The 288,358-nt window shown below is 35.6% G+C and overlaps 2 protein-coding genes across 5 annotated transcripts in view; one reads left to right on the forward strand and one right to left on the reverse strand.

The window, feature by feature from the left end:
• The first annotated feature begins 6,999 nt into the window (after window positions 1-6,999).
• gem (transcription factor CP2 like gemini) lies at window positions 7,000-138,587 on the forward strand. Its single transcript, XM_089089840.1, has 14 exons — window positions 7,000-7,131; window positions 42,583-43,259; window positions 54,944-55,103; window positions 74,201-74,281; window positions 81,304-81,428; window positions 83,612-83,759; window positions 86,030-86,171; window positions 90,172-90,384; window positions 99,895-100,041; window positions 102,602-102,712; window positions 105,566-105,781; window positions 118,880-119,034; window positions 136,224-136,416; window positions 138,005-138,587. Exons 2-14 carry the CDS (start codon window positions 42,791-42,793, stop codon window positions 138,107-138,109), a joined length of 2,265 nt encoding a protein of 754 aa, XP_088945966.1. The 5' UTR covers window positions 7,000-7,131; window positions 42,583-42,790; the 3' UTR covers window positions 138,110-138,587.
• Window positions 138,588-151,379: 12,792 nt separating this feature from the next.
• LOC148952388 (adenylate cyclase 1-like) overlaps window positions 151,380-288,358 on the reverse strand; it is a 227,888-nt gene continuing 90,909 nt past the window's right edge. For 3 of the 4 annotated variants that reach the window (XM_089089843.1, XM_089089841.1, XM_089089842.1), the window contains exons 6-22: window positions 287,443-287,561; window positions 283,255-283,366; window positions 279,811-279,938; window positions 275,292-275,450; window positions 268,346-268,490; window positions 259,255-259,476; window positions 253,583-253,774; window positions 245,941-246,219; window positions 223,509-223,765; window positions 216,518-216,758; window positions 209,254-209,409; window positions 201,711-202,055; window positions 192,686-192,860; window positions 174,869-176,543; window positions 166,794-166,896; window positions 163,745-163,934; window positions 151,380-157,802 (exon numbers count right to left, since the gene is read on the reverse strand). In XM_089089843.1, the coding sequence (XP_088945969.1) occupies window positions 157,582-157,802; window positions 163,745-163,934; window positions 166,794-166,896; window positions 174,869-176,543; window positions 192,686-192,860; window positions 201,711-202,055; window positions 209,254-209,409; window positions 216,518-216,758; window positions 223,509-223,765; window positions 245,941-246,219; window positions 253,583-253,774; window positions 259,255-259,476; window positions 268,346-268,490; window positions 275,292-275,450; window positions 279,811-279,938; window positions 283,255-283,366; window positions 287,443-287,561 (4,719 nt within the window). In that variant the 3' untranslated portion in view covers window positions 151,380-157,581. The remainder of the gene's footprint in view (window positions 157,803-163,744; window positions 163,935-166,793; window positions 166,897-174,868; window positions 176,544-192,685; window positions 192,861-201,710; window positions 202,056-209,253; window positions 209,410-216,517; window positions 216,759-223,508; window positions 223,766-245,940; window positions 246,220-253,582; window positions 253,775-259,254; window positions 259,477-268,345; window positions 268,491-275,291; window positions 275,451-279,810; window positions 279,939-283,254; window positions 283,367-287,442; window positions 287,562-288,358) is intronic. The other variant, XM_089089844.1, reaches the window with a different exon arrangement.

Genomic DNA, 288,358 nt, shown 5'->3' on the forward strand with positions numbered 1-288,358 from the left:
CACATAGAAAAAAGTTGGCTGGTGAAAGGGGGACCTCCCTAGATATTTAAAAAGACCTCCTACCCAAGCCCCCAAAAAAAATAAAAGAAAACTCTGGGTTAAAAATGCATTTTTTTTTTGGCATCTTTGACCTCCCTCTTTGATGAATTCAGCTAATCCTCCCACTTTGTGAGGCTTAATCCTCCCATGCTTGGGCATGTGTTACAAACATATTTAGTTGTGGTGTAACTTTACCGTAATGTGTACAGGACTTCTGACAAGGATTTTTGTTCACTTGACTTCAAAAATTCTTCTTTTTAAGAGAATAATGCAATTGCCTTTCGCTAGTTTTATGTTCCGTTATTCCTTTTATTCCAAATTATTGAGTATTCGTTTTTCATAATGTTCGTTTGAGCATAAAATAGTGTATGAGATTATATATTTTTCTGTTTCGTCTGCTCAATAAATCCGTATCCGTTTTAAATAGTTCACATATTTTTAATTCAAAAAATTGATAGTGTACTTTTATTCTTTCTTTTTCTTTGATTCCTTATGAAAGAAACTGTCACTTTTGCCCAATTTATTGTCTTGTATTGCTTGCAGAGTGATTTGTTTATAAATTGACTACGAATACCACTCTGCCTTTACGCAAGAACCAATGAATTCCGAACCATGAAGTGCTTTTTTCAACTAAGACACTAAAAAGAAACTAATATAGGCTATATGAATGTTTAGGCTATGTAACCAATGGCTGCCCTCCGCCAAAGAACAAAAATGATAGAAATAACGAAGAAAAATGGAATTAAGTTGAAAGAATCTTAGTATCATAACTCCAAGGGAGATTGGATAATGCTTTGATTAAGGATATGAATGCTCCTTTAATTTAAGTCCTGTTTTTATTTATGAGCTTTTCAATCGTTTTAATTAACTTCTTTCTCTTGGTTACATAATCAAACCATTCGCATATGTTGGTTTTGCTTTCACTATCTTAATTGGAGCTCCTCATTCTTGACATTATTTTGTTCCTGTGTAAAGAAATCTTCTATCCCTCGGTTTCATATGTTTTGATATCTCGTCTGATACATCAGTTGTCGTGCATCACTACGAAAAAAGAAATCACGGACTATCTATAAATTTGTGGATTATCTACTAAATGTGATTTAATCCCTGTGTATAGGTCCATGAAGAACGAAACACTAAGATGGTTTGGACGCGGTACAAATGGATAATAGGCTACCAAATAATCTGCTTCTTTGCAAGTGGCGAAAAAAAGAAAGTCCTCAAATGGGGTGATAAGAGGTAGTAATTGGAAAGGGTAAAGAGTGAAGAACCGAAAAGAATGGTGGGGGAGTGTGCGCATTAATGTTGCCCTCGTATGGCTTGTCTCGTGACGACTTATGGATAACAGTATTAATGTGAAAAAGTTCATCTGTCAATGAAAGACCTTAACCAGGTTCAAATAGATCAGAATCTTAACCCCACCACTCGTACAGATCCAAAAATAAAAAATCCAACATAATTGATTTTGCCATTTATTTTTATATTCAGAGTAGTCTAATAATCTCTAAATTTTAATTCATTATATGTTGTGCTCTTTAGACATTCATTTTTGACATTTAAATTTGAAGACTTGACGCCTGATTAAAAACAAAAATAGAAATATACCCTAGACAATCTAATTGTCAAATAACCAAAATATGATTTCTCTTGACAGTCCGATTGACGAATTTGGTTTTGCTAAGGAATTCAACAATAAAATTTTCCCTTGATTCGTGAAATAGATAATCTCACTTCTGCGCAAAATTTGCCATTTTTATTTGTCGGATTAAAACACAATTATCAAAAATGTGCATAAATATACTTCTATTAATTAATGATATTTTTGGGATATTTGTTGTTGGTATTTGGTTGTATAGCTCAATGTCTGCTTTTATACCATAAAGAAAGAAAAACGAGCAAAAATGGGATTTTTAAAGGCCAAATGAAAATACTGAAAAAACAACAAAGCGAATATTTCGAGGGGACAAACGCCTCTCTTCTTCAGCGCAAAACGAAAAAATATAATCAATGCGAGTGCCGAAGAACAAACCAACAAATAAAACGCGGAAAGTCAATGTGAATGTGAAAAATAAACAAAAATTAAAAGATGAATAAAAATCAATAAAAGCCAAAAAATTGTAAGAATTAAAACCACATGCCATACAATAATAAAAGTGAGTCATTCACCAATATCCGTGATTTGCAAAGAAATTCAAAATTGAACCGTCATCGACGGATACTAGCGAATACCCGAGAAATAAGAGAAAAACATTCCTTCGGCTTTTATGTTTTCATCATTATTTTGCTGTTTTTCTGTTCTCTTTTTGTGTGGCAAAAAAAAGAGTTACTGATATTGTCATATTAACTATAACTAGTTGAAACTACGATACTTATTATATGTAGGGTTAATTGATTTTTGCGCTAATGTGATCCACAATTTTTGTCAAAATGCAATTTCTTTTGACTGAGGACTCCCCTAAGGGAGTAGGATGGTGTTCAATCCCCCTGCCTCCTTAGAAGACCAACAGTACAAAAAGTGCAAATTCTTGCATATTTTAAAAGTAAATATGTTCTCTGGTAAAAAAAAGACTTATTTCAAACCTTCGCCCTCCCTCTCCTCCTAGGAAAACATCTGCAATCTTGTCTTGTCTCGAAAAATTTTGTGGTTAACAAGCCTACTGCTGAGAGTAGTGAAAATTTATTTTCTTCTTATAATCTAAATTTCCGATATGTTTTTCCAAATAATGACCTTTGGAGCAAGTTTTAGCTAATGAATAATTTGTATATGATTCGTTTTGTTTTCTTAGACCACACTGCCGTTCTAAGACGAACAAATAAACTTTCAAATGGGGATAAATCCATTTATTTAGACAGTGCAAAAACAGGTACAAAAATCCAGATATTTCGGTCACATATACTGCGACCGTCTTCAGTAGAAATACTAAAATAATAAAGTTGAGACTAGCATATTTATATACAACAAAATAAATAACTTTTCGGGTCATTCACAAAATAATGAACTTCCGAATTATTCACTAGATTATTTTCAGAGAGAGTTCATTGACAAAGTTCTGATGTAAATTTTTCTTCTTTAATCTTGCCCAAATGTAAAACAAATTTCTAATGAAAGTGGCACAGCCTTCCGTGTCTTCTAATTGCGAACCAAATGTTGAGTTTATAGATGTTTACTGGGTTAGTCTCATTTCCCCATATATGCGACGTATTTTCGACATAACACCTTTAAATTATGCGTTGTTTTCTTTGACCACACTGCCGTTCTAAGACGAACAAATAAATTTCAAAGAAAATTTACATCAAGAACTTTGAATGAACTTTGTCAATGAACTCTCTCTGAAAATAATCTAGTGAATAATCCGGAAATTTCATTATTTTGTGAATGACCCGAAAAGTTATTTATTTATTTTTTCATAAATATGCTAGTCTCAATTTTATTATTTTAGTATTTCTACTGAAGACGGTCGCTGTATATGTGACCGAAATGTCTGGACTTTTGTACCTGTTTTTTCACTGTCTAAATAAATGGATTTATCCCCATTTGGAAGTTTATTTGCTTTAAAATTTTGATTAGATGTGTTTGGAGGAATGGTGGGCGTGAGAGGGGGGTTAGTTACCCTCCAATCACTTTCGACTATTAAAAAGGGCACTAGTCCTCTCAATTTCCAATTGAATGAGCCCCTTTTGAAGTTTTACGACAACTCTATCTATAAAAACCATATATGCCCCAGGGCATAACTTACAACCTTTGCCCTGGGGGCTCTGGGGGTTTTGTCATCCTTAAATACATAATTTCCAGAACTTTCAATTACGTTGAACAAAATGGCTATCTTTAAATTTTGATTGAATGTTTTTGGGGAAATGGTGGACATGAGAGGGGGGTTAATTACTCTCCACTCACTTTCGACTATTAAAAAGGGCAATTTCAATTTCTAATCAAATGAGCCCTTTTTAAAATTTCTGCGACAACTTTCTATATAAACCTCATATTCCCCCAGGCCATAACTTACAACCCTTGCCCTGAGGACTCTGAATGGGCTATCATCCTAAAAGACCTAATTTCCAGAACTTTCAACTACGTTGAACAAAATGCATATCTCAAAATTTTGATTGGATGTGTTTGGGAAAATGGGGGGCGTGAGAGGGGTGTTAGTCGCTCTCCAATATCTTTCAACTATTAAAAAGGCAGTAGCCCTTTCAATTTCCAATTGAATGAGCCCTTTTGAAGTTTCTATGACAACACTTTCAATAAAAACCTTATATGCCCCCAGGGAAAAACCTAAAACCCTTGCCGTGAGGGCTACAGTGGGGAGGGGTTGTCATCCTTAAAGACCTAATTTCCAAAACCTTCAACTATGTTTAACAAACTGACTATCTAAAAATTTTGATCGTATGTGTGTGGGGAAAAGGTTGGCGTGGGAGGGGGTTAGTTGCCCTCCAATAACTTTCAACGGTTAATAACCACACTAGCTCTATTAATTTTCAATCAAATGCACGCTTTTTCTAGTTTCTACGATAAAGCTTTCAATAAAAACCTTATAGCCTATGCCCCCAGGGCATAACTTATAACCTTTGCCCTGAAGACTTTGGGGGGAGAGTCCTGCTCAAAGGTATAATTTCCTGAAATTTGAACTGTGTGGAAAAAATGGCTATCTCGAAATTTTTATTGGGTGTGTTTGGGGAAATGGTGGGCGTAAAAGGGGTGTTAGTAGGGATGCGTAAAAGGGGTGTTAGTGTTAGTTCCAATCACTTTCGACTATTAAAAAGGGCACTAGCCATTTCAATTTCCAATCGAATGAGCCCTTTTTGAAGTTTCTACGACAACATGTTCTATAAAAACCTTATATACCCCAGGACATAACTTACAACCCTTGCCCTGAGTGCTGTCGGGGGGGGGGGTTGTCATCCTCAAAGACCTAATTTCCAGAACTTAAAACTACGTTGAATAGAATGACTATCTCAAAATTTTGATGGGATGTCTTTGGGGAAAAGGTGGGCGTGAGAGGGGGGTTAGTTGCCCTCCAATCACTTTCGACTATTAAAAAGGGCACTAGCCCTTGGAATTTCCAATCGAATGAGCCTTTTTTGAAGTTTCTACGACAACACATTCTATAAAAACCTTATATGCCCCCAGGGCATAATTTACAACCCTTGCCCTGAGGGCTGTGGTGGAGTTTCCTCCTCAGAAACATAATTTCTATGTGGAAATCAACTACACTGAACAAAAAGGCTATTTCAGAATTTCCATTGGATGTTCTGGTAAGAAGCATGGTGTACGTAGGTCTGATGATGAACATGAAGGCTCCGAAATGTTTGTTAGGATGATTAAGTTTTAATTGTGGAATTTTAGTTGCTGACTTAACAGCCAATAAGTACAAGGTATCAGTCATAGTTGTATATGCTTCTGCAGAACCGACTGTCCTAGGGACATATAGGGCTTTTATAGAAAGTGCGGTCATGTAAACTTCAAAGGGGGCTCATTTTTCAGGTAGCTATGAAGTCGATAAACTCCAGGATGAGAATTTGAGAGAAAGTTTCCAAGAAATATTGGATATAAAACTGGAGATTTTAAAATTTGACGATGTAGAAACTCGACGAAATGATTTTAGGAAAATATTTTTCGAACAGAAGATGTCTCAGGAAGAACTTTTTTGAAACGTGGCTAGAGATCTTTGCAGAAAAGCCTTAGGCTTGGTAGAAGAGAGAATGGCTTTGTACTTGATTCTTAGTAATAGGTTTTACCAGTATAAATGGAAACTAAGAGAAGTAGAGAAGACATACAAGTGTGAATTAAGGAGATTTGGAATGGAGACCATGGATAAAATTGACAAAGGTCTAGAAGATGCAGCCTGACGGCATAATAGTAAGATATTATATTAGCTAGTTAAGGAATTGAGAGAAAGCTGACAGTCTGGACTTGACATAGTTAGATATAGGAACGGTGCCTCAATTAGTGATAAAGTAAGTGTTATAAAATGGCAGAACACTCAGAAAATGTTTCAAGCCGTGATAAAGTTGTAGGAAATGGCATAGAAGGAATGAAGATTTTTTCTTCTATTTGGAACTAAAGGAAGATCTGTTTTGGGAAGATGAGTTAGGAACAGTACTAAATAACTGAAAACAATAAGGCCTCATGTACTGATAGTGTGGTACATGAGTTTTAAAAATATGGTGGTTGCGAAGTTAAAGCTAAATTACTGGAGATTATGAATGTGAGTTTTAATTAAGGGTAAGTACCTAGTGAATCAAATCACTTTACTGTTAATATGAAAAGAGGGAGTTTGGTAATTACGGATGCATAGCGTGATCTCTGTAGGGAACAAATTGCTTAGCATGGTATTACTTATTAGACTAAAATATAATTTTTAGTAGATAAATTTTTTTTAGTGAATAAAAGTGTACCATTGAGAAGGGAAGAGGGCATGTCTACAAAATAGGTTAATGATAGAGAAGCATTTGAATTTTCAGACCCTTTTAGTTCTCAGTTTTTTACATAATGAACAGGCATTTGATTCAGCTGATAGAATAGGTTACATACTCGTACTTGTTCCATGTTCAAGCTACATCCAGGCTTATCGTGGTGCCCAGCAGACGACAATATGTTTATTTCCAGAGATTTCACTCGAGGGTGGCAGGCTCTTTAATTGTAAGCCAGTGACGATCCCAGCGTCACTTAAATTTTCGGAAAACCCCAATTGGCTCTAAGTCAGCCTTTACTGTCGCAAGCCATGTTTTCTTCTGTCTTCCTGCTTTCTTCTTCCATACTGGTAGTAGAAGGCATTTGAGGCATTTTTTGGTAATGTGCTATTCTTCTTCTGATCTCTGCATGGTGTGGTCAAACCACCTCAGACGCCTCTTTTTTACAACAATGGAGACCAGTGTGATAAAAACTCACACTGTATGACCTAGCCGTAAAAAGAAACTGCAACATTTTGCGAAGAAACTATTGAATAGCTTCAGTTGTTTTTTTTTGTATGGCTAAATGTTTGTAGGGCTAAATAGTATCAACTGAAAAGCCCGCCTGCTGTGAAATAGAAGAAGAAGAATTGTATGGAAGACAAGGGTTGTTGTGTGATTTGAAAGTATGAACATGATGCGGTAAATATATACCAAATCATATTAGCCTATTGAGTTTCAAATAAAGTGAATACACCATTCGATGCCTTTTTTTTTGCTGATTACAAATATAATAATCATTTCTATTGGAAATGATTTTCAGCCCCCCCCCCCCCCAAACATAACTTCCACCCACATATGTGCAAATACATATCCTGAATGGTGATATATCGGGGGGGGGGGGGCTAAGATTCATTTCCGATAGAAATGGTTGTTATATTTGTAATCAGCATAAAAAAAGGCAGTAAGTATATACCAAATCATATTATTGAGTTAGGAATAAAGTGAATGCACCCTTTGATGCCTTTTTTTTATGATGATTATGAATATAATAATAATTTCTATTGGAAATGAATTTCAGTCCCCCCCTTCCCCTAACCTAACCGAACACCCACCCCCATATGTGCAAATATAGGCTATTATTTTTGGTTAGGCTAAGCTGTTCAGATTAGGCTATCATGTATCCTTTTATTCATATCCACATTTCTCATAGGCCTAACACTATGATAACCAACTCAATTCTATTGCAATGACCTGCCTAATTTTCTTCATGGGTCAAGAACCCACTAACAAAGACAAAATATATCACAAGATGAAAAACTGCAAAAAAATATGGTAAAATTCTACCTTAGCTACTTTTTGCTATCTTGGAAAGGGGTTAGGAAAGGAAAATGAAACTTTCAGGGATGGGTCTACAGGCTAAGTTATGTCTTGGGAAGGTATTTTGAAGTACATATCTCCACTCATTCTTCCTCTAGAGGGTCCTGACCTTTTAAGACATTAAAAAATCTTTGCGTTATAAAAGTGAAACCTTGCAAAATAGATCTTCTGCTTGAATGGGGATACCACCAGATGGCTAATTTGACAGTATATATATATATGCAAATCTTTGAATTAGCCAACCAACCAACCAGTATTTAGGTAAATATTTACCAAATCATATTATTGAGTTAGAAATAAAGTGAATACACCATTTGATGTTTTTTTTATGCTGATTATGAATATAATAATCATTTCTATTGGAAATGAATTTCGGCCCATCCCCCTAACCTAACCCCCACTCCCATATGTGCAAATATATATCCTGAATTGAAAGATATAGGGGGGGGGGGGGCTAAAATTCATTTCCAATAGAAATGATTGTTATATTTGTAATCAGCATAAAAAAAGGCATCAAATGGTATATTCACTTTATTTGAAACTCAATAATATGATTTGGTAAATATTTACCAATATTTAAAGCCAAGGAGTCCAGCTGGACATCAGGAAACATATTAAGAAAACAATCCTTACTTCATAATATGCAGAATAATCCTAGCTAACATATTTTGCAGGGGGAGAGCCTTTATCTTCACTCCTTTCCTTGTTTTTCCAGTCTTTCTAAGAAATTCCTGAATTTTTTAGAACCTATGCATTCACAGAATATATACCCCCCCCCCCCTAATGTGCAAATATATACCTTGAATTGCATCCTCAATCTATAAATATAACCTCCATTTGCATCAAAAACAAACATTACTCCTATATTAGCCATATGGTGGATGTCCACTTGAATGAAGTACAACAAAACTGTTTGCAGCTTCACAGCTTTGCTCAATCCTGATTTATAAGGTTTTAAAGATATGTAAAACATTTCCTAAATTTTGAAAAAAATTGATATGGCTTAAAACTACTCAAATAACTGGAATTGCATTTTCAGAACTAAAGCCAGAGAAAAATAAACTGAAAACTGAAAATTAAGGTAAAAGGTTGTTTTGTCAAAATTTCAATAGGTATAGACCTATCATGTAGGCAAATTTCAGGACCCTCCAACTTTAAGTGACTTAGTGACATTCCAACTTTAAGCTTAGGATGCACAAGTCCCTTATAGAGAAGACTGATGACTTTAGAAGAACGAGTGGAAATGGTATGCTTAATCAAACCCAAGGTCAAACTAGCCCCAGCAGCAGACCTCTTAGCATGTGTGCTGAATTTTAATTCATTGTCAATAGTGACACCAAGATCTTGCTTATTATTTACAGAGGAGAGTGGGTGGCCTCAGAAAAAATAAGAGAAGCATGGATTCTGTTTGCCAAAGTGAATGATATGGCACTTGGCAACATTGAATTCAAGAAGCCAGTCCTCAGCCCATTGACCCAGCAGTTGAAGATTATTTTGTAGCAGGGCATGATCTTCATGGGACAAAGCTGGCCCAAGAAGCTTCAGGTCATCTGCATAAAGAGTTGAATTACTGCTGATAATGGAAGGAACATCATTGACGAAAATATTAAATAATGTAGGACCCAAGACACTTCCCTGAGGAACTTCACTCAGAACACATATTGAGGAAGAAAGAATACAATCTCCAGAGTCATCAAACAACTGAACACATTGGTTTCACAAATAAAGAAAATCAAGGATCCAGAGCAGGGATTTTTCTTTGAGCTTAACTGCACGCAACTTAATTGCAAGTTGATTGTGACACACTTTGTCATAAGCTTTATAAAAGTCAAGCAGAATCATGTCAGCAGGAACCCCAATATCAAGCAACTTGGTGATGTGATCATATGATTCAAGGAGATTGGTGTCAACAGATCTTCCAGAACAAAAGCCATGTTGTGAACTGGGTAAAACATTATTTGCTTCAAGGTGTTTAACATAGTCCCCAAAGCCGCGCCACGCCGAAATGACGGCGGCGAATGTGTGATTCAGTATCGGCGGCGGCGCGCCAAAATTTTTTTAGCGGCGCACAGCCGATTTTAGACCAGCGGCGCGCCACGGCGCGCCGATTTTTCTGATTAAAAATAATAATAGAAATTCCACTTCACCAAGCACGTTCAACCTCGATTTTAGTAAGGATTTTTAAATGGTTGGCTAAAAATATACAAGAACAATATGACAAAACAGGAATTTGTTGGGCCGTGCGGAAAGTGTTTATGTTCACCGTCGATCAGACCAAGTAGAATTCTCATTTTTAGCCACTAGACCCAGGGAAACCTATGTTGTGTTTATGTTTAACATCGCATTGTTCCCATTAAATCCCGTGTTTAGTCATTTCCTTCTTGTTAATGATTTGGGCTAATGTGTGTATAACTTTCAAAGTTTGAAGTTCAAACATCTCCTGTTCATCAAATACATACTAAAAGGAAGTGAAAAAAAAACAAACAAATAACAACATCGAAAAAACACTGTATACAAATCAGATAACATGGCTTAACAACACCAACAATTTTAAATCAGCGGTTACATCACTTCAGTTACAATTGATGTAACAAAAGTGAGTTTGTTCACTCTGCCTGGAGCCTTTGATCTTTTTGCAGTCACTATCAGTCCTGTCGTGCTAAAAAGCCGTTTAGCTGGGGCACATGTGGCTGGTACAGCCAGAACTTGGCGAGCGTAAACTGCCACTCGCAGGACCTGATACTAGTATTGGACCTTGGGGTCCCACAGAATGCTGCAAATGGGCTTCTTCTTTGTATCTGCTGAAATAAGTTATTTTATAAGGGAGGACAAGCCTACACCTTCAACATAAGGCTCCCGTACATTACACCACAGAAAGAACTGAGCTGTACCTTGGAATTCCGTCCTTATAGCCACAGACAACACCTCCGGAATTCTTGTTGGACTGGTGTGGTCAAGCGGTAATGTTTCCATACAAAGTTTAAGGCCGCCTCGACTTCAGTAGACTATACTAACTCTGCAAAAAAAAATGTAATTCATTTACATACATAAATTTATATGCTAGCTCTAGATAATCTACCAAGCGGGAAACTACCGCAAATCAGCATCGATAAATAAATGAAACCCAAAACGAACAAAAATAACAATAAATAACTGAGTCAAACTCAAAACGAGCAGAAATTAACATAAGTTGGGCTCAAAATCCCTATGCGTTCCCAAGGCCAGAACATAATTTTCACTTTACTGAAAAAATATAAATGTTTTTACTTTTATAACTTTAATAAGTCAAATAGTGTTAACATCTTGATTACTAAATATTAGTATATTTATATTAAAATGACAATGCGTATTCATTTGTATTTTTTTCAGTGAAGTACAAATCATGTTCGGGCCTTGGGAACGCATAGGGGTTTTGAACCCAACTTATGTTAATTTCTGCTCGTTTTGACTTTGACTCGGTTATTTATTGTAATATCTGTTCATTTTGGATTTCATTTATTTATCGATGCTGATTTGTCGTAGTTTCACGATTGGTAGATTATTTGACTTTATTTTTACTCATTTTTTGTTTAATTGAGTTCTTTACTTTTCTTTGAAAAATATTATTTTGTGGAAAATGTTTTTTTAATTAATTTTTGTTCGTTTTATATTGACATAGTCTTTTCAGGGAAAAATAAAATCATACTTTAAATCTTTTCGTTTTTTTAAGAATATATAGTTTGGCCTGCTATTTGTATGCTGGAAAACAATTTTCAGCAAAATTTAACAACATAGACCATTTTAAAAATCTGGACACAAATAGTAGTATTTAATTTAGCTTCATACCTCCTCTAGTTGACCTGAAATGGAAAACTTGATAACATTTGCAAAAAAATTTGTTTACTTTCTTTGATAACTTGGATACACTTATGCTATTTTTATTTGGTCAAATTTTAAGAGCAGAAGAAGCCCTGAGAGTTTGAAAATAATACCCTCAGTCATTCTTGGGATACTGCTGGGATACCTTATTGGGAATTAGCATAAACACAGTGCATTTTGATTTAATCATAAGGCAACATTTACTTTTTAAACATAAAGGCAAATGGGAGGGTGGGCGTGGGAGGGGGATTAGTTTCCCTCCAATCACTTTCGACTATTAAAAAGGACATCAGCCCTTTCCATTTTCAATCGAATGAGCAGTTTTTGAAGTTCCTACGACAACTCGTTCAATACAAAGTGCCCTGGTCTAAACAACAACAACAACAAAAAAATGATACATTATACCCACATTGATCTCTACTATAAAAATGTCAAGACTTCCAATCACTTTCGATTATTAAAAAGGGCACTAGGCTTTTCGATTTTCAAACTAATGATCCCTTTTTGAGTTTCTATGACAAAGCTTTCTATAAGCACCGTATATGCCCCCAGGGTATAAAATACAATCGTTATCCTAAGGGCTGTGAGGGTAGCTGTCATCCTCTAAGACCTAGTTTCCAGAACTTTTAACTATGTTAAACAAAGTGGTTATTTCAAAATTTTGACTGTATGTGTTTCGGGAAATGGTGGGCATGGAAGGGGTGTTAGTTGCCTTCCAATCATTTTTGACTATTAAAAAGGGCACAAGCCACTCCAATCTCTAATTGAATGAGCCCTTTTCGAAGTTTCTACAACAACTTCTTTGATATGAAGTGCCCTGGTCTAAAGGAAAAAATAATAAATAATACATTGTGCCAACATCGTTCTTATATACCTCCAGGGCATAACTACAAAACCCTTGCCCTAAGGGTTGTGGGGGAGTAACCTCCTCAAAAAACATATTTTCTCTCTGGAAATCAGTTACTCTGAACAAAGTATCCTCCTCAAAATATATTTTCTATCTGGAAATCAACTATGCTGAACAAAATGGCTATCTTAAAATTTTGATTGGATGTGTTTGGGGAAACGGTGGGCGTGGAAGGGGTGTTAGCTGCCTTCCAATCACTGTCGACTATTCAAAAGGGCACTAGTTATTCCAATTTCCAATCAAATGAGCCCTTTTTGAAGTTTCTATGACAACACCTTCGATACGAATTGCTCTGGTATGGAAAAAAAACAAAAAAAAAAATAAATAATACATTGTGCCAACATTGTTCTTTACTTAGACAGCTCGATTGCGCTGCCTATGACAACATTCTGAATTACCTAATGCTCTTTTACCTACCTCTTTTTAGCCGAAAAATCAGGAAGAAAAATTAACAGAATTTTAAAGTGAAAGGTAGAATTTTTGTTTCAAGAAAAATTTCTTCTTCTCCTTCCGATGAACCGATATACAGAGCGAACACAAGATGCCAGCACTTATCCTTAAGAAACTCATTAGCCAGGCGGACATTTGAAGGCCGGAGGTAGATCACGATTACCAAAAAAGAGAGAAAAAAACAAAAAAAAACGGCGGCATTGTCGTGCTACCACTACCGATAGAATCAGCGGTAGCGTCAGCGCGCTGTTGCAAGCTCGGCGGCTCGCCGCCGTTTTTTTTTCGGCGGCGTGCCGCCGACTTTTCGGCGTGGCTTCGGGGTCTAGTTTAACAACTGCAGAATTGATTATTCTTTCAAGAAGGAGGTGTAGGATATACAATGCTGGGATTGGACAAAAAAACAGAAGAGAAATATTGATTGAAAATTTCAACTTTCAGTTTAGGATCAGCAACTGATTTACTATCATACAGGATATCTGGGATTGTGTGTCTGCTGCTACATTTTTGAGTGGCATAACCCCAGAAAGATTTAGGGTTATTCTTAACTTCCTCTGGCAGTTTTTCCTCAAACCTTCTCTTCAACACCTTTATTTGGTTTGTTGTTTGACTACAAAAGGATTTGAAGACTAGATAATTTTCTGTGGTCTTATTTTTTCTATAGCAGTTCCATGCTCTGTGTTTTCTATTGATTAGCTTACTGATTTTAGTAGTTGAAAAAGGTAAACTTTTTGCCTGTTTTACCTGAAAAATTCTGGTGCATGACTTCAACATTTAGAATTTCCATTTTTACATTTGACCAACTCTCCTTGATATCATCAGTAATAAGCTTTTTCCAGTTGACTTTGGCAAGTTTTTCAGAGACTATTTTGTAGTTTACATACTTTTGTTGCTTAGAAGAAGGCCGAAGGGTAGGTAGACATAACTGAAATAATTATAACATGGTCACTGTTACCAACAGGTGTGGTTATAACATTCTTAATAAGAAGGTCAGGGTTATCGAGCATAACCAGATCAAGAATGTTGGAGACTTGACCTTCCCTGTAATGAGTTGGTTGTGAGATTGTTTGAGAGAGGGCAGACAAAAAAGGAGAATCTCTATTACAAAAACCAGATTTATCAATCCATTTGATTTCAGGAAGATTAAAGTCCCCCATAAGGACAAGATCATGGCTGGCAAAATTGGTCATTATGTGAGACACCATGGCAGCCAAATTAGATTCAGATTCCATAACACACGGAGCACTGGGGCTTCTATAAGCAACACCCCCTACAATTGAAGTTCTTTGATTGTGTAATTTAATCCACACAGACTGAATTCTGTCAGAATTCAGAGAATTGAATTGAATGAGACTAACATTTAGTCCATCTCTTATATAAAGGCACACTCCTTGGTGGCTAAGTGGGGAATTCAGATTAGAAAATAGTTGGTAATCATTAATTTTGATTTTGCCTGGAGGTAAAACTGACAAGGTATTTTTTGGTGAAACTTCTGTAATTGCAGCAACATCAACTCCTTCAGATTTCATATGAAGAAAGTTCAGAAAGCTTATTAGGGAGGCTATCAACATTGGAGCTAAGGAATCTCATTCCCTGAGAGGTAGGAATCTGAGAGGATGCAGGAACTAAAGGACTGGTAAGGTTGTTGGATACAGCACTATGAAACAACAAAGAAGAAACATCAGTTAAGCAAGTTGTTGAAGAAGAAACAAAAGAAGTGTCAGCATCAGAAAGGGAACTATTGTTATTGTGTTCATTACTAGACCATTGAGACAGAATTAGGTGATGCAAGTCCATAAATATTTAAACAGTTATTAAATGTAGAAGGAGGCACATACATTAGTGGGACATTGGAGCAGTCTGGGGTATTGCTCCAACTGGCAAGTTTTTTTAAATGATGGCACCATTACGAATTATCAAATCTGCTTCTCCCTTAGCTTTTCTGCATTTCAGCTCCTCAACTAGAGCTTTGTGCTTTATGCAATCTTCCTTAGGACTATCTCCATAAAAACTGATTGATCCTTTTGTTTCAAAGGATTTCCGTATAATTTGCTTTCTAAATTCAATTGATGGTACAGAGAAGAGAAGACGAGGGGGGGGGCAGCTACCAAATGGTTAATGGCTATTAGAAAGTCTTTTTACTTGGGCTGGGGGGGGGGGGCACCAATGTCAACTCCATAATTGCATAACAGATAATTTTCACAGGAAAGCTGCATCATCAGTCTGGGGGGGGGGGATACCATAAGCAACAATATTAAGACGTCTTTCAGAACGCTGGTGCTCTCAATGTGCTATCCAATGAACATCAGATTCAGATAATTGGGCTGACAGAAGTTGAGACAACTTAGAGGACACTGTAGATACCACTAGGTCCTGGACTGTTGCAGTAGAGCAAACTGATTGTAATGAATTTTCAATATCTGATACCCTGTTTGCAATATCACTAACTTGGGCAGAAATGTCACTTTTTATGTCAGTTCTCAGTTGGAAAAGAGTGTGTCAACTGACTAGGGGTGGCAAACTCCTGCTTAAGATCTTCCCCAAAAGATTTCAATGAATTATCTATAACAGATGCTAGCTTATTTATCATAGCTTGCTCACTAGAGTGGGGAGGGGGGGAGTTAACTTTGCAGGCTGGACATGACCAGGAACATGTAAGGGATTGCATCATCTTAGATAATAATTTATACTCTCCTGGGGACATGTCCAGACATTCACCACAGATCCACTTCTCACAAATATCACACTCAATAGCAGAGGACCATTCATCCAGTTCCATAGAACAGGCAGCACATTTGTCATTGCCTTTAATTGGGCTAATATGTTTTCTTTTAGCTTTGCTGGACATTATATATCAATTAAATCAGGGAATGAAACCAAACAGGTTCAGGCTATATGCTAGGCTACCCAAAGCTAGGTAAAAATAAATGACAAAATTCACTCTAATTTCTTTAAATACACCCAAGCACTGAAGAAACGATATGAAGAAACCCATCAAAAATATATAAAAAAACAACAAACCTTAGCCAATTGTATAAAAATTGGTTTATTTACTCAATTTGGTAGGCTATTAAATATAGGCTAACTGTTGATATTATTTGTTGCTAATTGTTTATAAGAACAATGATGATTATGATGGCACTATGAATCATCTGTTGAAGAAAGAGCTGTCCACAGCGCTACCTATCCAGCTAGAATAACCTAAGGAAGTCTAGTTTAATAGATGGCAGGACACTATGGCAAATGAAGTACCCTGTATCTGGGCAATGGATAAATATTTTGTTTTCAGTCAATTTCTTATGATAGATAACACTTTTCTGAACACTTTGGTATATAGGAGTTTATTATTTATGCACTGGGTCTTTTATCATTTCACAATCTTTGACAATTGGGATTTAATTCAATGTAAGTTAATTCATCAGAATCATCACTCTTAATATTGCTCCTTTTGTCAGTCAATCTTGTTTCTATCATCTATTTGATATGTACTATATTTAACACAATAGGGCAGTGCACAATGTTAAATTCTTAATTATTCTTAATACAAACTTTTGGACAGTGGGATCAATTAACAGAGATTTGTTCAGGGAGGGGGCTAGAATTTTTTTTTCTTTTAATGATATGCACAAAAAAGTCAGAACAACATGTCTAGAACACCTTGTTATAAAACATATTTCAAAATTTAGTTGGCTGGAGGATAGACTAGTCAAAAAACTAGACCATATGCCTGGACTATCTTCTAACTGTAGGAATCTCTCAATTGATGCTACTGTTTGCATAAAAAGAAGCACCTGAACTATAATATCACAAAATTGTAGTCAAGACATACATTTTTTGGTTTAGTCAGGGCATTATAAGTAGTAAAGAGTTAAAGATTGTGAAAAAACGATTTAAAAAAACGTGTTCCCATGCCCTTCTTTGGGCTACTTGATCTATTCCTGAAAGGCCCTGCCCTATGTGCCAGCATAGTCTGCAAAACTGTCATACCTCAGAAGTGCTTGAAAAACAACTTTTAGGGCCCTAATCTTTTCCTGAAAGTTCTATTTGATTAGCACAGCAGCTTTCCAAGTTAAGGGAAAGACTCTTCTTTCTCTTCATCATTTAGGCTAGTGTTGTTCAATTGAATTTTCATTTTGACAAAGTGCAAGAATTGTTTGTGTTCCAGCATACCCTTTCAGTTGTAGGGCAGCCTAACCATGATACATAATCTACTTTTAGGCCCAAATGTTCTTGAAAGTTTAATTTTTATGTCGTGGGCATTTTCCAGTTGCTATGTTAACACTTAAAGCAGAGCATAATGGCCAAAAGCTCAATTGATTCACCTCGAAAGATCCTTGGGCCATTGTCTATTTTGTCTCTTCCTCCTCAGAACTTTGGTTGTAAAATTGATAACATCAAACTTTGTAAAATTTGATCAATAATATGAATCGAATCCTAAGATTTTTCTGCAAAAATCCCACTCTTTGAAGATTCTCTGAGAATCTCAAGCATATTTGATTGACTACCTTTAGGAAAGGTTTCTTTGAAATGTATTGGAATTGCACAATTCATTGTTTGGTTTCAAACAACAGTATAAGCAAATACAACTATGGGCAGTATTTTCCAAAAGAGGCAAATAAGCAATTTTCTTTTTTTTGGCATGTTAATTGTTACAGCAAAGATGGGTAAAGTTTATGAAAATCTGAAGGAAATTAGTTAATAAGTTTTGATCATCCTAACATTGTAGAGATATTTGTCTTGAGCCCTCCCCCTGATTTTGTATGTATGTAATTCATGAAAGCCAAATAGGGGCCAATATGTAGATATTTGATTGAAGTCACTATATTGAATCTAGTAACTTTTTAAGCAGTGGAAGCAAATACAATACTAAGTTTGAAGTAAGTCAAATCTATTTGGAAATTGTTTGATTCTTAGACCAAGCTTGTGGTTAATTTGGATACTGTGATCCAGGGGTTGGCTGCAGTCACCGAAATTACTTTTTGTCACTTTTATTATAGCCTGTCACTTTTTCTTTGAATTGTCTCTAAAGTCACTTCAAAATTTGATTTAGTTAGTGCTTGTTTCAGTGAGCTAGAAAGGTAATATAAAAACATATTGGACAATAGGCTGTTACATGTTGGAAATTAGTAATGGCGATATGACACAGGAGTATGAAAAAAAGAAAGAAATAATTTGAAAATCCAAAGCAACATCTTTAAATGTTTACATATTAATTTTGCACAAGTTGTGCATTTATTTTTCCTCACAAGGTTTGGATTGTGTCCTTAACCCTTATCAGCTGGATTGGAAGATCCAGGGGGCAAGGGTGATCCCTCTCCCTCCTGTTAGGCCTTGCACCCTTCAATTCAATCACAGCAAACCCTCATAGTTAAGTCTCAACTTATAGAATCTCAGTCACACACTTTCAGTTTTTTTGTTGATGTCCCCACTTTGCCAAATCATAAGTCTTACTTGTTTTTCCTCTGTTTGATTTAAAATATTCAATTAACAGCAATCAATGTAAAAACCATTGCCTATATAAAAATTGCCTATAAAACCCATATAATAAAATTATATGGGTCCAAAAATCATATCATAAAACTATAGGATAAAATTATATGGATCCAAACTAGTTACAAGTTTGTCTTTCCTTGCCCCAATTAAGCCGCCTGGAGCTTAAAGTCCTTGCTTAAAATTAGGGTAAAGGCCCTCCACCAAATTCTGTAAGTCTGGACTACCCAAAAAGAAGAAAATGACAAGTTGTAATGATAAGCTTAGAAAGTTTGGCTCTTTGTGGCATAATAAAATGTTAACTTTGTTTTTTTAAGATTATTTTCTTTTCTGAAATGTGGATGAAAGAAGTGAATATAGTGAAAAATACACTTTGCAACATATAAGCAAATAAAGATATGTTTTTAAACCTTTTATTGACTCAAGCTTTTGACGAAAGAGTTTTATGGACAAAGAATTTTTTTTATGTTGTAGAATGAATTGTATGCTTATTTCAAAGGCGACTTTTGAGGTGGGGGAGGAGGGGCTGCAAACCCAGATTTCCCGGTTTTTAGCTGGGTATGATCAGTCATACTGTTTTTGAATTTGTTTTCAAGACCCATTTTCAAGGCTCTTTTTCGAAAATCTGGAAAGCTTTTTTTTGTAACTCCTAAACACTGTTTTGTTGGATGTGGCTTACAGTTAGGGTAAAGGCACCGATGATTCGACAGTTTTTGTAAAAAAACAGTTTTTCTACTCTAGAAGTCTTAATTTAAAGACTTTCGGTTTGAAAAGGGTTTCAGTATGTAGGAAAAACATCTAGGAATCTAACTGTTTGATCAGAAGTTTGAAGTTTTGTCTGGAAAGGGTACAAAAACTCCAATTTTTTGAAATTAGAGCATTTTTACCTACAAATTCGACACAACAATAAATTTACCTGTTTTCGACGCAAGTCGGAACCCAATTCGACACCCGTATTGGGTGTAGAACCGATGATTTGAAAGATTATGTAAAACACTAGTTTTTCTACTCTAGAAGTCTTAATTTAAAGACTTTCGGTTCGAAAAGGGTTTCAGTATGTAGGAAAAACATCTAGGAATCTAACTGTTTGGTGAGAAATTTGAAGTTTTGTCTGGAAAGGGTACAAAACTCTAATTTTCTGAAATTAGAGCATTTTCACCTACAAATTCGACACAACAAAAAAGTTACTTGTTTTCGACGCAAGTCGGAACCCAATTTGACATCGTCTAAATACTTGGGGAATACTTGTGGGCCGATCCTGGTGTATTTGACATGTATATTCTTGTTTCTCTGTTTTCCTTCAACTTCATTTAATGTATAAAAGTATAAAAGACTATGCAAAAAGTAGAAGTAATAAAACTAACAAAATCGTTTCAAGTATGTAGTATTTGGTATAACAAAATCAGTACAACAAATTTTAATATACATTATTAAATCCAAATAGTATTTAGTATAACAAAATTGTTTCACTAGCATTTCGGAAGGGATAGGGTCTAGGAAAAGGGGAGTGGATCTCAAGAAATCTCAGAAGTTTATTTGATTTAGTGGATTTTATTTTCTTATGCACATTCTTAGTTTTACCCAAAACATAGGCCTGCGCGGCATTTGGTAATAGATTTTGTATTTGATAAAATTTGTATTTTTTATTCGGATGAAGGATAAATAAGGGTATAATCTAAAAGAATCTGGGGGGGCAAAATCAGGTCTGGGGGGGCAACTGCCCCCCTGCCCCATAGCAATTTACGCCCCTGCATGGTATGAGGCCAAGCGGCACTTCCTCAGATGATGGAAAAATCCAGTGTCTGTAAGTAAAACTTCAAAGTTAAAAAAAAACCTTTTGTTTAAATGTTCTTTCATCTGAAATATTATTAGAAATAATAATCATCAAAATCTCTCGTTGCGCAGAAAGCATCTGTAAATTTGACAGCTATGGTGCCTATGGTTTCGCCAGTATCCTGGAATTTCGACACCTATTATTTCTCATCTGTTTTACATGTTCAGTGAAGTGTCGACAAAATCACCTATATTTTGACAGGGCTTGTTGCTGTCTGTCGAAAATGTTGACAAGGTTACTAAGAGATATTCATCAAAGAAATAAAATCCCTTGATACAAGCTGATCTTTACGCTTGAATGCGGCTGAAGGAACATTTTTAGTCCGCCTGGTATTCCACTACATCGAACAAGAATTTTTGACACTTGGAACCTAGTTTCAACAATGCAATTTCCGTCGCCATTTTCATTTAGTTTTATCAAGAAAAAGCTAATGTGGCTACATTTCAGAGAAGATCAGATGCATCTCGACACATTGGCGCTTATCCCAACTTTTTCTTGCAATAAATAACCAAGTAATGACACTTTGAACATTACATACCTGAAAAATTGTCGGGAGCTCCTTTCATATCGAAAACAGGAAACTGACCGAATTGAATATTCTTTTCATATCTGGGTGTACCGGATATAGTGTCCATGTTTCGCACTGTCAAAATATAACTACGGCTCCAAGAGATGGCGCTCTAAGTCACGGCTAAAGAGCTATCCCGTTTTGAAGGAAAATTTCGACAGTGGTTCCGAAATTGCACTGTCGAATCATCGGTGCCTTTACCCTACCACTCTTTAATCAGATTCTATTCTGAATAATATTGGATTTTACTCAGGAAAAAGAGTTTGTTTAAGCCTATTTTTACTCTTGGTTATTATGGACCAGCATTTGCCCTTTATTAGGTAACCATGATGTGTGTGGGTGTATTGCAGTAGTACAACCTTGTTATTTTTGTTCCTTTCCTATTTGCTTCTTATAATGCATGATAAGAAAAAAATGAAATAGATATTAGGATTTTACCCTCCTCATCCACAGCAAAACTGGAGGACTCTCCTGGAGGCAAAATATAAGAAAAAAGTAATGACTGGTACCTGTACAGTCCCTGTGCCTCTGTTCTGATTTCCTCTGAATAGTCACTTTTCTGAATAGAAAAGGCACTAAAGTCACTTTTCTTGCACATCTCATTGCAGCCAACCCCTAGTGACTCCACAAACAGTATAAGAAAATACATCTGTTTTCAATTCTATTCATTTAATTTGTAATGTAGAACAGATTTATTTTCCTGGAACTCTTAGTAGATCATTACTAATTTATGTTCCTTACTTGGAAGCAAAACAGCGTTATCTATAATAATTATTTGAAAAAAAACTACGTTTTCTCAAGAGTTAAAGAGGCTGAGTCACAATTTCGAACCTTGAAACATACAGGGATTAGGAGTTACAGTTGAGGGGCTGCCGCCCCCCCCCCCAAACCCCCCGCTCTTGCAGCCTCTTTTGTTAAGATTTTTATTTTGGGGGTCTACCGCCCCCCTCAACCCCCGCCTTTTCCCTTGCAAAGAAATGCTTTGCAACACGAATGAAGTCTGCTTGAATTTTTTACCGTAAAAAAATCCTATTGTATCACTTTGATTAGAAACAGTACTGAGCCTGTTTGCTTGATTTTTTAAAGTAGATTTTTTCCTAACCAATAACAAGCTATAATATGATGAACTTGGTACGACCAACCGATTGCAGGCTACAGAACTTAAAAAACCTTAACAAAAGAGGCTCAAAACGGGGGGGGTTTGGGGGGGGGCGGCAGCCCCCAACTGTACCTCCTAATCCCTGTACGTTTTAAGGTTCGAACTTGTGACTCAGCCTCTTTAACTCTTTAGAAAACGTAGTTTTTTTCAAATAATTTCTGCACGTTTTTGTACAGTTTATTACTTATTATTGCTTGACTAACTGTTAGCTGATTGTGTCAGGAGTTAAAGTTGGGGGCTGCCGCCCCCAAACCCCCGCTTTTGAAGATTCTTGTGTTAAGACTTTTAATTCCTGAATACTCACATCACATGCACAGTAAGATTTTCTTTTTTCAACTTTTCTTCGAGCATGCGGGTATACAGCATGTTATCAAAGCAGTGGAGACTTACCTGTAAGCTGAAGGTCGACTCTGATATTCTTCTGGAGACGCCTGTTGAGCCGAAGGATTTAATAGATTGGATTTAAAAAGAAACTGAGTTTCCTTTTTAAACTTTAAATTTAAGAGATACTATTTTAAATTCAATATATAAAAAATTTACTCTAACGGGAAATCGAACCCGGGTCTTCCGCATCACAGACAGGATTAGTGACCACTGTACTATCAGAGACTCTTGTTAAATTATTTTTAGTCTCTGCAATCTATTTTCGACGGAAGCAAATACAAAGTAAGATCTTCGTTTTTTGACAAAAAAAACTTCTGGGAAAGAGATGGAATTTTTGGAAGCGGGCAGTCTGTCTTGTCAGGTTAAGAGGACTATTTGATCTAATTTAATAATGAAATGCTATGCTTTTAGGAATTTCAAAAATTAACATGGGCTCTTATGGGAAAACAAGGTTTTTCGTAAATGTAAATTCGGGGGATAATTTTTTCGGTCTGAAAATATCAAAAGGCCCTAACAGGTCGAATTCCGCTTCGAATGAGTCCTTATTCACCCGGATCCGTTGCCAACTGTGGCCTGTAGGCGTGGCTGATAAAAAAAATAACTTATGAACATTAAGTGGCTATATTTGGTTTTTGGAAAACAGGGAAGGAGTGATCGGATTGAGATGAAATTTTGAAGATAAGCTCCCAGGCCCTCGGAAAGCTTGTCCTCTAAATTTCAGCCCGATCGGACAACGTTAAAGGGGGGCTGTGGTGGGAGGGTCGGAACTTCCGGCCCACTTTCCCCCATGAAGATAAAGTCGGAGGGGGTGAAATTTTGCATGTTTCTTAGTTTGAGCCACAGTTTATATAATTAGCAGTATGATCATTCTCTATCTCACCCATTATAAAAACCCGGACCGGGGTGCGAGTGCTCCGGAGAACGTTTTTGCAGATATAAACATAAGCGAAGTCAGATCTTTTCACTGGTAGACAAGTCAGATTTCTCTTGGACGCGAAACTTGGCTTCAACGTTGGAACACTAATTTTGAAGAAACTAATTTTAAATTAATTTATTCCAATACATACATGAAAACCGGTAGTTAGTAGTGTAATGTTATTATTAGATGTTTTTAGGAATTAAAAATAGGTTTCGAAGTCTCAAGTTGGTTTCAAAGGCATTTTGAGAAAATTTCTGCCAAAATACGTGTTCCAGGGTAATTGGACCGCTGATGGCAGATCAAATGAGAGGAGCTGTTTGTACGCGCCGATATAAATATAAATATATATATATATATATATATATATATATATATATATATATATATATATATATATATATATATATATATATATATATATATATATATATATATATATATATATATATATATATATATATATATATATATATATATATATATATATATATATATATATATATATATATATATACTACGAAAACTTTACGAAAAAGAAAGTTTTTTTTAAAGAAAAGTAAAGGCCATATTAAACTTAAGATCAATAGAAATAGAAGCCTACAATAATTCAAACTCAAAACGACCAGAAATTATTATTAAAGAATAAAAAAGGAAAGGAGAATAATTGATATGGCTGTAACACTGCATATAAATTTATATGAATGTATATATAGTGGGCTGTAATAATGCAAAAGGTAAATATAACATTGGCTTAAGAATGGGAAGAAAGACAAGGAATAAATTTACGACGATAATCAAGTAAAAAATAAGTTTTATTTGAACAATGCCATAAAGCGATGACATTTGATTATGATATTTGGTGCTTCGCATTGATATTTCAGTTTTAAAGTTTCATCAATTTTTTCTCAAAGGGAAATTACGTTGTGAGTATGAATATAAACTTGCAGCTAAATTAATTATATTCACTACCTTTTTTCACATATATTTATTGATATTGGCTTTATTTTTATTGTCTGTATTACTGAGGAGCCCACTGAGTATATAATCAAACACAAGTTTTAAAAATTTTCCCTTTGTTCAACAAAAGAGATAATCAAATTTTTAAACTACTAAAACTAAAATAATTACTAGGTAGTTTATTTTCCTTGATAGGTACGTCTCTCGATTTTCCGATTCTTATATTTTACTTCATAATATGCACGTGTGCGCAAAAAAAATCTTATAAACTGTTCAAAGAGGAAGTCCTCGCAGCCAGTTTCCCAATTCAGTTCTTTGTACTCAAGCCATATTCGATTGATTATTCCCGGTTTCCAGCAAGAATTTCTATAATGTTTGAGGAAAATGGAGTCACAGTCTTGCAGAAACGAAACGACACCTAGCGAAGGAGCTGTAAGGCTGGATAAATTCAGGCTTGACTGCTCGTAGGCCTTTTCTGCCATAAAAGAATAAATTTCGTCAAAAACTTCACTATCACCTTGAATAAGCTTTGAAGCACACATCGGTCACTTGTGCCAAGTCAGCAGCTTCTTAACACAAAAACCAACGATATATGTAAACGTGTAAGTTTCTAGGCTGTCAGATACTTCATTACATCCTTCATTCTCTTCTTCCAACAGAAGCTTATTGCTTTTGTGAGCCGTGGTAAGCCCAGTCAGCTTCACCTGTGGTATGTCACTTTTTTTCTGTGAAAGGAAGTCGACCAAAATACTTCACTGGTCAGGAATTGGCTCGCAGTTGCCTGTATTTTTGCAGCTACTAACCAACAACTTGCATGTTGCCTGTTGATATAAATATGCAAACCTGTTGGATGTAGGTTTGTTGCAATACCCTCCACCTTGTCTTATTTGTCCATAAAAATGTTCAAAGTTGTCTTGGTTAAGCCGTCGTGGAAATACAAATTTTACACCTCTACCAAAAAGATCATCAGTTATAGAGAGGACTGAGTTGATAGTGAGGATCCACCCTCTCACACAGTGAATTATATTGTCAACAGCTTTCTTGTACTTCTGTTTAAAAATTTAAGCTTTGTTAAAAAGTCAACTGAGTTTCTTAAAAAGTCGTACGATTGTGATTTCTCCGTAAGACCTCGTCGATGAGATTTTGGATCTAGAAAAGAACTTCCATTGACATTGTCAAACAGTTTGTCAAAGAAGGTGCAAATCTGTGCAGTGCCTTTTGCCTTTGAAGGAATTGCATGTTTCTTGGCATAAAATCTAAGTGCAGAGCTCACGGACTGGCTGAAAACCTGGGCTGCTAGTTTTACTTTCATTTTGTCAAAATTGGAAGGAAACACAAGACGCGTGCTTAGGCGCGGGGCAGCCCTGCTTCTATATCGGTAATCGAGTTTTAAAAGATTGATTATGTCGACCCAAGACGCTTGGCCATCTTCAAACAAAATGGCATTTTTCAGTAGATTGTTTCTGACACTTTTCAATAAGTGATGCGGATCATAAATATAATACACTTTTTCTCCACTGAAGTCAAAAAATGGTTTTTTCTCGCTGACACCAAGGTTCTTTACAAGTCCTCTGAAGTTCCCCCCCTGATCAGAGATCAAAGCCTTGACTTGTAATCCAATATTTTTACACTTCTGCACGCATTCTTTAACCATATCCAGCAGCTGGTTACCTTTCGGCCCTTTCTCAGTAAAAAGTAATCAACCACCTGCTTCTATTTATCCGTAATACCTTGGAGCATGAAAACAATTGCAAATTTTACAAGGTTTCCACCACTATCAAGTCCGGTAACTACATCCTTAAACCGATCGTAAGGTAATCCAGGTTTCAGTGATATGTCATCCACAGCTAATTTGCAATATCTATCAGCTTGTTTCTCTAGTTTAGCTTCTGGCAATTGGAATACGTCATCATCAAAGCCAAATCGCGCTTCGAGCGTCCTTAAGTACCTAGGAGTAGTCGGAAGTGACGGCAACTGAAAAATACCAGCTTTCTTGATAGTCACATAAGAAGAGGGTGAGGTGAAGTAGAGCGACAAAGCAATTTTTTTCTCATCTTCTGTGTATGGTAGACGTTTTTTTCCTCTCCGAATTTCAGACTGGATCATCCTTAGTGTAAGACCACTAAGATAGGTGTTTGCTACATCAAGAATCCTTTGTTTTTGCCAGTTTCAGAAAGCTCTTTCAGTTTTGCTTTCATTACACAATATCTAGCACGGCATCTCGATATAATTTTTTCTTGGTTTTTGATGATCTGTCTAAACCTCTTTTTACGAGGAGTATGCCTGACTTGACTTAGTATCATTTTCTTTTTTGAGCTTGGAAACTGCTCCGTGCCCTCCATTTCTACCCTCTCCCCCATCCCTAATTTTCCACCTGTTGAGTTCTGAGGCAGCTCGTCAGACAACCTTTTGACTTTTTTAGGTAAGGGGGAGTTTTGTTCGTCACGGGGTCTTTTCTTTTTTGGCGTTGTTAAGACAAATTTTTCACGGATATCTTCATTTTCATATTGTGGGGACTCTACGTTTCCTAGGAGTTGCATCAAACTGGTTATATGAGGCAAGAGCGTTTCTCTTGCCGTTACGAAAAAACCTCTTTCTTCCCGGTCTAGCAAGGCCATCACTGGGACACTGATTTCGTGAGCTCTACCCAGTCCTGAAGAATGGCGTGCCCGGTTTGGTCCTTCGCGGAAACTTCTGGATTCAAATTACGAGTTGCGACGAAGGAACAGCTAGAAAGCGTCGGCAAATATCTATTTTGCTTAGAAGAATCAGTTATCTCTGAAGAATGGGACACATTTTCTTCTTCGTTAATGATTTCTAAGGCAGGGACGAAAGTAAAATTAATTTCATTCAGATTGTGACTTTTCGGAATTACAACCATAGCATCACTTAAGTTACTTTGACACCTTCTTTTATCGTCTTAAACATCTTTCTCGTAACACAGTCACTTGCAAAAACCAACTCCTGACCTTTAATAGTCTCTGGATTATTGGGTAAGAGGATCGATGGCATAGTATTGAATTTTAATTTTCGATATCTACTCGGAAGACCCTCTTCCTCACAAACAAGGTCTTGTGGGCCAAATTGGCGGTTGCATACATTGGCATACTTTTTTATAAGTAGTAAAATCGGGTTTTCTCAAAATATCCTCCCGGCCACACACTGTTAGCCATTCTGTTGCCCTGGAAAATCAAACGTAAAATTTAGCGGCTGAAATCTTTGAAATGTATAGCTAAAAATGTATTATTTCTTATAGTTCCCCGTTAGAAAAAAGACTTAGAAATATTTTGGAGATTGTGCCGTAAAAGGTCTAAGATTATACAGACTCAGCAGTAGGAAATACATTTTATTTATTTTCTGGTAAACAAACTGGAAGAATATTCTATAATAGGAGCTTTTCTAGCGTAAAGCCCCGTAAAATTTTGGATCTGCGACTAAAATGTGTGATGTCCTTCAATTTTCTGAAAACTCCCTAAGAATTTTACGAAAAACACTTCTTAACAGACGTTTGGTATTTTCTTGGATAGGGCTATTGTCGCAACTTTTACCACAACAACCAATAATTAGAACTCAAGTCCTAAAATTGTTCTCAATCAGGAACCCTTATCGCTATCTAAATTCAGAAAGTGCAAAGATTTTCAAACAGAGGTGTTTATTGTTTAAAGTTCAGGAAAGGTCTGCCCATTTCATATGAAAACATTGATTGAAAACAAAACTAGTTTTATCTAGGTTCTCCGCCAAAACAGGTAACTAGATTTTTCAAATATCACAGGAACTACAATCTGAGAAAATAAATATCACGACGTGAAAAAAAAATGATAAACTATCCAGTTGCGGATCCAGAGGGGGGGGGGGGCGAGGGTTACCCCCGTAAAGTATTCTAAAGTAGTGTAATTTACCTAATTAACGCAAGTTTGCATTAATTAAACTTGTTCCTAACGCAAGTTTGTCCGATCAACCTATTTTGCGCCCCCCCTAAAAAAATCCTGGATCCGCCCCTAAAAAAATCCTGGATCCGCCCCTAAAACCATCACACCTACTCCACCAGTTATTAGAAGAAGAAAAAATTCCTTATTTTCACAAATTTCATCAACCCCCCCGCCCCCTTTTTTATAAAATCCTACATAGTCAGATCAGTTGAGTCCAAGTAAATAATAGATTAATTCATAATTTGTATATAAATTAATTCATACCTGTGAGATGGGACACTTGCAAACCACTTGGCTGGCTCACCAAGTTTTTTTCTGCTTTCGCAATTACGAATAATGCACTTGGTAACCAGTTCTCAGTGATTGACGATAACAGACTAATCCGCTAAGGCAGAAATAAGTGGGAGGAGCTTTTTGTTCGCACCGAGACCGAAGACCAGAAATGATCTGCGATAAGCTTACTGTCTATAAACTGTGGTTTGAGCTTAGGCTACAAAATGCGATCACCGCCGTCTCTCTGCGACCGCTAGGACCGGAAATTGCTTAACATTGTGGTGGGTTGCCTCTTTAAAGAGGCACAAGTGTGCCTCCTTGATTCTCACTAGCAGATCTCACAGTGCGTTGATATTATGATATAATGAGCTTAGCTATGTGAGAAATGGGCAGTCAAGGTGAACTGATAATTTTCCTGGTACTGAATTTTGTGCAAATGAATTTTAACACGGGAATTAATGAGGAAGATATTATCTATTATGGTTTGGAATTTTTTATAGCACTGAAATTTTCAAAGCAAAGTGTAATCTTTTGAGTAAGATTTTACCAAATGAGTCAGGCCCTAAGTGGGTTGGAACTAATGCAAAACCAAATAATCTGAAAGAATTTTTTGACTTTTTCTGCAAATGTGATGCTAATAGCACCAAAGAACTCAATTTTGTAATTTGCTGCCCAACCAATGTACCCTGTTTTCCAGTTGTGGCATACTCTCAACTTTCAATAAACGTTAATACATGGCTCAGTTGGCTGCTTACAATGAACACTTTCCTAAGCTTCCATCAGCTACAGCTGTGAATCTTGTTATCTGTGATGACCCTACTGTTATAATTAACAAGATACCTGACAAAGTGAACAATCCAGCAAGGCATAAGCAATTACTTGATAGCCTTGCCAGCCATTAGTCAATCACTAATGTCCTGGCCAGTCGCAAAAAATTAGTGGTCAAGCTGGATAAAACTGTTGCCAAGATTTCTGCAATGCTTTATCAAACATATGTTACTGCAAAAGTCTCCACTTGTAAACATCTTGGTATTGCTGCCAATGTCAACACTGACTTTGATGTACTGCTGTTTAAAGAGTGCCCAGGAGTGTAGGAGGCTGTGGGGTTCAGAAACTTTTGTACTGTAAAGCTCAGTTTTGTTGATGTTTGCTTGCTGGAGCTACCAATAAGAGATGGCATGAAAGTCGGGTACAAGATTATTTGTATTCACAGGTTCTTAAGACTCCCTAGATGTTGATTAAGTGCTGTTCTTCTGATGATTTAATGGCGAATTGTCCCAGTCTCATCCCAAAATCTGGTCATTGTGCTGACCTGCATGCCTCAACTAAAGAATAACCCTGCCCCTGTAACCCGTTATGTGCAAATTACAGCCTAACCCATGTTTTGTATAGCCTATGGTACCAGAAATAACATGATATTGCTGTGCAAAAGGAAAGTGTTTCTAGGATATCATGAATCCTCAAGATCTGTTGCTAGTGTTGTATAACATTAATGACAGCAAAGATAAGGGCATCATTCTTGAAAATTTGATGCTCTATTATGATAATGTTTTTCTTCAACAACATTTGCTAACAACAGCTATTAGTAATCATTTATTACTCATGCTCAACCAACTAAAGATCCGCCCTCTGGTGGCCTAGCATACATAGTGAAGGATGTGATAATTGGGTCTCAGTTCCATCCAGATAGTCATCTACCAGTTATTTGCATTGGAAATACCGTTTTCATCAACTGTTTTTTACTGTATGATAAAAGAGACACTAGATCTTTTTGTCTTTCAGCATAGTTTATAAGAAGTTGGGAGACCTTATCTCCAGTGTTGCTTCAAAAGGTCTTAGCTGGATGATGCTTGTGACTTTAACTGTGACATCACCAGTAGTTGTCATCTACTGGCTATTTGTATTGAAAGTATTGGTTTCATCAAATGTTATTTACTGTATGATAAAAAGAGACATTAGATCTTTTTGTCTTTCAGCATAGTTTGTAAGAAGTTGGGAGACCTGATCTCCAGTGTTATTTCAAAAGGTCTTAGCTGAATGATGCTTGGCGACTTTAACTGTGACATCACCAGTAGTTGTCCTTGTAGTGACACTTTATTGAATGCTCTACTAAATGCCTTCCAGTTTGTGCCCAAGAATTTACCTTTTTCCTATATCCATCAATCAGGTTTGAAAACCAACATTGATCATTGTATTTTTGGTTCTGATATAGCTGCTTCTCAGGTTTTGGTGGATGAGGATGCCATTGATATAGACCACCTCCCATTGTCTACCATTATCTCTATTACTAATTGCCCAACAGCAGAAAGATGTCTAAATGGTTTTACCAACGTAATTGGAAAAAGACCAATTAGAGTGCTTATCTGGTTACACTTACATCCGTTTTGTTGTGACGGAAAGTTCCTTACCATTTACTCCAGCTCAGTGTTTATTCTCCCTATAAAGATTAAGATTTAAATTGTGTATCACCATAATATCATCTGTTGTCTAAAAGCCACAGAAAAGGCTGTAGTGCCTCTTGGAAAGCTTCGTGTCAGTGCGCGAAAACCATTTGGAGCATTGATGCTGAGAATAAAAGAATTAAAAATCAGGTAAAAATGTGGCTTAGGATTTTTGTTACTTGTGGTAGACCCAGGTGCGGAAATTGTTTTGATCATAGGCAGCGCGCTAGTGCTGCCTAAGTAAAGAACGATGTGGGCACAATGTTTTTTTTTTTTTTTTTTTTTTTTTTTTCTTTTCTTTCTCCATACCAGGGCACTTTGTACCGAAGGAGTTGTCATAGAAACTTCGTAAAAGACTCATTTGATTGGAAATTGGAGTGGCTAGTGCCCTTTTTAGTAGTCGAAAGTGATTGGAGGGCAACTAGCCCCCCCAACCCCCTCCCCCACGCCCATCATTCCCCCAAACACATCCAATTTAATTTGATTCGGCTTTAAGCAGTCACATATATGATAACCCTAGTCATAAAATGCTTTTTGAAGAAACTTGCCTTATTAGCAATGATTTAGGCATAAAACAGGTTGTTCGTGAGGCAATTGAAATTAAAATTAAAATCAAAATAAATAGTAATATTTCTTTAAATAGAGATTTGGGGGAATATTCACTTAATGCCCTATACACAAATCTAATTAAAAATGATTTAACTAATTATATTAAAAAACCAGTAAATAACTCCAGTCAACCTATTAAGAATAGACCATCTAGGTTAGCTGCCAAGAAGGCGAGATTAGCTTTAAAAGCTTGTCTGTAAGCATTTTAATTCCATCTGAATGAATTGTTCTCTGTCCTCTTTGTTTGGAGTACCAGTCCTAGTTGAACTTCCTTGAAGTAATGATATTATGGCTGTTTTTAAAATATTTTTTTAAAAAACCTTTTAGTTTTAAATGAGCGAATTTGAATGTAAGTTTTTTTTAAATTGTTTTTATTCTCTTAGTCTCTTTGTCTGAGGATGGCCCCTGAATATAGAGTCGAAATATTCATTTAAAGTTGCGTTCTACTGTCTTATATAAAAATTTCCCTGTTGTTCTGCTTATTTGTTTATTATGGAAAGGCAGTGTGGTCTTCGTCACTATTTGCGTCTAGCTTACGGGGAGCAATTGACTTATGATATCTTTTACCCCCCCCCCCCCCCCTCACGCCCATCATTCCCCCAAACACATCTAATCAAAATTTTGAGATGACCATTTTGTTCAGCGTAGTTGATTTCCAGACAGAAAATATGTTTTTGAGGAGGACACTCCCCCACAACCCTCAGGGCAAGGGTTGTAAGTTATGCCCTGGGGGCATATAAGGTTTTTTATAGAAGGTGTTGTCGTAAGAACTTCAAAAAGGGCTCATTCGATTGGAAATTGAAAGGGCTAGTGCCGTTTTTAATAGTCGAAAGTGGTTGGAGGGCAACTAGCCCCCCCCCCGGCCCCTCAGTCCTCCAAACGCAACAAATCAAAATTTGTACATCTCAATCTTGTTCAGCGTAGTTGAATTCTAGATAGAAAATATATTTTTTAGAATAGCACTCCCCCACAACCATCAGGGCAAGGGTTTTGAGCTCTGCCTTGGGGCATAAAATAGTTATATAAAAGGCCTTGACGTAGAAAGCTCAAAAGGGACTCATTCGATTGGAACCTCAAAGAGATAGTGACCTTTTTATTAGTCTAAAGTGATTGGGGGACAACTCGCCCCCCCCATGCCTCTCATTCCCCCAAATCCAGCCAATCAAAATTTTTAGTTAGCCATTTTATTAAACGTAGTTGAAAGTTTTGGAAATTAGGTCTTTTAGGATGACAACCCCTCACCCCACAGCCCTCAGGGCAAGGGTTGTAAGTTATGCCCTAAGGACATATAAAGTTTTTATTGAAAGCATTGTTGTAGAAACTTCAAAAGGGCTCATTCAATTGGAAATTGAAAGGGCTAGTGCCTTTTTTACTTCTTGAAAGTGATTGGATAGCTATTAACGCCCCTCTCTTGCCCACCATTTTCACAAACACATCGAATTAAAATTTTGAGATATCCATTTTGTTCAAGGTAGTTGAAAGTTCGAAATTTTGTCTTTTAGGATGATAACCCCCTCAGAGCCCTCAGTGCAAGGGTTGTAAGTTATGCCTTGGGGCTTATAAAGTTTTAATTGAAAGCGTAGTTTTCATTGTCGTAGAAACTTCAAAAGGGCTCATTCGATTGGAAACTGAAAGGGCTTGTGCCTTTTTTAATAGTTGAAAGTGATTGGATAGCGACTAACGCCGCTCTCACGCCCACCATTGTCCAAAACACATCCAATCAAAATTTTGAGATGTCCATTTTGTTCAATGTAGTTGAACGTTCTGGAAATTAGGTCTTTTAGGAAGATAACCCCCTCAGAGCCCTCAGTGCAAGGGTTGTAAGTTATGCCCTGGGGGCATATAAGGTTTATATAGAAATTTGTTGCACAAATCATAGGCAGCGCGATCGCGCTGCCTAAATAAAGAACGGGGACACTCGAGAACGAGACAAGAAACGGGGACTAAGTAAAGAGGAGGACACTCCCCCACAACCACAATGTATTGATGTTGGCACATTGTATTATTTATTAATTTTTTTCTTTTAGAGCAGGGCACTTCGTATCGAAGAAGTTGTCGTAGAAACTTCGAAAACCGCTCATTCAATTGAAAATTGGAGTGGCTTGTGCCCTTTTTAATATTCGAAAGTTATTGGAAGGCAAATAACACCCCTTCCACGCCCACCATTTCCCGAAACACTTTCAATCAAAATTTTGAGATAGCCATTTTGTTCAGCGTAGTTGATTTCCAGATAGAAATTATGTTCTTGAGGACAGTCCCCCACAGCCCTTAGGGAAAGGGTTGTAAGTTATGCCCTGGGGCATATAAGATTTTTTATAGAAGGTGTTGTCGTAGAAACTTTAAAAAAGACTCATTCGATCGGAAATTCAAAAGGCTAGTGCCCTTTTTAATACTCGAAAGTGATTGGAGGGCAACTAACCCCCCTCTCCCGCCCGCCTTTTCCCCAAACACATCTAATCAAAACTTCGAGATAGCCATTTTTATTCAACGTAATTTTAAGTTCTGGAAATTATGTCTTTGAGGATGACAACCCCCCCCCCCACAGCGCTCCGGGTAAGGGTTGTAAATTATGCCCTGGTGGCGTATAAGGTTTTTATTGAAAACATAGAAACTTCAAAAGGGCTCATTCAATTGGAAATTGAAAGGGCTAGTGCCTTTTTTAATAGTTGAAAGTGATTGGAGAGCGACTAACGCCCCTCTCACGCCCACCATTTTCCCAAACACATCAAATAAAGATTTTGAGATAGCCACTTTGTTCCACGCAGTTCAAAGTTCAGGAAATTACACCTTTGAGTAGGAAACTCCCCCCAGAGTCTTCGGGACAAGGGTTATAAATTATGCCCTGGGGGCGTATAAGATTTTTATTGAAATCTTTGTCATAGAAACTTGATAAAAAGCTCATTCGATTTTAAATTCAAAGGGCTAGTACCATTTTTAATGGACGAAAGTGATTAGTGATATTTTTGTTGTGTTGTTGTTTAGACCAGGGCACTTTGTATCGAAGGAGCTGTCGTGGAAACTTCGAAAAGGGCTGAAAATAGAAAGGGCTGATGCCCTTTTTAATAGTCTAAAGTGATTGGAGGGTAACTAATCCCCCTTCCACTCCCACCCTCCCACGCCCACCCTCCCATTTGCCCATTATGTGTAAAAACTAAATCTTGTCTTAAGATTAAATCAAAATGCACTGTGATAATGCTAATTCTCAATAAGGTATCTCAGCAGTAACCCAAGAACGACTGAGGATATTATGTTCCAACTTTCGGGGCTGCTTCTGCTCTTAAAATTTAACCAAATCCAAATAGTGTAAGTGTATCCAAGCTATCAAAGAAAGTAAACAGATTTATTTGCGAATGGTATCAAGTAGTCCCCGAAGCCGCGCCACGCCGAAATGACGGCGGCGAATGTGTGATATCGGCGGCGCCGCCGCCGATAGAATCAGCGGCGGCGTCAGCGCGCTGATGCAAGCTCTGCGGCGCGCCGCCTTCTTTTTGTAGGCGGCGGGCCGCCGACTTTTCGGCGTGGCTTCGGGGTCTAGTATCAAGTGTTCCAATTTAGGTCAACTAGAGGAGGTATGAAACTAAATTAAACAGTACTATTTTTGTCCAGATTTTTAAAAGGGTGTATGTTGTTAAAAATTGCAGAAAATTTTTCTCCAGCATACAAATAGCAGGCCAAACTATAAAGTCTTAAAAAACGAAAAGATTTAAAGTATCATTTTCTTTTTCCCTGAAAAGACTATGTCAATACAAAACGAACAGAAATTACTTAAAAAAACTTCTCCTGCAAATTAAGTTTTTCAAAGAAAAGTAAAGAACTCCATTGAACAAAAAATGAGCAAAAATAAAATCAAATAATCTACCAAGCGTGAAACCACCACAAATCAGCATCGATAAATAAATGAAACCCAAAACGAACAGAAAACACTTGAATACTGATTCAGTTCTGCCCATGTGACACTCGCAGCTCCTCTTTCATGTGTGTGTGCCGTCTTTGATTGTTCCAGATAGTTTACTTTGCAGCTTGGTAACGTCAATCTTGAAATGTGGAATGGGCCCTAATGCCTGCAATTCATACAAGCCTATAACTGTAGTATGTACAATTAGTAAAGTTTTCGAGTATGTCCTTATACCTTCACTAATTTCTGTTGAAAAAAGTGGTGAAAATCAGCTTGGTTTCCAGCGGGGCATTGGCTATGCTCATGCTCATCAGGCACTGGCAAAAACTTTGAAGGATTCTGCTGAATGTGATTGCGATATTTATCTGTGTGCACTAGACATTTCAAAGGCTTTTGACAGTATTGTTCATACTCAAGCTTTATTTTCTCTTTATTCTAATGGAGTGAATTTTTCATTAATTTTTGTTTTGAGGTATTGGTATGAACCTGCGTACTTGCGGCTTAAATTAATGCCTGTGGAATGTATCTCTGTTTGATGCAGCATGCACGAAGGAGGAGTCCTATCCCCACATGTAAGGAGGAGTCCCCACATGTTTTTAAGACGTGTATAGCCTCCATTTTACCCTTGATTCGGTAAACTTATTACTATTGAATGTGTAATATTTCATTTTTTAGCTTATACTGACGACATTTTATTGACTAGCCGATTGAAATCTTCGTTGTCTAAAATGATTGGTACTGTTCATCAAGGCCGTATCCAGGGAGGGGGTTTACCGGGTTTGACCCCCCCCCCCCGAAATTTTTGACCGACTCGAAAATAAGTCGAAAATTAGTAAAACCTAGGTGAAAATCAGTAAAATTAGTCGAAAACTGAGTAAAAAATTAGTAACCCCCCCCCCCAAAAAAAGTCTAAAATTAGTAAAACCCCCCCCTGAACAAAAATCCTGGATACGGCCCTGCTGTTCATGATTCCCTTAGTATTAAATTTAAATAATGAAGAATACGAATATTTATGTTAACTCCCACACATCGTCATTCCCACTTAAATCTTCTGATTTTACTATTCTTGTTGTTTGTTCTTTAAAATGGCTTGGTATTTTTGTATGCTCCAGCATTATGAGTATGCATATAAGCTTGTAGATGATTCTAGAAAAAAGATTCAGATTGTATATTCCAAAATTGTAGCAAATAGGGGAAAATTTAAACGGAAAGCTTTTTGTAAGTTATATTCAATTTTTTGTAATCATACTGTGCTTAATCCTGTTGTTGTTTATAATCTGCTGCATTGCCAGGATGTTGGGAGCCAATTTCAATTACAATCTAACGTTTTAATTTTTAAGCAGAAGAACTGAAAAAAGGGAACACTACCAACCAATTTGTTGATACATACAATTTTTCAGCAAGAAATCAATTTCTGTTCGTTTCAAAATCTAATATTCCTCCTTACTTTCAATTGAAAAAAGTTTAAAAAAATAATGAATGAATGAGAATTTTTGTTGGTCATGGAAAACTCAAGGCTGCTACAACAGGGTAATAAAAAAGAAAAAAGAAGAGGAAAATAACATACGCAAAATGACTGAAAACTTTTTTGTGGAAGAAGTAAACTTCGGACAAAATTCGTTTTTGGTCACTATTTATTGCCCCTCCTTTATTGCCCCTCCTTATTTGCAGATGCGATGCATAAAATTGTGTTGGGTCTTTGAGCTTTTGGTACTGAGACGTGTTTTTATTACCCTACTCAAGTCTGATTTTACCTATCTTATGTCCAGAAGTAGATCCAGGGGATGAGTCAGGGGAGGATCCAGGATTTTTTTTTGTTGCGGGGGACACATAATAGGTTGCTCCAATAAACTTACGAGCAAAGAAATATCAGCAATTTAAAGGTAACCTCAACAATTATACGTCGTAGGTAGGTAGTGGAAATGGTCGTAAATTTAATCTAAAATCTCGCGAAGATTAAAGTTCTAATAAATCTGTTGAAGCTAAAACGGTGTAACAATATTGATACAAAAAAATAGTAAGTTATAAAAACCACCCGCCATAAAAAAAAAAATAAAAACTGTTCACTATCTACACAAAAATTTGATATTTAATATTTTCCGGATAATTTTTAGCATTTGTACTTCTGACCTCTATAGCGAGTGATTTAAGCTTTGTATTGTCAAAAGACAATTGGTCTTGAATCATCTTTTGGAGTCATGGATTCTTTGTGACTATTTGTATAGGTCAAACAATTTTTTATGTCGCCTAACTATATGACATCGCTTAGTAAGTATGATGGTAAGAAGAGTAGGAAATGAGGATTAAGATACAATCATATATGCGTAAAAGATTAACATTAAATACTAGTTCGTTTAGGGGTGTAAAAAAAACATTGAACAAAGAGATATAAATACATAGAAAAATAATAAAAATAGTGTTTTAATAAACAGTGCCAACATTGGCCAAATCTCAAAAATTTAATAATCAAAATTTCGCTTTTCATAAAAATATAGCGTACCTTTCCATTTTTTAAAGTTCGATATATTTTGTTTAAATTACAGAATTCACAATTTTATAAAAAAAAAGTATATTTTTCTCTTTCTACTCCCGCCATATCTATCAATTACACTGTCTACGTCTACCTCAATATTTCGGTGAACGTCTGTCATGGCTAGTCCTGTGAGTCTAGAGTCCTGTCAGTTTAGAGCTCCTTTAGTATTTCCTTATCTACTGATCTTAATATGCTCGAACGAGGACCAAAATCGCCAGAAAATATGAACTCTAACAAAGAGGCATGTATGCATACACTTCAAACTAAGTATATTAGTCAAAATGCTCCTTAAAAATAAAAAAAAATATCATGTGTTTGTTATTTTTGTATTTGATAAGTATGACTTAAATTTTCAGGGTTTCAAGCTGTGGTAGATTTTTAATATTTTTTTTTTTTTAATTTTAAAATTTATATATATTCAATTCAAACGTTTAAATCTCAGTATTTCTGTTGAGTACAAAAATAAAAATATGATATTCGGTTCAAATTTAGCATTAAGTAAGAAAACAGTCCTGAAAAAACGTTGATTTATAGACAACTAATTATGGAAAAATGGTAGGATGGCATGTACCAAAATAAGTATTAAAATCCTCAGCTGTATATATAGCAGTATATACAATCTTATGGACAAATATATGCAGTCCCTATGCATAAACATAACTATATTTTGAGACTGGTTGGTATTGAGAAGGTGGGAAATTCTGAAGTAATATTCTCGTTGCATTCCGTTTCCATGGTTAACTCAAGTGGTGGATTTCCTCTTTTTTCAACATTTCATTAGTAAATGTTGGGAAAAAAAATCGATGCCATTCCACTGATTTAAACTGGAAATTCAGAGGCCCATCTATACCGGGTAGACAAAAATAACAAACAAAAAAACTCATAATTATTTGCATTCTTTTATAGACAATTTTTTTGAAAATCTATTTTTCTTAAATTATTACTCCGACCTTTGAAAGAGTATTTCGAATCATATCCTTAGTTTGAAGTGCATACTTATACGAACCTTTATTGAAGTTCAGATATTCCTAAAGAGTTTGACCTTTATTCTAATGTTTTAAGATGAACAGAGGCAGTGATATCTCATGTAACGTATAGCTTTAATTAGATGAAAATAGGCAGTAAAGTGGCCAATATCTGCTAACCCGATAGGTAAATTAATAATATCTTTGCACTTCTCATGCATTTACTTTCTATTATACAAATCCCCCCAAAACAACAATGTTGTAAAAACCACCCAGCTTCACAAATAAAGCAAACCCAAATTTCATGACAGCCAAAAAAAGTAATGACATCAATTTCTTTGCCTCTCTGCCATAGCAAGACTCAAAAATAAATCTTTGACAGTAAAAAGTAGTTTAAATATTACGCTTTTCAACCCTGTTGTGACAGCACAATCTTGGAATATTATTTCTGCAGCCTAAAGAAGTTGTGATTTTAAGTTTCCTCTTCTTTTTAATATGGAACGAAGATTTTCACTTCCCAGTTGGCTTTTCTGGTAATACGGATAGATCCTCGTGATAAATCTAAATTTAATTAAATACTTTTAGGCGGTATGCGTTATCAGTAAAATATAACAGAGACCACACAATGTAACTGAAACTTTGTTTCGAACTTGTTTGTAAACAGAAACAGTCTTAACAATTAAAAAAAAAATTTATAGCTCAAATATTAAAAACCAATTACAAAAAATAACTTTAAAGTGTTACAGTGTCCCAAACCCAACCGGTCCCAACTTCAAATCCGTCAATACGTTAGGGAAGGGGACTCCCCCATCTGAATCTACCACTTGGGTGAGTTTAGTGGTACATGCCCTCCTCCTGAAGGTAAAAGTTGCATTAGTTACAGTGGCAAAGGGGTACCAATAATTACAGGGGCAAAGGGGTACCAACAAATAGCAATAGGAGAGCCCAAGTATTGTTGCTCCCCCCTCAAACATTAATTCTGTATCCGTCCCCTCCTTATCGTGGTTGCCCCATCTAGGAAAGAACGAAGCCTAGCCTTTAGTGACCAAAAATTGTAAACAAAGTTTTAAAAAAAAATCGTCAAGTGAGGAAGAATCTCAAGTTAAAGCTGATTTAAGAATTGTATTTATTATTTTGATTAATCTTAATGATAACATTTTATTGCGAAAACGAATTTATGTTTTTTTTTTGTTTTTTTTTTTAACAGTCTGAAACCTCCACAAGATGGTATCGGATCGAGACAAAACTGCGCTATTGGAATCGCCATAGCCAAAATCCCTCTTATAGTTATAATCCCTAAACTTGTAAGTAAAATCACTTTTTACATGGGATATGTTATAAAGTAGGCATATTGTGCATCAATGTGCTTGTAAACAATAAAATATCGTATATACGACCTCATAGGGTCGCATGTAAATGTGATGAATGGAAAAAAGGCCCACTTGGGGAATGTTTATAATTTTGAAAAGAGGTGTGAGTTTGGTTCTTTTGTTTGGGCTCGAGGATGTAGTTAATTCATAACAAAAAGATGTGTCGCACGGATCATAATGAGACAAGCATTTTTAAAGAAATGCTTGTCTCAAGCATTTGCTAAAGAATTATCATTTCCCCTTCAGATAATTTTCAATAATATAACAAAAACAGGATATTTTCCAAAGAAATGTAAGAAAGGGTTTATTACCCCCATTCCAAAGAAAGGAGCAGCTAATGATTTCTCTGGTGTCCGGCCGATCACAGTTACGTCAGTTTTAAGCAGAATATACGAAAGCTTTGTTGCTGCTTGGCTGAAAAAATATCTTTTGAAACTAACTGATCGAAAGCAATTTGGTAACATCCCTAAGTGTTCGACAGTTGAGTGTTCGTAATTGATTTTATTTTAAAACACCTGGATGAACCTGGAAAATGGATAAATTTAATTGCAATTGATTTCAGAAAAGCATTTGACCTTGTTGATCACAAAATCCTTTTAGAAAAAATGGCGGAAAAAAATATACCCAGCTTTATTATTAAAATCATCAAGATCATCTTAACAAATAGAGAGCAAAATGTGAAGTATAAAGACCAATTTTCCACTTCTCTGCCAGTTTTTTTGTGGAATTTCACAAGGAACTGTGATCGGGCCGCTGGGCTTCCTCCTCATGATAAATGAAATTGCTGCTGAGTTGGGGGACAGATGGAAATACGTTGACGACTTGTCCTTAACGGAAATCGTATCTAAGGATTCGAAGTGCAATGCTGCTGGTTTCATCGACCAAGTTACCTCAGAGGCGGCTGAACTAAACATGGTCGTGAATAAAGACAAATGATCGGTCACGACATTTTCGTTTCTTCAGAATACTCAACCGTCTTTCGAACCTATTATCGCTTCCGAGCTAATAAGCCATAAAATAACTTTACTTGGTGTGGTGATTTCTTCTTACCTCTCGTGGCGGGAGAATAAAAAGACAATTGTAAAAAAAGCTAACGGCGCATTCCAAATGCTAAGAACACTGAAAAAATTTCGAGTTCCTAAGGACAAGCTGAAACTAATATTTTACACTTTCATCCGGCCCTTAGTTGAATATACTTGTCTGGTTTGGCAATTTGCCCTTACCCAGGATGAAACTGATAAAATAGAACGATTTCAGAAGAGATCACTGCAAATCATATATGGCGGTTCCCCTCTACCTTACTCCTTTTACCTCGAAGACTGAACTTGAATCCCTTTCTTCCCGCCCGGAAAAATTATGCCAAAGATTTGGCTCCTCCCTCCTTCAACATCCCATCTACCGATCATTCCTTCCCCCACCGTTTGTCCCTATAAGATCTCGTCCCCCCAGGGACGTGGCTGAGAAGGTTCCGAAACTAACCCCAGTCCACTGTAACACCATGCGCTACAGTAAAAGCTTTGTGCCAAGCTTTGTGAAGTATTAACATGATCTCTAGTATTTTTATTGTTTAGTTTATTTTATCCTGACGAAATTTTGTCACGCAATTTTACTCTCAATCTCAAGTGTTTTTATCCTTTAGTTTATTTATCCTGACGAAGTTTTATCAGACAACTTTATTTTGCTAATTATGACTAAGAGACATCATATTTGGGCTTTGCCCACGAGACCTATGTCTTGTTTTTGAATTAAATGAATTTGAAACATTAACCTACAACTTAAAAGACAACGCTGACATCTAAATTTTTGCGTTACTAGGATAGAAAAATTTTGTTTAGAAGGTCGAAGTTCTTCTTAAGTTACAAATATCCCTCCTCAGAATTTGGATCCTCCTTTCGCTTGCAGGTGGAGATAAACCCTGATGAAATGTATCACTGTAAAAGCAGCTTTCTCTAAGAGAGAGAATGAATTATTCTAATCATAATTTACCAAGTCTATAAATATTTCAAACGCTTTTATCTTGCTATGTAACCTTTTCCTGTTTCATTAATAGTCCTGGTTGACTGAATGTTATAGTTCACTTGACAACAGAAGAGTAAGCGTCTAAGCGCAAATAAACATCGAAAAACCCGGTGATTATCATTTTACCTTTGTATATATTTAGTTGAAATTCAGACTGGTTAGTGAGAGTCTATTCAGTAATGGTATCTGAAGTGTTAATTAGAACCTATTTTTTAGATTTTGTGAATCCATAAGTGAACTTTGTGCAGTCCTGTGAATGAATGATTTCCTTTTCTTCATGGATTGTCATTTTGGAACACCAGATGAATCACGTCCGGCCCTCATTTGGGCCGGGGAGACTTTGAATTTTTCCCGATAAAGGTTTTCTTCAGTACATTTTGTTTGATATTAGTGGTTTTCAGTTATAAGATTGCATGTAGTTATAATGCCAAGACAAACATCAAATGATCCGCGAGGGCCAAGACCAGCAAAGATAGTCCAATCAGTACGAAAAACTCCAAGTCCTGAATCACCACTTTCTGATAATGCTTCAGATAACTCAGACCTATTTCAGTGGTCCACCCTGGACTGTACAACTGTCACAAGCGTTGCACCAAGTTTTGCTGCTATAAATGCTTCAAGAAAGCGCAAGCTTTTGGAGCAATATTTTGGAAACGAGTCTCAACCTGGGCCTCTCTCAACTCCCCCGCCACCGAGACCAAGATCACCACGTTTCAAAACGCGTTTTATGTTTTCATCGCATCGATCTCACTCTGATGATTGCCAACATAGTAGCACTGAAAGTCTGTGTAGTACTCAGGACAGCCCTGTGCATAAATATCAGCAAGTTTCAGAGCCACTCGGTGGTGACAAACATTGTCCAGGGAGACGCTTTCCTGTTCCTCAATCTAAGGGTAAGTGTTTCTTTCTTCTTTCTACCTAGTTGCTTCTAATTCTTCTATCCATATGCCGGACCTTATCCATTCTTTTCTCTTTACTAGCATGGTTTGAGCTATGAATATATGTTAATTGTTAAACAGTAAACGTTTGTCTATAATTTCTCAGACATTTGTATATTCACCATTCCTTTCCAAAGCTTTTATGCTACAAAAATATGTCAAAACTGCTAAAGATACACATTTCATTTTTCCAACTAATAGTCTATTTTGCAAGTGGGGAAAGAATTAAAATATGAGTTAAGGAGGTTTGAGGGGGAGGCAATGGATAAAATTGCCAAAGATCTGGAAGATATTGCCAGACAGCCTAATAGTAAAATATTGCACTGGTATGTTAATAAAATGAAAGGGAATAGTCAATCTGGACTTGTCAAAGGTAAAGATAGGAATGGGGTCACAATTAATGATCAGGAGAGAGTTATAGAGGGATAGGCAGAACATTTTGAAAAGGTGCTAAACCATGTTAGTTATATGGAAAGATGTAGTAAAGAAAGAAAAAGTTTGTGATGCTTTATATGTGAAGGAAGATTTATTTTGTGTGGAAGAATTAGTACTGAAAGGATTAAAAATAATAAGGCCACAGCTGATGAGATGCTGATAGTATGATAAATAAGTTTTTTAAGTATGGAGGTTATGAAGTTGGAGTTAAATTCTTGAAGATTATGAAAATGATTTTTGAAAAAAAGAGAAGCAGCTAACGAATTTAGGAAAACTCCGATTAAATCTCTGTATAAGAGAGACGATAAGAATGAGTGAGTGTGTTAATTATAGAGGCATTAGCTTGGTTTCTGTGGTAAGAAAATTACTTTGTATGATATACTTTTTAGACTTAGAAATGTTGTAGCTAAAGGTTTAAGAGAAGAACAGTGTGGCTTTAGTTTGGGGAGAGCATGCATCGACCAAATTTTCAGTCTTAGATTAATAATTGAGAGGTGCTTGAGTCATCAAATCCTTTTAGTCCTCAGTTTTATAGATTATGCACAAGTGTCTGGGTCAGCTGATGGAAGAGCTTTAGCGAAGGTCCTATCCTTGTGTGGTCTAACAGATAAATACATTAAAGTGATTAGTGTTATATATGAAAATAATATTGCTGCCGTTAAGGCATGAAATGAGGTTTATAGCTAGTTTAGTATTAAATCAGTAGTTAAGCAGCATTGAGTCCTATTTTCAATTATATGGACCATTTTGATGGATTTTGTCCTAAGAAGCAAATCAAAGGCAATGGGAGAACATGGAAACAAATTGGAAACAAAATAGAACTCTCATACACTTAGGTTATGCTGATGATTTAAGTATCCTAGATGAAAATATCAAGAAAATGAATGAATATTGGTGGTTCTGAGAGTTCAGGGTGCAAGAAAAGGTTTGAAAATTAATGTTAAGAAGACTAAGTCGATTAGACTAGGAATAAGTGAAGGTGAAGAGGTGATGTTGGGCAATGAGAAGACCGATCAAGTTCACAGCTTTACCTACCTTGGTAGTATTATGTGCAATTAAGATGTTAAAAGTAGAATTGCCAAGGCCTAGGTTTTTTTTTTCACAGTTGGAAAAAGTTTGGAAAAATTGGAAGATAATCTGCGAACCAAGATTAGAACATTGGAAGCTGCAAGTGATGACTGTGGTCAAGCATGTTTCTGAAGCATGGGTGCTCCGAAAGATGAAGGAGATTTTACTCCATGTTTTCCAGAGAAATCGCCTATGGATTGTTTAGGGTACCCCTAAAATGAGAGAAAGGTTGAGATGGCTATGACACGTTCTGTGGATGAAGGATGACAGAATACCAAAGATAGCCCTTATGGGCCAACAGTCTAGAGCCAAACGAACACAAGGTTGTCCCAGAATGGGGTGGAAGAATGTCGTAAGGAAAGACATGAGGGCAATGAGAAATTCTTGGGGGGTGTTAAGGGGAGGCTATGAATAAATTGGGATGGAGGAGGCCTGTGCACAGCTGTGTTGGCTGCAGGCGGCTTCGTCCTAGTTACATTTGGATTATATACAAAATTTCAGCTATACACAATGTACTAGCACAGGGTATGCCTACCAAGGAAGGTTGACTGTCTGTCAAATTTTATTTTCTAATGAAGTTGAAGCTTATTCATTGTTGGCTAATATGGGCTCCCGAATCAATCTTCATTTTGGGCCCATTGTGGGAGTTGAAGTAGTTATTTAGCAAACATGAACTGCTTTTGCTTTTATGATTTTGCGAAAATCATCCAAAGGGGGCTCGTATACATACTGCGGGGAAAGGCAAATGAATTGATGAAAAGAGATGTAAGAAGGTATTGGCTGAAGCTTAATGGCTGTAACTATGAAAGCAAAAGATAAGCAGTAGGCTAATCCGTCTGCGAATAAGAAAAGTAATGTCGACAGTTATGGTTTTACGTGATCGACAGAAGTTTGGAATATGCAGTCTGGTGTAATCGACTATGTTTAATACGAAAATTTGCGTTGGAAAGTAATTACAACAAACTAATTTCTTCAAATTCTGAAAAAAAATGCATCTAAACTGACTCAAATTTCCTTAAAATCATCAGAAAATTTCCAAGCAGATTAAAATTGACAAATCCCACCTCAAGTTAAAGGAACTTGAGTAATGGTTAGTATGTTTTTTCCAAGTCATTCTGTCTTTTACCATTTAGTACTAATGTCTAGCAATCGAAGAAAAGGGTAGTATAATTTTTTGTGTTTTTAATGTAACTTTGATCCATCTTAAAAGTTTGCCTACAAGAGTCATACATCATATTAATCTTTTCTTAAGAAATTTAATCTTTGATAAAATGAGTGATCTAACATTTTCTATCCTTTCTTGTTTTTTTGCTATGATTGAGGAAGTGGGGGAACCAATTTTCAGCTAGGATAAAGTTTGGCTTCTATTCAATGCAAATACACTATCTTTGCTAGATATCTACTAGTTAGCTGACTAGAAAAGCTCCATTGAGGATTTTGTATTATTAATCTACGGGACGGGTGTTCGATTTCAGCCGTCACAGGGCTTGGAATTAGATGGAGATTATGTACTAGTGTCTCCAAATGATCAAACTAGAAGGAGAAGCTAATGTTACTTAAGTGACACTTGATCCAAAGAGTCGTAAATACTGGCGGTTTTGCATGTGAAAATTATGAGAAATTAAGAAGGTACAATAGATCTACCCTGTTTTGTGTGCTATTGCAATCATTTGTGTGCATAATAGTCCGTCCAGTCCTACTCTTTTATAGTTTCTCCTCTAAAAATGTTTAATCTTCTAAAATATTAAAGGCTACGTTTTAGTCTGCGATTTCTGCAGTACCATTTTACTCTTCTCATGTACTATCCTGTATTTATGAACACGGAATTTGATATGCGGGGCTTACCGCTAGCGTTGTATCAGCCATTCGGTAATGGACTGTTTAGTTTGGTTAAGACGAAACATCAAATTATATTGCAGATCATCTGACTATGGAAGAGAACTCACTAATAAAATTGGATTCAAAGACAAAGGACTTAAACTCTTCCTTTCGATGTCTCAGTCTCAGCTAAATTTATGGAAATGTTATGTACTGGAATCCATGCTCATTACATTTTTGCGGAATGAGGACGATTTGCTCATTATTCATCATCATGAGACAGTTAACAGAGATAGCTGAGTCTTCACAATATGTGAGCTATTGAATACTGAGCGTTTTAACGCTACTTGGGCAAGGATAAAGTAGCTTTGTAATGTAATGAAGATCTTGAATAATAAGCGAGCAAAACTGGAGAAGAAAACCCGGCTTTTAGTGTTGCAAATAGTCTTCTCAATGTTGAGTTTCAAACTGTCAAAAGGGTCTTGGTGAGCGTTGACATTGCTGATCATCTTAAGAATTTGTGGTCTCATGAGCTTCTCCCATATGCACCTCCTATATTCCAGCGAAGTGCAATCGCTTGGAAGGTTTTACTTCGGCCTGGAACCAAATAAGCTCTTCTGGAAGGTCTGAAAACAAAAAGACCTTAAGCGATTGGCTTGTTAATGTCGCTAATGTCTGTGAGTGGTCTCATTCAAGCGTGGTAGACTTGATGCCGTACCTCAAAATTCACCAACCAACTGATTCCAAAACCATTGAAACTCATTGAGAGTTACAGAAAATGAACATGTTTCTCTCTCTCATCTTAACAGCGACATTAGAGAACTCTATGGTCTTGTAGGTAGGTGTGACGGAATATCTGGATATTGTGATAAAGAAGGCATTATGATCTTCTTGAAGGACTGGGCTGGTTGCCACCACCAGCGAAGATCTCAACTCAGATTTGCACACCTTGGACTCTTTGAAGATGGGTATTGATTTATGGATGTTGTTTTTTTTTATATTGTTATCATTATGAATTGATTTTTGGATACCATTCAAATGGTGAAAATCGGAAAGCTTTTGCTCAATTCTGTGAATATTCAGTGCCTATAAAGCAGCTTAGTAGGAATATCCCTACCGATTTAGTTTTTTTTTGTATTCTTTAAAGGAAAATACTTGACGACTAAGGTTGTTAAGACATGAGGATTGCTGACAAATATTGCTTATTTTGTGGAAGAGATAGAGAGATGGAAGCTTGATCCTTCAGTACAGCAAATTTGTCTTTTTATTTGCAAGACAATCAATATTTCAGCATACGGAGAAGATCTATGGCTCTTTGCCTTTTTTGATGACCTACAAGTACATTGATGCCCTCGAATGTGGGAGCTCAAGTATTTACCACCCTCTGACCCTGCTCTTGAATGACGTGCTAAGTGCGTTTATCTCCAGTTGGGTTTATTTTTACGAGCGAAGTGACCAAAACTACGATTCCTAGATCCCCTAGAATTTGGCTGGCCATTGATGTGGCTATGCCACTTGTCTCCAAGCTTATGGTGTTCCCAGATGCCATGGCACCATAGTACTGCTCGCGCAAGGATTATACAAAAAATTATTCATGTGGGTAAAAAAGGTCCTCTGATTTACTTTGTGACTGTGTTGGGACATGTTTTAATACTTTTTCCGTCTTATGTAATTCATTCTTCTAGTTCTATGGCCTTTGAAGTTTCTTTTGACTGTGATTCAGACTCACATGGTTAAATTTTTTATGTCAATCTAATATCTTTCGAAGATAGTTTTTAATACGTGATTTACACGAAATTCTTCTTAGTTCTTATCAAAAGAGCATACCAGTCTTAGACACCTTGAGTTCCCAGGGCCCCGAAATGTTGGGAAAGTTTAGGTTTTTTGGCAGTTCACCGACCCCTCACCCGCCCGTGACGTAAGGGTCACTATCTGTAGTATTAAGGCATTAACCATATGCATCTCTACAGTTCCTTTAATGTCCAACTATGTAAAAAAAAAAATCAGACGAAAATCCTGGTAGTGCTTATCGCCCAGGAAAATTCTTGTTGACCTCCAGGTGATACCTGCACACGACGGTTCCGTGATTCGAGGATGCATCATTAGTTAAATTTATATGTGAATTCCTCCTATTAAAACGGAAGAAAATATTCAATAAGAACTAGTCTTCTCTATTAGGTATGGTTTGCAGCTTCATCAAGATATTGATTGCCCATAACGTAATTGGTTAACAGAAAATATCTCAAAGATCCTATGGAATATTAAAGCTATGTTTATTTTCTACTTATTGATTATCAATTGAAGCTAATTAGAAAAAATTAATAATCATGGCTAATTATTGCTACCATTTTAACGGTCGGTTTTATCCTGATTATCTGAGGCAAATGTGTAATTTAAAAAGAAATATTTTGACCGTTTTTATAGATGGATCCCCCCCTCCCTCCTTAAGACAGTAATTTTTGGTTCTTGCCCTCATTCTCCAATACTGAATTTTGGTTATGTCCATGAATCTTATTAACTGGGTGCAATTGTGTGCAGCGGCGTCAATGTACAAAAGTATTAAGGGATAAATTGTATATTTCGAAAACTATGGAGGTCACTTTTTTTTTCTTTTTTTGCATTGAAATTAATTTTTGCTAGTATATAAAATATTTTATACGAACGAGACCTTGAAGGAAGTAGCGAAAATTTGGGAAGGAGGGCACTTCCTCCCTAGATTTTGAAAATACTCTTTTTTGTTATTTTCGTTGAAAAAAAATTGCCCCCCCTTTCTTGATTTTCAAAGACACATTTTGCTCCCCTCCCTTCCCTGCAGTTTCGGGAATTGGTGCCACTGCTTGTTGGTTACTTTTAGGATTTACTTCTCTAGCCATACTGCAGTTTTGAAGAAGTATAAACAAACTAAATTTTAACTGACCTTCAACCAACTGTCTTCTTGACCTTCAATTGATCTTGAGCAACTGTCCGCTTGACTCTCAACTGACTGTCAGCCAACTGTCAACTCGTCTGCTAGCTTTAAAACATTTTAAACGTTTTAAACCAAGGTGAGGTTGTTAGCAGGAGGGAAAATTGGGGACGGAGGGCACTTGCACTCTACTACTACTACTACTAACGACTCATCGCAGCACCAAGCCGCCTGAGGCCAACACAGCTACGCACGCTCCTCCTCCACCCCAATCTATTCAAAGCCTCCCTTTTTACACTCGCCCACGAAGTTCCCATTTCCTTTAAATCTTTCTTTATGAGGTCCTCCCAACCCAGACGGGGACGACCTGCTTTCCGTTTAGCCCTAGATGGTTGGCCGAAAAGAACAAACTTCGGCAATCTGTCATCCTTCATCCGAACAACATGCCCTAACCACCTCAACCTTTCTTTCATTATAGACCTAGAAAGCGGTATTGAACCACATTTTTCGTATAGCCTATTGTTTGAAATACGGTCAGTCAGCCGGGTACCCAGAACACTCCTTAAGCAATTTCTCTGGAAAACATCTAGCAAATCTTCATCCGCTTTTCGGAGCGTCCATGCTTCAGAGCCATATTTGACCACTGTCATCACTGTAGCTTCTAAGATTCTAATCTTGGTTTGTAGACCTATCTTCCTATTCTTCCAGACTTTTTTTAACTGTGAAAAAACACCCTGAGCCTTGGCTATTCTATTTTTAACATCTTCACTGCTCCCACCATCTTTACTAATAATACTACCAAGGTAAGTGAAACTGCCCACCTGATCAATCTTTTCATTACCAAACGTCACGTTTTCATCTTCACTTATTCCTAGCCTTTGTGACTTGGTCTTCCTAACATTAATTTTCAAACCAATACTAGCACCCTGAACTCGCAAAACCTCTAAAACTTCATTCATTTTGCTCACACTTTCATCTAGGATGCTTAAATCATCAGCATAATCCAAGTCCAGGAAACTTTTTCCTCCCCATTTGATTCCGTGGTCTCCCATAACCTTTCCTGTGCTCCTTAAGACAAAATCTATCAATATGACCCAAATAAAGGGGGATAGAATACAACCTTGCTTAACTCCTGATTTAATACAAAACCAGCTGCTAACCTCATTTCCTACCTTAACCGCAGCAGTGTTATTCTCGTACATAGCACTAATCACTTTAATGTGTTTATCCGGTATATCATACAAGGATAAAACCTTTACTAAAGCTCCTCTATCAACAGAATCGAACGCTTGCTCATAATCTATAAAACTGAGGACCAAAGGTGTTTGAAAACTTAGGCACTTCTCAATTATCAACTTACACATATTTATAAGTAGTAGGTTAAATATGTCACTGAGTTATATATTTCTGTATATAACTTATATGCCTAGTCAGTGAGTTACACATATTTATAAGCAGTAGGCTAAATATGTCACTCAGTTATATATTTGTGTATATAACTTATATAGGCCTAGTCAGTGAGTTAAACATATTTTAAGTAGTAGGCTAAATATGTCACTCAGTTATATATTTTTGTATATAACTTAGATAGGCCTAGTCAGTGAGTTACATATATTTATAAGTAGTAGGTTAAATATGTCACTGAGTTATATATTTCTGTATATAACTTATATACCTAGTCAGTGAGTTACACATATTTATAAGCAGTAGGCTAAATATGTCACTCAGTTATACATTTATGTATATAAATTATATAGGACTAGTCAGTGAATTAATCATATTTTAAGTAGTAGGCTAAGTTTGTCACTCAGTTATATATTTCTGTATAAAACTTAGATAGGCCTAGTCAGTGAGTTACATATATTTATAAGTAGTAGGATAAATATGTAACTGAGTTATATTTTTATGTATATAAATTATATGCATAGTCATTGAGTTACACATATTTATAAGAAGTAGGCTAAATATGTCACTCAGTTATATATTTCTGTATATAACTTATATAGGCCTAGTCAGTGAGTTACACATATTTATAAGTAGTAGTCTAAATATGTCACTCAGTTATATATTTCTCTATATAACTTAGATAGGCCTAGTCAGTGAGTTACACATATTTATAAGTAGTATGCTAATTTTGTCACTGAGTTATATATTTCTGTATATAACTTATATAGGCCTAGTCAGTGAGTTACACATATTTTAAGTAGTAAGCTAAATATGTCACTAAGTTATATATTTCTCTATATATTTTATATGCCTAGTCAGTCAGTTACACATATTTATAAGTAGTAGGCTAAATATGTCACTCAGTTATATATTTCTGTATATAACATATATAGGCCTAGTCTGTGAGTTACACATATTTATAAGTAGTAGGTTAAATGGGTCACTGAGTTATATATTTCTGTATATAACTTATATAGGCCTAGTCAGTGAGTTATGTATATTTATAAGTAGTAGGTTAAATATGTCACTGAGTTATTGCCTTTGCAAAACAAAAGTGATCCGTTTATCTGGCCTCCCCCAGGCCATTCAGCATGCCCCCAGGTGGCGATAGGGGAACGCTCTACAGATATGTAGGGTACCTCCATAGGAGGCATGGACCAAGGGGGACCTTGTCCCTGGGGGTCCATAATAGAATCTGGGGCACCCTTGCCCGGGGTAATAAATACCGGCGGAGGAGGAAGAAGGCCCCTCAAATGTACACTCAAAAGGGCCCACTTGTTTATCCACAAGGTCCATGAGTTGCAAACCGTCTCCCAGCAATGGGTTAAATTGCATGGTGATGCAGAACACCATCACGGGAGGATCCTCTAATGGAAGACAAACGCGGCAAGGCGGAAGATCCAGATCTATGGACAAAGGCCTTTGTAAAGGGCTGCCTCGATCTTTTTGTGGTACCTGCAAGACTGGGGACCTTGCGGTCAACTCTATTCCCACTTGAGGAGTGGCACCCCTCAAGGAAATTATAGCCTAGTAAACGACACAGCAGTCGCACTGGATTCTGACTAATGGACAATTCTTCTGGGTTTGGTATGTTTTGATGGGCGTCTTTGGGCTGAAAAACCTCTTCCTAGCTAATTTATCTATTACGGGTTGCCTCCCCGTAGTAGCATAATATTTGTAGGCATGAATATATAATGAGTCGGAGGTAATAGGCTTGAGATTGTCTGTGCAGGATTTCGACTCTTGTTGATAGAAGAGCATCGCCAAGCGCTGAAAACCATGTTGTGACCAAAATGGGCCCAGGATTGCACAAAGCCTCCATTCATGGAGGTCCCAGGGACTTCTTGCTGTCCGGTTCTAAGCCGGCTTAAGCACTTCGGTGTAGACTTGAGAAGATATGTGATCCCCGTCCTGCACTGGTATCCGGGATCATTGCTTTTCCTGAGGCGAAAAAAATTTCAATGGTTTAAAGAACATGAAAATTGGAACTTGGAATGTTACGACATTAAAAAATTACTATCGTATTGACATTTTGACTGACAAATTCAGACGATTCGAACTGGACCTATTAGGAGTTTCAGAAACTCATATCCCCGGGGTAGGAAGCATGAAAATAGGTGATATAGAATTTGCTTACTCAGGCAGGAAGGATGGGTTTCATAGACAGGGAGTAGGGCTCATGATGAATAAGGAAGCTGCTAAGTCTTGTTTAGGCTGGGAAGGTATTAATAATAGAACACTAATTGCTCATTTTATGACTAGAAAGTTCAAGGTATCAGTTATAGTAGTATACGCCCCTGTAGAACCGACTGATGGAGATACTAGTGACTCAGATGAATTCTACTTACAGTTACAGGATCAAATAGACAAGGTCCCACGTAGAAATATGATGTTATTGCTGGGAGATTTTAACGCCCAGGTTGGTAGAAATAAGGATAGATGGTCTACTAACATCATAACCTCCCGGAAAGTTATGATGTTGGTAGACTCCAAGACGGGAATTTGAGAGAAACTTTCTAAGAGTAGTTGGATACTGAACTTGAGAGTTTAAAATTTTGTAATGTGGAAGATGATTATAATAACAGTAGAAAAAAATTTTGTGAACTTGCTAAAGGTGTCTTAGGGAAGAAAGGTAGAAATGCAGCTAAGAATATTAGTGAAAAAGATTTATGTTTAATAGAAAGGAGAAAGGACTTGTACAAGAATTATCTGAGTGATAGATCATATGAAAACAAAAGAAATGTAAAGAAAGTGGAGAAAGCATTGAAATATGAACTAAGGAGGTGTGAAGTGGAGGCCATGGATAAAATTGCCGAGGATTTAGAAGATGCAGCTAGACGGCATAATAGTAAAATATTGTACTGGCACGTTAACAAATTGAGAGGTAGTAGTCAATCCTGACTTGTCCCAGTTAAAGATAGGAATGGGGTGGCAATTAGCGATAAGACAAAAGCTAAAGCGAGATGGGCCGAACATTTTGAGAATTTGCTTAACCGAGATAGAGTTGCAGGAAAAAATATAGAGGAAAATGAAAAAGTTTGTGATACCTTGGATGTGAAGGAAGTTTTATTTTGTGAGGAGGAATTAGAAACAGTACTGAAAGGATTAAAAAATAATAAGGCTCCTCCTCGCTTCGATTTCCAAACCACATTTTGCTCCCGCCACTAGTAGTTTCGTGAATTGGTGTCACTGCTTGTTGATCTTCAGCCCACTGTCAATTTGTCTGCTGGCCTAAAAAAATTATAAAATATTTTAAACCAACGAGATGTTGTTGGCAGTAGCGACAATTGGGGGAGGAGGGCACTCAACCCCTAGATTTTGAAAGTACCCCTTTTTCGGTATTTTTAATGGAAAATCCCGGTGCCTAGATTTTCAAAAATATATTTTGACTCCTCCCCCTAGCAGTTCCGTAAATTGGCACCACTGCTTCACTTTTAAGGTTTATTTCTCTAGCGCATAGGTCTACCGTACTGCAGCTTTGACCTACCTTACTAGGTCAAAGGCCTACCGTACTCCAAAATTGTCTGCTTTGACCTTCAATTGATCTTAAGCCAACCGTCTGCTTGACTTTTGACTGACTGTCACCCAACTGTCAACTTGTATGCTAGCTTTTCATCGCTTTTCTTGTCTGCTATCTGATCACTTTAAAATTTTTTATCAATTATGTTTTTATATGCAAATATATTTAAAAATAAGCTTAATTATCAGTTGAAATTATGTTTCTACCTTATAATTTCCGTAAAAGTTATTTCAGTTATGGCGAAATAAATAAAACAAAAAGCCTTAGTGCCGTTTCGGATCTGATAAGTCTTTCATCACATTTACTTATTAGAGTATTAGAACATTTGTAAATTTGATTAAAATAAGAAGCTCGTTTAATTATTTTATTTTTAGAGACGTGATTCCTGTTTTACTTGTGGAAAGTGTTCCGCAATTTTATTTGATTAAAATGTTTTATCTAATTCAGATGAAGCTAGTGGTAAAGAGATAAGTCACGAATCTGAAGCGAAGCAGAACTTGTGGTCCCGTGATATATTGGAGGATATAGACAACAACCTTGCTGCTGACTTTGATGGCTCATTATCTGGACTGGGCGTGGACCTTAGTGCTACATCATACAATATGAGGTGAGTCCATAGATCAACAAAGCCTTAGATTACTTACTTTGACTTTTGACTTATTTCTTCCTACGCCTAGAGGCGCGAAGCAACAGTAGTTCACTTTAACGGCCTATCCTGAGCATTTTGACCAGAGCATATTTGTCCAAGTCCTCCTCAACCCCGGCTCCCTCTCTAGCCGAGACTTTAACGTTGCTGAACTTAAATGCTAGAAAATACAAGTAGCAAATTTATTCACATGCATGGACTTCTTGTCGACCAAAGTGCTGCAGAACAGAATATGAGTTGAATGCACATGTTTTGATATCAACGGAGCCATGCTTACAGGGGCGTATCCAGGGGGAGGGGTTAGGAAGTTTGAACCTCCTCAATCTCTCGATCTCACTCAATCTTTCTCAATATCACTCAATCCCTCTCAATCTCACTCAATTTCTCTCAATCTCCCCCCCCCTCCCAAAAAATTGTCTGACTTTAAAAAACTGAACAAAAATGCACGTAAAGCCATTTTGATGCGTTTTTTTTTTATAGTTTTTTTGTACCTCCCTTCCCTCGAAAAAATCCTGGCTACGGGCCTTCCTGCTTAGTTTTACTTTACTTAAAGAATTAAAAATGTAAACAACAAATCATATCTTTTATGTCGAATTAGATCTTACACCATTTTAAGCTGTATGTACCCATGCATTTAATGAAGCTGAAGATTTGTAGGAATTCTAAAATGTTCAAGAAAGCGTAAAGCAATTTTCTGCAGTTTAATTCTGAGATTCATCTGTTATTCCTTAATTAAGTCGTCTGTACATTATTGCCCAATTGTACAGGTTTATAGTATTCGTTCTTTTGTGATATTGCTCTCCAAATTTTATGATAGAGCATTAAATCTTTTTATGGCAGTAAATAAACCTGATTATTATCAAGTAACAAACCATATTATAAAGACCTATTTGTAATGAAACCGCTACTTGATCTTATCCCACTTCAGGGTCTTAAGTATCCGTCTTATGTTTCTTTTGTAATACTTTACTGAAAGTATTTTAGAAAGCAAAAAGCATAGCTAGCTGGTAATAACAAGTGGTTTATTACCGATGGACTTTTGAAGCATTTGAAGTGAAAAAGAATATCAGTTGAAGTGTTATGAGTGATCTTAACCCACTTCAGGGTCATTAGAGTGCATCTTTTAGGTTTCTTCTGTAATTCTTAACTGAAAGTATTTTGAAAGCAAAAAGCATAGCTAGCTGGTAATAACAAGTGGTTTATTACCGATAGACTTTCGAAACATTTGAAGTGAAAAATGATATCGGTTGAAGTGTTGTGGGTGATCTTATATTCTTAACCCACTTCAGGGTCATTAGGGTTTATTTTTTATGTTTCTTGTTTAATAGTTTACTGGAAGTATTTTTGAATGCAAAAAGGATAGCTAGCAGGTAATAATAAGTGGTTTATTACCGATGGACTTTCGAAAAATTTGAAGTGAAAAATGATATCAGTTGAAGTGTTATGAGTGATGTTTACCCCCTTCATGGTCATTAGGGTGCATTTTTTATGTTTCTTTTGTAATACTTTAGTGAAAGTATTTTTGAAAGCAAAAAGCATAGCTAGCTGGTAATAACAAGCGGTTTATTACCGATGGACTTTTGAAACATTTGTAGTGAAAAATGATGTCAGTTGCAGTGTTATGAGTGATCTTAACCCACTTCAGGGTCATAAGGGTGCATTTTGTATGTTTCTCCTGTAATACTTTACTGAAAGTATTTTTGAAAGCAAAAAGCATAGCTAGCTGGTAATAACAAGCGGTTTATTACCGATAGACTTTCGAAACATTTGAAGTGAAAAAGGATATCAGTTGAAGTGTTATGAGTGATCTTAACCCACTTCAGGGTCATTAGAGTGCATATTTTAGGTTTCATCTGTAATACTTAACTGAAGGTATTTTGAAAGCAAAAAGCATAGCTAGCTGGTAATAACAAGCGGTTTATTACCGATGGACTTTTGAAACTTTTGAAACATTTGAAGTGAAAAATGATATCAGTTGAAGTGTTATGAGTGATGTTTACCCCCTTCATGGTCATTAGGGTGCATTTTTTATGTTTCTTTTGTAATACTTTAGTGAAAGTATTTTTGAAAGCAAAAGGCATAGCTAGCTGGTAATAACAAGCGGTTTATTACCGATGGACTTTTGAAACATTTGAAGTGAAAAATGATGTCAGTTGAAGTCTTATGAGTGATCTTAACCCACTTCAGGGTCATTAGGGTGCATTTTTTATGTTTCTCCTGTAATACTTTACTGAAAGTATTTTTGAAAGCAAAAAGCATAGCTAGCTGGTAATAACAAGCGGTTTAGTACCGATAAACTTTCGAAACATTTGAAGTGAAAAAGGATATCAGTTGAAGTGTTATGAGTGATCTTAACCCACTTCAGGGTCATTAGAGTGTATCTTTTAGGTTTCTTCTGTAATACTTAACTGAAAGTATTTTGAAAGCAAAAAGCATAGCTAGCTGGTAATAACAAGCGGTTTATTACCGATGGACTTTTGAAACATTTGAAGTGAAAAATGATATCAATTGAAGTGTTATGAGTGATGTTTACCCCCTTCATGGTCATTAGGGTGCATTTTTTATGTTTCTTTTGTAATACTTTAGTGAAAGTATTTTTGAAAGCAAAAAGCATAGCTAGCTGGTAATAACAAGCGGTTTATTACCGATAGACTTTCGAAACATTTGAAGTGAAAAATTATATCAGTTGAAGTGTTATGAGTGATCTTAACCCACTTCAGGGTCATTAGGGTGCTTTTTTTATGTTTCTCCTGTAATACTTTACTGAAAGTATTTTTGAAAGCAAAAATCATAGCTAGCTGGTAATAACAAGCGGTTTATTACCTATAGACTTTTGAAACATTTGAAGTGAAAAATGATGTCAGTTTAAGTGTTATGAGTGATCTTAACCCACTTCAGGGTCATTAGGGTGCATTTCTTATGCTTTTTCTGTAATACTTTACTGACAGTATTTTTGAAAGGAAAAAGTATAGCTAGCTGGTAATAATGAGTGATCTATTTACCGATAGACTTTCGAAATAAATGAAGTGAAAAATGCTATCAGTTCAAGTGAGTGAACGTCAATAAACCCATCCATTCTTGAGGCATTGTGAAAAGTACTTTTCATCCCATTCAAATGGCCCTTGTGTTAAAGATTTTCTTCTTAAAATATTGGAGGAAGATGTCAGGCTTCAACCTAAAGAGTGGTAGGCTAAGGGAGGGCATCCTCATCCCACACAGGATAATTTCTATCCTTTTTGCCTTGTTTTCGTGTAGTGTTAAAGGTTTTTATGTTTCTCTTCAAAATCATTTGAAAAAAAACTTGTTTTCTTATTTGAATGTTTTCCTTTTAATTCCATATCCAGGGTTATCCTAAGCAAAAGAAAGGACTATCTTCCCTCACGGTAGAATTTATATTAAAATTTAACTGATGCATAATGAAGGAAATAATAATAAGAAGAACAATAATCAGGGCAAATATTAAGAAAAAAAATATTAAAAAAATATGACTATCCAAAATTATTTTTTGTTTGTTTAGATTAACGAATTCCTTTTTAAACAATGCCCGAAAAAGCACTCTGCTTTGTTAAATAGAATCATATTATGCTCAAAGAACAATGATATATTCGTAAACACTTTCCCTACGGAGATCTTTTGTTTGAGAGGCATGTTATGCCTCTCATTTGATTGAGAGGCAGATTGAGAGTCCTATGAATTTATACCATGCACTAGGTGGATTCTACAAGGATGAGGAAAATCAAGAAATCATTGGAAAAATTATCGCTTTTCTAAATAAAAAAAAAAAATGTCAACTATGAAATTGTGAAATTAATGCGTTAAATTAATTATGAATTGTGAAAAGTATTGTGAAATATCCCTTATGAAGAACAATGAGGCGGTGAATTGAGTAATTAGAATACATTTCCTGAGGCATAGCAGTGGGAAGAGAACTATATCATCATCATCATAATTGAGAGGCATGGTCTTTTCCACTCTGCTGCTACAAGTTAATTGTAATTTTAGAATAGTACGTAAGTTTGAATAATTGTTATTAGAGCTGATCTTCAATCGTTTCATGTTGTCCTGTTGATTCAAAGCTTCACTTATGTATATGGATAGTAAACAATGCGAAATGCAGTTCTTGTTTATTGGTTGGCCCCTCCAGAAGGATACGCTATAATCCATCCGATTATAATCGGATGAGTAAGAAATTATAATCCATCCGAATAAGGAATGCATCCTTCTTTATCCATCATTTTAACAAATGATGAGAATAGGCTATATTATCGTTAAAAGTCCATCAATTTTCATTAAATATTAATTGTCAAGTTCCTTGGAGTACACTATGATACGTAACTAATTGTTTTCATGTATATAGAAAGTGAGATTACTAAAAGTCACGCTTTATGCTATCGATATTCAATGTAGTATTGCGCTTAGGCTTGTGGCAATGGTCTTATTTTTGGAAATAGTCCCATTTTCAAAATAAAATGGAAATGGGAGGGGGTGAGTCGGGGCAATGAAGTAATTTTTGAAATCAAAATAGTTATTTATATTGACGTCAGACTAGGTTGCAGCTACCATTGCAACCACGGTGATGTCAACTTTAGTTAACTAAAGAGAAGTAGTATAGCTTGAGAAGCTTTCTAAATGAGAACTTGCTACTGTGAAAAGTTCACAAAAAAAAGAAAAAAAAAGGGGATGGGAAGATTTAATGAAAAAATTAGATCTTGAAGTCTAAGTGCACTAAATCCAAACATCACTTAATCCCCTCTTCATGGCAATTTTCTGGTAGAATGTTTGGCAATTAACACCTTGTTTAAATTGTAAACATGCAATAATTTTCAACATTTGTGATTAGAGGGACAAAAAGATTTCGTCGTTCCTCTAAGATAGATAATATATGATAGGATCTCTAAAAAAAATAATACAGTAAGTAAAAGGCAATGAGAAAGAACGAGAACCACAAGATGGACGAGAACAAAAAAACTACAAGATGGACAAGAAAGAATATAGGGCTTTTCAGTATTAAGCAATGGTATAGTCACTGAAAGATTTTTTTTCCTTTAATAGATTTAAAACTTTGCATATGTATTAAAAAGCAATTTAAGGAACGAAGGAAAAGTTGACATCTATATAACTGGGTAATTAGAAAATTGACCATTTCCCTCGCACCATCAACCTTTTGGTTGGACGTTTCTGAAGGAGAATGATGCAACGACATTCAATCTGTGTGATTAGAAGCGCAGAGTGGGCTATGCCTTACAATATTCTCATCCGTCTCCCCCAATTTTAATTTACCCTCCTCCCACTGACATGTTGGTCTTAATGGTCCTGGATCCCCAAAAGACCCAACCGTATAATTTAGCCTACACTGATCTCACAAATTTCAATTAAAATCCGATCGCCCAAATTCTGTCTGATCTTTTTTTTCTGGGGGGGGGGGGTCATCACATTTTCTCCTTAAACAATTGCAGCATTCAGAAATATTGCTAAATTAATACATTTAATTACTGAACTTTAATTTAGATTTTTTTGGGGGGGGGGGCGTTGGACTTGATTAAACTTAGCAAAGTTTTGTAAAGATCTGAAATTTCCTCTTGGTAAATGTCAGTTTGAAACGAATTTAGGGATCCAGCAATGTTTTCCGTCTGGATACTCAAATGACCCGACCCTTAATTTAAACTGACCTCCCACAAATTTAATTTAGGCCCGATTACCCTTTTGCCTGATATTCCTTTGACAAATTGAGAGCTCTCTCATCCCCTCTGTCACTATAAACTTGCTATTAAGTTTATGTGATATCAGACAACCCATTCTGAACCAGCAAGACTTCTAAAAGTTCATTCAGTTTGCTCACACTTTCATCTAGGATGCTTAAAGATCAACATCATAAAAACTAATTGATAAGCTCTTCGGAGTGATCTGTGATGCATATTTAAAAAGAGTTTTTCTTCTGTATATATAGAGAGATTATGGAAAGACACGTTTGATGCTGCTGATATTGAATGCAGTATTGGACTTATTTTTGGAAATATTCTACATAAAAAAAGAATAAAAATTGAAAGGGTGATAGGAAGGTTTAATGAAGCAATTTATCAAAATAATACAAGTAGTTCCATTGACATCAGAAAGTCCCACGACAGGATTAGATTTGGTGTCAAAATGAGCTACGCCCAAGCTATTGACTGACTTATTGCAAGAACGAGCTCTAAGCTCCACGTAAGAATTGAAGTCTAAGTACAGTAAATCGAAATATCACATTCTACCAAAAATTAATGGCAATTTTTTGGTAGAATGTTTGACAATAACCACCTTGTTTAAATTGTAAACGTGCAATGATTTTCAACATATGTGATTAGAGGGATAAAGAGAATTCGTTGTTCCTCTAAGACAGATAATGCATGATTTGATCTCCAACAAAAATAAAAAATCCCACAATAAATAAAAGGCAACAAGAAAGAACGAGAACCACAACATGGACGAGAACCTTAAAACCACAAGATGAACAAGAAAGAATATACAGCTTTCCAGAATCAAGCGATGGTTTAGTCGCTAAGCGATTTTTTTCTGTATTAGGTTTAAAGCTTTACTATAAGTGTTAAAAAGGGATTTAAGGAACGAAGGAAAAGTTGACATCAATAGGCTGTAGCTGTACCTGCCGTGGAAAAATTGGGGTAGCATAGTAGCAATGCTACTTGGCAGTTTTCATGGGCTAGTGAAATTTGTGGGCAGATTTGGAAGCATTTGGAATTCTGTCGGATTTTACTACTGGCAGCTTCGGAACTTTTTCTATACCTGAACTGGACAACAAGAAAACCGACCCTTTCCTTCGCACCATCAACCTTTTGGTTGCACATTTTTGAAGCAAAATGATACAAGGATATTCAATCTGTGTGACTCGAAGCACAAAGTGGGCTAGGTTTTCCAATACTCCCATTCGTCTCCCCCAATTTTTATTTGCCCCCTCCCCTCACAGACACGAAGGTCGTAAGGGTTCTGGATCCCCAAAAGACCTATATGTTTAATTCACTCTTATCTCACAAATTATATTTAAGATCCGATTGCTCTTTTGCCTGATATTTTATTGACAAGAATACAGTCTTCTCTCTCCTTTCCCCCCTATGAAAAAATTAGCTGTCTTTGCTTTTGTTTGTTTTTTGGTTTCGTCGCATTTTCTCTTTAAACAATCGGAACTTTCGGAAATATTGTTAAATTATCAACTTTAATTACTGAACTTTAATTTAAATTACTGTATTGAATTTTTTTATTTATTTTTATTTTTTCGGTTAGACTTGGTTAAACATTTTAAAGTTGTGTAAAGATCTGACATTTCTTCCTCGTAAATGTATGTTTGAAATGGATTCAGAAGCCCAGCAATAGAGATGTTTTGCGTCTGGACACTCAAGAGACTCAACCGTTTAACTTAAACTGATCTCCCACAAATTTTAATTTAGGCCCAATTACCCTTTTGCCTGATATTCTATTGAATAGTTCGGTCGGAATGATGCCGACCATGTCTGCTGACCATGTACCTCTGGATATGGGGTATCCCCTAACTAAACGCTCCGATCAGGGTGGCCTCAACCTCATGAGGCGGGTGGAGACCACCCGACGATTCTCAGCATCCAGGCTCATCCTGGCTCTAATCAGAATCGAGGCCTAGGGTCGGTTGGGCTTGCAACCCGAGACCCAATGCAACGAATAGCTCAGCAACTGCCTCGGATGACCGATCTTCTTTTATTCCATCATGACCCTTGCGTGCCCCTGGACTGAGAAATGACAAGCGTTTGAATCTCCTTGACCAAGGTGGCCTCCGTATTGCCGCCTGGAATGTATTGACTTTGAATTTTCCCGGAGCTAAGACGCTTCCTGCGATGGAACTGAAGCATTTCCGCATCTCTATTGCTGGGATGTTTTTTTTTACTCGGCAATTTACGAAAAAAAATGAACTATAGACAGAGATAGACAGAGATTCAGCTCGTCAGTCCGTCTCTTCACTTCTCCAGCAGTTCATTTCCTAGAAGAGAAATACAGAAGAACCCCTTCAAATTCAATTGAACTCTGCATCTTTCCCAATTGACGTCACTCCTATCAAGACAAAGATTAACGAAAACGCATCACCGACTCCACATCAAGAAGACAGCTTGTTTGCTAAGCTTCTCGGTACGAATGGGCTTCGGATGAACCCTTCAAATCAAATGCTAGCAATATAAGCACTGCCCGCGCAGCAGTAAATATTATTAGGGCATATGAAGAAAGAATTCCAGCGTTCTTGAGTGAGAGACGTAGATCAGGAAAAAATAATTCTGATCCGCTAGAATTTTGGACTGACTATTTCTACGCTTACCAGAGTTAAGTGAAATTGCTTGTATGCATCTCGCAGTACCTGCAACTTCAATACCAAGTGAGAGTGCATTTAGTATTGCTGGGTACTTTACTCGAAATCAGTGCTCACGAATGACTGCAAAGTCACTTGAACTTCTAATGTTTCTAAGTGATAAGTTTTGATTTATGTGGCCATTTTAAATGTTTGGTCTTTTATAATCGATTTTTTTAGTAATCAATATTTGTCAACGCTCATTTTAGTCTCAAAAGCCTAAAAATCTGAAAAAACGGAAATATCTGTTAAAACGACCGTTAAAAATAAAAAAAAGTTGGCAGTTTCTGTTTTTCTGTAAAAAAATGGGAAAAAAAAGAAACGGAATTCCGTTTTTTTTCCTCGTTTCTGTTAGAATCTGTTTCTGTTCCGTTTTTTAATTGCCGTTTTTTACCGTTTCTATAGAAACGGTGCCGACCCCAAATCCCCACACGATATTGTCATCCTGCTCGGTGACCTTAATGCAACTGTAAGCGACAACCATGACTTATGGCGGCAAGTCATAGGACCAGTTGCACCAGATGAAAATGGGATAAGACTCCTACAACTCTGCAGCATGCACAACCTTGTGATTACGAACACCCTGTTTGCAAGGAAGGACATCCCCAAATATACGTTGTACAGCAACGATGGCTGTACCAAAAAAATGATCGACTACCTCATCGTCTCAAAGAGATGGAGGTCTTCGATTAGCAACTGTCGCACGTACAGGGTGGCTGAGATTGGTAACACTGACCATCGCCTCGTCGTCGCTAACATGCGATTAAGGCTCAAAGCCCAATCCCCAGAACCAAGACCAGTCAAGATCGATGTCTCTCCCCTCTCCGAGCAGGAGACACGGTCCAAATATGGCATTGATGTTTCTAACAGCTTCGACGCGCTCCTGCCATCTGAAAGTTATGAAGACGCATAACTCTCTTTAAAAAAGAATGTCCTGGAGTCAGCGACAGTAAATGTCGGACGGAAAAAGCGTGCTAATAATGCATGGATCCAGTCAGATACGCTTGACGTCATAGAGCAGAAACGCAAGGCGAGGTTTCAGGGTGACATGCCGACTTATAGAAGCCTCAATGGTGTCCTCAACAAACTGATACAGCGTGACAAGAAGCTGTTTGTGGAAAGGAAGGTAAATGAACTGTAGAGTGCAGCCAAGAAAGGTGACTTTGGCAGTCTGTACAAGCACTTCTGTGATCTCACAGGCGACAGAGCACCCTCTGTTGCATCTCTGTCTTCGTTGACGGCCAGCCACTTAGTGACGAAGCTTCCCAGGTCAGCCGATAGAAAGACCACTTCTCAGGCCTCCTCAATGCCAAATCTGTAGCGCAGACAGACCAGGAACTCACCAGCCTAGCCACCAACACTCAAGAACTGCTGACAAATGACCCGCAAAGTCCTTTCACGCCTGCAGAAATCCACTCAGCAGTAAAACGCTTGAAGAATAAGAAAGTGCTAGGCATGTGCGGGATATCCGCTGAGTTCTTGAAGTATGCCGGTCCGGCTCTGCTACTCTGGATCCAGATGCTGCTTTCTGTAGTGTAGCGAACTGAATGGATCCCGAAGGACGGGTGAGGTGGTATAATCCTGCCCCTGTTGAAGAGAAAGGGGAGCAAAAAGAATCAGTTCGAACTACAGAGGCATAACGCTTCTTTCAGTGCCTGGAAAGCTATTTGCTATGACCCTGCTGGATAGATGCACGAATATTTTCCGAAGAATGAGAAGAGTCCAGCAGGCTGGGTTTATGCCCGGGAGGTCCACTGTGAAACAGATCTTTACTATGCGCTACCTACTTGATAAGGTAAAAGAATTAGGGAGGAAACCACGCTTATCCATTTTTGACTCCCAGGCTGTATTTGACTCGGTGGATCGCAACTCGCTCTGGCTGATACTTCGATCTACTGGGGTGCCTGACAAATACTGTAAGCTGTTTGAAAGCTCTACGAAGAGACGGAGAGCTGCATTCAAGTCAACGGCAAACGGAGCACAACATTCGGTATCAAAACCGGTGTCCACCAAGGGTGTGCCGCCGCCCCAGAACTTTTCAACTGCGTCATCGACTATGTCATGACACGAACTATAAATCGCCTGCCCTTCGGTCTTTAACATGGAGATCGGGTTCTGACGGATGCCGACTTCGCAGCTGATCTTGCTGTCAATGCCGACTCAATTGACCAATTGACTGATTCGCTAGAAGTCCTACAGGAAGAGGCAGCAAAAGTGGGGCTGAAAATCAACTGCCTCAAAACTAAGATAATGGCAATTGAGCCCCCAAGCCCTGTCCCGTCCCCCGAGAACATAACTGTCTGCAGAATTCCTGTTGAAGTTGTAAGAAACTTCACTTATCTTGGCTCCGTGCTATCCAGTGATAGCTCCATAGTTGAGGAGGTACGCAGTCGAACGTCAAAAGTCTCATATATTGTCGGAAGGCTCAATGCTCTCTGGAGAACGGTGCACATATCTAGGCGCACGAAGATCCGAATTTATAACGCATCCGTAAGCTCGATCCGGCTCTATGCAGCAGAAACATGGCCCCTTAAGTCGACAACCCTCAATATGATAGACGTCTGCCAGATGAAACAGCTCCGTCGGATTGAAGGACTTCGATGGGATGATTTCGTTAGTAACGCAAAGTTACTTAAGCTCACCTCCCAAGTGCCGTTCTCCATCCAGATAGCACAGCGCACTCTAAGGTGGTTCGGACACCTCCTACGTGTGCCGTCGACAACCCCAGCCCGAATAATCTGTGATTTTGACCCAAAAGCTCATGGCTGGTCCTGTCCGAAAGGCAGACCCCGGAACAGGTGGAAGGATAGTCTCAATAAATTCCTGGAGATGGTCAACATTGCTGTTGACGAGGCCCCAATCTTAGCACCAAACCGGTCAGCCTGGAGGAGCAGAGTTGCAACGCTCTCTACGCCACCCCCAACACGGCAAGAGCACCAAGTCAAGTCTCATCTCTTCTGTCACCATAAACTTTCCATCAGGTTTATGTGAAATCAGATAACCTATTCTCCCCGATCCCTCTCTGTTTTCCACCCCCTCCCCAACGTTGGTTAGACAACGTTTTTTCTGTATAAGGTATAAATAGAACAGTAGGTTCTTATTTCCAGCCAAGTTTGGCCGAGATTTGAAAATTTGTCCAAGTAAATGTCTTACTAGCAAGAATTTTTGGATTCCTCTTTTTCGAGTATACATGGGATTGCCTATGGATCTCCTAACAATTTTTTTCTTTTGTTTAATTTGACAACTATTTAGATTTGAAAATGACAAGATTCTAGAAAAGCTACATCTCTTTATCTCATCATTGAGTAAAACCGTAGATTGGCGTGTTCGTGTCTACTTTGAGGCTGAAACTTTGATGGAGCATATGAAGGTTATACAAATTCGACCAAACCCGAAAATTTCATAAGTAAAAAATTTTGAAGCAAGATTTTTCAGATTGACTTTTCTAGAATTATTGTCTAGAACTATTGTTGTAATGCGAAATTTCAGAGTTAGGGTAGCTTCATTTTCTTCTTGGTCGGACTACATTAGAAAAGACAACATAAGATTCTTTTCTGGAAAATTAGCAGACATTCTGTAAACTTCAGAGAATCCCTTCTTCATTGTACGATCCCCAAACCTGGAATTTTTTTTTAGAATTTCCTTATCTCGCAGTTACCGAGCTAAGTACTGATCACTCAGGTTTCAGAATTCTTGGATCTTCAAATTATCCTGAGACAAACACTACTTGTTCTCCTTTCCTGTTAATAGGAAACCACTATTAGGATCTTCCTGATTGTTCCTAGCCTGTATTCTTGTCCTTTAACCCAGCTGTCTATAATCTAGAGAAGCCCGTCCCTAACCTTGCCTTTCCGAGGTTCCAACGCTTAAGAATAAAATGCTTTCCAAGAATTACCTAAATCCATTAACTGTCGCAGCTACCCTTGGTTCACACTGATGCGATTTTTTTTTAACGCAAAACGACGCATGGATAACGGATGCAGCAAAATCGCAAAAATATTGCCACATAAACGGTGGATTTGAGCCGTTAAAGCGCGAAAACTAGTAAGAGATGTTTGAACAGCATAGGCATAAGGTTAGCTAAGTCAAGCTCTAGAAGCGAAGAAAATGTTTAAAAAGTTAGCCTGAATTAGCCTAGGCTAGCTGTGTCTAATTAATAACATAGTTCTTATCTTTTATGTAAACTTTCCTGGAAAATTTCTCCACGTCCTTTGTCATATAGGCTATTAAATAAAAAAAGCAAGTTTTTTTCAACTGAAATAATAAAACTTTGAATGAATAGAAATTATTCCGTGTATGAATGGGTTACCCCCCTGTATATCCCGCTGTTTACGATAAAGTCGTAAAGTTCTCTAAAATACTTCTCATTCAAATTCAACGACCCTTGTGCTTGAGCAGTCTTTCTTAAAGAAATGTGACAAAAAGTCAAAGTTTAGCGTAAGGATCAAGGGATTGAAGAGGGGCAGCCCTCCTCCCTCGTAAACAGACTCATAATTTCTGTTCTGTTTTGATTTTTAACGTTACTCCTTATTTTCAGTTGAAAAAAACTTGTCTCTTCAGATCAGACAACCCTACTTTAGAGCTTCCAAGCTCTTATCTACAAAAAATGTGGAATTTTTGTATTTTTGCCAGAAGAAAGATCATGGACTTGTGTTTTTTGTTGTTGTTTTTTCCAGGGATGATCGTATCGAACCGGTGTTCCTAGAAGATTGGGAGAGAGCTCATTAAAACGGAAAGTTCTAGTGCCGTTTTTAGTGGTTGAAACGATTAGAGAGTAACTAGCACCCTCCCATGGTGGCTGGCATTTACCCCCTTCCCCGGAAAACACCCCCAGTGGAAAATAAGGTTTTCAAAATTTGATAATTTTATTTGAGTTTTTTTCCGCAGGGGGAAGGAATTTCGGTACTTGTGTATTATACGTCACTCACTCAAGTTTACGCCGTGTAAAACTCAAGAACAAACCGGTTTCTTCATTAGTTTCTATCTGCTTAGCGTGAGACAAGACAAAGAAAAGTGACAGAATAGATGGTAAATATATGATTTGGGCTAGACATTGGCACATGAGGGGGGGGGGGGGGGGTAAAGTATTTGGACAGTTTTAAGAAAGAAAACAATTCTTAATTAATATTATGCAGAATAATTGTACCTAATACATTTTGCTTGCAGACACGATATACTTTACCCCCCCCCCCACCTTACGTTTAAATATATAACCAAAATTTATTACTAAAGCAGCGAAGAAACCGGTTTGTTCTCGTTTTTTACACAGCGTAAACTTGAGTGAGTGGCGTATAGTACACAAGTACCGGAATTTTTCACGGAGAGAGAGTCGGATTTCCCGGTATTATTTAAAAACGGTCAGAAATTAAAATAGAAAAAAAACACAAGTTTTTCAACTGAAAGTAAGGAGCAACGTCAAAACTTAAAACGAACAGAAATTATTACGTATATGAAAGGAGTTGCCCCCTCCACAAGACCTTGCTCTTTACGCGGAAGTTTTGACTTTTTGTTCTAATACTTTAAGAACGATTCCTGAAACACAATTGTTATTTAATTAAAACATTAAGCTTTGTTTTAAAATTCTATAAAAAAAAAAAACTTTAGCGTAAAGAACGAGGTCTTGAGGAGGAGACAACCCCTTTCATATGCGTAAAAATTTCTGCTTGTTTTAAGTTTCGATGTTGCTCCTTCCTTTCAGTTGATAAACTTTTTTTTTATTTAATTTCTTACAGATAGTATTTGTTAATGGGAAACATACGGAACAAGTTTTTTAAAGAAAAGTGAAGAGCCTCATTAAACCAAAAATGAGCAGAAATAAAGTTAAATAATCTTCAAAGTAAAAACTATGGAGTCTAATAGAAAAAAAAATATATATAAAATATTTTTTTCTATGAAAAAGACTATGTCAATAAAAGACAAATTAATTTGAAAAACTTTTTCCACAAAACAAGTTTGTCAAAGAATAGTAAAGAGCTCTATTAAGCCAAAAATGAGTAGAAATAAATTCAAATAATTTTTCAGGCGTAAAACTACCACAAATCACCATCAATAAATAAATGAAACCCAAAACAAACAAAATTACAATAAATAACCGATTCAAACTTAAAACGAGCAAAAATTAACATGAGTAGGGCTGGCTACCCCCACACCTTCTCAAGACCAGAACATAATTTGCACTTAACTGAAAACAAAATACATTTAAATGTTTTCTCACTTTTGTACATTTAAATGTTTTCATTTTTTTTTACTTTAATAAATAAAGAAGTATTAAGACTATAAGGTTTAAAAATCAGAATATGTATATTAATTGACAATACGTTTTTTTTTATATATATAAGTAAAGTGGAAATTACGTTCTGGTCTTGAGAAGACACGGGGTTTGTCAACCCTACTCCTTTTAATTTTTGCTCGTTTTGAGTTTGACTAGGTTATCTATTGTAAATTCTGTTCGTTCTGGGTTTCATTTGTTTATTAATGGTGGTACTTTTATGCTTGGAAAAATATTGAATTTATTTCTACTCATTTTTGGCTTAATGGAGCTCTTTACTATTCTGTGAAAAACGGGTTAAACGCCTAGAACCGAGGGGTTGCTCTCTCCCAAAATGTGTGTATAGGTGTGCCCAGTGCCCAGGCGTGCCTAGCCGGTGCCCAGGTGTGCTGGTCCAATCATTCCTCTATAAATTCCTTTCAGAAATTTAGAATAGTCAACTTTAAGTCAAGTTTACTTAGCCTGCGTAAATTATATTTGATTTAGTTAAAAGCTCTGAAAAAAAGCTTAGGTGTGCCCAGGTGTGCTCAGGGAGGGTGTACAGTGGTGCCGAGAGAGAGAGCGACCCCCTTCCATACCCATTCTGCCACTAAGATATCTGATCAGAATTTTGAGATAGTCATTTTGTTCAGCAGTCATTTGTTTGTATGTGCCCTGCTGGTTTTTTTTAACCTGAAAGACGAATTCCTGCCTTCGGTGATTGTGGTAGGGATTAAGGATTTTATGGAATAAATATATTACATGGGATTAAACAAAACATAAAACGAAGAAAAAACAATTCTGCTATTGAGATAAGTTTTAGGATCAAACCTATGGCTTGTCGGTAAAAACCCATGATAGAATGCTTGTACCGAGGGGTCTTTCTCTCAGAAATCATGTACACGTGGTGGCGCTTGCCAAGCGTGGTGGAACTGTCCAAGTGTCTTGGGGAGTATGCCAAGTTTGGTGGAACTGTGCCAAGCGTGGCGCAACTGTGAAGCCCACTAGCATTCTGAGATGTACACCAGGTGGTAGGAAGTCACCGCCCTTCGACTTGTACTTCCATAATACAATCTTTTTAAAATGCGTGATCCTTATTAGCTGTCAAAGCACGTCTTTGGAACCGAAATCAAGGTGCATGACTACATTGAAATTGAAAAATAGTATTAGCCACTGTTTCTTTGAGACGAGTGAATATTAGACTTAAGCATCTCTATGACTTATATTTCATAACAATGTCAACAATACTAGTTTCTTGTGTAAATATTGTGTAAGACAGTGGTGAATAGTTTTAGTACGTTATAAGCTCGACCGTCATCAATGTGTGACAGATATACGATCGGGATTTGGTGTATTCTATAACTGAAACAAGCCATTGACGGTGTAAGGTTGTCAGCCACTGTTTTTCCTCCTTAACCACCCTGCTGTCACCATCAATTGAGGCTTTATCGCATGAGAAACTATATATGTGATAGCTTGTTAGTGATGTAAACACTTGATAGCAGCGTCCTACCATTCCTCAGGGTCAATCGCACTGTCGCCACCATTAAAAAGCCGTAAAGTACAAACTAAACCCATATATTACTCGTTCCCTAACATAAATTCAACTAGAAATTGTTTATCCACGCATTCAAAATTGGCGTCATCTCAGCGGGATGTCACTGTCGCAGTTGAGGGGCATCATGGGCATTCCTGGAATTTTGTTCAGCATGCAAGAGAAGGGCAGTTCCAGGATATCGAGTGCAAAAGACATTTTATATCAGGGTATCCATTTCAGCCAGGAGATCAATTTGAAGATTATCAGCCTAACTGGAATGATAAGCCAAATTTATGCTTAAGGTCCATCAAACCTAGACATAGTAACTGGAGGTTCGTAAAAACAGACATTCTTGCGCTTGATCCGCTTACTTAAGGGAATTTCACTTCGGGTTTAGTTAGACTGCAATACCCTTTTACTTTATTAAGTAAAACCTTTTACTTAAAAAGGTTTTAAGGTTAAAACCTTTTAACCTTTTACTTGTTTACTTGTGTAAGTAGAAGATGGAATTGACAAACTACTTTTACGTTTCTTCTCTTTTGTGAGTGAAACAACAAGCTATTTTTTAGGTTCAAAACATAATGCAAGTTAAAAACAAAGTATCCAGAATCAAAAGCCAAGTGTAAAGTTATCCATCCTATTATGAAGAAAATGAAAGAACAAAGCCCTATAGCGACTTTGATTCTAATGAAATAATAACTTTTCAAATCTTCTCGTCTCCATTTTGACCTGGCCAACATCAAGTATCTTACTCTTGTTGCAGGAATTCAGTTGATGACTTTTCGGTATCAATAAGTCCCAACAAGTCAGGTTCCAGTAGTCTTGAGTCAGTATAATCTCCGAAACACAAAGGTGTGTTCAGGTTGACATCTCCACCCCTTCATAAATCAGAACTTGTGCGAAAAGTTGTTTTGCTACATATACTTAAAAAAATGGGGATGGATATTCAGCCTAAATTACGGGGTTAAAAGGGTGTTTTCGTTAAGTCAAATCAGCTTTGGAGGTGAATCTAGTTCAAGTCCTGGGAACCACCCCGTCAAAGCCTACGGTGTGGAAGAAGCAGACTCTTAGGAACAATGTTTTTCCCTTTCTGTTGCTAGCTATTGTTGGTAGTTATTTTATGTTGGTATCCAGCTATTGACTGGAATATTTTTTTTTTTGGGGGGGGGGAGTAATCAAAAGATGTCATGTGGTGTGGAATCTAAAAATAAAACCCAGAATACAAGTAAATATTCTTAACAGAACATGAAGGCTCAAAATATTTATTAACGTAAAATGCTACTTTTGCTAAAGAAGTCCGCATTAATTAATCGAGTGACCAAAAAAATCTACAAATTTAGTTTTTCATGATTCGAATTTTCTAAAAATTGTCCTAAAATTCCACCTCTAAGATATTTTTTTTCTTTGAAAGTTTCATCGGAAATCATAAGCAATAATTCCTGTCGGTAAATGCAGTGAAATTTTTGGGTGAAGTTATCAGCAAGAACTTTTGTCGCTCGGCATAAGCACGCCTTACCAGCTGGACCGGCTGTGAAGTTAATCATGACAGCATCTCATCTGACCCTTCTTGTGTAAATGGAGTTTGTTCAGGGGGTCGTAGCTTCAACCTTTTTCACAGAAAATTTTACTCCAACCCAAAGGAAAGACTAACCGAAATCTCAATATCCCCCCCCCCTATTATTGTTTTCATAACCTTCTGCAAACTTTCAAAATAATTGTTTATTAATGAGTTAGATGAAAATTCTAAACATCTCCCCACCAATTTGTAGTGGGGAGATGACCTTCAATCTCCCCACCAATAACCGTTCACAATAAACTTTCCAGTCCTCCATAATCGTATGCATTTGGCTCCGCCTCTCTTGTGTTTCACTAGTAAACACGCATTGTGGTAACCATGTATAATAACCAAGCGTTGTAAATGATACTAGTGATAGACTTCTATCGAAAAATTGAATGAAATCTGGCTTCAAAACCCTGGAGAAAATTACCAATATGACTTTGACTATAGTTATAGGCTATGGTTTAACCATTGGTGAGCTCAAAGGCTCAGTGAAGGAGTACTGTTATTTATCTATATGTAAAAGTTGTTCTTCCATAATTAGTTGCTTTTCTCAGTAAATTTTCGACCCAAACTCGAGTGGCTCAGAAGGGGCTCATCCCAGTTTTTTTTTTTTTTTTTTTTTTTTTTTTTTTTTTTTTTTTTGTATTATATAAATCTGTTTCAATGTACTTTTATAGTGAGGAGTAAAAGCACGTAAAGAATTCAGAATAATAAGCAAAGTTTGTTTATTAAGTTCTTCGTACTTTATTTTATCATTTGAAACGTTTTGTAGTCTAAATCATGGGCAAACCGTGGCATAGCTTTTAATATGTTATGCTTCTAAATGTGGATACTTTAAAAAAACGGTGACGTCATAGAGAGGAAGTTTTTGCCCTAAAGCTTAAATAACTTAATTATATTTAATTTGCCAAAATTAAGAATAGTGCAGGGTTTATATTATGATAAATTAAAAAAAAACATTATTAACTTATATTTTACTGTAATAAGATCCAAAACACCTTCAGTGAGGCTTTAATGAAAAGTTGTTGGTGTTTCTTTTCCGACAGTGCTGGCTTTCTACTAACTACGTCACTTAGGGAAAGTCAGGCGTAGTGTTTATATGGAGCGTTTTGGGTTTGAAATTTTTCAAGACCTAAATTATGTTCCGGTCATCATACCTTGCCAAGAAAAATTTCTGATCCGCTATTTATGCTTTGGTCTTTAGTATGCTAACACAGTTAGCCTTGTAAGAGGGTCAAAAGAGTTCCAGCGCTAGGCTACCTGAAACAAATCTGAAGCAAAGATAATTTACAGGTAGAACGGCGTGGACTTACTTTTGTAGTTGTATTAATTATAAGTTATGTTTTTATTTTAGCGAGGCTCTGCTTGCCCTGCCATCTCTGACAGTATTTAAGGAAGAAGTTCCATCACCTTCACATACAAGCAATAATGATGGGTAAGTCGATGCTGCGACAGTCATTCTTTGGGCTTGGTTGGGCTTTTAATACTGAGTCCTTAGTTTATAACGAAAAAAAAAATATAAATAAAAATCTGAAGGAGGCTATGCAGTAAAAATCCTCATCTTCAATTGATTATCATTTTATTATTTAGTCTACTTTCAAATTCAGTTATAGTCAGTGATCCAAGGCTCGCTATCGTTCAAAAAAAGGGAACGGGTGCCTCACATCAGCTGCAGTTGGTCTGAGGATGGATTCTCGGGTAATCGGGGGCGCTTACAACGAATATTGGGATGCACAAGCTCGCACGCTTGTAGAACATGGCCTTTTTAGCCTATAGAGTCAATTTTGGCCTATAACGACGTCATACCGCTCTTGATTTTTTTACATGGTAAAATAAACTGAAAACTTTATAAACGTGACATATTCTGAATCCTAAGAACAAGTGCTTTCACCTGTATTTTTAGTTTTTCCCCACAGCCTTTATTTTTTTAGCTAACCCCTATTTAATTTTGAAAACAAGGTTATTTAATATACTTTTTCTTGGTTTTTTCGGTTTTTCTGAAATTTTTGCTTTCATAAGTATATTTTTTTATGCTCTATTTGAATACTGCTCGTAATAACGATTCAAACCATAAGCCTCTTTTCCAAAAAATCTGAATTCTTGAGCAAATATTTATTTTTTCTAAATAACGTCATAGCTTTCAGAAATTAGCCTACAATGACCAAGTTTTTTTAAATTTATTTTAGCCTATAAAAAAAATGGAAACGAATCAAACTGCACATCATTCGAACCGTCAGAATGTCCTTTGCACGTTTTTTGCATAGAATGTTTTTTACACACTCTTAATAAAAACAAAGTCGATACTTAAATCTGCAAGAATATATAATCGTTTGAACAAGAAAAGCCCCCCCTCCCCCCCCAAAAAAAAAGAACATTTCTAAATAGTAGCGTTCTACTCGAAATAGTTTCAACACAACCTATAATTTTTATCTCACCAAACAATAGATCACTCTTTTTTTAATCAAATCTTGTATTTACATTTCATATATCTAATATTTTTAACAAGGGGGAAAAAAACAGATGCCCCGTTCTGCGATTGCATATGCAAATTTGGTTTCCGTAGCTGTTCGTGTTGATAGCCACCAAGATTATACCGGTAGACCACAATGCCACCAGTGTTATAGTGGTAAGCTACAATGCCACCAGTATTGGCGTGGTAATGTACGGGTGTCACCACTTATTGGAGGGGAAACCCCGGCCCCAAATTATAATGTGATGCCCGCGTCTACTACACCGGTTCTGCAAATATCGGGTTTGGTACTACCCTATTTACAGTATACCCTATCCCAGGGTATGATTACGTGATCGAGTGGTCAAATGACCACTTTCTAAGGCCAAGTGTACCCGCCCTGGGCTACCACTGAAAATCTCTAACTCTATCCTTGGAGGTAACAAACCCCCCTGTCAATATAATAATGACGGTATCTCGTAACTCTGTTCCTACCCTGCCTGGGTACCGGGAAAACTAGTACACAATTTGTAGAAAATACCTTACTTGTATTCTTCCAAACGGTCACATATAATAACAAAAAATATGCTTCCCTGAACGGGGTCTAAATGCAGACTAACTCAAAAATAATATTCTTTACAGCATCTGTTCATAGGGGTGGACCTTCTCTTGGCCCAGCCAATCCTCTCAATCCCCATTCAAAACCATTTCTACTTTCTTAGCTTTATTATTCAATGACTCAAACCAGGAAGTTCAAAATAGAATTTAGTTCAAAGCTTATTTATTGCAAAACCACTATAGCTTAGCAACAAGAATTTTAAATTGTCATTGAAAATTATACTATAGGCAAATCTAAGCAAATGTAATTACAGAACAAAACCAGGTCATTTATCTGAAAAGAAAAGAAACAGGGGTGGAACCCCAACAATAGTAATAAAAAAAACTGAGCATCTTACATATCGGGTTTTAGTTGCATTAAGTAGCGAAAATTACAACATAAAAGGAAAGGATTTAGGATATTTATCTGATCTAGCTAAAGCTAAGGATTCTGGCAACAACGATTTTAGGGGGTGTCAGTTGTTTTGCGTGAGGTACACCATGTTTTCTAGCCGAGTAATCTTGTTTCATTGTTGTATTTTCGTTGTCGGGTTCTCATTCTTGTGTTACAATTGTTTTTCTTCTGACATTCAGTTTATTCCGTTTCCCGTTTCCCTTTGACCGAGGGTTCCACAACTTGGGACTGATGTACATTCCAAGTCCAAAGTAATCCAGATTTAATCTCGGATTTTTACTTTTATTGCAAATTTTTGTTATGAATTCAGATTTTTAACAATGATTTATTTTCTACAGGTTGCTCTTCAACGTCTCCTGCAGACTTCGGAAGAACTGTTGATGTGACTGCTGTGGCGAGCGGAAGTTTCGGGAGGATTCCCCGGAAAAGATCCCGACAGATGGTAATCGACATCCCTCTTGGCACCCAAGCTAGTGAACATATCTGGAAGGTTAACATCCCCAGGAAAAACGCGACCTTGTGACTGTGCTTCCTTACTTTCTTTGTTTGGAAAAAGTTACGAGATGCTGATGCCATTCTCGTTGCCGAACCTGGACCTCTGCTGGACGCTTTGTAGGTTGTGTCCTACGAAAAAATTTCTTGAAGTGGAATTTGAAGAACCAACTCCCAGATAGAAAGCCTTCAACGCAAGAATCGTTCTTTTCTGGTTTAGCAAAACCACCGTAGGTTACTTATTCTTGCTTCCCTATTCACCAACATCCTGTGAAGTCGTAGCCTATGCCACTAGCATCTGCCAAAAAACAGCAGCGAAGCTTGGAAACAAATACACAGTCATCTGTCAGGATCTAGCTGTTTATGAAATAAGATATGGCCTTCGAAAGTTCCAGACCGAAAAATTCTCTAATCTAGTTCTCTTATTGGGCGGTTTTCAAAACCTCATGAACTATTTGAAAGCGATTGGATCTCTCATGGATGGAGCAGGACTAAAAGAAGTTAATGCTGCAGCAGAGATTCTCAGGTAAGGTACTGCAAATAAGGTCCTTTCAGGAAAGAACATGTACCAGGCACTCCATGCTCACTTCCAGGTTTACGAAGGAACCGAACGCACTCTGGTGGGAGGCATTTGAGAGTTGTCTTGAAACATCATGCTTCGATTTAGTGCCTTCTACAGTCGAGAAATTTCGAATCCTGAGTGATGCAATTGAACGCTTCAAAACTGAAACTAGTTCTGAAGCATGTAAACAGATAGTAGTATTGCTCCGCTTTTCTCGAAGTACAACGTGTCCAGATCTACCATAAGGAATCATAGTCTCGGGATCAACTATTTAGATCTTATCTGTACCGGATACGACTAGCTTTATGCTGAAAGAGCTGTGGACTGGGGATCAGACTTAAACGCCACAAAAGAGATGATTCCGATTATCTTCGCATCTAGAAACCATAAATACGCCTCAGCTGCGCTTAACTACTTAGAAGAAATGCTACGCCTGCCTGAAAAAGCGCCAGAAGATCACAGAGAGTTTGTAAGTGACAATTTTGTTGTTAGGATAACAACCAAGCCGTTTTGCAGCATTGCATGCGATCTGGCTTTAGAGTCGACTGTGAATCTGGACATAAAGGTCATCCAGGAGTTTCTGGTGTCGTTGGTGCGACAACGAATGAAAATGCCAGGGATCGATATCTGGCTACTCTCCCCTTTCTTGCAGCAGTCATCGGAACAATGAAAGTAAACCTGAATATGGATGACGAGGCAATGAAACATCATGAAGATACCACTGCGTTTACGAATTTGACAAAAAAAAGAGGCAGGAATCGGGTTATGGACTTGGTAGAGTTGTTCGGAAACCCATTCAAGACAACGATAACAGAGCTGAACAACTTTATGACAGGGGATACAGCTCCAGAAGCTGTATCAAATAGTCTGCTGAACTCCCGAGAAATTGGCCTCGAAGCCATGAGCTCGTATCTCGAAGGGACATCCACGAAAGTAAAATTTTACATAGTACAAAGTTTCGCCTCTGTTGCCAAAAAAGGAAAAAATAAAGAGCCACAAAAAAATATTTTGGGGAAACTGAGCTGCTTAAACCAGCTCTGCGTCTTGCAAATTCAACACAAACTTCGTCCCTCTTTGATCTACTGAAGTACGAGCTACAGCCATATCTGGCCTCACTTGCAGTATTATCATCATGTCGTAGGGAGCCTCAGCTACGTACTGGTACAAAGTCAGCAGCCTTCAACTACAATCTGCAACAGTCTCGCTTGCAGTTATGGTCAAAAATGATTCCAAATACACTTCTTGAAGACTCTCCACGATCTGGTTATATCGTTGTTGTCTTGAGTGTCACAAGGTGTTATCTACCAGAACACAATGAGACGCTATTAGATTTTCGAATAAGAGTTTAAGTTGGGATTCTTAAGAACATACCCGAAGCTTGTCAGTCTATCCATTTGCTTGGTGGTAGGTATGACGGTCTTAGTGACGATAGAACCCATGATGACTACTCGTTCAACCTCAAAGAAGTATCTGGTTTTCGAGAAAGAAGATGAGATCCTAGAGGCAATATTTCCTCAGGCTACCGATATGGGCTGGAGAATTGAAGATCATGAACTGAAGCGAGACCCAGTTTCTGCGATGCCGTATGGGCTAAAACTGCTTTCTTTTTGCAACTGTGACAAGACGAGGTACTTGCGCTGCAAATTCTCCAAAATTGGTTTCTGAGACGGTGCATGCAAGTGTGGAGCTGACCCCCAAAAATGCCTACTTTCCGATATGAATCAGAACGACTCCGAAGACGAAGATGAAGAAGAAAAAGAGATTTGAGCCACCGTTTCATGTTCAGTTTTAAATATTTGATTTTTTATTTGTTTTGATATTAAACTGCTAATGCAGTCGTCTAAACCTTACTTTCAGCTGATCATGACAGGTACCGTCTGCTAAATCAGTGGTCGCTGACTCAATTTAACCGATTGGATCATTGGCCCCTGCTATGCTGGGATTTAAAGAAAATATAATCTTAAATCAGCCTTAGTCACCTCAGTACCACACGTTCACACGGCTTCGCCACCTTGAGACTCGTTTATGAGCCTACGTAAGCCAGATTGTATCTACTACTACAGAAAAAATTAATAGTTGCTCAAGAATTAAGATTTTTTGGAAAAGAGGCACATGGTCTGACTCGTAATGACGAGCAGAGTTCAAATAAAGCATAAAAAATATACAAAATTCACGCATGCGATCGCAGACCGAGGCATCTTTTTTTTTTTTTTTTTTTTTTTTCTCGGTTAAAAATATTAGTTGCATACAATGTAAATACATGATTTGATTAAAAAAAAGAGCGATCTATCGTTTGGTGAGACAAAAATTATAGGTTGTCCTGAAAATATTTCGAGTCAAACGCCACTATTCAGAAAATTTTCTTTTTTGGGGGGGAAATTTTCTTGTTCAAACGCTTATATATTCTTGCAGATTAAAGTCTCGACTTTGTTTTTATTAACAGGGTGTAAAGGACATTCTGACGGTTCGAATAATGTGCAGTTTGATTCGTTTTTATTTTATTTTTTCAACAGCTAAAAAAAAGAAAAAAGAAACTTGGTTATTGTAGGCTAATTTCTGAAAGTTACGCCGTTATTTAGAAAAAATAAATAGTTGCTCAAGAATTAAGATTTTTTTAAAAAGAGGTACTTGGTTTGACTTATAATAACGAGCAAAATTCAAATAAAGCATAAAAAGTTATACTTATGTAGTCAAAAATTTCAGAAAAACCGAAAAAACTAAGAAAAAATATATTTAAAAACATTGTTTTCGAAATTATATAAGGGTTAACAAAAAAAAAAGGTTGTGAGGAAAAAATAAATATACCAGGTGAAAGTACTCGTTCTTAGAATTCAGAATATTTCAAGTTTGTAAAGTTTTCAGTTTATTTTACCATGTAAAAAAATCAAGAGCGGTATGACGTCGCTATAGGCCAAATTTGACTTTATAGGCTAAAAAAACCATGTTCTACACACGTGCGAACTTGTGCACCGCGATATTCGTTATCAGCGCCCCCGATTACCCTGGAATCCACTCTCAAAACAACTGCAGCGAATGGGAGCCACGCCTTGAAAGATAACGGTCCCTGGATCACTGACTATTAATTCTCCTTTTTATTATTCTCCAAAGAGAAAACGAGAAAATAATATTCCATATGTTTTTCAATTAGCCTTATATAAAAAATAAAGACGAAACAAAATCTATAAGATCTTTGGATTCGTGTTGGAAATAATCTAAGAAACAACTTAAAATACTGAAGCAATTCGATGAAGCTAAATCTTAAATGCCTTTTCTATTCAAGATTAAAGAATAAGAAAAAATACCCATTCTATTATATTGTGTTGTTTAGAAAAGACTCTTCCCCTTTTCTAAACCGTTCCCCCTAAATAATTTTTTGGAACAGGTTTAGTGACTGATCAAGTAAAATTAGAAGAAGTACTTTCAAACACTGCGGTAATTTACTTGATATATGTATATATAATTTTATACGATTATTATATTATTATTGCGATAACTTAGGAAAGTTTTTACAGAGAAGTGTACCTTGTTAAGCTACAGAATGTAAAAGTAGTTAATATTTAGGTGCAAACTTAAAGTACATGCAACAATGCGTGAGATGGGCTTGTTGCCACATCAAATGCTAAGAGACAGTTCTTTAATCATCCTCCAGCTCGACATGCGCCCTTCTTCTGTTAAGACAGCAACCTTCAGTTGAGCATAAAGTCCATAATAGTTAAGTGTCGACGGCAATGCGCTGTGAAATAGTTTCAGAACGATAATTTAATCTCCCTGTCGTTGCATCTATTTTAACTGGTATTTGAGCAAAGCCTGTTTGCTTTAATTAATTTTGATTGAGTATTTTTAATTTACGGAATTTCAATAAATAAAACTATATGTATATAATTCCTATATAATCTAAAAACTATATCATCCCTTTTTTATATTTACGTATTATTCTTTTAGAAAAAATATGCTTCATTTATCGTCGACGGGTGTAGGAAAAAGATCAAATACAACTATTGGAACAGAGTTTGCATCATTTTCTCATCTTCTTCAGACTCAACATTTTTGGCATCATCAAAATTCAGGTCAGTTTCACCTTTCTTTTTTTTCACTCATTTTTGTTTGAATTCGAACAGCAGAACTTAAGCTATCGCGAAAACTCGTTCTAAAAAAGAGAGACAAGAATGTGCAACATACATGAAGTGGCAGCATGTGTGAGGTGGCAGGTTTTCACGGCAACAATTTGAAAAAAATTCAAATTTTTGATGGAATTTAGAATTCTTGCGAAATAAAAAAAAAAGCTTGTCTACCTGATGGTGTTACTTTTACTTGCTGAATCAATTTCTAAATTATATTTTTGAGAATATACCTTCCATTTCGGACTGTTCTAAATTGTCTGAATTCTAGTTTTTTGGTATCATAAACTTGATAACTAGTTATACTGGCTATTTATGCTAAATAGAATACTTTCTGAAATAGGAAGGAGAAGGGGAGTAGATTTGCCCGAATATTTTCCGCATCATCAAAATCAATCGCAGTTTCATGTTAGTTGTCTTTAGTTTGTTCTTATTACTAGTTCCATGGGACCGAGCCATGGTGAAAGGAAAGACTGTTTTGTTTAAGAACTTTCTCTTTTTTTTCGGTAAGCCTTCTTGCATATTTATATCGACAAATTATTCTATGCAATCGACAGTCAAATTGAATTGTAATTTGCTTTTTAAAGTATTAAGCACAGACACTCATCTTCATCAAAATATATTATATCTATTCCAAGTATTTGTGATACTTGTACGGGTTGCACGTTATTTTTGTAGGTCTCTTTTTTTCTGAATACATAATTCTGATGTAATTTATTTTGTATATAACAACGAAAATGAAATTAACGCTGGTTAGTGTATTGCTTCTTGGATAGGTACGTATGAGCTCTTTCACTTGACTTTACGTCCATCAACATCAAAAGTATTTAAAAAAAGAACCTAGTATATTGTCTTCAACTATCAAATCTCTTATTTTTTTTACGTCAACTAATCACAAAACTGAAATATTGTTTTCAGCTGTCACATCTTTTAATAATTTTTTCGCCAACTAGTCATAAAAACTGAAATTAATTTGACGACTATATTGTCTCCCTACAGACGGGAAATAAAACTGAAGATTTTCCTGTAAAAAAAAAAGTTCAAATGATGCTGTATTGACAAACGGGTATATCCTGTGTTTAAAGCAGTGAGCTATAAGCCTGTGCCAAAACTATTTCGTCAGCCTCTGCCATGATATTTCGTTCATAAGGCATTCACAGGCACTTATAACAGAGGGGGTGGGGCAACCCACCTCCCAAAAATCTTGAGATATTGGGATTTTCCTATAACATCTTCTATTTTAACACGATTCGTGCATATTTTTTTTTTTTTAATATTTGAAAAGGTCAAGCAACAACAAAAAATCTATTACTGTGAAAAAGAAGAAAATGAAACATGAATTTAACACTCAGACCCACTGTTGGTTTTTCTCGCAGTATGAATTGATATGAATTTCAAACCTAGGTTACTTTTTTCCATAGCTTAAAATTTAAATGAATTCGATAGAAAAGAGAAAGTAAATTTTCCTGAATGTACTCGTATCTCATAATGTATGAAGACGAACAGAAAAAAATAGGTTTGCTAAAAAGTAGAATAAAGACATGGTGGGCTGGATAACGAAAGCATTGTCAGAGAGAGAGAGAGACAGACAGACAGACAGACCTGATTGTTAAAAGAAATAGCGAAAGAAATATTTTATTTCTCAAATCTGCGCTTTTTGCGTTTCGTGATCTAAGTTGATTTGAGTTTGAATCAGATAAAAAAAAAGAATGGGCTTGTATTCTTTTGTGATGGCCAGAGAAAAACGTTTTTTGCCTCATTCTCCATAACGAAAAGTCCTCTTAACCCCCCCCCCCGCCCTCCAAAAAAACTTCCTGAAAGTTTTAGCTCCATTATCCAGCTTTGAGACAAAATAAGGTAAACTTACCAAAACTGGACACAAGTTCGTTACCATTTCATTGTAACCTAATGCGAAATGATGTTTTTGGTCTCAGGCTTCTGGCAACCACTATCTGGTGTCAGACCATCCTTTTCAGAGCTGAAGATTAATGACTGGCTGGGGAATTACCTGTATGCACAATGATACAGATAGATTCATGAACGGGCATTTTCCCTCAATCCTCCTGTTCCTGTGGGAGTTTTAGTAGTTTGTCATATGTTCGTAAAATGTTGACTTGAAATTTTTTAAGCAGGTTTTACCAATGAGTCACACGCCTTGACATCAGGGGTCGGTACAGGAAGCGTGTCAAGCTTAGCATCCTCATCAAGTGTTGAAGGCAACCCATCGAGGGATCGAAATGGTTTGGGAAGCTGCAGTGGGGATACTATGCACGATTATAAGTAAGTGTCAGTTGTTGTATTGCTATTGTAAGTTTTATTGATTTTAAAGAGGTTTAACACATTTTGGAATTAATCCCAGGTTTTTGTCCCTGTTGGGCAATCATATCTGATACAAATAATTTTGATCTCCTGCTTGATTTAAGGTTTCGTTAAAGGAATAGTCTGGTTTAGGCACCAGGGTTTCTGGACTTTTGCAAATTTGGTTTTGGCTCACTGGGTTTTCCAATCTCAGTGAGGTCTCACGAAAAGCGCAGTCTCATGAACAAATTTTTTGGGCATGAAATCTTGCAACAAAACGAATCATATCTTGATGAGTTTTTGAAGAAGTCTCATGAGACAAGTAGTCCCAGAAATTTAAATTTAAATCTCGTAAATTAAATTTTTGACATGGAATTTTGCAACAAAATGAATCGTTAATAAAAACAAATATTGTAAATTTAAACTAAGGCTCATCTTTCAAGTTTTAATAATTTTGCATCAATGCTCATTTTTTAAAGATTTGGGAACTTTTTCCAGTTCCGTAAGAAATTGCTTGATGGTTTTAAAAATTTATAGATTTATTTTAAAAATCGAACTTGAATGTAAATTATAGAGCAACCCAGATATGGAAATTATAAATAATAGGAATGAAATATTTAATTAGTTTTTTATTGAGAGATAGATTTATTTAAAAAATAAAAGGAAATGACAATGTTTAATAGCCACCCCAAAGAGTAAAAAACTTGTCCAATGAGGTTTCGACACAATAAAGCTTACAATAAAGCACCGGCACAATAAAGCTTACATCTAAACATATTTACTAAATATAACAAACCCTGGGGTGCTAATGCTATAAACATGTAAGGTGTATGCCATCTAAACATAACAAAAGTATATACAAGTTCCATAATCCAGAAGCTGTCCATATCTTTGCATACATCAGGCATTTTGCAGTAAAAACTGGAGTTTTTGGTCAATTAACAATGGAACTGCGTTGTTTTGTAGAACAAAACAAGTTGAACGACGGAAGAAAACTGCCTAAGCCAAACACTACCAAAACACAGAGTGCATGGGGGGATGAGCGAAAAATAAGAAAGGTATAGGGAGGAAAAAAGGAAAAAATGCTTAAGTTTTCTCGCGATAGTTAGGTAGAGACCCACTTTTACAAACAGACTATGCATAGTGCTTTGAGTAAGAAGGTTTCACCAGTATTAAACCCCAGGTAACTAAAGGAAGAAATACGCTTGTAATATACGAATGTAGCTTACCAACACTGTGGTTCATCGATGTCTGAAGTACCGCTAATTGCTATTTTCACATGTTAATAGTGACACTGTTTAATTTTAGCTATATCACTAACACTAGAACAACTATTGAGTCTACAATTAGGCATACTATTGCCGAACGACAGAAAACGGAATCAGACCGATAAAAGATCCCTGTGGGATGCCACATACACCGGATTGCGCTTCAGATTGAACATCATTCTTCTCCAAAAACTGGCACTAGCTACTAAGAATTTTTTTTTCCTTGGATCCTATACACCTTACAAGTAGAACATGTTGAAATGTTTCAAAAGCCTTCATCAGGTTTAACAACCTGGCACTAACCCTGAATATTTTATGTAAAGCTAATTTAGTTACAGAACTAAAAAATATCAATGTACACTCCATTTGACTGCTCTAACGAAAATCAACCTGATTGTTGTTTAACAAATTACTTTCCTTAACCGGATACAAACCTATTCATTAATAAGGGGAGAAAATACCCTTAAAATGACATGGGACTATAATCAGGGTGAATTCGTTGGGGGTGGGGCAAAGAAGAACGTGCCTTACCCTAGAATGTTTGAAGTTGCATTAATTACAGGGGCGGGGGGGAGAATGCCAATTTGGATCCCAAGTTTTGCAAGGGCCCCCCCCCCCCGCCAACATTACCTTTGTACCTACCCCCTGGCATTAAATACCAGGACTATTTTTATCATCGCCCTTATAAAACTGTTCACCCTTGTTTTTTTTTACTAAAAGCAATCTGTTAAGGTTCTATAGTGAAAATGGTTGATTAAAGTTCCATAATGTGGAGCTAATAGAAACGCAGCAGTCAAGCAATGTGTACGTAGTTTTGTACCCTTTCTTTTGTGAATTCGAGTTACCTCTTAAAATCAGAACTAAGTCAAATACCCCCCCCCCCCCTCCTGAAAATGCGTCTGCTGATAATATACTCTATTGATATTTATTCATTTTGTTTTTCATTAGATTTAGAATAAAAAAAAAAAAATTTTTGTTTTTTAGGTATCAGTATACACTTGGAGCTGCGACATCAGTTGCCACCAAAATGAATGAAGAAAATCTTGCATATCTGAATCAAGGACAATCCTATGAGCTCAAACTTCATAGATTTGGGAAAGAAGTGGAGAAAGGAAAACTGTTAAAGGTATCTCTACCAACTTTGTGATATACGAGTCTGATCATTCGTCATACATCCCCAACTTCAGATTTACCATTACGGTTTTAATGAGTAACTTCTTTGTCGATTTCCACTAGACTTATTTGTTTTCTCACTCCTTTTTTTATACGTCTAATTATCTCTCTTTTATCAACTGTCTTTATATTACATATTTCCTTCTTATATGGATCTTTATTGTGTCTTTTTACACATTTATTATATACCTCTTATTATATATATATATATATATATATATATATATATATATATATATATATATATATATATATATATATATATATATATATATATATATATATATATGTATATATATATTTTCTTTGTCTATATTAGCATCCCTCTTTATATCTCTATGTTATCTTTATATTAGCTCATCTTCAAAAAACTCTTTATGTTTCATGTACAAATTGTCTGTTCGCTGTATACTGCTCGGAGGATTGTCCAAGGTTAATATCAATTCATCTTCAAAATATAAAAGCAGTTTCTACTTTAAAATAATTAACTTATTCTAAAATACGACTTTTGTGTATTCTGAGGATATTTCCCAGTAACCTAAGCCGTTATACGTAAACCGAGCGGAGTTTGAGATTCTTGTGATAGGAGTTGTAAAAAAAGAAAGAAAAAAAAATATTGTATGGTGACAATCATCTAGCTTATACAAATGACTGCTTGACCTGAAAAATACTAGCCATTTCCAAGGTTTAAAATTTTAGGAGATGGGACCTTGTCACTCAATCGAAAATAAACAGCGGTTTATTTTTTCAAAAACGCTTTATTCTTTTAAGCTGTTAACGCCGTTCGAATAAACCGTCTATGGTATCAATTATAGAAGATAGGGCCTTTCCACACGATCAAAAATAAGCAGTTATTAGTCTTCATGAACGTTTCGTTCTTTTGCTAATTTTTTTACATCCCAATATCAATTCATCTTCAAAGTATCCCTAGATTCCGTATAGAGTCTGTTCCAATTCTTTGTTTTGCCACTTGTATGGACTGTCCATGGTTTAGTTGTGAATGACAGAACCATGCTGCATTTTTGAAAATGTAAGAAGTTATAGTAGGTTTGTCATAAACTGCCTTACCCTCGCATGATTTTGGCATGTACAAAACACGTCCTGGGTATATAGGTAGTCCATTAAGTAGTAAACAGCTGGTGGACTCCAGCCATATTATGTTTAAGAGGTAATTACTTGGCAAAAAAAAAAAAAAAAAAAAAAACTGTCGTCCTAAAACCCCAAATTAGACAAATTTGCACTTGAACGAGGCTTTTACCTTACCCATCTATCCAACTACCTAGGACCAAACAGTATACCCGAACCGTCAACCAAATAGAAATGTCCAAGTCCATGCAAAGTCGTCATCAATAAATGTACTCCAAACTGCAGAATGGACCACCCTAATTGCTCTAAAATTATTTTCAGGGAAAATCTTTAGCTGGCACACATTTTTCATTAATGTGGATGCATAATGTTTCAGTTTCATAATTTGAAATAGTAGGTACATTTGATACAAATATCCCTAGTCTTATCCACAGACCACCTCCTCCCCTGAAGATCTTCTATTCTGAAAAAATCATTCTGAGCTTAGCAGCTGAATTTTCATCTTTCCATTTTATATAGGATCTTTGCGAATTGTTATTTCCTAGGAATGTTAATGTATCCAGCACTATCATCTTCTGACCAATTGGATTTCCTTCTCTCTCTGCCACTTAATTTAATTGCCATGTCTTTGTTTATCTTTAGTTTTGTTTCAGCCCTCTCTTCTCGTCGTCCAAAGACTTCTGCATTTTCCACTGACACTTTCTTTAGTTTTTTGTCCAAGTAAACCTTGGTAACTAGCATGGTGTGTACTGTCCTGCCTTCTCAATTTATCTCGTTATCCTTAAATCTATTTAGCGAGTTCAATTACATCAGCTAAGTGAGATTCTACTGCTCCAGGAAGCTAGGAGTTATCATAAGATGCAAAAATGTTTTCCCTGATGAGTCCGTCTTGCCCCTTTTCACATCGCACATCAGACCAGTCATGGAATATGCATGCTTCCTTTTTGCTGGTGATCCAGAAAGCCAAATTTCTCCTCTCTATTTTGCTCAAAATTGAGCAGCTCGCGCGTCAGCTTTTGAAAACCCTGATCCCATACCCCTGCAATCGATGCAACATGATTTCGACGTAACAGTTATGTCGGTCTTTTACTAATGCATGCATTCCCCTCTATCAGAGGCGGTATCAATGTGTATTATTGAAAGGGCAAAGCCTTTAAGAACAGCTCGTCAAGGAAAAAAACGGCTGGACCACCTTGAGCAGGGTACTCCCCGTCAAGAATACCTAAAAATAAGCTTCGTCCAATAATTCGCCTGACCTGGAATAACCTCCCAGTAGAGTGATTCGTGTTCGATTGAAATATTCAAACAAGGGTTCAACAAGTACATCAAAAATGAAAAAAAAAATTAATAAATTCCCAGGACTAACGGCATATCATCATTGTCGTTGGAGCAGTGAATATTGTACAAAAAAAAAAAAAAAAAAAAAATCTCGTGGGTACCATCCAAATAAATTCGGCGAAGGGGCAGGTTCACGCTTAACGATTCTTCAGCTTCAAACGTGTCGAAACTCGTCCACTTGTTTTCAGCACTGCACTTGAATATGGACGATACGTTTATTTTTGTGGAATACCGGAGAAGCACAATACATAAAATTGCTTCTTGTTTCATGATTTTTCAATGATTATCCTTAGGCCGAAACCTGATATAACTTTTGGCTAAAATTTTCCGTTTAGTATAGCTGAACTACCAAATTGACTAGAATTAAATCAGCAGCCCCTCGGAACTTAGTCAGCACTCCTAGGGCCAGGCACATACGTCGGGAGAAGGGGGCATCTGGTTGATCAGGGAGGATGTGGTGTCAAAGGATATCTCCACGGGATGTGGGTCTAAACTCCAAAAGTTTTCTAGGGACTAGCTTTTTGTAAATTGCATATAGCAGTCATACACTGTAATGGGATTGATAAAATTTGTTAAATGTCACTTAATTGCTTATGATGTATCTCCGATCTATCAGAAATTCACTTGAACGTATTGTTTTTTGACAAGGACAACACTTTAGCTCTAGTTTTCTTCTTTTTTTCTTATAGTAGGCCGAGAAAGCAAATTTTAGTGTGGTTATGGTTTTAAAGCATGAACATGAACATTGGCACAAATATAATGACTAAGGTTTGCGTCTACCCTTATGGCAAATTCATACCAAGGTTAAGCCACCTGAAAATATACCAATTGAAACTCAAAAGAAAAAAACTTGCAGATAGCTGAAATTATTTTTGGAAACAGAGTTTTTTTTCTTTCTTTTTTTTTGGAATAGTCACTCAACAAACTATAGTACAGTATTCTAATGACGATAAAACTCGCTATCTTTGTATATTTAGGCTGTAAAGTCAGAGCCTTGTTTGGAAGAATTGTAGAAAAATTGGTTGTATTTCTGATTTTTTATTTTTCTAAAATAAAGATTAAAACTTCTGATCCGAACAAAATCGTAAGAATTTGTGAATATGCGTTTTAGTATCTGTGTGTTTGAATATGCATATATTCTCACATGAAACTACATTTGTTTCCACCATGTAGCCTGTGAATTTACTACTTTAATAACAATTCTAAATGTTTTCTTCTCTGCTTTGGAGCTAACGGGTACCTGTATAAAATAAACTTCTAAACATGTGGGAAAGTCTATTGATTTGCTCCCTCAAATTCCATTATAGAAAAGTAAGACAACTTTCGTGAGGAATTATTTGTTACTATTCACAGGGATTCAACTTGTAAATCCTTCAGAGGACCATTCACCAACATAATTTTTAATCTAGAATTTCATTTATAAACATACAAAATTATTATCGAAAAAAGTCACAAAAATAAAGATGTTATCTCGGTAAGAGCTAGACTGCGACTGTCCATTTATTTATCTGTGTCCTTTGTTATTGTAGAGTGTGGTCCGTCTTTGTTTTCATGATCGGCGATTACAATATATGGAAAAGGAGCAAATAATGGCCTGGCGTCAAGCTAATCCTGGCAGTAGAATCTTGGAAATTGACATACCCCTCTCATATGGTATTACAGATGTTATTCAAGATCAGGTGAATCTGAACGCTGCTACGTTCACTTGGGATTCTACCAAAGAAGTAGGAGTTTTCATTAAAGTGAGTTTTATTAAGATAATTTTTAAAGCACTTATATAAGTGAAAGGTAAGAGTCCAATCATTATATTGTTTTAGACCTAGTTTTTCCTGGTTGATCGAATTGCTTTCTTTAAATTTCTTTCTTTCGTTAAATTAATATATTAATTAACTAAATATAATTAATTTAATCATTTAAGTAAAATTAATGCATTAAATAAAATTGATTTCTTTCGTTAAATTAATATAGGCAGCGAAATTTGCTGCCAGAAAGGCGACAACAACTCATTGCAGCACCAAGTCGCGTGAGACCACTATAACTATGAACGCTCCTCCCCCTCTCAATCTAATTAAAGCCTTCTTCTCACCTTCATAAGAAAGGTTAGTTTCCTTACATCCTTCCTTCCGACCTCCTCCCACCCAATTCAGGGACGGCCTACTTTTTGTTTGGCCGTACTAGATATTTAAATATTAGTCACCCTATATTTAGGATGATTTACCAACAGCGTTTATCTTAGAAAAATAGATATACTGCTCCTAGATGAGTGTATCTATTGTTATAACCCATAAATATCTATACACTATGAATAAAACTCCTTTCAGAAGGATAGATAGCTGAAAATCAATAGATAGATAGATAAATAGATAGATAGATAATTTATTCAGCCGCTAGGCCATACACAAACATTACAATGATTATATAACACAACAGCCAGTTTACACTTAAATAAATGGTATAACTACTAACAACAAACAAAACCTTAAACCCAATATTTACATCTTTTAAACCCTCTTTTATAAATCCAGTCACTGCTATAATCGTCTCCCGGGATGAAGATTTAAGGATCCGAGGAAAAGACACTTCCCCATCGCCTAAGTACTTCAAATGCATAAGCAATATGCATAAGCAATCACACATAAGCCTAACAGTTTGGAATTCGTTTCCAGATTCCGGTCATCAAACTGAAAGTGTACCACAACATAAAAATCGCATTGAAAAGTTGTTTCTTTATGAAAAGTTGTATATTAATGCCGTAGGAATGTCCACTGTACCATTAGTGGTTGCAGCTGGCCATTGTGGCATGTTTGTTTTTGCTTTCAGCCTTATTTCAAATAAATGTGTGATGGACACTGATTCTGAAAATTCTCCTAATCATTCAGAAGTTGATTCAGCTTGTGAAAGTAGGAAGTCTGGCTTGAAGGTTATGGTGGAGAGAATGGTACTTCAAATCGACGAAGACTTGCAATCACTGTCATTGGAAAATAAAAAATTTTAATGGTAGCCATGCAATTGAGTTTACATTTTGAGAATATTGGGGATTTATGCTCATGAGAGTCAACATTCAGTTCAAAAAAGATTAGAAAACAATTTAGCAATATTTACCTTGCTTCTTTTCTATGTTCTATATATCTACTCTGTTTAAACGAGCAATAATTGTGCAATATCAGTTTTATCATTTGCTATCATTTTATTGATGGCAAACTGTCTCTCATTATAGCCCTATAAGGTAGGATAGAACCACGTTTTTTCATACTGCGTTACCCGAAACGGGTAATGTTTTACGGGTAACGGGTAAAGTTAACCGAGTAACCGAATAGTTTTAGATTAATTTCAGTTAATAAGGAGTTACTCACCTGAATAATTATTTTGGCACACTCCTTACATGGTAGTGCACCTGTTAACATCACTGGAAATATTATTTAATACAGCATTCATCTCTGCATGAGAAACTAAGACAAAAATAATAAATAAAAATAACTTAAAAACTTAAATAACACACAAAGAAGAAAACTCGCAAAATACAACTAAAAATATATATTTTTTTACTATAGGGTCACCACCAGTACATTTCCATAAAAAAAGCTCACGTTTTACAACACACAGCAATGCTTCTCTGATAGACAAAGCATTGTTTGCTGTCCCGCATGCATATAAATAGGTATGTGTAGCTGGAAAAACGCGCCCGATATGTCAACAATAAACTAAGGAAAACTGTACCAATTCAGACCCCGATATAAGCTATCCATTTTGAATAAACTCTTTATGCTTAGAAAAAAAAATGCTTTTCCGCTTTCGCTGCAATTTTATGCTTCCAGCCTTATAAGTCACTAGTACTCAATCCGGCAGTTGTATCAAAACTTCAAGCCCCCCCCCCCCCTAAAATAAACAAATAAAAGCAAAATTCTACGTTATTATGCACACACGTGGTGCTTTACGCACATGACTGGTTCAGTAAATGGTTCAGCACTTAGCATAAATGAATGTATCTACTTGATATGAGAGTATTCCTGTTCAACTGAAGAAAATATCAATTTTAAAATTAGTTTTCAAACTAAAAGGGGAACGAGAACTGAATAGTGGTTCCTCATATGGATATATTTACTACACTCTCTCTCTCGCCCCCCCCCCCCATGGGATTTTTTCTTGTTCAAAATCCCGGATACAAATCGTTTTTGGATTAAGGTTTGCCACTGTTCAATTGTTTCATAAGATGTGTCCCTATATGATAGATAGCGCCAGGCTATTCTCAATAATATCAAGGAAACCAAATTATTTCCATTTTCCTGGATTTATGGGACAGGATGATCCATATTTTATTTAAAATATTGCGGCCAAATAAAGAAAGGTGCTACTTCTGCTTCTACTGCTCATACGTTCAAAATACATTCGTAACATGCGAAAATAGGACAATTTTCCTCTTTCTCTGCAGTCTTAGTTCATACTCGAAATAAAGTTTTCAGTCTGTTTTGTGCAAGCTAAAGCTGGCAGATTGCCTCATATATATTAAGAAGGCACGAAAATCTATAATTTGGGCAGGAATCCCAGAAATAGATTCCTGAAAATTTAAACCTGAATTCAAAACGGCAGTTCAAACGACAAAAAAAATCATAAAAATGCAATACAGAACTGAAACAAAACCTAAATATTTATTTGTTAAATGATAAAATTTACTAACTTTATTTTCACTCTTGGGATTTTCAGAATTCTACGGTCAAAGCCCTTAAGCGGCATTTCAAATTGTTAGATAAGTTTATAGATATGTTACTATGAATATCCAAAATTGGTGAATGTCAACATTTGCCGGTGAATGTCAAAATACCTTTTCTTTTCTCCTTGGATTTAATCAGTGTTACCAGTTAACTTTTTCAGTTTATGCAAGGTTTGATTGTGGCAGGTTAGATTAGGTTTGGTTAGGTTTTTAACCCATTTCTGATATTTATAACCAAATTTAACCTAATATAACCTAACCTAAACTAACATTATATAACCAAACTTTAACTTTTACCATCCCAATGCTTAGTTTTTCTCATTAGGGGATCTTGGGATTCGATAACGTCTTTCTGACACAAAGGGTTTTCAGTCACTGATAAAACTGTGGGTAATACAGAGGGATCACTGAACTCTTTTAATATAAGAAAGATAGAGTGCTATAAATTTACGACTTTCTATATACGTTTAAAATATATACGATCCAGTTACTTAGCACCAAAAATCCAATATAATTCCAATTGGTTGGGTAAATTATATTTGAAAAGCCCAGGGTAATTCGGGTTTCCACTCGGTAGAACTGCTGAGCATGGTCTTAATGTTCTTCAGCTCAAACACGAAACTTCCGTTTAAAAATACATTCACACATAAGGTATACTCTGTATACAAAGGAAAGGCGCATGGAGATCCCTTAATATAGCATTATTTTCTGTCTAAAACTTTCTAAGGTCTTGGCTTATCATACTTATATTTTGTTTCTTTGTGATTTTGACCATGTTTGTTTTGAGAAGGGATATCGTCACTTCAGCCTAGGAGCATACCATTGTATCCAACACCGACAACCTTATTATCACAGTTGACAATGCATGAAAAAATGTATTCGAAGAAAATTCTAGCCATACATACTGAATTTACACCGACACCGACACCTTATACACCGACAACCTTATTATCACAGTTGACAATGCATGAAAAAATGTCTTCGAAGAAGATTCTAGGCATATATACTGAATTTACACCGACACCGACACCTTATGCACCGACAACCTTATTATCACAGTTGACAATGCATGAAAAAATGTATTCAAAGAAACTTCTAGGCATACATACTGAATTTGCGACTTAAATATACGAGCTCAGCTGGTAATAGTTACTATCAAAGGTTATTTATGATTTTTGATAGGAATAAGGATTTGAGCATCATAAAGATTTGAGAGCATGAATACATTGAGTACAAAAATTATGCTATGAAAACTGATGACTGTTAATTTTCCATCTACTTAATTCTGTTACATCAAGAGTTTATATAGTGCTGATCAAAAAGTAACTATCAGACTGTATATGCGCTGGTGCTATCAGTTGGCACTGTTCATCGTTGTCATGGACCATTAAAAGGAATCTAAAGTAAGAGAAGGGCAGAGAAGAGCAAAATCAAACAAGTTTGGGATTTTACCTAATGATGGCGGCCATTTTTCTTAAAGTCGGGACAATTCGTCGAACTTTTTTTTATGGAATATTCAATTATCAACAAACAACGATCCGCTTTCTTACCATTGGCATTAAAAGTTTATTTTGAATGCATCAGATTATTGTCTTTGAATCTAGCAGGCTTATTCTTCGCTTCTTCTTCCCTGTCTGCAGCCAGTCTTAGGTCTTTCAACAGCTACTCTTTATGGATACCACTTTCCCCGTCTCAGCTTCTCTTTGCTTCCCTGGGCTAACTCGAAAATATGGCTAATGAGGATACAGAAATTCTAAAGATTTTGTTAGTTGGGATAGAAATTTGAAAGATTTTTCAAAGCAAAAAGGGGCTCAATTTAGTAGTTTCTGCATTACCGGAGTTAATATTTCCGACGTGGCATGAAGTCAAGTTTGTCCCATTCAGAAAGGGGCTGAGACCCATGATAAATCTTTTAACATGTTAAGAGACAGATATGGATTTTATTGGGTTCGTCAACCCGAGCCTAAAATAAACGCGAGTTTAACACGATTGTGTTGCTTTCTTAAGAATCTCCACATAACAGAAAACCGCAGCTACCTTGTTTTCTCCCATCTGATGAATCAAACAAAAATCCTCAAATATTTTTGCCCATATTGTTTATAGAGGTGATCAATAAGCAGAATAAATAGCCAGTCATAATATTACATCACTATTTGCATATGTAGTACAATCAACACAATCTTACTACAATCTTACTTGTATAGAATGTTGTAACCCAAAACTTTTCTGTCTGTTTACTGGCTTAATATTTTTCACAATTGAACCAATCAGGTTATGCAAGTACAAAGCTAGTAGTCTCCCCAGAAATTGCATTTTCTTGGCTTAGATTTGTCCCTTAGTATTAGTTAGGCCAGTTTCAAAAAAGTGGAGCTATTTTTTTTCCTTCCCGAAGTAAGGAACGTTGTGATTGGCTTGCGGAAATACCGTCACAAAAATGAACCAGTAAGAAAGTATATCTTCTAACATAGAAATATAAAACGATAATCTCTCTTTTTCTCCATGGTACAAACGATAATCCATTTGGGAAAGGATGGTTAACCTGCCTGAGGATGCACCAAGGGGAGGGGCAAGACAGATGAAGCCCCCAAAGAGACCTTGTGTTGAAAAACATCCTGCATAGTATAGACAATTTAGCATTTTGATAAATTTATTGTCTATTTTGAATTTTTTGGCAACATAAATTAAAATAATCATCAATTTGCTGCTTTAAACTGTGCATTAGAGTAATTTCTGCGGCTTTAAAGATTTCTTCTTTTTTTTCTACTAATAGACTTGCGTAAAATGAGCAAGCCCTTCTTCTCAAGAAATAGTAAAATTCAAGATTACTTTTTTAGTTCGTTTGATTCTCCATTCAAATCCGATTGATTCTAAGCCATATTGTTTGTTTTTCCATCTAATAAATACACCTTTTGTTCCTTTAGCTTGATTCAACCAAATGACACATGTCTTCTATTTTCTTTGTTAGTTTTAAAATCCTGTATATTAGACTACTGTTTCAATATAGCTGAACCCCTCTTCCCCTAGAGGTCTAGTATCGAAAAGGGATCCTAAATGTTACAGAAAATACGGTATTTTGAAATATCTAGTTGTTGATTTCGAAATTTTTGATCGAACGGAAAAGAATTTTCTGCTCCGTTAAGTGTCGTTAATCCGATTATATATATATATATATTTGACCGCTTTGGAAGTTCCCTGTTGTGCTAAGTTCCGTAATTGAAATCTTTGTGGACACAGTATGCACATTATTTTTGCTATGCGCACATTGATTAGACAGCGTTTTGCTCAACAATTAGTGAGATATTATAAATTAATTAGTCAGATTAATAGTAATTGATTAATTGTACGGGATAAATACTTTTGTTCTGAACTAAATCTGTGTTAGCTTTTCAAACCGTTGACAAATCTTAGATTCCTTATCAGTTTTTACCGAAATTGCCACGGTTGCTCCCTTTGGTGGTGAGAAAATTTGCTAATGGGCCCTTTTTCTTTGATAGTGTCAGTCGACGCTGAGACTCACAAAGTGATATTTTTGGTATCGAATGTCCTTAAATTAGAAAAATTAGCAGAAAAAAACCTTGTATAAATGACGTTTCAATAAATAAAGTGTTTAGCATTAAAATAAACCGAATATCTCGTATCTCCTCGAATCTTCATGCATCATAGCTATTTTTACTAGTCGATGAATTGCGAGAGCTATCTGAAGGCCTAGCCATAGCCCGTTTCCTTCAAAACAGAAACATGAAGAGCTCCATTGGTTGGCCTCGAAGATCATTTTTGTTCTTAGGTCCCTTGCTTGTTGTCAAATGATGGATTTGAAATACCGATCATAATGCATGCTGTGATGTTGCATCCAAGATATCAATTTTGTTCCCAAGTAGCAATATTGGAACTGTTCACAAAGTCGTATCAGTGCGTTATGAATCCAAGTCTTTTTTTGACTTTTCAAATTGGGCTCGATCTGCAGCATCGATCAAGTAAATAATGGTATCAGCAACCAGGGAAGTAATTCCACCACACTATGCTTGCTTTGCTTTGACCGCTCAAATCGAAAATGTTGAACTTTATGTTTCCTATGCACATTTCTTCTGAATTTTAGCGTAGAGTTGGCATGAATGGCATGAATTTTGGCATAGGCAATACCGTCGTCTTGTCTGTATTATTGAGGCCCAAAAGCAACAGCATCTTATTTCTCTCTTCTTTTTTTAATTTTAGCGTAGAGTTGACATGAATGGCGTGAATTTTGGCATAGGCAATAACGTCGTCTTGTCTGTATTATTGAGGTCCAAAAGCAACAGCATCTTATTTCTCTTTTTTTTTTATTTTAGCGTAGAGTTGGCATGAATGGCATGAATTTTGGCATAGGCAATAACGTCGTCTTGTCTGTATTATTGAGGCCCAAAAGCAACAGCGTCTTATTTCTCCTTTTTTTTTTATTTTAGTGTAGAGTTGGCATGAGTGGTATGAATTTTGGCATCGGTAATAACGTCGTCTTGTCTGTATTATTGAGGCCCAAAAGCAACAGCATCTTATTTCTATTTTTTTTTATTTTGGCGTAGAGTTGGCATGAATTTTGGCATAGGCAATAACGTCGTCTTGTCTGTATTATTGAGGCCCAAAAGCAACAGCATGTTTTTTCTCTTTTTTTTATTTTAGCGTAGAGTTGGCATGAATGGCGTGAATTTTGGCATAGGTAATAACTTCGTCTTGTCTGTATCATTGAGACCCAAAAGCAACAGCATCTTATTTCTCTTTTTTTGTATGCTTCCTTATATACACTTTTCAGGAATTTCAGTACAAGATCTGGGTTCTTCTGAAATTTGGCCAATAGTTGGTACATGTTGTACTATCCTATTTTCTTTACAGGTCTCAAATCTTCGATAACTAAAGCCCCTCTATCCATTGGACAGATAGGATTTTGTTGTAGCCATTTCTTAATACATCCACCTAAACATGTATGCTTACACAATGAAGACTGGGAAGGATCCTAAGGAACGTCACAGCAAATGGTACAAATACACTTCAGGAATTTCAGCAGAAAATCTGAGTTCTTCTGAATTTGGGCCAAGAGTTGGTAGATGTTGTACCATTCTATTTTCTTCCATCAAACGCAATTATGTCGTCTCGCCTGTATTATCGAGACCCAAAAACAACAGATTGCCTGATTTTTGTAGTCTTAATTATCCGAGAACACTAGTGAGCCAGTCCCAAAGAAACATTATGGAATTTAATAGAAAACTTGAATTAAGATATGGGCAAGAACAAGATTTCAGCAAAAATCCAGAAAAAATTACACATCGGAACGATACTTACTTTATAAAACTATGACGTGTGCATTCATGGGTTAAATCATGCTAATCTAAATAAAGTTTTAAAATTGCTGTTTTGGTAAGTATATATTTAGGGGGATGACAGAACCTGTTCTGTTGCAGTTAATCTTTGTCTTTGTAGTAGCCTTTGTGTAGTTTTTGTATATCAATGTAGGGCGTGTGGAATAGTCTAGGGTCTGTAGCTCCTTTGTGTGGTAATATATACTACAGTAAAGTAGGAATAGTTCGAACAGTAAAGAGTGAACATCAGGTAATCAGGCAGTGTAGTCACCCAAATATGACATCATACCCCAGATAAGAAATTTCTCAAAAGATACTTGTGATATATTGTTCGTGCCGAAAGGTGCATTATTCTTGTTTGGTATACCAGACAAATACATTGTGATTAATGCTATGTGCGAGAATAACACAGAATAACAGTGCTGCGGTTAAGGTAGGAAATGAGTTTAGTAGCTGGTTTCGTATCAAATTAGGAGTTAAGCAGGGCTGTGTTCTATCCCCATTTTTTAGGATCATTGTGATGGACTTTGTTTTACGGAGCGTTTTTAACAGGAAAGTACATTTGGGATGATTTCAAATCCAAAATTGTCAAAAAAGATTTGCTGTCATACCTCCAGATTTGAAAGGGTTATACAAGGAACAGAGAAGCCAAAAGAGGCAATGTGCAGAAAGTCAAATAAAGATGAGGTAGACAGGGTAAAGTAGGCCATCCCTACTTTACCTAATTAGACTAACAGTTGTCTATGTAAAATATTTTATTGATTACGGCACGCACTGATTACGAATTGTTTTGAGTTATGACATTTCAGTGCGTGACGAATTGTTATGACATTTTATTGACTAGCCGATGGAATTCTTGGGTCTCTAAAATGGTTGGTAAAATGGTTGGCTCGCGAGTTACTTAATCAAAACAGTTTAACTTTAAATACAGAAAAGTGCGACTCCTGCTCGAACTCTAGGAGTATAGCTCCTAGAGTTTCCGTATTTGTGTTGTTTTGTCCTTTTTTCTTGCTTTTTCTTTGTACTCTGCTTATCTTTTGTGTTTACTTGCGGTTTAAAAATAAGTTATTATTATTATGTCTACTTAGTCGTTTAAGTTATCCCACAGTAAGGAGAGTTGTTGACTATATTTTCGCTTTGTGAAAATCCCCCCTTTGGGCAATTATGCCAACTGGAAGGTGATCGTTTTATTCATTTAAATATCTTTTTCCATATATGTTCATTGTATAAGCACTGAATTTACACCCAAGAAGCATGGAGGAGAAAAAGGAGTTCCCTTTCGTCTCCAACTAGAATCATTTGATGCTGACGATCCAGTCGCTAAACGCCATCATGCTGCCGCTTGCCAGATTAAAGTTTTCAAGGTAAGCTTTTTTCCATTACTGAAATATACCAAATTTACACTTATGAATCCAAAGAAAACTAACTATTAATTATAGAACACAGCCCCATAAAAATAAAAATTAAATATTATAACATAAAATATACTAATGCATGTATCCTTTTTAAATGCTTTTATGCTGCTGCTTATTAGGTAAAACTTGTTAAGGTTATTTTTTTTCACAGTCATGAAATATGTCAAATTTGTGCTTATGGAGTTAGAAAAAGAACTAACTCCAGATAACTAGTGAAGGAGCAGAAGTTCTACAAAATAGTTTACTAAGATATTGAAATATTAAAATTACGTCATAAAAAGCTTGACTTACTTGACTTAAGGCTCCTGCCGAGGGTTCGGCGTAGAGAACGATGAGACTAGGTGCCTCCAGGTGGACCTATCGCTTGCCAGGATCGCAGCTTCTTCCACCGGGATGTGGGCTTGGGTGAGGAATTCATCGGCTTTGTCTTTCCACCTAGTGGGTGGGCGTCCTCTGGGTCACTTCCATCCGTGTAGGGTGGGGTTGAAGTCGAATGCGACCCGTGCTGGGGCGTCGCGTGGCATGCGAAGGAGGTGGCCGTACCACCGAACAGTACGCTGGGCGAGCTGCGTCGAGAAAGGAGTTTGAGCCGTACGTGACAGGAGAGTCTGGTTGCTAACGAAGTCAGTAATGGTCAAAAATAAATTAAGAAGGGTAATTTCGTAACAATTATAATAAATAAATAACAGATAAAGCTGGGAAGAGATGACCGTTTATAAAAAAGACAAGAAAATGCTATTAAGAGATAACAAATGGAGGAAAGAATATAGTATTTGTGCTAATCTTTAGTGGCCTTGTTTTAATGGCGAATGCTTAAAATGCACAGATATACAGCCCATTACGGGGGATCCGGGATTGTCTCCTAGAGGGGGTGGGGTTAATACTGCAAGTTTTTTAGACTCGTTTTTGAAATTTTGGCTACGATGGGCCATGGTTAGTTCTTTTCTTTGTTTTAGCAACTGTTGCAACCATGAAAATCGTACATTTAGATTACCGTGGGGTTCGAGTGTTGGACCATTCTTAGTAGAGATCGCCCCGTGTATAGATATACTTAAAATCATAGAATTACAGTCTGTATCACAACTTAATTTATTCAAAAGACATGGAACAATATTCACACAAAATCAAGATTTGGTAATGTTTTAGCTGCAAATTAGAACATTAGAAGATGACAATGATAATAAATTTGATCGATGTTGACTTATATGGACATAAGGGGGGAGGGTTTCCTTCAGGCATAATACTTCTACACGGATAAACGTTTTCTTTTTGCCGCTTACCAGATCAAAAGTTTTCAAAGCTGCTGCACCTTTTTTTCCCTTTTCATAGAATATATCTGTTGGTGTTTTAATTTTGGATGTGCTAATTAAAAATTCTGGCTGAGAATGTTAAAATATCTAGCTTAAATAGCTGGAAACGTTTCTCCATTGCTGAACTTCTCCTTAAATAAAAACACGATCAAAGTCAATGGCCCTTCTTATAATATTGTACTATATCAATAAAAAACATTATCTTCTTCCTTTATTTCAGTTGTCTTGGGTGTGTTGTCTTATACCAGGCATGTATGTGGGATCTTTTTTTTTTGGGGGGGGGGGATTTAATGGACGAACGTAGAACAATATAAAAGACATTGCAGCGAAATTCGGAGGGAGGGGGCCAGTCGGCAGTTCTGCTTTGCATGCACTTATCCCGTATCATAATAACATAATTTAGATATATCTTTATTCTACTTTAGGTATCACAATTTTTTAATTCCAAAATATTTAAGGGGGGACGCCATTCCAGAGCCGTTTTGGCCGATTCGAGCCTTTTTCCTGGTCGGCAAAAAGGCTCAAACACAAAGGTATCAGATTTCACACAGACTTGAGTAAACAAACTCGAAGAGGGCGACTTCCAGGGGTTCCTTACGCTTTTAAACAAAAGGAAGCCGTTTTTGAACAACTGACCGCTTTTGAACAAAAGGAAGCGTTAACCGCCTCAGCATAATTTATGCGCCCACATCCGTTTGATTCCAAGTATTTTAGGCTCTTTGTCGGGTGATAAGCAATTTGAAACGTTGGTATGTAAAGTATTCGAAGGGACTGCAGTCAGAAAGTGTTTTTTATAAAAATATGCTGCCACTGCTTCAATAGAATATTTTTCGCCGTATTTTTAAATACCAATTACGACAATATTGACTGCAGCGATCTTGCAGGCAAACCCAAGATAGGTTTTTGAGTTTTTTTGGGATTTCAGGAAAAATAGGTGTCGGCTTTAGCATTTTGCTAAATCAAAATGTTCACCTGATTCTATTCTATTAGAAAAGACTGAGACCGCCTAACTGCCTCAACTATTAATGTCAGTCAAACTCAAAACGCTTACTATGGGAGAGATAGGAAGGTCGCTTCAAGTATGGTCGCCCCTTAAGCGCAAAACTTTTTAATTTTGAACTCTTTTTGAAACCCTTTTAATTTATGTATGCTTCCAATATATTTATAGTTCTTTGTCTATTCGCTTTTTCCTTTTTTAGTTAAAAGGTGGCGACAGAAAGCATAAACAAGACCGTGAGAAATTAATGAAGAGACCACCCTCTGAACAGGAGAAGTACCAACCGCAAAGCCGCTTTACGCTGTTCACGGATGTAAGATTTTTGTTTCCTCTTCTGTTGCTACCGTGCTTAGGCAAATTGTCGGTCTTTGTTGTTTAGATCACCATTAATTATCCACTAAGGCTAATAGTTAGTTCACACGGATGGGATCTCCATCATTCCTCAAAGGAATTCCTTTCAGGATTCATCATTTTCCCGTAATGTCTTTCTGTTGGATTTATTTCAGCTTTTTCCCTTGGAACACGATGGCTTTCATGGGAATTCCAAGGCGAAATATTTAAAAATCAGAATCGTGTCGAGAATAAATCATCCACAGACCCATAATCTTATAGCCATGGTAGAGAATTATCCATATTTATTTGAAACTTGTCACAAAGAATGTAAAAGCATAAAGAAAAAACAACAAACATGGCAGGAAATTTCCTGAAATGGGAACCAATGAAAGGAAAATGATGGGCGGACACGCCATCTTCTTTTATTTTTTTTCTGGATTAACTATTTCCTCAGATTCTAGCAAACTGGAGCTAGCTAAAACTACTGAAAATGCTGCCAAGGCTAAAGCTTCTGAGTCTGAATCATTCATGCTGTATTAATTTATTATTTTTGCTTCCTTTCATGACGTCTGGTGCGTTCTAACACCTTCCCATGGGTGTGAACAGCTTCCCGTCGATCCTTGATAGTTTTCCGTAATCGTTTTCCCATTCGTGGGAACTAACTATAAGAGCTATTCAGGGTGGTGACAGGAATGCGGACGCTATTAAAGGGGGCGACAGGAAAGGATATTTAAAAGATGGCGACAGGAAGCATAAACAAGATATAAAACAAGCATAAACAAGTGCCAACCGCAAAGCTACTTTACATGTTCACGGATGTAAGGTATTTGTCTCCTCTTCTTTTGTCACGGTACTTATTGCCTGTAGGGGAGATTATCGATCTCTGTTGTTTTGGTTGCCATTAATTGTCCAGTAAGGCTAAATGCTATTGAGGGTTGGGATGGGCAAAGCGAATGCTATTAAAGGGGACGATTGGAAAAGGACAGTTAAAAGGTGGCAACAGTAAGCATTAACAAGATCGTGAGAAATGAATGAAGAGACCACCCTCTGAGCAGTAAATCTACCAACCACAAAGCTGCTTTATACTGTTTACGGATGTCGTGGAGATTGTCGATCTTTGTTGATTCGATGAGTATTTGCCCAGTGAAGCTGTAAGCTAATAGGGCCTGGCGTGCCCAAAGTAGTTTATTTGAGGAGTTTGTATTGGTGCCAGATTCGGAAGGGAATTAAATTATTGACATGAACGATTATAATATGAAAGTTGAATTGTGGGTCATTGCGGCACAGAATTTTAAATTAGGAGATCAAAACTAGCCGAACGCAACAAACCCTCGCTGCGGGCTCGTTTGTTCAACAGAATTTAAGAGTTTTAAGGTTTTTTTTATTATTATTATTATGTAAAATAAAGGATACCCAAGTTCATACGACATGTTCTTTTTTTTGTCTGCCTAACGTTGGGGAAGTTTGTGATAGCCACTCGTCATCCATTTTTTTTATGAGTCTTTTAAAAATATGTGGTTTAGAATAAATATCTACATCCCAAATTAACTTTTTGATATTTACCAAATAATATGGAAACTGGCAATAACGTCAAAAATAAAAATTGCTAATGCCATCTAGAGTTTGGTGGTTTTATCTAATTCTAAACTGGTGCATACTTGTCCTTTCACTTATTTAAAATGTAGAAGAGGGTAAATAAAGCAGATGTCACCAGTTGGCCTAACACCTTTGACGCCGCTGGTTTACTTAGCCTGGTAAGGTTTTTCTAACCAAACATAGGCCTCTTTGTAAAAGATGGATTTCAACTTACAATAATCCTTAAAAACCGAAAAATCTGATTAATTATCACTTAATGATGAATTTCAGCTGCAATCCTTTAATATTGCTGATTATTTATATCAGTTATCCAATTTTCTTTGAAATTTTCTGCTTTTAATGAAGTTGCCAGACACATGTTCAACCACCCAACTTCTGACTCTTTATAAGATTCTCTCTCTTTCATACTTACCTAAAATAATCTAAATATTTTATATAAAAAGAACATTAAATATATCTAGAGTGGTGCTTTATCTTATATTTTGATTAAATATAATTCGCTTGGAAGGTAGTTCTTTGAGAATACGCCTGTGAAAATTGGCAAAGCGACCACAAACATGTACGCACGTGCTCACGAATTTATTTCAGGGTGGAGTCTTAATAAAAAAAAAAAGAAAAAAAAAGAGACGAATTGTATGAAAAATATAAGAAGGGAAATTTTCTGAAAGTCTTCATATTTAGGGAGTGTAGAGAGGGGGAGGGGGTAGGAAAAGATCTGGTGTTAGGGATGTACAAGGATAGAATAGAACTATCAGGGAGAGACGACCAAATATACTTAATGTAGGAGAGACCAAACAAACATACTTAAAATCAATCATAGATGTGCAAGGGTAAAATAGAACTATCAGGGAGAGGCCAAAAATACTTATAATCAATCATAGGCATGATGCTAAAGATGTACAAGGGTAGAAAAGAACTTTCAGGAAAGGGTTTTTGCAAAAGATGGTCAGAACATTTTCATTTCTTGTCTTCTTTTTTTTTTTACACAAAATCAAGTTATTTCTTCTAAATAACTAACAGACACTTCTCGGGGATATTTTATTTCTGTGTAAAGTTAACGAAGCCTCGTGTAAGCTACGTCAACTTTGGGATATCTCAAGAAGAAAACAGAAAAAAACTGCTTGTTAGGTTGTTTTTCATGCACCGTGTTTTGTTCGTTTTTTTTTTAAAGGCTAAACAGGAAATTATTCTTATCTCTTTTTGTTGATATACATGGCGAGAATTAATATTTTTCTAGGTTCCTGTAGAGGCACTGACTAGTCTACAGTCAACAACTGATTTGCCAAGCGATGTGAAAGCAAATCAAGGAAATTTCAGTGCCAATAAGCCGGCATTTTATGTTGGCGACAATGAAAATCCTCTCAGATTAGATGTTGCCAATGAGACTGTTTCAATTGTAGAAGCTAACGCTCTGTGTTCCCAAGTGCTTCGTCCGGAATCTACCTCGACACAAGTAACCTTTCATTTATTTGTCATTTTAATCTATCATTTATTAATTTCTTATTAATTACATATCTATTTATTTTTATTTTAGACTATATAAATGCTTCATTTACGTTAAAGCTTCATGACATATATATCAATATTTTTGGGTAGAATTTTAGAGAGGCATTCTCTATCGATATATAAAGTCCTGTGTTTTACTCGAGCAAACACAGTTTTTGCCTGTGTTTGCCCCGAGTCCTGCATACATATCTGTCCTAATGCCTTGACTTGTCCAATTCTATTCTGATACTTAGATCACTTAGATTTAGACAAAGCAGGATTTCGGCCTATGGATCCTTTGAGCTATTAAATAAAAAAAAACAAGCAAGGATTTTTTAACTGAAAGTAAGGAGCAATATTAATGTTGTTCCTTACTTTCAGTTGAAAAACTTGTTTTTTATTTAATTTCTGATCCTTTTTCAAATAATACCAATAAATCTGGCTTTCTCTCCATGGAAAATTCCTTTCCCCGCGAAAAACTCCTCCATGTAAAGCTCCTCCAACATAGCCTTCCTAGAGGAAGATCTCTCCCCCCCCCCCCACCCCGAAAAAATGTCTGTATTCTTCCCAATAATCAATACTATATGTAAACAATGTGCAAAGTTCGTATCTTGCAGCCTTCCCCGGGGGACAATAGGGTGGGGGGGGGGGATCAAGTCATCCTCAAAGACATAGTTCTTAGATATTTTGATCTATACGTTACCATGAAGTGTTTGAACAATATTATCCACTTCTCTCCCTTTTTAGACCCCCTTATACCACAATCGCAAATTATAGCCCAAAGTAAAACTGCAAAGATGCTTTTGGCTGCAGGAGTTTTCGAAGCTTAAACTTAAAGAATTCAAGGAAATCATTTGTTTGCGTTGCGATCGTGACCATGTGCCACCATTCCGACAAGTGCACAGTTTATATAATTATCCAGTAAGTTTACCGCAGATGATTTATGGCTCTTCATTCTCGGTAAACAAAAAGCTCCTCCCACTTATTTGTGCACTTATTGTCGACTTATTGGTGAGCCGGCCAAGTGGTTTTGTCAGTACTTGTTCCGTAGGTGATTATTCTTTGTCTACCCGTGAAAAGATCTAATGCCGCTTATGTTTATACGTTCTCTGGAGCACTCTCACCTCAGTCCGGGTTTTTATAATGAGTGAGATAGGGAAAGATCATACTGCTAATTATATAAACTGTGGACATGTGTGAGCGCAGATCAAGCTTCAGATCCGTAGTCATAGGCAGCGCAATAGCGCTACCGAAGTAAAGAACGATGTTGGCACAATGTATTATTTATTTTTTTGTTTCCATACCCGGGCACTTCGTATTGAAGGAGTTGTCGTAAAAATTTAGAAATGGGCTAATTTGATTGGAAATAGAAGCGACTTGTGCCCTTTTTAATAGTTGAAATTGATTGGTGGGCAACTTGCCCCCCCCCCCCCCCCACGCCCATCCTTACCCCAAACACATCCAATCAAAATTTTGAGATAACTATTTTGTTCAGCGTAGTTGATTTCCAGATAGAAAATATGTTTTTGAGGAGGACACTCCCCCTGAACCCTCAGGGCAAGGGTTTTAAGTTATACCCTGAGGGCATATAAGAACGATGTTGGCACAATGTATTATTTATTATTTTTTTCCTTTAGAGCAGGGCACTTCGTTTCGAAGAAGTTGTCGTAGACACTTCAAAAAGGGCTCATTCAATTAGAAATTGGAGTGGCTTGTGCCCTTTTCAACAGTCGAAAGTAATTGGAAGGCAACTAACACCCCTTCCACGCCCACCATTTCCCGAAACACATCCAATCAAAATTTTGAGATAGCCATTTTGCTCAGCGTAGTTGATTTTCAGATAGAAATTATGTTTTTGAAGAGGACAATCCCCCACAGCACTTTCAGGGCAAGGGTTGTAAGTTATGCCCTGGGGGTATATAGGATTTCTATAGGAAGCGTTGTGGAAGAAACTTCAAAAATGGCTCATTCGATTGGAAATTCAAAGGGCTAGTGCCCTTTTTAATAGTCGAAAGTGATTGGAAGGCAACTAACCCTCTCAAGCCCACCTTTTCCCCAAACACATCCAATCAAAACTTGGAGATAACCATTTTATTCAACGTAGTTTTAAGTTCTGGAAATTAGGTCTTTGAGGATGACAACACCCCAACAGCCCTGAGGGCAAGGTTTACAAGTTATGCCGTGGGGGTTTATAAGGTTTTTATTGAAATCTTTGTCGTAGAAACTTGAAAAAGGGCTCATTCGATTGGAAATTGGAGTGGCTTGTGTCCTTTTCTATAGTCGAAAGTGATTGGAAGGCAACTAACACCCCTTTCACGCCCACCATTTCCCCAAAGAGATAAAATCAAAATTTTAAGATAGCCATTTTGTTCAGCGTAGTTGATTTCTAGATAGAAATTATGGTTTTGAGGAGGACACTCCCCCACCGCCCTCAGGGCAAGGGTTGTAAGTTATGCCCTGGGGGCATATAAGGTTTTATAGAAGGCGTTGTCGTAGAAACTTCAAAAAAGGCTCATTCGATTTAAAATTCAAAGGGCTAGTGCCCTTTTTAATAGTCGAAAGTGATTGGAAGGCAACTAACCCTCTCAAGCCCACCTTTTCCCCAAACACATCCAATCAAAACTTGGAGATAACCATTTTATTCAACGTAGTTTTAAGTTCTGGAAATTAGGTCTTTGAGGATGACAACACCCCAACAGCCCTGAGGGCAAGGTTTACAAGTTATGCCGTGGGGGCATATAATTATTTTTATAGAACGCGTTGTCGTAGAAACTTCAAAAAGGGTTCATTCGATTGGAAATTGAAAGGGCTAGTGCCCTTTTTAATAGTCGAAAGTGATTGGAAGGCAACTAACACCCCTTCCATGGACACGATTTCCCTAAACATATCCAATCAAAAATTTTTAGATAGCCATTTTGTTCCACACAGTTTCAAGTTCCGGAAATTATACCTTTTGGCAGGATACTCCCCCCACAGTCTTCAAGGCAAGGTTTTTAAGTTATACCTTGGGGGCATATAAGTTTTTATTGAATCTTTGTAGTAGAAACTTGAAAAGGGGCTCATCCGATTGGAAATTCAAAGGTCTAGTGCCCTTTTTAATAGTCGAAAGGGATTTGAGGACAACTAACCCCCTTCTCACGCCCACCTTTTCCCCAAGCACATCCAATTAAAATTTTTAGATAGACATTTTTTTCAGCGTAGTTGATTTCCAGATAGAAATTATGTTTTTGAGGAGGAAACTCCCCCACAACCCTCAGGGTAAAGGTTGTAAGCTATGCCCTGGGGGCATATAAGGTGTTAATAGAACGCGTTGTCGTAGAAACCTCAAAAAGAGCTTTTTCGATTGGAAATTGAAAGGGCTAGTGCCCTTTTTGATATTCGAAACCGATTTGAAGGCAACTAACACCCCTTCCACGCCCACCATTTCCCCAAACGTATCCAATCAAAATTTTTAGATAGCCATTTTGTTCCACGCAGTTTAAAGTTCAGGAAATTATATGTTTGAGCAGGACACTCCCCCCACAGTGTTCAGAGCAAGGGTTCTAAATTATGCCCTGGGGGCTTATAAGGTTTTTATTGAAATCTTTGTCGTAGAAACTTGAAAAAGGGCTCATTCGATTGGAAATTCAAAGTGCTAGTACCCTTTTTAATAGTCGAAAGTGATTTGAGGGCAACAAGCCCCCCTCTTATGCGCGCCTTTTCCCCAAGCACATCGAATCAAAATGTTTAGATTTCCATTTTGTTTAGCTTAGTTGAAAGTTTTGGAAATTAGGTCTTTGAGGATGGCAAACCCTCCCCTGCACAACCCTCAGGGCAAGGGCCGTAAGTTATGCCCTGGGGGTATGTAAGTTTTTATAGAAAGTGATGTTGTAAAAACATCAAAAAGCGCTCTTTCAATTGGAAATTGAAGGAGCTAGTTCCCTTTTAATAGTCGAAAGTGATTGAACGGAAATTAACCCCTCTCTCACGACCACCTTTTCCCCAAACACATCCAATCAAAATTTTGAGATATCCATTTTGTTCAGCGTAGTCGAAAGTTCTGGAAATTAGGTCTTTAAGGATGATAACCCCCTCAGAGCCCTCAGTGCAAGGGTTTTAAGTTATGCCCTGGGGGCATATAAGGTTTATATAAAAAGTTTTTGTAGAAATTTCAAAAAGGGCTCATTTGTTTGGAAATTGAAATTTCCCTTTTTAATAGTCGAAAGTGAGTGGAGAATAATTGACCCCCCTCCAACGCCCGCCATTTTCCCAAACCCATTCAGTCAAAGTTTAGAGATAGCCATTTTGCTCAATGTAGTTGAAAGTTCTGGAAATTATGTATTTAAGGATGACAAACCCCCAGAACCCCCAGGGCAAAGGTTGTAAGCTATGCCCTGGGGGCTAAGAGGTTTTTATAGTTAGAGTTGTCGTAAAAACTTCAAAAGGGGCTCATTCAATTGGGAATTGAGAGGGCTAGTGCCCTTTTTAATAGTCGAAAGGAATTGGAGGGTAACTAACCACCCTCTCACGTGCACGATTCCCCTAAACACATCCAATGAAAATTTTCAGATAGCCATTGTGTTCAACGTAATAGAAAGTTCTGGAAATTAGGTCTTTGAGGTTGACAACCCCCCTCTCAGCCTTTAGGGCAAGGGTTGTAAGTCATGCCCTGGGGGCATATAAGGTTTTTATTGAAAGCGTTGTCGTAGAAACTTCAAAAGGGCTCATTCGATTGGAAATTGACAGGGCTAGGGCCTTTTTTAATTGTTGAAAGTGATTGGAGATCAACTAATTTCCCCAAACACATCCAATCAAAATTTTGAGATAGCCATTTTGTTTAAGGTAGTTGAAAGTTCTGGAAATTATGTCTTAAGGATGACAAACACCCTCACAACCCTTAGGGTAAGGGTTGTAATTTATGCCCTGGGGGCATATACGGTGTTTATAGAAAGCGTTTTCGTAGAAACTAAAAAAGGGCTCATTCTAGAGGAAATCGAAAGGCCTAGTGCCCTTTTTAATAGTCGAAAGTGATTGGAAGGCTTGAAATTTTTATACTAAAGATCGATGTGAGTATAATGTATGATTATTTTTTTTTTTTTTGTTTAGACAAGGCCCCTTTGTATCGACGGTTTTGTCTCAGGAGCTCCAAAAGGGCTCATTTAATAGGAAATAGAAAATACTGGTGTCTGTATTAATGGTCGAAAGCTATTGGATTGAAACAAGTCCCAGTCCCACGTCACCTCATGCAATTGTTATCATTTTCAAAAAATAAAGTTTTCCTTAATATGAAATCAAAATGCACTGTTTTAATGTTGATTCCCAATAAGGTATCTCAGCAGTATCCCAAGAACGACTGAGGGTATTATGTTCAAACTTTCGGGGCTACTTCTGCTCTGAAAATTTAAACAAGTCAAAATAGCGTAAGTGTATCCAACTTATCAAAGAAAGTAAGTAAATTTTTTGCGAATGGTATCACGTTTTCTATTTCAGGTCAAGTAGAGGAGGTAAAAAACGAAATTAAACACTACTTATTGCGTTAATATTTTTAAGAGGGTGTATATTGTTAAATATTCCTGGAAATTTTTTTCTGTCATACAAATAGCAGAAAAATCTATGCAGTCTTGAAAAAACGAAAAGATTCAATGGTTTTCTTTTTTTTTCCCTGAAAACAACTCGTCAATGTAAAACAATCAGAAATTAATTAAAAAAAACTTTTTCCTCAAAATAAGTTTTTCAAAGAAAAGTAAAGAACTACATTAAACAAAAAATGAGGAAAAAATCAAATCAAATAATCTACGAAGCGTGAAACTACCGCAAATCAGCAATAATAAATAAATGAAACCCAAAACTAACAGAAATTACAATAAATAACCGAGTCAAACTCAAAACGAGCATAAATTAACATAAGTTGGGCTCAAAACCCCTATGCCTTCCCAAGGCCAGAACATAATTTGCACTTTACTGAAAAAAATACGAATGAATGTGTATTGTCACTTTAATATACTTATTCTCATATTTAGTAATCAAAATGTTAATATTATTTGATTTATTAAAGTTATAAAAGTAAGAACATTTATATTTTTTTCAGTAAAGTGCAAATTATGTTCTGGCCTTGGGAAGGCATAGGGGTTTACTTTTTGAAACTAGATAGATCAAAATTAGAGACATTCACCAAAGAATTCACTCGATAGATAAATAGGCACAACCCAGACAGATTTGGCTACTGCCCTATTTTGTACCCAATCCACAAATGGTGGGGTCAGCATTGAAATGCACCAAGGGATTTTTCAAGTTTTTTTTAATATTTATTATTTGATTAAGTATTTTATTCTAATACTAAACGTTTCTTTAATATTTTTATCTCATTTCCTAAGTACGAATTCCCCAACATAGCTGAAGTTCAAAAATTTTAGTATTAGATCACTAATAACTAAATTTCACTCAGTGGAGGAGATTTATCAGTAGTTATTGAATGGCGTATGAAACAAAGAAGAGAAAATATAATAGATGAAAAAAAAATTATATATTATATTTATATCGTTCTTATTATTTATATCTCTTCAATACAATATGAAGAGAAAATAAGCAAATATTTCGACAAGGTCCTCCACCAAGTCGTCCTCAGTGCTAAGAAAAAATTAAAAAACGTAAAATAAAATAAAAAATAATCTAACCTTTTGAAGTAGACTTCACGAGAGACAAATCGACACTGAATCAAAACAAACCAGAATGAATGAGAGACACATTCACCAATTGGATTGCGCAAAAATTCTTTGCTTAGCAATAGATTTATTTTGTTTACAGACTTGATTTTCATTAAAAATGCGGACAGGTGGTTTCACTTTAAACTGAGAAAAATTTTATTGGAATAATTTGATATTAAGTTATTATAAATTGGGCTTATGGAAATATCTCCAGTATCTCTATTTATAACAAAGTTCCTATTTATATATATTATTTAATCTGAATTGCCTCTCTAAACGATTGTGGTAAGCCATTTACATTAGATATCAAAATTGCTTCCTCAAAATGAACTAAATGGTCTGGATTTTCGAAAATATGGAGGCCCAAAGCAGAATCAAAATTGTCATTTTATTTTTATTTTCACACCTCAGGGATTTATTGAAACCTTGTGTTCATGAAGTGGTTCCCCTAGGTTTTGATGGTTCCTGCCAATATAAAACTTCCCACGTGAACACGAAACTCTGTATACGTCACTACCCAGTGTAGGGTCAGTTCTATTCTCTCCCGAGTTGAAAAAACGTTCAACCTTTAGTTCATTTTTTAAAGAAACAGAGGTTATGTTTCTTCAAAATTTCCCATTTCCAAAGTCTGTCACTGTGTTTCGGGATATAAGGTATATTTAGGGGTCATAAGTGTTAACCCAGTCCCTTTTCCGATGTGTGGGGAAGATAATGAGAATATTTTTCATCTTATGGGAAATTGTAAGGAATCTGTGGATCTGAGAAATGAGTGTTTTTAGTTAGTGTTGGCATAAAGAAGGTGGGTGGAAGGGATTGTAGGGTCACAAGTTAAAATGACATATAAATATTTTTGTGAAGATTCATATATAAGTACGGTTTTTCTTCTTTTTTTTTCTTTTTTTATGTCCTATGGCCCGATGGCTTTTTTTTGGAAATACATGCATACATACATACATATAAGGTATAGTGGTGAAAGTTTGGTTTTCAATTGCCGGAGTAATTGAAGAAAGGGTGATGTGTTTATTATTTTCCTGTTTTACGTTTTTAATATTCTGTCTAATATACTTTCAATAAGTTCAATTTGGTAGCCATTACAAAATAAAATTTCTTTAACATAATTGAATTCAGATTCTAGATGATTGTGTGAGCAGATTTTTAGAACTCTGTCGACTAAAGAGATTACTACCCCTCTTTTTACAGAAGGAGGGTGGTTTGACTAGAAATGCAGATAACGATCATTGTATGTAAGCTTCCTATCTACAGAAAATTCAAGGTTATGAGTATTTTTTATAATTAAAACATTCAAGAAAGGAAGATTTCATGAATCTTCCAGTTCTAGTTTAAATTGAAGATTCGAGTCGAAAGTGTTCAAATGTGGAAAAAATCATTTAAAGAGTCATGTCCATGTTCCCAAACATAAAAAATATCATCAACAAAGCGGGACCAGAAAGAGTGTTGCAAGGGGAAACTATTCAAAGCAGAATTTCTATTAAGTCCATCTTGAAAGTCGCCAAATATGGAGACAAAACAGTTCATGCTTTTTATATCCTACCCGATATGGGTTTAAGCAGTTACAAGTAAGTTACTTTTCTTGACTGTTGAATACTTAACGGTTTAACAGGGTATAAAAAGTATGTAAATACAAAAAAAAGAATCACGAATAGGTTTAGAAAATACAACTTAAACCGTTTTAATTGATCAAACCAAGCAAAAACTTTTTTAATATTTAGTTATGTCACTTTTGAAGTACTTTGCAACAATAAGGGTTAATAGAATTACCGCAAATGAAAACAAGGATAGCAATACTAAGGTAAAAAAAATAATTTTTGGAGTGTTTTTTTTAATTGTTCACATATTCTACCATAATTCGGCAGAAATGCAATAGAATGACCCAAAATATCACTTTTAGCTCCAAGGCACATTAAAACACGTTTTAGTTGGAAGATGGGAACTTTGACGTGGAAATTATATGGCAACTCTGCTGCTGAGAAGAGTTACTTCCTTACAAAAGTAAAACCAAACTGCAACAATATATAAATTGTACAAACCCTTTATATACTTACGTATATATACTGGTATCGGCGGATGTGCACAAACATATAAGGGATCTATTCATTAACTGTGGGATTTACAAAAGTATGACAAACTTTCTTTTTTTCTGTTTATCTTAGGCTCAATTCTATATTTGGAAGATATTTAGATAGAACTAACTCTGGAAGTTTTGGGCCAAAACTTTTGTGGAGCAAGAATTTTTGATGAAAAGAAAGAATCGTTAATGTATTGCTTTTTTGATTTGAAAATAAAAGGTGTTAAACCTCTAGATAGAGGGTATAATATTGAGACATTTAATAGAAAATAGAGATGCTGTAGAAAAGATTATAGATATTATCTAGAAATTAAAGATTTTATAAAGATTTATTAAAAAATAGAGGTTTAATAGAAGTTCTTAGAGGTTTAATAGAAAATGTAAAACCTCTAAAAATTATTGTGCCATTTATAGTGAATTGTAACGGATTCTATTATTTATTACAATAAAGACTCATTATTTCTTCTTCTTTTACTTAAGACTGATAAGGTTTAAAGTTTTAATCAAATCCTGATTTATTTTGTTTAATTATGCTTGACAAAACTCTAGTCACAGTTATTGTAAAACAGTAACTTGCAACTTGTAATCAGATTTGTAAACGCTTTATGGATAATTTATGTGGGAGTGGAGTGACTTGAACTGTTTAGATGTTGCACCATTTAGTTTAGTTTTAGTTTAAACCGTAGAACTTGAAGAATTATTTTGACTTAACTTTTACTATCCATTGTTAAATTTTTGTACAAGGGGAAATAAATTTGTCAGTCGGAAAAAAACTATTTAATATCTTTTGACAATTGCCTCAGTGGTCATAAGCCAACCGTTTTGCTGTAGTTCTTTAATTCTAATAATATGTATAGCTGTTACCGTGAATGTCCTAAATTGGTGAATGTCAACATTCACCAGTGCATCTCCGAAATACCTTTTTTCTCCTTGGAATTAGTCAGCGTTGCCAGTCAACTTTTTCAGTTTTATGCAAGGTTTGATGGTGACATGTTAGTTTATTTTAGGTTTGTAGCTCATTTCTGAGATTTATAACTTAATTTTACCTATCCTAAGTTTAACTTTTACCATCAAAGCTTGCATAAGACTGAAAAAGCTGATTCGTAAAAATAATTGAATTCAAGCAGAGAAAAAGGAGTTTCGGACATTCACCGGTGAATGTCGACATTAACAAGATTTCAGACATTCACAGTAACATAGCTATAATTTGTCGTTTAATTGCTTCTCTGGTTCTGATATACTACGCTACACTTGACCCGTGTCGAGGGTTGTGAAAAATCTAGGTCGCCTGTTCACCTGCAAGTCTAGTGGACATTGTCGGTCATGTGTCAACAATAAATCTTGGTCGCCACCCTGAGATTCCAGCAAACACCCAGTAGGCTAAGCCCAGACATTATAAAAATCTAAGTTGTCCTTTCACCTCCAAGTCTAATTGACATTGTTGGTCGTCATAAATTTCTTAATCATCTTTTGGTCCCCAATTGCCTTTAAATGACTCAGGGAACTGATAGACTCTCTGAATTACTCTTATTGCAAACAGGTCTGAATTGCAAACTAGTGGTATTGCCCTTGTTTGTAGGATTATAGAAAACTAGCAATTTAATGAAAACACAGAACAATATAGGAGTTTTGGTACTGTAAAAATAAACCATTTGAGGTTACTTTTAACAGTAAAAAAATAAAGCATTTTAGGGGTGTTGCTTAATTTTTTATTTTTCAGTTAATTTGGTATTATTTCTGCACAATTAGCTCAGTCTAATGATTGGCTCTCGTTTTGGTTCTGAAACGGACATTTCATGATTATTATGTTGACAAGTTCGAAGTGAAGCCATCTTGATAGTATTGGAACCGATTAGCTCTAGAATTTGTATCATAACTTGAAATTCTTCGTTATAACTGGATTTCCAGAGTTCACATTATGGTTATTTGTTCCTCTTTAGAGTAATACTATACTGTTTTTTTTTTTGTTTTTTTTTTCAATGTAAACTTGTATATTACTCACTATTGGTATTATCTAAAATAATTTCAATTGTATACGGAAAGTTACTGATATCAGAGTTGGTATAAGACTGTGTAAAGCGTTATAGATTAATTTGTTGTTTTGACGCTACTTACTCACTTTTGACTCCAAGTCAATATTTTTTTTTTTACTTGGCTTCTGTGTTTTCAGTAAAGTGCTAGTTTTCTATAACCGTACAAACAGGGGAATATCACCAGTTTAACAGATATGATATTGTTTACTTAACATTATAATTGGGTAACTTAAACTTTTTGTTACTATGGGCTTTGATTCGCTCTTTACTAGATCGAAGCTACTGCTGCTATTATGATGGTACTGACGGATGGTAAAATTTGTAAAAAGCATGTAGATATGAAAAATAGCTTTTATATGAGCCATTAAACATCTCTCTACGATTGTTTGGTAGCCTGCTAGTCCGGTCAATGTTGTGATAGCCTGCTGGCGAAAAGACGATTTATGAAATTTATTAAGCGGGCCGGGAGGGGGTTTATACGGGAGAGGTTCGTGTAAACCTTCAGTTAAGGGTTTTGGACCATAGTTATTACAATGGTACCGTTTTACACTTCAAAAGCTTTTCTACTTAAGAAGTGGCACCCTAAGTGCTGTGTTTAGTGCCATATGGCGCTTACGGATTGTAGAATTAAAAAAAGCACGTAGATATGAGCAATAGCTCTTATATGAGCTATTAAACATCTCTCTCTGGTGTTTTGGTAGCCCGCTAGCCCCACCACTTGAGAAATGGCCCAAAAAAGGCTATTTTTAGTGCCATATGACACTTGCAGATGGTGTTATTTATAGAAAAAACGTAGATATGAGCAATAGCCTTTTAGGGAGCCATTAAACATCTCTCTACGATGGTTTGGTAGCCTGCTAGTCCTGCTAATGTTGCCGGAGCCTGCTCGTGAGTAGACGATTTATGAAACTTACTAAGGGGAGGGGAGTATACGCGAGGGGTTCTAGTAAATATCCAGTTTAGGGTTCTGGACCATAATTATTACAATGGTACCGTTTTATGTTTCCAAGCTTTTACACTTAAGAAGTGGCACCAAAAGTGTCATTTTTAGTGTCATTTGACACTTGCAGATGGTGGAGTTTATTAAATGCACGTAGATGTGAGCAATAGTTTTTATATAAGTTATTGAACATCTCTCTACGATGTTCTGGTAGCCTGATAGTCGCGCCCCTTGATAAATGGCACACAAAGTGTCGTTTTTAGTTCCAAATGGCGCGTGCAGATGGTGGAATTTATAAAAATCATTCAGATATGAAAAAAATCTTTTAAATGAGCCAATAAGCATCTATCCACGGTGTTCTGGTAACCCACTAGCCCTGGAAAAAAAAAACGACAAAAAGGAGACGCGTCAGCACTACCGATGCATAAAAGTGATTTTCTTTTTTGTTCAGCTGAGAAATTGTAATTCTCCTCTACAAAGTTTTCAATCATGCTCATTCCAGTGGCTCACTTTTCATTTCGATCTAACGCCATTTTCAAAGAGTTTTAGGTATTTTTTTTTTAAATCACCATAATTTTTTTCGCAATAAAATGTTACCTTTAATGTTAACCGAAATAATAATTACCATTCCTGAATCAGTATCAGATGGCAATTTTTCTGATTAGGCTTTTTTTTTTAAAACGCGTTTTATACTTATGGATACTATGAACTGTGGTTCGCTCTTCAATAGGTTGCAGCTACTGCTGTAACCATAATTGACTCTTTCTGTAATCGCTAGAAAAAAATATACTTTTAAATGTAACCTTTTTTCTATACATAAATACACCAAACTAAATGACCAAGGCCTCTAGGTCAGTTGGTAGAGCATATGCCGATAATACTCTTAAAGTTAGGATCGTGAGCAAAAAGTTGAATTTTATGTGTGCAGATGTAATAATGGATTTGCTTGAAGAGGGAGGGAGTTTTCCCTTTTCTCTTCTCAAATTAGTATTTCCAAAGTTACAATTAGGGCAAATCTGCCCTGTATTGTCTCACGGCTGGTGGATTGAGTTAAAACTTTAAGAGAAAGTCGTGTTGGCGAGGGAAGTGGGGAAATGAATTCAGTATTTTTATTGGTGGTGATAGGAGACAAATCTTTCCCTTCTTATGTCTGATGCTACAAGTCTTGCTAATTTTGTAAGGCTTTTGTGCTAGTAACATAATAATCAGATGAGCAACTATTCATTTTATTATAATATAGCCTTATTAAAATTAAAATAAAATGTAAGCAATGGATTAAATAAATTTGTCAAAAACACTGTTTAATATATTTTGATAATTTCAGGTGTCTCAGTGGCTGCAGGCCAACCGCTTTGGTAGCTATAATTCTTTGTTTAATTTCTTCTCTGGTGGTGATATGCTACGCTTGACCCGTGATGATTTTGTACAAGTTGTTGGCGTGGCTGACGGTATCCGCCTCTTTAATTCTTTGCATTCTAAGTAAGTTCTAAGGCTTTTCCATTATTTTTATGTCAAAGGGTTCAGTTTCAAGTTGAATTATACCCTCTGGAACTACTGAGTACAAAGGACAGTGGAAATGAAATATGATTTTTGGAATCGGTTAAGTTACACCACCATGTGTACCTTAAAAAACAAAGTAAAATAAAAATATGAATAAAAGAAAAAGAAACATAATAGCATCCCGGAGTTTAATAACTGCGTGACTACACATATTTAGACTAATGCCATTTATAGAGATCTTGAATTTCCAGAGATTTAAACATTTCTTGCATCTAAACTGTGTGCCTCAACCTCCCCAAGTCTAAACTTTAATGAATATGTACCATTAAAATTTGCATGGCTGAATACCGTATAGGCTATAGGCCAGCTACTGATCCCTGGATCCTGGCTTGAACAACAAGGGAATTTTTTTGTTTGGGTTTAAACGAAATTTATATATCTAGTCTCTTTTGTAAGTACCAAAACCTAATATTTAAAGTAAAATCCATTTTTGACAAAAAAAAAAATGCATCTTCTTGTGCAAGATGGTGTACCACGTCATAATCGTAAGTTACCACCATAAATGATGTTATAGTAAAACTACGATGACGTCAGTTGCAATGACGTTTGTAATAATATAAAAGGTTGGTTGTCAAGTCTACTGAACAGTTCAAGTAGGTCTTTCATAATGGTGTCAAAAAAGTGTGTTAAACAGAAGAAAACCGACGGTACATCCTTACACAAGGCTGCTGAAAATGGTAGTGTTAGTGTTTGCGAGTGGTTCATTCAAGCCGGTTTTGTTGACAGGGAAAATAGGACGGCTTTACAAATAGCTATAGAAGCTGATCAATATGACATTATTAAATATCTTCTAGAAAACAGAGATGGTTATGGTTTCACACCATTGCACGTATCTGCTGGAAAAGGTAACATAGGTGTTTGTGAGCTGCTCATTAAAGCAGGTGCACGAATAGATGCGATTGACTGGGACAAAAGGACACCTTTACATCTCGCCGTAGAAGCTGACCACTATGACATTGTTAAATATCGTCTAGAAAACAGAGCGAACCCAAATGTTACGACCACTCAGAATGGTTTCACACCATTGCACGTATCTGCTGGAAAAGGTAACATTGGTGTTTGTGAGCTTCTCATTAAAGCTGGTGCACAAATAGATGCGATTGACTGGGACAAAAGGACACCTTTACATCTCGCCGTTGTAGACGAGAACGTTATCATTTGTGAGCTGCTCCTTAAAGCAGCTCAAGAACGCCTGCATTTAGATGCATTTAGAAGGAGGTGTGACTGGAATGAATGGACAGCTCAAGAACGCATGGATTTCGCTGCATTTAGAAGGAGGTGTGACTGGCCTGACCCGGAAGGGAGGACACCTTTGGTTCTCGCCGCTGAAAAAGGGAACGTTAGCATTTGCAAGCTGCTTGTTTTGGCAGGAGCAGATATAGATGGTCCGGACGGATATAACGACAAATCACCACTACTGTCTGCTATAGAGATGAGACCCAACTATAGGTCAAGACGTAAATATTGCAAAAAATACTTTTCTGTGCTTGAATGCCTTTGTGTGCTTGGAGCAAACGTAAATTATCAGAGTAAAGACTACCGTAAACCGTTACAACAGGCTGTTTTATACAATTTGCCTCAAGTTTGCCAGTTACTGGTTTCATTTGGAGCTGATATTGCTGCAACTTATGAGAACATTTTTTACGAAATAGTAATTGCTGTAGACTCACCCGTAGCATACGCTTTTTTTTGGAAAAGGTACAATATAATTAAATATCTGTTACAACAACCAAATGTGAAGTTTAATGTTGAACAAGCTGAAAACTATCTTTATATAGCTGACAAGGCTGTACAGAAGGAAGATATGGAAATGTTACAGCTTTTGACAAGATGTGAGAATCCTCCAATAGACCGTGAATGGATTTGTAAAAAAATAAGCACTGCAATCCCGAAGCATAAAAAGAAGGTTCAATTTCTTCTATCTTTAAGCAACATTCATCCTACCTTTGGAGAAACTACCTCTGAACTGAAAGACATGTGTCGAAATGCCATGAGAAAAAATCTAGGGCAAGTTAGAACATTTAGCAAAATAAACAAGCTAAAAACCCCCAAATGTGTGAAAAGGTACTTGGCTTGCGATAGTTTATTAAGATATATTTGTTGGGAAATGTTAAAAAATCGAAACCAGCCCATGAAAGCCTGCAAAAAGGCAGAACGGCTTTTGTGGCACTTGAATCGCCTTCACTAGTTCTGCAAAATATGTTCATGGTCAAAAATCCAAACTAAACTTCACTGTCGAAATTTCAATGTCCTTAAAGCAGAACCATAATTGACCACTGTCATCACTGCAGTTTCCAAAATTCTAATCCTGGTTCGCAGATCCTATTTATCCAAAGTTTTTGCAACTGTGAAAAATAATACCCTGGGCCCTTGGCTGTTCTACTTTTAACACCTTCACTGCACCCACCGTCTTAGTTTAAAATACTGCCAAGGTAAGTGAAGCTATCCACTTGATTGATCCTTTTGTTACCTAACGTCACCTTTTCATCTTTACTTATTCCTATTCTTAGCGACTTAGTCTTCTAAACTTTGATTATTCAAACTTATTCTAGAACCCTGAATTCGCAAAACCTCTAAAGGCTCATTTATTTTACTCACAATTTCATCTAGGAAGCTTCAATCATTAGCGGAATAGAACACAGCCCTGCTTAACTCCTTCTTCTTTCGAAAAGCAACACCTGGAATCTATGATAAACTCCTTTTGGCTTCTAGGAGGTTTCATCTAAATACACAGTTAATACAGTGAAAATCAACACAACCAACAGATAAACAAACAAGGTTTTTTGTTTTTTCAATTCTTAAGGAATATGATACTTTTCGTTTTCATATAACAAAAATAATTCTTATAACGGAAAAAAAGTAAAATAAGAAACAATGGAATTGGATGGTTTGTGGGAAGTACGAGTACTCGAGCTGCCCCAATCCCAGCAATTTAAGGCCTGGAGGCCAGCTAGTACCTATTCGGCTCTTGCTACTCGCTCTCTTCTGCACTCACTACGCTTCTTTAAACAATATTAGTATCCACGAGAAAATCAATTATGCTTTTGTACAAGTATCTTTCATCTGATGCATTATAATTGGCTTTAAATAGCTCGTCAGTATCTTTATTCGTCTTCAGTCTTTCAAATGTACATTTGATATTTGCTGCCAGGTAAGCTGTGCTGTGGCATTAAAAAAGTATACATTGTAAAGTCTCAGGTCCTTTTAAACAAAATCTTAAATGTGGGTCATCCCTTTTATTCCATCAATATTCTTCCTTTCTTATAATAAGAAAGTAGTTCTTTATTATGCAACAAGGAACATTAGTTTCCCGAAATGGGAAGATGAGAATAAGAGGAAAGAATCGTTTTATAGGTTTTCTATGTCGGGTTACGTCACGTAGAGTGAGAGACCTGGCGTTGATAGAAATAAGTGTATCCACTGTAGAATTGGCCAACAAATCAGCAATTTTATTATAGTATATACCCTGATGACTTGGAACGGGTTGAAACTGGATGATAATAATTCTCTGTTGAAGGTCAAAGAGAAAATTCCTAAAGCAGTACAGGTCTGAGTCAGGTGCCGATTTGTGCACTTTAGAAATCAATTGTAAAGCTGACTTTGAGATTGAAAAGACGACGCACTTTTTTGATAGTGGAGTTTTTGCTATAACTACCTCAAGTGCCTTAATTATGGCTTTAATCTCAGAAGTCAGGATGGATGCTCCATTTGGCAGCCTTGTACAAATATTCAAAGAGTAGTTTGGGATTGTTGCAGCTGAAGCAGCTTTGGACCCTTTTACCGAACCATCTGTGTAGATTTGTAGGAAATCAGGATAATCATTTAAGACTTTCTGTTTGAAAATAAACTTAATCTGAGTGGGGAGAAAACTTGACTTCTTATCCATTATAAGCTCAGTACATACATGATTACGATTAAAGTTCCATTTTGGAGGCTGAAGATGTAAAGTGCAACTCACTGCATCCTTATTCCAGTTGGAAACTAGTTCAGTGAAAAGAATCCAAGAGCGGATATGCCAGCTATCATTTATTGAACAATTATTCCTAAAGGTTTTTGAAAAAAAACCTTGCAATTGACCAATTGCTTGGATTTTTGTGTAATACTTGATTACCAAAATGTTCCTCGTTTCTTACACAGGTGACATACCAATCAAGGCCCGGACTGTGTGACATTGGGTATGGTTGTGAAAACCAAAGGCTATTTATATTGCTATACTTTGGAGATTTTCCAATTCTGCTAAACTTGTTTTGCAACATCTTGCTTATGCTTCAATACCATACTCAATCTTTGTCCGGATAAACCTTTTGTAAAAATCTAGCAGAACAGTGAATCTAGCAGAACAGTTGGTGAGCTGGCCCATTAAGTAGTAGCTAAATGTTTGTAAAGACATTTAAAAGCCTTTAAATGTTTTAAAAGCCTTTTCATGCAAGATTTTTTAACAAAATCAATATGGTTTTTCCAGGTCAAACCATGGTCCAAATGGATACAAGAAGTTCTGGAGAAGGGTCATAATCAATTTTATTGCCATTAATCCATATTTTGGGAGGGACAAATCCTTTTCTTTTGTAAAATATAATTGCCTTAGTCTTTGAGGCTGATACCGGTAGAGAATAAGCCATAGAAAAGGCCTATAGCTCTTTCATCATTTTTAGCTCTTTCATTCAATGTCCCAAACGAGGGATGTGAGAGCTTTTTGCGGTCTCTAAGGATACTAGCTCCACATTTTCCTGTCTTGATTAGTTTCATTAATAGTGTATATAAGGCAGCATCAAGATCTGAGGCAATACAACAAATTAATTTAATAAAGGTTGGAAGTTCGTGTAAGAAACTAAGTTATTATCTAAAGAAGTATCAAGAATAGCCGATTTTCATAATCAAAGCGTCATCTATGGTGATCAATTAAAAAAACTTTTTCACAAAATAAGTTTTTCAAAGAAACGCAAAGAACTCCACTAAACAAAAAATGAACAAAAATCAAATAATCTACCAAGCGTGAAACTACCACAAATCAGCACCTATAAATAAATGAAACCCAAAACGAACAGGATTTATAATAAATAACCAAGTAAAACTCAAAACGAGCAGAAATTAACATAAGTTGGGCTTAAAACCCCTATGCCTTCCCAAGGCCAGAACATAATTTGCACTTTACTGAAAAAAATATAAATGTTTTTACTTTTATAACTTTGATAAATCAAATAATATTAACATTTTGATTACTAAATATCAGTATATGTATATTAAACTGACAATGCACATTCATTTGTATTTTTTTCAGTAAAGTGCAAATTATGTTCTGGGCTTGGGAAGGCATAGGGGTTTTGAGCCCAACTTGTGTTAAGTTCTGCTCGTTTTGAGTTAGACTCGGTTATTTATTGTAATTTCTGTTCGTTTTGGGTTTCATTTATTTATCGATGCTGATTTGTGGTAGTTTCGCGCTTGGTAGATTATTTGATTTTATTTTTGCTCATTTTTTGTTTAATGGAGTTCTTTACTTTTCTTTGAAAAACGTATTTTGGAAAAAAAAATTTTAAATTAATTTCTGTTCCTTTTATATTGAAATAGTCTTTTCAGGGAAAAAGAAAATAATACTTTAAATCTTTTCGCTTTTTTAAGAATTTATAGTCTGGCCTGCTATTTGTATGCTGGAGAAAAATGTTCAGCTATTTTTAACAACATACACCCTTTTAAAAATCTGGACACAAATAGTAGTGTTTAATTTAGTTTCATACCTCCTCTGGTTGCCCTGAAATGGAAATCTTGATACCATTCGCAAAAAAAATCTGTTTACTTTCTTTGATAGCTTGGATACACTTACGCTATTTTGATTTTGTTAAATTTTAAGAGCAGAAATAGCCCCGAAAGTTTTAACATAATAAGCTCCGTCGTTCTTAGGATATAACTGAGATGCCTTATTGCGAATTAGAATTAACACAGTGCATTTTGATTTAATCTTAAGGCAACATTTAGTTTTTAAACATAAAGGCAAATGGGAGGGTGGGCGTGGGAGGGGGATTAGTTTCCCTCTAATCACTTTCGACTATCAAAAAGGGTATCAGTCCTTTCTATTTCAATTGAATGAGCCCTTTTCGAAGTTCCTACAACAACTCCTTTGATACGAAGTACCCTGGTCTAAACAACAACAACAACAAAAAATAATACATTATACACACATCGATCTTTACTATAAAAATGTCACGCCTTCCAATCATTTTCGACTATTAAAAAGGGCACTAGGCCTTTCAATTTCCAATCGAATGAGACTTTTTTGAGTCTCTACGACAAAGCTTTCTATACGCACCTTATATGCTCCCAGAGCAGAAATTACAATCTTTACCCTAGGGGTTATGAGAGTAGTTGTCATCCTCTAAGACCTAGTTTCCAGAACTTTCTTTCAACTACGTTAAACAAAATGGTTATCTCAAAATTTTGATTGGTTGTTTTTGGGAATATAGCGGGTGTGAGAGGGGCGTTAGTGGCTTTCCCATCACTTTCAACTATTAAAAAAGGCCCAAGCTCTGTCAATTTCCAATGAAATAAGCTCTTATAAGTTCTCTACGACTTTCAATAAAAACCTTATATGCCCCCAGGGTATAACTTACAACCCTTGCCCTAAGAGCTGGGGGGGGGGTGTCATCCTCAAAGACCTAATTTCCATAATTTTCTGCAACGTTGAACAAAATGGCTATCTGAAAATTTTGATTGGATGTGTTTGGGTGAATATTGGGCGTGAGAGGGGGGTTAGTTGCCCTCAAATTACTTTCGACAATTAAAATGGGCACTAGCCCTCTCAATTTCCAATTAAATGAGCCCCTTTTGAAGTTTTTACGACAACTCTATCTATAAAAACCTTATATGCCCCCAGGGCATAATTTATAACCTTTTCCCCGAGGGCTTTGGGGAGTTTGTCATCCTTAAATACATAATTTCCAGAACTTTCAACTACTTTGAACAAAATGGCTATCTCTAAATTTTGATTCTATGTTTTTATTGAACTAGTGGGCGCGAGAGGGGGGTTAATTACTCTCAGCTCCCTTTTAAAACTTAAAAATGACAATTTTAACTCTCAATAAAATGAGTCCTTTTTGACTTGATTACAGCAACTGCCTATGTAAACCTCGTATACCTGCCAGGCATAACCTACAACCCTTGCACACAGGGATTTGAGGGGGTTATCATCCTAAAAGACGTAATTTCCAGAATTTTCGACTACGTTGAACAAAATGGATATCTCCAAATTTTGATTGGATGTGTTTGGGGAAATGGTGCGCGTGAAAGGGGGTTTAGCTGCCCATCAATCACTTTCAACTATTAACAAGGGTACTAGCCATTTCAATTTCCAATCGAATGAGCCCTTTTTGAAAATTTCTACAACAACGCGTTGTTGCCCCCATGGCATAACTTACAACCCTTGCCCTGAGGGCTGTGGGGGAGTGTCCTCCTCAAAAACATAATTTATATCTGGAAATAAACAACGCTGAACAAAATGGCTATCTAAAAATTTTGATTGGATGTGTTTGGGGAAAAGGTGGGCGTGAGAGGGGGGTTAGTTGCCCTCAAATTGCTTTTTACTATTAAAAAAGGTACATGACCTTTGAATTTATAGTTGAATGAGCCCTTTTTCAAGTTTCTACGACAAAGACTTCAATACAAACTTATATGCCCCCAGGGTATGGCTTATAACCCTTGTCCTGACGACTGCGGGGGGAGTGTCCTCCTCAAAAACATAGTTTCTATCTGGAAATCAAGTACGTTGAACAAAATGAATATCTCAAAATTTTTATTTGATATATTTGGGGAAATGAGGGGCGTGGGGGGGCTAGTGTCCCTCGCGTCACTTTCTACTATTAAAAAGGGCCCTATACATGTGAATTTCCAATTGAATAGCCCTTTTTGAATTTTCTACGACAGCGCCTTCTATAAAAACCTTATATGCCACCATGGCATAACTTTCAACCCTTCCCCTGAAGGCCGTGGGGGAGTGTCATCCTGAAAAACATATTTTAAATCTGAAAATCAACTACGCAGAACAAAATGGCTATCTCAAAGTTTTCATTGGACGTGTTTCGGAAAATGGTGGACGCGGAAAGGGCGTTAGTTGCCTTACAATCACTTTCGACTATTAAAAAGGGCACAAGCCACTCCAATTTCCAATTGAATGAGCCCTTTTTGAAGTTTCTACGACAACTTCTTCAATACGAAGTGCCCTGTTCTAAAGGAAAAAAATAATACACTGTGGCAACATCGTTCTTATATGCCCTCAGGGCATAACTTAAAATCCTTGCCCCGAGGGTGATGATGAAGTGTCCTTCTCAAAAACATATTTTCTATCTGTAAATCAATTACACTGAACAAAATTGCAATGTAAAAATTTTACTTGGATGTGTTTAAGGAAATGATGGGTTTGGGGGGGGCTAGTTGCCCTCCAATTCCTTTCGATTATTGAAAAAGGCACTAGCCCTTTGAATTTCCAATCGAATGAAGCCTTTTTGAGGTTTCTACGACAACGCCTTCTATAAACACCTTATAAGCCCTAAAGGCATAACTTGCAACCCTTGCCCCGAAGGCTATCGTGGAGTTTCCTCCTCATAAACTTAAGTTCTATCTGGAAATCAATTACGCTGAACGAAATATCCATTTTAAAATTCTGATTGGATGTATCTCAGGAAATGGTAGGTGTGGAAGGGGTGTTAGTTGCATCCGAATCAGTTTCGACTATTAAAAAGGGCACAAGACACCCCAGTTTCCAGTCGGATGAGCCCTTTTCGAAGTTTGTACGACAACTTCTTCGATACGAAGTGCCCTGTTCTAAAGGAAAAAAAATAACAAATAATACATTGTGCCGACGTTGTTCGTGTATGCCCTCAGGGCATAACTTAAAATCGTTGCCCCGAGGGTTGTGGGGGAGTGTCCTCCTCAAAAACGTATTTTCTATCTTGAAATCAACTACGCTGAACAAAATGGCTATCTCAAAATTTTAATTGGATGTGTTTGGGGGAATGATGGGCGTGGGGGGGAAGCTAGTTGCCCTTCAATCACTTTCGACTCTTAAAAAAGGCACTAGCCCTTTGAATTTCCAATCGAATGAGCCTTTATTGAAGTTTCTGCAACAACGCCTTCTATAACAACCTTATAAGCCCCCAGGGCAAAACTTACAATCCTTGCCCTGAAGGCTGTCGGGGAGTGTCCTCCTCAAAAACATAATTTCTATGAGGAAATCAACTACGCTGAACAAAATGGCTATCTCAAAATTTTGAGTGGATGTATTTCGCGAAATGGTGGGTGTTGAAGGGGGTTAGTTGCCTTCCAATCACTTTCGACTATTAAAAAGGGCACAAGCCACTCCAATTTCCGATTGAATGAGCCCTTTTTCGAAGTTTCTACGGCAAGTTCTTTGATACAAAGTGCCCTGCTCTAAAGGAAAAAAATAATAAATAGTACATTGTGTCAACATCGTTCTTAAATGGCCTCAGGACATAACTTAAAACCCTTGCTCCGAGGGTTGTGGGGGAGTGTCCTCCTCAAAAACATATTTTCTATCTGGAAATCAACTACGCTGAACAAAATGGCTATCTTAAATTTTGATTGGATGTGTTTGGGGGAATGATGGGCGTGGGGGGATAGTTGCCCTCCAATCACTTTCGACTATTTAAAAGGGCACTAGCCACTCCAATTTCCAATCAAATGAGCCCTTTTCGAAGTTTTTATGACAATTCCTTCGATAGAAAGTGCCTGGGTATGGAGAAAAAAAAATACTACATTGTGGCAACATCGTTCTTTACTTAGGCAGCGCTATTACGCTGCCTATGATAGCAATATTAGAGTTTCTGTAGATGAAAAATACAATAATAAAGTTATTTGGTGACAACCTTGATAAGGTAGCTAACATCAGGGATATATACTCCACAATGCATTGTGACTATTGCAAGCAGATATCGACAAAATATCAATTGAAGCTTCTAAGGTAGCTAGCAGACTAGTAAGATACAATCACATCCAATTTTAAGAAATATAATAGCTGATAACTCCTAAAAATAGAGTCAGATCAAAACAGAAAGTATACCATTAGAACAGCCTTGTCCGAAACCCCTATATAAGAAACTGTCTGACCCGTGGCTTGAACAGCAAGGGATTTATATTGGCTTGAAAAATCAAGAAAAGTGGCAGTTACTAAAGCATTCTGCCTAAACTGCTTCTTTTTTTTTCTTTTCTTTTCTACAGATAGCTTGGCACTGGAACATCGTAGAGAGATGTTCAATGGCTGATTTTAAAGGAAATTACTAGATCTAGCGCCATTTGTATTAATTTTTTTTTTAATAGAATCAATTTTTCCACTAAAAACTGCATTTTTATTGCCAATCATGTTCAATGACGTCATAATCGTAGGTAGTAACCATATATGAAGAAAAAAGCGAATTCAATATTAATACGCGCTTATTTTTCGACAAGCAAACAGTCCGTGGTAACTAACTGTATAGTAAGAGTGACTCGTCTCAATAGTAACCGAAATTCTACAAAACGGAATTTTAATATCAATAGATACATCAAAAGAATTAGATTCTTATGCTGATTTCAAATATATAAGTTTCATCAAGTGTAGTAATACCCTTCAAAAATTATATAATATTAAAGAGCGAACTGTTGCCTAGAGTAAATGATAAATTTTCTAGTGATCAAACAGTTCGTGGTAACAAACTGTATAGTAAGAGCGACTCGTCTCAATATTAAGCGAGACTCTAAAAAACGGAATTTTAATATCAATAGATGCATCAAAAGAATTGGAATTTTTATAATTAAATATTTTGGTCTGGAAATACACGGTAAATCACACGTAGGGTAGTTAGAACCTCACCAAAAATAAAACTAATTTTAAAATTTCAAGGTATTTTTCTCGTTTGAATTGAAAGATTCAAACTATTGCTCGGATACCATAAATATTTTTTTTTGCAGTTTACACAAGCTGCAAAGAACGCATAAAGACAAAGTTAAAAATTACATTAAGAAGTCCAAAAAGATGGCAACAATGCAGGCTGATCTTTGTCAATTGAGAAACATTTTACGAATGTTTTACCGGGATTACGAAAAATATTCAAAATTACAGATTAAAATTCTCTCTGACACAGCGAATGTTGTTGAAAAGTCGGCTAGAAATGCTTTGGCAAAACTTCATAGTAATTTCCAAAAGAAATGGTGTGTGTTTAATGAAAGTTTCCAAGGTATGGACCGGCAACTGTGGAACAGTTTACAGATGTAATGAGAAATATAGACATCAATATGAATATATGGAGGCATAATTGTCCTTTGCTTAGTTTCAGCTTTATTCGATGATCGAGCCTTTATGTATCCAATATATGCAATGGTTTGGTGTTCTAATGATCGTCTTTTAATATAATTATATAAAATAAACCTAATTGACAAACACCATTTATGATGAGCTATATCGGTCCTTTATGTAACTCTGTGGTAACGATCGATCTTAAATGATGCATCGGCTTATAATATAATATCTCTTTTAAATAAACTTTTCTTATATTTCAGGATGTTAGCTTTATTTTTTGTGTAGTAAAGTTTTCTATTAGTAGAAATTTGGATTGTTCTATTTTGATATTGTTTTTGGTTATTCTTTCTTTTTTTCCACTCGCGTGAGACCATATTTTTTCAAGATTTAAAATTATTAAGCACACAAAATCCCGTGTCGAGTATCTAAAACCTAGCATAAAACAAAACTAATTTTAAAATTTTCAGGTATTTATCTTGTTTGAATTACAAAATTAGTATTATTGGTTAGACACCATAAATATTTTTGCAGTTTAAATAATAAGTTTAGTGATTCTGGACTGAAAACTAAAATAATTGCAATTATGAGACAATAATATGGAGATATGTACTTTACGGGTTACAGGATACAATAATAAATTTGAACTGAGATGAAAAAAAATTTCTTCCAGGAGACAAAAAGCAAAACTAATTTTAGAATTTTCATGTATTTTTGTTGTTTAAATTAAAAAATTACTATTACTGATTAGGCATCATAAATATTTTTGCAGTTTACATAATAATTTTAGCGATTAAGCCAAAAAAGAAAATTTTGGTTCCAGGAGTTTCGGTTACTATTGAGACAAGTAGCTATTATTACTATAGAGTTCATTACATGGACTGTTTTATTGCTTCAAAATTCAAATATCTTTGAAAAGACTGCAGTATGAAAATACATCAAAAATGCAATTTTTTTGACAAAATTGATTCTACTTTAAAAAGTATTTTATTTTTAAATACAAAAGTGACTAGATGTTGCAATTTCCTTTAAAATGAGCTATTATACAGCTCTCTATGATTTTCCAGTGCCCAGCTAGCTGAGCAGAAAGAAAAAGCGGAAAGAAAAAAATATCCCGTTTGTGGAGAATAACGTGGTAAAAGTCAATTTTCTTGATTTTCAAGCCAATATATTTTCTTTGTTATTCAAGCCAAAGGGAGGTAAGTTTCCTTTATAGAGGATTCGGACAAGGCGGTTCTAATGGTGTACTTTTTGTTTTGATCTGACTCTTTTTTTAGGAGTTGGGGGGTTTTATATTTCTTGACATTGGAGGTGATCGTCTCTTACTAGGTTGCTAGCTACCGCTGCAACCCGGATTGCTAGCTACCGCTGCAACCCGGATTGGCGTGGTAGACAAGCTGATATAGTATCCTGAGTATGAACTGACTTCTTTTCTTGAAGATATATTTGATTATAAATTTCCTCCACCATTTTTTACCTTTTTTACCTCTGATTTAATTCGACTGTTGATTGGAAGTATGAACTTACTTCTTTTTTTGAAAATATTTTTGATTATAAATTTCCTCCACCATTGCTTACCTTTTTTTACCTCTGATTTGATTAAAATAATCATCTGCATAGTCATACCTTTTATTACTTCAGTTACTATGGGCTACAGTTTGTTTCTTATTATATTCGTTCTTTAATGTATACAACATAAACTTTTTAAAAATTGTTTCCTTGACAGCCTGTGTGGTGCACTGGAAAGCGTGTTGAAATTCTTCTCCGAGGTTCAAATCCTGCCTCTGGTAATTTTTACATATTTGTCAATTTAAAGTCCAAACTAAATTTCTATGAATAACTACTACGTGAGATTCTCTTGACTAACTTTATTTATGACTAGCTACCGCTGCAACCCGTAAAGGTAACAGGTTCAATTCCTGCCTCAGATAATTTTCACACATTTATCAAGTTGAAGTCTGAACTAAACTTCTATTTATAACTACTTGACTAACACCATTTATGAAGAACCATATCGATCCTTTATGTATGATTTTCAAGCCAATATATTTTCCTTGTTATTCAAGCCAAGGGATGATAAGTTTACTGTATAGAGGTTTTGGACAAGGCGGTTCTAATAGTGTATTTCTTGTTTTGATTTGAATGTATTTTCAGGAATTATCGGTTACATTAGTTTTTACTCTGGGATGTTATAATGTCTTACTAGGTTGCTAGCTACTGCTGCAACCCGGATTTACTAGGTTTCAGCCATCTCTACAGCCATGATCCTGATAAAAATTACATAATCCCTAATTATGATATCGATCCTTTATGTAAATTTGTTAAAACCCCCCAAAAATTACTGCAATATTCATAATAATGGATAATTATATAAGAAACCTAATTGACAAACACCATTTATGATGAACTATATCAGTCATTTATGTAATTTTTATTCCAATGATCGTCTTTTAATGTAACTATTTCATTTTTTACTATGGGGCGAGATCGTCTCTTACTAGATTGCTATCTACCACCGCAACCCGGATTCCAGTTACTATGGGCTATGGTTCGTCCTTTAATTTAATTTCAAGCCAATATATTTCCCTTGCTGTTAAAGCCAAATGACAGAAAGTTTCCTATATAGGGGATTTGGACAAGGCGGTCCTAATGGTATACTTTTTGTTTTGATCTGACTTTTTTTTTTTAGGAATTATGAGTTTTTATATTTCTTAACATTGGACGTGATCGTCTCTTACTAGGTTGCTAGCTAGCGCTGCAACCCGGATTACAAACAAGAAAAAGCCTACGGCTTTTTATTCTTTGAAATTGTGAGAGACGAACCTCAAACGATCAAGTAGCTAACTTAGTCCAATGTATGCAATAACTTTTTATTCCAATGATCGTCTTTTAATGTAATTTATAATGAACTTTATCGACCCTTTATGCATCATATTGCTAATTTTACAACTTTAATTCGTGACTTCGTGGTACAAGTGGCTAGCAAGACCGGCTGTTAGCCAAAAGGTTGGTGGCTTAAGGCCAGCCGGGGTTGATTTCGTGTAGCTTGTAATTCAGCTATCAATAAAACCATGGTACCGATGATACCTGCAAAATTCCTATTTGCAGTACCGATCCTTTATGTTAGGAGTTATGGGTTACTTTAGTTTTTACTATGGGGCGTGATCGTCTCTTACTAGGTTGCTAGCTACCGCTGCAACCCGGATTGACATACCAGATTATGTAAATCCTGATTACGAACAGGAAAAAGCCTACGGCTGTTTCTTCTTTGGAGTAGTAAGAGACGACTCTCAAAGAATCAGGCAGCTAACAAAGTCCAATGTATGCACTGTTTGATGTCTTCAAAAATCAAATATCTTTGAAAAGACTGCAGTATGAAAAGGCATCGAAAATGCAGTTTTAGTGGAAAAATTTATTCTGTTTTAAAAATAATTTGTTTTAGTTACAAAAAGTTTTTAACCCCATTAATTTCCTTTAAAATGAGCCTTTGAACAACTCTTTACGATGTTCCAGTGCCAAGCTATCTGTGGAAAAGGAAAAAAAAAGATGCCGTTTAGGCAGAATGCTGTAGCAGCTGCCACTTTTCTTGATTTTAAAGCCAATATATTTCCCTTGCTGTTCAAGTCAAGGGACAGAAAGTTTCCTATTCAGGGGTTTCGGACAAGGCGGTTCTAATGGTGTACTTTTTGTTTTGATCTGACTCTTTTTTTTAAGAGTTATGGGTTTTTATATTTCTTAACATTGGACGTGATCGTCTCTTACTAGGTTGCTAGCTACCGCTGCAACCCGGAGGATTAAGGAATATAATTAAAATAATCATGTATATAATGATTCCTTTTGTTACTTCAGTTACTATGGACTACAGTTCGTCTTTTAATGTAAATCTGATGTATGCAGTGGTTTGTTATTCCAATGATTGTCTTTTAATGTAAAAATTCATCCAATATGATGAACTATATCGTTCCTTTATGTAAGTAATTCTCAGTCTGATCTGATCTGTTCTCGGTCTGATATGATCTGTTCTTTGTTTGATGTGAAATTACAAACATGAAAAAGCCTATGGCTTTTTCTTAATTGAAATAGTAAGAGACGACCCAGCTACAATCTACGATTATGACATCATTGATTAATCTTTAACATGAAATTTGCAGTTTTTCGTAAAAAAAATTGAGTCCATTTTAAAAACATTTTATTTTAATTACAAAAATATTTTAACCCCGTTAATTTCCTTGGTACTGAGCCATTGAACAACTCTCTACGATGCTCCAGTGCCCAGCTATCTGTGGAAAAAAAAAGATTCCGTTTAGGCAGAATGCTGTTGTAGCTGCCACTTTTCTTGATTTTCAAGCAAATATATTTCCCTTGCTGTTCAAGACCAGGGACAGAAAGTTTCCTTTTTGGGGGTTTTGGACAAGGCGGTTCCAATCGTGAACTTTTTGTTTTGATCTGACTCTATTTTTAGGAGTTATGGGTTATTATATTTCTTAACATTGGACCTGATCGTCTCTTGCTAGGTTGCTAGCTATCGCTGCAACACTAATAATATTCCAATGATCGTGTTTTAATGTAACTCTCTATTATGATGATTAAATACCTACGATTATGACGTTATTCAGTGTGTTTATCTAAGGGTTCATATATTTTTCCTATTTTTCGATAAGAGAGGAGCTTTCACCCCCTCATCACCCATGCTGCTCGTTTGAATATTCATCTCTACATGTTCTTCCTGATAAAGGGAGGTCAGTATATGCCAATATGGATTCGTAAAGATTATTATTCGTTACCACCATAAATTCGTAAGGACGGTAAAATACGTACATTCATCTGAAGCACATCTTATGGAAAGTTGGAAATGTTGGCCAAAAAATGCCTTTTCAAGGGCTTAAGTACCGATCCTACACTGAAAAGAATCCACTGGCCTCCACCCTAATAGTGGTGTAATACTCCTTAATCTTTATTTTTATCCGGAAAGCCATCTATAATTATAACTTCTTTTTTTTTATTAACTGCATGTATGTTTAGTATGGTCAGTATGGCATGTGAAGACTGAGAGACTGTAGTAAGTAAACTTTAAAATTTTTGCTTGGTAATATTTTGGCCATGTTTGAGCCCAAATTGCTGTTTTTCAGAACAAATAGTCAGTAATCGGAACTCTGTTGTGGTATTATTTCTTAGTTACTTAAAAAGAGAGATCTTGAAATATTCCTTTGAATAAACCGTATTTTGATAGTCTACGACTGTTGGTTCAGTACGACCATCTGAAAAAAACAACATGCATTTCATTTTTTGTATAGCCAACTCGCATCGGTTAGGATTCGTATTCGTATGCACTAATTCGCAAAGATGGTAAAACAGGCTACCATCCTTCTCTAGAAAAATAGTAAATTTCGAATTACAATTTACAAAAGATGTGACATTTTGAGAATTTTGGTTCCCGATCTTATGTGAAGGTTGGAATAAAAAAGTTTATGGTGACAAATTAAAAGCCTGTATGATCTTTCTTTGCTGGTTCCAAAGAAGTCAGTATTTTACTTCACTATAACTGGTTCGCAAATTTCTATTTTAAGGTTTCCATTGTTATTTTCACCCAAATTAATCTATATCTGAATCATCAAACGCCACACTTTCATTGTTTTCTAAGCTTACCCCAGGGAATATATTCTAATTTATTAGTGGAAGTTTTTAAGCAAGGATGATACCGTTAGAAAATATATTTTAAGGCCATAGCTTTTCTGGGATTGGACTCGTATCGAACAATCGTTGAGATGCATAGAAATTGGTGGTATTTATTGGAGGAAAATGTAAGTACTATTATCACCATTTATTTTTTCAGACCAATCATTCCTCGTCTGACTTTGTATGTGAGCGTAAATCAAAGACAAGTGTACAATGCTATTTACATGCCAGTACTTAATTGCTCAGAGCTACGTTCACGTCTGCTACTCGTGATGCAGCTTGGTTCGTCTAAATTAAAAGATGTGTTTCTTTGGGGACCTGGTGGAATTCATGTCCTGGTCACTGATGAGGTAAGATCCCATGCAGCTACTTGCAACACGTGCTGATTTCTTACTAGCTTAATGCTCATTTTGAACCTTTTTTTTTTGCATTTTAAACCCTTGCTTCTGGAAAAGTGTGCTGCCATTCAGCGATCCTGGCCGGAACTATGTGCTAAAATATTGAAACTCTTGATTATATGTTAAGTCAGAATATTTACATCTGAATTCAACGAGTTTCTCATGATGATTATTTAAGAAATTTCAATTTATAGTATGGTTTAATGACACTTAGCTGTACTTGCATATATAGAGTGAGACTGGGGGAGGGGGGGGGGGGTGGAGGGTGTGATTGTTCCAAAGAATGCCATGGAAAAAGTGAAAGCTGCTGCCTTAAAATGCTAAAAGCTGCTGTCTTTTTCGTATCTTGACCCCTCACCCACCTACCCACCCCCGTATGGGTCAGACCTGTCTACAACTATGTATTTACCTATGTTATATTAGTATACAAATAGGAATGTTTTTTCTTGCCAGATATTTGTCAGAATCTGTAATCTTATTTGTTTTGGTAATTTGTGCTTGAATTGTATACTTCTGGAGAGGGGGTGAATAAGAAACATTTAAAGATTAATTGTATATTTGATTCTGCAGCAATAAATCTGACACTCCTCTGGAGTTAAAGTACGGAGGTATGGAACCACGCCTCACTTCTTATTTGGTATGATCTTATATCATTAGATTTGGCAGAAAAACGGCTAAACTATAGTAACCTGGAAAAGTGGCAAGTAGAAAATGTAGTGGTATCATTTTACATTTAACCTAATGGACTGCATTGTATTATTATACACTTCTCATGACTGACAATACCTGTAAATTTACTCAATATGACTATTAGAACTCGTGCTTTTATAGTCAAAATAACACGGAATAAAATAACACAGACAGTACAACAATGGTTAAACAAAAGAAATGCAGCATCCACGTGGTAATTTTTTGGATGTACTTCCCTGTTAAAGCCAAAATATTGGTTTAATTAGAATGCAGCCTATAATTTTGTAGAATACTGTAAAAAAACATCTTTTTGGCCAATCCCTGGCGAAGATCTCCTTCCACCTTTTCCCTTTTTTTACGGCTTGTTCCTGTTAGCCCGCACTTCACAGAATTTTTTTTTTTGAAGCAGTATTATGCTAGAGACCCGTTCCCATCTATTAAAAGACAAATTATAAAATTCATGGATGATAATTAATCTGACCATTCGTGAACTAGTGTTATTCTATTATCCTTGGCTACTGTTTTTTCTCTCTCTTTTTTTTTTGTCCCCGAATGAGGTGGGAGGATGCTGTAGGAAGATTTTTAAGGGAAATTAGAACTTCTCAGAAGGATTAAAAGAGGGGGGCTTTGAATAGATTGGGATGGAGGTGGAGCGGACTTAGTTGTGTTGGCCTCAGGCGGCTTGATGCCGTAGTGAATTGTTAGTATTATATTTTGATTATATATTGATTTGGCCATGTTAGATCGACTCATGAAGTTTGAAAATCCTCTAGATACTTCTTTTTCAACTTTTTTTTTTATTACGAACCCTAAATAATTTATGATATCTCATTTAGTTTGTCCATTTCAGGTTGTTCAAAATTTTAAACCTGACTCAGCCTATGACATAGAAATAGTGAAAGCAAAATCAGATGAGTATTTCTCCTTGGTACTCAAACCCTTAGTAAACTACTAATGGTTTTTTATTGGCTTCTTCTATAGTCTATGTATTAAGAACGTTAGTTGGCAACAAAGGTCCTTATGTCTCTTGAGTGGAACTCCAGACCCTGTATTACTGAGGAGAGATCAATCCACTCATCCACCACAGGCACTTTTCTATGGAAGAAGGATAACTGCCATGTTCAAATATTTGTGCCTTTGATGATTTTTTTTTTCAAATTTGTAATCAATTTTAGAAATTGGGACCAATAGGATTAATGATGTTAGAGATATCATGAAAGATTTTTCTTTGTTACGTTTTTACATTTCTAATTGGTAGCTGAGTAATTTTTAAACTTTATTCCACTTTGTTTTTGGGTTTGTTAATGTAGCCTTTATTTCGCAATTTTTGTTCCTATTGTAGGCATGAATTCGAATTTTGTTGTTATTACTTTGTTGTGTTTTGATTGTTAATGTTCAAAAATGAGTACAATATAATAACAATGTTACTGTTACTGCTTTCTCTATGTTAGAAAGTTTTTAAAAAGAATCAGCTAAAATCTGAATCTGGGATTCAGTCTGAGGAGCTACGAGTTGGTGAGAAGGGAGGGGGTCTCATGTGGTTATCTGTCAACCTTATACAACACTGTTGCTCTGCTTCACATTCTCTATATATCACCCTTCAAGAACGCTCTTACACACGTTGATATATTCAAAATCCGTTCAAAATTCTTCCGTTTCACAAAATATTTAAAATATTCGCAAAATTTCAAACCGCACTTGGAAACAACTCCTTGGACACTAGCCACATCTATACACATTGTCAAATTAGGGAGGGGGTCTCATGTGGATATTTTATGTCTCCTCTTTTTCTTTTTGTAGTATATAACCCTTGTTTTTTCCTGAAAAGGCAAATTGTTCTAAATATGTAAAAAAAACGTGTAAATTCGCATAGACTCTTGCAAAAATGTCATGTTGTTTAAGGTCTATCTGTCTTATGTAATATGTAATTTTAATCCTTAAAAGTTATGGTCACACCCCCACCTCCGTTATTTGATTATCTGCTAATCAGTTTATTAAGTGTTAATGAGCCCTTACCCCCTTTTAAGTCAGTTCAACCGACCCCTGCGGTATTTTTGAATCACTGCTGTCATATATTTTTTAACGGGTTTTGATATCTTCTATTTTTGTTTTTTAAGACAAATCTGTTGCATAAACTAATTGATTTACGAATATGACAACCTTTTATATTCCTACATTGATAATTTTTTCTTGTACTGATGACCCCCCCCCCCCCACCATATTTGACTTGGCCCTTGTTATTATTATATTTTACTATTTAAGGCACTTCATTTACTCAAGAGAACCTTCATTATCTACTCTCTTCTATGAAGTTAGTACTTCCTTTTGATATTTCTTTATGACCTTTTTGCACCTAGTTCAAACACATTTTTGCTCCCCGCTTGACTCCAAAGGGTTTGCCAAAAATTACGAAAGCCAGTATGAAAAGTGTTTGACTCCAAAATGGTTTGCTTGTATGAAAAGTGCGGTAGGGCTATAATGAAAGAAAGGTTAGGTTGGCTTGGCCAAGTTTGATGGATGAAGGATGACGGATTGCCAAGGATTCTGCTTTTTGTCCCTCCACCTGGAACCAAACAAATATAGGTTTTGAGTCCAAGAGGTATACTCAAAGGAGGAAGTGTAAACTTTTGGTTATTGTTTTTGACCATTTAGATTTCTGTGTCACCCTTTTCATACCTCCCAGCATTTCAAGTCCAAAAATGGAAGTCTTGCATAATTCTAGAAGCATGGAATAACCTTAATCGGTTTATTTGTACTAGTTTATTGATGCTATATAGACTGTAAAGCACTAATTTTGGCTTGTTTAAAGTTTCAACTTCGCTCTGTACTTCCAGCAGAACAACTTGTCGTTTTTAAAATTTATCCTTACTCGTTTTAATTTAAAAAAAAAAAACGCAAAAAACACTAATATGGACCATGTTTTAACATTTATGCAATAAATAAATTTCTTAATACGGTATTACTACCAAAAATATGATTCAAACCTGTCTGGAACTATGCGATTATTCCTGTAAAGCGTGCAATTTACAACAAAAAAGTTTACTGTCTGTACTTTATAAAACGATACAAATATAGATTTAGATGGTAGAAACAGAACTGCATCTACAATTAATATCACACAGCTGTCGTAGTCACAATGGAATTCTTTTACTACTAAACCACTAACAACTCACCGCAGCAAAATGCCGCCTGAGGCCGACACAGGTACGCACGCTCCTCCTCCTCCATCCCATTCTATTCAAAGCCTCCCTTTTTACACCCACCCCAGATGAGGACGACGTGCTTTCCGTTTAGCCCTACACGGTTGGCCGAAAAGAACAATCTTCGGCTATCTGACAATTTATTTGTGCTAATATATTAATTAGCACTAATAAATTTCTTACTAGTCCAATCTACTGTATCACTTACTTAGATATCGTTTTTTCGCGGTAGCCTTGCTATGACAGGGAGGGATGTTTTCCCTTACTCAGATGTGACACGTTTTTTACCCTTATGACACGAGTTTAGATCCCATTTATTTCAGATGCTTGTAATGGCCCTTTCCATAAATTATAATTTTGGCTGAAGTTTTACAGAAGATGATTATGCACGATTCCTATTCTATTTCTCTTTAAGTCTATCCAAAGCATCATTTCATATTTGTCTATATTAAGGCGAACTACATCTTTATCAGCTCTCCGTTGAAGACTTCCTATCGTTTTCAATCGTAAGTCCCAATTTTTAGGACTTCCAATCGTGTAGAATAAGAGGCCACAACTGAAACCACTGGCAAAGCATAGAAATAAGGCAAAATAGGGCGTAATAGAGAAAAAGATGTCAACAAAAAAAACGATGAAAATTCAAAGCCAGTGAAAATAAGGAAGAAATGTGAATATTGTATTCGTGAATCTGCTGGAATTCGGCCAGAAGAGTCTGCAGAATTTCACTCAGAAAACCTAATGCTATCTTGCCAAGGAAAACTTACTAGAAGTATTATCAGGAGATCAGGGGCGTAATTTGCTATGTGACAGGGAGGGCAACTGCCCCCTCCAGAACCCAGTTTGGCCCCCCCCCAAGCCGAAATCTAGTTTCTTCAAAAATCTTGTCAAAACTAAGATAAGCCTGCATAATTCAAGCATCCAGAAAAACAGGCCAGTTTTCTTTAGTATATCTTTGTCTTACTCCACTGCAGGAGATCTACTGGAATTTACCTTAGGTGGTCTACTAAGTCATGGCTCAGGGAGTCTACCAAATGACTCCCTGAAAATCTATATGGAAATCTGCTGGAGACTGGTTAAGCTTTAAAACTAAATTTATAAGTATGCCACTGGAATTGCACAGAAATAAAATCATAGGGACGGAGGGGAGGGGATTAGTAGGGCCCTCAGCGGATTGATCTTTGAGGAAATCCTCCAGTATACATGTTTACAGGATGTCCAAGCTTAAGCTAGGAAATTATAAAAGGAGATATCTGGAGGGGTTAAATATGAGGACAAGCAACTTGAAATGTGTAGTACACAGAACTATATGGCTCTTTTTACAATCAGACTAGGATTTAGCACTAGCCCCGGGACTAGGGGTGCAATAAATTAACACTGAGTGATTTTTTTCTTAACAAAAACTGGACCGATGTGATTTATCGTCAAAGTGCCAGGTGCACTCTGCACTGCCTATCCACAGAAAAGTTATTTTAAAACAACACAGGAATTCCGTGACCACTTATAAACTGTGAGATGTCTCCCAAGAATGGTAGCCGACAGTTCGGTATCACCTCTCTTTTATTACTTTTGGCGCATCAGTTGCGTTCTGTTCAGGGCTTCCACTATCCCCGAATTTTCGGAGATTTCCCCGAAATTTTAGGGGATTTCCCCAAGAATCTCGCAAAAACGGAGCGGAAAAACGCTTGGGCCTAGAAGCGTCAAGGCTTTAAATCCGACCCTTTTTACAATGAGACTTAGAGCAAAACAAAATAAGAAATTTTGGTTTTATTTCGTTAATATATAACATAAGCAAAGAACATAAACATTTTTTTGCAAAATAGATCTCAAATATATTATTTGGCCACATATTTTATAAACAAATTCAAAAACAGTAATTAATCATTACAAGGACACTTAATCAATTTGATAACTAATATATTTAATGATTAATTTAAAAGAGTATAATCATTATTGCAAAGCTCTCAAAACAGTGAGAAAACACAAAGCAATATTATATCTAATTAAGACTATAGGTGAGATACAATGTTGTCAATCGAATTAAGATCAATTAAGCTGCATAGAAATTATAAGGAATAAAATTCCAAAATCAGGGTTGCCATCTTAGGAAGGTTCAGGGCTGAAAAAAATACTTAAAGCTAAAAATTAATCGGATTTGAGTAAAAAAGAGTAATTTGCCCTTTGTAATTAAGTAAAACAGAGATTGTCTTTAATCTTAGGCCCCCTTAAGAGCACTTTTTGCCTCTACCCAACCCAAAAAGACGTGCGGAAAAAGCTTTCCAGGATGGCGGTTTACCAATCAAACGACTTATCCCTGACACATGCAAACCTTCACATATTTTATTCAATTCCCTCTAAAAAATGTTTTTTCTGCTGCTTTGAGGAACGCCCCTCGAAAAAAAGTCCGTTCGCTTCAGCTTAGTGGGGTTGCCCCTCCACCACTTCTCAAAGCCGCAGCTACTAATTTTCCCCATTTTATAAAATTCTCAAAGTGTAGAAAGGCCTCCACCTCCCTCTATCGTGAAGCTAAAAAGAATTTGAGTATGTACCTGCCCCCTTGAACGAGGAAATACATCCATCACTGAACAAAGAGGAAAAGAAAGCGGGCCAAAAGTGGAAAGGTGACTACTTTAACTGCATTGAAGGAGAGTAATACCAGAAAAGAAAGGTTATAACAGCAGGAATGTCCTCCTCCTAAACCTACTATTTTTTAAATACTTTTTGTAGATACGACGCTTTACCGAGGGCTGTGGAGTCGGTGAATTAATGTTCAGGCTTGCTCCAATTCTTATAATTTTAGGATTTCGACCCTAATTTCTTTAAATTTTTAATTTTGGACTATTTTCTTTAAAGCGTCTTTTTAATTATTATTTAACAGCAGTCTAAATGTTTATCTAGATTGGCCTTTCACTGACTGGATCTAAATTCCACCAACCCTCAGTTTAAAACGACTGTGATTCCAGTAGAACTAAAGGGCTAGGCAGACGTAGCGTTTCTTTCCAGAATTTTTAAGTGGAAACTCGTGCGAATGTGAATCTGGCCTTTTCACAGAAAAAGTTGTCTTTTCTCGGCAAATATTTTAAATTTCCAGAGCATGGATGTTCAAAGAAGAACATTCGCTTCATCAAGCGGTCATGCAGCACATTAAGCGACGTCAGATGGTAAAATCTGGCATAGAAAATATACAGTTTGCAGAGTCAAACCCTCAAAATTGAATGAAGTCAGCGTAAAAAAGGCTCAAAATGAGCGTTAATTCCTACTTCAGAAGCTGGCGTAAAATACACCCGTATCAATTAAATAGGCTATTTTAAGCTTGAAAACAATGCATCTGCCCAGTCTTCAAAGTACCAAGGATAGTAGAAATCAATACACGTCTTAAAAAAATAAATAAAAATTTGGGAATTCAATTTTGAATTTTAAAAAACTACTTATCTAGTTTTTGGTAGTAGTGGGCGTCACTAGTTTTGAAAAAAAGAAATGTGTTTGAAAAATCATTACAAATAAGCTAAATAAATATGGCACCAAACTGTAGCTGTAGCTGTTAAGAAGCTACAGCTTTCGTTTGAAGAGGTAGTTGTCTATGGGAATAAAAAAGATTGCTAATGTTTGACTTTTTACGGATAAAAATCGTTGTTAAATTTAACTTGCGTGTTTACTTTCATGATTCAATGTGGCAATACTGACAAAAATGTGGTACTACCCTAAAAAATTCCTAATTTTGAATAACCAGAGGAAAATCTTAGAAAATCATGGATTTCAGGCAAGAACAGAGCTAAAATGGGCACAGAGAGCAAAAGTTTTAAATTTTATGTTCTTGGAATCTTAAAGTAGAATTCACTCTAATTCCACAGCCCTTGTTTTGACCAAACTATTTTATATTATCCATGAGATTATGTATATATTTGCCCCTTGTGTCGGCTGTTCGAAATTAAAATGCATTATCTGCCAAAATAAGCCTTTGACCTAGATGGCGTATAGATTCGTTACACCTGCAAAGTTGCTAGAAGTTGATTCTTTTTAGTTTTTTCGTTTATATTGAGGCGCGTATTTTTACGCCTAAAACGCCAAGGATGAGTAATCTGACATATTGGATAAGTAATTCAAGCATGCTGGAGTGCAGTCATTAACAGATTTTGTATTAAAGATTATTTTATGGCTAGTTTAGAATAGAACATTTGCTGCAACTCTCCATGTTATATAGGAACTTTAAAGTATGTTTTATGGTAAGATAAGAAACGAAGATAGACCGACATATGCGCGGAGTCTCATGGCATTGGTTTTTTTGCTGAATGGAGTCGGTATATTGAAAATGTCTTTTGGTTTACCTTTTATGCTTTTAGCACTAGAATAAATTGTAAAAGGTAGAAAAATATTTAAAGGAATGCTCAATACGCAATGATTTTTTTTTTTTTTTACTTTTGAGCAGTGAAATTAACGATTTGACAGGGCCGTATCCGGATTTTTGTTCGGAGGGGGGGGGGGGTACACAAAAATCTATAAAAAAACACATCTAAATTTGTTTATATGCATTTCTGTTACGTTTTCACGAGTCAGAAAACATTTCGGGGGGGGGGACAAACCCCCTAATCCCTCTCTCACCCTCCGGATACGACCTTTGGATTTGGATGTGAAATTATTTTCAAAACTAGCAGCGAAGCATGTTGACTAACAGGAATAAAAAAAAAACTGTAGCGTATAATCTTTTGTGATGATTGGAAAAAACTTCCCCTCCCCCTAACAAAAACTTCAAAGTCATCTTACCCCCAAAAAGAATCAGCAAGTTTTGTTCCTTTGTCCATTTAAGTTTCATATAATATTTTTGAAATTTATCCTGTAGATTTTTTACTTTCTTTCTTGAAAGTTCTTTGGTCTGAAGTATATTTTGTCTATGGGATGTCATTGTATTCCTAAGTGAATGGGCCAATTAGGCTTGAACATGATAGGCATGACGTTTTCCGGCAGAAGATGATGGTAGAGGGGGTGTTGAACAGACCACGATTCATTTTAAGCACTTATGGTATATATGGGTCTCTGATAGGGGAAGACCAAGAGGTGGGGGGATAGAGGGAAGAGCTTGAAGATTCACATTTAGTTATGTATATCATATTTGACTTGGCCCTTGTTATTATTATATTTTACTATTTAAGGCACTTCTCTTACACAAGAGAAGCTTCATTATCTACTTTCTTCTATGAAGTTAGTACTTCCTTTTGATATTTCTTTATGACCTTTTTGCACCTAGTTCAAACACATTTTGCTCCCCGCTTCACTCCAAAGGGTTTGCCAAAAAGTACGAAAGCCAGTATGAAAAGTGTTTGACTCCAAAATGGTTTGCTTGTATGAAAAGTGCGGTAGGGCTATAATGAAAGAAAGGTTAGGTTGGCTTGGCCAAGTTTGATAGATGAAGGATGACGGATTGCCAAGGATTCTGCTTTTTGTCCCTCCACCTGGAACCAAACAAATATAGGTTTTGAGTCCAAGAGGTATACTCAAAGGAGGAAGTGTAAGCTTTTGGTTATTGTTTTTGACCATTTAGATTTCTATGTCAGCCTTTTCATACCTCCCAGCATTTCAAGTCCAAAAATGGAAGTCTTGTATAATTCTAGAAGCATGGAATAACCTTAATCGGTTTATTTGTACTAGTTTATTGATGCTATATAGACTGTAAAGCACTAATTTTGGCTTGTTTAAAGTTTCAACTTCGCTCTGTACTTCCAGCAGAACAACTTGTCGTTTTTAAAATTTATCCTTACTCGTTTTAATTTAAAAAAAAAAACGCGAAAAACACTAATATGGTCCATGTTTTAACATTTATGCAATAAATAAATTTCTTAATACGGTATTACTACCAAAAATATGATTCAAATCTGTCTGGAACTAGGCGATTATTCATGTAAAGCGTGCAATTTACAACAAAAAAAGTTTACTGTCTGTACTTTATAAAACGATACAAATATAGATTTAGATGGTAGAAACAGAACTGCATCTACAATTAATATCACACAGTGGTTTTAGTCACAATGGAATTCTTTTACTACTAAACCACTAACAACTCACCGCAGCACCAAGCCGCCTGAGGCCAACACAGCTACGCACTCTCCTCCTCCATTCCAATCTATTCAAAGCCTCCCTTTTTACACCCTCCCACGAAGTTCCCATTTCCTTTAAATATTTCTTTATGACGTCCTCCCATCCCAGATGAGAACGACCTGCTTACCATTTAGCCCTAGACGGTTTGCCGAAAAGAAAAATCTATGGCAATATGTCATTCTTCATCCACACAACGTGCCCTAGCCACCTCCACCTTTCTTTCCTTATAGCCATAGACAGCGGTATTGAACCACATTCTTCGAACAGCCTGTTTCTTGAAATACGGTCAGTCAGCCGGATACCCAGAACAATCCTTAAGAAATTTCTCTGGAAAACATCTAGCAAATCTTCATCCGCTTTTCTGAGCGCCCAGGCTTCAGAGCTATATTTGACCACTGGCATCACTGTAGCTTCTAATATTCTAATCTTGGTTTGCAGACTTATCTTCCTATTCTTCCGAACTTTTTTTAATTGCGAAAAAACACCCTGAACCTTGGATCTTCTACTTTTAACATCTTCACTGCTCCCACCATCTTTACTTAAAATACTACCAAGGTAAGTGAAGCTGCCCTGATCAATCTATTCATTGCCCAACTTCACCTTTTCATCTTGACTTATTCCTAGCCTTAGTGACTTAGTCCGTTACTTAGTAATTTAATATTGCATTTAGTTTACTATTTGCTATATTACATTTAATTGTTTTACATTACTCTCAAATATTACCAATTAATTTACTTTCAGTTTTTACAAGGATGTGCAACCGTCATATTCGTTTCTTTTCCTTAGAAAAAAAAGTTCCAGCAATTGCATTGTGTTACCACTTCCCCGCCACAATGAGGTGCCACTGTTTATACTTTGCCTGAGCATCGGTAGTCAGAGTGGGACATACAGGACTTCTTTAAAAGATATGTAATATTTGTAATATTTTAATATTTGTATTAAAATACAAATTGATAATCTTCTAATGTAAAATTCAGCTTTTATAGAAACTTGTTCGAACAATTCTGACTTCTTAGAAATGTTGCAAAAGTAATAACTTTTAGTGCAAAACCTACAAATACTCATCAATTGTTTTTAAAGACAACCGAAATCTTGGATAAGATATTTAAACTATATTGCCACTTCAATAATTCTTTTACCAAGTATGAATTTGTTTTCTCCATAACAGCATCAAAAACTCTCAACCCCCCATATTTATATCTAATATCAGTCACGGACTCGGAGTTTTAGTAATTTTTTGCTGAATGGAGTCGGTATATTAAAAATATCTGGACTCGGAGTCGTTATATCGAAAAATTCTGGAGTCGTAGTCGGTTATAACTTATAAAATATAGATCAAACTTTAAAACAGGGTTGTGAAGTCGGAGTTTTAGTAAATTCTTGCTGAATGGGGTTGGAGTCGGTATATTGAAAATATGTGGAGTTGGAGTCGGTTTCAATTTATAACCGACCCCACACCCCTGTCACTGAGTAGTTTAATTCCTTCGGAATTTGGCTATTCCACACTTTTATATCTTCATTGCACCCAGCTTCCTTGTTAATAGCGTAGGTGAAGCCATCCACTTGGTCAACTTTTTGGTTTCTAACATTACCCATTCACTAAATTTATTTCAAAACTGAATTTATTTTGAAAATAACATTTTACTATTAAGATTAATCGAAATAATAATTGTCATTCCTGAATCACCTGCAAAGGGCAATTTTTATCAATAGACAGATTTCTTTAAAACGTATTTTTTTTAACCGTGCGCTAAGTTTAACGGTTGCAATTGACGAGAAGGGGGGCATCCTTGCCCCTAAGTTTCTTGCACCTGCCGATATTTTGAAAAGTACCTTTTTTGGAGTTTTTTTCATTGGAGAAGGCCCTTTTTTGTATTTTCATTGAAAAAAAAACAAACAAACTACACTTTTTGGATACTATATGATATTTTATGATGGCATTATCAAGTAGAATTTATAAAAAGCGATCAGATATAAAAAATAGTTTTTAAATGAGCCCATCATTTCTCTAGGATGATGCCAGCGTGCTAGTTTTAGCGGCGGCAATTGAGGGAGAGGTGCGCCAGTACCTTCCTATTTTCTTGCCCTTGACTAGATTTTGGAAAATACCTGGGAAGTTTTTCCATTGGAAAAGTGCCTTTTTTAGTATTTTCATTGAAAAAACTGGAAAGACAACCCAAAGTTCACTTTTGTGGACCGATATGGCACTTTATGATGGAATTATCAAATCGAATTTACAAAAAGTGATTAGATATAAAAATTGGTTTTTAAAATATCCCAAAATCTATCTGCGATGTTGGCTTCGTGCTAATTCTAGTGGCTACAATTGAAGAGGGGGAGGGGCCTCCTTGTCCGCTTAGTTTCTTAACCCTGCCTAGATTTAAAAAAAAATATATATATTTTTTTTTAGTCTTTTCATTGGAAATGGCCTTTTTTGGTATTTCCATTTTAAAAAAAAAAATGATAAATTAACTTTATGGGACATACTGGGTTAACAAGCCGAATTTATAAAAAGCAAGTATATATAAAAACTAGTTTTCGAATGAGCCCAACATCTCTATGATGTTGCCTTCATGCTAGTCTCAGTGATGATAATTGAGGGGGTAGGGGTGTGCCAAGGATTCCTAGTTTTTTGCCCCTGCCTAGATTTTGAAAAATACCTTTTTGGAGTCTTTTCATCGGATAAGGCCCTAGTTCTGTATTTTCATTGAAGAAACTTGAAAAATACCCCAAAGTAGACCTTTTGGGTGCCCTATGGCGCTTTATGATGACGATATCAAGTCGAATATGTGAAAAACTATTAAATATAAAAATTAGCTTTTATATAAGCCATTAAAAAAAAAAAAAAAAAAAAAAAAATCCGAAACCCACAAAGATCCGCCTAGTAGCCTGTCTATTAATTATGGTTTTGTTGTTTTTAGCCATATTTTTAGGGCAAAAGCCACTATTTCTTGAAATAAGCTTTCAATATTTAAGAAGGAAATGGACGATCCAATTGATCTTTTGAAAGCATGCATGAACATATAAGATCAAGAAAATATAAAAATCAAGGAAAAAAGTTTACAAGTACGCATGGCAGATTGTTTCGTGAAAACTCCAGTTAACAAAATTTGAGGTTTTATATTAATTAGCACAAATAAATTTCTTACTAGTCCAATCTACTGTCTCACTTACTTAGATATCCTTTTTTTCGCGGTAGCCCTGCTATGACAGGGAGAGATGTTTTCCCTTTATCAGGTGACACGTTTTTTACCCTTATGACACGAGTTTAGATCCCATTTATTTCAGATGCCTGTAATGGCCCTTTCCATAAATTATAATTTTGGCTGAAGTTTTACAGAAGATGATTATGCACAATTCCTATTCTATTTCTGTTCAAGTTTATCCAAAGCATCATTTGATATTTGTCTATATTAAAGTGAACTACATCTTTATCAGCTCTCCGTTGAAGACTTCCTATCGACTTCAACTATAAATTTCAATTTTTAGGACTTCCAATCGTGTAGAATAAGAGGCCACAACTGAAACCACACTGGCAAAGCTAGAGATAAGGCAAAATAGGGTACAATAGAGAAAAAGATGTCAACGAAAAAACGAGGAAAATTCAAAGCCAGTGAAAATAAGGAAGAAATGTGAATATTGTATTTGTGAATCTGCTGGAATTCGGCCAGAAGAGTCTGCAGAATTTCACTCAGAAAACCTAATGCTATCTTGCCAAGGAAAACTTACTAGAAGTTTTATCAGGAGATCAGGGGTGTAATTTGCTATGTGACAGGGAGGGCAACTGCCCCCTCCAGAACCCAGTTTGCCTTCCCCCAAGCTGAAATCTAGTTTCTTCAAAAATCTTGTCAAAACTAAGATAAGCCTGCATAATTCAAGCATCCAGAAAAAGGGGCCAGTTTTCTTTAGTATATCTTTGTCTTTATGGTACTATATGGCTCATTATCCACTGTAATTTTCACTTGATTTGGGAAAATAGGCTCCACCTTTGCCCCCCCCCCCTCCCCGCAGCATTTTGACGAAATTACTCCACTGCAGGAAATCTACTGGAATTTACCTTGGGTAGTCTACTAAGACATGCCTCAAGGAGTCTACCAAAACGTTTCTGCTTACTGGAAAAATATACTCACAACTTACTAAGGTTGTCCTATCTCACAACTTACCAGAATTGTTCATGCAAACATACAGCAAAGTCTTTTAGAACGTTCACCAGCAGTTTCAACAACGTTAATAAACCGATTCCACAAAAAATTACCTGAGTTTTCTGGAGATTCCGGTAACCTCCCCTATTCATCAATTTCTAACCTGCATGTTTCGGTTTGATCTCCGATTTATGCGTCACTTCTTGATGGAACTCATAGGAATTCTCATAGTTACGCTCCAGGCAGAAAACAAGGAATTTTCATCTAAGCCAAGATTTGCCAATCTTTAAGGATCCATCAATCAATATTGAAGGGGGAAGGGGGGGGGGACGTATGGAAATCTGCTGGAGACTGGTTAAGCTTTAAAACTAAATTTATATGTATGCCACTGGAAATTTACACATAAATAAAATCACAGGGACGGAGGGGAGGGGGTTAGTAGGGCCCTCAGCGGATTGATCTTTGAGGAAATCCTCCAGTATGCATGTTTACAGGATGTCCAAGCTTAAGCTAGGAAATTATAAAAGGAGATATCTGGAGGGGTTAAATATGAGGACAAGGCAACTTGAAATGTGTAGTACACAGAACTATATGGCTCTTTTTACAATCAGACTAGGATTTAGCACTAGCCCCGGCCCTAGGGGAGCAATGAATTATCACTGAGTAATTTTTTTCTTAACAAAAACTGGACTGATGTGATTTATCCATCAAAGTACCAGGAGTACTCCGCTGCTGCACTGCCTATTCACAGAAAAGTTATTTTAAAGCAACACAGGAATTCCGTGGCCACTCATAGACTGTTAGATGTCTCCCAAGAATGGTAGCCGACAGTTCGGTATCACCTCTCTTTTATTACTTTTGGCGCATCAGTTGCGTTCTGTTCAGGGCTTCCACTATCCCCGAATTTTCGGAGATTTCCCCCAAATCTCGCAAAAGTGGAGCGGAAAAACGTTTGGGCCTAGAAGCGTCAAAGCTTTAAATCCAGCCCTTTTTACAATGAGACTTGGAACAAAACAAAATAAGAAATTTTCGTTTTATTTCGTTAATATATAACTATATAACATAAGCAAAGCACATAAACATTTTTTTGCAAAATAGATCTCAAATATATTATTTGGGCACATATTTTATAAACAAATTCAAAAACAACAATTAATCATTACAAGGACACTTAATCAATTTGATAACTAATATAATTAATGATTAATTTAAAGAGTATAACCATTATTGCAAAGCTCTCAAGACAGTGAGAAAACACAAAGCAATATTATGTACAATTAAGACTATAGGTGAGATACAATGTTGTCAATCAAATTAAGATCAATTAAGCTGCATAGAAATTATAAGGAATAAAATTCCAAAATCAGGGTTGCCATCTTAGGAAGGTTCAGGGCTGAAAAAAATACTTAAAGCTAAAAATTAATCGGATTTGAGTAAAAAAGAGTAATTTGCCCTTTGTAATTAAGTAAAACAGAGATTGTCTTTAATCTTAGGCCCCCTTAAGAGCACTCTTTGCCTCTACCCAACCCAAAAAGACGTGTGGAAAAAGCTTTCCAGGATGGCGGTTTACCAATCAAACGACTTATCCGTGACACATGCAAACCTTCACATATTTTCATCAATTCCCTCGAAAAAAAGTCCGTTCGGTTCAGCTTAGTTGGGTTGCCCCTCCACCACTTCTCAAAGCCGCAGCTACTAATTTTCCCCATTTTATAAAATTCTCAAAGTGTAGAAAGTTCTCCACCTCCCTCTATCGTGAAGCTAAAAAGAATTTGAGTATGTACCTGCGCCCTTGGACGAGTAAATACATCCATCACTGAACAAAGAGGAAAAGAAAGCGGGCCAAAAGTGGAAAGGTGACTACTTTAACTGCATTGAAGGAGATACTAATGCCAGAAAAGAAAGGTTATAACAGCCGGAATGTCCTCCTCCTAAACCTATTATTTTTTTAATACTTTTTGTAGATACGACATTTTGCCGAGGGCTGTAGAGTCGGTGAATTAATGTTCAGGCTCACTCCAATTCTTATAATTCTAGAATTTCGGCCCTAATTTCTTTAAATTTGTAATTATCTTTAAAGTGTCTTCTGGCATAGAAAATATTCAGTTTGCAGAGTCAAACCCTCAAAATTGAATGAAGTCAGCATAAAAAAGGCTCACAATGAGCGTTAATTCCTACTTCAGAAGCTGGCCTAAAATACACCCGTATTAATTAAATATGGCTATTTTAAGCTTGAAAACAATGCATCTGCCCAGTCTTCAAAGTACCAAGGATAGTAGAAATCAATAAGCATCTTAAAAAATAAATAAAAATTTGGGAATTCAATTTTGAATTAAAAAAAAATACTTATCTAGCTTTTGGTAGTAGTGGGCGTCACTAGTTTTGAAAAAAAAGAAACGTTTTTGAAAAATCATCACAAATGAGTTAAATAAATATGGCACCAAACTGTAGCTGTTGCTGTTAAGAAGCTACAGCTTTCCTTTAAAGAGGTAGTTGTCTATGGGAATCAAAAGATTGCTAATATTTGAGATTTTAAGGATAAAAATCGTTGTCAAATTTAACTTGCTTGTTTACTTTCATGATTCAATGTGGCAACACTGACAAAAATGTGGTGCTACCCTAAAAAATTCATAATTTTGAAATAACCAGAGGAAAATCTTAGAAAATCGTGGATTTCAGGCAAGAACAGAGCTAAAATGGGTAGAGAGCAAACGTTTTAAATTTAATGTTCTTGGAATTTTAAATCAGAATTCACTCCAATTCCACAGCCCTGGTTGTGACCAAACTATTTTATATTATCCTTGAGATTATGTATATAATTGCCCCTTGTGTCGGCTATTCGAAATTAAAATGCATTATCTGCCAAAACAAGCCTTTGACCTAGATGGCGTATAGATTTGTTACACCTGCAAAGTTGCTAGAGGTTGATTCTTTTTAGTTTTTTCGTTTATATTGAGGCGCGTATTTTTACGCCTAAAACGCCAAGGATGAGTAATCTGACATATTGGATAAGTAATTAAAGCATGCTGGAGTGCAGTCGTTAACAGATTTTTTATTGCTAGTTTAGAACAGAACATTTGCTGCAACTCTCCATGTTATATAGTAACTTCAAAGTATGTTTTATCGTAAGATAAGAAACAAAGATAGACCGACATATGCACCGAGTCTCATGGCATTTAACCTCGTTGTTTTTGACACCAAAGAATATTGGCGATTATTCAAAAATATTTACTTTCATTAATACTAGTTATAGCTATCTCCAAAAATAGGTATAGCTTTCTCCAAAACCACTGGGATGAAAAAAAAAGTAAAAAAAAGGAGTCCCAAGGCCTTCTAGTGCGAGCGAGTAGGAAAAGCAAGCACTAGCCCTTGTTATATACTTTAACCCCTTTTGGTTTTGCTGCTAACGCGTTTTGATATTGCCCGGCTAAAGCAAAGACTATGTTTGGTTGTGGCCGAGATCATTTTGACTGCATTGCTGAATTTGCCATGCAAAAATCAACGGTTGTCAACGTCACTAGTATTCTATCATAAAACCATAGCCCACTCCGTCAAAAATTTTATTCATTCTATATAAACCTTTATGTTAGTATAGTTTATTCAATTCCAATTGTAGAAAATAATCATTTATGCAATTTTTCTTCTGTTTTCTTATGCTTCTTTTTCTCTGTTATTCTTTTTTATTTTCTATGTTCGTTGTGTTTATATTTGTATTTGTTACTGTAGTTTTGTTTTTTTCCTTGATCATGATCTTGGTGTTTTTTTTTCACGCATACATTTCAGATTTATTTTAGTTTTGAAGTCAACTTGTGTATATTTCAGTACTCGTGAAACTGGAACAAACCGATTGACTTTTTGTTGTCAACGCCAAGTTTGGCATAGGATAGCCAAACATCTGTATTTTCTAACAAAACTATTTATTATTATTTTATGCTTAATATTATTTTATTTATTATTTATAGTTAAATTATCAAATGAAACTGTTTATCGTCATTTGTTTTTTATTTAATGTTAAACAGTTAAATAAAACTTTTTATTTAGACCAAGACAATGAGAATCTCAATAAAAGAACATATCTACATCAATAATTAAAACTACACAAAATAGTACAGTACTAAATTATTCAAAACAACACTTTAAAAATAAGGCCCCAAAAATACTGCAAACACAGAGCACAATCAAAAGTCAGTTCATGTATAAAATATATTATCTAAAAAAAAGCTTTTGAACGAATATATGGAAAAGTCATGAATCGTATTATGTGAGTCATAAAAACATAATCATGTATCAATTGACAGATGATACATTAGTACATAGTAGTTATTGATACAAGTGAAATTAAGAAAGCAAAATATCGTAAACTGAAAAGAAAAAATGAGTGCTTAAAAGGAAAGCAAAAAGGGAAAGGAAAAATAATAATAAAAGAAAAAAAAATCGCCTGGCGAAAATCCTACTCTGCATAGTGTAAGCCTATGGTTAAAACCGAGATTTGTATTCATAAACTAAAAAGAAGCTAAAATCTAGCCTCCTAGAGAGCTTCAAGAGAACTTTTTGAGACCAAACAAAAAAAGATTTATGCCAGAGATTATCAGCGCTTTTCCAGGGTCACACCCCTTTGAGTCTTTAACACGACCCAGCAACCTTTTAGGACAATTCTGGAAGACTTTGTTGAAGTAATAATTTAAGCATGTACCATATTAGATAATTGTGTTGACATCCTTAGCAAAAGTATACCCAGATATCTTTTGTCACGACCCCGTATACTCCACCTCCCACCCCCTCTGGGGGTGGGAGTATCTCCAGTTAGGAAATCCTGATCTGAACAAAAAAAAACTTAAAGAAAATCAGAATGCTTATATTTTTCATCACCAATACCCAAATTCGAGGCTTTACAGTTTAACTTCCTTATTTCCATCAATAAGACAAACAAATAATGGAGAACCTTCAAAAAGGCAGATACATGTCCTCAATTTCATTTGAATGCACCAGTCACGTCGTGGGAAACAATTCTTTTTTTTCTTTTTTTTTAAGGTTAAGACATTAAGACAGAGGTCAAGTACATTTTAGTACAAACCCAGTTAAATTTGTGACCTATGTAGGCCCAGTTTTCACCAAGGCTACCCCCCCCCTCTACCATGAACACGAATACCTTCTCCCCCATCCCTTCTCTGAAATTTCCTAATTTTTGCAAATTAATCCATTTAAGTCCTATTTTTTTCTGATTTGATGAGTTAAGTTTGAGTCGTAAATACGTGCAACGAGTACTCAGCAAAGTTTAAGTTTTGAATGACCAATTTTTGGAAATGCCTATTCCAGAGCCCGTTAAAGATCCGGTATCATGCTTTAGGCTCTCAAGTTTTCATATTGGAGTATCCAAGCTTTCCTATTATAACTATGTTGCCACACCATATCAACGCTCGAAAACAACACTACACCTGTCAAGTAATGAGAATTGATTTTCAACAAAAGTTAAGTTGCTCGAATATACTATTCGAGGGCATTTAAAGAGATCAAATTACAATTTAATATTTTTCAGACATGACAACGCTGTTTTGCCGAACAAAAGAATAGGTATTTAATCCAACTATTGTCTCATCAATTTGTTTCTAAGCTTCCAAGCTCTGAGTAGATATAATTATTATTTTCTTTGATGAATATAAGAAACATATTTATATATTTATACAATAGTTCTTCAACCCAGGTTTCTTAGATATCAAACATGTTAAAGGGACAACATACAATGGACAACATAGGCAAAGAATTATAGAATTTATTACGTCTTTTCTGATTGCAAACGATTTCAGAAATCGGTAGCCGGGACTCTCTAAGCGTCAGAGAAAACGAAATCGAGCACCAAGGTCTGTCCTTTAAAAAAAGTGAGCATTGACCTTGTATTAAGTGCATTAAAACATTATTTTGATAAGCACTTAGACGACTTAAGGCAGTGCTCTTTACCCCAGGGCATTCGCAAAATCATTTGCAAAAAGAAAAAGAAGAAACAAGACACAGAATAATCTCCAAGGATGTGGACGGTTTCCACAAATGATAAGAAAATTACTGATATTAGATTTAGTTAATCGCAAATAAATGGAGATAATAATCGCAAATAAATGGGGAGAAACAGAGAAGAAAAAAGAAAGAAAGAGAGAAAGAGAAAGGGGTAAATTACAGTTAAAGGACATGAACTGTTCAGAGGAAAACTCGATTCTTTTTCATCTGGCCTGTTATGCGTCCATTACTAACATTAAATTGAATTTAAAGGTCGGAGAAAAAAAAATCATCTCACACAAACAGCATCATCAGGGTTTTCTCTATAATTACGATTAAATTTAATAGCTATGTATTTAGCGAACCGCAAAATCAATACCTTATCAGAACCTCCTAAAACCTCTTGTTGAAGAACCCGTCTCTTGCCTTAAAATACCAAGGACAGTGAAAATTAATTTGGATCGTTTGAATTGATTAAATGGAAAGCTACAGAAACGTATATGTCCTAAAAATTGGGAAATTTGATTTTGAATGAAAAAGGACTCCATATGAAGTGGTGAAGTTTTTGGTGGTAGCAGGCGCCAAGGTGAAAAATCAGCAAAAATGAGCTAAGAGCTTGTAGCACAAAACGGCTTAAGAAGGTGTAACTTTCCTTTTAAGATGTAGTTGACTTTAGTAATCAGCTAATTGTTAAAGAATTTTTACGGAAGAAAAGCGTTGTTAATTTCAACTTAAGAGTTTTGCTTCTTTATGTTCAGAGTTTAACGTGGTAACACCGACGAAAATGTGGTATTACCCTAAAGAATTCATGACTTTCATTTAACTAAAAGCAAATCTTAGAGAATCCTAGTTTTCAGGTATGAGTAGGCCTGTGATGGCCTACTCATACCGATGTACCGATTTCATTTTGATGTCCTTGGTATTTCAAAGTTTGAGTAGTTAACCACGAAGACAAAAGAGAAGAAATTGCATCACATTTTATCACACACACCTCGTCCTTAAGGATTGTCTCACTTTTTTTCATTTTCATTTTGTCCAAATTTCACAGAGATCGTCTTGGATAATTGATCAATTTCGTTCGAAACAGACTCGGTTTGTTCAGGGTGCTTCAATGGAAGTCGAGGATAGTTGTCGTACTCGGATTCATACTGAGTTGTAGCTGTTGACTGCGTCATTTCGTGAGTGGCATCTACGTCATCATTTAATATTGAATTGACATCACTTAGAGCACCTAAATACAAATCAATTAAATGTGCTATTCAAGGAAATAATTGATGTAGCTGTTGACTGCATCATTTCGTGAGTGGCATCTACGTCATCATTTAATATTGAATTGACATCACTTAGAACACCTAAATACAAATCAATAAAATGAGCCGCTATTCAAGGAAATAAGGCTTATTTCAAAACCTTATATCTTTCTTTTTATCAAAAATTAGGCGCTTTAAAGATATATATATATATATATATATATATATATATATATATATATATATATATATATATATATATATATATATATATATATATATATATATATATATATATATATATATATATATATATATATGTATATATATATATATATATATATATATATATATATATATATATATATATATATATATATATATATATATATATATATATATATATATATATATATATATATATATATATATATATATATATATATATATATACTCCTGATATATAATATAGGAACTCCTGACAGTTGTTTTTTCTTCTATTTATGCTCCGCTTTTGTTACTTTATCGGGTTAAAAATAGATTATTATTATCATTATTATAGGAACTCTTGACTGTTGTGTCTCAGTTGGAAATATCCCTGTAGTTTGAGTTAGAAAGAAAGCACATTCATTATGCAAGTACGCAATATTACCCTGACTTAATTTCAATTAATGGAAAAGAGATAAATGGGGCCATGTCATTAAGCAGGCTGTGGAAACAAAATTCTTTGCTTTTATGGTTGACAAAACTAGAGGCATAAAAAAAAGGAAATTCTTACAGCTTTGATTCTTTTCTGAATTCTGATTCTGAATTCTTTTACGATGGAAGGTTAGAGAAAGTGTTGGCTGCTTTCAAATGAAGTAGAAAGTCAGTCGAGGTTCATGGACCATCGAGTACGGAAAACAGGACTGAGCTGGTCAGACTGTGCTGCACAATGCTATGATGGAATCCCATGAGCGGCTTTTTGCGGTACAAGCCCGTATTAAAACAATTTCACCTAGTATAACTGACACTCTCATTCCATGATTACATTTAGAACTTGAGACTAATGATAACTTTCTTCTACCAACGTCAAGAACTGTAATTTTTATCACAAATAGCAATATGCGCTACCAACTTTATGTTAGTGCTCATAATGCCACTGGGATAACTGTTCTTCAGCTGGCAAGATAATCTACTTTAAGATGGGTATTGTGGTATGGATCAGTGAGCAAATAACTGAATAGATTTGTCTGTATTTTGACCATTTTATCATTTACAAAAATGTCTAGTGATAGAAAATCAGCAGCTAGGGGCCGTAGAATTTTAATGAAACTCCAGATATTTGAACTTAATTACTCCATCTACAAGAAAAAAAATGTCCCAAAATTGCTTCCTGAGCCGCTGCAGGCACTAAACTTAGTTTTTTTTTTCTAAAGCTATTGGTCTTGTTTCAGCTATCGAGATAAAAGTATAACCACCTAAACTGAAAAAGTTTTGACGAAACCAAGAGTTGTCTCGTGAGCGTGGCCTCGCTGAAGACCTTTTGCAAAATTTGTCGGATTTTAATTCTTCATCCAAACAACAAAAGTATACATAGAGAGAAGCTAGCTGCTAATGTGGTTTTACAACCATGTCGACTTTGGGCCCAACCAATAATACCAGAGTGAAAAAAATCAACTAAAAATGCCTCGTTGCAGGATATTTTCTTAGAATAGATTTTCTTAGGAATTGGAATAGCAATAGATCATTTTCTAGGAACAATAATTTTCTTGGGATAAAGAGACTGTGCTCTAAGTTTGAAAGCCGCTCCTTGAATGCTTTACCATGGTTGGAGTCAATTTCTCCTCTAGATGCAGATTTCCTACACTTTCTTGATACTAGCCGCCTAGCCAGTATAGCAGGGAACTATAAGGAAAATTGCATTGACATAATCCTGTTAAAGTCACAAACAGATCCTGTGGAAACATTCACTGACCTTTTAGCCAATAAGGCAAATAATAATTCTCTGAAAGAAATTCTCTGAAAGAAATTCCAATAGCGAATTCCAAAGCTTTGAAAATATGAAAATTGTCATTACTCTGCCTGTGCTAGTAAAAAGAGATCCTTGATATTATATAAAAAAAAAAAAAAAAAAAAAAAAAAAAAAAAAAAAAAAACAACAGCAAAAAGTAAACTCAAAAACTGGGCCTAATTTGTGATCAGTTACCCCTTGGTTAGGTTTTTCAATAACGGGAGAGATAGGTAGTTTGGGGCCTGCAATTTAAAATTTCTTAACTTTTTGTGTATTTTTTTGCCATGATGGTAAAGGTGGTAAATATTTTGTGAAACGGAGAAAGAGCGAAAGGACTTTTGACTGGCCCGATTTTGTTAAAATATTTTAGAATAAAGCTCTATGCAGGACACAGGGAAGAGCAAACGCAGTGAAAATTATGTCTCTAATAAAGTTTAGTCAGAGAGAAAAAAGAGAGTTTAAAAAGAGAGTCATAAAAGATAACTGCTAGCAATAAGCGATCCTTGGCTGCACCAGGCCTGATTAAAACCTAACTTTGATGACAATGGGAAAAGAAAGGCTCAGCGACGTAGTGTTGATGTTAAGTAAGAAGGTTCTTGTGAAAGAACCTTATTATATAGGACCTATAGATGAACCTATATAGGTCAATCTCTGGACCTAGAAGTCAGTTGATATTTCTGGGTAAATAAAAACTCTTCGATTCCTCGTGTTACAATGAAGCTGTAAATTACTTTCCAACATGAGTTCTATATGTATTTACTAAACACTTCTAAATTGTTTTTTAAGTCTATTAGTGGTACTCCTTCGATATACCCACTCTTTTATATACTGCTAGTTTGGTTAATGCTAATGAAATAAAATAACATAGGATGGGTATATAATAGTTTAGAAACAAATTTGGGCTGTATATTTGCACATCAGGGGGGAGGGGGCAAAGCATAGCATATATTAAATATGTAACCTAACCTAGGTACCTTCCCCCCCCCAAAAAAAAACAAACAAAAAACTACACTTTAAATATCGCATACGCAATTAAAACCACGGTATACATTGTATTTCTCTACAGCGGTGTCTTGCATCATCCCGTCAAAACGGGTTTTTCATCACGTATTCAGTTTGAGATATATAAAAGAGTGGGTATATCGAAGGAGTACCCTATTAGTTGATTTAAAGAGAGGCATGTGCAGGCCATTTTAAATAAATATTGCTCTTAGCTTTGTGAGCAGGCCACTGTGAGGGCTCCAGAAAGGTTATCGGGACCCCCCCCCCCCCCGCCATAGTTCAGAATGAAATGACGCTACTGGCACATCAATTGTCATCAATATTGTCACCAATTCTGGACACAGAGGATGATACTTTCAAAATATATTTTTTTAATTATCATTATTAATTACTATCCTAGTAGTTTTTCTAAACTATTTAAGAATTTTCCACGATTAAGTTTAAAAAAAAGGAAAGTTCTCTAAATTACTATCTTGGTAGTTACTATCTTAGCAACACACTGCTGACCTGACGGAGGGACCTTAGTAGTCAAGAAGCGTCGCTAATCGAAACAAACTATCTTAGTAGTGACAGCAAGTGTTTTCTTCCAAATGAAATAAACAAGTAGGGTAATAAAATGGAGATTAAGAACCAGAGTGAAACAAGCCCAGAAAAAAAAAAACTTTACATAACTCCGAAAATTAAGTAAATTACGTAAAATTCCTTACTCAATAAGACCAGTAAACAATGTTTACAGAATTTTATTACGAGGATTAGTTTACAATCAATCATATGTGAAGAGCCCGGATAATAAGAAGAAACAAGATGGCATCTATTTTATCTGATTAATACAATTACACAGATATCGTAAAATTACAGAATTTCAAAAAATTTATAGATTTTCCAAAACTTTTCAAGGCAAATCATTTTGGATGAGACTTAGATAAGTAAAGTGTCATTTAAGTGAATAATTACTTAAAACAGAGCTTGAAATGACCCCCATCCCCCGTAAAATCCATGGTAAAGCCAAGTATAAGCTGTTTTCAAAATTTTAAAGGCATTTGGAATGTATAGAATTTCACAGACGCCAAAGAAGAATGTTAATTTATCTTCTTGATTTTGTTTTTGCGACAGATTCATAGGCTAGAACTTTTTTTAGGTTATTTTTAGTTATTATTTTTTTTTTTTTTTTTTTTAAGTCAACATATTCGTATAAGCAAACTTATTAAATAATAAAAAAATTTCAAAAATTTCTGAAAAGTATGGATTTTGGGACTACAAGATGGGTGGCTTAAATTAGTCAGGATGGCTATCTGTTAGGTTATATATACATACGGTTTTAAATAAAAAGACTTTTCATTTTGCTAGGATTTCAATTTAGAAGAGAGCCAGGGGCACAAGCAATATTACACTGCAGTTTTAGTGACTTTTGTCTGTGTTTCATCATCACATCAAATTTATTTTTAAGACCTAAAGCTATAGTTTATCATACTTTATCATATATTTGTTGCTTTTACTTTTTCGTATAGTGTTTCTCACCTTTTTGCGTTATTTTATTTAAGAAAGTTTTTTATTTTCCTGTTGAACTTTTACTAGCATTGGTACACTTAATTCTAATTATAAATCAAAAGGTAGAATGGACTAAGAAACTATTTAAATTAGTTAGGATGGCCATAGAACATAGGGAGAGATTTCCATAGGGCACACAAACAAGTTTGTAAAGAGTTATTTTTCATTTCGAGATAACACAGGTTAGGTTTATTTTCAGTATGATCTTAATATTGCCTAGTATTGGTTAGGGCTTTTAGTAATTTCATCGTTTTTATTTATATTGTTTTATAGCCATGGCCCCTGAGGTTTCTATAACGAATAGATCTATGTATCTGTCAACAAGCTTAACCACACGAAATTAAAGTGAGCACAACCCAGGGCTGGGAGGATTATTACTTACGCAACATAAACACATTGTTTGATTCTGTGTTGTGTTCCCACCAATGCTTCTTTTCTTTTTGGAAAAATTACCCATTTTCTTTTCTGTGATTACATTTACTAATGAGTTAATTATTAATAGGAGCTTAAATATTGGCTTCTAAGTTAGACTCTGTTGCAGTAAGCAAGCTTTGAAGTAAGTGATATTTCGGACTTGCTGGTTTAATCCATTGATAGCTGGTTCTAGGAAAACATAGAATGGATTTTGAACGGGGATTTAGAGGATTGGCCAGGGCCGAGCGAAAGTCCACCCCTATGCAAAGTTTGTGTACAGAGCGAATATTATTTTTGAGTTAGTCTACTTTGAGACCCCGCAAAGGGAGTCTGTAATGAGAGTTTATAGTTGTGTTTGTTGTAACATTTTGAAAGAATACAAGTAAGCTTCGAACTTGAATTTTCTACAGCCTCGTGAGATTATTTTTCCAGGAACCCAGACAGGGTAGGAAGAGAGTTACGAGATACTGTCATTATTATATTGACAGGGGGGTTCGTTACCTCCAAGGAGATAGTTAGAAATTAGCGGTAACCCAGGGTGGGTAACCTTGGCCTTAAAGTGGCTAGTAGACCACTCGATCATGTTATTATACCCTGGTCCAGGGCATGCAGTAAAGCGGATATAATCAAACCCGATATCCACAGAACCATTGGGGTAAACCTAGGCATCCCATAAAATTTGGCGCCGCCAGGGACTTTTCCCTCTAGTAAGTGGTATAGCACCATTTTTGCACCAATAAGTGGTGACGCCCGTACATTACGACACCAATACTGGTGGCAATAGTGCCATACCGGTATAACACTGTGCCATACCGGTATAACACTGTGCCATACCGGTATAATAATTCTATATCAGAGAGTTCAGTCATTTTATGCGAATACAGAATCCTAACAAGGGACCTCCTCTTTCATCTATACTGGCCAACATGGAGAGGGAACTGTAAAAAAAAAGCTATAGAAACTTGCCTTCCGCATCAGTAAGTCCATTTTCATTTAAAACTGAAGCATATTCCAAGCCTTGTTCGTCACTTGTGTATCCATTTGAGTCTGACTTGTCACTGGCTAGTAAAGGACTCCGATCTGCATCACTATCATCATCCGACCACTCTGACTGGCTCGTTTCATTACAGGCAATTTGCGTAAGTTTGAACATGTCCTTAAAATAATTTTTCAAGGTTTAAATTAACTTTTCTTTTTGTTGTAAGTAGAAAAACAAAATCACTCTGAGCATATTTATAGATAAGCAGATATTTTTAACCTACATTAAGCACAGAAAAGGAAAACTATCATTATCATTAGCCTACCAAGATTAGCTTGTTTCATTTTTGACTAGGATTTGTACTAATAATGAAAAAAAAACTACAAGCTCTAAAGCCTTGCCCTTATTCGAAAAGTTTCTGTCTACACATAACTTCAAAGTACAAAAGCAAAATATAGTATCATCACAGAAGAAAAAGAAAGAGAAACCACTTCATTTTTTTCTTATTTTTAGGTTCCCAGCATCGATAAATTAAACATAGATTAGAGATTTGGGTATTTCTTTGAAATTTATACAGATACTAAGTTCCTACACCATTTGATTAGTGTTTTATGGATGACTTTGTCTGAAAAAGTTATGCTCATGATGAAGGTCATATCCAGGGTTTTGTTCGGAGAGGGGTAATTTCATTTGGAAGGGAGGGGGGTCAAATCGGGTGACTCCCTCCCCCCTTTGGATATGTCCCTGTCTGTGATATCAAGCCAAGTTAGGCTCTTTAAATGCAATACCCAAAGCCTACAGACAGTCTAAATAAAAGGAAGACCGACCGTTATTAGAGGCTAAATATTCAAAGGGAGGGGTACAAAACACTATGTAAATGTCCCCAAGATACCAATCAACACATAAAAATTTATACTTAATGGAAAGCAGCTTGTACATACTTGTAAATTCTACTAAAAGGAAATTTTAAAGAAAAAACTACTTTTCTTAGGGTACTTCAAAGTTGTAGTCATAATTTTGTTTTAAGGTCCAAACCACTTGGGGAGGGGTCTCCCCATGTTATGGAGGGGTCTAACATGAAAAGAATCTTTTTTAGTCATTATGAGTATGAATTCATATGGAGGTTTTCACGCTCAGGAGTCAGGGTTTGAACCCCAAAAACACTCCTCTTGACTACCCAAGCGATGCGCTGTGAATATTAATTTCTCTTTTTTTGGAGTAGTAAGATTCAATTTAAGTAGTTTTAATTTAAATTATAATGAGTTTTAGCTATGATTTTATCCAGAATCTGAAACCGCATTGAAAAAATTCCTAAGAGCCAAAGCTGAAAATCCATGAAATAGGCTATATCCACATAATATATTTCCATGTGCAATCCATCATACACAAACATTTTTTTTCAATAATGAGATTCAAGCGTTTAGACATTTAAAGGTTTAAAAATTTATACGAATCAGTCAAATTTTCATTTTCCACCACCTATACGAAACATGCCAGGCCACATCGCAAAACAACAAACAAAAAAACAAACGAATTCAAGCCACAAACAGACATGTGCTTTATGGCAGATTCGAATCCCCTATATAAGTGACAAGTTCATCATGTAGACAATGCATTTTTATAGAGAGTAAAGATAAGAGAGTTCGGAAACAATGAGGCTTTAATCATGCAACAGATCAGGACTAGGAAGGCTGGAAACTAAAATTATACTGAGCGGTCAATATCGATAAAATAAAAGTTCAAAATAGGGATAGAATCCTTTTTAATATACAGTGTATAGAAAATTCACAAAAAAATACCAGATATTTCGGTCACATATACAGTGACCGTCATCAGTAGTAAAACTGTACTACTGATGACGGTAAACTGTATATGTGACCGAAATATCTGGTATTTTTTTGTGAATTTTCTATACACTGTCTATTAAAAAGAATTCTATCCCTATTTTGAACTTTTATTTTATCGTCATGGAAAGGCAGTGTGGTCTCCAAAATTATCTAAGCGGTCAATATAGTACTAACAGTGAGTACATCGTGATCAGAATCTTAATGGTTCAAAATTTTGTCAATTCTTTATATTTAATATCTTAACCTATAGTGAAATATATCCTAATTCAACAAAAAAAAGAAGTAAGACTCAGCCATTTTAAGATGGTGCAAGCTCACTGCAGCGTTTATCCGCTTGAAATCGACACATTGGCAAACACTAGGGATTATATGTTACTTTAAATTATCTAACGCAAACTTAATCTGAAAACTCCTACTTTTTTTCTTCTCTTTTCGGTCATCTAGTAAAACTATTTTTGGGACTTGGTTTTTGTGCATTCCGAGAACACGTCCCTACAACCTAAACATTACACAGTATGGGTACAAACCACTTTACTCGTAAAGAGTATGATTATCCCGTCACTAAAATCCCCTCATATTACGTGACACTGTAGCCAAAGGAGTTTGATTATGAAATGAGCGGTTTAATTACAAAATTTTGTCAACATGACTAAGCAAATATAGACAACAAAGGGGAGCGATGAAGATCGTGCACTCCTGGTTTGGCAAATAACTTCTACTTGGCAAATAACTTCTTGGCAACTATTAAGGGAAAATAACTTCTCATCATGAGCTACGTTGGGCCAATAAAACTTTCCACGGCTAAAATTAGGACCGTTAAAGTAAGCTTCAACTTCTTACTTTTGTTTCATTTCTCCTTATAGGGCTTATATGGGAATAAATGGTCGCGAGTCACATTTTGCAACAAACTGCTTTATTTTTCAAATTCTATTAGAAGTGAATCAGTCAAGGTCTATCACGCCTTAAGAGTTAGGGGTATAGGAAATAGGAACATCAAAACACTTGCCCAGATCATAATTCGGCTTAAATATCCATCATTAAAAGTTTGATTTGCGCAGTAAAGAAATTTTTCAAGTATGGGAACAAAAATAGAGCTAGCCAGTTTTGCTACTGATGTATTCAGATACAAAATAGATATTGTAGTAATAAAATAATAAAAAAAGCAACTGAGACAGAAAGCACAAAATACCTTTGCATCAGATTTTTTCTTGGCCTTCTTCCAATTTTGTGCCAAATAAATATCATCGGATACTTCACTAATCGGAGTTTCAACCGTCGTAGCTTTTATTGCCCTAGAACAGCGAGAAGAGTAGGTAGATAAAAGACAAATATTACAATAAATCCATAGAAATAGTAAAAAAAAAAAGGATCAACTTATTTTGCAAATAACCCAGGTTTGTAAATGTCCTTATACTACTATTAGCGAAAACTGTAGAATGTTACAGACTTCAAACAACAATATATGGGTTGAATACACCTAATGCCACCTATGAACAACTTTGGCGAAATCCCAAGGTCCTTTGGGCCTGTAACTATCTTCTCGAAATCATAAAGTATAGCGATTTTTTGTATAAATTGATTGCTATCTATTTTTTTCAAATATGCCTCCACCAAACTTGCCTTGAAATAGCGCTCAGTATATGTGCCTGATTATTACTAGTGTTAACTAAAAATAAAAAGCTTAATCTTTCTACTAATAGCATGAAATATGCTCAAATAAGCGGAACTTAAGCATAGTCCAAGCATTGCTTGGGTTTGAAAGATTCGTTTCGACGAGTTATCCAGAATAAAAACAAATGAAGTGCAAATAGTTATAAGCACGGCACAGAATTTCTATTAAAAATAAACAAAATTAAATTGCGAAAAAGAACCCCCCTCACAAGATGTTAAAAATTGCTATGTCCATACTGTTCAAACCATCTCGGTAGAAAAAAAAATCCTCACCAGTCTAAATTTAAAAGTACTCGCTCAGAAAGTAAAAATTCAAGCTGTCCGCAAATCACTACTGTCAAGCCTAAAATCCGTATTTGATATTTTTACACCTGTGAGATGATTACCAAAATTGTTTGCTACGCTGTTTACAAAGGGAGGTACAGCATGGGCAATCAGGAGTGCCAAGTCTCGAATATGAAGGGGAAAGGCGCAAAATTTATTTTTAAACTCAGTTGGGGGGGGGGGGGGCAATATTGTTGTTTTTTCAACGAAAACATCAAAACATTTTCAAAATACCGAGTGGGGGGGGGGGTCTAAGGTGAATTACCCCCCCCTCAATTGACGCCCCTGGTGGCGATTTAGACTATGACGATCAAAGGGTGATGAAAATACATTGCCCTGCTGGTCCTCTCTTTGATAACAACTTAGCATACGTTTTTGTCAATTATTTCAGAAGCGACAATATATATGATACAGCCTTTAAACAGTGGCGTAATTTCTTCAAAATCCCGGGCGTCAGGGGGGGGCAAATTTGGAGCCAATTTTCCCAATTCAAGCAAAAATGACAGTTAAAATTGAAAAATGAGTCATATATTACGATAAAGGCATAGATATACTGAAGAAAACTGACCTGTTTCTGGTGATACTTGAATTATGCAGGCTTATCTTAATTTGGACAAGATTTTTTGCAGAAACTAAATTTCAGCTGGCGTGGGGGGGCAAACTGAGGTCTGGGGGGGGGGGGGGGAATTTGGTCTGGAGGGGTCAGTTGTCCCCTCTGCTCCATAGCAAATTACGCCCCTGTCTTTAATCTTGACAGCAACAAAATTCAGATTGAAGCTAGTATTAGGAAAGCAGATGAAAAGAGAAATACTCCTTGGGTTTTCAATTTCGTAAAAGAAAAAAGAAAATGGGGACGTCTATTAATTTGTTGCTTTTAATCCAAAGTTTCTCATTTTATTTATTTTTAGAATCTATCTTAACTTCCCCTATGTGCATATATGTCTAAGCACGGTTTAAAAACTTTGATCAGAGGAAACTGAAGAAGCTTGCAAAAAATATCGTAGCCAAACCGACTGACAGGTACATGCGCAGCAATTTATTTTAGGGCGGGAGAAAACGAAAAAAAGACGAATTATGTCATTAAGAAAATTGCAAAAACACTATTATTTAGGAAGAAAAATGGGCACGTAGTCCAAACAAAATAGACCACATATTAAGTCTTTAAATAAAAAAAGAGAAGATATTCGACAGTTTTCAGTCATCAACGTTAAGCGCTGAAGTACGGCTAGATGCACTGCATCTAACCAACACTATCAAGTCTCATTAGTGTTGTGTTTTTTTTTATCCTTATTTAGTAGTCCAATTTTTACACCCAGGAGTTCACAGTGGATAGAACTTTATTGTTTTCAATCGATTTATCTTAATAATTAAAAAAAAACTTTCTAAAAAGAAGTTTTTCAAATAGAAGTAAAGGCTATTTTAAACTTAAGATCATCAGATACAAATACCTGCTAAAATTCAAAGTCAAAACGACCAGAAATTACTATTAAAGAATAAATGAAACGAACAGAAAACGAACAAAACGAACATAAATTAAATAAACAATTATTGTAGACAAACATACAATAGATACTAATATAAATCAAGCTAGAAACGAACAAAAATCACTACAAACAAGAGTTTAGGTTCCTTCTCTCACTCGTGTTTCACAAGAGTTTCCTTCTCTCACTGTAAAAGGTTAAAAGCTCCTCGTCATTGGCGCTTTGCTGGAAACGAATTATACTACCAATATTTTCTTTTGTACTTAAAATTGAAATAAACATTAAAAATACAGTTTAACTTATTAGTTTTTTCTAAGAGTGTTCAAGACTACAAGTGTTCAAGAGTTTGGATACTGCCCCCTTCCTTAACTGTAAAAACCTAAAGCCTACTGCGTCATTGGTGCTTTACTGAAACCGAATTATATTACAGATATTTTCTTTTCCAGTTCTTACAGCATTGAAAATGAAATAAAATTACAATGAAATAAAATTCACTGATGGATCTTTTAACAATTAATATCATTATGTTTCAAATATTCAATTTGATTTTGCTTATACTTTCCAAGACTGTTCAAGACACATATAGTTTTCAGTAAAGCGCCAATGTTATTTTTGTTCGTATCAAGCTTGATTTGCATATTCAATTAAAGTTTAACTCGTTTTAAGATTTATTTATTCATTTATATTAGTATCTATTGTAGGTTTGTTTACATTGATTGTTTATTTAATTTCTGTTCGTTTTGGGTTTCATTTATACTTCAATAGCAAATTATTTTTTTCCATTTTAATCTTGATTTGCATATTCAATTTAAGCACTACTCTCTTTACGATTTATTTATTCATTTATATTATTACTTGTTGTATGTTCTTTTGCTATGTTTGTTTATTTAATTTCTGTTTGTTTTGGGGTTCATTTATTCTTTAATAGCAATTTCTGGTCGTTTTGACTTTGAATTTTAGCAGGTATTTGTATCTACTGATCTTAAGTTTAAAATGGCCTTTACTTTTCTTTGAAAGACTTCTTTTTCAGAAAGTTTTTTTTAAATTAATTTTTGTTCGTTTTTGATTGCAAAACTATCAAGTTTTCAAAAATTCCTTATAACAAAATCAAGCTTTTTCAAATGTTCATCAAAGTATCAAAACTAGTATCAAAGTAACAATATGAAAGTAAAAAAATAAAAAAAGTAAAGAAAGCATCAAAGTAAACAAGGTGTCAAAGTAACAATAAGCAACTTGAATAACTTACAGCCCTTGCACCGTAAATCAAAGTTGTCACGTAAATCAATAAATCCAAGTATTGAACTAAAAAAAAGTTTCAAAGTAACAAAAAGCAAGTTCCGTAACTCAGAGCCATTTCCCCGGGGTTGGGGGGAGGGGTTCATCTCCGGAAATATAGTTATTTGGCCTTTGAACTTTTGACCAACAGAACAGGAACAGAACAGGACCAACAGAAATTAATTCCTATTATAGTTAAAACTCAAAAAGACCAGAAGTGAATGTCTACACTGAAAGACGCCTGTCCCCGGGCCCTGGGGGGTTGTGTCGACCCAGGAGTTTTAATATCTGATGTTTGAACTATTTTTAACAAAATGACCATCTCAAAATTTTTATCGGATGGGTTTGGGGAGGCATGGAGGGGGAGGGGCTAGTTGCCCTTCGATCTCTTTTAACTCTGAAAAATTGAACTAGAACTTTTAATTTCCAAACAAATGAGCCCTCTCTGAAGTATATACGCGCATCCCTTCTATAAGAACCATATATACCTCCAGGGCATAACTAACAACACCTGCCCCTGGGCCCTGGGGGTTTGTGTCGACACTGCAGTTTTTATTATCAGATGTTTGAACTATTTAAAAAAAAAATGGTTATCTCAAAAATTCTATCCAAAATTTTTGGGCTTGGGGGGGGGGGGTGACAGGAGGGGGGGAAGTTGCCCTTGGATCTCTTTTGATTCTTAAAAAGTGAACTACAACTCTGAGTTTCCAATCGAATGAATCCTCTCTGAAGTTTATACGAGCATCCGTTCCATAAGATACATGAATGCCCCCAGGTCAGAACTTACAACGACTTCCTCCGGGCCCTTGAGGGGGGGGGGGTTGACACCAGAGTTTTTGTTATCTCACTTTTTAACTATTTTTAACAAAATAAATAGCTATCTCAAAAATTTTACCTGATGCATTTGGGGACCAAGCGTGTGGAGGGGGGGGGGTTAAGTTGCCCTCCGATCTCTTTTGACTCTTAAAAAGTGAACAAGAACTTTCACACAAATTAGCCCTCTCTGAAGTATATATGAGCATCCCTTCCATAAGAACCATATATCACCCCAGGGCATAACTTACAACGCCTGCCCCCGGGCCCTGGGGGGTTTGTGTCGACACGAGAGTTTTTGTTATCTAACCTTTCAGCTATTTTTAACAGATGGCTATCTAAAATCTTCATTTGATGCATTTGGGAAAAAAAGGGCGTGGAGGGAGGGGCTACTTGCCGTCGATCTCTTTTGACTCTAAAAAGTAAACTAGAACTTTCACATTCGAATCAAATGAGCCCTCTCTGAAGCTTATACGAGCATCCCCTCCACATGAACCATATACACCACCAAGGTATAACTTTCAACGCCTGCCCCTAGGCCCTGGGAGGTTGTGTTGACACAGGAAATTTTGTCATCTGACCCTTGAACTATTTTTGACAAAATGGTTATCTCAAAGTTTTATCTGATGCACTTGGGGGAAAAAGGGCGTGGGGGGAGGCTAGCTGCCCTCCGATCACTTTTGACTCTTAAAAAGTGAACTATAACTTTCAATTTCCAAACAAATGAGCCCTCTCTGAATCTTATACGAGCATCCCTTCCATAAGAACCATATATGGCCCCAGGGAATAACTTAAACCGTCTGTCCCCCAGGCCCTGGGGGCTTGTGTCGACACAGGAGCTTTTGTTATCTGATATTTGAACTTTTTTTTTAATGGCTATCTCAAATTTTTATCGGATGTATTCGTGTGGTAATGTACGGGTGTCACCACTTATTGGTGCAAAAATGTTGTAAGACAACTTACTGGAGGGGAAAGCCCCTGGCGACGCCAAATATTATAATGAAATACCCGCGCTTACCACAACGGTTCTCTAAATATAAGGTGTGTTAGTACCCAGTTTACAATATACCCTGCCCCAGGGTATGATAACGTGATCGAACGGTCAAAGGACCAACCATTAAGGCCAAGGGTACCCACTCTGGGTTAACACTATCTCCTTGGAGGTAACAAATCCCCCTGTCAACATAATAATGACAGTATCTCGTAACTCTGTTCCTACTTTGTCTGGGTTCCTGGAAAAATTAGTCTACACAGCTGTAGAAAATATCTTACTTATAATCTTCCAAAGGTCACACACATATAACAAAAAGAATAGACTTCCCCAACCGGGGTCTCAATGCAGACTAACTCAAAAATAATATTCGTTCTGTACAACAAATTTGCATAGGGGTGGACCTTCACTTGGTCCTAGTCAATCCTCTCAATTCCCATTCAAAATCTATTCTACTTTTTCTTAACTTTATCTTTCAATGGCTCAAACGACGAAGACCAAAATAGAATTTACTTCAAAGCTTACTTATTGCAAAAGAGTCTAGCTTAGCAACCAGAATTCAACTTAGGATTAAAAATTATCTTATAGGCGAATGTAATTACAGAAAAGAAAATGGGTCATTTATCTGAAAAGAAAAGAAACAGGGGCGGAACCCCAACAGGACGGGTTTAGGGGAAAAGGGCCTGGGGGGAGAGCTAGTTTCCCTTGGATCTATTTAATTGTTAAAAAGCGAACTAGAACTTTCAATTTCCAAAAAGATGAGCCCTCTCTGAAGTTTATACGAGCATCCCTTCTATAAGAGCCATATATACCCCCAGGGCATAGCTTACAACGACTTCACCGGGCGCTGGGAGGATATGTCGACACCAAAGCTTTTGTTATCTGACCCTTTAACCATTTTTAACAAAATAGCTATCGCAAAAGTTTTACCCGGTGCATTTGGAAAAAAGGGCGTGGATGGGGGGGGGGGGGGGGCTAGTTGCCCCCTGATCTCTTTTGACCCTTAAAAGGTGAACAAGAACTATCACTTTCCAAAAAATTTGCCGTCTCTGAAGTATATACGAGAATCCCTTCCAAAAGAACCATATATGCCCCCTAGGTATAACTTACAACGCCTGCCCCCGGACCCTGGGGGTTTTGTCGACGTCAGGGTTTTTATTATCTAACCTTTTAACTATTCGTAACAAAATGGCTATCTCAAAATTTTTATCTGATGCATTTGGAGAAAAGGGGGGTGGCGGGAAGGGCTAATTGTCCTCCGATCTATTTTGACTCTAAAATAGTGAACTGGAACTTTTAATTTCCAATCAAATGAGCCCTCTCTGAAGTTTTTACGAGCTCCTCTTCTATAAGAACCATATTTACACCCAAGGCATAACTTACAACGCCTGCCCACGGGCCCTGGGGGCTTGTGTCGATCCCGGAGTTTTTATTATATGATCTTTGAACTACTGTTAACAAAACGGCTACCTCAAAATTTGTATCGGGCGTGGGGGGCTAGTTGCCCTCCGATCACTTTTGACTCTTAAAAAGGACACTAGAACTCTCGACTTCCAATCGAATGAGCCCCCTTTGAAGCTTACAAGACGACCCCTTCCATATGAAGTGTCGCTGGGAAAAAAATGACAATAATAAATAATAAAACATTAGAGCCGTGTGGTCTTTACAATAGGCAACGCTATAGCGTTGCCTCTGATAACTTGGTATTAAGATAAAATACTCGTTTTTCTATAAGATGTTCGTCTGATTCAAGCAAAGACACCCTAACGCTCAAAAGGAAAGAAAACGACACTTGGTTCGTGGTTGGAAGAGATATTAGAGGCGATAAGAAATTCGCAAATAAGTGGCAGGAGAATATATAATGTAAAACTAAATGGACAAAAGTGAACCGAAAACCCAACTAATGTATTTTGGTCTTGGACAACGGTCGGATCTTATGAAGTTGAAAACATCTTTTGATGTTTTCAATCTAATCTTTTACGATTAGATCATAAAGAAAGACTTTCGGTTTTATCAGTTAAATATATCTTATTCCTCTACGTGTCTAACTAAGATAGATACAAATCTTACTTGTGTCTTAAAGCATAAGGGTGGAAAAGGTGTGTGTTTCTCATAGTCTTGTCTAGGAATCTGCGTGGGGGAGATAAAGGAAAAAGTAAAAGAAAAAAGTTAAAGGAAATTAAAAGAGGAGCTCAAAATGGACATTCAGGGAAGGTACAGGGAAATTCAAGGCAAACATGTTAAAAGTCTGGAGATGTGGAACTTGCATTGATTTTCTGGAACTTACAAAAATTTGGAGTCTTATATTCAAAGGAGGGGGGGGTATTTTCCGCAGGGAGATATTTTTCAAGGGGGTATTTTCCGCGGAGGGGGGGGGGGAACACCGGCAGCCATTTATAATATATGTGTTAATATGCTATAAAGTCCCATCCCTACATATATTGATAACTTGGAACTATGTTTTTATAGCTGATCTTCGGGCCGCTTCAAGAGGCATAGCTTAAGGAACCTCAGTTCTAGAAAGATAAACGGAGGGAAACGTGTTGCTTATATATTGTTAGTTTCGGGGCTTTATTAAAACACAGTCCATATATTAAAATACCATTAACTCATGGCTGAGTCTCTGAATGGCTCAATAGTAATTCTGACAGAAAGTCTGAAATAAAGAATCTATGGCATTACTTTCAATATGATAAAACATTTCCTCACCTTGGGATTTGGGAACTTGAAGGTGGCTGGACTTTCATTGGGCTTCCTGAATGAGTGGCCAACGCCGAATCGTTTTCCATTGGCATTGCATGGGGGGACATCGGCGACGGCGCTTCCGAGAGCTGCAAAGTCATCTTGTTTTCTTCTGGATCAAATCTCAGTCCAAAAACTGTTCCAATTGGTACTGGATTATTTTGTACTTCAGTCGTTTTCACAGAGGAATTTTTCAGCACAGGGGATTTGACAGTTTTTCTTAAAAGATTCGTTAATATGTCATTCACATTTTTCATTTCTTCGTAAGTCAGTTCATTATCAGGTGAACAAGGATCGTCACTTGGTCGAAAAGGAAATATAAAATCTCGTTCTTTCACATTTGATTCGATGCTTTTCCCAGAGTTTTTTACTTTCTCACTATCCCTTTTCAGTCTCCAACTAGCAACTGGGATTTTCGAAGGTTTTGGAGTCGGGATTTGAGTATTTTCACCAGGACAAGATAAAGGGGTTTTGTCATCATCACTGTTTCTATCATTAAAAAACTCAAAACTTGCACAACTTTCCCCGGTATAGGATTTTAAAGTGTTTACAGGTAAAGGACTAATACAGCTAGTTTCAGATCCCCCGTGAAAGTATATTGCTTGCTCTTTATTTCCGAACCAAATTTTTGGGCCATCAGTTTGGTCTTTAGGAGTCTCTTTGGATGCACTTTCAGAAGAGCTATCAGGTCCCAAATCAGATCTCAGGTTTGAAAGACTCAGGGGACCAAGCTCTTGCCGGTTCGAGATTCCTTCCCAATCGAGTTTCCCTCTGGTATCAGGATAAATGTATTTTGAGCTTGGCTTCTTCCCTGGATAAGGAACAGGACTATCAACATCAGTCCGACTTGGATCAGACCTCGTATAGCTTTCATCAGAGGAACTATCACCAGTTTCAGATCTGTTTAGACTGCTAATATCTTCAGCTGAACTATGCAAACGAGGGATATCAGACCTCCGTAGAGGCCCAATAAGATTTTCATCTGAGCGGTGTCGAAACTGATGGGGTCGACATGGATTCACTATATCGAATTTACTATCTCTTTGACTATGACCAGGCATTGAATTACTAGTTTTGGGTGGCAAGTGACCACTTCCTGACCAAGGTAACATATATTCGTCTTCTTCTATAGGAGGTTGAACTTTTAATCTTAAAGGTGAGTCTTTATCAGATTCACTCCCAATAGGACTTAGTCCTTTGTGGAAGGAGTCGATAGGAGGTGCCCTCATTTGCAGTGGTTCTTCTCGCCTTCTAATAGGGTTATAAACTGGTCTTATGGGGAGATCTAAGTCACTTTTATTTTTAATAGGCTGTACAAAAGAAGTTTCCCGAATGTCTCTGGGCCGGGGAGGTGTCCTTGTTTTAATCAGCTTCTTCGGAGGAGTTTTCGAATTTCTTTTATAATGCTGCTCGCTTAAACTTCCGTTTCTGCTCTGTGAATTATTTGCACTAGAATCACAAGATCGAAATGAGTTGTGCGCACTTTGATCAGAATGGCATCTTGGAGCACTTGGAGGCGGCGGTGGGGGTGGCGGAGGGGGGCAAAATTGTCTAAGAGGTGGCTGTACAAAGTGGTATTGTCGCATTTGCTGATGTACAAGAGCAAGAGGTGTAGGGATTCCACCGTAGAATTGCAGCACACCTAAAACAGGTTTGTTAGTTACACAATAGCACACAAGCACTAAAAACAGTATATTAAACTGCAACCTAAGCGGACGAACAAAAAAGTTGTGCTACACAAGATTACTTGAAACATATATTGTGATTATATCGTGGTATGTCACATACTAGGTCGTCTTTTATAAACCACAGAGATAAAGATTTTGGTAGAATTTAATCAAGGGATTCTTCAAATGCAGCATTTACGCAACGGCAAATGGTCAAAAAGGAAAAAATTCATATTCTACTAAAAAAATAATGGCTTCCCTGTGAAGGTTTTAGTGATTTTGGGAAGCAGCATTTTATTAGCATTTGAATCTTTATGAACAAAAATCGTTGCCAAATTAAAAATTATTCATTTTGCTTATTTACTTTTGCTGTTCAACGAGGCAACGCTGACAGAAATGTGACATCGCCCTATGATTATAATTTTCAGACAACCATAAGAAGAATCTTACAAAACCATGGTTTTCAGGTATGACTAGATCTAAATGGGTCTAAGGAGAAAAATGTTTTTATTTTGATGTCCTTGGTACTTAATTTCAGAAATTTCAAAAATTCTGAAACGTATCTGAAAAGCGTTATTTCTAACTGATTCACAAGATTTTTAGCAGTTTCTCCCAAATAAATCGTCGCGATTTCTCATATGCAGTAAAACTTGTAATATAATGAATTTATTATTACCAAATGCAGTAAGTATTCCAAAGTTTGTTTATATACTTATACTTATACTTTTAACAATAACCATTTTGCTTGCGTATATAGGACCAAACAGGTTTTTCTGGTAGGTAATTCTATTCTACAGGGTCATTACATCTTTGCCAAGAGATTTACGTAATTAATTAAACCTGTATTATAAAACCAGCGCGTCTTGTTTCGAGTTTTAACGGACAAGTTTTTTTGAAAAGCAGACAGTTTTTTTTTGTTTAGCATTTGCAAAAAAGGGGTAATTAGTGATTGGAAAAATTTTTAATGCTTTTACAAACGGAGATGTTTCATTAACCTTTGCAAAAAAAGAGGTAATGGGATTTGCAAATTGTAGGAGATGCCATGATTATGTACTGTATAATGCACAAGTGATGTTTTGGAGCGTATTGTCAATTTAACGAGAAATGACTGAAAAGTATTTTGAGGGAGATGGGTCGTATGAGAGTTCAGTTAAAGGGGGTACAGTTACACGGGGGTTTCGGTTATACAGGGGTTCAGTAACCAGGGGGTTCAGGTGCACGGGGGTTGAGTTAAATTGGGATTGAGTTCCACGAGAGTAGTGCTTTGTCGTGGTATAGATCGTCACAGTTACATTCTCTTGATCTTTCAAAGTTCACTTTGATGTTAGTTACATGGGGGGTTCAGTTGCACGGGGGTTGAGTTAAATGGGACTTGAGTTCCACGAGAGTAGTGCTTTGTCGTGGTATCTTTTAAAAGAGCTTTAAGGGGTTTGAGAGACTCAGTTGCCTGATTCCGTGTGGTTTTTCTTTTCATGGTGGTCATTAAAAACGAAATTTTTGTGTTAAAAATAAGTAGTTTTTGTATCTTTTAAAAGAGCTTTAAGAGGTTTGAGAGACTCAGTTGCCCGATTCCGTGTGGTTTTTCTTTACTTGGTGGTCATTTGTTGTATCTTTTAAAAGAGCTTTACGGGGTTTGAGAGTCTCAGTTGACTGATTCCGTGTGGTTTGTCTTTAATTGGTGGTCATTAAAATCGAAATTTTTTTGTTAAATAAGTAGTTTTTGTATCTTTTAAAAGAGCTTTAAGGGGTTTGAGAGACTCAAATGCCTGATTCCGTGTGGTTTTTCTTTACATGGTGGTCAATAAAAAAGAAATTTTTGTGTTAAAAATAAGTAGTTTTTGTATCTTTTAAAAGATATTTAAGGGGTTTGAGAGACTCAGTTGCCTGATTCCGTGTGGTTTTTGTTTAATTGGTGGTCATTTGTTTTATCTTTTAAAAGAGATTTACAGGGTTTGAGAGACTCATTTGACTAATTCCTTGTGTTTTTCGTTTACTTGTTGGTAATTAATAACTAAATTTTTTTTTTAAATAAGTAGTTTTTGTATCTTTTAAAAGAGATTTAAGGTGTTTGAGAGACTCAGTTGTCTGATTCCGTGTGGTTTTTCTATTCATGGTGGTCATTAAAAACGAAATTTTTGTGTTAAATAAGTAGTTTTTGTATCTTTTAAAAGAGCTTTAACGGGTTTGAGAGACTCAGTTGCCTTATTCCGTGTTGTTTTGCTTTACTTGGTGATCATTTGTAGTAAATTTTAAAAGTTATTTACAGGGTTTGAGAGTCTCAGTTGCCTAATTCCGTGTGGTTTTTCTTTACTTGGTGGTCATTAAAAACGAAATTTTTGTGTTAAATAAGTAGTTTTTGTATCTTTTAAAAGAGCTTTACGGGGTTTGAGAGACTCAGTTGCCTGATTCCGTGTGGTTTTTCCAAACGAGCGTGCGCGCACGCTCGTTTGGAAAGGTGCCAAGGAAAGGCATGCAAATAGCATGTAGTTTCAAAACGTGTTTATTACTTACTTACAAATATTTTCATAATTTCTTGAATGAATTGTACTCTATGCTTGTCCCTGCTTACAATTTTTTTCATAGTTTCTTAAATGAAGTTTCTGCATTGTGTATCCAAGAGGTGACTTCAGGAAAGAGTTTGTTACTTGCTTACAATAGAACCATTCTAGGGAACAAGGGCGGTTTAAGCTTAAAGATATTTATTTATGAAATGTATTAACATATTTTTTTTTTTAGAAAGAAAAAAAAACAACAACAAATGTTTACATACAAATATTAATTAGAGTTCATTCTTAAACATCCACAAATGATTGTCCTATGATATATAATAGTTTTTAACATGTCTTATGGATTTATCACGATCAGGTATGTTCTTAGGTATCCACTGTGCGAAGAACCTAACCTCGTCTTCAGGACGGTGATAACCCCCTTCAAATTTAGGACACTTAAACTCTTCTACATTGAAAAGTGGAATCCTAGGGTCACACTTTTGAATTAACACTTTATCTGTAGGTACATTGCCCTTTACGTAGAGTGCTTCAACTCCGAAAAAGCTGCAAATTTCACTGACTTCCTCCTGGACATTTCTCAGTTCCTGACCAGTGTTATTAAGTGGTGTAATCACTCTATCATAGAATCCCAGTCTGTTTATACAACGTAATGTAGTACTCCACAAGCTTTTATCATACTCAAACAGATTATAGTTCACTAACCAATGATAACAGTCAATTTCTTCGAGATCCATAGACAATAATAAAAAAGCACATTCGAATATAACACCACAAGATGATTTTTTCAAACTGATAAATTCGGTGTCATACAGTCCTATCATCTTGGAGGCTATTAATGTAGTTATTAATTAGAGAAATACTTCATCAAACTTTTATACCTTCGCTCAAGGTTGAACGGAGTTATGAATAGTGAGATGAGTCTTAAAACCATCTGAATTCATTGTGGGGAGGAGTCATTGAACTTTCGGTAACTGATAAATTCTGTGTCATACTGTCCTATCATCTTGGAAGTTATTAATGTAGTTGTTAAGTAGAAAAATACTTCATCAAACTTTTATATCCTCGATCAAGATTGAATGGAGTTATGGCTAGGGGGACGAGTCCTAAAACCATCTGAATTCATTGAGATGAGGAGTCATAAAACCCTCCAGGAACCCAACACCCATGAAGATCTAAAAAACTATGTCTGAAAACCTAAACAGATAATTAACTATTTTAATTCATGATTTCAGGCACATAAAACCACAAAATAATAAAGTTAACTTCTCAGCTAACTATTCATCCCAAACTAGAAGTTTCAAACAACAAACGCCTATGAGAGACTAAGAATCATAGCTCTGAAAAGTCCTAAAAGCAAACTACACATCCCAACAAACCCCTTAAAGCTCTTTTAAAAGATACAAAAAAACTACTTATTTAACACAAAAATTTCGTTTTTAAAAGATACAAAAACTACTTATTTAACACAAAAATTTCGTTTTTAATGACCATCAAGTAAAAAAAACCACACGGAATCCGGCAACTGAGTCTCTCAATCCCCATAAAGCTCTTTTAAAAGATACAAAAACTACTTATTTAACACAAAAATTTGTTTTTCATGACTACCAAGTAAAGAAAAACCACACGGAATCAGGCAACTGAGTCTCTCAAACCCCTTAAAGCTCTTTTAAAAGATACAAAAACTACTTATTTAACAAAAAAATTTCGTTTTTAATAACCACCAAGTAAAGAAAAACCACAAGGAATAAGGCAACTGAGTCTCTCAAACCCATTAAATCTCTATTAAAAGATACAAAATCTACTTATTTATCAAAAAAATTTCTTTTTTTATGACCAACAATTAAAGAAAAACAACACGGAATTAGGCAACTGAGTCTCTCAAACCCCGTAAAGCTCTTTTAAAAGATACAAAAACTACTTATTTAACACAAAAATTTCGTTTTTAATGACCACTAAGTAAAGAAAAATCACACGGAATCAGGCAACTGAGTCTCTCAAACCCCTTAAAGCTCTTTTAAAAGATACAAAAACTACTTATTTATCACAAAAATTTCGTTTTTAATGACCACCAAGTAAAGAAAAACCACACGAATCAGGCAACTGAGTCTCTCAAACCCCTTAAAGCTCTTTTAAGATACAAAAACTACTTATTTATAACAAAAATTTCTTTTTTAATGACCACCAAGTAAAGAAAAACCACACGGAATCAGGCAACTGAGTCTCTCAACCCCCTTAAAGATATTATAAAATACAAAAAAACTAATGATTTCTTACTAAAATTTCTTTTTTTATGACCAACATGTTAAGATAAACCACACGGAATCAGGCAACTGAGTCTCTCAAACCCCTTTAAGCTCTTTTAAAAGATACAAAAACTACTTATTTAACAAAAAAATTTCGTTTTTAATGACCATCAAGTAAAGAAAAAACACACGGAATTAGGCAACTGAGTCTCTCAAACCCCTTAAAGCTCTTTTAAAAGATACAAAAACTACTTATTTAACAAAAAAATTTCGTTTTTAATCACCACTAAGAAAAGGAAAACCACATGAAATCAGGCAACTGAGTCTCAAACCCGGTAAAGCTCTTTTAAAATATAAAAAAAATGAAAAAAAGCTACAGAAACAATAAAATGAATCAGTCACATGAGTCTCTCAAACTCCTTAAAGCTCTTTTAAAAGATACAAAAACTACTTATTTAACACAAAAATTTTATTTTAAATGACCACCAAGTAAAGAAAAATCACACGGAATCAGGCAACTGAGTCTCTCAAACCCTGTAAAGCTCTTTTAAAAGATAAATCAAATGACCACCAAGTAAAGAAAAACCACGAGGAATCAGGCAACTGAGCCTCTCAAACCCCTTAAAGCTCTTTTAAAAGATACAAAAACTACTTATTTAACACACAAATTTCGTTTTTAATGACCACCATGAAAAGAACCACCACCCGGAAACAGGCAACGGAGTCTCTACAACCCCAAAAACATCTTTTAATAGATACCAACAAGACTTATTGATCACTCACTTTTTAATTTTAATGACTACCACGTAAAGGAAAATCAAACGGAATCAGGCAACTGAGACTCTCAAACCCCGTAAAGCTCTTTTAAAAGATAAAACTAATGACCACCAAGAAAAGAAAAAATACATGGAATCAGGCAACTGAGTCTCTCAAACCCCTTTAAGCTCTTTTAAAAGATACAAAAACTACTGATTTTTAACACAAAAATTTTGTTTTTAATGACCACCAAGTAAACAAAAATCTCACGGAATCCGTCATCTGATACTATCAACCCAATTAAATAACTATTAAAATATACAAAAACTAATGATTTAAAACCAAAATTTATTTTTTAATGACTGCCAAGTAAAGAAAAACCACACGGAATCAGGCAACTGAGTCTCTCAAACCCCGTAAAGCTCTTTTAAAAGATACAAAAACTACTTATTTAACACAAAAATTTCGTTTTTAATGACTACCAAGTAAAGAAAAATCACACGGAATTAGGCAACTGAGTCTCTCAAACCCCGAAAAGCTATTTTAAAATATACAAAAACTACTTATTTAACAAACAATTTTCGTTTTTAATGTCCACCAAGTTAAGAAAAACCACACGGAATTAGGCAACTGAGTCTCTCCAACCCCTTTAAGCTCTTTTAAAAGATACAAAAACTACTTATTTAACACAAAAATTTCGTTTTTAATGACCATCAAGTAAAGAAAAACCACACGGAATCAGGCAACTGAGTCTCTCAAACCCCTTAAAGCTCTTTTAAAAGATACAAAAACTACTTATTTAACACAAAAATTTCGTTTTTAATCACCACCAAGTAAAGGAAAATCACACGGAATTAGGCAGCTGAGTCTCTCAAACCCTGTAAAGCTCTTTTAAAAGATACAACAAATGACCACCAACTAAAGAAAAACCACACGGAATCAGGCAACAGAGTGTCTCAAACCCGTTAAAGCTCTTTTAAAAGATACAAAAACTAATTATTTAAAACAAAAATTTCTTTTTTAATGACCACCATTAATAGAAAAACCACACGGAATCAGGCAACTGAGTCTCTAAAACCGATTAAAGCTCTTTTATAAGATACAAAATATATTGATTGTACACTAAACGTTCGTTTTTAATGACCACAAATTAAATGAAAACCAAATGGAATCAGTCAACTGAGTCTCTCAAACCCTGTAAAGCTCTTTTAAAAGACACAACAAATGACCATAAAGTAAAGAAAAATGACACTGAATCAGGCAACTGAGTCTCTCAAACCCCTTAAAGCTCTTTTAAAAGATACCACGACAAAGCACTACTCTCGTGGAACTCAAGTCCCATTTAACTCAACCCCCGTGCCACTGACCCCCCCATGTAACTAAAATCAAAGTGAACTTTGAAAGATCAAGAGAATGTAACTGTGACAAGCTAAACCACGACAAAGCACTACTCTCGTGGAACTCAATCCCCATTTAACTCACCGCCCGTGCAACTGTCCCCCCGTGTAACTGAACCCCTGTCTACCCGAAACCCCCGTGTAACTGTACCCCCTTTAACTGAACTCTCATGCAACCCATCTCCCTCAAAACACTTTTCAGTCATTTCTCGTTAAATTGACAATACGCTCCAAAACATCACTTGTGTATTATTCAGTACATAATCATGGCATCTCTTCCAATTCGAAAATCCCATTACCGCTTTTTTTTGCAAAGGTTAATCAAACATCCCCGATTGTAAAAGCATTAAAAAATTTTCCAATCACTAATTACCCCTTTTTTGCAAATGCTAAACAAAAAAAAAACTGTCTGCTTTTCAAAAACTTGTCCGTTAAAACTCGAAACAAGACGCGCTGGTTTTATAATACAGGTTTAATTAATTACGTAAATCTCTTGGCAAAGATGTAATGACCCTGTAGAATAGAATACCTACCAGAAAAACCTGTTTGGTCCTATATACGCAAGCAAAATGGTACTTAGCACTCTACTAACAATATCTGGAAAACAAGAAAACTATTAAAAAAAAGAATATAAGTTGATCATCTGAATTCAATTTTCTCGTCTTTTAAGAAAAAACATTTTTCTGTAACTTGGTATCATCGAATTTCTGCGGCCGAGTTGCATAACAGGTTCTCGTGGAGCTAAAACAATGTGAGCCTTTCTTAATACAGCGTTCATTTGGAGAAAAAGACTTGTGTAGCGCTGTCTCATTCCTCTGTTTTTTATTATAATTTTCCGAAATTAATTTTGATTTATTTTTTGTTTTACCTTGTGTAAAACAAACCTTGTGTTTTCTATTTAAACTACATTAATACACCCACATATCCCTCTTCCTATCAGTCAAACAGGAGCCATAAATCGGACATGTTCGCATAAATTTATTTTGGAGGTTAGGGATTAAAAAAAAAGCAAAAATCTCAAGTTAAGAAAAAATATAAATGCTATTGAATGATTTTTCAAAACTTGAAATTATTTTGCTGTGGGAGGCGAAGGGGGTCAAAAAAGGACTCCTCTTCATGCATACCATCCTTAAATCTTATTTCTTATGACCAATAGGAATAGCGTGACAATTTATAAGCTGATTATCCGACTTGTTTCTTATAGTGGATTCATTTTTCCTGTCAATGATTTGCAAGAGCATGCAGGTTAATACGAGTAAGCTACTAGACTATATTACCCTACATTCCCATGTTCAAAGGATTGCATATCCAGCTCAGTCCGATAATTAGTTTTCAAAATAAGCTTGGCTGAAAACGCAGATAGCCCACGAGATGCTTTAGCAAGAAAACTCTAGATTAAGTATAGCGAAATCAAAACAGAAGCGCATAAAAGGTCAAAGGTTCATGATTGGTCAACATGATTGCATATTTACCGATAGTGAAAAAGTAGCAGAAAAACCAAGAAAAAAACTTTCTGGACTTTCTGCATCACTGTGTATAAATAATATAGCAGTAAGATCACGGCTTAGTGATTTTTGGCTAATACATCCTCAGCGCATACAAGCAGCTCCTCCCATTTAATCTGTTATCAGCGATCCAGTGTATATTACCCTGGAACGCGTATTTTGGCAGAAACTTTTTCAAAATACCTTTGAAACCAACTCGGGACTTCGAAACCTACTTGTAATTCCTAAAAACACTTAATAATAACACTGCACTACTAATTACCGATTTTCATGTACGTATTGGAATAAATTAATTTAAAATTAGATTCTTTAAAATTTAGTGTTACAAAGGTGAAGCCATGTTTTGCTTTAAAGAGAAATCTCACTTATCTACCCGTGAAAAAATCGAATGTCGCTTAAGTTTATACTTGTTTATATGTTCTGCGGAGCACTTGCATCCCGGTCCGGCTTTGTATAATAGTTGAGATAGAGAACGCTCATACTGTATTATATTTATATACAGTATTAACCAAACAAGAAGTTTTACAATTAAAAATAAGTATTTTAGACACCTTAATTGGAGGCAAAATTTTTTTTATTTATTTCACATTAAAAAAAGGAATAAGACTATCTGTGTCTCTAACTTAAAAGTATGGTTTACCTAAAAGATGGCAACGCTTTGTTATTCTAACTTACCCCATTTACAAGGAAGGGTAAATAAGGTCAACTTGAGCCTGAATCGAATAACTTTTCGGATTAACCTAAATCAGCGTTTCCCAAAGTGGGGGCTATCATCCCCTGGATGGTGTTGGAATAATTCAGGAGGATGGTGATAGCCACATGTGCCTTATAGTTACTGCAAATAGTGAATTACACAACTGATAGTGAGAAAATATAATCATATTATCGAAAATATAATTTCAGAAATACATTATTACAGAAAATAATCGCAGTGACTTAATATTATTGTTGAAAAAAATTGAAATTACAAAACGAGGATCGTTAATTTGCTAGCAACACACCGTGTTCATCTTTTTGATTAAAGTGATTTCGTAGGTTTTAACCTTTGCTGCGTTATCTTTTCTATTGTAAGTTCAGTGCTCCGAAGAGCGGATGAAGGTTTGCTAGATGTTTTCCAGAGAAATTGCCTACGGATTGTTCTGGATACCCAGCTGACTGGCCGTATTCCAAACAGTAGACTGCACAAGAAGTGTGGTTCAATCCCACTTTCTAATGCTATAATGAGAGAAAGCTTGAAATGGCTAGGGCACGTTCTGCAGATGAAAGATGACAGATTGCCAAAAATTGCCCTTTTCGGTCAACCATCTAGGGAAAGCTGGTCGTCCACGCTTGGGTCGGGAGGATGTCATAAAGAAAGATTTAAGGGAAATGAGAACTTCCTGGGAGGGTTTATAAAGGCAGGCTTTGGATAGATTGGGATGAAGGAGGAGCATGCGTAGCTCTGTTGGCCTCAGGGGGCTTAGTGCTGCAGTGAGTTGTTAATAGTAGTAGTAGTTTCATAATTTTCAAAAAAATCAATGCTTCTAATGTACACATTTCTTTACATTATTTAATGAAAAAGGTAGAACACTAATGCATACATTTCTCTGTTTATTAATTATTAAAATATAAATGAATTAATTTCATGGGGGGCTGAGAATTTTTTTCTGGGAAGGGAGAGGTAAGCCAAATAATTTCGGAAACCACCAGTCTAGATCAATCCTCATAACTGGAACGACGAGGGAAGCTACCCGGGTAAGTCGACTAGCCAATTCTTTAACTCTAGGAATGCACGGTTAGTAACACTTGAGTATACTGTTTCAGTCCTGCTAAATCATGCAGTTAATACCTCTGACCTCTGACCGTCAAACAAGGTAAGGGAATCAAAAGCAGCATGAACATAAGGTTAAACAGCAAAATTATAGGAAATACATACTAATACAAGCAAAAAGCGAGAAAATTAAAAAAAGCAATTAAAAAGAATTTTTCCAATGGAATAAAATAATCTTCAGAAACAAACAAAACTAAGAACGAAAATAGAAGTAAATAAGAATCAAACACACGTATAAATAAAAACGAGCAATTGAGACTAAAAAAAACTACAAATAAAGCTCCCCCCTTCTTTATCAATAACTCTTTTTTCAAATGTTAAATATAATTCAATCAGTAGAGAGAGAGAGAAAAAAAAGAAGGCAAGAAGCTTTAAGACAGTCTACGCAAAGAGAAAGAAAAGGTCCAGAAACTGAATTTGTCTTTCTTTTTAAAAATAAACTGGAAAACGGATTTAAACCAGAAATAAGAGACAAAAGTGGGAAATTAAGCCTATAAAAAAAAACTAATGAAATATACTTGTTTCATTTTCCCTTTCAATATCTCTTTTCTTATAAATGTCAAATAATTCAAAACGTACAAAAAAATGGAGGAGAAGAAGCAATAAGACCGTCTTCGCAAAAAAAGGAAACAAAAGAAGAAGAAGAAGAAAAGGTCCTAAAACTGAAATGCAATTATTTTCTCGTATGAGGCGTTTTAACAAATCCTTGTAAATTCATATCTTCTTTGTAAATTACGCAAATATATTATTTTATGAAAAGGTGCAATAGCTATACTTTCATACTGTTGTTGCTATAAAAAAAATAAATAATAATTTACGGCAGGAAATAGCCTGAATAGTTGACTCAAATAATTTTAAAACTAAAAACCCCAATATTTAGTTCATAAATAACAATACAAAAAAAAAAAAAAAAAAAAAAAAAAAAAAAAAAAATATATATATATATATGAAGCGTCAGCAAAGGTAGATCACAAGCTTAGTGGGTGGCTCCCAGGACAGTTTGGCGTAAAACAGGGCTGCATACTTGCCCCATTTATTTGGATTATTTTATTTTGCGTGGAGCCTTAGAAGAAGTTGGCGAGAGGTCTCGAATGAATTGGAAACACTAAAGAGGAGCATAATCCTATCCAAGATAGTCTTAAGAAACAGGAGGCAAAACTAGGCCTCGAGACAAATGTAAAAAATGAGATATTTTGAGGCAGGGATGTTATTCGAAATGTTACAAAGACAGGTGAAGAGAAAGTTGAAGACGTAGGCACGCTGCTTCACTTGACCTCTCTTCACAAGGACGTGAATTGCCAAGAGCGGCAAAAGTTTAGAAGCTAATTTAAAAGATGTTTGCGCTCAGCTTAGAAACACAAGAGAGAACAAAAAACTGGATTAAGGTCGAAGCTTCAGCCATTTGAGACAACGGTGTTGAATATAGCCAAGCATAGTATAGAAGTATAAATGCTAAAAAGCAAGAAAAGGAATCAATGCAAGACGGATCCATGAAAATTGTGTAACGATTATTTTGGGAACAAAGCTTGGCGATGAACGTGAAGATACAAGACACTAAATGCATATAGCTGCTAGATTTCAAACAGTATATGAACAATTAAATTACGACACATGTGGGTTGAATATGTCCTCTGGGCGGGCAAAACCCATTGATCTAGAATCAGGGGCACATCAAGGTTTTTTGGCTGGAAGGGGGGGGGGGAGGTTCAATAAAAAAACTTTTAAAAACGCATCAAAAATTTGTTTATATCCATTTTTGTTACGTTTTTAGGAGTCGGACAAAAAGTACGGAGCGGGGGTTCAAACCCCGTACCTCCTCCCCCTAGATATGGCCCTGTCTAGAATAGCTCAAATAAATAGCCCTTAAGGTTAAGGCGAGATGTCCTTAAGGTTAAGGCGAGATGTTAAAGCAGGCCTTCCAAACAGGATGGAAACAAATTATTAGCCACTCTGTTTGCGACATGTTTGTTGAAGTAGCAGAGATAATGCCACTGGAAATTTAAAAATAGCTGATTTTTTAATAAAAAGGGTAAATTATATCTTATCACGAGCAAAGTCTCAATGCACCAGACTTTAAACAAATTAGTAGAAAAGAAAAAAAGAACTGACTGATTTTTTTGTAATTTCAACAGTAATAATCGGTACCTCTATTTAGAACACAATGTATCTTGACAGTCTATGTACCCAAGTGACAAACATTAAATAAGCTTTCTGTTTGAACTCCATTTTAATACTGATGAAGTATAGCTACTAATGACGATCACTGCATATATGACCGAAATATCTAGTATTTTTGGGAAATTTATAACTGTCTATTAAAAGGATTTATCCCTATTTGAACTTTTATTTGGCGTTGGAAATTGTGCCACTCAAGTAGATTTTAGAGACTACAGTACAGAGGGGCATGGAAACACTTTTCTAATTCCTTTTCTTTGGCTAACTATTTGAGTTTAATTAAGCACTAAATTATTGTCAGTTATCAACCCTGTACTTTATTAAATAAAAAAAAAAACAAGTTTTTTAAACTGAAAGTAAGGAGCGACATTAAAACTTAAAACGAACAGAAATTATTCCGTATATGAAAGGGACTGTCCCCTCCTCAACGCCTCACTCTTTACACTAAAGTTTTTTATTGTTTTAAGAAATAAAGATGTGAGACAGAATCAAACTTTAGCGTAAAGAGTGAGGTGTTGAGGAGGGGACGGTTCCTTTCATATACGGAATAATTTCTGTCCGTTTTAAGTTTTAATGTCACTCCTTACTTTCAGTTAAAAAAACTTGTTTTTTTTATTTAATTTTTGAACGTTTTTGAATAAATGCAGGTTTTGATCTTGGCTCACCGTACGTGAATAATTAAAACAAAATTTTCATATTAATTGACTTTTATTTAGTTATGGCTTTCTCGAAACTTGTTTAATTTTATTTACAAACGTTTTTATTAGTAATAAATATACGTAACTTACGAATTAACTTACGTAACGAACTTCTATATTCATATATTTTTAATACGTTTATTAGGGGGTTCGCCCCCTAGTCAATACCTTGCTCTTTAAGCGAAAGTTCGAATTGCGTTCCAATTCTTTAAAAATGACCGCTTAATCACAAAGGCCGTTAATTAGAATAAATAGCTCTTATGAAAGTACTAAAAAATCTTTGGCTTAAAGAGCGAGGCATTGACTACGGGGTGAACCCAATTATATATGTAATATTTTCTGTTCGTTTAAAGTTTTGTTTTTGCTGCTGTTTCAGTTGACAAACTTGTTTTTTTATATTAAATTTCGGATCTTTTTTTAAATAACGATGGGAAGTCCGGCGTCCCCTTAATAGCAATGTCCCTTCCCCCATGAAAACTTCCTTCATGGAAAGATCCTCCCACATAGCCCCCAACCCACCCTCCACTACCAGGAAAAATCTCCCCTGAAAACGTCTGTATACTTCCAAATAACCAATACTATTTATGTTAACATTGGGTAAAGTTCATAACTCTCAGGCCTCCCCCGGGAACTTCGGGGAATTAAGTCATCCTAAAAGACATACTTATTATATTTTTGAACATGCTGAACAAAATGGCTATCTCAAAATTTTTATCAGATGACTTTGGGAAAAAAATGAGCGTGGGAGGGGGCCTAGTCGCCCTCCATTTTTTTTTGTCACTTAAAAAGGGCACTAGAACTTTCAATTTCCATTCCAATGAGCCCTCCCACTATATTCTAGGACAACTGGGTCGATACGATCACCCCTGGGAAAAAAAAACTAAAAAAAACAAACAAACAAACAAATAAAAACGCACCCGTGATCTTTCTTCTGGCAAAAAATGCAAAATTCCACATTTTTGTAGATGGGAGCTTGAAACCTCTACAGTAGGGTTCTCTGATACGCGGAATATGATGGTGTGATTTTCATTAAGGTTCTATAACTTTTAGGGGGTCTTTCCCCCTTTTTTCGAAAATCAGCCGAATTTTCTCAGGCGCGTAACTTTTGATGGGTAGGAACTTATATATTTGAAATCAGCATTAAAATCTAATTCTTTTGATGTATCTATTTGTATCAAAATATCGTTTTCTAGAGTTTCCGTTACCATTGAGCCGGGTCGCTCCTTACTTACAGTTCGTTACCACGAACTGTTTGATTACGAACTTCGCCAAACTGGCTTCGAATTAAACTAACTAATTTTCAATGACTATAATTTCTTGTCAAGAGCTACTCTTAAATCAATTTTATATCGTTAAAGTTATTCCTTGCATTAAAAAATCAATTTTAATTGTTGCGCTTATGAGCGTAAAAACTAAGAGTCAATCTAATGTTCTGACATCTAAATATGAAAATACTAAAAGAAGATTTTAGACTAAAAGAAAGATCAAACAATCCCTAACTATTTAAACATATTCTATTATTATAGATAACTATTTAAATATACACGCCATTTTCTTCTTTCACAAATGAAACATTATTTTTTTTTAGATAAAATGAACAATAAAAATGGGTATTGGAAAGTGATTGGCCTAACCTGAACTAAAAATAACAAAACAAAAATGAAAAAGTAGAAAATTAAATGAGAATTATCATACAAAGGGTCCAAAAACAGCAGAAGGGTCCGAAAGATGGAAGTATTGATTTTTTTAATTATACCGCAGCAAAAATTGAACCTGAACGAGGGTTCAATATTTGCATTGAACCCTCCCCGCCAAACAAGAGAAAATGCGCTCCTTTTTTAAAGAGAAGCTAACTTAAAACCGACTGTTAAAGAAAAGTGCCAACTACTTGAAGAATTTGAAAACCCTGAGATAAAAAATTATTCGGTCGCTAAGGATGTTATTCCCAAAAATTCTGCATTTCATGGGATTTATGGTAGCTTCAGACACAGTGGTAAAACGACTCCTCAGCCCTTAGAAACAATCAGGTGTTTATTGACAATATTGGAGTATTTGAAATTAGAATGGTATCTATAACAGAGGCAGATATATTTTGTATTGCCAAACATATTCGTAGTACCCTTGGATGGTTGACAAAATTCCCACGACACTCTGTTCTTTTCATGTTTAAAATATATCATCCAGAAAAGGGGTATATGTATGTAAAAACAGGAAGGAGAACGATCAGAAAAACTTTTCTCCTAATTGAATAAAACTCAACAGCGACGTTGTTTTTTAGGTCCAGCAACTGTTTTTTCGGGCTCAAAGACGGTGTTTCCAGTTTGTCTGAACGTTATAATCAGTGGTTCCACTTTTTCCACTTTTTGCCCATTTTTTCGGCGTTTTCACAGAATGCCCCCAAAGAAGATTGGGCTCCTCGAAAATTTCACGGAAATTGACATTACTGAAAATTAGGGAGCTGTGTTTCATGTTAATATTCATGCATTTACATTTAACATTCATTCATTTATTTTGAATTAAAATCAAGTATTTTGGAGTAAGCATCAGGACATGGCTAACTGTAGAAAAAGCCAAACCAGATAGTCCGAGTAATTGAGAGACAAATCTGGGATAAGCCCTTTTTAGGATTGTATAAAAAGGATATCATTTCTTTCGTTAATAGATAAGTCTATCTATCATTCATCCATAGGTAATTCCTGGGGCAGAACTAAGGTATATAGTCATAGAATTAAGAGATGAAAGACTGGATTGATTTTGGGTTGTCGCGTGACGGACAATGTCAGCTGGACTTGTATGCAAAATCTGGGACTGAATTTGGTTGGACTTACAGGCGGCGAACGAGTGAAACCTAGGCCTGAACAAATTTTAGGGGTTATTTCGGGGGTTTTCCAGGGGGAAACCCCCAAAAATTTGGGGAAAGTAGAAGCACTGATTACAATATCCCAAGCACAAAATTTCTATGAAACTGGGAAATAAAAAAGTGGATCACCACCCATTCAAAGAAAAAACGAGCAAGTGCTTACCTGCACCAGACGCATGTTTCATGGCTTGGATATCATCTACTCTGACCGTGGGGGGCTGCTTCCTGTCTACGAGAAAATAAGTGGTCATTTCACCTTTTCCTTTGACTTTAACTGGACCACGGCATTGAAATTCGTATGGATGGTCCTTTAAAACTAGGTATACTTCCTCTGTAACCTACGTAAACAAAAACTGAATGAACAAAGCAAAATTTGTTTTCAATAAAGGGTTCATATTGACGTTTTCCATAACAATACATTCACATTAAGTAAATTTGAAAAAAAATATAAGAAAAGATAAGGGAGTAAGTAAAAGAAAACAACGAAAATTGAATCAATGCAGAATGTGATGTAAGAAGTCATTTATCAAGCACTAGTTTGCCCTAAAAAAAGCAAAAAGAAAAAACTCCTTCAGTTTTACAATTCGTATGTTTCGATACTACTGCACAATTTTGTGCGTGAATTGGTCGATATGAACACTTGAATCTTTGCTTTTACATATATGACTTACGACACCAGTGCTCGGAGCGAAACTGTTGACATACATGAGCTCAGGATTAAAATGGCTCTGATATTCTAATATTTTGATTCAACCCACCGACATTACAAGAGAGCTATTTTTAACGGTCCTGAAAAAAACAGCATGATGAGGCAAGAACCCCCTCTTCCGTAAAAAAGTTAATACAAACAAAAATGTCCTCTGTTGTACAAAAACCCAGCTATTTACCTAAGTGAAATCCATATACCCCAACCCCTGTTTAACTCAATCCCGTTCAATCCAGCCCACTTAACTCAACCCTAGTTCGACACCACACCCATTTAACTCAATATTCTATTATGAGCCAAGGGCCATATTCTGGCCTATAGTCAGTAGCTTGATTTAATATTGAAAAAAACTGCATGGGAGACGCTGGGCAGTAAGTTGCCGAGTATACAGAAATTACCCGGAAGTAGGATCGAATTTTAGGGAGGTAATCGGTTAACTAAAATTCCCACTTAACGTCCGTATTTCAGATGCCGGGTAAGGTAGAAAACGCCCGGTAGTTCTGCAAGAGGAAGAAGGTAATTCCTGGGACAGTGAAATTTAGCTAGTTTTTGTGTCATTACTGGCGCTTTCTGAGAATATACCTCATCTTGCAAAATCATCAGGTTTTCTTTTGATGGAATCCCTTTGTACAGTGGCTTCTATTCACCGCAATCAGGAGAGGGCGATAAATATATTTTCCAAATTGAGATGGGCAATTTCTTTTTTTTTCAGATTTTAAATGGAAGCATAAAAAGTTTTTTTTTACAGAAATACCGAACAAAAGTATTTTTAGAAATTTAGGGAGAGGGGGAAGACAAAAAAAAATCTTGAGAGCAATGCCACCTCCCCCTCCCCCCCCCCCCAAGTAAAACCACTAATATTGTAACTTTTTACATATATGCCATGCAACACAAGCACCGTAAAGACAATATACAGTAGCGAAAAGTCCTATACTCTCCATTGAAAATTTTTGACATAGATCTAAAACCTCATACGATTCATGACCCCGCCTTCGCCCACGCGCAATGACAAATTTTTCCGATGGAAAACCTAGTAACAACTGAAACTATGGCTCTGACGGATATGCTCAGAGCCTAATTACGCGCTATGGAATGTGTGTCATGTCTGGAAAAAGATTTCGCTACTGGTATATACTTATACTGTGACTTCAGAAAAAAAAAATTCTGAAGTTAAAATTTCGCACAACTCAGACCTGGAAACCTTAACATAGGATGCCGCCAGGGCTTTTCAGACAGGTAAATTTTATTTACTCCACTTCACTCGTTTTTACTTAGAAAAAAATGTTAATTTATTTTTTTTAGCTTTTTTGCGAATATGTCTGACTCTCAAATAAATTTTTAGCGTTGCTTAAAATACAATCTTGTATCTCCTTCGAAGTTTTTCCTGTTCGATAACTACACATCACGGAAAATATTGTCCAAAATAAATACATATATGATACATCTATAGAGGCCACTGCTACGTATACAGACCATTGAGCTTTTTGTGGGGCCAGATGTGATTTTTTTTGTATATAAATATATATATATATATATATATATATATATATATATATATATATATATATATATATATATATATAACCCTTTTTTGATTTGGCAATATTACATAGAGAAAAGAGTTGCGTTGTGCTTTATAGCTGTTTGCATTGACTATAGATTTATTCCGTAATTAGGTACCAGATATTACAGAAATAAAATATAGCAACACGCCAACAGGAATCTAGCATATGATGTATTCTGCGTTCTTTTTTGTCCGAAACAGCAAACAGCACACGCACTTACGTACCCTTGTCAGCAACCCTTCTGAAACAGGGTGGATTCAATTCGATGTTACACAAATATTCACAAAAATTGTATATAAACACTAACAGTGACCTTCGGGTTAAAGAGAAAGGATATGATAGAATTATCAATATGTTATACACAAGCGCAGAAGCGCAGGCTGGGCGAAAAAACGGAAGCCGAATGTCAACACTATAATATTTTAGGGAAGCAAGGCAACAGATTACCCTTCAGGGTACAAATGACTCCAACTTCGTTTAAATAAAGGAGACAGAACCACTACGGCAACTTTCAAACTCTTCTACCCACATGCAAACCAGCAGGGGCGAATCTCCAGCATTTTTATTGGGGGGGGGGGGGGGCAATCGGGGTCCATATCTGGATAGTCAAAGGATATCGGATGATGGGATGTATAATATTTTTCTCTCCACAATATGGTACTGTTTTACAAAGCGATAAGCGCGCGAAAACTGAAGTTTCGTTAACGCTAATGAAATAAAACAACCTAGGATGAAAATATAATAGTTTAGAAGCAAATTTGGGCTATATATTTGCATATTCAGGGGTGGGGCCTTGGTAAAGCATAGCATATATTAAATACGTAATCTAACCTAATCAACCCAACTTAGGTACCTTTTAGTACCCCTAAACCCCCAAAAAACCAAAGTATAAATAATTGCCGGCGAATACCCCCCCGCGGAAAATAGCCCCCCCACCCCTGGAAAATAAGGCTTTCCAAATTTGAGATGTTTTTTTTAGTTTTATTTTTTAATTCAAAATTCCATCCCTCGTAGGGGGATGGAATTTTGGTACTTGTGTATTATGCGCCACTCACTCAAGTTTACGTCTATATTAACGTCAATGTCTATATTAACCCCTCCTGAAAACGTCTGTATACTTCCAAATAATCAATGCAATATGTAAACAACGGGCAAAGTTCATAACATGCAGCCCTTCCCCCGGGAACTGTGGGGAATAAAGTCATCCTCAAAGACATATTTATTGAATTTTCGACTATGCTGAACAAAATGGCTATCTCAAAAATTTGGATTGGGTGACTTCGGGAAAAAAAATTAGCGTGGGAGGGGGCCGAGTTGCCTTCAAATTTTTTCTTATCACTTAGAAAGGGCACTAGAACCTTTAATTTCCGTTCAAATGAGCCCGCTCAATCTGATGGCGTTATTTTCATTAAAATTATATGACTTCAAGGGGGTCTTTTCCCTTTTTTCCGAAAATCCAACAAATATTCTCAGGCTCGTAGCTTTTGATGGGTAAGACTAAACTTAATGAAACTAATATATTTGGCTTCAGTATTATAAGCCAATTCTTTTCATGTTTCTATTGGTATTACAATTCCGTTTTTTTAGAGTTTTGGTTATTATTGAGCCAACTAACCCCCCTCTCACGCCCACCTTTTCCCCAAACACATTCAATCAACATTTTTAGATAGCCATTTTGTTCAGCGTAGTTGATTTCCAGACAGACATTATGTTTTTGAGGAGGAAACTCCCCCACAGCCCTCAGGGCAAGGGTTATAAGTTATGCCCTGGGGGCATATAAGGTTCTTACAGAACTCATTGTTCTCAATACTTCAAAATGGATTCATTTGACTGAAAGGTGAAATCGCTAGTGCTCTTTTTCACAGTCGAAAGTGATTGGAAGGCAACTAACACCCCTTCCACGCCCACCATTTCCCCAAACACATCCATTCAAAATTTTGAAATAACCATTTTGTTCCACAAAGTTTAAAGTTCAGGAAATTACACCTTTGAGCAGGACACTCCCCCCACAGTCTTCAGGGCAAGAGCTATAAGTCATGCCCTGGGGGCATATAAGTTTTTATTGAAATCTTTGTCGTAAAAACTTAAAAAAGAGATCTTTCGATTGGAAATTCAAAGGTCTAGAGCCCTTTTTAATAGACGAAAGTGATTTGAGGGCAACTAACCCCCTCTCACACCCACCTTTTCCCCAAATACATCCAATCAAAATTTTTAGATAGCCATTTATTCAACGTAGTTGAAAGTTTTGGAAATTAGGTCTTTAAGGATGACTACCCCTCCCCCCACAACCCTTAAGGCAAGGGTTGTAAGTTATGCCCTGGGGGCATGTAAGGTTTTTATAGAAAGCAATGTTATAAAAACATCAAAAAGGGCTCATTCAATTGGAAATTGAAGGGGCTAGTGCCTTTTTTAGTGATTGGATAGTAAATAACTCCCCTTTCACGCCCGTCATTTTCTAAAACGCATCCAATGAAAATTTCGAGATATCCATTTTGTTCAACGTATAGGCATGTTCTTGAAGTTAGGTCTTTTAAGAACATAACCCCCCTCAGAACCCTCAGTGCAAGGTTATGCCCTGGGGGCATATAAGGTTTATGCAGAAAGTTGTTGTATAAATCATAAACTTTTTTGTTCAACGAAGTCGAAAGATCTGGAAATTAGGTCTTTTAGGATGATAACCCCCTCAGAGCCCTCAGTGCAAGGGTTGTAAGTTATGCCCTGGAGGCATGTAAGGTTTATATAGAAAGTTGTTGTAGAAATCATAGGAAGCGCGCTAGCGCTGCCTAAGTAAAGAACGATGTGGGCACAATATGTTTTTTTTTTCTTCAGCCGGGCACTTCGTATCAAAGGAGTTGTCGTAGAAACTTCGAAAAGCGCTCATTCGATTCAAAATTGGAGTGGCTAGTGCCCTTTTTAATGGTCGAAAGAGATTGGAGGGCAACTAGCCCCCCCCCCCCCCACGCCCACCATTCTCCGAAACACATCCAACCAAAATTTTGAGATAGCTATTTTGTTCAGCGTAGTTGAGTTCCACCTAGAAAATATATTTTTGAGGGGGACACTCCCCCACAACCCTCAGGGCAAGGGTTTTAAGTTATGCCCTGGGGGCACATAAGGTTTTTAAAGAAAGCGTTTTCGTAGAAACTTCAAAAAAGGCTCATTCGATTGGAAATTCGAAGGACTAGAACCCATTTTAACAGTCGAAAGTGATTGGAGGGCAACTAGCCCCCCCCCCACGCCCATCATTCCCCAAAACACATCCAATCAAAATTTTGAGATAGCCATTTTGTTCAGCGTAGTTGATTTCCAGATACACAATATGTTTTTGAGGAGGACACTCCCCCACAACCCTCAGGGCAAGGGTTTTAAGTTATGCCCTGGGGGCATACAAGGTTTTTATAGAATGCGTTGTCGTAGAAACTTCAAAAAAGGCCCATTCGATTGGAAATTCAAAGGGCTAGAGTCCTTTTTTAATAGTTGAAAGTGATTGGAGGGCAACTAGCCCCCCCCCTCGCCCTTCATTACCCCCAACACATCCAATCAAAACTTTGAGATAGCCATTGTTTTCAGTATAGCTGATTTATAGATAGAAAATATGTTTTTGAGAAGGATACTCCCCCACAACACTCAGGGCATGGGTTTTACGCTATACCCTGGGGGCATATAAGGTTTTTAAAGAAGGTGTTGTCGTAGAAACTTCAAAAAAAGCTCATTCGATTGGAAATTTAAAGGGCTAGTGCCTTTTTTAATAGTCGAAAGTGATTGGAGGGCAACTAGCCCCCCCTCCACCGATCATTCCCTCAAACACATCCAATAAAAATTTTGAGATAGCCACTTTGTTCAGCGTAGTTGACTTCCAGATAAAAATATATTTTTGAGGAGGACAATCCCTCACAACCCTCAGGGCAAGGATTATAAGTTATGCCCTGGGGGCACATAAGGTTTTCATTGAAATCTTTGTTGTAGAAACTTGAAAAAGGGCTCATTCAATTTGAAATTCAAAGGTCTAGAGCCTTTTTAATAGTCAAAAGTGATTTGAGGGCAACTAACCCCCTCTCACACCCACCTTTTCCCCAAACACATCCAATCAAAATTTTTAGATAGCCATTTTATTCAACGTAGTTGAAAGTTTTGGAAATTAGGTCTTTAAGGATGACAACCCCTTCCCCTACAGCCCTCAGGGCAAGGGTTGTAAGTTATGCCCTGGGGCATATAAAGTTTTTATCAAAAGTGTTGTCGTAGAAACTTCCAAAGGGCTCATTCAATTGGAAATTGAAAGGGCTAGTGCCTCTTTTAATAGTTGAAAGTGATTGGATAGCGACTGCCGCCCCTCTCACGCCAACCATTTTCCATAGCATATCAAATCAAAATTTTGAGATATCCATTTTGTTCAACGTCGTTGAAACTTCTGGAAGTTAGATCTTTTAGGAGTATAACCCCTACAGAGCCCTCAGTGCACGGGTTGTAAGTTATGCCCTACGGGTATATAAGGTTTATATAGAAAGTTGTTGTATAAATCAAAGGCAGCACGATCGCGCTGCCTAAGTAAAGAACGGGGACACTCGAGAACGGGACAAGAAACGAGGACTAAGTAAAGAGGGGGACACTCCCCCACAACCCTCAAAGCAAGGGTTTTAAGTTATGGCCTGGGGGCATATAAGAACGATGTTGGCACAGTGTATTATTTATTAATTTTTTTCTTTAGAGCAGGACACAATCGAAGAAGCTGCCGTAGAAACTTCGAAAAGCGCTCATTGAATTGGAAATTGGAGTGGCTTGTGCCCTTTTTAGTAGTCGAAAGTGATTGGAAGGCGACTAACACCCCTCTCACACCCACCATTTCGCCAAACACATCCAATCAAAATTTCGAGATAGCCATGTTGTTTAACGTAGTTGAAAGTTCTGGAAATTCGGCCTTAGAGGATGACAACCACCCTAACAGACCTTAGGGTAAGGGTTGTAATTTATGCCCTGGGGACATATAAGGTGTTGATAGAAAGCGTTGTTGTTTCCAAAAGGGCTCATTCGATTGGAAATCGAAAGCCCTAGTGCCCTTTTAATAGTCGAAAGTGATTGGAAGGCTTGACATTTTTTATATTAGAGATCGAAGTGGGTATAATGTATTATTTTTTGTTGTTGTTGTTGTTTAGCCCAGGGCACTTCATATTGAAGGAGTTGTCGTGGGAACTTCGAAAAGGGCTCATTCGATTGAAAATAGAAAGGGCTGATGCCCTTTTTCCTAGTCGAAAGTGATTTGAGGGCAACTAATCCCCCTTCCATTCCCACTCTCCCACGCCCCCCCGCCCACGCCAACCCTCCCATTTCTGCTCTTAAAATTTCACCGAATCAAAATAGCGTAAGTGTATCCAAGCTATCAAAGAAAGTAAACAGATTTTTTTGCGAATGGTATCAAGTTTTCCATTTCAGGTCAACTAGAGGAGGTATGAAACTAAATTAAACAGTACTATTTGTGTCCAGATTTTTAAAAGGGTTATGTTATTAAAAATTGCCGAAAATTTTTCTCCAGCATACAAATAGCAGGCCAAACAGAAGTCTTAAAAAAAGAAAAGATTTAAAGTACTATTTTCTTTTTCCCTGAAAAGACTGTGCCAATATAAAATGAGCAGTAATTAATTTAAAAAACTTTTTCCACAAAATAAGTTTTTCAAAGTAAATTAAAGAGCTCCACTAAACCAAAAATGAGCAAACCTAAAATAAAATGACCTATCAAGCATGAAACTACCACAAATCAGCATCGATAAATAAATGAAACCCAAAACGAACAGAAATTACAATAATTAACCGAGTCAAACTCAAAACAAGAAGAAATTAACATAAGTTGGGCGCAAAACCCCTATGCCTTCCCACGGCCAGAACATAATTTACACTTTACTGAAAAATACAAATGAATGTGCATTGTCAGTTTAATATACATATACTGAAATTTAGTAATCAAAATGTTAATATTATTTGATTTATTAAATGTTATAAAAGTTAAAACATTTATATTTTTTTCAGTAAAGTGCAAATTTTATTCTGGCCTTGGGAAGGCATAGAAGTTTTGTGCCCAACTTATGTTAATTTCTGCTCGTTTTGAGTTTGACTCGTTTATTAAATGTAATTTCTGTTCGTTTTGTGTTTCATTTATTTATCATTGCTGATTTGCGGTAGTTTCACGCTTCGCAGATTATTTGATTTTATTTTTGCTCATTTTTTGTTTAATGGAGTTCTTTACTTTTCTTTGAAAAACTTATTTTGTGGAAAGAGTGTTTTTAATTAATACGGGAAAAAGTCAAATCTGGATCTACAAAAGATTTGGCTGCTGACTTATCAAGTGTCAGTTTGTAAACATTAGCCCCGTTTTCAATTTAGTTCAAGCATTTTTCAATATAAACGAGCGCTAAATTCAATTTTGGGCAACTGGTATATTTGGACCAAAAAATAGACCCTTAGAAACAATGATTTCTATACCTCTGCTTTGTCCTATGATTTTTAATAGTCTTTATGCAATTTAATAAAAAATTTTCAATGAAGGAGTTTTCAGGTGTGTCAAAAATGCTGCATCTGTAGGCTCAATATGGAATTCAACGAACAAATTTCACATCACTTGATTTAAAATTAAATTTTTTGTCAATGTTGCCAAGCTGAATCGTGAAAATAAATAAGCATATTGGCATACATTTAACAACGCTTTTCGCCTTTAACATTTTCGACATTAACAATCCACTGATTCCCAAAGACAACTGCGCCTTCAAGGGTAAACTAGATCTTAAGCTTCTTCATGCCATGTTTTTACTTTATTATTTGCTTATTATTTTTTAACCACGTTTATTTATTATATAAAAAACGTCTCTGGATTACGGCCATAAACTATAATAGGAGAACTTAAAAAGCAAAGAAGAATATAAACCCTATACCTGAATATGATTCGGCATACCGGTTGAATCCATACGACTTGCCACATTCACAGTATTCCCCCAAATGTCATACTGTGGTTTCTTAGCACCAATTACACCAGCAACAACTGGGCCAATATTGACTCCAACTCTAAGAGTAAAGCTGTTATAGGAGTTTTCATTAATGCTCAAGAGCCTTTCACGCATGGCAAATATTAACTCAACCAAGATGCTCATACAGTGGCCAGCTAAAATATTATCCTCTTCTGGTATTTTGTATTCTGGGAGTAAGCCAACTGCAGCAATGTAGGTGGAGCCAACTGTTTTAATTTTGTCGATGGCACAGAAACGGTCTTCACTCAAGAGCTAGGAATAAGATGAAGCAGTTACAAGTAATTTACCCAAATTTATATGACTTTATTGATAACAAAGTAAAAAAAAAAAAAAAAAAAAAAAAAAAAAAAAAAAAAAAAAAAAAAAAGCAATACACAGTGTGAGAAATCCAAAGATCAGCAGGACTAATTATTGGATGTTCAGATATCAAGGCCAGAACATGTTTCTGTGTGTGCTTTTTAAGCAGCATCTCCTGGAAATACATCATCCAAGAATTTCTTTTAAGGAAAGAGTTTGCAAACAAGCTGCATTTTGGAGCATTTCAGGGAAGCTCTTAATTCTCGAGTATGTGAATAGACACAAGCATTACCTCTACTCGTCAAAACGATACAAATTTGAACGATACTTATACTATTTGATAATATTAATAAGAAATTCAATGTAATTCAAGAGAATTCAGGATTTCGGGGTGAGCAACGCCATAGCCCAGAGCCTCCCCCCAGTGTGCTACCACATATTTTGCTGTTACCCGTTAATTATATTCATTAATTATTTTTTTATTATTTTCCTGTTTGGTTAGTTTTTTTGCTGTTGTTACTTTGATTTATTATTGCATACATTTTTTGTCTGTTGTCCAAGATACTAAAATTCAGCTTATTTAGAATTTTTGGTGGGTTCTGTCTTTTTAACTCAAGAGAAAAATATCTCAGCACTCAATTACTTCACAGAAACGCTGTAGTTACACTTAACACTCTTTGGACTTCCAGCTATACTCCTATACTGAATCGACTCACCGATATTTTGATTAAGGTAACAATTCAGTATTATTATCTAGTTCTAGGTTAAAGTCACCTTTTTTCAAACGATCATTAGAGTGGAAAATGGAGGGGGTGAGAACAGAATTAAGCGACTTTACTTTCTTCTATATAAAAATTTCCCCCAGCCCCCTACCCCAGGATGAACTAAATTTACAAAATGGTCAATTTTATTCTTATTTTGGAAGAAAAAAATTTCCGACAGGGTGACTTTGCAGTGGAAAAAGGAGATATCCATACATCAAAATTTCATTAAAAAAAGTGCAAAAAGCATTGCAGGGAACTTTTTTTTCTTACATACTATCATTCAATAATGACGTTTTAGGATCAGAAAACTGAACTGTTTTATATAAAAATCATTTAGAAAAATAAACCACATGGTCATTTTATGTATTACTCGAGAAATCCACAAAGAAAGGAGGTTGAAAAACCGGTCGTTTCAGAGCATGTGAGTTCACACAGCTGCATTTGGAGCAAAAAACGTATAACACATAATACATGTAGCATAGGAGACTTCATAACAGACGACTTTAAATATACTATACGAAAGAACTTAATTATGGCTTTTTGAGATTGGGAAACTTATTTGCTTTATTTTCAATAGCGACGAAGACCAAACCGAAGAATACCTAACGAGAAAATTCTAAAGATAGTGGTATTTTGGCCGAAAAGGATATAGCCGAAACAGAATATTTCGGCTATATGTCTAATAGTCGTCCTCAGCAAAACAAAAATTAGAATAAAGACACAATATGGTAAAATTCTAGATAAGGGGCTTTTTGCTATCTTAGAAAAACGTTGAGTTAGATAAATGAAACTCTCGGGACTGGATCAATGGCCAAAGGTATGCCCAGGGAATGTGTTTTCAAGCAAGCTATATAAATTTTGTCAGAGAATTTCCAGCTTTTAAGTTTCATTTTCCTTGGATCTAGGTTTGAAGAAGATGATTCCTATGATCTCAGTAGGATTTTAAGCCATATCAAGGCCTCTTTTCCAAATAAAAAAAAACAACAGTTTTATAAACCCTGTAAACTTTAGAAATCAGGATCGAGCAAAGGCACGAGGCTCAAAACACTTTCCTTGTGCCTCATTTGAGTTTTAGATATTTATTTATGAAGATTTCACTTTTATAACACAAAAACTGTCCAAGGTCATCAAAGGTTAGTTGCCAGGGCATCAATGAGACTCTGAATCCATTCCTAGATGTTTCATTTATCTGACGCCTCATCTAGAATTTTACATAAAATTCAGCTCACAATTCAAGTTCTTCAATTTTGAGTTACAATTCAAGCATTCAATTTACAATTCATTGTCTTCACTCAAAATTTCAAAATTTCATCACTGCGTTACTCTTTTTATTGTTTGAATTGCTATATTCAAATAAAATTTTTTTTTCAAATATAACGACAGTAGCAGGGGGTCGACCGCAACGATGCTCCCGAAAAAAGTGACTAGTTATTTCACAACTAAAAAAAGTGACAAAAAGTAGCTACCAAAAGGCACTCAGAGCACAGGAGGACGAACTACACAAGTCCCAGTTACTGCCTTATGATCATCATCGCCCTCTAAAAGCCCTTGAGGTTACAGAAAAAAGGCTGGTAGTCTTATTTTATGTTCGATTAAATTATTTGCTCATACAAAAAAAGGACTTTAATGAAAGCACAACTTCGATTAAGATACAAGGAACAAACAACCTTAGGAAAACAGAACAGACTGTTCAAACAGTTCGTGGTAACGAACTGTAAGTAAGGAGCGACCCGGCTCAATGGTAACCGAAACTCTAGAAAACGGGTTTTTGATACCAATAGATATATCAAAAGAATAAGATTTCAAGGCTGATTTCAAATATATAACTTTCATCAAGTTTAGTGCTACCCATCAAAAGTTACGCGCCTGAGAAAATTTGGCTGATTTTCAAAAAAAGGGGGAAAGACCCCTAAAAGTCATAAAACCTTAATGAAAATCACACCATCAGATTCAGCGTATCAGAAAACCCAACCGTAGCAGGTTCAAGCTCCTATCTGCAAAAATGTGGAATTTTACATTTTTTGCCAGAAGAAAGATCACGGATGCGTGTTTATTTGTTTTTTGTTTTGTTTTTCCCCAGGGGTGATCGTAACGACCCAGTGGTCCTAGAATATCATGAGAGGGCTCATTCGAACAGAAATTAAAAGTTCTAGTGCCCTTTTTAAGTGACCAAAAAAAATGGAGGGCAACTAGGTCCCCTCCCACGCTCATTTTTTTCCCAAAGTCACCCAATCAAAATTTTGAGATAGCCATTTTGTTCGGCATGGTCAAAATATGATAAATATGTCTTTTAGGATGACTTAATCCCCAGAAGTTCCCAGAGGTAGGGCTAAATTTTTTGAAGTTTACCAATTGTTAAAATTTTGTTTGGTTTATGGGTATTATACAATTTTTTTTATGTTGGTTTTTTTGGGGTTTTGGGTAGGTTTGGTTGGCGCGTGGGTTATGTTGGAGGATATTTTAATGATGAAATCGTTCATTGGGGGAAGAAAATCGCCAAGAAGGAGGTACCGGACTTGCCAGCATTATTTATTGGTTATTGGGAAGTATACAACCATTTTCAGGAAGGATTTTTTCTGGAGGGGGGGGGGGGCTAGAGGAGGGGTTACTCTGGAGAATATTTCCGTGGAGGATGTTTCTTTGGGGTAAGGGATATTTCTATGAAGGGGGCGCAGGATTTCCAAGCATTATTTAAAAAACGATCAGAAATTAAATAAAAAAAAACAAGTTTTTTCAACTGAAATGTAAGAAGGAATATTAGAACTTAAAACGAACAGAAATTATAAAGTATGTGAGGGGGTTCTCCCCCAAGTCAATACCTCGCTCTTTACGCTACAGTTTTTTTTTAGTGCTTTCAAAAGAGCTATCTATTCTAATTAAACGGCCTTTGTGATTCAGGGGTTTGTGAATCAAATTTTTTTTACTTTTAATTCAAAAAGCGTGGTATTGACTAAGGGGAGAACCCCCTAATATACTTAATAACAAATACGTAATAAAAAAAAAACAATAAAAAAAGACAAGTGATACGGCCCAATAGTAATCGAAACTTTTAAAAACGAAATTTTTATGTCAATAAATGAATCAAATGAATGTGTTTATAATACTGATTATAAATATATAAATTTTATTAAGTTTAGTATTACTCATCAAAGGCTACGAGCCTGAGAAAATTTACTCGATTTTTTAAAGAGGGGGAAACATCCCCTACAAGTGAAAGAATTTTAATGAAAATCACACCGTCAGATTCAGCGTATCTGAAAACCCTACTTCATAGGCTTCAAGCTCATATGTGCAAAAATCTGCAATTTTGTATTTTTTGCCAGAAGAAAAATATACGAATATAAAAGTTAGATATGAAAGTTAATTTGTAAATAAATCAATTTATAAAAATAAAATTAAAATTTTTATGAAAATAAAATCTTAATTAAATAAAAAAAGATCATAAATTCAATAAAAAAAACAAGTTTTTTAAACTGAAATTAAGGAGCAATATTAAAACTTAAAACGAACAGAAATTATTCCGTATATGAAAGGGGCTGTCCCCTCCTCAACGCCTCGCTCTTTACGCTAAAGTTTGACTCTGTCTCACAACTTTATTTTTAAAAAAAATAAAAAACTTTAGCGTAAAGAGCGAGGCGTTGAGGAGGGGACATCCCCTTTCATATACGGAATAATTAAATTTCAACTGAAATGTAAGAAGGAATATTAGAACTTAAAACGAACAGAAATTATAACGTATTTGAGGGGTTCTCCCCCAAGTCAATACCTCGCTCTTTACGCTACAGTTTTTTTTAGTGCTTTCAAAAGAGCTATCTATTCTAATTAAACGGCCTTTGTGATTCAGGGGTTTGGGGCTGTCCCCTCCTCAACGCCTCGCTCTTTACGCTAAAGTTAGACTCTGTCTCACAACTTTATTTTTTAAAACAATAAAAAACTTTAGCGTAAAGAGCGAGGCGTTGAGGAGGGGACAGCCCTTTCATATACGGAATAATTACATTTCAACTGAAATGTAAGAAGGAATATTAGAACTTAAAACGAACAGAAATTATAACGTATGTGAGGGGGTTCTCCCCCAAGTCAATACCTCGCTCTTTACGCTACAGTTTTTTTTAGTGCTTTCAAAAGAGCGATCTATTCTAATTAAACGGCCTTTGTGATTCAGGGGTTTGTGAATCAAATTTTTTTTTTAAATTTTAACATAAAGAGCGTGGTATTGACTAAGGGGATACCACCCTCATATACTTAATAACAAATACGTAATAAAAAAAAAATAAGAAAAAAAGCGATACGGCTCAATAGTAATCGAAACTTTTAAAAACGGAATTTTGATGTCAATAAATGTATCAAAAGAATGTGTTTATAATGCTGATTCTAAATAAATAAATTTTATTAAGTTTAGTATTACTCATCAAAGGCTACGAGTCTGAGAAAATTTACTCGATTTTTTAAAGAGGGGGGAAACATCCCCTACAAGTGAAAGAATTTTAATGAAAATCACACCGTCAGATTCAGCGTATCAGAAAACCCTATTACATAGGTTTCAAGCTCATATCTGCAAAAATCGGCAACTTTGTATTTTTTGCCAGAAGAAAAATATACGAATATAGAAGTTAGTTACGTAAGTTAATTTGTAAAGACATCCATTTAGCAAAAGAAAAGTAAAATTTTTATGCAAATGAAAGCTGCAATAACTAAAAAACGATCAGAAATTAAATAAAAAAAAACAAGTTTTTTTAACTGAAAGTAAGGAGCGACATTAAAACTAAAAACTAACAGAAATTATCCCATATATGAAAGGGGCTGTCCCCTCATCAGCGCCTCGCTCTTTATGCTAAAGTTTGACTGTGCCTCACAACTCTATTTTTTAAAACAATAAAAAAATTTAGCATAAAGAGCAGGATGTTGAGGAGGGCACAGGCCCTTTCATATATGGAATAATTTCTGTTCGTTTTAAGTTTTAATGTCGCTCCTTACTTTCAGTTTAAAAAACTTGTTTTTTTTTTATTTAATTACGAACAAGAACAAACCTTGTACGATTGGCGTCCATGAGTAAGTGTAACAATTACTGGTAGAATTACATTTGACGTAATTAGCGTCAAACTTCTTAGGGTTTTTTGAAAGGTGATCGATGAGTTCTGATTTCCTATTCAAAACAAGTAATTCCAGAGATTCAGCATCATTTTCCCTTTCTTCCGAAAGAGCTTTTAGTGCTGCTTCAAGCATGCTTTGAGCCAGACCAATGTTCGAAAAGTCCATCTCTTCTACTGCTTTCTTCAGACGTTCCCCTGCTTCTTTCAGAAGACTATCACCGATTTCTTTCTTCTGTTCAGCCATCTCTTTTCTTAGTAAAATGTCTGACTCTAGCTCTACTATTTTCTGCTTCCTCTGGACCAGGTCCTGGACTGCCAATTCAGAATCTTACTTTTCAGCTTCAAGCTTTCTTTTTCCAATTCATCCTTTTTTGGTCCAATAAGGTGAAATTCAGAGCTAGCTATAGCGGATCAGGCAAAACACAGCAACTTCTTTGTGATCGCCACAAGCTTGGGTTTTTTCTCAGTTGCGCAGAGCATCAACAACAAAAGATTTAGCGTTAGAGTCCGCTCCTATATACGGTCTTGCACGCTAGTCAATAACTAAGCTGAACGAGAAAATCCTCGCTCCACGCCAACGCTTCCATGGCAGAGCAAAAGAACTGATCTAACTACTCGACCCAATGCCTGATATTTCACATCAACACCTGGTGTCTTCAGTTCAAGGATTTTTTGCCAACAGCTTCGATTCGTGAACTGTTGGCAGGTGGTGACACAGGGTCCAACTGTGACAATAACCATTCTCCGTGGACTTTCCTTATGTTCGTCTCAAATAGAAGTTTTCTTGCGCCGTATAAAGATAACTGCAGTCCATCAGCGGGGAACCTGGCTTGGGAAGGCTAAAGCAGCTAAGGATTCGGAAAAACTCGTTGTTCACATTATGCCATTATGCATACAAAGTTTCATCCAAAAATATTTAAAAGTCAACCCCCCCGTTTTGACAAAAAAAAGAAGCTGATGGCAACAAAAAAAAAAAAAAAAGAAAGATATGAAATTAGCAAAAAGTTTGAAACCAGGACCGTTCACACATTATTATTTACAGAAAAAATGTTAAACTTTATTTATCAGCTGAAACAAGGATTACAAAAGAATAGAACAAGAATAGAACAAAGCGTATTACGGAATAGACCAGGTCACAATTAACAATCAAAAGTGTGAAGAACTCTTCTAAGTTCTCATTAAAAAAAACAAACCAAAAACAATAAAGCCCCCCCCCCCCACCCCTCGATTTAAAAAAATACTTTTTTTGCATCTTCATTCAAAGAACTTTTTTCAAAAAAAAATTGAAAAAAGACATACCTCATCGAAATCAGCAATTATCTCATTCAGCAATCGTAGGCATTCCACCCCTTGGTTCAATTGGTTATTTCCATCCATTTCTGTATAAAATTCGTGGAAGTTAGGCACAGATGCAAATAAAACCCCAACTCTTCCATAACTCTGATTATAGAGTTCCTGAAAAGGCAAAAGAATCACTACTACCAGTTCTTTACTATTTTCAAGGAAAGATGTCCAAAGACCTCAGTCTTTGGAGTGCTTAAAAGGTCTGCATACTAGAAATATCACCAACAATTCTACGGACCATTTATAACTTTTGTACTGATGCTTACTGGCTGAGTTTCAGACTGAAGTTCGTAAGGGCCATAGGCTTTCCGATCATTCTGTGGCGTACTAAAAAATTTCCTGCTATCAATCCATATCAAAACTTTGATGAGGGAGGACATTGTAATATACCATTTAAACACATAGATCATAGAAAAACGTTAGTGTTTCATCAGCGAATATCTTGGGGTCTGCGTATTCCTCCCGCGGAGAAGTCCCCCCCGCTAACAATGCCTTCCTAGAGAATTCTCCGTACATGTAAAATTGAGCAGCCAACAAGAAATCAAGACAAATAAAAATAATGAAAAAAAGAAGTGATTATGGAAATTATATCTACATTCCAAAATACATGTAGAATATCAAACAGTTCGTGGAGCGACCCGGAGCGAAAGGAGCAAGGAGTAACGAGCGTAAAGGAGGAGTAAGGAGCGTAAGTAAGGAGCAACCCGGCTCAATAGTAACCAAAACTCTAAAAAAAAGAATTTTGATATCAATAGATACATAAAATTACATAAAAAGAATAAGATTTTTATGCTGATTTCAAATATATAAATTTCATCAAGTTTAGTCTTACCCATCAGTTACGCGCCAGAGAAAATTTGCTTTATTTTCGAAAAAAGGGGGACACATCCACTGAAAGCCATAGAACCTTAATGAAAATAATACCATCAGATTCAGCGTATCAGAGAACCTTACTGTAGAGGTTTCAAACTCCTATCTGCAAAAATGTGGAATTTTGTATTTTTTACCAGAAGAAAGATCCCGGATGCGTGTTTATTTGTTTGTTTGTATTTGTTTTTTCCCAGGGGTGATCATATCGACCCAATGGTACTAGAATGTCGCGAGAGGGCTCATTTGAACGGAAATTAAAAGTTCTAGCGCTCTTTCTAAGTGACCAAAAAAATGGAGGGCAACTAGGCCCCCTCTCAAGCTCATTTTTTTTCAAAGTCACCCGATCAAAATTTTGAGATAGAAATTTTGTTCAGCATGGTCGAAAAATATAATAACTATGTCTTTGAGGATGAATTTATCCCCCACAGTTCCCGGGGGAAGGGCAGCAAGTTATGAACTTTGCCCAATGTTTACATATAATATTGGTTATTGGGAAGTATAAAAACGTTTTCAGGGAGAATTTATTCTGGTAATGGGGGGGGGAGGGGTTGATCGGGATTACATGGGAGGATCTTTCCGTGGATGAAGTTTCCATGGGGGAAGGGACATTGTTATGAAGGGGGCACCGGATTTCCCAGCATTATTTAAGAAAACGATCAGAAATTAAATAAAAAAAAACAAGTTTTCAACTGAAAACTTTTCAAAATCAAAACTTAAAACGAACAGAAACTATTACGTATATGATTGGGTTCACCCCTAGTCAATACCTCGCTCTTTGCGTTAAATACATTGTTAGACCACACTGGCTATACATGATAAATGAAACTCAGAGAGGAAAGAAAATAACAAAATGAAAAATAAAATAAAAAAAGGTGAAGAAACGAGGATTTTGTCAGCCAGTGGCGAACACAATCCTCGTTTCCTCGTTTCTTCCCCTTTTTTTATTTTATTTTTCATTTTGTTATTTTCTTTCCTCTCTGAGTTTCATTTGTCTTTACGCTAAATTTTTCTTTAGTACTTTCATAAGAGCTATTTATTCTAATTACCGGCCTTTGTGATTAATGGGCCATTCTTAAAGAATTGGAAAAAAGTTCGAATTTTAGCGTAAAGAGCGAGGTATTGACTAGGGGGGCGTACACCCCAAATATACGTAATAAAATTATACAAATATACAAGTTCGTTACGTAGGCTATTTCGTAAGTTACGTGCATTTATTACAAATATAAACGTTCGTCAATAAAATTAAACAACTTTCGAGAAAGCCATTTAGCCAAAAAAGTAAAATTAATATGCAAATTTCCTTCTAACTGTTCATGTAAGGTAAGCCAAAATCAAAACCTGCATTAATTTAAAAACGTTCAGAAATAAAATAAAAAAAAAATATTTTTTTAACTGAAAGTAAGGAGCGACACTAAAACTTAAAACGACCAGAAATTATTCCGTATATGAAAAGGGCTGTCCCCTCCTCAACGTCCCGCTCTTTACGCTAAAGTTTTTTTATTGTTTTAAAAAATAAAATAGTGAGAAAGAGTCAAACTTTAGCGTAAAGAGCGAGTAAAAAAAAGCTTGTTTTTTTTTTCTTTACTATGGTGTAGAATCAAACAGTTTGTGACAACAAATATGTCAAATACCACGAGCCTGAGAAAATTTGCTAGATATTTGAAAAATAGGGAAACACCCCAGAAAGGCAAGTGATCATAATGAAAATCACACCATGAGATTCCACATATTAGAGAAACCTACTATTGAGGTTTCTAGCTCCTAACTACAAAAATGTGGATTTTGCATATATTTTTTTCCCCAGAAAAAATATCACCGATGAGTGTTTATTTATTATTTTATTTTTATGAGGTGATTTTGATAGCAATGTAACCGTAATCAGTCGGTACAAATGACCAGCCAGTCGGTAAAATCCATTACTCCTCTCCCCTCACAAACGTATTGGATAGTGACGCGTCTGGGGGGTACCAGAACAAGCCCAAGGAAAGTAATTACTTGTACTTCTTAGTCGCAGCCCAGGGGCGGATCCAGGATTTTTTTAGGGGGGGGGGCGAAAAAAAGGTTGATCCGATAAACTTGCGTTGAAAGCAAGTTTATTTAACGCAAACTTGGGTTAAGTAAGTAAATTACACTACTTTAGATTACGCTAGGGGGGAAGCGCCTCGCTCCCCCCCCCCTGGACCCACCACTGTCGCAGCCTGTTATCTCTCTGCACTTCCATTATAGGGCAAGTCTTCTATGATTGCCACTAATTTCATATTTTCTAATTATTTTCTTTAACCTTTATTTTACCATATTCTGATTACTCAACCCCCCCCCCCCCCGCGGAAAAAAATAATTGAAATAAATAAAATTCTTAAAATTAAATAATATAGAATATGCTACACAATACATTCTGCCTAGAAGCTGGAACATGGAAAAAATATTCCAAATTCCTTCTTTTCTAGATTTTAACTGTCTCCTTTACATTAAAAAATGTGCCATTTTTTACTCAGCAGTTCAAAAAGTGTCCATGTAACTATAAGTCATTATTTATTTAAATGAGGCTAAATTATCCTGCTGCAAATGTCAGAATTCGATTTTGGGTGTCATCCTTTTCATGTCATTACAAACACTGTAATTACTTTTAGTTTTCTTCTTTGCATTGCAAATATGCCACTGTTTATCTTTGTTGTTCAAAAAGTGTCAATTTAACTTTATATCATTATTTATTCAACGACACTACATCTTTACACCTTTTCACAAAACTGAACATTACACTCTGGCTACTACTTAAAAACCTTCTAAATTATACCAAACTCTTAACAATACTAATATTTCACAAATATATAACAGTGACCTATATGGGTCAGCTAAAACCTATGGACCAAGACTTATTTTTCTGCTTTTCATAATCCTTGTAAATTTCAACAGCAACTTTCAGACAAAATGTATTTCATACCAAAGAGTACGTGGTAACGAACTTTAAGGAGCAGCCCGTCCAATAGTAACCGAAACTCTAAAAATGGAATTTCGATAAAATTATTACATTAAAAGAATTCGCTTTTCTTTTGTCTGGAATTGACTTTAGCGTAAAAAGTGAGAGTTGTGGAATAGGCAGTTCCCTCACATACGGAATAATTTCTGATAATTTCAGGTTTTAATGATCCTCCTTTCTTTCAGTAGAAACAGTTTTTTTCTTAATATTTAGTTTTAAGTACAACCCATATACATAGCCTTTCATAGGAATTTCGCTTCGAGCTTTCGAAGTTGTGATCTGTTCCCCACCAAAAAGGCACCTGAACCCATCAGGAATCGTCCCAATCCCCCCCCCCCCCGGACACAAATAGAAATCAGGGAAAGACTCAAATTCCCAGTAAAAAAAGAAACTCGGTAATTTCATTTTTTCAAGGTATTTAGCATTACCAACAGAAGTAGGGAAAACCATGTTTAGAAAGACGTAGAATAATTACATTTGATAAGCATTTAGCATTACCAACAGAAGTAGGGAAAACCATGTTTAGAAAGACTTAGAATAATTACATTTGATAAGCATTTAGCATTACCGATAGAAGTAGGGGACACCATGTTTTTTTTCGCAGGGATAATTATACCGAACCAGAGGTCGTAAAATGTTGGAAGAGGGCTTATTTGAAAGTAAATCACCGTACCTACTGCGTTTTGTAAGCAACGAAAGGTAATATTAAAACAAAATGTAATTTTTTATCTTTACATAAGAGCGAACTGTGCGAATACTAATCAAAACTTTCAGCGTTGTGATTACAGCAGAGTATGTACATCAAAAGAATCTACTTTTCTTGATGACGAACCTGTGGAATTCTTAAGGTAAAAGTTACCCAAAAAAGGTAGTAGTATAGATAAATTGCGTAAATTTTTCGGAAGGAGAAATATTTACATAAAAACCGATTTTCAACCTTTTTAACTGGAGATTGAGTGGTACCTGTTGCCCACCACTCACCCCTCACCGCCATTCTTTTTCTCCAAAAGGTGGGGTTGTGTGTTTTTTGGGATTAACGACGCTCTTGACTGCTAAGGTCCTTGAGCCGGTCTTACAGTGTGTTGCTGCTGCTGAGTTTGAACTCTGGAGCCTGTGTTACGAAGCTGATATCAAACCCACCACGCCACCACATCACGAAAAGGTGGGCATGATTCGTTCCTCTGATCGGGTAGAAATTTGCTGGGAGAGTACCTTATGCCAAACTGACGTGAGTTTTTGTTTAGAGAATGGTTCAAACTTACTTTAAAAAGATTAAAATTTTCGTTTTTCAACGACTGCTCTATCTGCTCTATCAAACAAAAAAAAAGAACAAAACACCGAAGATCTGTTTTGCTTACAAAATTTACAAAACAGGTCTTCGGTGTTTTGTTCTTTTTTGTTTGATAGAGCAGAACTAGTTGTTTTCAAAAGTGATGACAAAAAAGAGAGTATTCAAACAAAGCGTACAGGAGAGCAACATTGAACTTTCAATAATTCACCGGGAATACATTTTTTAAAGATTCTAAAGTTGAAATTCCTTATACAAGTTTTTGGTACGTTATTTTCTGCAACCCTAGGTTTTCGGTACGTTATTTTCTGCAACCCTTTCAACATAACACAGTAATTTCGTTGGCTTTTCATAGCTGGGATTCAGCTTTATCAATCAACTGAATCACATTTTTGAAATTTGCTTTGTATTATTTTAGATTAATAAATATGCTGAAAGCTGGTTTGAAGTCGTTGAAAAACGAAAATTTAATATTTTTAAAGTAAGTCTGAACCATTCTCTAAAAAAAACTCACGTCAGTTTGGCATAAGGTACTCTCCCAGCAAATTTCTAACCGATCATAGGAACGAATCATGCCCACCTTTTCGTGATGTGGTGGCGTGGTGGGTTTGATATCAGCTTCGTAACACAGGCTCCAGAGTTCAAACTCAGCAGCAGCAACACACTGTAAGACCGGCTCAAGGACCTTAGCAGTCAAGAGCGTCGTTAATCCCAAAAAACACACAACCCCACCTTTTGGAGAAAAAGAATGGCGGTGAGGGGTGAGTGGTGGGCAACAGGTACCACTCAATCTCCAGTTAAAAAGGTTGAAAATCGTTTTTTATGTAAATATTTCTCCTTCCGAAAAATTTACGCAATTTATCTATACTACTACCTTTTTTGGGTAACTTTTACCTTAAGAATTCCACAGGTTCGTCATCAAGAAAAGTAGATTCTTTTGATGTACATACTCTGCTGTAATCAAAAATCTAGTTACCTTCCGGTCCCTTTTGACTCTTAAAAAAGGAACTAGAACTTTCAATTTTCAATCCAAAGAGCCCCTCCAAAGTTTATACGACAACCCTTCCCATAAAAAAGTCATATATCCTGGGGCATAAATTACCGCACTTGCACCCGGGTTCTGAGGTTTTTGTCAACCCCGAAGTTTCAGTTATCTGATATTTGAACTATTTTGAAGAAAATGGCAATATCAAAATTTTGATCGGATGTATTTGGGGAAAAGAGGGCGTGGGGGAGGGGTTCTAGTGGCCCTCCGATCACTTTTGAATCTTAAAAATGGAACTAGAAATTTCAACTTACAATCAAATGGACGTCCTCCGAAATTTATACGACCACTCCTTACATAAAAACACTATATACCCCCGATGCATAATTTTCAAAACGTTCTCCGGGCTCTGGGGTGTTGTGTTGACCCCGAAGTTTTGCTATCTGATCTTTGGACTATTTTGAACAGAATGGCCATCTCAAATTTTGATCGGATGCGTTTGGGGGAAAAAGGGCGTCAGGGAGGGGGTTAGTTGCCCTCCGATTACCGTTAACTCCTAAAAAGAGCAATGGAACTTTCAATTTCCAATCAAATGAGCCCTCTCTTAAGCTTATATGACCACCTATCCCATTAAAACCTTTTATGCCCCCGAGCCAAAGCTTTCGACGCGTACCCCGGGCTCTGGAGGGGGGGGGGGGGGGTTTCGACTCTGGAGTTTTGATTATCTGATCTTTGAACTATTTTCAACAAAATGGCTATCTCAAAATTTTGATTGGATGCATTTGGAGAAAAGAGGGTGTGGGGGGAGTCTAGTTGCCCTCCAATCACTTTTGACTCTGAAAAAGCAATAGAACTATAGATACTATATATATATATATATATATATATATATATATATATATATATATATATATATATATATATATATATATATATATATATATATATATATATATATATATATATATATATATATATATATATATATATATATATATATATATATATATATATATATATATATATATATATATATATATATATATATATAATTGAATAATATAATTGAAAACATCCAATTTCTTATTAGTTTTCTTACCATATTACTTTTCAACTGATTATCTAAGAAATAGACGGCAACATGTCTTGGAAGCAAATTGAAAAGTATTTTCCTATTGCTTTGTTGGAGTGTTTCCATTTCTCGTTTTTCTTCCGAAGCTTGCGATTGCCAAAGAAAATCTAGACGAGCAGTCCACTCTACTTGACGTCCATGAACTAGGATAGCAGCACCAAATAATAACAAATGCAAGGTTGCCAAAGGCGTCAATGGAATTGGCGAACTAGAAAACAAATTGATTCAATATTATGACGACAACCCTTGTATCACATTTTTTTTTTCTTTCGAGTATGGGTTTCTTTCGAGTATGGGTTTCGAGTGCAGGTGTCACTGATTATTTGGTTCGGAAGGGGGGTCATCTGACTCTGTAAGCTCACCCAGATTCGATCAAGCTCTAAATGGGTACCTGGAAAAATCTGGGGGGGAAACACGGGAAGCGTCGGATGATTTGCGTTTATGTTTATCTATGCGTTTCCAATATGCTGGTATGTTTGTCTGGAGTCTTCCAGGAACATTGATCAGTTTAACCTGAGGGGAAGACACGGGAAGCGTCGGATGATTTGCGTTTATGTTTATCTATGCGTTTCCAATATGCTGGTATGTTTGTCTGGAGTCTTCCAGGAACATTGATCAGTTTTTAAAAGAGAAAAAAGAGGCCACTTTCTAACGGGGGACTTGAAAGATGGCAGCCAAAGCAAAATATGACTCTTAGAACTTATTTTAGAATCAGTTTTCCATTCACTGCTCATAAAAAACTTTTTATGATTAAATATTATCTTTTTTTACAAGACAAGAAGATCAGCTATTTTCAACACGTATTGCAGTCGCAGCTCCAGGGGGTACCCAATAGAAGAACTTTCGTAGAAAATGCTGACCGGCTTACACACAAAAAACATTTCATTGGTTCTTTTTTTCTATTCATTTTAGTTTTTATTGGTTGGTAACACTGCAATTTATCCCCCTTTTTAGAACTAGTCACAATTACATTTCTTTGATTTCTCGAGTGCATGGTAAGGTCCTTCCTTACACAATTGAGGCTATAGACAATTTGTTCAAGGAGTGAAGTGAAAAGACAAACAAGTATTAAATAGGTATATTATCGTATATATCAAATCTGTAAATCGGTATATTAAATCGGTATCTCGTTAAATCGGTATAGAAGTATTGAATAAAAAAACAAAACATAATTTCCATAAATACTAGAAGCTAAAAGGATAGTAAAAGATCGAAAGCCGAACTGGCCAGCCATAGAAAAACAAAGAGTTAAATTGGGAAACGCCCAATTGATCTAAATTCGGAGCTTTAGAGAAAGGAGAAGTAGCATCTTTAAAGGCAGTAATTGATCAAGGCTTTTAGAGGAAGATTCAGGATTAAGGGATGCGAGTGTGGAGAGTTTACAAAAGAAATATATATTCGTTGGTTCGTAGACTAGAATCTTGGTGAATTATTTTATTTTTATCTAAATCTTTGATTGCCTGTTCCTTTTGTTTTTGTGGGGCAGGCTTTTATGAATGGTAACCCCTCCCCCTAGAAAAAGGAACCGTAAAAATCACACTGAATTGCAAAGGAGAACGTTGCACAACGAAATCTGCTCGTTGGAAGACAAAAGAAAAATATAATGGAATGAAGGAACGTGTTAATTTAGCGTGTGTGAGCGGTTAGAAGACAAAGCAAAATTACAATGGAATGAAGGAACGTGTCAGTTTAGCTTGTGTGAGTCTGTGACCGATAAACAGGAAGGGGGATTAATGTTTAGTATCTATGAAACGTGCAAAATCACACAAGATAATAAATAACTCTGAACAGAAAAAGGCATAGAACAAGAAACAGCAACAAATCACATTGAATTGCTAATGGGAATACGACTTAAAGCTAAAGAATATTCCGATGCCGAGGTTTGTTTTTAAATATAGGCTCATTTTTTAAAATAACTTCATAAATAGAACCGAAATTTAAATTACCAATATACCTATTAATTGCTAAATCTGCGAAAATAATGCTCTCAAATTTATAAATTTACTTCAGCATTAGCAGAATATATTTTTCATCATACCGACCAATCTGTACAGTTGATGAAGTGATGGCCTTTCTAATCGATTGAGCCCTTTTCGAAGTTTCTACGACAACGCTTTGTATAAGAACCGACATCGCTTTCTATAATAAGGATTTCAATTATAAAGTATTTACACGATGGGCTATGGAAGCATTAGAAATAGAAAAAAAATAGCAGATTTAGCAATTCAAAGGGATACTGGTAATTTAAATACCGAATCTATTCACGACATTATTTTAAAAATGAACCTATATTTAAGAACAAGGTCTTGCATAATCTCCAAGGGAATAAAACAAATAAAAAAAACACGAAAAGATGGTCCTATGTCAATTTTAAATTCTTGGTCAGCCTTCTTAAGACCATAGGCGGGTGTGCCTTGTTTGCCTCTCATTAAAGGCAATCTAACGGTCTTATGTCAATTTTTGAATTCTTGATCAGTATGCCTAAGACTCTAGGCAGGCATGCCTTTCCAAAAACTAACCTGACAAGTATGTGTCCAATAAGAGTCATGCATACTCCTGCCAGTTACCCGTGCCCCAGCCATTTAAATATTCGCCTCCCAATTACTTGGACTATCTGTCTTGGCTTTTCTCTGTCTACAATTACCCACCGTCTTGATGCCAAGTAATTGAGAGGCAAATGTTTCAATGGCTGGGGCACGGGTAAATGGCAGGAGTATGCATGACTCTTATTGGACACATACTTGTCAGGTTAGTTTTTGGAAAGGCATGCCTGCCTTAGAGTCTTAGGCATGCTGATCAAGAATTCAAAAAGAGGCAAACAAGGAATATAGACGCTAACCGAAGGATTATTTCTCAGAAGAATAATTAACTTTATTTTAAATTTTAATTTATAATCTTGTTTTTGCCAATTGCTTTTGTGCGTTCATGGAAGTAGCTGTCTAATTGTATATGCGAGTATTAATTGTACATATATTATTTAGATTATTTTAGTTTTATATCTATTCTTTTAGTTTTAGATTCTAGTTGTTTTCTCTCTCGTTTTTTTTGTACGCTGAAGACACCTTGATGTACACGGGTGAAATATTCGTTTCATTGTTTCTCTCCTTTTTCTTCTTACTGGCCATAGACCCGGCTGTCATTTGTGCCACCTAAAGAACATTCATTAGGTTTCTTCTTTTTTTTTTACTGTTTCTGAATTTTATAATGCTGAAGAAAACGTCACAATGACCTGTTTGCACGTAGATCGTAGATAACATTTGCATAATTTTAAAAGGAGGAGAAAACACCCCATCTAAAAAAAAAAAAAACAAAAAAAAAACAAGGTACAATCTCGATGGAAATCACACCATTAAATTCGATACGGCTGAAAGCCCCAAAGCAGATGCTTCTAATCCCTTATGAACACAATTTTCGGTTTTCTTCCTTAGAATGACGATCACGATGCGTATTTTTTTATTATTATTATTTTATTTCACCCAGAGTGATCGTATTCAGCTAGTGACCGTAGAATATTAGTAGAGGGCTCAATCAAAACAAATCCAAAAATTTAGTACTTTTTTACGCAGCAAAAAAGATTGCATCGCAAGAGAGCCATTTTCAGCCATTTTGCACCACAAGATATTCCTCTAAACGGGACGAAAATACGACCAGCCCAAAATTCTGTGATACGCAACCACTTTTAGAACTATCAAAATACAACCTCCCAGTTTCAGAGGCTATATCATTACGTGGATGCGCGCTAGTCCCTAAACATATGCTCTGACCATACAAAATACATGGTTATCGGAAGACCGTTTATACACCCAGACTAACGGTTATGTAGCATCAAGAACTGTGCGTCAGCTATTAGAGGGGGAGGGGAAGTCAGTAGATCGTTTTTGCGGGAGTAGGTGCCTGAAGCCCCCAAGAGCAGGATTTTAGGCTAACATTTTTCAAAGATTCCATTAAACAATTTTTAGCGAGAGGGGAGGAGTGTGTGCTTTTTTTTTGTTTATTTTGTATATTTGCGTGTAGCAACTTGTTTCAATTATAGTGGCAAAATGTTAGATCCAAGCAATTATAGACAAAATTTGTTAGATCCAACCGTCTTTTAACTTAGAGAGCAGATCTAGAGGGGGGAGAGAGAAACCATTCATACAAGTCTGCCGCATCAAAACAAATGAACGGGTCACCAAATTTTTAGCTCACAAAAAATAACTCATCAAAATTCTAGTCTACGAGTCAGCGAATACACATTTCTTTTATAAACTCCTCACACTTGCCTCCCTCAATCCTGAATCTTCCCTCAAAATCTTGGATCCAGCACTGACTTTAAGGAGGCTAGTTGTCGTTGCTCTAAACTTCAAATTTAAATCAATATAGTGACAGACGTAAAAAGAAAAGAACAACTCACTTATAAAAATTTTTTCCAAGAATTTAATTTAGATAAACGTCAGTCACATAATTCCCACACTCAAGTTACAAAAATGACATAAGGCTTTTTTGTTGGCACTATTAGGTTTTCTAATATCATATATATGAGACAGTAGAAGGATTTTTGCAACACTTGAGAGACAAAGGGGCTTTAAAACTGTGAGATCACCGCTCCTCGGGCGTTAAACATTAAAAATAACATTTGGTCATTAGCGTTAGAACCATAGAGATAGAAAAAAAATAACGTACTCGGGCATAGCCTCTTCTGAACTAAATACTATAAATATTATTTTTATATATTTGTCATCAATAGTTGGTTCAACATGCAAAATAAGGTCAGCTTACCCCCCACCCCCCAAACGACAAATTCAGCATAAAAAACAGTTTTGCAAACAAAAATAAAGAGCGAAATTAAAACTTTGTCCCTTATCCAATGGCCACACCACGACAAAAAAAAAAAAAAAAAAAAAAACACAGTCGCTTTTCAATCCCAGTACAATTAATTGGGCGTCTTATTCTTATCCCATACGGTTTTTTTACGGTTTATCCTGTAAAAAGGTGCCCCCTCCTCCCCATCACCTTTTACGGTAAAGTCTTAAAGTTCTTCAAAAATACCTCTCATTTAAATTCAACGGCCCTTGTGTTCGAGTAGTCTTTTTTAAAGAATTTTGACAATATTCAAACTTTAGCGTAAGAGCGAGGATTGAGGAAGGGCTAGCCCCCCTTATGCACGGAATAATTCCTTTTTATCTAAAACTTTAATGCTATATCTCACTTTCAATTGAACTTGTTTTTTTTTTCTAATTTCACACCATTTTTCAAATCATACCAGAAAATATCTTCCCCCGTGCAAAATTTGCCTTGGAAAATTCTACCGGGAACTTTTCTCCTCACGGGAGAATTCTCTCCTATGAAATCCCCCTCCCCAAAAAATCCCTTATATTTCCCAAAAATAAATACTAATCAATTTAATGCATTTGGTATCAGCAAAAAAGCCAGTTCTTTGGATATGTCAATTGTTTTTAAAATTCCGTTTTTAGAGTTTCGGCTACTATTGGGCCGAGCCGCTCCTTGCTCCTTACGTTCGTTACCACGAATTGTTTGATAAAACCAACATCTTCTGGACAAACGCTGTTTTCTTTATAATCAGACTTGTGTTTCTCCCTATCGGAAAGGATGAAAGGAATTTGAAATTACATACAAATTCATCTGCCAATTGCGAATATTGAATTTCCATTCAAAATTAGTTTACTTTGACAAATTCTTCAGATTACTCGGATTTTCCAAGTTTGATTTATAGCCTATGCCAAATTAAAAAATATCATCGATATGAGGCTACCGTCGTGCCCAAAATCAAATGGCGTATCTCACACCTTCGAAGTTAATCAAGGTATATCAAAGGTATAAATGCTGAATAACAAAAAAATACATACATAACTTTTGCCATTGCATGAATTTACGAATAAAACCTTTAATGAGAGAAAAAAAGATTAATAAAATTTCCGAACAAACCAAAACATGCAACCTTTAAAACACAAAAATCCCCAACAATTATTTTTTTAACGAAGGAATGGGAGAGTCAGATTTTTACATTTCGAATTCTTTTAATCAGCTTTCTAGAACAATTTTTCGATTTGTTAAAGAACTTCATTAACAATTTACTGCTAGCTCGCGGAAACAATTTTGCAAGTGAAATTTTTGCGAAAAAGGTTTATTAGAACAGCGGAAACACTCCTAAAGTATTGACGAAGTAATAAACAACGGAACTTGTCTAAGCAACAGCCAAAGAAAAATACAACTCAGTCTACTAATTTAATTTGTTTATGGAAGGTAATTAGTATCAATCAAACGATTTTAATTCCAAAAATAGCTTAATACAAAAAAAATGCAATTTCTCTTTCATGGAGTATTTCTAGGCACAGTAGTGTCTTTAATTTGCTATATCTCAAAGAAACAATTTCCTTTTAAATAGACTACTTTCCTGTTACCGGAATTCTCATTCCGGCAGAATCCAGCCCACTTCTGGACAAAAATTTAAGGGCGAGGTAAGGATTTTTCTTAAATTTTATTCTTATGACGATACAAAAAATCTATTTTAAAATCAGTTTTTAATAAAAATATCAAAAAAGATGTTTTTCAAATTTAAAGGAAAGGGCCAATTGACCCCTTCCCTGCTACCTCTGCTACCACCCCTGTGTGTTGCTATTTGTTTCAATACCATCCAAGCATATTGCTACTTTTTATATCTCTATAATTTGCCTTTAGAAAATAATCCCTGTTCACCATGTCTCTTACAAAGTTTTTATATTATTATTATTTTGAAATGTTATTATATTTAAAATTCAGTTTTTTCAAAAAGTTTAGTATCTAACTTAATAGCTTTGTAATACAATCGTTATACAAATTAATTTTTTTCAAAAACCACTGGCCAACAAAACATCTACGGAATAGAAAAGCATTTAAAAAAAGGAGAGATAGAAAAAGAGAGTGAGATACAGAAACGAAGAGTGACGGGTAAGGAAAAGAAAAATGGAACAAAACAAACCTGGCTCTATCATCATAGCAATCAAAAAGCTGCCAGTGAGTAAAATGCACAAAGACCAAATACACCCCAATCGAGATGATCAGTATAGCAGCTTTTAAGAGAAGGAGCAGTCTTAGAAAAACAGCCACAGTGAACATTCCCAGAACTGCTGATAATATACTGTAATGCGGCATTGGACAGGAGCGGTGGTCTTTCAGGAAAGAAAAGGCTGTGTCTGTTTCTTCGGGTGTGCAAGACGCTTCAAGCCGACAGGTAAACTACACAAAAATTAAAGTTCAAGAAAATAATAAATATGCTCCAGCTTCAACATAAAGTTAATAATATTTATTAAAAATTTAAATTTTTTCGTTCAAGGTGAGAGCATATTAACCGCCGGAACAGTCAAAAATTAACTTGGCATCAAATTTTGTCTACGGTTAACTAGTACCTATATTGCATTCACTCTGCACAATCATCATCAATTTGGTGAAAATAGAGGCAATGACCAAATGTATTAAGGCATTAACACACATATTGTCTAATTTACTCATCATTCATTAAAATTACTCATATTTTAATTATCATTATAATATGTAGTAATGCATTAGTTAATAAATCGTTTCCGGTTCACAGTTAATTCGTATTAAATTTGAATTAAATAAAATTTCGCCTGGAACGTACCCTCTATTGACATCAAATCAGGTGGGTACATCCTATAAACGTATATACGAAAACAATAAAATATCTAAAACGGAATTGAGATCTCGCGGTTAATTCGTAATAATTTTAAATTAAACACGCATTAAACTAAAAATGTTACATGGAATAAACTCACTTTTACATTAAATATACAAAAAACAACAATTCAGTTTAAAAAATAGAAGTCATTTTTGACTTTTAAGGAAGGGTTATCTGTTTCTTTGTGTGCAAAAAAACACCGGGTCAACAGATAAAAATTAAAAATTAAATTTCAAGAAAATAAGATGTTCAAAGAAAGAAAAAAAAAAAAATTCGAGTAGGAGTGCGGTAGTGGGTTTCCAAACCTACTCTTTTTTATGAAACAAAAACACTCGCGCATGATTCATTTTTTAGGTAAAAATCTAAGTTCAACTTTATTAAAGCTACATTAAGTTCGGAGTGAATAAAAAAAGTTAATCTAATACAGTGTTTGATACTAACCCTAGGTTTTCTAAGTTGCTCATTTTTTAACGCAACGACACAACAGACCGTAACGCATACAGAAAAAAACGCAAAATAGCAAAAGCGAATTATAAAGAAACAATTGACACTAAAAAAGTCAAAAAATCTTAAGGGTAAAAGAGGAATCCATAAAAGGTAAGTGCCATTACATGATCAACCAACGTATAGGTAAAACAGCCAAAACCAACAAAGGTTCCAAAAATAGCCAAGAATGTGCCGGGTTGTGATTAAAAAAACAAACAAACTAATAGCACAAAACAACGTTTGGCTTTGTTGGCACAATATATTAATATAAGAAAACGTGAATATACATTTTTGATTAGAATTGTATAACCCTAGGCGAGGAATTACCCACCTTCCATCACATGGTGCATATCTTGAAGGGCCATGTGTGCCATACGGTTCCAACATGCTTGCCACATTTCCCATAGCACTTGTTACTTGGTTAGGGAGAAAAGAAGGGCAAATGTAGTGTTCTCAACCCGGACTAATTGAATATTATTGTCCTTTAAAATACGTTAATATAAAGAATATGTCAAAGTATTGTCGTTCTTTATAGGGAAAATCGTGTCTAACACTCTTTTGTATAATCATTTTTTTTCTTAGTGAGTCTCTATCCCCCGCTCGTATTTACGTAGGAGTTTTCACTTCAAAGAAAGACAAGAGACGGAAGGCAAGGAGACGCGGGGGTGGGGGCATTGTCGTTCTCTAAAAGAAGAGTCGTATCCGACACTCTTTTGTATAAATAAATAAACATTATAAAGATTTCTTTAGTGATTATCTATCCGGTTGTATTTACTTAGGCATTTCCAATTCACAGGAAGACAAGGGAGGAGAGGCAAGGGGACAGAGAGGGGGGGGAGGAATTTTTGTCGTTCTCTAAAAGAATAATCGTATCCGACACTCTTTTGTATAATTAAAAAAATATTATAAAGATTTCTTTAGTGAGTATCTATCCGGTTGTATACTTAGGCGTTTCACTTCACAGGGAGCCAAGAGAGGGGAGGCAAGGAGACACGGGGGGGGGGGGGGTATTGTCGTTCTCTAAAGGAAGAGTAGTATCCAACACTCTTTTGTATAATTAAAAAATATATATATAAATATTTTTTTGCCGCGTTTCTATCTGCCGGTCGTTTTTACGTAGGCGTGTTTACTACACAGAAAGACAAGGGATGCATCAATGATTGTTATGAAATGTCGTTTAGGACCTCTAACTTAGTGAATACTAATACGAAACATAGATTTATATAGATTAATATGCATAAAAAATATCAAACTTATACGACATTAAATAAAAAAGACAAGTTTTTTTTTTTAATTGAAAGTAAGGAGAGACATTAAAACATACAACGAACAAAAATTGTTCCGTACACGAAAGGGGCTGTCCCCTCCTCAACGCCTCGCTCTTTGCGCTAAAGTTTTTTACTGTTTTAAAAAGTAGAGTTGCGAAAAAGAGTCAAACATTAGCGTAAAGAGCGAGGCGTTGAGGAGGGGACAGCCTATTTCATATAAAGAATAATTTCTGTTCATTTTAAGTTTTAATGTCGTTCCTTACTTTCAGATATAAAAAAAACTTTTTTTTTATATTTAATTTCTGAACGTTTTTCAACTAATGCAGGCTCTATCTTGGCTCATCGTACGTGAAAATTAAAGCACAATTTGCATATTAATTTTGGTAGATTTATTCCGGATATGAAGGGTCGCCCCCTCCTCAATTTCTTGCTCTTTAAGCTAAAGCTGTTAGTACCATTAAAAAAAGCTTCCTTTTCTAATTAAACGGCCCCTTTGTATCAATTTTAGTAAAGAGTTAAACTTCATCGTAAAGAGTATGGTATTGAGGAGGGGGGAAGCCTTCATATATGGCATACTTTTTGTTCGTTTTTCAAATAAAGCCGGTAAATCTGGCTCACCCTCTTTGAAATATACCCCTCCCCCTCATGGAAAACACCTCCATAGAAATTTCATCCAGGATAAAGTGCACCCCCCCCCGTCAAATTCCCCCCAGACAGTTCCTTCCTCGCTGAGAACCCCCCCCTCTCTGTAAAATCGCTTGTGGACGACTCACCTTGATAATTTCTCCTTAGAATGTTTCATTGGAATAAGACTTTAGTCTCTAATCGGTTTCTCGATCATTCAAGAAATGTCCCCTTCTGTGGAAATTAATACCCAGAAAACAAAACGCGCGAAAAAAAATCCCCTGGAAAATTCCTCCGGATCATCTCCTTGTAAAACATTTGGCAAAGAGAATGTAAGACAATTAAAAATAATTTCGTATAGTAATTCTGTCAAAACCCCCCAATGTAACATTTCCTCTGGAATATTCACTCCCCAGAAATTCCCCCCTCAAGGAAGATACTATATGTAATTCCCCCCTCAATAAAAGGGTTTTCTGTTACACTGAATCTGATGATTTGATTTTCATTAAGATTCTATCACATTTAGGGCGTGGTTCCCCCTCATTTCGAAAATAAAAGCACATTTTTGCCGGCTCGTAACTTTTGATGGGCACAATGAAACTTGATGAAACTTATATATTTGAAATCAGCATAAAAATCTGATTCTTTTGATGTATCTACTGGTATCAAAATTCCGTTTTTTAGATTTTAGGTTACTATTGAGCCGGGTTGCTCCTTACTTACAGTTCGTTGCCACGAACTGTTTGATAATGTTTTGTTTTTTCGTTGACGTTGGACAGTCATTGGGATGCCTTCGATAAATGTTCGTTTGCTGAAGCATTAAATAGTTCGTGGTAACAAACTGTAAGTTAGGAGCGAGCCGGCTCAATAGTAACCCAGCGATCAGGCTCAATTGTAACTGAAACTCTAAAAAACAGAATTTTGGTACCAATAGATACACCAAAAGAATCAGATTTTAATGCTGATTTCAAATATATAAGTTTTATCAAGTTTAGTCTTACTAGAGAAAATTTGCCTTATTTTTGAAAAAAAGGGGTAAACACCCCCTAAAAGTAATAGAACCTTAATGAAAATCACACCATCAGTGGAGCAAAATCTATTGATTTCATGGCCAGTAAAAGGCTTTTGGAGAATTATTTTTTTCTGACAGCTTAAGGATTTTTCTGCTTCAAATCCTGTTTTATTGCATCGGTTTTGTGTTCTCATTAAAGCACTAGTTTTTCAGAATCCGACAAATATAGGGAAATATAACGAGTTAGTTTATTTGAAACAGTATTTTCAAAATATGTGGCATAAACTGAGAAGCAGTAATTTTGGTTCGTTTTAAGTTCTAACTTCGCTCTTTACTTTAATTGTAAGAATTTTTTTTACTTTTTTTTATTAATAGGTCACTTTTTAACTAGACTATACTTATCACTGTGCTTTAATAAAGTTTACTATGCTATGTTAAGTATTCCTATATCTATTAGTTGACATAAAGTGAAAACTAGCCTATGATGGTAAAACCCAAAAAGTAAATTTTGATTTTAACGGGTTTTCTGATTAGGTGAATCTGATGGTGCAATTTTCATTAAAATTCTTCGACTTTTTGTTGGTGTTTACCTCTTTCTCGATCAGATTATTTTTTTCAGGTTCGTAGCTTTTGGTGGGTAGCACTTGGTAGCACTAAATGAGTCTTAAATGTTTGGAATCAGCATAGGAAGCCAATTCTTTTCATTTATCTATTGATATCTAAATTCTGTTTTTCAGAATTTTGGTAACTATAGAGCCGAGTCACTCCTTACTTTCAGTTTGTTATCACGAACTGTGTGAAAATCAAGAAATAGAGATGACATTTCTCCCATTATTTGGAGCTCATTTCTTCGATTATTTAATTTGAATCTGAAGTTATGATTTTTTTTATTTTTTTTTTTTAGTGTCTGATTAAAGGACCCAAAGAGACATCTTCCAGCGTGTACCAACAACACCCCCATCCCCCCCCCCTTACTAGTTTTTTTTTGCAAGCCCTTTCAATCAGTGATTATAGTAAATGCTATAGAATCGTCAATTCATTTGGTGAAATTTTCAGTTCATTAACACAGCAAACAAAAGTTCATAACACTAAGTTCAAGTCTTAAGCACCTATCCTAAGCTATGTACTCAATATTAAAAAATTAAGTGACGACATATTAAAGCAGAATGCTTTATTTAAAGCAAAACAACAAAAATTTCGAGTTGAAACCAAATGCTTTCTAATAAAATTTACGGTAACTATTTAACACAGCCCTTCTTGTGCTATTTTGTTATGACCATATTTCTCTGAGTAAAGTTTCTTGAGAGATTTTAACTCTTCTTCGAGCACTGCCTTCTTCTTCTTCAATAACCCAAACTTTATTTCGAGTTCTTGCTCCTCGTTTCTTTTTCTTTTTCTATAGGCATGGGCAGCTTCCTTGTTTCGTTCCTTTTGAGTTTTTAAACAATTTGCAGCATTTTTTACAGCTTTTATCTTGTCTTTTTTACATTTATTGTTCGTCTTTTGATAGGCAGGATTTACATTGGCACAGCTGCTTTCATCAATATTAGTATCTATTCTGGATGAACAAGGGTTAGTTGCGACTGCATTTGCATTCTGGTAAGTTTCTAAACCAAAGCTGATGTCATGCGATGGTAGAGACACTAAAGACGAAGCTACTTTGGTTTTGGGGACGAAATCAATCTTGCTTTCATCATTCACAGAACTTTCTCTTTCTGCTTCCTGTGCAATTTTCCATATTTGCAGTTGAATATCCATGTGAGTCTCTGGGGATGAACAAGAAAACTTCACAGCTGCATTTGAACCATGAAAAGTTTCTGGAGGAGAACAACTACCACAGCCTGGTAGTGACACAGCAGGCAAAGCTCCTTCAGTATTTGGGTATTGATCAATGTTGTATTTTTCATTCACGACACTATTTCCTTCTGATGTCCCTGCATTGGCCTGGCTTTGTCGTTGGGTGTCTATACGATCGTTTGACCACTGAGACTGATTGAGTACCTCCTCCAATCCCAAAATATCCTGCAGTATGTCTTCTTGGTTTGTAAAACTTGTTGTTCCACCCATTAGCAACCAATCTGGGTCAAGGCCAAAGTTTTCATAACTTGAATCCATATCACTGAATGTATAATATTGGCTGTTTATATTCATACTTATTTTATCAGTATCTATTGATCACTTCTTAAAACGAATTAAAATCTGATTGCCTGTTTTCTCCTTTTATATACCGGTACATTTAGTTAGGCTCCGCCTACCTGACAGCTTAATTCGATGACGTCATTTTAGACTGCTTTCATTTCTACCTATTCAGCTTTGGACTTCTATTGCGCAATGACATGACGTCATAAAACAATTCTTCACGGAGAAAAACCTCATGGTGACTAAAGTTATTCATAAATTGTATTTTCGCTTGCAAGGGTAATTATTTAGGTAATATCTCTTTTTCATAGATGGCTGTATTTATAAATACGATATTTGATTCGATAATCTAATTTATAGGCTTGTTTGAGTCCGTTCACCAGGCCTGTTCTTTTCTTCAAATAACAAAATATGCTAAAATCATCAGGGGGGCGGGCGTGAACTGACATATTTTTATTGGATATTTCAAGGTGAATCGATTTATAATATATCGATCATCGTAGCAAACGGTTCTTCGTCCATCAACAAAACGAGACGGTGTAAAAACAAACATTCCCTCTCTTTCCACCTTCGATATTTTTTTTCTTTGAATTTTATTTTATTTGGTTTTTTTTTGTATTTTTAACATAGAAACACTAATTGGGTTTATGTGTTCGTGAACCACTTTGCCAGTGAATTTTATCCATGCATATCTCAGCGTTGAAAAATGCTGAGACAAATAATTTTTTGTTAAACAATTCCAGGGGTTATACAAAATCCATTTAGCAAAACTGATAAACTGACATATTTTTTTTAGACTTTTGGCGGCAAATTGATTATTAGTCACAAATTCAGTGTCTAAAAAAACAAATTGCGATTAAAATCTGGAATTTTAGCATTGAAACTGGATAATGTTGAAATGGGAAAAATCACAAAAAGTCAATTCAAAACTGAAAAATCAATCTCAGTGGCCCAACCTTCCTGATTTTTAGCCCTTCTTTTCTCAAATTAGTAAAATAGACGAAAACGCTGAACATAATTAATCGTGTCAGACAAAATGGCGGGAGAATCCATTAAAAGGATATTTTTCATTTAATAAAGTGTGAGATACACATTTTCATTTTTGTCTTGACGCTAATAATAATTACATAATCCTTATATATAAAAAGATGAATTACTTATATAGTCCACCCTCCTGATACACAGAATAATTACTTATTCCTTTGTAGTAAAAATACTCCTGCGTAAATATATAAAAAAAAAATTATGACATATATTATCCTAGAGGATATAAACGCTTAAACATGCAAATTTTGATTGATATTTCTTGCTCCTGTTATATTTGGCAGCTGTTTAGAATTTTAACAAGTTTTATTTCCGAGACAGATTAATATAAGTAAAAGTAGATACTGCAACAAAAGTCAAATACACCTGAGCCAGGGTGGCAGCCTCCCTTCCCTGTGGATTTCCTCCCCTGGAAATCTTCCCCATTTTCCAAAATTAGTTTTTTTTTTCATTTTGTCACAACATCTACGAATGATTTTGCAAGCAATACACGGAACCATTCTCAAAGTAGCACCAAACAGAAATTTTGTTCGGGAATAATCTTTTTTTTTTCAAAAAGTTATTTTAGCGTTCACTTCCAATGCGTCAGAGTGTTCATGATAATCTGACACTAACAGAACCAGCACGAACACGCACATTTGCGTGAAGAACTTTTAGGCTCGCCCCCCCCCTCCCAGAACAAAATCTTGGGATTTTTATAATTATCCAACAATTATAACATTCTTTACATTATTACAAATTGTATCAGATTAACGACGTTTCTTGACTACAAAGGAACGCTGGCCCAGCTGAATGTTGCTACAGCTGGGTTCGATCCCTGGGTCCTATGTTGCCAAGCTGAGATCAAACCCAAAGCGCCACCATTTGTTTACAATTTGGTTTTTAGTCATTTTTTTAATTTCCCCTACCAAAATTAAGCCCCGACTTGAAATTAATTTTGTCAAGAATGCGTAAACAAAAGCGTGTTTGTTTGCATCGCATTAAGCTTAAGATTATCAAAATAAATTATCAAAAAGTCTTTCTTAGCTTAAATTTGTGTATGTAAAAAAAATTTGAAGATGGCTAATACCCTAAAAGTAGCTTTACAATCTAAAAGTGACTTTATTAGAATCACCGGCGTGTGGGGCAACGGGGGGAATTAAGAAAGCAGACTAAATAAACAATCGGAAGACTTTCCATGTGTCGGATCTGTGCTTTTTATTCATTCCACCAGATTAGCATACATGGGCGTAGGGATGGGGGCAGGGCCCCCCCCCCCTAGACCTTAAAATTTACATTAGATATGGCTTAAAAAGCAGATGGTTGGAAAAGCAGTTGATAAAAGGCCCTCCATCACACAATCGATTGCCCCCCCCCCTAGACAATATGCTTCCTACGCCCATGTTAGCATACATTTTTGAAGTGCATTTGTGTGGTCAGTCGTATCAACAATTGCTCAACCTATTAGTGTCACAGAGATATTTTTTAATTTTTTTTGTCTATATGACTTTTGTGCCTTCTTTTTGAATTTTGACTTCTCGAATTTTGTGTTTCCCAGCGTAGAATTATCTCTTATCCCAGCGATTATTCTACTAATCTCACAATCCAAGCGAATCTGATCGTAAACTAGTTGCAAGCTGCGTACTCCAAACATATGGCTGCCGGACTCCAGTTTTGGAAGAAGCTCTAGGAATTTCTAGAACTTCTTTGAAAATGCCTTCACTATTTTGTGTTTCACTTTTAATATTATATTATCAAGTTTATGTCAATGTATTCTTCCTTTAATCAAGTAATAATAATACGTAAAAGATTTCAATAATGCAAAGTTTTCGTCAAAAAATATATTTTACTTAATTCCAACCCCTTTCGACTCTTAAAATAGCACCTATTTTTTAAGAAAAACAAGAGATAGAGATGAAATTTCTCCCAGTGTTTGGACCTCATTTCCTCTATTATCTAATTTTGACCTTGACTTGTGAACAATTTTGTTTTTTCATGTTTGATTATGTATGATTCAAGGACACGAAGAGACACCCTTGGACATATAACCCCAACACCCCTTCCTATTTTTTCTTCAGGGACCTCCAATCGGTAATAAGGGTACTGCGATGGAATCGTCAATGCATTTGATGAACTTTTCAGTTCATAAAAACAATAAATAAAATATTCACAACATGAGGTCCAAGCCTTAAGTACCTATCCCAAGCTATGTACTCAATGTTCAAAAATTATGTGAAGACATATTAAAGGAGAATGCTTTATTCAAAGCAAAACAACAAAATTTTGAAAGATAAAACCAAAAGCTTTCTAATAAAATGTACACTTTGACTATTCAACATAACCCTTCTTGGACTATTTTTTTATGATAACATTTCTTAGAGTAAAGTTCTTTGAGGGATTTTAACTCTTCTTCGAGCACTACCTTCTTCTTCTTCAAAAACCCAAACTTTATTTCAAGTTCTTGCTCCTCGTTTCTTCTTCTTTTTCTGTAGGCACGGGCGGCTTCCTTGTTCCGTTCCTTAAGAGTTTTTAAACAATTTACAGTATTTCTTGCAGCTTTCATCTGGTCTTTTTTAGACATATTGTTTGTCTCTTGATAGGCAGGATTTGCACTAGCACTGCTGCTTTCATCAATATTAGTATCCATTCTGGATGAACAAGGTGAAATTCCGACTGCAACGACTGAACAACGACCACAGCCTGGTAGTGACACTGCGGGTAAAGCTCCTTCAGTATTTAGGCATTGATCAATGTTAAGGCTTTCATTCGCGACACTACTTACTTCTGATGTCCCTGCATTTGTCTGGCTTTGTCGTTGGATGTCTATATGATCTTCTGAACATTGAGACTGATTGACTACCTCCTCCAACCCCAAAATATCCTGCAGAATGTCTTCTTCGTTTGTAAAACTTGTTGTTCCACTCATTAGCAACCAATCTGGGTCAAAGCTAAAGTTTTCATAACTTGAATCCATATCACTGAATATATAATATTGGTTGTTAATATTCATACTTATTGAATCAGTAGCTATTGATCAATTCTTAAAACAAACTAAAATCTGATTACCTGTTCTCTCTTTTATATACAGGTACATTCTGTTAGACCCCGCCTACCTAACAGCTTCATTCGATGACGTCATTTTAGACTGCTTTCATTTCTGAAGCAGCCTGCCTATTCAGCTTTGGACTTCCATTGCGGTCTATGACGTCATGTCATTACGACTTGCAATGACATGACCATCATAAAAAGTTCTTCACGAAGAAAAATCTCATGGTAACTAAAGTTGTTGTTCTTAAATTGTATTTTCGCTTACAAGGGTAATTGTTTCAATAATATCCTCTTTGTGTAGATGGCTATATTTATAAATACGACCTTTGATAGTCTAATTTATATGCATATTTGAGTCCATTCACCGGGTATATTCTTTTCTTTAAATAGCATAAAATATGGCAATAGAATCTTAAAGAAATAAAAGCATCGGAGGAAGGGGAGGGGGATCAAATTTGAGAGGAGCTGTAACTAATTCAGTAAATCATGCGAATTCATCATACAGTATATCGTTCAAAAGTTTCAAGTATTCTGGATACAGTTCTACCGTTAGTTTTCTCCTCATAGTCAATTAGTGTTAAATTAGTACATAATTATGGATCTCCCATTTATTTTTTATTCACAAAGGTTCACCTAATTGACAAAACAGTCAAAGATTGCTGGGAAAGGAGAGCAAAGAATGATGATTCTCTTTCCCTTATTATTAAAAAAAAAATAATAATTTCGCTTATTTTTAGCACTGAATTGAATTTTTCTCTTAAAAATGTATTTTAAAGACCGAAAAGCTAAGCAGACGACGAACATACAGGACTAATTTATAAGGCTCACCAGTTGGAATAATAGTAGCTAGTAGTACAAAACTTTTAACGGTAAAATCATAATATTGGATTACTCGAAATCAAGGACTAATAAAACATAACCTGAACTCAATAGATTCAGCTGTTTCGGTCTATGGTGCGGAGAACTTCAAATTAAAATGCAAATTCCTGAAGTTAATCTAAACCCCTAACCCCCCTGGATGAACAGAGGGCCCAATATGGTATTTCTTTTCACGTTTATCTTTTCAGCCTATGAGATGGTTACCTTTTGACATTCTTGTAATTTGGGCCTTATTACGAACCCTAATTTGTGGCAAAAAAAAAAAAAAAAAAAATCAAGAACGAAAACAGTTATAGTTCTATATTTTTAAAAACAGGTTCATGTAAACTGGCTCGTGATGTTTCTCTATAGTCGTAGAATTCTAAAAAAAACTAGTGCTTCACTGAAAACTAAGCTACCTTGGGCTTGCTACATAATTAAAATTGCAGAGCAGAATTTATTGATTTCATGGCCGGTAAAAGACTTTCAAAAAATTATATTGTGCTGGCAGCTTAAGTATTTCTCTGCTTCGAATCCTGTTTTGTTGCGTCGGTTTTCTGTTTTCACTAAAGCGACAGTTTTTCAAAATCCGCCAAATATAGGGAAATATAACGAGTTAGTTTATTGGAGACAGTATTTTAAAAACATGTGAATATAAAATATAAAAAACTGCGAAACAGTATTTTTTGTTCTTTTTAAGTTCCAACTTTGCTCTTTACTTTAATCATAAGAATATTTTTTTGGCAACTATTTTTAATTAATAGCTTACATTTTAACCAGACTATAGTCATCGATGTGCTTTAAAGTTTACTATACTACATTAAGTGTTACTATACTTATTAGTAGACCTAAAGGAGAACCTTGCCTATCATGGTAAAACCCAAAAAGTAAATTTTGAAAACAACGCATGGCCAGTAGGAAAAAGAAGAACATTCAAAAGAACATTTCGCCTTCATCACAATAATGTGTTTTCAGCGTCGAAAAGGGAAAAGAAACTAAACTCCAATAAATTAATAAAGGACAAAATCTAAAATTAAATCATAGGCAGCGCAATCGCGCTGCCTAAGTAAAGAACGATGTTGGCACAATGTATTATTTATTACTATTATATTTTTTTTTGCTTTAGACCAGGGCACTTCGTATCGAATTGGAAATTCAAAGGGCCAGTGCCCTTTTTAATAGTCAAAAGTGATTGGAAGGCAACTAACCCCCATCTCACGCCCACCTTTTCCATAAACACATTCAATCAACATTTTGAGATAGACATTTTGTTCAACATAGGTGAAAGTTCTCGAACTTAGGTCTTTGGGGACGGCACCCCCCCCCCAGAGCCCTCAGGGCAAGGGTAGGCAGTTATGCCCTCGGGGCATATAAGGTTTTTTCTAGAAAGCGTCGTCGTAGAAACTTAAAAAAGGGCTTACTTGATTGGAAATGGAAAGGGGTAGTGCCCTTTTTAATAGTCAAAAATGATTGGAAGGTAACTACCATCCCTTCCGCACCTACCATTTATCCAAACACATCCGATTAAAATTTTGAGATAGCCATTTTGTTCAAAGTAGTTGAAAGGTCCAGAAATTATATCTTTGAGGATGACACGCCCAATATTCCCTCAAACATTTTTTGGTTGTAAGTTATGCCCTGAGAGCATATAAGGCTTTTATAAAAAGCTTTGTCGTAGAAACTTAAAAAAGGGCTCATTCGATTGGAAATTCAAAGGGCCAGTGCCCTTTTTAATAGTCAAAAGTGATTGGAAGGCAACTAACCCCCATCTCACGCCCACCTTTTCCATAAACACATTCAATCAACATTTTGAGATAGTCATTTTGTTCAACATAGGTGAAAGTTCTCGAAATTAGGTTTTTGAGGTCGGCACCCCCCCCCCAGAGCCCTCAGGGCAAGGGTAGGAAGTTACGCCATGGGGCCTGTAAGGTTTTTTCTAGAAAGCGTTGTCGTAAAAACTTCATAAAGGGGTCTTTCGATTGGGAATCGAAAGGACTAGTGCCCTTTTTAATAGTCGAAAGTGATTGGAAGGCAACTAACACCCCTCCCAGGCCCACTATTTATCCAGACACATCCAATAAAAATTTTGAGATAGCAATTTTGTTGAACATAGTTAAGAGGTCCAGAAATTATATCTTTGAGGATGACACCCCTCCCACAGCCCTCATGGTCAGGGTTGTAAGTTATACCCTTGGGGCAAATAAGGTTTTTTATTGAAAGCTTTGTCGTAGAAACTTGAAAAAGGGCTCATTCGATTGGAAATTCAAAGGGCTAGTGCCGTTTTTAATAGTCGGAAGCGCTTTGAGGGCAACTAACCCCCCTCTCACGCCGGCCTTTTCCCCAAACACATCCAATCAAAATTTTTAGATAAAAGTTTTAGAAACTAGGTCTTTGAGGATGATAACCTTATCAGAGCCTTCATGGCAAGGGTTGTAAGCTATGCCCTGGGGGGCATTTAAGGTTTTTATAGATAGCGATGTTGTAGAAACTTCAAAAAGGGCTCATTCGATAAGAAATTAGAAGGGCTTGTGCCCTTTTTAATAGTCAAAAGTGATTGGAGGATAAGTAACACCCCTCTCACACCCGCCATTTTCCCAAACAGATTAAATCAAAATTTTGAGATAGCCATTTTTTCGAAGTAGTTAAAAAATCTGAAAATAATGTTTTTGATGATGACACTACCCCCACAGCCCTCAGGGCAAGGGTTGTAAGTTATGCCCTGGGGACATATAAGGTTTTTATAGAAAGCGCTGTCGCAGAAACTTCCAAAAGGGCGCATTCAGTTGGATATTGAAAGGGCTAGTGCCCTTTTTAATAGTCGAAAGTGATTGGAGGGCAACTAACCCCCCTCTCACGCCCACCATTTTCTCAAACATATCCAATCAATATTTTGAGAAAGACATTTTGTTCAGCGTAGTTGAAAGTTTTGGAAAATTTGTCTTGGGGCATGAGAACCCTCCAGAGATCTTAGGGCAAGGGTTGTAAGTTATGCCCTGGGGGCATATAAGGTTTTATAGAAAGCGTTGTCGTAGAAACTTCAAAAAGGGCTCATTCGGTTGGAAATTGAAGGGCTAGTGCCCTTTTTAATAGTCGGAAGTGATTGGAGGGCAAGTAATCCTCCTCTCCCGCCCACCATTTCCCCAAACACATCCAATCAAAATTTTGAGATAGCAATTTCGTTCAACGTAGTAGAAATTTCTGGAAATTAGGTCTTTGAGAAGGACATCCGCCCCAGCCCTCTCGGCAAGGGCTGTAAGTTATGCCCTGGGATCATACAAGATTCTTATAGAAAGCGTTGTTGTAGAACAACCCCCTCACAGTCCTCAGGACAAGGGTTGTAAGTTATGCCCTGGGGGCATATAAGGTTTTTATAGAAAGCGTTGTCGTAGAAACTTCAAAAGGGCTCATTCAATTAGAAATTGAAAGGGCTTAGTGCCTTTTTTAATAGTTGAAAGTGATTGGAGAGCAATTAACGCCCTTCTCACACCCACCATTTCCCCAAACACATCCAATCAAAATTTTGAAATAGCCATTTCGTTTAACGTAGTTGAACGTTCTGGCAATTAGGGCTTTGAGGATGACAACCCCCTCACAGCCCTCAGGGCAAGGGTTGTAATTTATGCCCTGGGGGCATGTAAGGTGTTTATAAAGGGCTCATTCGATTGAAAATTGAAAGGGCTAGTGCCCTATTTAATAGTCGAAAGTGATTGGAAGGCTTGGCATTTTTATGGTAAGAGCGATGTGGGTACAATGTATTTTTTTTTTTTTTTTTTTTTTTTTAGACCACGGTACTTCGTATCGAAGGAGTTGTCGTAGAAACTGCGAAAAGGGCTCATTCAATTGAAAATAAAATGAGAAATAGTGCCCTTTTTAATAGTTGAAAGTGATTGGAGGGCAACTAATCCCCCTCCCTCGCCCACCCTCCCATTTGCCCATTATGTTTAAAAACTAAATGTTGCCTTAAGATTACATCAAAATGTACTGTGTTAATGCTAATTCCTAATAAGCAGGGGTCGTACAGTCAGCAACATCCAAAATTAGGGACTTAGGGACGTTCATAAGACCGAAATAGGGACCAGATCGGGACGGCATTTCAGTAACCAGGTTAGCAAACCAAAGAACAGTACCCGTCGTGACCTTCCGGTTAACATGAAAGAAACCATAAGTCAACAATCCTTGGAAGCTCATGGAAAAAGCTAAACACCGCTATACAGACTAACTTGTTTAGTCAAGCAGCTGATAAAGACTGCCTTGTCGCTGCTATCCTAACATTCTATTTTACTATATTCTTTTTACCATAGCAGCTTCTCGAGCAGTTCAATAGTGACCAAGTTTTTAAGCTACTGAAAAACCTGGGTTTGCTGTTACCTGTATGGGATACAGTTTCAGGCATATTTAAAGTAGATATCCGGACATGTAGTTCTTTTTCCCACAATTTACTTCCCCCTTTCACGATTTCAAACCATCAGGTCGAATATTTGGATTATCCTCAAACAAATCTTATAAACCAGAATAACAGTAACTTAGTACTCTGCAACCGAAAAAAAAAAAAAAATTCTTTCAACATTATGTTGAAAAATTTTCTCAAAGACCACTTGGGCAGTTTTGGCGTTTCAAGAAATTTCAACTGACGTTAAAATATCTTTTTTTTTTTGCATGTATTCTCAATAGCTCATACTTGTCTCTGGGGTATCAAATAGTGTGAAAAGTGGTGCACCGAGTCCTAACGTAGTAGTTTAGTGTCGAATTGCTGGCAAGTGGCTGTGCTAGTGTTATGTGAATGACATGTTGATATATTTTTTTTATTATTAATAAAATTTTATAGCCATACAACTTATTTTTCGATCTTACTCGTCAAACTTAATTAACTAAGTGGCTGCACCTCCTCACCCTCCGCGACAATTAGAGTTAATAATGAATTCAATAATATAAATTCGGGTATGGTGGATTTGGTAAAAAAATAAACAGAAAGTCCATACACCCACTTTAAAGGTGAGCCATGACTCAGCAAATGTTTTCCATCGGTTAGATGAGATCGAAGCCACAACTCATTCAATTATAACACTCACCAGTCATTAGCAGCCAACTAAAACATGTAAACTTTACACCTGGAGAAAGTTGCGATTAAAAGTTATGCAGCATCATTTATGTAACTTGCGAATATTTCAAAAACAAAGGTTCACACATCAAAAAACATAAAACGAACACTGAAAACAATAGGCGTGGCAGTAATTATTAAGGTCCTTTCTTGGGGATTTTTTTAACACATCTGAGATGAGGTTCAGTTTCCTTTTGCTAACTGTTGATTCAACTTTGTCCACGGCAGCTTTCAACTATTTTTCTTTATCATGCTAGACTTTCAGATTATCTAGCATAGCTCTGGAATCCGCTAATTCAACCAGGTCTAGTGAGTTGACACGCCTATACAGCTTTCTAGGAGCTTGTTTGTCAAGTCAGATTTTTTTTCATGATCATAAAACTCTGCTTTCTTTTCCTTCATTTCCTTTTCCAAAGCATCTATGGATTCCTTATCTTTGTCAGACCCCTTGGTCAACACAAGACGCTCTTTTTTTCGCACCGTTTTTCTTTTCTTCTTTTCCCTTTTCAGATTCTCTAGTTCCTAAGCTTTCCAGGTACCTCTCGTAAACCATTCTCCCAGACTTATCGTAGGATATATTTTTAGAGGATATCGGGTACACTTCTACTTTTCCGCAGTATGGTTTTAGGGCATCTTTAATGGTCAATTTAGCATTAAGGGTTCTCTCTAGCATCGTCGTTTAATGCTGATCAAGTACATTTTTTTACTCAGAAAAGCCCCTTTCTACACTGGCACTTCCATGCGAAATGATGAGACTGGACTATATAACATTCGTCAGATTTGGGTAGCTTTTATCCTTGCTACGTGTAAGGAGGTGAAGCCAATAAGTATCAATGCGCTTACCACAAAGGTCTCAAGATTCTTCTTCCAATCGTAACAGCGCCCATTCATCTTTCAACCTATCTATATCAACGCAAATAAGCAACTGCCATATGCCGTATTGCCGTACTTGTGTATTATGCGCCACTCATTCAAGTTCATCCTGTTTAAAACTTGAGAAAAAACCGGTTTCTTCGTTAGTTTTTTTCAGCTTAGCGAGAGACAAGAAACAGAATATATGGGATATATATAATTTGGGCTATATATTTACACATAAAGGGGGAGGGGGGATAAAGTATTTAGACAGTTTAAACTCAGAAAACGATTCTTTCTAGGTATGTGGCCACTAAATATTACAGAAGAATAGCGAGGTATCTGGAAATTTTGTAAAATAAATAAATAAAGTAAATGTAATGTTTCATTTCAGTGGGTTTTTTTTTCCAAGTGTTAAGTGTTATTTTAGTTAAACACCTAGAACCCAAACATTATGCCTAAACTAGCATAATAAGAAAGGTCAGTAATTAAATGATCTATTTCTGTTTTTTTTTTTTTATGTAATAAATAATTGAGACAAAACTTCAAAAAGTAGTGAAAAAATTATGTCAAGTTAAGTGAGAGTGATAGCTACTAGGGTTGGACTGTCACTAGTGACAAATCATTAGGGGTGGCAACCCTGAACTAAAGGGAATTTTTGGGGAACCGATTTTTTTCGAGAAGACAGATGTTTGGGGAAATCCCCGAAAATTCGGCGATTAGTCAAAGCACTTTCAGACAAAATCTTTCAAAATCACTTTCAAAAGTATTTTCAGACAAAATCTGCCAACAAATTTTACTAGGCCAAAAAAACTGCGAAGTAGAATTGCTACTACGCTACCCCACTTTTCGCATGCCCCCCGCCCCGCAATGTGCCAATATATAGCCCAAATTTTATAAGTCCAATGCATTGTATCACCAGTCCTGTGTCTTTGTATGCTGTGAAACCAGTTGTGTGAGATCTAACCTAATCGTATTTCTTGAGTGTGTTTCGTTTAATTAGCAAGTACCGTTAAAAACTTACTATTTGATTATAATTTCATTTTTTGAAGGTATAAAATCCAGAGGCATTGAGTCATCATGACCCAATTAAAAAACAATTTACAAACGTTTTGAAAATTGCCATATTTACTTTAAGTCGTTAGCATCACTCTTGTTTAAACCCATGTACCTGTAAACTGAACCAGCTGTGAAAAAATATATATCCAGAAAACTTCACGGGAAATATTTAATTTGGGTTATATACTTGAGTGTTAATGAGGGGGAGTCAGATAAAGAAAATTTCCAAAGCTGCTACCTGCCAGTAGCGGAATTCGACAGACTTCCAAAAGCTGCCGACACTTTAAGCAGAATAACTTGTGTTCTGACAGCCTTTCTTTGAGCAAAAATTATTTTTATATGTAAAAATTTGAATGTTTTATTTGACGAACGGATTCTAAGTTGACTAAAAAGTTAGCAATGATACTACTAGTAAAAATTCTTTGTTCTTGGATATCTACTAAGCATCTACTAAGCACTAAGCAAGAAGTTCAAACTAACTTTCTCAGTTAACTTTATGGCAAATAAAACTCTAAAAGCGAAAAAAGTAGACTTGTTATTTAACTACGTACTGCTAAATCAAACGCAACTAAGATTCAGCCTGGACAATGTCAGCAACGGAAGCTATTTGCCAACTACCCTACAAAACACCCTCACTGATGTGATGCCTTGGATGCAACTATCTGTTTATCTACGCAACATCAATACTAATCAACTGAAAAGAAATGATGCAATAAAACACCCTGCTACAAATTGTAACTCCTAGATGGTGGAATGAGATACACGAACTCAATGGCACTGGCTAAAGGCTTCTTCTTTGTAGGCAATGAAGGACTAAATAAAAAAAAAAACAGACAAAAAAGAGGAACAGAACTAGGGACTATAGGGACTATTTTTTTAGGGACCATTTTAGGGACTTTTGGAATTTTAGGGACTTTTAGGGACTTAGGGACCTTTGTATGACCCCTGTATTAACGACTTTGTCAACATCAGTTTTCAGAATAACGCTTGTTTCGATCCAGACACCATGCATCGAGACACATATTTTGGTACCATGAAAACAGAATAAATATAGTCCATTCGCCAAAACAGGTACCATATACTGAAACAAATATTAAATGCAAGTTCTCCATAGTAACAATATAACAGAATCTAAAAAATTATTCAACAGTATTATGAACTATTGTGTTTCAGACGGATGTTCTTTTTGGTCTAAAAGTTTTTGGTCCAACTAGCAACAACGTAACAGAATAAAAAAAAAAAAATTAATTAGTATTATCAACCTTGTTTTCAGACGGATGTCCTTTTTGATCCAAGTATTACTGAAACTCAGCGAGTTAGGTCCACTCAGTGACCCCAACTGAGGGGGAAGGCCAATTGCACTCCTAGACTTCAAAAAACCATTTTTCAGTATTCTCAATGAAAAACTTCTTTTTATGTTATTTTGCAGAGAAAAACAAACGAAAAAACGCCCCGCCCAAGATTTTGGAAAATACATTTTTCACCACCCCCTAACATTCTCGTGAATTGGCACCACTAAGTTCACTTGCTCCTTTAGTCATGGTCCATGGTCCAAATGGTCCATGCACCACAAATGGTCCAAAATCATGCACCACAAATGGTCCATTAAGACCACACCAGCGGCAAACTGGACTGGCGCTGTCAACTCGGTGACAGCGCCTAGTGAAATTTTACCAAACAGGTGTTTCTACAATATACGATTTACTAATAATAATAATAAAAAATACAACACCAAATACCCCATCGACATCAAGTTTTTTTATTAGTTCATGTTTAATACTGTTTTATAGCGTGGGTGAAATATAAACACTGAAAGGCATAGAAACACTAATAGGACTGTTTTGCGGTGCTGTTGCCGAGTTGAAATTTTGTTGCTTTGCGCTACCACTATTACATGTTGCAAAAGAATTTTCAAAAAGAATTAGATAAAACACCAATAGATTATAATACATTTTAAACAAAATACGTAAAAACAAATGACACCCACATAAATCTTTTATAACTAAAGTCAAGCTTCCTCATGGCCCTTCACTATAAATTTTAAACATTTTTCACAATTTTTATCTTTAATTAATCTCGACCATCCTGGGCGGACTATTTCAATAATATAGCTGCCGCTGCTGTTTATTGGCACTGGCCTTCCCGTATATTGCTGGTACTCCCTTTCCTTTGTCTCCATTCGTTCCGAAAAGTTTTTATAATTAAATAAGAAAATTTTGAATTTTAATGTTGCTCCTTGCTTTCAGTTTAAAAAACTTTTTATATATATTTAATTTCTGATCGTTTTTATAATAATGCTGGTAAATCTGGCTAACAATCCATGAAAACTTCTCTCCCCTCACTGGAAATTCCTCCGAGAAAAGTTCCTCCTGCATAAAATATACCCCCCCCCCCGCAAAATTTCTTCCAGAAAATTCCATCCTCACTGAAAATTCCTCCCTCCCCCCGTACAATTTCTAGCAGAAGATTCAGCCTGAAAAATTCTCCTTAGCATACTTTCATTTGAAAAAGACTTTAAGTTCTAATTGCTTTTCCGATCACTCCGGAAATCCCCCCTTCCGTTCCAAACACGTGGAAAATTTCCCCCAGAGAATTCCCCAGGAACATGTCCACATTTCAAATTGAACAGACAAAGACAAAGTAAGACAAATAAAAAGAAATTCGTATAGGAATTCTGTCAAATCCTCCAGTATAAAATTTCCCCTGGAAACACAATAGCATAGTTTTGGGACTTTTCAACTATGCTGAACAAAATGCGAATCTCAAAATTTTGATTGAACAATTTTGGTGAAAAAAGAGTCGTGAGAGGGGGGCTAGTTGCCCTAGAATCTTTTTGGTCACTTAAAAATGCCCCTAGAACTTTCAATTTCTGTTCAAATTAGCCTTCTTTCTGCGTTCTAGGAGCATTGGTTCGATACTATCACCCATGGAATAAAAAAAAAAAAAAAAAACGAATAAACACGCATCCGTGATCTTTCTTCTGACAAAAAATATATAATTCCACATTTTTGTAGATAAGAGCTTGAAACCTCTACAGCAGGGTTCTCTGTTACGCTGAATCTGAGGGAGTGATTTTCATCAAGGTTCTTTGACTTTTAGGGTGTGTTTCCCCCATTTTCGAAAATCAGACGAATTTTCTCAGACTCGTAGCATTTTAACGGTAACACTAAGCTTAATAAATCTTATATATTTGGAATCAGCATAATAAGCTGATTCTTTTGATATTGCTGATTCTTTGAGCTGTTTTTTTAAAGTTTCAATTACTATTAAACCGTGTCGCTCCTTACTTACAGTTCGTAACCACGAACTGTTTCATTCTTCAAAACACACCTATTACAATTTAAAATCATTAAATATCAGTTAAAAGACAACTTGCTATGTAACACAGAGAGAGATGCTTTGAACAGAGATGCGGGTGATTTTAAAACAAGTGACTCTTGTTTTGGTTTTCTTAGACGAGGAGCTGATTATTTATCCACAAGATTAATTCTGTGTCACTTCCACAATTAAAATGGTACACCTACCCCCAACCCGTCAGATAGAAAAGGGCTAGTGCAAAAGAAGCCCTGATTAAAATTAGACGAAATCTGGCGTAGTACTTTCCCGAGCTAGCCAATTCGGCTCACTTACCTGGCGAATGAAAGAAACTTTTACCAATGCAGTCACTGATCTGATATTGTGCGAATGGCATCGTTTTTTGCTAATCGTAGATTTGGGGTGAGTGGCTTGATACTGAAATTAGTGTTTTTGGCATTTCAACTTTTAATTCTATTAATTCTTACTTTTTCTTTTCGTTATTTTTGATGGTTCTCCGTGTTGCTTAGTTTCTAGGTTTTTCCAGTTCTTCCAATTTTGGTTTTTATTTGTTTTGTTTCTGTTTGCTTTCCCTGTTGTTTGTTTATATCCTGTTTGTTTCGTTCGCATTTTTGTTCAGATAACGTGAACGCTTTTCCTTTTAACTTTCTCTTATAACGGTGAAGAAGAGAGGCGGTTGTCCTTTCGAAATATCCCTTTTGTTTCATGTACAATTATCGTTGACCTTATAAAACCCCATTCTCGTTTGTCTTTTTTTTATTCTTTGTTATGGCAGGCCAATGTGGTTTACATAATTATCTAATTACTTCTCAAAAGTTTACAGTTTTTTTTAAATACTTATCACATCCTTACCACATTTACACACAGTTACCACATATTAATACACCCATGGTAAAAAACACACATTACCATATTTTAATACAAAATACTTACCACATTTACTTGCGCAACAGCTGAGATAGCAACAGTAGTGAATACTGCAAGTGCCAATCTTAGAGGATATGATCTAGAGACATCCCAGGCCATCCAATTCAATCGAGCAGCAAGAATCATCATTAGCAGAACCGCTGTCCATATAAATGCAGCGAGAAACAAAAGCAGAAGGATCAATGTTCTTGGCAACACTGCCAACTGCAACCCACCAACTAGAATCAGAACCACAAGACTGCAGACCAAAGACGCACCATAGGTCAAATCAGGTTCTTGTTGATACTGCAAATAACAAGCAAACAATTATTTTACTTCCTAAAAAAATAAGCAAATAGCCTGGCACGTTATATCTATCCATTTAGCCATTTTATGGGTAGCCTAAGTGTAAGAAGTTAGTAGATTCGAGGAGGGGGCCGTTTTCAGCGCATTTTGAAATTAATTGGCTTGAGAAATTTTTAAAAAGTGGGGATTTTGATGATTTTAGAAAGTTGGGTAAATTTGTTAGAGTAGGTATGGCACATAGATTTTTTTTTTTTTTTTATCTTGAAAAATAGTGAGTACTTTCAGGTTAGTGAGGTTTTGAGTTGTTAACATTTTTTGTTTATTAAGGTATTATGTGTCTTTTGATATTACTGTTGCTATTTTTATGTTATTATTATCTTACGGTATCGTTATTGTTATATATGTTTTATTTGGTCCTAGGGGGACTTTTTTTTTTGCTTTTACCATGGCCAAAAGTAGCAATAATATATATCTATTTATCTATATTCCAAAAAATCAGTAAAAAATAAAACGCACACTTAACTTAAATACATTTAAGATGGGGTAGAGGGGGGAGGGGGAGGGGGAGGGGAGGGGGGGGGGTAAAAACTAAAAGACAACCTAAGTTTAATTTCTACAAGTAACACTGATCGACAAAGATTTCTTTACAATAAATCTTACTAGTGAATTTAGTGCATTATTTTATAATAAATTCATATACTTAATCGGAAATTTCCCATCAGGCACAGGTTTTTTTTTTTTTTTTTACAGTAACTTATGCAAGAGCGACATATTTCCTAGCTTTATTTTAAGTTTTGCTTAAACGAGCAGTTGCAATCATGACTAATAGCATCAGTTGGCACTGTCAACATTATTTCACCGAGCTACAACCAAATCTTTGGCTGTATTTATCGCTTCTCTCTGAATTGTATTTCACCAATGGACTTCATTGGAGACTTTAATGCAAAGATTGACAACGACCGGGATTATTGCCCCCAAGTACTAGGTAACCATGGGCTTGGAGACCGAAATGAGAATGGTGAATTGCTCGTTGATTTTGCAGCAGCCAATTATTTAATTTGTTGGTGGGAGCTTATTTTGTTACCTTGACATCCACAAATATTCTTGAACCCCCCTGATGGTTTAACTAAAAATCAAATCGACCATCGTTTGGTTAGCCGTAAGTGGCACTCAAGCCTCATTGATGTACGATCGTATAGATGTGCTGATGTAGGATGTGACCACTCACTTATGATGGCAGAACTTTAAATCAAGTTGAGGAGAAATACAAAGAAGATTCCTCTTCCCGACGCTCTTTTTGACTCAGACAAGCTGCTAAACAAAACATTGAAGCACGATTTTGTGGTGGAACTTTCAAATCGCTTTCAAGCTCTCAACCAGAACAGTTATTTCAAGAACAAATGTGGAAGGACAGAAAGAGTCCGAAAGATCAGTGGCTTTCAGACAAGACATGGGCCCTCATAGAGAAAGGAAAATGTATAAAACAAACCCTTCTTCAGAATCAAGTACCAATTCAAATGATCTTTAAAAGTTCCAGTTATAGAGAAGCAGACAAAGAGGTAAAAAAAAGCGCAAGAAATGACCACCGTTGTCAAATTGAAAAGAAGACGCAACTTGCAGGAGAAGCTGCCAAAAGAGGTGACTCTAGAGCCCTTTATAGGATAACAAATGAAATAGTTGGAAAGAAACGCTCCCAAAATGGCCCCGTTAGGCACCCTTCTGGTGCTTTACAGACAAAGCCTGAGGTTGTAAATGAAATATAGGTGTCACACTTTGAGCAAATTATGAATAGACCCCCACCAGAAAACACCCCGAATATCCCAACGATACCCCTTTTTCTCCTGAATATCAGTGATGAGCCACCAAGTGCGATGGAGATAGGTACTGCAGCAAGGAAATTGAAAAATGGAAAATCGCCAGGTGAAAACCGAATAACAGCACATATGATTATGGCATCAAACCCAGGACAAATCTCATACAGGGTCCTATTCTTTACCAAAATTTAGGAGAATAGAGAATTACCAGCTGAATGGAAGAGAAGTTCACTGGTCAGACTTTTCAAAAGGGGTGATGCTACTGTTCCTGGAAACTGGCGAGGAATCAGCTTGCTATCAGTGTCCGGGAAAATGCTTTGTCATGTTATTTTGGAAAGGATACAGACCGAACTAGATAAACACCTGAGAGATGAACAATATGGGTTCCGTGCAGGACGTTCCTGTGCGGATCTTATTTTTACTTTACGCATGCTCACAGAGGAAAGTCAAGAGTAGTGGTCCAAAATATACATGGCTTTCATTGACTTTGAAAAGGCTTTCGATTCAGTCTACGGTGAAACTTTGTGGCAAATTCTGAACTACTACGGCTTTCCGTATAGAATGATTAAGATAATTATGTCATTGTACGAAGTGAGTGAATGCTTCATTAAGACGCCAGAAGGCCAAAGACACTTTAGAATCTTATCTGGAGTTAAACAGGGATGTGTGTTGTCGCCACTGCTCTTTATAATAGTTATTGACTATACCCTTCGCAACACAACAACAGATGGCATTGAATTATCATCCGGTGTAACAGTCAGCGATTTAGATTTTGCAGACGACATAACATTAGTTCAGGGTTGCAAGCAACGTTTGCAGTACTTCATTCACAGGGTCAGTGTGAAAGCCAGTCAGCTTGGTCTTAAAATAAATGAAGGAAAGACAAAAACCATGGCAACATCCAATTCCCCCCTACATATCACATGTGCTGGTGAGGAAATTGAACAAGTTATTGAGTTTAAGTATTTGGGCAGCATCATAGAGAATACTGGATCTATTACAAAAGAAGTCATAACTAGAATAGGTCAAGCTAACGCAGCCTTCAATCGACTGAAACGAATCCGGAAATCCAAGAATTATTCACAGCGCCTGAAGCTGCGTTTATTCAACAGTAATATTTTACCAGTCCTCCTGTATGTCGCTCAGACTTGGCACTTAAACATTCAACAAAAGAAGAAGATTCTTGCTTTTGAGAACAATTGCCTCCGGAGGATTCTGAATATACATTGGTCAGAAAGGGTCTCAAACGACAACATTCGGAGAATCACCAATCAACCGCTAATAACCAACGCCATCAGATCCCATAGATGGAGGCAGCTCGGACTCGTTTTAAGAATGTAAAACCATGGAATCCCGAAGTCTCGACTTGAGTGGCAGCCACTTGGAAGCTGAAGCGAGGACAACCTCGAATAACATTGAGGCGAACCTACACAGTGATCTATGCCACCTGAATACCTCTTTCCAACAAGATTGGGGAGATGTCTACGCAGCGGCTCATCTCAGACCCGATTGACGAACATTCACTGATACCCTAGGCACCCCTGGCGACGCAGGAAGATCTAAGGTCTAAGATAAGGTTATTGTAAATCCTTGGAGTAGATTCATCATGAAGGAATTTGTTGTAACGGGTTCACTGTTGACTGACGCTTTCATAAAAGCGACAAAAACATACTTAACACGAAAAAAAAGAAACAGTCCTTTTTGGCCAGTGGAGTTCACGGAAGAACAATATAACATGACAATTCGCAAATAATGAAAAAGGCTTCCCCAGCCCAAATGATAACGATAGATACAAAGCAATACAACATTAAAAAAAAAACAAGAAAAAAACAAAGCGAACCCAAAGAAAAGAAGAGTTCAAGAAGACAAAGGCATCGAAGATTTGTTTAACAATCGTCGTAGTCTCACTGTTGATTTTATAGTGCATATGTTATCTCGGCTTTTCGCAATATTTGAGTTCAAATTCTCTCCCTGAAGTCCCCATTGTTTTTAGCTCTGTAATGTTTTTACATTTTTCTTTTTCGTTTGTAATGAGTACACCAAATTAATCATACAGCCAAAACATACGTTGTTGTAGTTTGCTTCCATGAATTTTGCTGGGTTGTCCCATATCTTATTTTTTTCTTTATTTTTTTTTTTTTGTATTTTTTTTTTTTTGATGGTTGTTCGGTTCACCCTTGATTTCTGTGGAAGGTAGTCTTTTGTTCGTTTTCTATAAAGGATGCTATTTGTGATAAAGCCATTCTTTTACATCATGGATTTTTCGGAAGGGGAATGCAAACGCTTCCACTCAGGTTTGATAGACCAAACATTTGATTTAATTTTGTCCAGTTGAATGCATTAAGGTATAAGTCCCCTCTGAAACAAGCGGTTTAACGACGATCTTACTGCTGTAACTTCCACAAAAAGAACAAAATGCTTATATCATTGGATTTATTAATTACAGATCTATCCATTCACCGACCCAGAATTATGATATTACTTAATACTTTTTCTGTCTGAACATTCTGAACTTACTTAAAAAACAGGGAAACGGTCCTTTTTCCAACGATTTTTAATGAATTTTAAAGTATTTTCAATATAAAAACCATCTACACAAAATTTCAAAAATATAATTCAGCAGATGAATAGAATTGAATGTCATTTATGGAATCATATGAAAGTTGTCTTCTTTCTTTGATATACAAAAATCGTAGAAAAGCAGAAAAATAATATTCTTAAAATCACACAGGGAACATAATCCTTAATAGCTTTATCCTTAAGTCCGAACTTAGGCTAAGGCATACAGGCAGATGGATGAATAAGGGGTACACCTCCTTCTCACTGAAACATAATGAAATTCTCTTCTATACCCGTATTTCTCAAAAGTCTTCTTTTATAATGCTATTATCAAAATTGGCAAGATTATTTCTGTCAACTTTCAAGACAGTTTTAAAATCCCAGAGTATTCACTCCAGCCAAACCCGTTCCTTTTTTTTTTACAAATTCTCATGTATGCCCTCGTTTTATACTCCGGCAAAATTAAAGATTAAAAAGAAAGCAAAAAATTGTATTTTCTTCAAAAATTCCTTTCTTTCTCTTTAGGACAAACTCAACAGGTTTTTCCGTTCCATCGCACCTTATTATACTAGGGTGTCACTTCATCAATTTAAATTAAGGACCTCCTTGGAGTTTCTTGACTCTGCTCTCTTTAAATAATCTATATACTTCAGTATCACCTTTTCAAATATAATAGATGAAAGCCTCTTAATGGCGATTCACATTTTATCTTAAAGAAAAAAAGAGAGAAGAGTATTGGATTTCATTGTACTCAAATAGTGAATGTGTTATTTTCATAATTTCATGGGGGGGGGGGGGGGTTGAAGCTTTTCAGAAATATATTTTAAATTAAAGCGTAATTCTGGACAATGTGGTTTCATATGATGCAATATAACAGACGAATGCCTTCAAAATGGTGCTTCACCATTTTTTGTGAAAAAGGAAGAGAATTGGGATTCCATAGTGCGCAAAGGGTGTATCCAACATTTTCATAGTTCTAGGAGAACAAAATAGGGTTTTAAATAGTTCGGATAGTGTTTTTAATAAGGATGAAAGTAAGGGTTAGGCTTAGGTAGGGTTTGGTAAGGGTTAGATAGGTTTTAAGGGTTTAAGTAAGGGTTTGAATAAGGGTAAGAATAACATTATAAATTTTTCAGACAGGATTTTATATGAGCGTTAAAGTAAAGGTTGGGGTTAGATAGGGTTTAGTAAAATTAGACAAGGTTTAAATATAGGTTAAAATATGGTTTTAAATGCTTTAGATTTTTCTTCAATGACTTAAATACGAAACTAAAAAAGAGTAGAAGCGTGTTGCTGAATAAAGAACGTTATTCACAAATTGAAAAGCGAAGCCAGCTTAACTTTTCGTTGTTAATTTCCGTTGTAGGCGACAAGCAGAAAGCTGCAAGACTGATATTGACGAGAAAAAAAAAAATTGGCTCGACTTGGAAAGCAAACCAAAGCCGCTAGTGGAAAGTGTTTCTGGCTAGTCGTTTTTTGGCACTAAATCCAAATTATCACACTCATGACTTTAATTTCAGCTTGGTAATACGGGACCCAGAGTTTGAACCCAGCTGTAGGAATACACAGCAGGGCCAATGCAAGGACCTTAGTAGTCAAGAGGTATCTTAATCCTATGCAATACAGAACAGTGAAACTTCCGATTTCGACTTTTTGTCTTATTTTACAGTCAATAATTTCAAGACATGTATAGTATTTGTGGAAATACTGCAAAATCATACCTGAGGCCAGTTATTAACATTGGTTTATCGATAAAAATAGATTATGATAATGGAAGTGTGGTCAGGCTTTAGGAAAAGTGGGGTTCGATCCCACTTTCTAGGGCTAGAATGAGAGAAAGGTTGCGATGGCCAGGGCAAGTTCTGCGGATAAAGGATGCCAGATTGCCAAAGATTGTTCTTTTTCGTCCAACCATTTAGGGCTAAACAAAGAGCAGGTCGTCCTCGGTTGGGGTGGGAGGATGTCACAAGGAAAGATTTAAGGGAAATGGGACTTTCTAGGAGGGTGTAAAGAGGAAGGCTTTGAATAAATTAGTGGGGGAGCATGTGTAGGTCTATTGCCCTCAGGCGGCTTGGTGATGCGGTGAGTTGTTAGTAGCCGCGGCATTCCTGACTAACCGGTCTTATGACCAGCTTTGCTTTCCAGCAGTTTTCCGCAACTGGAACTTTTTTGCCGCTAAGACATGGATTGTCACGAATAACCCATTTCAATTGCTTCAATAGTGAAAATGGCGTACAAAATCATGCTAAAAAAATACAATAATAGAAAAATAACAGGAGAACAAAATTAAGATTTTTCAAGTTGTTCAGAATTTTTTTTTTTTTTTTAATTTAATTAAGAAAAGTTCATAGAAGTTTAGGCATGGTGCTGAATAATGTGCCTTTTCTAGCGTACATGATGCAATACAACGGATGCATGCCTTTAAATCTTTGTTATTTTCTACAAAGAAATAAGAACAAGAGAAGTCAGATTTCGTCATGCTGCACAAAAGGGATTCGTTTTGTTTTTTAAGAATACTCATAAAGAAGAGTAGCATTCAGGAGCACCAATCCACAGAAATATATGGGGAGGAGATGGGCAAGAATTTTTCCCAGTTATTTTTTATTGAGAAACAAAAAGGATATTTTTGAAAATCTAGATAGGGGGAGAGGATGTTTTGTTTTTCGGATTTTTTAATCAAAATATCAAAACAAGGCTTTTTTCAAAACCTCGGCGGGTAACTGATCCCCCCTTACTGTCCCCCTTGGTGGCGTTTCAATTGGATTTTGTGAAGCGGTGTGGTTTTTAAGAGCTAAGAATCATTTAGAGTTGGAAGGCATGCAAAGAAATCCTATTTTTAGTCAATTTTGAGGAAATTCTTAACTTGACGTACCATATAAGTTTCATGAAATTACGATCCTTAATGAAGGGGACGCATGTCACGTATGGTCTTACCCCAAACGATGCCCATAATCATACAGTTAAAATGATCAATATCTTTTTTCGGTTACCTGTTTTTCTTTCCTTGGATTAGTGAACTTCAATGTCCACAGATTGACATGATCCGCCTTTTCTTTACCAACGGATCGCGCATCAATGGCTTGGCTTAGGTATTTGTTAATCCGGTTCGAAGGCTGATGACAATGCAAACTATTGTGTCGCTTCTTTACGGGACGTCGCAATCCGTCGCTGCATTTATTTGACTAAATAAAATATTGCATTTATTTCTAATCTATTATTAGTTTAAATTATTATTATTTAATTATTAAGTGTCCAGAACTCCCAGCTAATAAGTAATCATCGGTTCGGAAAACCAGCCGCATGACATAATACAGCGGGTACCTGAAGCGAGTATTTCTCTTATCACAGATACAGTCAGTAAGTTTTTAATCCTTACAAGAGGGTTTATGTTAAAGTTTTGTTTCATTTTAGAAGTATATGCATCCGTTATATGCGTTTAGAACGTACATTATGTGCATGTCATCCGACAAGTTCTGCAGCTAGTTTACTTGTAGACTATTAATCACTTAAGATTTCTGTTATTGGTCAAGTGTTTGATTTGTCATTAAGCGCACTTCAAAAAGTATGTATGTATACTTTTACTACTGAAGTAGTTACTATTTTAATACTGATATAGTAAAGATAAAACTTCAAAAAATTACTATGTAAAACTGTGCGCTTTAACACTTTTTTATTCTGTAAACAAAGCTGTTCTAGTTTTTTTTTGGCAAATATTAGGATATTCCGAGAAAAAAAGATCTCAGCGAAAACCAAACTTAAAATGTAAAACTTTAAACTGCTAAACCAACTTGACTTAAGGTTCCTGTCGCATGATAAGTGGCGTAGCAACTTTGCTCCTCCAGGTGCAGATATGCATTTTTGTCTCCTGGGAATTAAACCATATGGCAACTGGACAACGCATTAAAATTTAAATTAATTAAATGGCAAGATTTTAATTAGCATTATTCACACTGGCAAAGAATTACTGGTACTTCCCATATTTGGCGCTTCGTTCAAAATACATCTACTATGTAAAACCACTAAAGAACTGTATTTGACTAACAATGACGCTGTTTACAAAATTGTTAAGAAAATCGATAACAACTGGTCCGTGTTTTTTCCATAAAAGTTTTTGTCGTATTTGTAGAAATTAGAACTCAACTATTGGAGTCGAAACTAAACTTTTTTAGTAGTGAAGAGAGAAATATAAATGTACATACAACATAGAGAGCCACAGGAGAGCTTGCTGAAAACTGCACGTATTCCGTGGTCTTCAGGGACTCTGGTTGACCCTTACTGATTAGTAGCATTAATTTTGATTCGATAAATTAAATACATGTAATTCTCTCCCGTTAAGTATATTGCCTCTAATAATGGTTTATGGCCCCTTTATAGGGACCACTATTGTACATCTATCGGGTTTCCCTAAGCCAGTATCAGCTAATCAAATAGTTTAAAATATGCCTCTGTTGTAAGGATTCGTAAATTCTAAATGAGAAGCTTTCGGCTATCTTGGAAAGCAGTCGAGCTAGGAGGATTGAACTTTTAGGAACGAATTCAGAGCCTATATGCACCAGAGAAAGCGTTCTCAAGCTCCTCAACTTCTTTCTTTTTCAAAGGCTTAAATTGCACAACTACGGAAAAATTGACTTTCCCTTAATTTAAGTTTGGGTCTACATTTTTTTTTAAATCTAGGTTTGAAAAATATACTTCTATTAATTTTAGTCGGATTTCAAGCCAAATTAGGATTTTAAAAGACATATTCCAAATTAATAAAAACTTTTAAATTAGGATTTAGTAAGGTTATATGATTTAAAACACTTTCTTTGGGTCTCATTTGTGGTGTAGATTTATTTTCTGAAAGTTTCAAATTATATTACAAAGTTTATCCAGGCTCATAAAAGGTCAATACTCTTTGAAAGGAAGAGGTATCTATATACCTACGATACTCATATCTCATTACTCATATTCTTCCTTTGGTCATTTAAACGTGATCCGTTTGACTTTATGGACATATTCAAAATCAGTAGCTTAATTTTTTATATTAAAATCTATCCCCTCCATAGTATATTTAGAGAAAATTCAGAGTAATCGCCAGTCCAGTTCATCAATAAGTTAGATCATCTAATCCCTTTTTATGTACTTATCAATAATCCAATTTTCTTCGGCAGAATCTGATTCTGTTGCAATATAACTGTCGACTAGAAATCTGTGTGAGATAAAAGAGAGTACAATCATTGCACTAAGACACACAAAAAGTGTTTAGTCCCCTCCCCAACAATTTCCAGATTTTTATCATTTTGCTGTGTTCATCATATTGGGTCAATCCTGGGGGGGGGGAGGCTCAGAAAACATCATAGACCATAAATTTCCAACTGTCTTCAATCACTCACATCAATATGGGTCGGGCCAATTTGCCTTAAAACTTCCCTTCTGTAAGTGTTTTGATGCTGAAGATGCTGTTTGCTTTTGGTGCTGTTGATGATGTTTTTGATGCAATTTGGATACTGAAGATGTAGCAGCTTCTCACTTATTGTCGAGGTTTTCTTAGGGTAGCTTGGAATTTTCTATTCATATGTTTACTTGCACAGAGGTAGGGGATTGGGGGCTCTTATCATAGCAAAATATTGACTGTCACTCCATACTTCTTTCCCGAAGAAAGGAAGCAGAAAATTTAATGAAAGACTTAAGATGAATGATAAATGGTTGGATACTAAATTCTTTGAACATTTAAATAATGTCTTCAGAGCACTTAGAAGCGAGATGATGAATAGTGAACTGGCTTCTTTAAAAACGACATCATAATCCGTCACTTAGTTCATAAAACGAGCTTTTTAGCCGTTAAGCGACCTTCAGCGGCTGCTTGCGGTATTAATAGCACAATTTGGTGGGACTTGCATTTTCGGCTGTCTACCTCAGAGCACACATCTTACCCTCGGTAAAACCTACATTTTCATTTACAGAACTAGAAGGAATAGAATCAACAAATAAGAAGACTAACTTCGGCATTTAGTCCAGACAGACTGAGAATCGATATATTATTACGTTTCCACAATAAAAGATTCCAATGAGTAATACAGGCCAGAAACAGGGGTCGAAAAGTGAAGGGAAGAGACGCTGGTGTAAAAAAAAAGAAAAAAAAAACATTTCATTCATGAGATGCATTTGTGTCTTTCCTTCCGTTTCTGGAACATTTGTCACCTTCATGTTTGACGAACGAGTCATCAAACATGTTCCCTAATTTTATGGAGTGTTTTTAAAATTCCATGAAGAATTTGTATAATTCTGCAAATTGTAAAGCTAAATGGTTACGGTTAACAAGCAAATGTTACCGCTAACAGTTAAACAAGGTTAAACAAAGAAACCTTACGGACAACGTTATGGATAACGGTTAAACAAGGGAGTGTTATAGTGATGAAAATCTGTGTTTCCAATTCTTTAAGATCTTTTGTTACTAGGGAAGAAATAGCTACTAATAGAGGGAAATATAACTGACGTGTGCTGGTCAAGCTCTGCTCAACTTTTTGTGACCATTCTATTCTTTTCCCTTCAAAGGGAAAAGAGTTGAAAAGAATCCGTGTAAAGATTTAGTAAATTTTGTTGTTTCTTCCATTTTGGACAAAAACCGGCAGAAAAACTCGAAATACTGCACAGAAAGCTCTTAAATAAAGCATGCATACGTATTTCTCCGCATAACCGCCTTATCAGTTTTTTCAGCTGAGTTTTTTTTTATCTCTTTTTATTTATTTTTTTTTGTTTATGGCTTTTTGTTGATTTTTATCCGTGTCTTACTTAACGTATTATACTACTGTATAATCTTATACTAGTGTGGGTGAAAAAAACAAATAATAGCAAAAGTAATCAAAGCGAATTTGAGGCAGAAAAGAGACATTAGACATTGATGTCTCGAATGACCAGATATCATAACAACATCAAGGAATTTTTCACGAAATCCTTAATCCGCAGTTTCAGCCTCCTTCAAGAGAAAGAACATAATATGATAAGTTCATTCATATGAGCTCCTTATATTAGCTAGTAGCTTACTCGTTTCAAATTACTATTATTTTTCTAATATATCTAGTTGTGACACATGATTCATGACTCTTCTATTGACACGTTCTGTTTTTACTTTAAAAAAGAGAATAGAACTCTTTCTTATGATTTATTAAATAAGACGCTTATCATGATTAATTAAAAAATTACAAATATCTAGATAATAAATAATTTCCTAGGCCACACTATTATTTTAAATAAAAAAATTAAAAGTAGAAAATGGATTTACTTCAATAACGATAGCTAAACTACGGTAGAATTAAACATAAAATGTTTCGAACTTAAATGCGTAATTTTTTCCACGAAAACAAAGTCATTAGATTAATTCAGATCATTTTGATTTAGAATAAATTGTTGTACTACTACATTAAAAGCATAAAAAAACCTTTAACTCAACTAGGGCTTAATCTTCTGATCCCCCTTTGTGGTAAACTGAATAAATTAATGGCTGTACGCTGAAACATAGAATAAGACAAAGATAAAGAATATGTAGTATATTTGCAGGAATTTACATTTTACATAAACTCTCTGGTTATAATACGCATTCTTTTGAAATTAAGGAGGTAATGTTTGCATGTCCAACAAACATTACGCTACGGTATTAGCGCACATATGTTACGTTCTCTCTCCCCGTTCAGAATAGACCGTGCAGGAAATTCACCTCCCTAACAGTTTCTTCAAAGTTGTGTTCCTCATGCCCCCCTCCCTCTCTACAACCCTCAAAAAAGTGCCACATACAAATAAAACTCGTTCAGATCCATGGAGTCATACATGAGACTATTATACATGAGTCTATTCTGTCAAGATCAGAACGTCGGAAAAACTCATTACCAGAAGGGCAGTTGAATTCCCTCTTAAGGACAAATTCCGCTATTACGTATATTTAGAACTGAAGATTATTGGAAATTAGGCAAAATTATGGTACCAGTAGGCCTAGAAGCCTCAGGCTAACTAACCTACTTAACCTGCCTTAGCTGTTTTTCAAGCTAACCCGGCAACTGCACTTTTCAAACTGCATTTTGTGCAGTTTGAATTTTGACTTTAAATATTTCTCGAAAAAAAAAACATGCTGATTAATATCTCCTACAGAGAAATTTCAGTTAAAATCCTATTGCATTACAGTTTAACCCCCACGAAATACTGAATTTTCTTTGAAATTTTCTTATTTTTTAATGAAGTCGCCAGACCACTGTGGTAGCAGTAGTTTAATCCCTACTTTTCCGTGTTAAACCCACAAAGATATAGCTCTTATAAGTTCCTCAATCCCAATCCCCAATAAGCTCCCCAATGTTTAAAACCACAGATGTAGTCCTTACATGTGCTTCTGCACTTTCAAACTCTCACATAAAAATGCACTTACTTATTTGTTGACTAAGTAATCAATTTGTTCGTGGAGGAAAAACAGTGTTTGTCTTACGAGAACTGGTGCAAAAAAAACTACAAGTATGACTGTAGTTACCTTTAATAATTCAGTTATAATTATTTCACTTTATAATAAGAAATTAATTGTATTAACCTTATGTAATAATAGATAATGAAAATTAATTATACTAATTAATTAAATTATTTTATTAATTGATCATAATAAGTATAATTATTAATAATAATTAATTATTGTAAATTCAGTTACCTTTTTTGGAAGAGATCGACAGTCGGGACCTGGTCCAAGAGTTGCTAAGTTGTTCCCAATCGAGGTCATATTTGAAAACGGAACTTCGACAGAGTATTTTATAGAGTGAAGTAGTTGGACGACGACATTCGAAACATTTCGAAATGAGAGCTTCCTCCTCTGTCCATTTCCAAGTCCCTGTCCCAGGGCATTTCGAACCTGAAGAGTGTTGAACAAAAGAGGCTGTGTAACGCAATAACAAAATAAAATGAAACAAAAAGGGGAGAGAAAAATAAATTCCAATTAGTTCAGAGGATTAAAAAGGGAAGAGAGAGGAGGGTAGGTGGAGAAAGAGAGAGAGAGAGAGAGAGAGAGAGAGAGAGAGAGAGAAAGAAAGAAAGAGAGAGAGAGAGAGTGAGAGAGAGGGAGAGAGAGAGAGAGAGATTGTTAAGTAGATAAATACAATTCCATAAAATAAGTATAGGCAAACACCGGAAATAAAAAGGTTAAATTAGTACGCCAAATTAAAAATGGAAATAAAAATAAAAGACATTATCTAACAAAAAAAAATTCCACAATTGAAAAACATGACAGATAAAAAATTCCACAATGGGCAATACCAGTTAGAAACTACGAACGAGGCGAGAAACAAATTTTGAGCTTCCAATCAGCCCCAGTTCAAACTTCCACAATTCCACAATTGAAAAACACGACAGATAATTTTCCTCCCCGATAGAACTCAATCTGTACAAAGAGTGCATTGGCCAAAGAAAAGGGTTCCATTGAAACTGAACACACGTGCAGCCCTCTTTCAAATGAACCCCCGTGAAAATCAAACCCCGCGCAACTCAACCCTCGTGTAACTAAAACCTCGTGCAACTGAACCTCCGTTCAACTGAAACAAATTTGGCTGAACCCTCATGCAACTCAATCCCTGTTTACCTGAGCCCCCGTGCTACTCAACTCCATTTAAATGAACTCTCATACAACTCGAAACCCCTGCAACTCAACCCCATTCAACTGAACCCTTTGCAACTCAACCCTCATCCAGGTCTTTATTTTGAAAAGTGTTTTTTAAGATTAATATTTATTAAATTAAAAATTACTTGGCTTTAGACACAGCCATGGGCCGATACAAGTAAAAGGCACAACGACACATCGGCTCTGGCAAAATAGCCATGTTCTAGAAAGAGAAGTGCGAGGAGGTTAACGACTCCCTTACCTCGCATGTCCGAAATCATTGAAACTTGTTTCCCTTGGGGTTTTTTCTCTCGGTAATGAGCCCTAAAAGTTTGAGTCATGACACAAACCACGAACTTTACTTTACTTTAAAGATGGCCAATGCCTCACCCTTTTTGATGGAGGATGGTTGAAACTTACTACATATGCCTGGCTTGGGATTGTATAACATGGCTCAAAACTTGAAAGCACAAGACAATATTGAAAATTGATTGAGGGTTAAAATGAGCGCCATAAAAATTGCCGATTGCCGAGCGTCATAAAAACTAAGCAAAGACAAAGAAAAAGATAGATCCATCGTGAATGTTCATAGTTTGCAATAACAAAAAAAACTTTATCGGGCCATGATTAGCCAGATGGGCAATACAAGTTAGAAACTACGAACGAAGCGAGAAACAAATTTTAAGCTTCCAATCAGCCCCAGTTCAAACTTACTCTTAGGTTTTGGGCTGAGTTGAGTCAAAGAGGGCTTGATTTCAATGGGGTTGATTAAAACGGGGGTTGGTTTAAACGAGGGTTCAATTAAATGGGTTGAATTGCACAGGGGTTCAGCTGCACGAGGGTTCAGTTAAATGGGGCTGAGATGCCCGGGGTTCAATTAAGCAAGGGTTCAATTACACGAGGATTCAGTTATATGGGTTCAGCTGCATGAGGTTCATCTACACGCACACCAAGGAAAAGATATACGAACAGATTTTGATGAGTATAAAACATCGGCTTCAAATTCCTTCCCATAAAACCTGCTGTTTTTCCTTTACTTCAAAATAATAATAATGAGGAAAAAATAAAAGGAATTATGAGATGTTTCTAAGTTAAAGCGAGAAAGAGGAAAAAACATAAGCTTCATAAGCCTATTTGACTTACAAGGGTGACGAAAAAAAAGACTAGATCAAACAAGAATAAATAAAAAACTAATAAAGAATAATAAATAAATAAAAAACAGCGAAATTGGAGGCATTTTTTTGTAATTTTGTATTACCAACATATAAATAAAGATAATATTTAAGCAATAAAAAAAAACTCTAAAAATAAATCAAATTACACCCCTCCCCTTCTAGCACAGGTAATGCTTAATATCATGCACAGTTAAAAATACTGTAAGTAACTAGGACTGATGTAAAACACAGCTCAATATTTATTTCTTAAATATGATAATTATTTTACTGCTCACGGAATTACAAAGACGTAGTTCAATGGCAAAAACGTGGTTTATTCAAAAAAAAAGAAGAAAAACAAGAAAATAGGGAAAAGGTAACATTAGAAGAAATAAAAACACAACAGTATAGGAAAGTGGAATTTACTATTTAAAGCTAAAATGGCCCTGGCTGCTGGAAGACATCCCCCCTCCCCTATTTTTTTTGTGAATCCGAATGGAAGAGATGAAAAATTTAATTGATATCCCGGATTCCCTCCTCCCCCGAAAAAAAAATTACCGAAAATATTTAACTGACAAAAATATTCTTTAGCTGTGAAAAGATAAAGAGTTTTCTTTTCCCTTGTTGATAAAGCTTAAACAGTTTCTAAATTTGAAAAAATAAGTATACTTAAACAATAAGAATGGTTCCCATCCGAGAAAAGAGAGAAAATAACCCTTTAGAAGCTTTATCCCCTAAAAATAGAGCAGATCTATATTTCTAGATTATAAAGTGCAATAAATGGAAACAATAAAAGGAGAGTAGATCTACAGAATATAATACAATAAATGGAAACAATAGCAGGAGAGATAAAAAAAATCCAATTAGTTTGTACGATTGACAAAAAAAAATAAGGCATCAAAAATTTCTCATTTCGGAAGAATTTAAAAAGAAATCTTTAGAAACAGCTTTGTCCCTTCGAATAGAAGTACATCTGTAGACAAATCCGCATCACAGACAATAAACGTAACAAATAATATGAGTGAAAAGGAAAATACAATTAGTTTGTAGGATTGATAGAAAACATACAATATCTAAGGGATACAAACATTTCTCATTCACAAAAAGAGCATGGAATTTTTCCCTAACAGAGGTCAATCTTAAAAAGGGTAAAGTCATATACAATATCAGCCTTATATATACAGAGAAATCGGTCAAGATAATTTATTTTTCTTGGGCTCCATTGATTTTGCTTCTTGTTTTAAATTGTTAAAAAAAAGTCTTAAATAATATATATATATATATATATATATAAGACTAAATAATATAATTATAACAATAAATACTAATAACTACTATAGACTAAATCATATTTTAATAAGACTATATAACCATGTATTATTTATAATAAGACTTTATTGTTTTTATTTTAAATTGTTAACAATATCATAGAGTAGATGTAAAATCAGAGAGAGGACATATAAGCGTTGAAATGCTAAATTTAAGTCTTTTTTCTTGTTGATTCACTCAAGCTTTTTGTTTATTAAAAAAAGGTTCAGAGAGGGTAAAATCTCTTCAGCATGACCGAACACCCTATGTTTCCAAGACTATGTTTCCAAAAAATTATCTGTTATGACGTACTATCTGTTAACAATTAAAAAGTAAATCTTTGGTGCAAATACTTATTGTCTTTAAATACATTATTTAATAATGAAAAAACCTATTAAGCTGTGCAGAAAGTAATTCGGAATAAAAAGAAACATTTCTGAAAAAAAAACTCAATAAGAAAAAATCCATGTCGCAAATATCACGTAAAATTTTTCAATGGTAGAATGCCAAGTTTTCTTGTGCCCGCGTCTTATGTTCTATGGATAACATAAGACTCAAACCAGTCAACAGTTGACGTTGACATGGCCAACATGTTCCAACCACAGTTCATATAATTATCCAGTATGATCATTCCCTATCTCAACCATTATAAAAACCCGGACCGGGGTGCGAGTGCTCCAGAGAACGTAGAAACATAGGCGGCATCAGATCTTTTCACGGGTAGACAAGTCAAACACGAAATAATCGGAAACAAGTGGAAACCCGGTCTTAGGAATAATGCGCTTAGTAACCATATCTCATTGATAGACGCAAACCCACTAATCCATAACTGCACGAAGAAGTGGGAGGAGCTTTTTGTTCGCACCGAGAACGAAGACCAGAAATGATCTGCGATAAGCTTACTGGATAATTATATGAACTGTGGTTCCAACAATTAAACGTTGGAAACCGGTCAAATGGAACTTTAACTTATTAAATTGCCGTCCCTACGAAAAACCATTACTGAAAAAGGGAAAGAAAAGTACGAAAAGGTACTATCCGTTAATTCTTGCTTAACCAATAAAAGCATTTCCCTGGTTAGAAAAGAAACAGGGATCTTTTCCCCGTGCTAGATAAAAGTCAAGCTTTAGAAATAACATTGTCATTTTATAAAAAAAAAGTCAAGTAAATTAAGACAAATACGGAAAAATGACACCAAACTTGCTTTTCCTGGTTTACACAGAATGAAACTTATTTTGAAAAAAAATAGAACGCAGAATTTTGTAAAAGGAAAAAGATTTTCGAAAGATTCTACGAAACTACTTTGCCTTTTCTGATCTTTAACGTGTTTCTGTAACTTAGAAAAATCATTCTATAAATTCTTTCAGAGAGGTCTAGATAAAGGAGTACAAAATTTCATAAATAAAGCTTTAGTGACTTCTTAAGACCTGGCCTGGAGTTAAAACAAAATGAACTAGCAATAAACTAGACCTGGGACCAAGATTGGTCTAAATGATCCTTCTCAAGAATAAATCGGAAAGTAATTTCCTTAGTATACGTTCTTCTGTGAAATCCACCCACCCCTCCCCCATCCTCTGGAGACCCAAGCTATTGGCTAAGCTATTCTATGTGGAAATTTAACTAGGATTCTTGTACATTCTTGTGCAAAAATTTACTCTCAGGAAAAGACTTTCAAGTTCTGTCATAAATGTCTTGACATTAATACCTATCGAGCACAGAGGTGTCCCTAGGCAAAATGTTTGGGAGGGGGAGGGGGTAATGGATTGCATTGACTGGCTGGTTATTTTTTACCGACTAATTTGAGAGATATTGAAATATCATTTTCTTCTTTTTTTGTTCCGTCTCTCCAGAAATGAAATCTCAAGTATCCATTTCTCTTTGAAAATAACCAATAACGTCTCCTTATCTATGTTCTCCGTGCTATTAAAAATGAAACCCAAGAGTCTTGTTTCAGTATCTGTCAACAAATTCCTGACCTGAGAGCAAACTTATCTTATTCCGTAAGAAACCAAATTTTTGGAGATCTTCTGCCCCTTAGTGTAAATTTTTCTGTTCTTTGGAATGGTTTATGTGGAAGTCTGTACGACCTCTACTGTTTAGCTAAAGACAGTTAATTTTTATCCCAGTCAACATGTAAGCACTTTTCCTGAGAACGAATTTATCCTATGAGCAAAACTATCCTGTCCCATTTATTTTTTTCCTTATCATAAATAAACAAAAAAACTGATACAACTTTATTAACTGGCTTATGGAGTGTTCGAAAAAGACTGTTCAAGACATTTAATCGCATATTTCTCATAACAAGTTCTGGTGTGGTGGGACAATTTCCTGGTGTTTTGCAAGAAGGGCGTAAGTCCACTTTTTTCCGAAAATGAGCTAAGCATGAAGTTTGAAAGAGCTTGAACAAACATCGATTCGTCAATTCAAAATGGTCTCACCTTTAATTCTGACCGAGTTAAGTTTTACTAAAAGGGCCTAAGTCTATTTTTTCCCAGATGATGAACTTAGGCCCTTCTAGCAAAGCGGGAATTTTATTTGCAGCGTAATATCTAATTATTATTCAGCAAGTTCTTTTTTGGATGTAAGACACAAATAATATATTCTTGTTTCTAGTCCTTTGCTTTCAATGTGTTTCAAATGCAATTTTGGCCATATTGTCAGTCACAAGCAAGTTTGACTGTGGACTATGATATTCATTGTTGTTTACTTTCTGTTGCTTTTCATTTCATTTGTGATGCTTTCTAAAGTATGAACTAAAAGAAGGAAAGAGTTTGCAACTAACTTTGTTTCTTTTAATCCTAAATCATACCCAGTGGCATAGCTGTGCAAAAGAGAAGTGGCACAGCTCTTTTATATTGCTCGTTTTTATATTGATTTAGACCAGTGTTGAAGAGAATTAATTGGTTGTCTGCATGACACAGTGAAGAGAAGTACCTTTTTTTAGTGCAAATATCCGGAAGTGTTGGTGATTTTCTCAGGTCTATCACCACTTTCGGAAATACATTCGCCGTTCGGTTAATGATCAATTGTAAAACAGACAGCTAGATACGGTCACAAGAGATTTGGATAGGACAAGACCACATAATATGTTAGGTGAATTTTGTTACGTCTTGAACCCCCCCCCCCCTGAAATGTTTGTTTGACTCGCAAAAATGTAACAAAAATGGATATAAACAAATTTGTATGCGTTTCATGAGTTTTTTTTGTGTAACCTCTCCCCCTGAAAAAAAATCTTTGAGTAAAACCCCCTCCGAAAAAAAATCTTGGGTACAGCCTTAACTGAAATAGACCGAAGTCAGTTGTTTAAGTTAACCTGGTTGTTCTGGTCGTGACTAAACAAAGTATAGTTGATGCTTGTTCATTTCTATCTTAGATTTAATTGAGTTGCATTTCTTAGAAATTGCATTTCTCAGAGTTAATTGAGCTACTGTTTCTTAGAATCTGTCTTTGTTTCAAAAATTATGGGTGGGTAAATTTAGCTTTAGTTCTGCTATTTGAATGAACATACATTGCACTGCCTTTTGTTCATATTAAATAATATTAGAACAGAATTGGATTAGGGGCTGAATTCAACCGGTTTTTCTGTTAAAAACAAGACAAAGTTCAGTTGATGCTTATTCATTTGTGTATTACGTATTTGTGTAATTGGCCTGAAGAACTTGACTCTTTTTCAGGCTATTTTTATATAGATAGCTAAATATAGTTTCAGCTTGGTTTTTTCCATTTATATGACAGATAAGTTCACTTGTTCATGCCATTGAGATCAGAACAGACTAAATTCATGTTTCTGATCCACTTTTTTATAATTTTGGTGACTAAAAAAAGTAATTTAATAGATATGAAGAACATATTTCTTTAGGCTACTTTTACTTTAAGATAACTATGTCAATGATGAACCTATTTTCAATCATTTTCAATAATTTCTAAAAGCACGAAAGGTCTCTCAATTATTTTTATATTTGTTTCATGGAGGGGAATTTCAATAATTTTTAAAATTGAAAAATAACTTTTCAATAATTTTTAAAATTGAAATATAATTTTTCAATAATTTTCTCTTTTTTTCATGTGGCACAAATTAGACTTTTCCTGTTGTTGAAACTTTTTCCCTCCAATTGTATAGTTACTGGAATGCTGTCTTGCTTTTTGTCCAAAGTTGCTGTTGGAGACCAATAAGTAATTGACCAGAAGTTTCTGGACCCGGGGCACACACATTAAGGTTGTGACCCGGGCCGTGCAAGGAAAGAAAAGTAAAAAACGACCAGCATTCAAGTCAACGTGCCTGCTGAGTAGGCAAATGTCATCAGGACTGCCAGAGGCAAGATACCTATGGATCTTCATCTGATGAAAAAGGAAAAAAATCTTATATTTTGCTGAATTCTTCAAGAAAAGCTTTGTTAGAAGAAACATTGAAGTTGACAAAAAAAGTTTTAGTGGACAAGAATGCACTGGTTCCGGTATGCAGGATTTATGAATAATTCAGTTAAAAACTTTCCAAAAGGAAAACGAGCCATTTCTGACCATGGATTTATGAAAAAGGGGTCGAGTTGCTACCATCCCGGCTCTTTCCCAGAAGTTTCCAAATGTCCACGCGATCAGCAAACCCAATTACGATGAACTCACCTTTTTCCTTCATCTCAAATGATTATCATCGGTTTTAAAGAACCCTCCTGTTTCAGAAGGCGCTTCGTGAGAACATTCCAGACGAAGCTGAACTTCTGGAAAACGAATACTCGTTCTTTGATTAATTTTGTTCACTTTATATATTGAGTTGATGATAAGTACGTGAACAAATACAAGTTTAAAAGAACTTAAGCCCATCTTGCAATTGGAATTTTTTTTTAATTTTGAGATTGTCGTTTTGCAAAAAGGGCGTAAGTCCTTTTTCTTCTAAGTGACGAATAACTCAGCAATTTGGACATTTCCAGCAAATTCAGCTTTAAAAGTTGATAAGTAATCAGTCTTTAAAGTTTCAAGTTTCTTAAATTTGGATTTGCGAGAAAAAAAATTTCCATTGTTGTTGTTCTCTGTAAATTAGGAAAAGTGGAATTACGCCCTTTTTGCAAACACCACGGAATTTTGCTTTCAGTTTACGCCTCATATACGCTAACGTTTTTTGCCCCTCAGATCAGCAATATTTTGTTCTTTCGAGACCCCCTCCGTAAACACGGGGTATTTATTAGTTGTTACTCTTCTTGTTAACTAGTTTATCCTACAGTTTTCCTTTTCTGAATAAACCCAGGCCTAAATTTATATCGAATATATTCTGAGCCCCTTTGTGACTTTCTACTTTAAAGTACGAAGTCCAAGAATAAATCCTAGTGATAACATCTCATACACTAAATTCCGTAAGTAGGAAAAACAATTACTTTCCTGATATACATTCTACGGTTTATCTTAGAGAGTACTGCAGCCAATAAACATCCAGAAACTACCTCGAATGTTGAATCTTAAAAATATACTGAATCTTCATTAACCTTACTTAACTGCACATCTTTCTTCTATTATATATAGATAAAAAAAAAAAAAAAAAAAAAAAAAAAAAAAAAAAAAAAATCTTAAGACTGACTAGAACTTTAACAGCCTCACTTTCTACATCAAATGACACCTAACAAAATCCTTTTCGTCTCTCATCAGAAATGAAAACCTTAAGTACGCTTTTCCTGTCACATAGATCAATCTAATCCACTTACCTTTCTCCGCCGCTCCGGAGGTACAATAAAATAAGTGCGGATATTATGCTCTCTCAGATATTGATTCCGTTGACCACCATTGCCTGGCTCCACTTCGTAGGCACCGCCAAGGAAATTTAACGTTGTTTCAGTAATGTGAACTCGTCTGCAACAATGAGGAAATTAACTAAAGCCGTCTCTGGTTAATAGTTGACTTTCTTGGGCCAAAAAGTAATAGAAAACCTCTTATGAGATTAGAAAAAAAGGAACAATGGTCTTGTGTTTTTTTAACGAAGGCGACAATTTATTAGAAATAGCTTCTCTAAGACAGGATAGAAAGGAAATGAGAAAAAGAAAAAAAATTATACGATAATGAACAATAAAATGGCTTTGTAACCTACATTTAGAGCTTAAATAAAACAAGTATATTTTCAAAAAAAAGCAAAAACGCAAAAACTTACTAATTAAATCAATAAAACGTTTACTAGAAGACAGACCAAAAAGTGACCGCCCCCTCCCGCACGCTCTCGGCAAAAAATTCAAATTGACAAATCTAACCATAAAAATATATTAATTTACAAATATATTTTTGACATTACATACTGATATATTTTATGGCGTGATATGCTGATGTATTTTCTGGGATCATATACTGATATATGATTTCAGCATCATATACTGATACTCGTATTTTCTGATATGACATACTGATAATATTTTCTTTTCGACATCTTCCTAACCTTGAACATCAGCTCTACAATGCATTCGTTAGGCTTCTATATAATGCCTTTTGCGTTATGCCTTTTAATAATCCATCTCGAGAGCTTTCGTTGTTTGTCACCCCATAGTTGTAAGTTTCATTACTTGACCTCCCCCCCCCCCCCAGAGTCCCTTTGTTTTATATCCAATCCAGAATAACTGTCTTTTTATTCCTAATCCCTCAGAAGAAAGAATCTTTTTTTACTGATAAACAATTACTTGTCTAAGTGAAATATCAATTCGTTACTATACATGAATAATAGCTTTATTTTAAAGTTTAGTGTCTCATATCAAAACGCTGAAAAGGACAAACTATAGCCCCGTCAAATGATTCTCTTCAAAAGAACTAAATTTCTCAGAGTAGAAATTCTAAGCCGACTGTGTGCTAGCTCTGTACAAGCAGGTGGTATAAAAAAGCAATAATTTTTATTTCCTTTTTTGAAGCGAAGCAAGGAACTCCATTTTTAGAACGCTATGGGAAAAAACAATATACGAATGATACGTGTTTTTACTTAATTTGAACATTATACCCGTAGTGAAGCAGCAGATCATTAATCGCAAGAACTTTGTTTGAGAAAATCTGCATCAACACTAGCTTGTTCACAAGCTCTGTCTACTAACACTATGTCTTTGTATATTTCGCCAAAATCATCATACAGGAAGGAAAACTGCTGTTCTAAGCTTTAATCTTCTCTAATAGTTAAACATGATTCAAATCGCCAACTTACATACCGGGATACATTAGTGACACTGTAGTCGTATGTAATTTTGGTTTTATTCTGAAGTGTAACTATGATGTGGCTCAGGCGTAACGTTAATAGCAAATGGCTGACAAAAAGTTTAATATTAGGCCTAAGGTTTTCAACCATGAAAATTATGATAGTAACCTTGTAGCCTATTCATCCTTTTCATTCTACCAAGCCTTTTCATTCCAGAAATGGTGCCCAAAGTGCGATTTTTTGGGTGTCATGTGGCACTTTATGATGGCGATATCAAGGTGAATTTATAAAATGGCATTAGATATTAAAATTAGCGTTTAAATGATCCCTTAAACAAATCTATGATGTTCCAATACCCCTCAACACCTCACTCTTCACGCTACAGCTTTTCAGCACTTTAAAAAAAGTTACTTATTGTTCTAATTAACGACCAGTTGTTTTTAAAGAACTGGGACAAAATTTAAACTTTATCGTAAATAGCAAGGTGTTGAGGAGGAAGCAGCCCCCCTCATATACGTCATAATTTCTGTTCGTTTTAAGTTTTAATGTTGCTCCTTACTTTCAGTTGAAAAAACTTTATTTTTAGTTTGATTTCTGATCGTTTTTTAGATAACGCCAGGATACCAAGTTCCACCTCCACGGAAAAATCCCCCTTTCCACAGAAATATTCTCTGGGCAATTCAGTACTGGTGAAAATTTTCTCCGTAATATTACCCTTAACATCTCCACGCGTAAAATTGAATCGGTAAAGAGAAAGCAAGACATATAAAGAAATTTCGTATCAGAATTCTGGCAAATTCATCCAGTGTAAAATTTCTTCTGAAAATTTCACCCCCTGGAAACTTCCTCTCCATGAAAAATTCTCCCCTTGAAAATCCCCCATCAGAAAATTCGTCTTTCCCTACCCACCCGAAAAATGCATGCATACTTCCCGATAACAATTAAAACAATGGGCGAATTTTAAAACTTAAAAGCCTTTCCCCAGGAGGTGTAGGGGGTCATTTTATCTCCAAAGACATAGTTATTAGGCCTTTCAACTATACTAAGGAAAAAAGCTATCTGAAAATTTTGATCTGACGATTTTGGGAAAAAAGTGGCGTGGGAAGGGGCCTAGTTGCCGTTCAATGTTTTTGGTCACTTAAAAAGGGCACTAGAACTTTACATTTCCGTTAGAATGAGCATTATCCCGACGTTCTAGGCCCATTGGGTCGATACGATCAACCCTGGAAAAAAAACGAACAAACAAATAAATACGCGTCCGTGATCTTTCTTCTGGCAAAAATTACAAAATTCCACATTTTTGCTGATAGGAGCTTGAAACCTCAACAGTAATGTTCTTTGATACGCTGAATCTGATGGTGTGATTTTCACTAAAATTCTATAGCTTCGAAGGGGTCTTTCCCCCTTTTTTTGGAAAATCTAACAAATTTTCTCGGGTTCATAGTTTTTGATGGGTATAGCTAAACTTAATGGAACTTATGTATTTGGAATAATAAGCCAAATAAGTCAATTCTTTTGATATATTTATTGGTATCAAATTCCGTCTTTTAGAGTTTCGGTTACTATTGAGCCAGATCGCTCCTTACTTACAGTTCGTTAGTTTGATTACGAATCAAAATCCAAAAAGAGATCATTGAAATATTGATTGTTTTTCCTGCGTTACCAAAACTATTGTGTTCATACTTTACAGTTTCATGAAATGTAATTAAACAAATTGAAAATGTTTTTCAACTATAGTAAGGAGAAAGTTTAAAACTTAAATAAAATATAAATTACTCTGTATATATCGAGGGCATCTTACTATAACAAATGTTTTTTAGTTCTTTGAAAAATCTTATTTTTCCAATTGTAGATTTTCTTTTAAAAAATGGAAAAAGCCAAACTTCACAGTAAAGAGTAAGGAGCTTAGGAGGAGACAGCCCCCTCATATAAAGAATAATCTGTTCAAATAGCTTTCAAATCTGTTCCTTGCTTTCAGTCGAAAAGCTCTTTTTTTATTTAATCTCTGATTGGTTTCCAAATCATACCCAGGTCTAACCAAGATATAATTTGAGGTACTGGTCTCTTAAATCCTTGGTTAATTGCTTTTAAAATGTGTAAATCAATAATTGTAAGTGTATTAGTACCGTCCTAAGTTTAAATTTTCCATTTCAATTTTGGATAAAATTTGAATATACTTAAAAAATTGGCGATGAATAGTAATTCTGGTAAAGAGTCGTTGTTAATATTACTACAAAAGAATTTCGGTTGGATGAAAAGAAGTATTATTGTTTGTATGTATGGAAATTCTGTGAGACTTTTAATCTTCTAAATAACCGAAGCTATCACAACCTCTACAACAGGATTTTCTTATCGATAAATACATTACATACATTGAAATACTATATATAAATAGAAAAAGAATAATAGGTTTAAATAGGTTTCAAATAGTTTAAATAGGTTTCAAATCTGTTTCTTGCTTTCAGTTGAAAAGCTTTTTTTTTATTTAATATCTGATTGTTTTCCAAATCATACCCAGGCCTAAACAAGATATAATTTGAGGTTTCTGTCCCTTAAATCCCTGGTTTATTGCTTTTAAAATACGTAAATCAATAATTGTACGTTGATTAGTACCGTCCTACGTTTAAATTTGCAATTTCAATTTTGGATAAAATTTGAATACACTTCAAATTTGGCGATGAATAGCAATTTTGGTAAAAAGTCCTTGTTAATATTACTACTAAAGAATTTCGGTTGGATGAAAAGGAGTATTATTGTTTGTATGGATGGAAATTCTGTGAGACTTTTGATCTTCTACGTATCTGAAGCCGTCACAACCTCTATTATAGGATTCTTATCGATAAATAAATTACATAAATTTATTTAAATAAATTAAAGTACTTAATATAAATAGAAAAAGAAAATAATACCATTTAAAATTGCTGAAAACTAAGTTCCTTGCAGTATTTTCCACCCCAAAGAGATTTCCTGGCGGGGCTGATGATGACCTGCCTTGCCTTTTCCACCTCTGTGCTGGTGGATACGGAAATGTAACTTTTTAGATGTATAGAGAAACAGTTTAATTAATTCCTACCCCCCCCCCCCTATCTCTTTCAACAATTATCTGAAGCCTCATAAAGAGTGAGCAGTTCATCCATTAAAACGTATTTTTTAGGAATCTACCCTACCCCACCTAAACAATGCCTCACCCCCTCCCTCATTATAGCTGATATGTAATTATAGATCACAAAAGGTAGCCTAATTTCATTACAAATAAAGCGAGTCAACTTGGTTGAATCCAGTACTGCCTTCGTGTTGCATTACTTCTTTTGCAACAGGGAAGCCTAAAATATAGTATTGATACTTTTAAATCAGTTAGCTTCTCAGAATTTTAAATTGATTAGAAATTCGTCCTCTTCGGGGTAAAGCCATAGTTTTGTGCCCTAAAATGGCAGGAAACAAGACTTTCCCCAGGCCCAATCCGCATGGTCGCTGAAAAAAGAGCTTTAAATTTAGGTTTGAATGAGCTCTCTCCCAATTATCTTGGACCTTTGGTTTGATACAATTGCCCCTGGGGAAAAAAAACAAACAAAAAAACAAATAGTTTCGACAATGTTTCTTCTAAAAAAAGCGGAATTCCACATTTTGAAGATTGGAGCTTGAAACCTCTACGATAGGGTTCTCTTATATGATGTATCTAATAAGGGGATTTTCAATAAGACCGCTGACTTTTTTGGGGGTGTTTCCTGTTTTTCCAAAAATCAGGCAAATTTTCTCAGATTTTTGGTTTTGGGTGGGTAATAATAAACGGAACGAATTTTATATATTTAGAATCAAACAGTTCGTGGTAACGAACTGTAAGTAAGGAGCGACCCGGCTCAATAGTAACCAAAACTCTAAAAAACGGATTTTGATACCAATAGATATTTCAAAAGAATTGGATTTTTATGCTGATTTTAAATATATACCCATCAAAGTTTACGAGTTTTTATTGTTTTAAAAAGCAAAGTTGTGACGAAGAGTCAAACTTTAGCGTAAAGAAAGAGGCTTTGAGGAGGGGACAGCCCCTTTCATATACGAAATAATTTATGTACGTTTTAAATTTTAATGTCGCTCCTCACGTTCAGTGAAAAAAAACTAGTTTTTTTTCATTTAATCAGTATAAAAAGTCAATACTGCCAGTGTAGCAATTGTCATGAGAATTCTATTTTTAGTTTTGGTGAATATTCGCCCAAGCCACTTTTTACTTCCAGTTTTTTTTATCACAAACTATTTGACAAGATTCTCTTTTGACGAAAATGTTTTTGAACCTGTTCATTATATTTAGTTGAATAGGGCAATAAAAAGAAAGAGGGTCAATTTGACAGCTGGATAGTAAGTTTAAATTTTGTTTTTCTTTCGCTATTCCATTTTTTTTCCTTTTTTTTGAATAACTTAATATATAAGGGATTTAAGTTCGAGGGGGAGAATTGTCCTGTTATGAAAGAGGTACATTTTACATGGCTGGTATAAAATCAAAACGTGGTATCTATGCAGGCAGGATGATTTTTGAGTATCTCTACTCTTTCTGTAAACTATTCTAAAGCGTAGGAAATGGCATAAAGACAAGTCTACATATGTTATAATCTACGGAAGCAATAAATCTTTCTGTAATTTTAGTTTGAGTTGTCTTTTCTTTTAAAATTAAACGCAAAATAATTAAATATATTATTGATTAAACAAATCAACCCCATTACCAAGAATCTGTGCTGTTTAACATTTACTGTATTTTTTTTAATTTTGCATCCAATTTAATTGCTCTTTTTATTTGAGTTTTTTTTTCAAAAAAGTATTAAAAAATAAACTTATTCATACGAAAAAATATCCCAAAATATATTCCTTGTTACGCAAACACCACTGGCTATTTTGGCGTCTGCACCCGCCCCTGGAAAATTTTCTGCCGCCGCCCTTGTTCTTAGAGTTAATTTTTATCAAGGTTTTTTATCAGTTTTGTCTTGATTTTATCGTTTTGAGTGATTTTATCATTTTGATTTTATCAATTGTGTGTCTTGATTTTATCGATTTTGGGCTTGAAAAGCAGCTGGATTGACTTGAAAAAAGAAAAAGAAAAAAAGAAAAACAAAATACGAGTTGCTTGAAATTTCCCTTTCGGATCTTAAAAACTTTGAATATTGGACCATCGTTACTGCAGACACTTGGAGTGGGAGGGAGAAACTCTCCCACTGGGAGGGAGAAAGGAGTCAAACGACTCCTTTAAATATTTACAAAGTGGATATAAAGCATTTGAACCCTCCCCCAGCAAAAGATCAGAATTATGTGGCCGTATAGTATTATTAATGGCTATCATTGGCAGGCATATAACAAGGATTTTCTTTTGGGGGGGGGGGGTCAAAAAAAAAAAATGACCATAAAATCAAGAAAATAAAATTTGGGGATCCAGGCCCGGAGACCCCCCCCCCTGGATATGGCCCTGAATCTTAGGTTAAAAAGAAATGGGCAGATTTACTGACCCTGGCTCTCCTCCAGCTTCCATATTATTAGCCACCGTTACATCATTCGACCACACGTCATACTGCCACTTCCGCAACCCCAAAACACCACACAAGACATGGCCAGAATGAATTCCAACTCTCATATTTAGCCGGACATCGGTTGCCTCAACAACTGACCTGTAATTTATGGAAATAAAAATCATTAAAAGTGAGAAAGTGTTATAAAGAAAGTGAGTAATATACGAATTTGTTATCTAAATTCATATAATAAATATGAAATGGAAGTTGACAGGTAGACTTAATATCTACGGGACTTATTGCTAGTGTTCCTCTTGCTAGTGTTCCAACTGCCCAAGATTAGCTAACTAATTATATACAGTATTTACTCTTTCTCAGAAAATGGAGATGATTCAGATTAATACTCAAGAATCCTTAATTCCTATATTGTTGCTGCAGGAATAGATGTAGTCTGGTAAAGAGTGAACCACAGCCCGCAGTAACCGAAAACAAAAAAAAGTTTCTAAATATTTTGATTCATGACGGATACAGAATATTTTATTTATACTCCTGAAATGTATGACAATGAATGATCCTTACCACAAATCAGAGGAGACAGGATTAGATCCCCCGCCCCTTCCTCAGGGAAAAGTGGTGCAATCCGACACCCATCCGATAGAAGCAAAAAAAGAAACGCCTTAGAAGACAAATCCTTAGAAAAGCTTTAGAAGACTATATCTTACATGATTAATGAGATTTGTAATTAAGCACGAGCACAGATAAAAAGAAATAAGAACCTTCTCCAAATAAAAAACAAAGACCCTAATTCTTGCTTGCCATGTCAGGTTAATATTATGGTATTAATTAAGTCTTTCATTTTCTCTTTAAAATTACGTCTTATATTCAATGTATTACTGAGTCTAGTATTATATTAATCCTAAGATCGAGTAAATTCCTACAATTGCAATCTGAAAATGTATTTTTTCCTCCATTATGTATCTATAAATGTGCTTCATTCTCTCTTATTTGTACTTTAGAAATCAGGTGAAAAACCCTGTAACGCACAGAAGGCTCCTTTACAATATATTCTTATTTAAATAGTGATGAAGACCACACTGCTTTTCCATCATAAACAATAAGCAGAACAACAGGGAAATTTTTATACAAGACAGTGGAACGCAACTTTAAATGAATATTTCGACCCTAAAACCAAGGGCTATCCTCAGCATAAGAAGTAAAGAGAATAAAAAACAATATGAAAGAAACTTAAATTAACATTCGATCGTTAAAACTGATATACTTATTTGAAAAAAAATGTTTTAAAACAGCCCTACTAATATCATTACTTCAAGGAAGTTCAACCAGGACTGGTACTCCAAACGAAGTGGACAGAGAACAATTCATTCAAATGGAATTAAAATACTTACAGACAAGCTTTTAAAGCTAATCTCGCCAAAAACAACACAAAACAACACAAAGATGACATAACTAAAGCTTTAAATTCTAATAGTACAAATATTTCCTTTGATTCTGCTTTAAGCAGTCACATATATGATAACCCTAGTCATAAAATACTTTTTGAAGAAACTTGCCTTATTAGTAATGATTTAGGCATAAAACAGGTTGTTCGAGAGGCAATTGAAATTAAAATAAAAATAAATAGTAATATTTCTTTAAATAGAGATTTGGGGGAATATTCGCTTAATGCCCTATACACAAATTTAATTAAAAATGATTTAACTAATTATATTAAAAAACTAGTAAATAACTCTACTCAACCTGTTACGAATAGACCATCTAGGCTGGCTGCCAAGAAGGCGAGATGGTTCTCTGTCCACTTCGTTTGGAGTACCAGTCCTGGTTGAACTTCCTTGAAGTAATGATATTAGGGCTGTTTTAAAACATTTTTTTCAAAAAAGACTTTCAGTTTTAATTATTGAATTTTAATGTAAGTATCTTTTATATATCGTTTTATATTCTCTTCGTTTGTTTTGCTGAGGACGGTCCTTGGATATAGGGTCGAAATATTCATTTAAAGTTGCGTTCCACTGTCTTGTATAAAAATTTCCCTGTTGTTCTACTTATTGTTTATGATATTCTTATTTATAATATACTATTACATATACATTACATAGACCATGTATTTTTTTTTACATAGGCAATCTATTATTAACACATTCCTCACAATCTATTGGAGCAGCTCTTTTCATGCAAACTCAGTCCATCAATAAGGGATTTTAGATTTATTATTTTGAGTACGTTTAGGATAAAATAAAATTTTGTCAAAAATAGTAAAGAATTCTAAATTGTAAAGAATGAACAGACTGTCACAATCTGCTGTTTTCCATGTTGAAAACTCAAGGATTCAAATTCTTTGACAAGTTCAGTTTCGTTCTTGTTCATTCGAAAGGATATCTGTTAATACCGTTTTTAAAAGTTCGTTTTACTGTTATTGAAAAAAAACTATTATATAGAGCTTCTTCAGGTATATATTGAGGGGCTAAACTTTGGAATAAGCTTAGCCCTAGTGTTAAAGAATTACACTTTCAAAATGTTAAAGCTGTTAAAGAATAAAGTATTAAAGAATCAATACAAATTGGGGTTACGTTTGGGGCTGCTCGGCAAGTATGCCTTCGAAACAGATTGAAATTAAATAGGAACAAAATTTATAATAATTTAGTGGAAAAAATAAAAATAAAAATTTATTTATTGAGTCGTTTGTTTTTATTTTTTTTCGGGGTTATTGTTGCTTCAGGATCATGACATTACATAGTTTTATATTGTGTGTTTTATTCCTGTTTTTATTTTTCGCTAAACGGTTTCGCCCAACTTCTTATATTTGTTGTTATTTTAAGTTTCTTATTAGTGGCACACCCTCGCAAGCAACGCTTTTGGTGACTGATTTTGCTTGTGGCTTTTTTTAAATAAATTACAAAAAAAAATTAAGTTTATGAGCATTGAGTTTTTTTATTCTTCTATAAAACAAGCGTTACTGCATATACAAAGCTTTTGACACCTGACTGGTGTTCTATTTTAAGCTCCTCCTTTAAAGCTAGTACCTAATACAAGTAAAGGCTGTTGACTCTAAATATCCTAAGATAACGAAAACAAATTGCAGAATGGAATCAATTTCAATTAAATCCGACCCTATCTACTAAAAATAAATATTAAATATTATCAGATTCTTTGAATATATAGTTCGTTGAATATATTCTTTGAATTATTAGATTCTTTGAATATAATAATGTATAGAAAAAAAACAAAAATAAAATTTAGCTACTGATTTGTTTGTTTTTATTATTAATTGTTTTTATTATTTTTTTGGGTTACTATTGCTTTGGGATCATGATATATTACATAGTTTTATTGTTGTTTTTTTTTCAGTTTTTATTTCTCTGTACATGGTTCCACCCTTCAACTCCTTATATCTTATATTTATTGTTGTTACAATTTTCTTGCTAGTTGCAATATTTCACAGACAACGCTTTAGGCGTGCTATCGATTAATTTTGATTGTGGCTTTTTTGAAAATTAATTACTACCACAAAAAAATTAAAAACAAATCATTTAACTTTATAAGCCCTCTTCTATAAAACAAGCCTTACTGATGAAGTAGAGGTTTTGACACCTGACTGATGTTCAATCTTATACTCGTCCTCTGAAGCTGATGCCTAATACAAGTAAAGGCTAATTACTCTTAAAATCCTGAAATAACGAAAAAACTTGCAGAATAACGTCAACTTCAATTAAATCCAACATCTATATGCTAAAAATAAATATTGTCAAATTCTTTGAATTCCCTCAAACTCTGTATGTGCAAACTGAGCACATCAAAGCGTTATTCCAGGCATGACTCCAGTCCCTACTCCGAAGTTTCAAAATTCCAAAATGGAGGAAGATAAAAACCAACCACTGTAAGTTTTTTGTTTTGATAATGTTTTTTTATATGTTTTATATTTTTTTTTTTTTTTGCATTCAAAAACAAAAATTATATATTTTTTTTTTTTTTGCTTAAAAAAAAACAAAACTTGCACAATAATGCCTATTTCAATTAAATAAGGCCCTACAATTTAAAAATAAATGTTATTAAACCCCTTTGAACTCTTTCAAATTTAGTAGTCGTGCATAAGGCCCTCAAAGCGACTCAATCATGACTAACCAGTCCTGAGAAGTTGGTACGTAAAATTTAAAAATAGATATGTAAAATGTAAAATAAAATTCATTACAAAAATACAGAATAAAAATAGAGAAATACACAAAACAAAAATACAGAATAAAATGTAAAAATACATTTTAAAAATATAAAAATGTAAAAATAAATGTCAAATTCAGAGCTTTCATAGTCCCAGAATTTTCCCGAATGAAAATTGATTTCTCCGAAATCTTCCAAAAATGAATGTTGGTAAACACGCGAACAATAAAGCGAAATACGGATCGGGATATTTCAAAGAGCCAGATTTTTTCTTTTCGAGAACGAATGGAGAAAGAACCTAAAGCTTTCTTTTACACAAAACTCTAAAAAAAAAATTAGAAAAGCTTACGCAATGGCATCAATCACATCCAATCCCATTTCAACACAGCAATGAGCATGATCTGACCTGGGTTCCGGCAGACCTGATACACAGTAATAGCAATCACCCAGTATTTTGATACGCAAACAGTGGTTGTCCTGGAAAAACAATATATTATAAAATTCAAATAAAAAAACAAATCATTACATATTAAACGACTGATGTAGTTTCATTATTCATTTGATATGGAGTAGATTTCCATCAATACGTTCTTCCTTTTAAACACATTGCTTTCAAAGGCACAGAAAACTAATTTATAAATTCCAATTCAGTCGGAAAAAAATGTATCAAGGCCATTTACAATGGGATGATACTAATACTAAAATTTCGCTTGATGTATTTTCAGCCAATTATTTTTGTTTCATAGAATTTTCTGATTCACTGAAAAATTTTACAAAAAATCGTGATTGGTTCAAATTAGCGCTAGCTAATTCCCGGTATTAGTAAAATATCGTTGTGAATAGGCTTTTAGCAGCGTTTCTCTTATGTGAGTTATCTGATAATCTGTGCTTCAATAGTTACGCAAAATTTTCAATAGAATTCTAATCGCATTAAAATATTCAAATAAAAAGAAGAAGCACGTTCAATGCAAAATGTAAGAGGGAATAATAGTAACGTAACGTAACGTCATAATAGTAACGTCAAAAAGAAACCATGCAAAGCAAATAATTTTATATTACAGATCTGAAATTGTATTCTTAAAGTACAATTCATTATAGTATCTATTAAAACTGAGACATTTATCAAAAGATGCCGATGCTTATAATTAAAATAAAATGACAATGTAGTGTTTAATAAAATCTTAATTATGACTGTGAAAATTAATAAGAAAAATACATATATAGGCTACTACTAAAGTCCGGATATTTTAGACTCACAAGTAGAACAAAAGAAAAACGATATGAAACTCAAGTATAAAGAATTCAGTGAATATTCACCGATTTAAATTGCACTGTTTTGGAAAAGAATATTCACTGAATTCTTTATACTCAAATTTAATTAAAAATGATCTAACAAAATATTTTATTAAACCAATTGACAATAGTATTGAACACCGTTACAAAAAGGCCTTTAAGACTAGCTGCTAAAAAGCAAGATTAGCTTTGAAAACTTGCAGTTAATAATTTCATTTTATTTCGTTTGAATGAATTCATCCTCTCTCATCATTTTATTTATCAGTCCTGGTTGAACTTCGTTGAAGTAAGGACACTGGGGCTGTTTTAAAGGTTTTTTAAAAGCGTTTTTTAAAAAGCATTTTTAGTTTTAAACTTCGTATTTTAATGTAAGTTTGTTTTTGTATATATTTTTTCTTTAATGTTGTTGTGAAGGCGGCCCTTGGACTTAGGGTCAAAATATTCACAAATTTAAATTGCACTGTCTTGAAAATTTCTCTCTCTTGTTTTTAAATTGTGTCTGTTTGATATGGAAAGGCAGCGTGGTCTTCGTCAATATTTACATATTGTTTTTTCTATTATGACAGTGAAAGATTAAAGTGGGTGAAACAGGCACATTTGAAGTGACTTTTCTTTAAGAAAAGTCAAAGCTAATGAACGAAAAGCTATTTTCACTTGACCAACTTCGCCTGAAAAAGTCATACTGAAAACAGGTTTTTTCATATTTCCTTCTCTGTTAAAGTTCTTCTTCTTCTTTCCAGGGTTAAAGATCCTCCAGTTAACATTATTAATACTGTTTTATAAAGTTTTACCCATATAATTTCACTTTATTTGAATTACAAAGGGAAAGACAGTTCCACCTAAAAATTATTTATTCCTGCTTTAAATTTCAAGTTTTGTACAGTTTGCGTTAAGGATAGAAACCAGTGGCAACACCAGTTTTTTTTTTTTTTTTTTTTTCGAAAGACGACCTCATGGAATGAAACCTGCCGGGATATCACAACATAAAAACCAACATGATTAAGCCTTGAATAGAGCAAGATAGAGAAGGAGTGTATGCAGATATGTTAACTGGTAGATGCGTTGAGGCAGCTTTGTGCAGTGATAAGTAGTTATCACAAGTAGTGTGATACACATATAATAAGTAGTTGTATCACAAATAAGTAGTTGTTAGTTATCTCTGATCACAGAAAAAAAAAATGCTTTTCAATAGGCCTATTATAATCAGACACGAGTGCAATAATGTGGGGGTTTAGAGCCTGTTCTTATTCCCACCCAAAAGCTCAGGTCTTTTACGACTATCTCTGTAAGTTATAGTTCGTTTAATTTTAATGTTTTCTTTCGAATTGTGCCCATCACATTAAACTTCTTTGTACGTAATGGATGACAACAGTTTTTTTATTGCTATATATTTATTATTATGTTTTGCGACAGCAGCTACTTAACGATGAATCAATACATTTTTTGTTATTTTCCTCGCTTTTTTTGTTATTAGTTAACATAATTAACACGTTATTTTTGTTATTTTCCACGTTTTTTTGTTATTAGTTAACATAATTAACACGTTTTTTGTTATTTTCCACATTTTTTGTTATTAACAAGTTTGTTGTTATTTTCCACGTTTTTTGTTATTAGTTAGCATAATTAAAACGTGTTTTGTTATTTTCCACATTTTTTGTTATTAGTTAACATAATTAACACATTTGTTGTTATTTTCCACGTTTTTTGTTATTAGTTAACATAATTAACACTTTTGTTGTTATTTTTCACGTTTTTTGTTATTAGTGGATGATAATGGAATGAATCAAGCTTAAAAATACATCAAAACACCGTAAATAAACATCTGCGTTAAAACACGATGTTTGGCACAGCCAAATTTTCTTGAAATAAATATACAAACTTTATGAATTAAAATAAATGCTTGCGGTATGTACTCGTGAATTTATTTTAAGGGGTGTGGGGAGCTTAAAGTTCGAATGAAAAGAAAGGAAATCCTATAAGACAAAGCCCTTCCTAAAATGCGTGCCTGGAATGCCAGGTGTTCTTGCTACGTATAGGTTTTCAAAATGTTGACAAAATGACGAACAAACTATAGCAAAATTACGAGTTTCCTATATAGAAGTATTGGACAAGGCGGTTCTAATAGTGTACTTCTTTTTTCGATCTGACTCTAGTTTTAGGAGTTATAGGCTATTTTTGTTTTTTACTATGGAACGTGATCGTCTCTTACTAGGTTGCTTGCTACCGCTAAAAACCATAATAGCAACCCAAGGTACATAAATAACAAAAACTGTCCTTGTCCCAAAAGGCAGCAAAACACCCTCCCCCCCCCCCCACACACACACACACAGAAACCTGAAAGGATGAACGTTCGGGAAGCGCAAGTGCATTCGACAAAGAGACGAACTATAGCGATAATGAAGATACCGAAAAGCAAAATGCTACTCCATGTCATGAAAATATTAATATTTACGCAAATGCTTTGTAAGTACAGAAAATACATTGAAAGTAGAAAACTTACCGCAGCCAATTGGTCAAAACGGCCAAAAAGTTCATTCAGCAGCCGGACCAGCTCCTGAGCAGAGCACTGAGATGCCAAAACAGTAAAACCAACAATATCAGCAAACAAAATACTAAAATATAATATTAAACATAAAATAAATTAAAATATTTAATAAAAATTTGTAATGATAATAAACCTAATAATGTTTATATAAAATAATAAAACAAAAAAAAACATTTAATAGTAATAAAATATATAAAAAATAATAATAAATGGTGATGATACAAATATAATAATATAACTATAAAATATTATATTAAACAAAACATTAAATAAAAAATTTAATATTAAAGTAAGAGGTGATGATATTCTTTTTCTAGTGAAATTAATTGTTTGGAAAACAATACAGCTGCGATAGCCACTTTGGTCGGAAATCAGTTACATATGTGTCATGGGTAAACTAAGCACGAGCAATTGAATGATGCAGTCAGAATTGTTCTACCTTACAAAGATAATAGAAACAGAAGTCTCCAAGTGGCGTAGCGTACGTCTCTTTTTTATCAGGTCTTGTTGCAATTCAAAATGACAGAAGAGGATTATCTTATGGAGCTATATCACGGCATTTGTCTCCTTTTTTCTCAAGGAAAAAAGGAGACATACGCCATAAATTGGAATAATTTTGCATTCGCACGGAATAATTTTGAATACTCGAATTTAAGTTATACCACTGAAAAGAGCACAAAACGTTGGTTTAGAAAATATTCCCTTTATTCCCATTAGCCTCGTCCTCCAGAATGACTACAGCCGACAAACTTTTTTTTTTCGTTTTTTTGGCTCTCCTGAGAAGTTACAAAAATGGCATATGCCCCACTTGTTAATTATCACAACCGAACAGTAACCAAGGACAAGTCTTTTGTACAAGCTTTGATGTTTCATTACTATTTTTCCTGTACTGTGAGTATTTTCCCTCCTCTTTGCCTATTGAAGAAAAGAAGATGATTTCAGCTTTGTATCCAACCAATTATAATATTAAGAATGTACTCTGAATGTTGAGACTCGAAGATATTGAGACTCACAGATTTTTTAAATATTGAGATATATTCAAGTAATATGATGAATGTTAGATATATATGAAGAAATATTATATTAAACAAAAGAAAAATGTCAGAGGGCGTTACCTTAACCAAACTGTCCAAAAACTTCAGAATTCTTTTCTGTATAACCAGACACTGATTAGGAATACAGCACTTTATACTTATCATGGAATTACTTTTCGAAGGGGGCAAACATAACAGATACTAAAAAAAACGATAAAACAAGACCGGAGTGTATATTAATTTTTATCCTATAGCAAAGGCCAAAAAAGAGAAAGAGCAAGAACATGAGGCATAACAAGGGAAGAATAAAATTTTGATCGAATATGACGATTACAAGAAATCTTCGAAAATTGCTTTTTTTTTCTGTAAATTTGTCCAATATAAGGATTTCTTTGTGTTTGTTATTATTAATGATGTGGGCAACAAAACCACACTGCTTGAAATACGTACCGTTTTCAGTAAGGCGCGAATGACAAATTGTCCTTTAGAAGGTTTTAAGGATTTTTCTACGGGACCTTTTTTACACCCTTGGCCTAGGGACCTACGAAGCTTTTCAACTTGTTTCTTTTCCCTTATACTAATTTCTTCTCCACCAAAAATTTGAGCCCCTCTTGGCCCAGGGAATGTCTCTGAAATTTTCAAGCCGATGGGCAGCCCACACCAGAAATGCCCACCTATTTTCTACTTAAAACTACCTGTGAACAACAGGCAAATTACAAAATTTAAGGCCCTTTCTTCTGGCACTACGAGGGTCATGCTATCCCTGGAGGTATATATAGTGAATCCTCTTGAACCCGAGATTCATAGATGTAATTTTCAAACCAATCAGAGACAAAACGCGTCACTGCCTGTTTTCAGGCCACCAACGTACTCCCTCTGTCCTACGAAAATTTGTGGTTTCCTTGTCCCAAGGAATAATCTCTAAAAGTTTCAATCTGATCAGACAACCAAAACCAAACATCCCTGCCTTTTTCTGTTAAAAACCTATCTGCTAATAACGGACAAGCGAACAATTCTCATAATTTAGCACCCTCACCCCTGGGTCTATTTGGGTCGTACTATCCCTAAGGGAAATTTTTTTTGACTTTTCGACTATTCTCAGGAAAATGGGTGTCTCGAAATTAAAATCTGATGCCAGAGGGGTTATGGGCGACCAAGGGCAAAAATGGGTTTGGGGTGGGTTGATGGCCCTCCAGTCACATTAAGCTGTTAGAAAATGCACTAAAACTGCATATTAAGATTCAATAAGGTCCTTCCATATGACACCCTTTCAATAAAAAACCATCGAGGACAAAAGAAGAAATAAATAATACATTGGAGACACGTTGCTCTTTACTATGTCACCCCTATTATGGTGACACCGATAAGTGAAAACAACTCAAGAAGTCTAGAATGTTGGAATCACTTGTCTTCTTTTTTTCCAAATTAAAGCGATTTACGTGTACTATATTTCGAAGCAAACCAAATAAGTTCTTCTGTTTCATGTATGCTTTAGTACCTATAAAAACATCTATACTTCTAAATGGAAAAAAGCACTGATGTTTTTCATAGTACAATCTCGCATTTCAATTTGAAATATAATTACACTCAGTGGAAGGGGAACAAAAATCATCCCTCTCCCTCCTCCAACCAAAGACAGTATATAGCCAATTTTTAACCAAATTTACTATTTTTCAACACGCTTGTGGAAAACAGTTTAGCTTTCATGACATTTTTACGGTGTTTTGGCCTCTTTTTCCCCTTGCCCCAAACTTAGCCACTGTCTACGCTCCAAAGGAAATATTAGGTAGGACCTCATTAGAGCTAAAATATAACGTTAAGTCTTTTGACATTTTCAGATGTGAATACACAATATTCAGTGATATGACTAAATCTAAATGGATGGATCATTCAGAATTAGAATTGGGATTCAAAAAAATATATATATATACAATTTTACAAAAAAAAAAAAAACCAGAAAACTTCATAAATTTTATTCATTTTACATAAATAAAAGCTTTCTATAAATAATTACCTTAGGCCAAGTAGGTAAGAAGTTAATTAGTTTTCGATTTATTCAAAACCATCAACTAAGAAGTTGAGGGGCAGGGGGGGCAGCTGCCCCCCCCTAGACCTTCAAATTTACATTAGATATGGCTGAAAAAGCAGATGGTTGGAAAATCAGTTGATAAAAGGTCATCCATCACACTATCGACTGCCCCCCCCCTAGACAATATGCTGCCTACGCCCATGGAATCAATTTCGTCACGAATCACTCAAAATTTACTAATTTGAAAATAGTAAGTAAGTAAGTAAATTTATTGCCCGAAAATTCACATGGAATTAAAACAGAGTATAACAAACGAGAAAAAAAAAATCACGCAAGGGAACATCACAAAACATATTTACACATTATGTACATTAGCAAAACCACTGGCACAGGATGGCCAGCCATGGATTCGCTCTTCCCTTAGCGGTTTTCAAAAAATTCTCGACGACACGTTTAATACAGACTGTTGGATCGGATACGCCATAATTACGCATGATATAGGAGCTACTCGTCCATGGTGGAAGTCTCAGAAGGAACTTTGCGAATCGAAAAAAACAGAACTCTTACTTTTGCACACTGAGCGGACAACAGGTATTTCCAAAAAGGTGCTATATACAGTACATGGGGAAGGACAATGGCATTATATAGCGACGCAAGATATTTACGGCAGAGCCGATGTCCATTACCAATAGACAATAGTGCATTCAATTTGATCGAGTAGTTCATGCAGCATGTGCAGAAGCATTTCAAATATTAATCTTATACGTTTAATTTGAAAGGCAAGGATATGTGCTCATTCAAGTGCATGTTTGTCGGGGATACTATTAATAAAGGACACATTTTCCTTTTAGATTCTTCTACTGAAAAAGAAAGAAAGGAAAAAGTAACTGTTTTATATTAGTTTTTTCTCTTAGTTGCGTCTCTTTTTGTTATTTTAGTCAAAGCTTGACAATCACTTTACAACAAACGTCTAAAAGGTGTTTTAAGCCTTTTAAATATGCAAGGGCGAGAATATTTTTCACGGTAATTATACATAACAAAACTTGACCTACAAAACACAGAGAAAGAAACTGAACCCACCTAACATTCTCATGTTTCTGAATATAAATCTTATGAAATTGCCCTTCGACAGGAGACATCAGATCAGCCTTCATTTCAACAGCTACATGTTGAGGTAGAACAGACAATAAAAGTCTTTCCTGGAAATAAAACACATGAATTTTCTAAGGCTGGAGAGGAAGATAAAATTATTCTTACTAGCTTTTATCATAATAGCTTATTGAACCGTTCCGCATCAATTTTGTTTTATTGAAGCTTTTTGAACGTGAATCAGGTCCGTTTGATATCATTTATAAGGTACCTATACATGGGGTGTATTTATATAACTCAAAATAACTAAGGTTTGATCTTGTTCGACGAAATCACCAGTTTTATAGTATTTTACCAAAAGAATTTTTCGTCACCATTTTTAAATTATCAATTTTGCAGTCACCACTTAAAGTGTCCGTCGTCTTTTTTTGTCAAACAGTTCGTTGTAACGAACTGTAAGTAAGGAGCGACCCGGCTCAACAGTAACCGAAACTCTAAAAAGCGGAATTTTGATACCAATAGATACATCAAAAGAATCGAATTTTATGCTGATTTCAAGTATATAAGTTTCATCAAGTTGAAAAATCACACCATCAGATTCAGCGTATCAGAGAACCTTACTGTTGAGGTACTGTACTGTACTGTTGAGTGGGAGGATCTTTCCATGGAGGAAGTTTTCATGGGGGGAGGGACATTGCTATGAAGGGGGCACCGGGTTTTCCAGCATTATTTAAAAAAACGATCAGAAATTAAATAAAAAAAAAACAAACAAGTTTTTCAGCTGAAAGTAAGGAGCAACATAAAAACTTAAAACGAACAGAAATTATTACGTATATGATTGGGTTCACCCTCTAGTCAATACCTCGCTCTTTACGGAAAAGTTTTTTTTTTAATACTTTCATAAGAG

The sequence above is a fragment of the Artemia sp. Qi Xiang Cuo genome, chromosome 5 (genome assembly GCF_049724085.1).
Source record: "Artemia sp. Qi Xiang Cuo chromosome 5, ASM4972408v1, whole genome shotgun sequence".
Lineage (NCBI taxonomy): Eukaryota > Metazoa > Arthropoda > Branchiopoda > Anostraca > Artemiidae > Artemia > Artemia sp. Qi Xiang Cuo.

What these genes read in the sequence shown, in the direction of transcription:
- gem (XM_089089840.1), top strand. Translation starts at nt 42,791, where the DNA reads ATGCCAAGACAAACATCAAATGATCCGCGAGGGCCAAGACCAGCAAAG. An exon ending in TCCTGTTCCTCAATCTAAGG is followed by an intron (nt 43,260 to 54,943) that starts GTAAGTGTTTCT and finishes TATCTAATTCAG; the next exon opens with ATGAAGCTAGTGGTAAAGAG. An exon ending in GCCAGATTAAAGTTTTCAAG is followed by an intron (nt 100,042 to 102,601) that starts GTAAGCTTTTTT and finishes TTCCTTTTTTAG; the next exon opens with TTAAAAGGTGGCGACAGAAA.